The following is a 288358-nucleotide window of genomic DNA, read 5'->3' as shown; positions in this document are numbered from 1 at the left end:
ACTGTCATTTCTTGATTTGAAACTGTCGCAAGTGTCGTTTTCAGTCATAGAGGAGAATCTTATTGTTCTTGATAGTCAATTACACTATTACTCTTGTATTTGATTTGAGTTAATAGTTTTTCAAGTGTCGAAAGCAAGTTTTCAATTCCAAATCGCAAAGTGTCGTCATTGTCTTCATTTTGTCTTGAAAAGAAACTTGTCAGCAATGTCGCTTTGAAAAATAATTTAGATTTGCGCTTAGCTTTCTTTTTATCATTCACACATTAAGAAGGCTGAAAACAAATACATGCATGTGCATTCGCATTTAGACTGTTTATTGGTTTGATTTAGGGCAGTGCATATAGTGTGTGCTCTCTGCTCTATGTTGAAAGAATATCGTCTCTCTTTCCTCAGTAGCTAGGATTTTCATTGCAAAAAGAAGATTAAATGATTGTTTATCATCTTAGATTTCATTTTAGGAAATTGTATATCTACATCACGTGGTGAACCTGAAAGGAAAATTTCTTAAGCAAGATCAACTGTAAAATAAATTTAATGAATCTAAAAACACTTTGGAACCTAACGCACAACATTTAGAAGTCGAGGCTAGAGACGTATTCCAGCGTCGTAAAGCCTGGTAACTGTTGTTTTCATTGCTGGTTGGGTGATTCCTCCACTTTGAGACGATAAGTGCCAGTACAGACTTGTGCTCCCACGTACCGTCGAGTATATATTGGGATACCACAATAGGCTTTATCCTTTATCCATAGGAAACCGTGTCTGCCGCCCTATCAATCGCAATGCACTGAACATAGCATTCAGGAAGATTGACTGCCATAGCGTAAAAAATATTCTGCAGTTTTGCAATTGGTTTGGTAATCCCTCTGTCTAGATTTCTAGAGTAGTCTCTTTCGTTCCTTTTCAGACTGCTTAAAGGAAAAGGTCCATCTGAGCACTTGTCACTTCAGGCTCATTAAAAATCGAAGGTGACTAGAGTCATCTTTTGTTTTTTCTCGACTCTTAAAAATTGAAAAAACAAGTTGTGTCAAAGCGTCTAAAATTTATTTTAATCAGAATAAACATCACCTTTCCTATGTTGGTCTTAGGTTGAGAAAAATGGAGTCCACCAACCAAGGAGTTCCCCTTGGGGGAAATCCTAGTCCTTTCTCCTGTTGGGGAGATGTTGGTGCACCCCATATGGCCACATTGTCACTTCCAGGATTGACAATCGGCTTGCCCGTATGGCTCTTCCCGACCTCTGTTGTTCAGAACACCGTGATTCCTGAACAATCAAGTTAGCAACTAAACAATACCAAAGTTACCCCCCAACCTTCTACTTCGTCCAATTCTCCCTCTCCTCCTTCCTCTTCGCTTGATAAAGCTGGTAAAGCCAAAAATCAAGTAATGGAGAAGAAGGAGAAGAATAAGAAGAAAGAGAAGAAGAAGAAGGAGCCAAAGGGGAAAATGGGAAACCAGGCATCGTATAACGAAAATCCACACACGGCACCGTCCAGGCCTAAATTGCCAAGTGTCATTTGCAAAGGAGACCACTATCATCAAGATTGTCCTTGCATCCCTCGGATCTTAAGGGACTGGTCTCCTCTTTTGCACAATCCAGTGTCATCAACCTCTGATGATCATGTTGAAGATACACTGTCAACTAGTGAAAGTGAAGCCCCTGGACAAAAAGGAAAATGTAAATTTCCTTGTAAACTGTGTGGAGGCGATCACGCCGTCCACCATTATCCCTTCTTAGACAAGGCTAAAAGAGTTTTGGATGATCATCTGGTTTCACCGTTACGGCTTCCTCGTGGATATAAGAAACTCTTGCCGAGTCCGTCACTAGTTGAAAATCCGGCTGACACGCTGTTGTGGTCGGCCAAAGCGTCTATCATTGAAGGTAAACCATCTGAATCCACACCAGACAAAAGTCAAAAGGTCGAGGTGGCAGTTGACCGGGTCTTGCATTCAGAGGATCCATCTTCAGATAATACAGTCACCGGAGAGAACAAGAATGACATCATCCAAATTCTCTTCGTAACCACAGACTCTGATGAACATGGGGGCAGTCTATCCGTTCCTTTACCGCAGGAAGGAAGTTCGTCAGAGTCATATCCGACCGTCTATTCGGTCCCACCTCCAAGCAACCTAGTTGTTTCTTTCGATTGGAATCCACTAGGCAGACCTCGTTTACCGGCTAGTGTACCATTTCGAATCATTGCTCAAATATATAGAATGGTCATGGTTGATACCATCATAAATGAAGGGGCTTCTGTGAGTATCCTTTCCTCCACTGCTTGGAAAGCACTTGGTTTTCCATCGCTTTTTCCTGAAATGAGAAATCTAATAGGCTTTGACAAAGGAACTAGTCGATCGTTAGGGATCCTTCCTAATGTGCCGATAACATTGAGAAGGAAAACTGTTCACATGAACGTAATGGTAGTCCAAGGACCCCTGGATTATAATATACTCCTTGGACGTGACTATATTTATTGCATGGGAGCCATTGTCTCCTCACTCTTTAGAGTAATGTGTTTTCCGCATGAAGGAAGAGTGGTCAAGCTTGTAGACCAGCTTTCATTTCCTGGTTCACACATAGCAAATAGTCAAATACCATCCTTGAATGGTCTTTTCATGTAAGGAATGTCTCATCAATCCCCAGTCTGTCCTCCAGATGAGCGTGAGTGATTCAGAGAACATGACTAAAACCCAGGGGGCATGCACCCTAGCCTGCTTTGACAGGAAAACCTTGGGTATAGAGTAGGTTTCCGCAAAGGATATATGACTAGTTGACACGCCCGTCCATTTAGGAAAATTTAGGAAAATGGGGTTAGACCAGAATAAGATACCTCTGTTAAAAGGTAGGCCTTTCCCGATAAAACAAATGTTTTGTCTACAAATTGAGGGGTAACCTGGAAACTCTACTTCGCTATACCTGGGGGCATGCAAACCTTTTGGCATGCAAGTGAAGAGCGACCATTTATTTTTTAAATTTGTAGGTCCTTTAACCCTTTAAACTTGTAGGATTGGTCATTTCCTAACTTGCACAAAGAAAGGATGCGGGGCAAAGCTTTGAAAAATGCCATTTTAAATGAGACATCCTTATTATACGACTGGATCGGGCAGTTTTAATGTGGAATTCAAGCTCGTTAAAAAATAAACATAAGCATTGAGCAAATGTTCCCCTAGAGTTTAAGCTCATTAAAAAATGAACCAATTTCCGGTAAATAACCATCATGAATGTATTATTATCAGCCTTTGAAGCCTTGGTCGTGTTCTCATCATCACCTCCACTCTCTATTGGCTGATCATTTGCCTCCATTGGATTGTTTACCCTTTTGAGGAATAGCTGTGAAGAGTGATCCTGTTAGCCATCCTTGTGACACTACCGTGATTGGAAAATTCCAAACCTTACCTAGAATTAGCTGCTTCCCAAATTTATCACTCGTTCCTCAAAAAATGAGTCTCCTTTAAGCTCTTTTCAACTGACTCATAAAATATGAAAATATTGCCGAGCAATTGGCCTCTCCAGCTCGTTAAAGTAACCGGAAGTGCTATCCCTCCTTTAGATTTTAATCTTTCTGGACCTGAGGGATTATTACACAAAAAGATCGAGCGCTTGTTTTGTTCGGCTCATTAAAAATACCGAAATTTCATCCCTTTTGTATTATTTTATTCTTTTTGGGACTCAAGGGATTATATGACGAAAAAGGATTGTTGGAGTTTTCTTTACATCCCTTTTTCAGACTCTCTAAAATTGAAAAGGACCGAGTTATCCTTGTCGTTAAACTCGTTAAAACCGAATAGCGACAAACTTGTCCATACAGACAAGAACAAGTTTCACTATCGCTAGGCTCATTAAAACATAGCGATGGGTTTTCCTGAAGGGCAGATTATAGAACAAGCATATGTTATCCTCCTCAAGCTTGACAAAAATAAAGAGGTATTGGTCAGCAATGACTGGGGAAAAATTGGGAAGAAAACTTGAAGAAACTTTATTGGTAGCAAGTCGCTCTTCAACATGACACTTTCACTCCGCATCCGAGTTGGGTTAGGTTGTTCCGTTCACTGGTCATATCACTATTGGTCCATCACAACATTCATATTTGGGGTTAACGCTACCAATCCATCATGTCAATGTCGCCGATATGTTCAAGAGAAGTCCCTCAGAGAATTCACCTGTGTCTCATCCACTGCAATACATTTACGCTCCATTCTTTCATGACCGCCACCCTGAATCTTATGTCGTCAGATTGTTTTCACCTCCATTAAAATCATTTTCTCCGTTCCGTGTCATTGATGTGGGATTCACTAAGGCCCTCCTATGACGGATCGCTTCTTGTCGACATTAGCTCATTATCTGAGAAGTCGATCTAGGAACAACCCTTTCAGTACTTTGAAGTTTGCATGCCTCAATGGCAAGTTTCTCACTTCCAGCGACAGGTTTATATCAATGGCCTTCGACCGAAAGATTTTGCATGGTGTTCGACACCAATTCCCTTATTCACACCACGTGAATTGTACTTTAGTACCTTGAGGGTCATCATCATTATCGGTGACTTCTCTCGCGCCTCTTAATAGCTTACATCACTGGCTGGTAATCAGGCGATGTCTTTCCATGCTCGACTCTAGAACATCTCTCACATGGATCGACTTGTACTTTGAGTGAAGATCGAACGAGATTGAAGACCCCAGATCTAGTTTCATTCATCCAGGCTACGATATATATTCAGGAAAATGAATACATCAAATTTACATCATTGTTGCACAGATAATCATCCAATCCAAGGGATGATGGCTCTACTAGAATCATCAGTTTGCACACAGACGATTGTCTGTCTTATGTACATGAAAATGAATTTATAAAGTTGAGCATGGGAATGCCCACCTTAGCTAGATCATGAAAATGTTATGAAGATAATGTGTCATATTGTATCTTATTACAGGTCACCTTCCAGCTTGAAAAAACTTCGGATCCTCATGATAAAGCATTTCACCTGACATCAAAAAAAATTAATGACCTCATGCTTTAGGGGGCAACTGTTATAGACATTTTTGGGCACTGCAACCCCAATCATAAATGTCCATAAACCAAGGGCTCTTAAGTCCCTAAAAGTGTTGTTCCAACCCCTGAAAGAACAAGTTCAACTGATTACAGCATCTCCTAGAAGTTCTCAATGAAAAACAACTTAGAACTGGTCAAAATTGGACCATCTCACCTACTCCATGGTCAAAGTGCGCTGCATCCCACCTAAATACACACAGGAGGTGCGATGCATCTTGAAAAGCCCTTCTATGGGGTGCGATGGGCGAGAGTGGACAAATGGCAGCATCAATCTGCAAGGTGTAGGATCATGGAATCTTCCAGAAACTTCTGCTATGACACTTGCCTCTCTGCATTCGCCCAGGGATGAGTAAGAGATCATCAATCTCCAAGTGGAATCAAGAACTATCAGAGAGAGGACACTAATCAAATCTCAAAAGCTAACTCACCCCCCTTGCAAACATCTATATATGGATCCCTCATCCCAGAGATCCAGAGGCTGGAATTTTATATCTTGTAAGGAAGTGCTACTGGTTTCTTAGTGTAACATCATAGTGTTGGGTGATCTAAGCTTTTCATGAGGTGAAGAAGGGCTTTCTTGCTGAGAGGATGACGTTGGGTCAGAACAATTGGTTGTAATCCTCTTTGCTATTCTTGATTATTAATAAAGCTATTCAAGTTTTCCTCCACATTCTTGTATGATTGATGATATATGCATTTGTGTGGTCAATATATATCTAGTCCTATATTGTTTATGACAGTAGATCTCTGTTCTTGGATAGTGTTATGCTGCTTTGATTCTACAGGTGCTCTTTGAATCTGGGTAGACGAGGAAGCGAGTGGCAAAGATCTATCAGAAGGGAGAGGAATCAAGCAGGGAACCAAGCGCAAGACAGAGGTTGGTCTCCTTCTTTCCCCTCTTATCTACTTCTCATAAAGGAAAACGAAAGTGGTTTTAGTTTGGTTGTTTCTAAGGTAGCTACTAGCCTTAGTGGGACTAGCAGCTCTGCATAGACACTAGATTTCCCGATAACAACATCCCACACATTGTTCTGAATGATAGATTCATACTCCTCTACCATAGCATCAACCTAGACTAGTTGTTGCACTACTTCCTCGAATGAAGAAGGTTTGGTCTCTACACACTCCCCAACCAGGGCCATGTAACCACTGTACCGCTCGGGTGACCTCCTCTGTCTGTGCTAAGAAGATGGTTGTCCCACATTCTCTCGCGCATCCATCATGAACATGTTAGCTTCCCTTGAGCATTTCTGCCCATCTCTGGAAGACTCAGCATGAGTAGATGTCTCTACTCCTGAATCCTCTACATGTGGCTGCTCCGCATCAATCTGAGGCTCCTCCTCCTTAGGAACTGAAATTTCCTCCTCTACATGCAACTTGAGCTCCCTCTCAAGTGATACTCACATGGCTTTCTACTTGTTGAACTTCAGATTTCTGCGTACCACTGTCCTCTGACTGGTAGGCAGGAACACCCAATAGTTGTGGGGTGTATCAGTGTACCCCACAAGTATCCCCAACTCAGTGGTTGGATCTAGCTTCTTCTGGGCATCTTTGGTCACGTGGCAATAAACCAATGATCCAAAGATCCTGAAGTGACTCACATCTGGTCACTTCCAGGAAAAGGCCTACATAGGTGTCTTCATTTCAGTATACGATGCGGGCTTCTATTCTACAAGTATACTGCTATATTGCATGCCTTAGCCCACAGATGAAGTGGTAGACTTTGGTCATGCAACATCGCTCGAGATGCTCCCACAATTAATCTGTTCTTCCTTTCGTCCACCCCATTCTGCTATGGGTGGGGTGCCGTCAACTCCCGTTTAATTCCTTCTGCTGCATAGAATTCCTTAAACTGTTAGGAGACATACTCTCCACCATTGTCGCTACGCAAGGCTTTTATTTTCCTTCCAGATTCTTTCTCTGCCAAGGCTTTAAACTCACAAAACATTAAGAAGGTCTGATCCTTCTTTTTCATAAAGTAGATCCAACATCTATGAGAAAAATCATCAATAAAAATAACATAGTACATTTGTTTAGTAATGGAGGCTGTAGAGAATGGTCCACACACATCTGTGTGAACTCGCTCCAGGATTGCTCCAGCTCTACTGTCTCGATCCTGAAAGGAAGATTTCGCATACTTACCCAAGGTACAACCTTTGCATGTATCCGTCTACTCCAGTTTTCCCTTGGGAAGTTCAGTAGAAATCTGCTGCATGATCTTCAAGGCCCCATGGTGCAAGTGGCCCAATCTTCTATGCCATAGCTCACCAACATCTTTCCTCTGCACCATCTCTGCTTTGGAACTCAATGCAACATAGTAGTCTACCTCCAGCTTGTAGAGATTCTTAACTCGAATCCCAATCCCCTTAGTCTGTCTAGTGCCGATATGCCTCAGGAATACCTTTCCTTTACTAAAGACTACATCATAGCCTTTGTCTTCCAACATAGCAATGGACAGATTCTTCTTCAGACCCGGTACATACTTTACATCAGTCAGGGTGAGAGGAGCTCCATGCTCCCTCTGAAACAAAACTGTACCTTCACTTGAAACATGATACTTTCCATTATTGCCCATCTCGATCCACATCTGGAGATCCTTCTCCTCCAAGATACTGAAAAGATTCTTGTCAGCGGACATGTGGAAAGAGTCTCCACTGTCTAGGTACCAAACACATCCCACCATGGATGAAACCATGCATGCAATGAGAGAAAAATCCAATTCAAAATGTGAGGCCAGTGCCTCACCATCTAATCCCTTTGAGGATCCCTTATTAGATTTATTCTGTGGACAATTTGTAGCATAATGGCTCACCTCATGACAATGAAAGCATCGCACTTTCGATTTGTCAAAACTCTTCCCACCATGGGAAGAACTGGATTTGGAATGGAACGCCTTCCCTTTCCCTTTCCTCAACTTACTCGCTAAGGCTAGATTTTCTTCATCATCTTTCTTTGATAAAGATCCATCTCTAGTGCTTCTTCTTATCTCCTCCTGCATCAAATTTGACCAAAGTCGTTCCCAATCTGGCAGTTTCTCTCTTCCATTTGCCGAGTCTTGGTAGCTATGCTAGCTCTTAGGAAGACTGAGGAGAGCAAGATTCACCATGTTATCATCGACTGTCATGATCCCTACACTTCCAAGCTCATCCCTGCAGGTGGTGAGCTTGTTCAGATATGTAGAGATCGTGTCACCCTTTTCACACTTGATTTTTCGAAGCTTTTCTTTCAGCGCCAGCTTCCTCTGATCGCTGCTGTTCTGGTATAGATCTTTCAATGTTTTCCACATTGAAAATGCTTCCCATGGAGACTCGAGACTATGTGGTCTCAAACTCTCTGTAGAAGGATTCTCCTCACTCTAGCCACACATTTCTTCCATTCCGCCAATTCTGTAGCATTAGCTACTGTCGGCTTGGGGATTTATTGATCAATGAAGTCCTTTAGACTGTTGTCCTCTAATACTGCTTCCATGCGATCCTTCGAGGCTATATAATTCGAGCTACCATCAAGGGCATACTCAAGTCTTAAACTATTGAACGCCATTGCTGAAATTTGAGATGTGAAAAGAATTTGAATTCTATAATCAGGAACTTCAACCTTCAAACTTCTCCCTTCTTTGTATATTGTTCTTTGCTTTGATCACCTTTGCTCCAATACCATGTAGAAATTTCACCATAGATCACCTGATAATGCAATGTAACTAAAGCAAAATACTTGATCTACTTATACAAACAAACTTGCGGAAGCTTAATTGATTTTGAGAAAGATCAAATAGAACACATATAACAGAAAATGAGAAATCAATCACACATGAAACACAGAAGAATACTCAGGAGAAAGCGTCAGCTAAAAACCCGATCTCTGTATTATCATACAAGTGGAAATATATCCGGATTACACAAAGCTTTAGCTCACAAGCTATCTAGCTCTCAGTATAATCCTGCAATACAGCTCACAGACTGAATAGACATAACATATACCTTCCCTCAGCCCTCCAAGCCTCCTATTTCCTTGTGCAGTTTCTCTTGGGATCTAATGCTGCCACCTGTGTGAATTTGCCTCATCACACACTTGTCAAAATCAAAAGTAATTGCACAATCTCCAAGGAATGAATTCCTTCTGCATGCAAGAGATATCCTCCATGGAATATTCCTGCAACTAATAGTACATTGTCCCATCATCTGATCTCAACTAGGTCTCTAACTGAACTAACATACATGAGTTATTTATGAGATAATATTCAGTTATCTGAAGTGCAGCAGTTACATGCATGCATGCATTAACTAACTGAACTCACAATCAGTTCCACAAACTGTTGGAAGTAATCTAACTGGACTTAACTCATATAACTGAGCTAACTAATTACAACTCAAATTACTAATCATCCTGATCTCCTTTAATCAAGGGATAACTTCCTCAATCAAAGGGGAAACTGTTTCATGTCTTCACATAGAATTCATGTTTGATTTTTTACAACTAATTAACTCAAGATGAATTAATTAATTATTTTACAAATAGCTGCTAAGATCAAATTCGAATTTTAATTCTCAATTTTAGTTTAGGGACTAACTAAAATTGGAATGTATCCCGCAAATGCTATTTATAGCAGTGCTATTTTTAGCACTTCTATTTTTAGCATTTCTTGTTGCTATTTTCAACAATAAGAATACACCAGATATATGTGGAATCATTATGGGATAAAACGACAAAACTTTGCATGAATTTTCTTATAGGCACCAACCTACTATTATAATAATTTATCGGTACCAACCAGAAGGAGATACCAATTTATTGAAATAATTTATTGGCAAAAACCAGAAGGAGACTCCAATCCCCTAGAATGATTTACTAGCACCAACCAGAAGGACACACCAATCTCCTAAAGTGCTTTACTGACACCAACTATAATTTCTTATTAAAATCCTTTTTTCATATATTTTCAAACTCATAAGGATTTTCAATTATACAGATTGATCTCTAATCCAAATTTTCTTTCCTCAAGGTCTCCTCTACTTTTTCATATCACTTCCTACTTTGTATCTTCAAATCTATTTTATCTACAATCCTTATATGTTTCTCCTATGTTCTACACATGACTTCGTTCTCTATACCTGCATATAGTACAATCTTTTATGTTTATATTCATCCTTGGATTATTCCTTTATCACACATCTTCCACAGATTTCATTCTCACACTTCTTCTGACATTTGACAACAAAAAACTTTGTTCAACTTCTTTGTATTTCTCTCTCTTTGCACACCAAAACCACAAATATATCCATGACACACAATCACATGTCCACTACTTACTTCTTTCACATTTATCTAGCTTAAATTTATACTTGGCTAAGCAAACAAATTCATGGAGGGGATGACACTCCATGGAAAACTGATCCAAAAGACCTAAATCATTATTTTATTTTACTACTGCAAATATGGTGTAGATAACATAAATAATTCTTATTTACATGACTCCTTATCTTTGTAAGGGCTTAAATTTAGACTTATAAAACCTTATGACCATTCGTTGAGACCATAGTCCAAAGTATATATGTTTTCCATTCTTTATGGTACTAATCACTTACCATTATATTCCTTGCGAACTAGGGGTGGGACCATAGGATTAAACTCACTTTAAACATATTTAGGGTCTGAACAGTTATTCTTAGATTCTCTACATACCTAAAAATCCTAGTGCCTTAGTACCCTGAGATCTATCAATTTCTGGTTTTTCTACATTACAACAATTCTCTGTTACCCAGGCCAAGCACATACTGTGTTGCTTTATAATTGTTTCAACCTCCTAGGGTCCATTAACCTAGTATGGTACCACAAGGTATAACCTTTTGATATACACTATTATGGCACACAACTTTCTTTTTTTTTCCAGTTTGGCCAAAGAGAAATGTACGCAAAAACCTCACCAAAACTTACCTTGGTGCAGAACTAGAGACCTCTAGGTCTGCCATGACAAGCCATGGTGAACCAACCACAAGCTTCCACGTGTTCCTTCTACCACCTCATCACTTCCACGTGTACACTATCAAGTCATACTAGTAGCCTTATCTTTAATAGAGAAAACTGCACTCTAATGCCTACTGTCCCAATACTCAGGGAGGGACTCACCCTATCTATGTCACCTAACAAGTCATAATCCATAGCAATTGTTGTAACCAACTAGAGCTTGACATCTATTTGAATTTTGATGTGCATCTTCCATATTTCAATTGTCAAAATTCCATTTGGGTGGCCAAAAATGTTGACTGTACATGACATGTGTCATGTTGCTATTGTCATATCATCAAGTTTACCACCTATAGTGCAATGCAACATCATACCAATGTGATGTCATAACACCTTGAAGATCTTGGTATCTTGGTATAGTTAAGCTTAATCCTCTAAGGTAGCTTCTTAATTAAGTTTATTTACCATTAAACATGGATTAGTGGCCATGATTAAGATGACTCAAGTTCATGGTAAAACATGATATTTCACTTTATCACAATTTTTTTGTTTTTTTTTAAATTGCATGTACCAGACCGTGTTGTGCACCCTTCTACCAGTCCATGGCTTTCCAGGCTTATTCATACCAAACTATGTGTTTTGGTCTTATACTGGTCCCTACTTCCTACAAAAGTCTTTACTAGCTCACACTCCAATGCTATGAGCCTAGTCCCAGGCCAACAAGGTGTGTTCATATGAATCCCTAACCTACCAAGCTAGTCCATACTGACCTAGGCTCCTGTGAGCTCTTTTACTGGGATAGTATTATACTAGTCCCCAACCAATTAAGCTAGTCCATACTAGCCTAGGCTCCAAACTACATACCAGAATTTTGACAAGGCTAGAACCTTTCTTGATTTGATTGAGTTCAAATACATTTTTCTCCTCATTCCTTTGGAGTTAGAAGGTGTCATATACCATATAAAGGGTCTTAGAATAGTTATTCATCCATACACTCTTCATTCATATTTGGACTAGGGAATTAGAGAAGAATTTCCTTCAACTATAGGCTACCCAAAACTACAACTTCATTCAATCTCTCATACGACTTTTGTTGCTTGATCTTGTTTTGGTTCCTAAGCTTCCTTTTGCATCAATGACATTGTAGATTTTCACAACACTTCCTTTGACATCAATGGAACTACATGCATACTGCCAACATAGATTGGTTCCTTCAGAGATAACAATGGATTTTCAAAGATCCCAATCCCCTAATCACATGTCTAAGAGAAGTTTAAAAGTCAAAAAATGAGTTGTTCTATTAATTCCTCCTTCTAACCACAAGGAAATATATGTAAGGGATATTATTATATATATGATGAGTACATGACATATCAAATCTCATGTCAAGACACATCAAGCTCAAGTGTTGGGTTTATGCATCAAAGCCCTTTCACACAAGTATCATCCAATGAGGTGATTTGATCAACTAACTTATTGCACAAAACTCAAGGTAGGTAGGATCATGGTTGTGGTTTATTTATGTTTATAGTGCTCCATAAGTTAGTTCTTTAGATGAAATATTAAGATTTCCTATCTTAAAACTCCTTTAGTAACTCACTTTGAAGAGAAATTCATAAGGCTTTGATTAGTTTTCACAACCAATTTTGTGATACTAGGATAATTTAATGTGTGCAATGGTCGTGAAGTTCATTGCATTGTACTTAGAAATTTGTTTTTGTGTTGAGCCTTTTTAGATATCACTAGTGGACAAGGTGGCAATCTGGTGGCTCTATAATCATTAGTGGATGGGATTGACTTTTCTTTAATATGTGGCTTATGCATTTGATTAAGTGTGTTACTCTTTACTTTTGGTTATAGTTTTATTGGTGATAATTTGTTAAGTTAGAGAGTGGAAGGAGGCAAGACAATTCAACTTATGGCTTTGTGATCTGAAAATGGGGCACTTAGGCTTCTTGTCTAACTCACAAGCACCTCTCCCACTTCCAAAGCTTAAATATTCCCAAGTCTATATGATTAGCCAATTCGAAATTAAATATGTGCTTGAAAATAAGGCGTATGGTTATGGTTGTTTTAAACTGTTTATGTGTTGTAAATTGATTTGCTTAAACTGATATAAAACATATAACAGTGAAACAATGTAGCAAATGAGCATCACACATAAGACAACAAGTTTAATATGGAGTTCATCCAAAACTCTTGGGCTACATCTCCTTAAGCTCTAGTCAACTCAAATAGGCTCTCTGGGATTATGGTCTAAGTTCTTTTACAAGCTCCACGCTCAACTCCACTGGTTTACACAGAACACAATGGGTTTAGAACACCATCTTATTCCCTGGCTCTGAATCTCTCAGGTTTCTGGCTCTGGCTCTGGCTATGGCACTCGACTCTGGCTCTGGCTCTCGGCTCTGGATCTGGCTTCTTGCTTTCTGCAATTTTCAGCTCTCTGGCTTTTCACTTGACCTCCAAGTGACTCCAAAGACTGCCTTAGCTACTCTATGCATTAGCTTTTCACTCTCTCTGCTCTCTTGCTTCTGCCTTCTCTCAATTGAGCTCTCTGCCTCCTTTGAGGCACTTTTATGGCTTTTCGGCTACCCCAGTCGTTTCTTTGCGTATCATCATCTCTCTGCACCTCTGCGACTTCCTTGCTCCTTGTCAGTTCAACTGGCCATCTGGCTCTGCGGCTCTGTGGCTTCAAAATGCATCATTGCCTGTAAAAACGCCTACTTGCAGTGTGGCATGATGATCAGGAGCGGTTACAGAGGTTTCGGGGCCTTCTCATAGGAAAAACCCAAAAATTGAGAAAATCCCATTACATAGAGAATGTCTGCAAATACACTATTGGGCGTGATTTTCGGACTTGAAATCCCATTCAATCACCCCTAAAATCCCTATCGGGTCCGCCATTAGGAATTATATCGCATCGCATTAACGTATTTGGCGAGATCCCAAATACATGGGAAAACATTCAAAAACCCGACAAAATCCTTTTTATCGGACTTCAAATTATATCAAAATCGCCCTAAAATTGCATTGGGTCTGCCTTGGGTCACTTTTGCAAGCCCCACTGTCGATTTACAGGATCTCCAATCCAACGGTCAATATGTGATTTTGGGTGGCTTATGGGTACGGAGGTTACCTGCCCGAAAAGGCGGTTTTCCTCTCTCCTCCGCTAAGCTACCCGTCATTCATTATATGGGATTGGGTGGAGCCAGCCCAATACCGCTTACTGCCTAAGGCCCGCCCAAAATCCCACTTTATTGGAACTCAAATAACATGGCATCGTGTGTATAATTCCCTTTCGGGTCCACTTTATCGCTTCGAGTAATTTCCTTTGTATTTCGGTTTTTACACCGAAACTCGCTTATACATAGGAAAGTTCCTTTTACCGGAACTCAAAACTTATCAAATCGCACCTATAAAGTCCACCGGGTCCAACATTATCACCCCTTTTACATCGTTGCGATGTGATATATCGCAATCGCAAGTCACATTGGCTCGGGGGTCCATCCTTTGCCTCGTGGCATTGCTAATGTCGATCCGCCGATATCGGCGATCACAATATCGCATCAGCCCGGGGTCCTTGCCTTAGGTTATATTCACAAGCCTACTTCTGACCCAATATGTCGGGGATCAGCATTCGGGGGTTTCTCCCCTTTCCTCTTAAGTTCGCCTTTTGGACCTCCTTCGATGCGATTTCCCTTTATAAGGGTTTTTTTTTGCCCATTTTAGGGGATTTTTCCTCTTTTTCCAAAGAACAAAGGGCATCTTCTTTCTGCAATAACTTCTGCATCCTAAGTCCATTTTTTCCCATTCAAGTTGTAGTAAATTCAAAATGAAAAGATCTCTGCCATGGGGCTATTTCCAGGAACTTCCTTGGACTTCCATTTTCCTCTGTGAGGAACACTTAGACTTAGGAGTCTATCCAAAATCCATTTTGGATCACGCCTTCCCACTAAAAGAACTTTTGGTCTCCAACAGACTGATATACTGATCTGAACAGTAAATGAGAGTAACAACACCCTCTTCTTTCAGTCTCCACACACTTGCCTTCGCATAGTGCCTCTAAACCAAATTTTCTGACCATTTTCCTTCCTGGATGTGTTGGTCCTCCTAGGAAGAACTGCCTTCCTGTAGAACTCCTGTTGAAATGGTCATAGAAGGTAGTTTGAACTTTTCTGTCTTTATCATTGATCCAAGGTGGCTCAAACAAATGTGAAGTACATCTGCTCCACAAAAATTTCATTTGTACCTGTTTGACAAGCTGTCAACAACAACTGTTAACAACAATAGAAATACAGACAACAACTGGATGGCTAAACTCCTGCTTCAAAAAAGGAAATAGATTTCACATCTTGTGAACACCTCCATGTCTTATATCTACATACAAATGATGGACTAGACAACAAGCCCACAAAAAATGCATTTAAAAAGAAATGACCCTTCAAGTCATGCATGTAGAAAAAGACCATTAGGACTCTTTTTCAAAAGATGAACCACTTCATCATCATCTCCATCTTGGAGGACCAAGTTAACTTCTCTCAAGTCAACATTGCATCACATGCATGTCAAAGCGATCAACCCTGCAAGCTAATTACACATACATGTTCAAAAACAAGGAAATCATCAACATCCCTGTGTTCATGCATATCATTCTCATGCTTGCATTTCATCCTTCAACTTTCGCTTAAGTACACTGTACTTTCGAAGCTGAAATGAAATATAATGTTGCAAAAACAAAGTGAGTCTCCTCCTCAACTTCTCCATTCACCTTCTTGGTAAAATTCTGCAGCTTGCATTCCATTAACAAAGAAATGCAAATAGATGCATCAATAGATATGCAATATTAATCGGATAAGAACTCTAACCGTTTCTTACCAATCCCTTTCAAAGGTACTACCTTTGTCTACACATCAGCATCAACATGTGAATCATCCTGAGACACATCATTCATGGAAACTTCCTTTCCATTTCTACCATCTTTTCTTTCCACCTTCTTCAGCTTTTGTGGAAGCATTGTTGGATTCAGAGTCCAACACTTTTCAGCAAGATGCCCTTGCTTATGGTAGTAAGTGCAACACATGTGCATCCTCTTGACAAGATGATTTGCCTTGTCCAATGGACCTTTGGCTTCTTGCTTCTTTTCCTTCAAAAGTTTCATGCATGTGGCTATTCTCTTCCAACATCTAGAAACATTATGGTTATCCAAACCACAAAAGGAACATGCAATTCTTTTCCCATATCTATGTGGAAATTTATCATGCTTTGCAAAATCAAAAGGAAGATTATTAGAACTAGATTTATACCTTTCTCTTTCAACTTTATTGCTTTCATGAGGAGGTGAAGCAATTGAAGAAGTGTCTCCCTTTGGAACACAATCAATCTCTTCAAGGTTGTTAGAGTTTCCACAACTCTCTGGTTCAAGTGAATGCTTCTGAACACCTGCATCCTGAAGATGATGTTTCAATCCATTGCATTCCTCCTAAATACAATCTTCACACTCTGGAGGTAGAAGACTTGCAATGAAACTCCTTCTTGGAACTGTTTCAATGGCCTTCATGGCAGCTTTGGAACTCTCTCCATAAGCTTGTCCATAGCCAAGACCCAAATACTTAAGCCTTTCCTCAACTATTATTGGCTCAATAATACCTTGTGCATGCCTACCCAAGCCTTTTCCTTCATAGCCCATCTTGGGCATTAGCTTGGAACCTATGCCTCTGGTATGTTTTTCAGAAGAACCAATATAAGCATTATTAGAATAATTTGAAGACAAACAGGAACTATTTACCTCTTCTTCAAGATGATACTTGACTAAGGCTTCTTGAGCAACAACGAGCTATGACTCCAACTCATGCATCCTTTTTAGGTTCATATTTGCAATATGAAGTTGCCTCTCCATTTCTTGCAATTTTTCAGAAAACATCTACTTCTCTTCCTCCATGGAAACCAAATACTCTCTAAGTATGCTGCTCTTCCTTCCATCCTCATACATCTCCCTCACCATGTCCATCATGATGAACAAGTCTTGCTTCATGTCTTCATCAAAGGATCTAGTGATGAAGGGGGAATTTGAGGACTCACTTGTAGAAGTTTTCATCATGCTAATGAATAAAATAACTTCATACAAGACTACTAAAGAGCTTCTTTAAGCAACCTTTTGCAACAAACCTCTTGTGCTTCAAGGGTTGCCTCGAGGTCCTTTGGGATAGAAGAATGCCTTCAGCCCTTCTTCCTTCTTGTTCTTTGTGGATTGAGCTATCAATAGCTTTCCCTTCACCTCTGCAAACTTAGAAAATAAGTAGTCTGCAAACAAGCATACATCAATCAGACAATCAATCCTTGACTGCCCAAACACCTTTCAGACAAGCAATCTTTGCTCTGTCAATCAAGCATTCTGAGCTGATACCACTTGCTCTGGTATAACCAGCCTTGATATCACCTTCTTTGAAGGTGGGGTTAATCAATCTCAAGCTCTGATACCACTTGATCTGAAAATGGGGTACTTAGGCTTCTTTTCTAACTTACAAGCACCTCTCCCTCTTCCAAAGCTTAAATATTCCCAAGTCTATATGATTAACCAATGCAGAATTAAATATGTGCTTCAAAATAAGGTGTATGCTTATGGTTGTTTTAAACTGTTTATGTGCTGTAAATTGATTTGCTTAAACTGATATAAAACATATAACAGTGAAACAATGTAGCAAATGAGCATCACACATAAGAGAGCAAGTTTAATATGGAGTTCACCCAAAACTCTTGGGCTACATCTCCTTGAGCTCTAGTCAACTCAACTAGGCTCTCCGGGATTATGGTTTAAGTTCTTTTACAAGCTCCATGCTCAACTCCACTGGTTGACACAGAACACAATGGGTTTAGAACACCATATTATCCCCTGGCTCTGAAGCTCTTGGTTTTCTGGCTCTAGGCTCTGACTTTGGATCTAGTTCTGGCTCTCAACTCTGGCTCTGGCTCTCAGCTCTGGCTCTGGCTCTTCGGCTCTGGCTTCTTTGGCTCTAGCTTCTTTCTTTCTGCAACTTTCAACTCTCTGGATTTTCACTTGACCTCCAAGTGACTCCAAAGATTCCCTCAACTGCTCTACACATTATCTTTTCACTCTCTCTGCTCTCTTACTTCTGCCTTCTCTCAATTAAGCTCTATGCCTTCTTTGAGGTACTTTTCTGGCTTTTTGGCTACCCCAGTCATTTCTATGTGTATCATCATCTCTCTGCGCCTTTGCAACTTCCCTGCTCCTTTTTAGCTCGACTGGCCATCTGGCTCTACAGCTCTGTGGCTTCAAAATGCATCATTACCTGTAAAAATGCCTGCTTGCAGCGTGGCATGATGATCAGGAGAGGTTACAGAGGTTTCGGGGCCTTCTCATCAACAAAAACCAAAAAATTGAGATAATCCCATTACACAGAGAATGTTTGCAAAATACACTATCGGGCGTGATTTTCGTACTTGAAATCTCATTCAATCGCCCCTAAAATCCCTATCGGGTCCGCCATTAGGCGTTATATCGCATCGCATTAACGTATTAGGCAAGATCCCAAATACACGGGAAAACATTCAAAAACCTGACAAAATCCTTTTTATTAGACTTCAAATTATATCGAAATCGCCCTAAAATCACATCGGGTCCGCCTTGGGTCACTTTCGCAAGCCCCACCATCGATCTATGGGATCTCCGATCCAATGGTAAATATGCAATTTCAGGTGGCTTAAGGGTACGGAGGTTACCTGCCCGAAAAGGCAGTTTTCCTCTCTCCTCCGCCAAGGCACGTGTCGTTCATTGTATGGGATCGGGCAGAGCTGGCCCAATATCGCTTACCGCCTGAGGCCTCCCTGAAATCTCGCTTTATTGGAACTCAAATAACATGGCACCGTGTTTATAATTCCCTTTCGGGTCCGCTTTATCGCTTCGGGCAATTTCCTTTGTATTTTGGTTTTTACACCGAAATGCGCTTATACACAAGAAAGTTCCTTTTACCAGAACTCAAAACTTATCGAACCACACCTATAAAGTCCATCGGGTCCGGCGTTATCACCCCTTTTACATTGCTGTGAGGCGACGTTGCGATGCGATATATCACAATCGCAAGTCACATTGGCTCAGAGGTCTGTCCTTTGCCTCGTGGCATTGCCGACGCCGATCCGCTGATATCAGCGATTGCAATATCGCATCGGCCTGGGGTCCTTGCCTTAGGTTATATGCACAAGCCTGCCTTTGGCCCGATATGTCGGGGATCGGCAATTGGGGGTTTCTCCCCTTTCCGCTTAAGTCTGTTTTTTGGACCTCCTCCGATGCGATTGCCCTTTATAAGGGGTTTTTTTTGCCCATTTTAGGGGATTTTGCCTCTCTTTCCAAAGAACAAAGGGAATCTTCTTTCTACGATAACTTCTGCATCCTAAGTCCATTTTTTCCCATTCAAGTTGCAGTAGATTCAGAATGAAAATATCTCGGCCATGGGGCTATTTCCAAGAACTTCCTTGGACTTTCATTTTCCTCTGTGAGGAACACTTAGACTTATCAGTCTATCCAAAATCCATTTTGGATCACTTTGAGCTTAGAATTTCCAATGGCTCATAAACATGGGAGTCATTGCTGAATTTGTGTGATTGTAGAAATTAAGTGGGTTCTTAAATTTCAAGAAGTGTATATGTTAGGGAACAAAGTGGCAATTTCCTCTATAAAAGACCATGGGTAGACCTAGGAGGTAAAAAACAATAGTGAAATTTCCCTATTAATGGAAATCGTATAGAAATAAAAACAACAAAAGGTCAAATTACAAGTTGAACATGCCAACCTAGCATATGGTTACTAGCATGGATAGCATTCACAATTTGGAATTCTCAATGGCTCAATTTTCTATAGGTTATTCGAGTAATAATGATGGTAAAATTATCTAGTAGTAATTGACATAAGTTGAGATGGAGATTGTGGAGAAGAATTTAGTTAGTGCTAAATTGAAAATATGACAGAGAATGAAACAAAAGACTAACCAAACACTCATTTAACTTCTATATTATATCTTTTTAAATTTATTTATTATTAAATGAATATATTAAAATATATCATATTAATATAAATTAAAAATATATTTTTTAAAATAAACATATAATCAAATATACAAATTTTAAACTTAGTTAAAATATTTTTGAAATATAAACCTATTTTATATATTTATATAAGAAATAATCTTATTATAACATTTTTATAATATAAATTATATATTTTGAATATATGCATTAACATTATAATCTATATTCACATACTTATATTGAGTACTTTTGACATCATACATCAAAAGAATGACGTGAGAAAATACTTTAATTTTAGTTAATAGAATAATATATTTCCAAAAAGTACTTTTCGAAGATGACTTTTATAATAAGTGATTTTATTTGCGACCAATTTAGAGTAAGTGAAAATGGAAATGTGATAATATTAGTTTCCTCTCATGTTCTTAAATTATATTAAGAATTATTGGTAATAAAAAAATAAAATACTTATGTTAAAAAAAATGGAGAAACATAGCTCAATACAATTTCTCTTTATTATTATTTTATTAAAATAGGTTAATGAATGAAACACATATAAAATTTGTTTATACAAAGTGTTTTTCACCTCTCTACTTAAGAATGAATTAATTTAACGCTTTATTTTTGCTAGAGGGAAATAAAAAATATTTGAAGCTAGCTACTTCTTAGGTAAAGATTATATTCATTGGTTATATTTATGTAATACTTGTTAGCACTTCAAGAAACTCTTCTAGGTTGCATATCGGAGATGCTTGGTAATATATAATCTTCAATATTGTTCTCAGAATTGTTGGAATGAATGATGATTTGGATCAAGTCAGATAACCATTGCAGCTCTATTCTCACTCAAGACATGCATGAACACCCTCAACAACACAAGGCTTTAACAATAATGCTCAATAGTTAGTAGATTTAATTGATAGATGGAGAATACTGAGAGTACTAGTAGATTGCATACATGAACATATATGAATGGCTAGCTATAGGTAGCAAAGAACTTATTGCTTATATTGGCAGATACATATATAATAACACATATAAATGGCTAGCTACAAGCAGCAAAGAAGCTTGCAAATCTAATATATCAATCAGAGATAAGATGACAGTTACCTGGCCTTAAACATAAAGAAAACCTGAACAGATTGTTCAAGTGCAAGCATAGAATAGAAGAGAAATGGACATTGAACATATAACAATAAAAGAAGCTTGTATTACTAAAAATGTAGATGAGAAGCTTGAATGAAGAGAGGAGGAATAATCTCCAAAAGTTGAACCCTCATTACATCTTTTTAACAGCTATTTATAGCCTGTTTACAATGCTCTTGAGCTCTCTAGAAGGCTCAGAGTCTTAATCTATTCGATCTGCATTGTTAACTGCTTTGATTCCCTGAAGGCAAGTGTGGCTTGGCAGTTTCTTCTTCTGATAGAAGACTAACCATATTTAGATATTTTGGGTGGTTTGTTACGTTGTCTGGGATCTCTCTTGTGCCAGAGATGCCCCACAATCATTCTGTTTGTTGGGATGGGCTGCGTTGTCTATCCCATGATTGATTCTGTTGTTGTGGTTGTGTTGGGCATGCTGTGTTGCGTTGCACTGTCCATGATCACTTGTTGCTTTGGGGGCGAGCTGCGCATGCTGTGGCTCTTTCTATTTCCCTTCCGGCCTCTGTCCCTATCTCCTGGCCTTCGTTAGATAATGGAAAGGGTCTTCGGGCCTGTGTAATCCCTTAAACATTTATAAATGAGTGTTTTTCTATTTTACACAGAAAACACTACAATACTGTGGAATCCCGCCCTCTCCGTCCTTTTTGGACTTCAAAAAGTCCATAAACGTGGCTTATTATCCTATCGGGTCTGCCCTTGGGGTTATCACAAGTCGCATTCAGCCTGGCCTGTGTATTTCCTTGTATTTGGAAATCCGCGAAAAACATTGGAAATACATTGCAAATGGCCCCCCTCCAGACTTCAAATATTATAGGTTTCACTTCCTGGACCCTTTCGGGTCCGGCTATCGGGTCGCACCATATGCATATGTTAAAACCCCGCCCCTTTGGTTTCCGCTGATGCGATACAGCGATGCGATCTAATCGCAATCACTGATTGCTCATTCCCCGGGCCTTATATATATATATATATATATATATATATATATATATATATATATATATATATATATAACATAGCTCTGCGCCGATCCGATCATCAACGATCGCTAATCGACGGTGTCATGCGCCTGCTTTAAGCCTGTCACCTCTGCCCGGCCAATATGCGATTTGCCGTTAGATCTGGGCCGTTGATCGGCCAGATCTAACGGTGGCTGTGCAATGCCCAGTTTAAGCCTGCGGTAATGGGTTTTCATGGTGTTTGAAGTGTTTTTGCCTCCGATAGTATATTTCCGCCCTTCCAAGGGCTTTTCTCTTGTGCGGATTTTGATCGATGGATGACTTTAAGCACTTTTGAAGATTCGAAGAGCATTTTTGGATCCCTTTGCGTGATTTTAAAGCACACTTGGAGACTTTGGAGCATATTTGGATCTATTATTGGGTCAATTGACTCTAAGGCTAACAATACTAACTAAAGTTGTTTTGATTATTTGTTTGTTTTTTTTTGTATAAAGAATATGGCATTTCATTGAAAATGATTCTATCCTTTACTTTTCTATTCTATCCACATTTTGCATAATGAAATGTCAAAATATAATGGAATTACGATTAATTAATTACCGATTTTAAAAGTTTGTCATAACCTTCCACGGACGTAAAAGATGGAACCTATCCTTTACTTTTTATTCTATCCCCATTTTGCATAATGAAATGTCAAAATATAATGGGATTACAATTAATTGATTACTGACTTTAAAGGTTGGTGATAACCTTTCAGGACGTAAAACATTGGGTGTACATCCAATATCATTTATCACCACGACTCATGACTCTTTATGTAAGTGACATCAAACATGTTTTTTTCCATGTAAAAGATAAATTTAATGATGGTTTAAAGGAATAGATTTAAATATTGGGTCAGTGTTAAATTACTGTAAATTACTAGTTGAGTTTATTGAGTTAAAAGATATATTTTACAATCCAGTATGATGTGTAAGGATATTAGTCTATTATCAATGTTGAAATTTTGTTTATGGAGACCAAAATAAAAATTTTAAAAAATCTAAAAGTTTAAAAAATTTAAATAACTATGCAAAGCATTTAAATAATGTCAACTCATTAAAAAAATTTCACTTGAAGAAATTGGATCCCTCTTAGCTCATGTTAGATCTGTATTTAAGATAGATCTATGCTGGTATAAAATGTACACAAAAACCTCTACTTGAATGAGCCTCAGTCACGATTTATTGGTTACAAAGAAAAAAAATGCCACATTCATGCTGTCAAGTTCAGGGGGTACATTATCACTCTGAACTTTCTAAGCAAACTTACGATAAGACATACCCATCAATCAATACAAAAAGTTACTCTAATTCATAATAGTTGGAATGGATTGGCCTCATATTTGGTTACTCCAAGGATTCATTCATAGATGTATCATTGGAATTTCAAATTTAATTTTCTTGTCAAGCGGAAATTTGATGAAGGTGATTTGTTTTTTTGTATGCTTTTTACTTTAGGTTTTATGTAAATGAGCAAGTTTCTAGTTTTTATGTGTTGTTATATGCAATTTTTTTTATAAAAAGGAGATCAACTTTAATGTAGTCATCTTTAGAAAACAAAACACAATGACTCACTACTTTATTAAATGTATGTCTACAATGTCTAATGTATATTATGATGTCCAAGTAATATTTTATGTGTATGTAAGAATCTAATGTATATTTATGATGTCCAAGTAATATTTTTCTTAGTATTATTTTTTGTGTCCTTAAAAATCTCATTTGCAATCAATAGAAAACAGAATGGTGACAAGAAATCGATATCGCAACTAAACACATTGTAAGACTTAACCTATGTCTGAATCACTCATTAAAATTTATCCAAAGAAACTGAAATATTAAAATATCAAATTAACAATTTTAAAATATTTTAATAATAAAAAATTACGTTGGAAATATATTATCAAATATATTAAAAAAAAAAAAACCTTCCTAAAACGGCAAAATCCAAGCCTGGTCACCTCACAAATTGAACGTCAAAATCCAAGCCTGGTCAACATTTGTTCATATCGCTTGGATCAACCACCAAAGATAAAGGTGCTCGCTCTAGGTGCAACAAATTAACAACTTCATGACAATATATCATATTATGCCATAGGGTGCATTAAAATAAATATTAGACTATGGTAAATATTCACCATGATATAGCAATTTAATGGTGGGATATTCAGTATGATATAGTAATTTAATGACAAGTTTTTTGTTTTTTAATTTTAAATAAAAGCGGTATAATAATTAGTAATTGCAATTTAGTTTAAATATAATTTAATTAAATCAAAAAATAATAAAGAAAGATTTCATTACAAATATAAAATAACTAATAAAATATTGTATTGTTAAATATCATCACCAAAAATTAAGAAATGTGATTAACTAATATTGTTTATATTAATAAATATATGTGTTTTTTATTAATATATATAATATTTATAGTTAAATTTATTAAAATGTGTTTTTAATATAATAATATATAGAAAAAATTATAATTCATATAAATGTAAATAATAGAAAAAAAATAAAAAATTAAATAAAACTAAAAATACTGAATTAGTAACTAATAGAAATGGAAGTTACTAAATAACTCATAATAAGATCTCAACCAACTATTTTAAAGATAAATTAATTTAAATAACAATAAAAATAACAAAAAATGAATTTATTAAACAATAAATAAACCACATAAATTTTTGGTCAAAGACAAACTAATCCACAATCTAAAATAACAGTAAATACTTAATAATATATATCTTAATATAATTTTCAAATTAAATTAGAAAATAATGATTACAAATTTTATATGATTTTACAATTAGATTAGAAAATAGTCATTACAAATTTTATATTCGGTAAAACATGATTGTTTTTATCTTTTCTTAATTGGAATTTTTTTGGGTTTGTCAGCGACCTTCGCTTTTCGCTCAGCTAGAATGGGAAAAATCAATTCTCCGACTCGGAATAATCGGTTCTCTATATAGTACAATAATTTAATCATGGTTCTGTTGTTTTATCGTTTTTAAATAATATGATATCTATATTTAATAGATAAGATGAAGAGATAGTAATTTATGAATTATTTTATTTCATAATATTTACGTATTAGAAATTGTTTTTAAATTAGATTAGAAAAGGAGTTGTTTTTAGTGTGATGTTTTGTACTTTTTAATTTTAGAATTCGGTCCAAAAATTGAGTTGAAATTTTGGTTTGTGTTATTTAAATTGATATTTTTTTTTTTTTTTCACATGTGGTTCACGGATACCCATGGTCAATGGGCAGCCGCTACGTCCACGAAATAACTGGGCGCTCGACCCCGAAGGGGAGCACACCCCTCGGCCTATACTGACCTGACCCCAAGAGCTTTCGGGATTTGACCCTGTGACCTCCCGATTGGCGAGGCACTGTTTTGACCGATTGAGCTAACTCTTGGGGCTTTTAAATTGATATTTTTATTATATGATTTAGGACTTTAAAAAATTTGTGATTTCAATAAATTTTTGTAAACCAAAAAATTATTAGAAAAATTTCCAAAATATTTTATTAAAAATATTGTGTAAAACAAAACAATTTTGTAAATCAAGATATTTTTCTTAAATTAGAAATTTTTGGTTGCCAGCAACCTTCTCTTTTCGCTCGGTTACAATGGAAAAATCAATTATCAGACTCCGAAAAATCAGTTCTCTATCATAGAAATATAAATCCCAGGTAAACACCAGAGTCATGCATAAAACTGTTCCTCCTCTTCTGTCCTTCACCTTCTAGACCATGGCTGCCAAGAGATTAGTATGTAATCTGCAATGCCCACACAAGAAGTTTCACTTGACTTCATTACCAGTACTACTCATTCATTTCATAGCTCTCCTCCCTAATATCTGTCATTCTCTAGATATTCTGCCAGAAATAGTTGCGGGAGAGAAGTGTGATATATTCACAGGTAGCTGGGTCCACGATTCATCGTACCCGCTCTATGATGGGACGAAATGCCATTCTATCGCGAGGCAATTCAACTGCCAGAAGAATGGAAGGCCAGACTCGGACTACCAGAAATGGAGATGGAAGCCTCTTGACTGCAACCTTAACAGGTTGGAAAACTTAATATTTGGTGTTTTCATTATGGAAATTTTGTGAAGTGTATGTGGTGTTAATTATGTTATGTAGTTGCAGGTTCAACGCCCTGGACTTTCTCCAGAAACTCAGGGGGAAGAAGATTTTGTTCGCCGGGGATTCGTTGACAAATGATCAATGGCAATCTATGATGTGCCTTCTCAGCTCAGTATTGCCACCTGGACGGACTACCTTATCTACAGGACAAGGCATTTCCACTTTCAAAACTATGGTAATACAGTGGTTATTAGCACAACATTGTGCATATTCATGCCATTGTTTTTTCTTCTCCGGAAAATTCTGCATGCTTGCCGGTATTAGGATTTGAATAGTATGATAATAATAATTTAATTTTAATATAGCTGTATGTGAGATTTTTTTATTATGTAATGAGGGATTTATTTTTATGGTGGGATAAGGGATTTGTTTCAGTGTAATAATTTGATAGTTAATGTTTATGGAGAAATACATATTTTACACATTTACTAAGAGTCGAGAGGGATTAAATATTTTGAGATGTGAATTAAGATGCAGAAAGATTTGATTCCTTTCGATGGAATTTTTATTTTGACATAAAACTCTTATTTTATTTTATTTTGACTGAGTCAAAATATTATATGTCTTACATACTGTGTGCTAGAGAGGACGAACATCTAAACATCATTGTCTTTACATACATCAGATCAATACACCATGAAAGGGCTAGAAATTTAAAAAACTTAATATTAACATAATTATATTATATCTATTTTTATCATTTTTCTTTTTTAAAATATCATATTCTTTATTTTCTAATAATATCATTTATTATTATATTAAGTAAATGTCTAAAAAATAAATGTTTAAATTAAATGTGAGAAAAATAAATATAAATTAGTTAATATAAAAGTTGCTTGATTCAAATTGATGAAATACATCTGAGCTGTAACAGGATTACGGAGTTTCTGTATCATTTCAATGGGCTCCTTTCCTGGTAGACCGGGTGAACAAAGTGATTGGAGGACAGCAGAAAGTTGTGCTTCAACTCGACTCAGTTGAGTTGAATGCAAAAGAGTGGGTGGGACAAGATATTCTGCTCTTCGAATCGGGGCATTGGTGGGGTAAAAATGTCGGCGACCCAAGAAAGTAAGGCATCAATATTGTTACAATTCTGGAGCTCTTAGGCTAGACACATATATTTTGTTTCATGGCGGAGTTGTGAAACTAATTCTGTGGATTTGTTTGGAAAAAAGTTGGGATTACATGCAGGATGGGCCACATCTCTACGAAGACATGGATCGAATGGTTGCGTATAGAAAAGGGCTGACGACATGGGCGAACTGGATCGATTCAAACATCGATACTGCCAAAACCAGAGTCTTCTACCGTGGTTTTTCTGGCACACATTACAGGCAAGGGAATTATGGAAATTTCTCAGCATTAAATTAAACGAAAAAATTATTAACATATTCTTTAACAAGATTCATAATTAATATTGGTTTACATACCTTTTAAATATTAATATGATGTCAATAACAAGATTCGCAGCATCATATTCTCTTGGGAGACATCTGATTTTTGTTTTATATTTTTGTGATATAGCAGAGAGGGGTTCTAAAATTAAAAGTTGGGAAGAACAAAGAAGAGTATAAATGATGGACTAAATAGTATATATCAGAAATATAGGTATTTCTTTATGATGAAAATCTTAGATGTAAAAATGTGTGTAACAATTTTTTCCTGAGTACAATGGGGAGATTGCAATTTATCACAGAAGATGTAAGGGTGGTAGATAGACTTATATAGAAATGCAAATATAGCTGTTTACTGTCGCAATAATAGAACACTATGTAGTTTCCAATCATGAAAATGTTGTTTTTCTTTTATTTAAAATAAGTGTTTTTTTGGAAAAAATTTTATTTTAGGAGATTGGAATTAACAGTAATACTGAATATTGTGAATCATTTCTTTTTGGCTAAATAGATGATTTATGTGATGAGCCCAAAAAACAGATCTCTAAATAAATATTTATTAACTGTAACATTTTTGTTTGTGATTTGGGTGAACAGTGCAAGTGACTGGAAGAATCCCACAGGGCACAACTGTGAGAACGAGACAGAACCGATCTTGGGGTCTTCATATCCAGGGCCGTATCCTCCCCAGTTAGAAATAGCCGAGGATGTTCTGCACCACATGAGTTCACCCGTTTCCTTCCTAAACATCACAACATTGACCCTGTTGAGGAAGGATGGACACCCTTCAATTTACACCGGCGATCATTCAATCCCAGGCAAAGCAGATTGCCTCCATTGGTGTCTTCCTGGTGTACCTGATGCATGGAACGAGCTGCTCTATTCGTCCCTTTTCTTCTGATTCACTTAATCCTTTTCTATTTCTCCTTACAAAGGGCCAAACACAATAACTTAATGGGAATATAAGAATGTCTAATTGAGATTGAGCCAATAATATGATACTATAGCTTGTAGCTATGGTCCAAGTACACTGATGTTATTTATTTTTGCAAAGTATTGATTTTGTGTGGGTGTCTTATAGTCCAATAGTTAAAAGTTTCCAGGACAATAGAATGTGAACATTAAATTGACTGTCTGTTTTAAGCTGACAGAATCCTTGATTATTGGTTAGGTGGGCGATAGTATAAAGATAATTAAACTATTGGTTAGTGACAGCATAAAAAGGTTTAAACAAGTGGACATGTCACATAGTTTGCATTCATTTTTATAATGGTCTCTTTTTCAATGACGTAGGATTGGCTTTTCAAAAACTACACTAATAAAAATAGATATTCTATTAATTAAATGGCTTTCCAGGTGAGATATGTGAAGAGTGCCCAAGAACTTCACACAATACACACTATTTATCTTCAATAACCTAGTACATATAGGCTCTCACACAATGAGGGTGGTTTCAATCACTCTCTAGATAGTAGGATTTGAAATTTAAGATTAGAGTCTCAATCCTATCATCATCGTAACAGTAATCTAAGTTTAACTTTCTCCATTAATTCCAACACTCCCGCTTAATGGAGAAAGGGTACTGAACAATAACATATGCCTGTTGGTCTAGTCTCAGCTAGGCTCACAATTAAAAAATGAAACAAGTTGGTAACAGAGGTTTTAATTTTTGTCTTCTTGCAACAGAGCCCATACTTGTTTATCTTGAGTCGAGGCTTCATATTTGCTTTCCTCGCGATGAGATAGTGATTTCTCTTCACCTCATTTCTTACCTAGTGATCGAAAGCTTGAATTCTTATTCTCGCCCTTCTCAAGATTGTGACACACAGGATAAGAGAATTTTCCCTCTCATTATTTCTGTCCTCAACCATTTGAAAGTCAGCTATGATGTCTTCATCATTCATTGATGTAACGTCTGCACACACAGAAATATTAATGAGATCATCACAATTTAAATTCTCTACAGCTTTGTCTTCTTTTGCCATGTCTTTGCAATTTTAGCTTCATGTGGCTCATCCCATTGATCATCAACACTTTGTTCCTCTTTACACCCTTCCTAAAGATCAGCGCGTGTGTTTTCAATCTCAGGATCTTGCACAATAGATTGTGCCTCTTGATTTTCGTGGTTATCAATAGAACCACATTGTTTTTCTGAAATTTCTTCTGACTCGAACACATTGCCCATGCTAATGCTTCCAAATGACCACATGAGAAAATCATCATCATTAGAATCAAAAATATCTTAAAAAACAGACATATTGTTAAAGTCCAGCTTATCTCGCTTCAAGATTCCTTTTCGACTCAACACGGTCCTCTAACGAGCTCCAACAACTCTGTTACCACATAGGAGGGAAACTTCTCCCTTTGGCAGCTCTTCAACTATAGAACCTTGTAGACTATCACTTTTGTGCCATGCAGGTCTTAGTGCTCTCGGCTCTAGCGATGAGCAACTAAACAACCTCTCACAAGATGGAAATGTTCTCAATATCTAATTCTGATGCACATATTTTTGAAGATGGGTTCAAATCAACAAAAAAAAAAATTCATTTTCTATGCATATAATAATTTACAAGAAAATTTACCTAATTAGTTTTGGGATCTCCGCAACCTGCAACTTAAGTTTCTCAAACAATTGAATTTTGAGGAAAAAACGGCTACAAGAGAAACATTGCCACATGGATGAGCAAGCTACCACTGAAAACATAAACCAACGTTCTACAATTGATCGCGCTCCTCTGATCCTGCAACGATTTTCACTCTTTTACGTTGCACCCAGAGGCAGGTCTATCGATCCACGACACCATGAATCTACAACGATCAAAGGCACCAGCAATTGAATCCCGTGGCACCATCAATCTATGATCAACATAGTGTTGGCCTAGGGTTACTATGACATGATTCAACCTCCCAGAAGACCTTAACGAAATAACGCTGACAAAACAAGACCTTACTGACTTCCCTTAGGTGCTACAAGACCCCCAGGAACCAACCAACAATTCTAGGTGTCCAACCCTTGAGATAATTTTCTTTTTCAGTGAACTAGACCCCTGTTCGCTCCCATGACAAGGCCTCTAAGCAACTGTAACCCTCCATTCGCTCCCACAGGCCTGCTTCCCAATGACTGTAGTCTCTTTTAGGCAGTTCTGTGCTAGCAACTACAAGATTTTAACCACTTTTTTAGGGCTAGGATCCAGACACCTACCCAAAACTTGATGAAACTTCCAAAAATGATAAATAACACAGAGACAGTCTCTAACACAAAAATTACTCAAGGACTTGACCTAGCCCAATCTAAACATGATAAAAATTTGATCCAACACATAGTGAACATGCAACCTACAGGTCATGAATGCATATATGAACATAGAGATCTGAAACTTATATGAGGTTTACCAAGAAGGACTAATTCCCTCTCACAATAGCTGCAATAGTACCAATTAGATCATGCATTCTTTAAACATTCATTCATCAATTTAAAAGGTGATAAGATCCATACTTCAAATTGTCATAAAACCATGCTTATAACCAACATATAACCAGACAATAAAAATAATAGAACAACCATTAAACTCACATAATAACAATTACATATACACATAAAGACAAGATGAGATTAGCTCTTATTAACCATATGCAAAAGCCAACCAAATTAGGGGCTTCAATGTACCACTCGACCATATATTGGGTTGTACCAAATCTTTCTTTCAGTGAATTATCCACATGCCATATTCCAAGCATGAATGTGGAATCTCATGGGATACACTAGTCCATAAAAAACCAAGGGAATCTAAAGGTTCAACCATCTCCATCCTCACACTATTGTGATCTTACCTAAATCGGTCCCAAGATCACAAAACCAAACCCAACTTGGATGCCTCAGAATTCCTTCACCATTCCTTGAGGAATTTTATTGTCTCATACTCTTGTTGAGGGCTTCCTGTAGAAAACCATTTCCACTCCCAACCCTTGATATTTTCCTGATACCGTCTCATCGGGATCCAAAACCTTCTAGCAATCCAAAATCTCAACAAAGAATAAATCCCATCACACCATGGCTCTCCGGAGATGGCAAGGCAAGGTGAAAACCACTGTTGAGACCCGACAAACCCATGCCAGTGACAACAAATGAACCAAATACACACATAAACCAACCATAAATCATACATGCCAACCTATTCCCTGCAAGTATTCTCATTGAAGTCGCTTGATCCAACTTTTCCTTCCTTGATCTTTATTTTCCTTTTCTTTCCTTGTCATTCATTTGCTTTCCTTGCCCTTCCTTTTCTTGTTTTCATTCCTTCTCCTCTTGGTGTTCTTCTCCTCTCTCAAACTAATTCCAAAACTAAACTGATGAAACGGTAACCAACAAAAGCTGTGAACTGATCCTCAAAAGCCTTTTTATTATTGATGCCTCTAATTTCTTCTTTTTTCCTTTATTTCCCTTCAATTTCCTCCTCACATGCAACCTGTGACCTTTCACACTCCTTTTCTCTTATTTTTCATTATTTTCATAAATAAAATACCAATAATGCTTTTTCAAAGCCTTTTTCAATTTCCCCTTTGCCATAAGAAACAACAAGTAGTGCCCACTAGGATGTTTTGCCCAACATTCATCTTAAAATATGTGTCCCATTACCTTGGTCTTATTTTTCCTTTATTTTTTTTAAATCTAGGATAATCGGTAACTGGTGAGGGTTATCCTGAACAGACCCATGATCAAATCTAATTGGCTGCCACTATAAATCTAGGCTACGTGCAACAGCCTACAAGCCACACAATAGTAGGAAACTTATGCCTCAACAAGAGCCGAGACATCTGCTATGGGGTCGCCTACTCTTCTAGCCAAGACACAACAGGGCATATATATACTCAATGAGATTTGAACCCTCATCTCGTGGGTTTCACCCAGCGAAACTTACCGTTAAACCCCATATCACTGTATATTTTTCCTTTATTAACTTTATTCATGAACTTTTAACCTGGGGTTGTTACAAACCCCTACCCCTTGTTAGGGGAACATTGTCCTCAGTGTTTAATGACACTTACAACCAAGAAACTGCTGAAAATAAAAACATATTACCCATGGAGCTTTATAACCTAGCTCATTGCAATATTTACAATGAACAACCTGTTTAAAAGCAAAACGATCATGAAAAAAATGACAACATGATCCGGACTTATGTAGGAACGCAAAAAAATACAGAAATACCCATATACATAGAGATGCAATAGAAACAAAACTTCATTTCATTAATATCAAAGAACTGAAATATGCTTACATACATAAATAAAAATAAACTATGGGAGGCTTTCATCCCATGTTCGTGGATGCTTCAAGTTGTAGCTATGCTAGACATAAGGGAGGCTTTCATCCCATGTGTGTGGATGCTTCAAGTTGTACATATGTAGAATGTTTACGATCATCTTGTTGACAACCTTTGTTTGTCCATCAGTTTGGGGGTGGAAAGTCATGGACTTAATGAGCTTGGTATCCAACATCGACCAAAGACTTGACCAAAATGTACTTAGGAACCTGTTGTCTCGATCTGATATAATCGACTGTGGGATCCCAAAATGTACCATCACCCATTCAAAGAAGAGCTTAGTAGTGGCTTTTGCTGTGGTACTCTTCTTGCAGGCCACTAGAATGGCCCTCTTAGAGAATTTGGCGATGACTATGAAAACGTAGTCGTTCCCATGCTTAGTAGAAGGAAGGCCTAACATGTAATCCATGGAGATGGATTCATAAGGTTGACTAAGAATAGTTAGAGGAGTATATAGGCCTTGCTTCTTGATGGTCAGTTTGGCAATGGCACAGGCAGCGCAGGATCTGATGTACTTGCCAACATCCCATAGAAGGTTCGGGAAATAAAAGTACTTCTGCAACAATGCCATTGTCTTCTGTACCTCGAAATGTATAGAAAACCGATTATAGTGCACCTCCCAAATCATCTTCGCACACTCACTTGAAGGAAAAAAATGTGTCCCAGGTGCCATAATAGTGCATCCTGGAGGTGAAATTTTGGAACTTGATTACCTTTCAGGATTGTCTGGTATGTGCTTCCAAATTCTGGATTGCTCTTGTAAATATGTGGCCACCCCACAGTCTTGTGCCCATAATAGTCAAGCACAGTGGTCAGCTCCATGACCGTTGGTAGGCTGAGGCAGTCTGCAACATTGTTGGTGTTGTCCTTGTCCAAAAACCTAACCTTAGGAGATGAAGCACCAAAATTGTGGGCCTCGTTTGGGTAAATTAGTATATCAACTTCCCGGGGTCGTAACTTTGGCACATGATCTCTGTTTGGCTATCATAGTACATCATTTTGAAAATTTCAAAGAGGAGACCTAAAGAAAATGGAGTTATTAGTTTAGGACTTTTCCGGTCTATCCGTTTTCCCTAAAAATGTCGTTTACTCCCTCAAAACAACTCCGGAAGTTTAGGACCCGAAAAATTGCCAAAAATAGTAAGTTGTCCTACAATTAAGGAAACTGAAAAGAAAAAATAGTGGGGGTCCAAGTGGAATAGGCGGCTAACCACCAATATCCACCTGGATCAGTCCTGCCCCTTAGGAACAAATAGTCCCCATTGCGTTGAGTGCCTCCATGAGATGGGGAAAATTCTACTGAACCTCGTCCGTGATGAGCCACTTGCCTTGGTGCAGAAGTTGGTAAGCTTTGACAACCCAATACAGTTGGATATTCTGCTGGTGAGTGTTATTGATCTGCGTGTCCATGATCCGATTAGTTGTAGCGTGTTCCATGCATTTTGGGTTTAACTCTATTGGTGTGAGTTGTTCTGCAATGTTTGATCTGTCTAGTAATGATGGAAAGTATGGTCGAAGGTTGTCCATATTGAACACTTAGTGTAGGCCAAGGAATGGTGGAATGTTGAGCACGGAAGCATTGTCCCCTACAACCTTAGTTATGGTGTAAGGCCCATATCAGAGTGCGCAAAGATTGTAGTGGGACCCAACAAGGTGATCCTTTTGCAAATATAACCAAACTTTGTCACCCACCTAGAACTTGTGTGGAACCTGATGACGATCATGACATTGCTTGTACTTAGCATGAACACTTTCCAATATGTCTTGGACTTTCCAGTGGATGAGTTGAATGCGCGCAATGAAGTTGTTAGCCCTGACAGCTTCAGACTGGACATGAGCCGAATTTGCCAAAGTAGATGCAAATGGTATGGCCACATCAATGGGACATAGTGGCTGGAATCCCAACCCCACCTGAAAGGGGTTGGGGCTACTTGAGCTATGGAGAGTTCTGTTGTAGCTATGCTAGACATAAGGGAGGCTTCATCCCATGTGTGTGGATGCTTCAAGTTGTACATAAGTAGAATGTGTACGATCAAATGGGGTCGAAAGTCGTGGACTTAGTCAGCTTGGTATCCAACATCGACCAAAGACTTAACCAAAATGTACTTAGGAACCTGTTGTCTCGATATGATAAATCGAATGTGGGATCCCAAAATGTATCATCACTCATCCAAAGAAGAGCTTAGCAGTGGCTTCTGTTGTGGTACGCTTCTAACAGGCCACCAGAAAGGCCATCTTAGAGAATTTGGCGATGACCACAAAAACGCAGTCATTTCCATGCTTAGTAGAAGGAAGGCCTGACATGTAATTTGTTATCACCAGAATAGGACCCTGATAGGTTGTTGATCAGACTATCTCAGTGTAACTATTTTAGATCAATCTTTTAGCTAAGGCTTAGCCTCCTCAGCTTGAGAGGGCTCTCTCAAAGGGTTAATGATATTGATTGAAGATATGGATAGATGGCTAACTTTATGGTTTGTGATTTTATATGTTTATAGGTTGAAAGATGAAGGATGGCTACCATTGTGCTATGGAGTCAAAGTATATTTCAGTACCACAACAAGATCAGCATTAACATGAAAGTCAGGGCATCGAGAGTCTTTATACATCAACAAAACAAAGATACAATGCAAGGAAACACAGTTTATAAATACATGAAGGAAGTTAGAGCATCATTGATGAGTTCTAAGTAACAAGTATTCATACCACTACAAGTAAGTGAAACAAGAAAGCCATGAGACAATAGGACATTAAAAATTCTCTTTGAATCCTGAGTAGTGAAGCCAAAACATTCTACCTAGCATGGAAGTTAAGGCATTATGGAGTTCAAGTGCAGAAAAGCAAATATAAAACAATGAAACATTGTTAGTTTATCTATGAAGGAAGTCAGAGCATCATTGATGAGTTCTGAGTATCATAAGTAAACACCACTACAATGTAAGTATTGGAAGATTCCATCAAAACAAGAACATACAAGAACTCTTCATGAATCTTGAGTTGTCTAAGTAGAAACTCTGCATTAGGTTAAAAATATACACAGTCTGCACATAGAGCAGCAGTTGAGCCAAAAAGTCTCCAACCCCTTGCTAATTCAACCTCTTGCTTCATATATAGCATTTACAATATGGATTCCCTCATCCCTCATCAAGAGAATTCGAATTTTCTATGAGTGACACCTATTCTAACCATAAAACAAACTATTAAATACAAATGACAGCTAACTAGCAGTCCTAGAGTCCTAATACAATTAGGAGTACAACTCCTTGTTATGATTACAACAACCTTATCTAAACATTGAAAGCATTCTTTGCCAACTGAAACCTCATGAAGTCAAATTTTATGAAGCCTCCCATGTTGTCACCTTATTGCTGATGACAAACCCTAGAAATTAGGGAACATGTTTCCTTGTTTTTAGGTTTAGGATCCTTGAAAATTGGCACGTGGGATAGAGCCTTTATCTTCTCATCCATGACATATTTTACGAAACTAACGGAGGTTTTTGTATTCCATTCTATCTATAAAAAAAAACCTCTTGGTATTTTAAAACACTTCTCCAGCTGTCCAGAATATGTCCTTGAAAAACACGTGTAAAACAGGAAAAATTCGTTCTCTGAAATTAGGGTTTCAAAGAAAGCTTAGTATCTCCCAACTAATAACACTTATGAAGAAAGTGAGATACGTTATTGTATTTGGATAGTCAATGAAGAGAAACCTCCTTGAGAATTTCAAAATACCTTTTCCTGTGACCAGAAACTGAGCTTGAAAAAGACTGTTAAAACCAGAAGACAAAGCTTGACTTTCAGCAGTTTCATAGTGCAAGTTTAATGATAAATTTCTCCCACCTAGAACTAATTTGAAGAAACTGAAATACTTTTTTGTAGTTCATTATGTTAGGAAGAAAAGCCTCTTTCAATTTTCAAAATTGAGTTCCCAGTTGCTCTAGAACCCTTCTGGAAGTTGACTAGTAAAAGCAGAAAACTGAGTCTTTTATGCTGAAACAGGCTTTTTTAGGGGTTTCGTAGCGCGCTACGAAAACTCCTAGTTCAGTGAAAATTTTGGGTTTTGCACTACGAAAAATCCTAGGCAGTTTCTTAGTGCACGAAATCCTTGACACATGGAAATTTATGTGTGATGTAGGACCAGTGATAGGCAAAACCAAAGTGTTGACCCTATTTGACAATACCAACAAGACTCCCCTCTAGGTCTTAGACTCTAAGTCAAACCATGGAAAGACTAGACCAAGACTAACACCAATCCTTTGGAATCAAACTGACGTTCAAAATTTAGGAATTTTTTCTTAAGTGATAATTGTGGCTCCACTAGGGATAGTGTGCCCTTGTGGTATACTAAGAACATGTAGCTCCAGTGCCGCTATCCATTCTTTAGAATAAAACTCCGAACTTCTGCCCAATTTGCTCCTCAAGCCTTTAATGATTTTCTGCAAGAAGAATTCAAACTGTACCTACTGAAATAGATGCTGAGACAACCTACTCTGAGCTTATTTTCACATTCCTACCTACCCTATCATCTGCAATCTCCACTTGTAGCTCAAGGAACATGAAATTTCCAATGAAGCCAATCATCGATTTGATCTGACACTTGAATCTCTTGATTGAATTCCACCTCAAAATAACCATGATAGTGAGATGACGAAATCAGCTTATAATGTATATGATCTTCATAATGCAAATGAAAATGAAATACTGATGTGCAAAACATTGCCATGTATTCATTTTTAGGGTCAAAGAGGACATGGTTATTTTGATGATCATCATAACATTCTATATCTTCAGACAACTGATTCTCAACCACACGAAATTCCTTTGATATGCTATCCAACTACCTTTCTGCATGATTCCCATAGACAATGTCATTTTCCTCACTATTATGATCATTATTTGAAGTAATCTGCTGCAAGGAATTACATAAATGATCAACCTTTTCCTCTACCTGAGGGTTATAAACAATTTCTTCCAGTATTTCTTCTTGGTGTTTGCAATTATTTTCATCTTCATTATGATCTAAAGACTGACAAGTCTGTTACATCTCTACATCAATCTCAGAGGATGTAATATGATTTTCATAAGTAAACCCCTGCTGATCTTCATGGTGCATTTCTTGGGATGTTATCCTGTCTTCTTGGTGTTGAAATGTATTGTTATGAAGAGCCTCTAAAATTTCTTCATCCATAAATTCATCATCATCATAGCAATCCTCCAAATATTGAATAAGACTGCAAGAATGTTTACAACAATTTTTTACTAGCAATAAGGAAGGATGACATTCTTTATACATATCATAGAATTCATCATGAAAATTAGCAAGCAAATATATTGAACCATTTTCCAATGTTTTATACCAAGACCATGCTTTTCCTTCTAAAGTGGTCATAAACATCTTCATGAGACAATCTTCAGGGAAGTGAACCTTAAGACTGCGTACAAGCATATGGAACTAACCAAATGAAGAGCAACATTGTATTTCTTTTCATCTTTGAATATCGGAAGATCATCTAACCAATCAACCTTTGGCATAGGATTTGGAAAGCTAGGGATATGAGACCAATTCATAGGGGCATACCTAGCATTCATTCTTGCAATGGAAATCATCTTGAAACTTCATCAAGCTACTTATGTTCTAGTAGTGGAGTCACCTTCCAATTTGTTATTTGATGTGTGGAGTTGCCAAGGTAGTTTTGCAGCCTCGAAAAGATGCATGAGCTCCTACTACCTTCGGAAGTTCAACTTCTTTATTTCGGGAATGAATAGACTTCAAGCTCCCCGCAGACGCACCAAAATGATATCACCAAAATAGGACCCTGATACGCTGTTGATCAGACTATCTCAGTGTAACTATTTCAGACCAATATTTTAGCTAAGGTTTAGCCTCCACAGCTTGAGAGGGCTCTCTCAAAGGGTTAATGACATTGATTAAAGATATGGATAGATGGCTAACTCTATGGTTTGTGATTGTATATGTTTATAGGTTGAAAGATGAAGGTTGGCTACCATTGGGCTATGGAGTCAAAGTATATTTCAGTACCACAACAAGATCAGCTTAACATGAAAGTCAAGGCATAGAGAGTCTTTATACATCAACAAAACAAAGATACAATGCAAGGAAACACAGTTTATAAATACATGAAGGAAGTTAGAGCATCATTGATGAGTTCTAAGTAACATGTATTCATACCACTGCAAGTAAGTGAAAGAGGAAAGCCATGAGACAATAGGACATTAAAAATTCTCTTTGAATCCTGAGTAGTGAAGCCAAAACATTCTACCTAGCATGGAAGTCAAGGCATTATGGGGTTCAAGTGCATAAATGCGAATATAAAACAGTGAAACACAGTTAGTTTATCTATGAAGGAAGTCAAAGCATCATTGATGAGTTCTGAGTATCATAAGTAAACACCACTGCAATGTAAGTATTGGAAGATTCCATCAAAACAAGAACATACAAGAACTCTTCATGAATCTTGAGTTGTCTAAGTAGAAACTCTGCATTAGGTTAAAAATATACATAGTCTGCACATAGAGCAGCAGCTGAGCCAAAAAGTCTCCAACCCCTTGCTAATTAAACCTCTTGATTCATATATAGCATTTACAATATGGATTCCCTCATCCCTCATCAAGAGAATTCGAATTTTCTATGAGTGACGCCTATTCTAACCATAAAACAAACTATTAAATACAAATGACAACTAACTAGTAGTCCTAGAGTCCTAATACAATTAGGACTACGACTCCTTGTTATGATTACAAAAACCTTATCTAAACCTTGAAAGCATTTTTTGATAGCTGCAACCTCATGAAGTCGAATTTTATGAAGCCCCCCATGTTGTTACCTTACTGCTGATGATAAACCCTAGAAATTAGGGAACATGTTTCCCTCTTTTTAGGTTTAGGATCATTGAAAATTGGCACGTGGGACAGAGCCTTTATCTTCTCATCCATGACATATTTTATGAAACTAAAGGAGGTTTTTGTATTCCATTCTGTCTATAACAAAAACCTCTCTTGGTTTTTTAAAACGCTTCTCCAGCTATCCAGAATCTGTCCTTGAAAAGCACGTGTAAAACAAGAAAAATTTGTTCTCTGAAATTAGGGTTTCAAAGAAAGATTAGTATCTCCCAACTGATAACACTTATGAAGAAAGTGAGATATATTATTTTATTTGGATAGTTGATGAAGAGAAACCTCCTTCATAATTTCAAAATACCTTTTCCTGTGACCAGAAACTGAGCTTGAAAAAGACTGTTAAAACAAGAAGACAAAGCTTGACTTTCAGCAGTTTCATAGCGCAAGTTTAACCATAAATTTTTCCCACCTCAGAACGAATTTGAAGAAACTGAAAGAGGATTTTGTAGTTCATTATGTTGGGAATAAAAGCCTCTTTCATTTTTCAAAATTGAGTTCTCAGCTGCTCAGGAACCCTTCTCGAAGTTGACTAGTAAAAGCAGAAAATTGAGTCTTTTATGCTGAAACAAGCTTTTTCAAGGGTTTCGTAGCACGCTACGCAAACTCCTAGTTCAGTGAAAATTCTGGGTTTTGAGCTATGAAAAATCCTAGGCAATTTTGTAGTGCATGAAATCCTTGACACAATTTTGACACATGGAAATTTATGTGTGATGTAGGACCAGTGATAGGCAAAACCAAAGTGTTGACACTATTTGACAATACCAACAAGACTCCCCTCTAGGTCTTAGACTCTAAGTCAAACCATGGAAAGACTAGACCAAGACTAACACCAATCCTTTGGAATCAAACTGACGTTCAAAATTTAGGAATTTTTTCTTAAGTGATAACTGTGGCTCCACTAGGGATAGTGTGCCCTTGTGGTATACTAAGAACCTGTAGCTCCAGTGCCGCTATCCATTCTTTAGAATAAAACTCCGAACTTCTGCCCAATCTACTCCTCAAGCCTTTAATGATTTGCTGCAAGAAGAATTCAAACTGTACCTATTGAAATAGATGCTCAGACAACCTACCCTGAGCTTATTTGCACATTCCTACCTACCCTATCAGCTGCAATCTCCACTTGTAGCTCAAGGAACGTAAAATTTCCAATGAAGCCAGTCATCGATCTGATCTGACAGTTGAATATCTTGACTGCGTTCAACCTCAAAATAACCATGATAGTGATATGAACAAATCAACTTATAATGTATATGATGTTCATAATACAAATGAAAATGAAATATTGATGTGCGAAACCTTGCCATGTATTCATTTATAGGGTCAAAGACCACATGGTTATTTTGATGATCATCATAACATTCTATATCTTCAAACAACTGATTCTCAGCCACACAAAATTCCTTTGATATGCTATCCAACTACTTTCTGCATGATTCCCATAGACAATGTAATTTTCCTCACTATTATGATCATTCTTTGAAGTAATCTACTGCAAGGAATTACATAAATGATCAACCTTTTCCTCTACTTGAGGTTATAAAAAATTTCTTCCAGTATTTGCTCTTGGTGTTTGCAATTATTTTCATCTTCATTATGATCTAAAGTCTGACAAGTCTGCTGCATCTCTACATCAATCTCAGAGGATGTAATATGATTTTCATAAGTAAACCCCTGTTGATCTTCATGGTGAATTTCGTGGGATGTTATCCTTTCTTCTTAGTGTTGAAATGTATTGTTATGAAGAGCCTCTAAAATTTCTTCATCCATAAATTCATCGTCGTCATAGCAATCCTCCAAATATTGAATAAGACTCGAAGAATGTTTACAACAGTTTTTTACTAGCAATAAGGAAGGATGACATTCTCTACACATATCATAGAATTCATCATGAAAATTAGCAAGCAAATATATTGAACCATTTTCCAAGCTTTTATACCAAGACCGTGCTTTTCCTTCTAAAGTGGTCATAAACATCTTCATGATACAATCTTCAGGGAAGTGAACCTTAAGACTGCGTACTTGCATATGGAATCTAACCAAATGAAGAGCAGCATTGTCTTTCTTTTCATCGTTGAATATTGGAAGATCATCTAACCAATCAACCTTTGGCATAGGATTTGGAAAACTAGGGTTATGAGACCGATTCATAGGGGCATACTTGGCATTCATTCTTGCAATGGAACTCATCTTGAAACTTCATCAAGCTACTAATCTTCTAGCAGTGGAGTCACCTTCCAATTTGTTATATGATGTGTGGAGTCGCCAAGGTAGTTTTGTAGCCTTGAAAAGATGTCTGAGCTCCTGCTACCTTTAGAAGTTCAGCTTCTTTATTTCAGGAATGAATAGACTTCAAGATCCTCGCAGACGCACCAAAATGTTATCACCAAAATAGGACCCTGATAGGCTGCTGATCAGACTATCTCAGTGTAACTATTTCAGACCAATCTCTTAGCTAAGGCTTAGCCTCCTTAGCTTGAGAGGGCTCTCTCAAAGGGTTAATGATATTGATTAAAGATATGGATAGATGGCTAACTCTATGGTTTGTGATTGTATATGTTTATAGGTTGAAAGATGAAGGTTGGCTACCATTGGGCTATGGAGTCAAAGTATATTTCAGTACCACAGCAAGATCAGCTTTAACATGAAAGTCAAGGCATAGACAGTCTTTATACATCAACAAAACAAAGATACAATGCAAGGAAACACAGTTTATAAATACATGAAGAAAGTTAGAGAATCATTGATGAGTTCTAAGTAACATGTATTCATACCACTGCAAGTAAGTGAAAGAGGAAAGCCATGAGACAATAGGACATTAAAAATTCTCTTTGAATCCTGAGTAGTGAAGCCAAAACATTCTACCTAGCATGGAAGTCAAGGCATTATGGAGTTCAAGTGCAGAAATGAAAATATAAAATAGTGAAACACAGTTAGTTTATCTATGAAGGAAGTCAGAGCATCATTGATGAGTTCTGAGTATCATAAGTAAACACCACTGCAATGTAAGTATTGGAAGATGCCATCAAAACAAGAACATACAAGAATTCTTCATGAATCTTGAGTTGTCTAAGTAGAAACTCTGCATTAAGTTAAGAATATACACAGTCTCCACATAGAGCAACAGCTGAGCCAAAAAGTCTCCAACCCCTTGCTAATTCAACCTCTTGCATCATATATAGCATTTAAAATATGGATTCCCTCATCCCCCATCAAGAGAATTCGAATTTTCTATGAGTGACACCTATTCTAACCATAAAACAAACTATTAAATACAAATGACAGCTAACTAGCAGTCCTAGAGTCCTAATACAATTAGGAGTAAAACTCCTTGTTATGATTACAACAACCTTATCTAAACCTTGAAAGCATTCTTTGACAGGTACAACCTCCTGAATTCAAATTTGATGAAGCCTCCCATGTTGTCACCTTACTACTGATGACAAAACCTAGAAATTAGGGAACTTGTTTCCCTGTTTTTAGGTTTAGGATCCTTGAAAATTGGCACGTGGGACAAAGCCTTTATATTTTCATTCATGACATATTTTATGAAATTGAAGGACTTTTTCTTAATCCATTCTGTCTAGAACAAAAACCTCTCTTGGTTTTTTAAAACGCTTCTCTAGCTATCCAGAATCCGTCCTTGAAAAACACGTGTAAAACAGGAAAAAATTGTTCTCTGAAATTAGGGTTTCAGAGAAAGCTTAGTATCTCCAAACTGATAAAAATTATGAATAAAGTGAGATAGGTTATTATAGTTGGATAGTTCATGAAGAGAAACCTCCTTCATAATTTCAAAATACCTTTTCTTGTGACCAGAAACTGAGCTTGAAAAAGACTGTTAAAACAAGAAGACAAAGCTTGACTTTCAGCAGTTTCATAGCGCAAGTTTAACCATAAAATTTTCTCCCACCTCAGAATGAATTTGAAGACACTGAAGGAGGCTTTTGTAGTTCATTATGTTAGGAAGAAAAGCCTATTATGGTCTAAAGACTAACAAGTCTGCTACATCTCTACATCAATCTCAAAGGATGTAATATGATTTTCATAAGTAAACCCTTGCTGATCTTCATGGTGCATGTCGTGGGATGTTATCCTTTTTTCTTGGTGTTGAAATGTATTGTTATGAAGAGCCTCTAAAATTTCTTCATCCATAAATTCATCATCTTCATAGCAATCCTCCAAATATTGAATAAGACTCGAAGAATGTTCACAATAATTTTTTACCAGCAATAAGGAAGGATGACATTCTTTATACATCTCATAGAATTCATCATGAAAATTAGCAAACGAATATATTGAACCATATTCCAAGCTTTTATACCAAGACTGTGCTTTTCCTTCTAAAGTGGTCATAAACATCTTCATGATACAATCTTCAGGGAAGTGAACCTTAAGACTGCGTACATGCATATGGAACCTAACCAAATGAAGAGTAGCATTGTCATTCTTTTCATCTTTGAATATTGGAAGAACATCTAACCAATCAACCTTTGGCATAGGATTTGGAAAACTAGGGATATGAGACTGATTCATAGGGGCATACCTGGCATTCATTCTTGCAATGGAACTCATCTTGAAACTTCATCAAGCTACTGATCTTCTAGCAGTGGAGTCACCTTCCAATTTGTTATATAATGTGTGGAGTCACCAAGGTAGTTTTACAGCCTCGAAAAGATGTTTGAGCTCCTACTACCTTTAGAAGTTCAGCTTCTTTATTTTGGGAATTAATAGACTTCAGGCTTCCCGCAGACACACCAAAATGTTATCACCAAAAGAGGACCCTAATAGGCTGTTGATCAGACTATCTCAGTGTAGCTATTTCATACCAATCTTTTAGCTAAGGCTTAGCCTCCACATCTTGAGAGGGCTCTCTCAAAGGGTTAATGATATTGATTAAAGATATGAATAGATGGCTAACTCTATGGTTTGTGATTGTATATGTTTATAGGTTGAAAGATGAAGGCTGGATACTATTGGGCTATGGAGTCAAAGTATATTTTAGTACCACAGCAAGATCAGCTTTAACATGAAATTCAAGGCATAGAGAGTCTTTATACATCAACAAAACAAAGATACAATGCAAGGAAACATAGTTTATAAATACATGAAAGAAGTTAGAGCATCATTGATGAGTTCTAAGTAACATGTATTCATACCACTGCAAGTAAGTGAAAGAGGAAAGCCATGAGACAATAGGACATTAAAAATTCTCTTTGAATCCTGAGTAGTGAAGCCAAAACTTTCTACCTAGCGTGGAAGTCAAGGCATTATGGAGTTCAAGTGCAGAAATGCAAATATAAAACAGTGAAACACAGTTAGTTTATTTATGAAGGAAGTCAGAGCATCATTTATGAGTTCTGAGTATCATAAGTAAACACCACTGAATGTAAGTATTGGAAGATACCATCAAAACAAGAACATACAAGAACTCTTCATGAATCTTGAGTTGTCTAAGTAGAAACTCTGCATTAGGTTAAAAATATACACAGTCTGCACATAGAGCAACAGCTGAGAAAAAAAGTCTCCAACCCCTTGCTAATTCAACCTCTTGCTTCATATATAGCATTTAAAATATGGATTCCCTCATCCCTCATCAAGGGAATTCGAATTTTCTATGAGTGACACCTATTCTAACCATAAAACGAACTATTAAATACAAATGACAGCTAACTAGCAGTCCTAGAGTCCTAATACAATTAGGAGTACAACTCCTTGTTATGATTACAACAACCTTATCTAAACATTGAAAGCATTCTTTGACAGCTGCAACCTCATGAAGTCGCCTCCCATGTTGTCACCTTACTGCTGATGACAAACCCTAGAAATTAGGGAACATGTTTCCCTGTTTTTAGGTTTAGGATCCTTGAAAATTGGCACGTGGGACAGAGCCTTTATCTTCTCATCCAAGACATATTTTATGAAACTGAAGGATTTTTTTGTAGTCCATTCTATCTAGAACAAAATCCTCTCTCGGTTTTTTAAAACACTTCTCCAGCTGTCCAGAATCTGTACTTGAAAAACACGTGTAAAACAGGAAAAAATTGTTCTCTGAAATTAGGGTTTCAAATAAAGCTTAGTATCTCCCAACTGATAACACTTATGAAGAAAGTGAGATAATTTGTTGTAATCAGATAGTTTATGAAGAGAAACCTCCTTCATAATTTCAAAATACCTTTTTTTGTGACCAGAAACTGACCTTGAAAAAGACTGTTAAAACCAGAAGATAAAGCTTGACTTTCAGCAATTTCATAGCGCAATTTTAACCATAAATTCCTCCCATCTCAGAACGAAATTTAAGAAACTGAAAGAGGTTTTTGTATTTCATTATGTTAGGAAGAAAAACCTCTTTTACTTTTCAAAATGGAGTTCTCAGCTGCTCAGGAACCCTTCTGGAATTTTACTAGTAAAAGCAGAAAACTGAGTCTTTTATGTTGAAACAGGCTTTTTCAGGGGTTTTGTAGCGCGTTGTGAAAACTCCTAGTTCACTGCAAATTCTGGGTTTTGCACTACGAACTCCTAGGTATTTTTGTAGTGCATGAAAACCTTGACACAATTTTAACACATGGAAATTTATGTGCGATGTAGGACCAGTGATAGGTAAAACCAAAGTGTTGACCCTATTTGACAATACCAACAAGAATCCCCTCTAGGTCTTAGACTCTAAGTCAAACCATGGAAAGACTAGACCAAGACTAACACCAATCCTTTGGAATCGAACTGATGTTCAAACTTTAGGAATTTTTTCTTACGTGATAACATAATCCATGGAGGTGGATTCCTAAGGTTGACTAAGAGTAGGTAGAGGAGTATATAGGCCTTGCTTCTTGATGGTCGATTTTGGCAATGTCACAAGCATTGTAAGATCTGATGTACTTCCCAACATACTATAGAAGTTTCGGCCAATAAAAATGCTTTTGCAACACTGCCACTGTCTTCTCTACCTCGAAATGTCCAGCGACTCGACTGTAGTGCACCTCCCAAATCATCTTCGCACGCTTGCTTGAAGGAACACATATGTGTCCCAGTTGGCATATCAGTGCATCCTAGAGGGGAAATTTGGAACTTGATTACCTTCCAGGATTGTCTGGTATGTGATTTTGAATTCTGGATTGCTCTTGTAAAGATGCAACCACCCCATAGTCTCATGCCCACAAGAGTTGAACACAGTGGTCAGTGCCATGATCGGTGGTAGGCTGAGGTAGTCTGCAACATTGTTGGTGTTGTCCTTATCATACTTAATGTTCAAATGGAACTATTGTAGGTATGTGGACCATTTATGATGGCGATCATTCTGCAACTTCACTTGTGCTTGTATGAACTACAGGGGTCAGTGGTCTATGTGGATGACTGTTTCCTTCCCTAGAATGTAATGCTTCCATTGTCAGCAAGCTTGCACAATGGAATACATCTCTTTGTCATAGGTGGGATACTTTTGGATTGTGTCTGAAAGTGTCTCATTGTGATATGTCACTAGATGCCCCTATTGAGTAAGAAATGCACCAATATCATAGTTAGAGTCATATGTCTCGATCTCAAATGGTTGATGCACGTCTGCTAATGTGGGCACTTGTGCAGAGTAGAGGTGATGCTTCAACTTGGTAAATGCCTTCTGTTGGGATTTAGACCAAATTAACTTTTCTTTCACTCTACCCTTGGTGACTTGACATAAAGGACAAGTGATATGAGAGAACTCAAACACGAACCTGCGATAGAAATTGGCAAGACCCAGAAAGTTGTGGAGCTCTATTAGAGTGGTTGGAGCTTGAAAATCTTGAATGACTTATATATTTTCTGGGTCCACATGCACACCTTGCTCATCAATTATGTACCAAAAATATTGAACCTGGGTCATGCCAAAGTGCATTTCTCCAAATTTTCACACAACTTGTGTTGTCGCAAGGTTTGAAGGCCCTGTCGAATATGGTGGAGGGGCTCTTTAAAACTTTGGCTGAAGATCAAGATGTCATCTAAATACACCACCACGAATGCATTGATAAAGGGTCACAAGATGTCATCCATCAATTTGATGAAGGTTGTGGGGCATTGGTTAACTCGAAAGGCATGACCAGCCATTTGAGAAGGCCCTCCTTGGATTTGAAGGTAGTCTTCCACACATCGGAGGCTTTGATAGGCACCCGGTGATAACTGGACCGAAGTCAATCTTACTGAAATATTTTCCCCCCTTGAGCTGGTCCAAAAGGTCATCAATCAATGTGTTTGGGTACCTATTCTAGAAAGTGATCTTGTTCAAAGCCCGATAGTCAATACAGAGTCTCTAGGTCCCATCCTTCTTCTCTAAGAATACAATTAGGCTTCCACAAGATGATGAGCTTGGCCTGATGTGCCTTTTCTGAAACAACTCCTAAATCTACCTCTTGATCTCATTGTTCTCCAAAACATAGTGTTGATGGATCAGTCCATTGGGTAGTGGTGTGCCCGAGGTCAGATCGATGGAGTGCTTGACCTGACAGTGCATAGGTACCCCCGTAGGTGAGGCAAAAATGTCCCTTTACTCATACACAAACTTGTCCATATGTTGCTGCTGTGTGGAGGAGACCTATCTGGAAGTCATGGCCACAACCACCTTCTTTCCCTCAGGGCGAATCATAAGGAAAACAAATTCCGTGGTCTGGGAAATTATCTTACTGCATTGCTTTGTAGTGATCAAAGATATGGTCGTAGGTGAGGCATATTCTATACAACTTATCACCCAAAGTAATAATCACAGAGTGAGGTCTAGACTCATATACAACATGTCGCTTCCACAAGTATGGTTTTCCTATTAATACATCACGAAATTCAAGAGGATAAACATCACATAATACCTCATCTGTGAAGGGCTTGATTTTGTAGGGAAGGTGACACTGATGGCTAACACAGAGATCTCATCCTTGGTGAAGACACCCGATGGTGTATGGTTGTGGATTTGTTGTAGTTGGTAGGCCCAACCACATCACAACCTCTGCTGAAGTGAGGTTCTTTTGGCTCCCGCTGTCAACAATGAACTACAATGGAGAACCTTTCACCCAAATTTATGAGTGGAAGAGGTGTCCCCCCTCCTCTAGATCTTCAAGTTCATTTTTCTGGATCTTAGTGGTGGCCACTATGGAACTAGGATTCATGTCAATGATATGCTTCCCTTTTTCATTCCCCTTGTCGAGTTCTGACTCAGAGTCATAACATGTTTCTGATTCGAAAGCTTTTAGCTCAACCACTAGTGACTGCTTCGCCTGACACTCATTTGTGTTGTGAGTGGAGCTCTTATGGAACTCACACCATTTTCCCGTGTCCTTCTTTGTCTTCGTGGTGTTTTTCTTTTCTTGCGTCTTTAGTGGGTTGTCTTGGGTTTCCCCACCTTGGCTTTGTCTTTTGCTTTGTGGTTTGGGGGGAACTTTTCCTTGCTTCAAATTTGTAGATCCAAAGTCTCGCTTCTTCTATTTAAACTTCTGCTCAATCTTGAGAGTGTATTGGTACATTTTGTCAAGCGAGGAGATGTCCAGGAACTCCATCTTTTCTTGGATGTACTTATGTAGACAATTGTGATACTTTATTACCAAATGCCTCTCAAATTTGTTAATACCGAGCGTTGTGTGAAGCATATTGAAAACATTTGTAAACTCTGGAACATCTTGATCCCTTCCGTGTTGTAGCATGGTCCATTTTATTTATTTATCTACATAGCTCTCGAAAAGGTAATATTCTTCCTTGATAGCGTCTCAAAAAGAATTCCAAGTGGGTGCCACTGAAAACAATGAGGATTCCCTCTCGTCCTTTTCTTCACAATAGGTTTCCCACCAGTCTTTGATGTATGGGGTGGCTTTTAGAAGTGCAAAAGTAATATTTTCCTATTTGGAAAAGTCATGAACTCAAAAATATCCTTCCAATAGATTTAACCATTTATATACGACGTCTTCATCTATCTAGCCCTCAAATATGGGAATATCAAAGTTAACTTGTACCTTAAAAGGAGTTGTGCCTCCAGAGTGGATGATGGATGAAGATGTGTCGCTTGTGGGTAGTCGTCGAAGGATCTGGGCAAAATTATCCATTGTCGTGTTCCTCTGTTGCTTGAGGGATTCCTTGAGCAGTACTTTGAAAGGATCTATTGTTCCCTCATCTTTCTTTTCTTTCTCCATGGGAGGCTATCGGGTTTTGTGAGGTTGGTCTTGCAAAGGTTCAACCAGATTGAGCCCTAACTCCTTATACCTTGACCTCGTTTGGGACATGCAAAGAAAAAAAGAGAAAGAGTAGACAGCTCTGATACCACTCATATGAACTTATGCAAGAATGCAAAAAACATAGAAATACCCATATACACAGATATTCAGCAGAAATAAAAATGCATTTCGTTAATATCAAAGAATTGAAATATGCTTACATACAGAAATAAAATTAGACTAGCTAAGGCGATGGTAGCTTTATCTATGAGAAGATATGTAGCAACTACATGCCTCTGAACTGAGTTACAATGAGGCTCAAAGGCCTATTTATTATTTAGAAACAATGGAAAGCCCTAAACATCCAAAAACCTAACCCTAGGAGATGAAATGCCAAAATTGTGGACCTCATTTGGGTAAATTGGTACATCAACTTCCGGGGTCGCAACTTTGGCATACGATCTCCGTTTGCCTATCATAATACCTTGTTTTGAAGATCTAAAAAAGGAGGCCGAAAAAAAACCATCAAATTGATTTCTATCTTTCTTAGTCTTTTTGTTTTCACCAAAAACGTCTTTTGGTCCCTCAAAACGGCTCCAGAAGTTTAGGACCCAAAAAACTGCCAAAAATAGTAAGTTGTGCTACAATTAAGGAAACTGGAAGGAAACAATGGTGGGGGTCCAAGTGGAATAGGTGGGTGGCCACCAATATCCACCTGGATCACAACATGATAACCATACTGCTTATTGGAGCTTTGTAACACAACTCATTATAGTATTAACAATAACAACCATATATAAATATGTACATATACCAAAGCTGCTTTGCCTAAACCAACAACAAATGAAGGACACATAGCTCGCATCAAATCATCCATCTCACATTTAGCTTCATCAGGACCAAAATGCTTCCAATACACTTTAACCTGCTCGATTTCTCTATTTCGGAGCATGAGCCATTTCTGCTGCAATATGCACTGAGGTTCGGGCTGAAATTCTCCTTTTGGTTCCTAATACAGACCAATAAATCACATGATCAACATCCTTTAAATATCTTTTAAGCAATGAAACATGAAAAACATCATGGAATTTCACTGTCATAAGCAGTGCAAGTCTATAGGCCATTGGTCCAATCCTCTTAATGATCTCGAAAGGCTTGCAATACCGAGGTGTGATCTTCACATATTATCCAATCCTCAAGGAGCTCTTCTTGGGCTTGATGTTGAAGTACACATGATCCAAAACCTGAAACTCCTTAAATGTCTTGTGTTGGTAAGCATAAATGTCCTACTTGTCCTATGCTGAATTTAGATTATCCTTTATAACCTACATTTCCTGTTCCATCTCTACCAAGATGTCCAATCCTATAAGTATCATGTTCAATGAATCACCCCCATTAATGGAAGTATTATAACTCCACCCATAGATTGCCTCAAACAAACTCATCCTCAATGACCCATGATAACCATTGTTGTAAATAAACTCAACCAATGGAAGATACTCCTCCCACTTCCATTGTTGATGCATGACATAATCCTCAACATATCCTCTAGAATCCTGTTGACTCTCTCTGTCTGTCCATTTTTTTGTGGATGATAAGTTGTACCACAAGCCAACTTTGTACCCAAACCTTCAAATAAATTCTTCCAATACCTAGAGGTGAAATTAGCATCTTTGTCCGACACAATCTTCTTCGGAACATTGTGCAATCTCACTCTCTCCTTGATGAAGACCTTTTCCATATCACTAGCCGAATAAGTAGACTTCACCAGAATGAAGTGAGGTACCTTTTCCAAATTATCAACCAAAACCATAATATAATCATGTTCCTAGGATATCCTCGAAAAACTTGTAATGAAATCCAGGGAAATGACCTCCCATTTCCACTCCAGAATCGAAATAGGCTATAACAAACCAACTAAGTGCCTACACTCAGCTTTCACCTAGTGATAATCTAAGCATATAGCAACAAACTCTACCACTTCCTTCTTTGAAGTTGGCCAATAGTATAACTTCTTCACCACTGTTAATGTTTGTTGATATCCTGGGTGACCTTAATATGGCTTGACATGAATCTCCCTCAAGATAAGCCTTTTGATCTCACTGTCATATGACACATAGATCTCGTCCCTGACCAAGCCATATGTTGTGAGATGATAGTCCACATCATAATCACTTGTACCCTGTTGTAACCTGTGCCTAAGTCGTTGGTACTTGTCATCCTGGTGTCCCAACTATAAGATTTGTTCCTGTAAATCTAGCCCATATGAACTCATAACCGATATGTGATTTACTTGTAGTCTTCTAGTAAGAGCATCTGCAACCATGTTCTCCTCTCCTTTAATGTATCTAATCTCGAAGTCAAACTCACTAAGGGTAGCCAACCATCCAGATTTCCTAGCATTCAGATTTGGTTGATCAAATAGGTACCTCAGCCCACTGTGATCACTCACCGATACAAAGCTCTTGCCAAGAAGATAATGCCTCCACATATTCAATGCAAGAATGGTCATTTCCAACTCAAGATCATATGTCACATAGTTCTACTTGTGCGCATTTAGTTTCCATGACTCGTAGCACACCACCTATCCCTCCTACATCAAGACTCCACCAAGTCCTCTCTTGCAAGCATCGGTGGACACCACAAACTCTTTTTCTAGATCTGCAATCCTTAACACTAGAAAATTTGTCAACAACTTCTTCAACTACTAAAAAATTGTTTCACATTCTTTGGTCCATTCAAATTTCTTTCATTTTCACTACAATGACGTAATAGGATATGTAATCCATGAGAAGTTCCTGATGAACCTCCTGTAATAACCGCTAACTTCATGAATGATTTGACCTCATCCACATTCTTAGGAGTTGCCCACTCCATGATAGCCCTTATATTTTCTGGGTCCATTTCTATGCCTTCCTTGGAAACAACATGTCCCACGTAATGTACCTATGTCTGAAAGAAGTTGCACTTACTAAGCTTGGCATACAATTGATGCCCTCTTAACAATCTCAATATTGTTGTTAAGTGTTCAACATGCTCTTCCTCACTCTTAAAATATATTGATAAATCATCAATGAATACAATAACAAATTTGTCTAGATAACGATGCAACAAACAATTCATCAAGCACACAAAAATAGCAGGAGCATTAGTTGGAACAAAAGGAACTACGACAAACTCATAATGCCCATACTTGGTTCGGAAAGCAGTCTTGTAGATGTCCCCTTCTTTAATGTGTACCTGATGGTATCCTAATCTTAGATCAATCTTTGAGAACATTATTTATCCCTTCAAGTAATCAAACAAGTCATCAATCCTCGAAAAAAGATACTTGTTCTTAATGGTTACCTTGTTTTTTATGTATATTATAATTTTTTTCCCAAAAAAAATGTTCATAAGTTTATTAATAAAAACAAAATTATGATATAATAAAATGAATTCAACTAGCTTAATATTTTATTTTATTTTTAATGTTTTCATTGAGTCAATATTATGTTTTATTATTACTATTTTTTTATTTAATGCTTCACTGCAACCAACATTACTTTTTTTGTTTTTTAATTTATTTTTAAATCTAATGCCTTATTGATCTAACACTCCATGACATGAACTCCCTTGTACTGGGTTGTAGAGTGTTTTTCCATACAACAAAATTCTTTAGGTTATCTTTTCACTATCAATATCAATGTACAATTATAACATTTCACCAATTATAATTTGTTAAAATTCGCAACTAGGGATCACTTCCCTCATTTGGCAGCTCCTCTTTTGATGGCACTATTCACCCTTGAAGCAAACTTGATGGTATCATTCTTCATTTGAAATTTTTGAAATTTTGTCCTCCTACAAATGCCTCCTTTTCATGTCGGCTCAATTTTTCACCTATTCATGTTGGCTCTCTTGATGAAAAGACATGTCTCTCCACCCATGCCAACCACTATAAATATAGCCTTACGTTCACCTCATTTGGCACATTCACAACATATCATTCCATATCCTAAACTAATTGGTTCGTACATTTGAGGTAGTTTTTCTTCCACACATACGAGCTTCTTGGAGTTGATTTAACCTATGCTGAATTTTTGTTCTTGAGGAGACTTTGACCCGCATTGAATTTTGGACTTATTTGACTCCAACTTGACTAGGGAAGCATATTTCCTAACAAGCTACATTGTTTGGCACAAAAATTAAGGGCTTTTTTAGTGGGTTTGACTGTAGGCTTGGAGGATTATTTTGATCGCAAGGTGACTTCATCATTTGACTAGGTTTGACCACTATTTTATTGATTGTTTTTGTTGTTATTTGACCACCAAGGAAGGTCGAGTATATTTGACTTTGATCGAGCTCAATAGGATTTTTTGAATGTTGCATTGATTTTTCACTGTTGACTAGTTAGGGCATGTTGATTGTTGTTGACTTTTAAGAATTCCATACTTTCATCAAGTTGATCAGATTTGACTCTTATGTCATCAGTTGGATATTGGTTTGGATTCTTTTCAAAATTCAAGTCACGTTGACTTTGAATTTCATTATTGTACTCAATTGGATATTCTCTCTCTGATGAACATTTAATATTTGATAATAATAAGGATTGATTAGGGTTTTTCCCCCTCTAGGTGTTTTTCCCTAGCTTTAGCCAAATATTTGTGTTATCTTGTCTTGACTTGTATTCAAGATTTTATTATTTATGTTCTATCTACAATTACTATAAATTTTTATCTAATTGTTAATGTGATTTTTATTGAAATCTAAGTGGAAATTATCGTTGGGTTGATAAAAGGACATTGAAGTAATTGTTACAAACATAGAACATACCATTGTTATCTAAAATTAACATGGTATCAGAGCTAAAGTGAGGACAAGCCCAAACATGAGAAAAATAAATCACCAAAATATTTGTTGACAAGGACTAGTCTCCATGGTTGCTCCCTCATATTTCAAGACTGAGGATAAGCTCAATGACAAGTCATATTATCATGCTTGAAAGATGACTCTTTGTTTTACCTTGGGGGAACATGAACTATTGGAATATGTACAAGGGAAAGTGGTGGAGCCTCCTTTAAATGCACATGTTGCTGCTAGAAAAAGGTATAAAAAAGGTGAGGTTAAAGGTAATAAAATTTTAATTGACTCCATTCAAAAGAATTTATTTTCCACATTTCTGATTTTGGAACTTCTAAGGAAATGTATGATAAGTTGATTGGGATGTTCAAAGTCAATAATGCAAATCGAATCCTATTTCTCAAGAATAAGCTGAAGGATATAAAGATGGATAAAGGGAAGTCTATCCAATATTACTTTATGAGAATAACTCAAGTGAAGAATGCCTTGCTATCTATTGGAGAAACATGGAACTCTCTCTCATGGCTCTTGGAGGTCTTTCAAGACCATGGGATACATTTTTCACCACCATTCTCAATAATAATAGGATACTTGGTTTTTATGAGCTATTGGCTAGATGCACTCAAGAGGAAATAAATAATGGAGAGAGATAATTCCTACAATGGAAATGAACCTATTTCTTTCTCTGCATATGCTAAAAGGAGGAATGATGTTAGGCCATCTAATTCAAGAAGGCGGGGTCTAAGATCTAAAAAAATATTCAAAGGAAAAGGCAAAGGAAGATGCTACAATTGCAAGAAGTTCAATCACTATGCTAGAGGGTGTCCTCATAAGAAAAATACTCCAAGGTATGAAAAAAACAACAACAATTACAAAATCAATAACAATCAAAGAAACAATAGGTATAACAATAAAGGAAAACGGAATTCTCCCGCCGCCTGAGAAGGAAATAATTGGCCTCCCAAGAGGACAAGAAATGCCATGCATGATGGAAATAATGTTGTTGAAAAACAAGATGAATATTATTGTAGGACACCTAATCCTAAATGGGTTAGTGTGGAAGACGAATAGACCAAAGCAGTCCAAGAGACCTTGGGATCTGAAACCCAAGAGTCACGTATTGTACTATAAATGTATATCTCATGTTAATAAAAAATGTATTTCATGTTTTATCTTTCATATTGTCTTTGTTGTCCATGTGTGTTTAACATGGTATCGGAGCCGCTTGTTTTTTTGTGGCCTTTTATGTGCATGTCAGTGCTGCACCTCTACCCATAATACTGTAATAGTAAAACTGGCGTGCTAGATCTGCAAATTCAAATATATCAGCGTGGTCTTCATTACCTGTGTCTGAGCTGCCTTGAATAGTGCTGGCCTGGTATTCATTATCTGTAACGTTCCACGCATACTTGACACTACTGAGCACCTTTCCTTCCTGCGCCTCTACTGCCTGACAATTCACCTGATTATTCTCACCTGCGTTACTGAATGTGTTTGAAAAGCCGTTAAACTTGACTGCCTCTGCCACCTATTATTTTGCTGTCATTCTCAGCCTGGCGTGCAAAACGCTCCCCCTCACTGTCCACCTACTCTAATGCTCTGAAATCTGCCTGTCAACCCTGGCACTCATGAAAGTTGGTTGTTGCTGGGTGTGGAGTGCAATTACCATATTAAGAGAGATTGGCCCTTGTGTGTGTCGTTTCAATTTCCTCAGCCAGTGGTAATGCATTGGCAGAGTAACGTTTCTGCTCAGCGCTTTACAACATGTTTGAGTGCCGAATGTGAGCTCTTTGGGCGCTGTGTGAGTGGAATGTGAGCGAGCTCCATTTTGAAGATTGTGATTTGTATTGTACGTTGAGTTTATTGATGCATCAAGTTTTGAATGTCTTGAATTTATTCAAACGCCCTGTGATTGGTCATTCAAGTTAATTGGTATGGCGTTGGGCTGGTCATTGAACTAAATAGTTAAATTCTGTGAATTACATTCATCTGTGCGTAGACAACTTTGTGTGTTGATTCTCTGTGCGTTGAACAATGTGAATGCATCGTGGGAATTATGTGTTGAGTGGTGCGTAACAGTTCAGACTCTTGTCCTTGGCTATCAGTCTGTTGGCCTATCTTCTGGTCTACGCTTTCTCTGGTCAGCTCCAAAAATAACGTTTTTTTGGTATAACATTTCTCCTTTCTTTGCCAGTGAGGTCGCACCCCTAATATGCTCAGGCATAGTGAATGACTTTTCTATCTGCGTATTGGTGTTGTAACGCACTATCCATTACCACAAGCGTAGAAATCAAATGTGACTGTTATCAAGAAGGGAATTTCTGAGGTCGCTCATTTAAAACATTTTGCGACACACCTTGCAGATCTGCAATGTTACTTATGTCGCTTGTATATCTTCCCTAGGAAAGACTTCAGCACAAGCTGCAAAGATTCATTCTCTTGAGCCTTGATGGAAGAAATGAGCTCCTTATAACTAGTACGCTCATATTCCAGAAAAACATCCTGAATTCCAAGATCCCTATATACAGCCTTAACGTCTGCATCACAAGAAGGATTTCTCTTCCCATAATTGGCATATAATCATTGAAGTTGGCTCTCGTTGGCCCGTTCAAGGGCTTGCACCACCAATGCCCATGGATTCTGGACCCAATACCGAGAAACTTGTTTCAAACTCATGACTTGAATGAAACCTTTTGGTAGCTAACCATGATTTGAACTATCTCTCCTGGTTATGTTCTTTTATGAATTCACTGGAACAGTATGGATATATCCATGAGTCTGAGTGCATGTTTGGGAATTGGAAGACTTGGCATAATGCGATGTCGATTTTCTACATTGTGATGGTTCGCTAGAACAGTTTGACTCTAGGGTCTCGGTGGTTCATTATACAGTATTGAAGTTGGAAGTTTATTACAAAATTATCGTTGGCATTTGATTTTTTGGGAATTCAAACATTGTTGCCCTCATCACAACAGCCTGATTGTGGACCATTCATCTGTACTACTTATAGACTTGCTGCAAGGACTTCTCAAGTTTGAGCCTTCGGAACATTTGAAAGATTCAGAAGCTTTGAGTCGTCCATTCTTCTTAGAGGGCACCAAATTTCATAAATATGGTGCAAACAAATAATGAGAACTCTGATTCACTGCTCGGGACAATGTTTGATTGTTATCAACTTCTTTGGTATTACAATGGCTATTGAAGAGAATCGACCGCATTAGGGGATCTCGGCATTATCTGCAAGCTGGAATCCAATGGCATTGAGTGTGTAGCTATATGTCATTGAGTGTCTTTATTACTCTTGGTGTCTTCGGCCCGTGCATTGACAATTTTAGACATTGAGCTTATACATAAACGGGTTCAGGTTTCTGTGTGGAGACTTTGGAGAGGAGGAAGTCACGAGGTGATTTGTTTCTGGCTGAAGTTTTGGTATAGCCGCATATGGAAACATATATTTCTTTTGGATTTTCGTTATGCTGCTGGAAAACACCCTATGCATGAACAAAGTTGAATGTCTCAATTTGTCTTCCACTATTGATCAACACTTCTACAACATTTGCCATTTTATTATTCAAGTCCAAGGGAATGACAAAGTTCATGTTTCTATCTGCAACGGTACTGCGGACAGACTTTCAGATTTGATATTTTGAAAAGCTTCTCTGAGTAGTATAATATCGATGCTCTTCTTCTAAGTTACCACAAGTTCAGTAAGTATTGCAGAGAAAGAAATCAGTTTTGTATATCGCTCATTGATTTATTTGTGTACTGACGTGGAGCTGTATTGAATGCATCGAAAACTGTGATTAAAGCTGCCTGAATACGTTATGATGTTGCCTGAAATACGTTGAAGCTGCTGTTTTAAATAAGTTTGTATGAGGCCTGAATGGTATACGATCCAATGGTATGGTGATTGGTTTCAAATACACTTTGAATAGTTCGAATTCCATTTGCAACCGAGATTCTGTGCTTCTATTCCTATAGTTGGATCCGATTTGATTGCTGGTGCCATTCATATGTTTAATGCTTTGCTGAGGTTGACCGCTGTAAATTACAGTTCAAAGAATGCCCATGACATGGTGTTATAATTATTGAAGTTTTGATAACCATCATTTCTGAAGGAGTACTTGAAGGATCCAAACAAGTTTGCAGTTGCTGCTGCCCCAATTGTGGCATTGTATTTAAAACTCATTATAGTGCATTGATTCCTTGATTCCACTGCTGCATAAAGATTTTGGTGAGCTGATTGTAATCCTTTATATTGCACACTGATCATTTGCTGACATTTATAAAGGATATTGCTGTGTACTGTGAGTAGATATTACTTTTCTGCATTGAGTAGTAGTTGTGATCAGTTTTTTAAGGTGTAAATCAGACATTGAAGAAAAAATGGCCAGAACCAGTGAAGTATTACAGTTCCTTAAAACTCTGATATTATCTACTGTTGATGACACATTACAAATCAGCAAAGGATCTCTCTCAGAAATTCAGACATGTTTACAAAATGCACAGGAAAAGATCGATTTTTTGCAGCTTGAATCACAGCTACAACAAGAAGAGCTACATCAAAATAGACACCATTCTGAACCTGTTTTTGTTCAGAACATTGAGACAACCACCCATCAGCAGCATGTTAATAATGGTACAGTTCATTCAAATAAAGCAGCAGTTGTATATACAGATGCAGAAACTTAGTCTGCACTTCCTAAGCCCATCATCAGACCTTGGGAACAGCTTGTCCACAACAAGCACAGAACTGGTCTTGGATATGACAAGGACTTGTCCTTTCATATTCCAGACTATGCCAAGCCCATTCAATTTCAGAGTGCTATATTTATTCATGACAGTTCAACTGCTCCTCATGACAGTTCACCTCCAGCTGTTCCATATTCTACTCCTCTTCCACCGCAACAACAACAGCAACAACAACAACAGATCGTAAAATGCCAACACTGTGACCGAGTTGGCCATCTGAAAGATCACTGTTTTGATCTTCATCCATGTAAGCACTGTCATAAAACTAGCCATTCTTCACACAGATGCTTCAAAAACAAACGTCCTGCAAGAACAAAGATTCATCTTGGATGGATCGCTTCTTGGCAATGGGCATAAACAGCCAAGAAGATATTCCAAACACATGTTAGAACTTGTTCCAGAGTATTGAACAGTCTTGCAGCTGAGTTTTCTCCATCATCTCACCTTGTATCTGACAGGGGGGAAATGATGGTCATCTACAAGCTTCAAAGTCACATCAAGCGAGCCTGAGCCACAACCTGCCACACCAGTTTAAGAGTTGTAGCTAGAGACAAAGATGCCCGTGAACATGCCTTCAGTTGGCAATCTGGGACACTTCCTCTAGCAGAATACTTCAGCTTCTTGCCAGCTTTGGAAGAATTCCAGGAACAAAATTGAGAACACTTCCTCTAGCAGAAGACTCCATCTTCTTGCCAGTTTTAGAAGAGTTCTAGGAATTTCATTAAGCATTCCAGAGTTGTTGGTCATCCTTAAACCATCACAGGTTGAGACTTCCCTTTTTAGGTTGAAGTTTTACCTTTTATGCGGGGTGAGACCTCCCTTTTATGGTTGAAGGTTTCCCTCTTTAAAACAATAGGATCACTTCCTCTAGCTAAAAACTTCAGTTTCTTGCCAGTTTTGGAAGAGTTCCGGGAACTGCACTAAGCGTTCCAGTGTTGGTGGTCATCCTTAAACCACTGCCCTTTATACCAACATTTCATAGAGCACATTCAGCCTAGTGCTGCCATGCATTTTTTGCACATTTTGTATTACAGCTCTCTTCTTGGACTCATACATAACCCTTCGGATTAAGGGGGGGAATGTTGGACACCTAATCCTAAATGGGTTAGTGTTGAAGCCGAATAGACCAAAGCAGTCCAAGAGACCTTAGGATCTGAAACCCAAGAGTCACATATTGTACTATAAATGTATATCTCATGTTAATAAAAAATGTATTGCATGTTTTATCTTTCATATTGTCTTTGTTGTCCATGTGTGTTTAACAATTATCTTATTTCTTATTTGTCTACTTCCTCTCTCTCCTCTTGACACCTCGGATCATTGGTTAATTTATAGTGAAGCCTCAAGGCATTTCACTAGATATAAGGAGGTTCTCTCAAATTTAGTTGAGAGGAAAACTAATCTAAAAATTATTCTTGGAGATAATGTCTCCTACCCCATGAAAAGGAAAGGAATTGTTACTTTTCACTTGAAATATGATCAAACCACACATCTACAAGAAGTCTTGTATGTGCCTATTTGAATAAGAATTTGGTGTTTATTTCTGGGATGGAAGACAAAGGTTTCAAGGTAGCTTTCATTGATGGAAAGGTATGTGCATGGTATAGGAACTTCAAATATGCTTTTACTCTTGGGTTTATGGTTGATGGTCTTTATCAAGTTGGTGGAATTCTTTTGGGAGCATTGGCAAGTGATTACTCAATTCAATGTGAGCTATGGCACTGGAGATTTTCTCACTTACATTACAAAGCCTTACTTGGCATAAGGAAGATGGTCACAGGAATGCATGAGTTTCATATGAAGCATGAAGTAGTATGTCAAGTTTGTGTAGCTGAGAAACATGCAAAGGGACCATTCCCTTCAATTGATACATTATGATCTTTCAGGTGCCTTTCCCATAACTTCATTAGGAGGATACTCATACTGTGCAATTTGTCTGGATGACTTCTCATGAAAATCATGGATTTATTTCTTGAAGAGAAAGGATGAAGTTTTCAAATGGTTTCGTACTTTCAAAGTGTTGGTGAAGAATCAAATAGGAAAGAAGATCAAGATGTCGAGGACTGGCAATGGAACCAAATATGAATCTAATGAATTTTGCAGAGAGGCACGCATTAAAAGCGATATAATTGATCCATATACTCTAGAGGAAAATGGTTTTGTTGAAATAAATAATCAAACTATTATGGAAGCCACCCATGTCATGATCTATGATCAAGGTCTACTGAAATTCTTGTGGGGAGAATTTGCTAACATTGTTGTATATGTTCAAAATAGAAGCCCTATTCAAGCTTTGACTTTCAATACACCTAGAAAATTTCTTCACTGGTAAGAAACCTAATGTTTCTCATTTTAGAATATTTTGTTGTCTTGTGTATTTTCATGTGCCTAAAGAGAAAAGAAACAAGTTGGAAGCTTTTGGAAAGAAAGGTGTATTCGTTGGATACAGTAAAAAATCAAAGGCATATAGAATTTATGTAGGTGGTCAAAGAGAGGTAGAAGTAAGTAGAGATGTTATTTTTGATGAAGACACTACCCTCAGGAAAGCCAAAGATCTCCCTATCCTAAGGAAGGATGATGATGTTGCTGGAAAACAAGAAGAAACTTTGATGGATGAGCCTATGCTTGATGTTGATGGCCTTATGGATCCTCTTGATCCACCTCATTGTGATCCCTCTACCTTAAAGAAAAGACCACTATAGCTCTGGGATACTCTTCAAGGTGCATAAAAACATTATTCCCTTCAAGGAACATTTTGAGAAAGTAAGAAGCCTAAAAAATATCAATGATACTTGGTTTTCATGAGTACTATCATTCAAATTGATCCTTTCACTTTCTAAGAAGTTGTAAAGCACCAGGTATGGAAAGATACGATGGCTGAGGAACATGATTCAATCATGAATAATTATGTCTGAGAAGTGGTGCCTAGACACAAGGACAAGGTCATGGTCACTTCAAAATGGATGTACAAAATTAAAAATGGAGCTGATGGAAGTGCCAAAAAATATAAGGCAAGGTTCGTGGCTCATGGTTTCTCTCAGAAGGAAGGAATTGACTATGATGAAATATTTTCACTAGTTGCTCAATACACCACTATCCAATCCATAATTACTCTAGTTGTTAATGAAGGATGGAGCCTACATCAAATGGATGCCAATATTTTTGCATGACTCACTTAAGGAGGAAGTCTACCTAGAACAACCTCATGGGTTTGAAGTACAAGATAGAAGAACACATGTATGAAAATTGAAGAAATCTCTCTATGGGTTAAAGCGAGCCCCTAGGGCTTGGTATGAGAGGATTGATGTGCTTATCTTATGAAGTTTGGATTTACAAGGAGCTATGCAGATCCAAACTTATACTTCAATTTTGAAAAGGAAATGCTACTTATTTTGGTCTTGTATGTCAATGATCTATTTATGACTGGTGCAGACCCTCTCATTTATCAATGAAAGAGAGAGTTAACTTATGAATTTGAGATGAAGGACCTAAGACTAATGCATTAATTCCTAGGCTTGGAGGTCTGGAAAAATTCAGGCAAGATTTTCCTTTCTCAAGGGAAATACATTGTGAATCTCTTAAAAGGATGTGGTGTCATGGAATGCAAGTCCGTGTCTACTCTAATGGAACTAAATTTCAAGAACCTATGTGGAAGTACTATTGGTCCTGAATTGGTAAATCCTTTTAAATATAAATAAATTTTTGGGGCTCGGATGCTCTTAGTGAACACCCGATTGGATATATGCTTCACTATAAACACTTTAAGTCAATTTATGGTGAAGCTTCGTCATGTACATTGGATTTCTCATCCAGATAATCTTCTAAGATATCTTCATGGAACTATCAACTATGCACTAGAATATACTACTAGGAATTTGAGGCTGCATCGATATTCTAATGTTGACTGGGCTGGTAGTGTGGTAGATAGAAAAAGCACATCTAGATGTTGTTTTTCTTTAGGATCTGTTGCAATTTCATGGATGAGTCGAGAACAAAAATATGTTGTGCTAGGAACTGTGGAAGATGAATATATTAATGCTAGTATGGCCTATTTTGAAGCTATTTGGTTTAGAAATCTCTTCAGTGAGCTAATTGATAATGTGTTAGATACCACCGTCATTTATTTTGATAGCTAAAGTGGGATTCTCCTTTTATAGAATCTTGTGTTCCACAAACATTCCAAGCATATTGATATCAGGTACCACTTTATCCAAGATATGGTAAAACAGGAAGCAATAATTCTCTAGCACATCAGGACTAATGAACAGGTTTCTAGCATCCTCGCAAAGCCTCTGGTAAATACCAAGTTCTTAATATTCAGAGAGAGACTTGGAGTCGTGGAAAGACCCTCTCATGAGGGTCCCACTAGAGTTGGACATTGAACTCTGGGAGATCCTAGGGGGCGTAGGGTACTTCTTGGAGCTACATGAGCAAAGGGTGAGTGGTTCACCTTCCCCTATGGAGTGTACACCTTAGTGTGATTGTGCACTGGGTGAGTTGTTCACCTTCCCCTATGAATGCCCCAGTATACACCCTACCCTTGAAGCCTAAGACTCTTGGGAAGTACCTCTCATTTGGCTAATGAGTTTGGAAAGTGGTTAGGGACAATAGCACTAAAAATGGATGCATCATGTACTTTCTTACTCCCTATGTCTTGGATCCATGATGTTCAACAACTTGATTGCTCAAGGTCAAGTCTGATTGGGGTTCTACCCCTATTATGTCGACTAAATTTTGTTAGTGGGAAGAGAGTGGTAGTGTCTTATCACTCACTCTCTATCGATCCTTCTTATTGATTATTATATCAATATTCAGCAAAGACAAGATGATATGCAAAGATAGTACATGATTATGAAGATGGCATGATGATGGATGGATATTAGCAGATGGAATTCTCCCTAGTTGAGAGGGACTGTTAAAGTTAGAAATTAGGGATCAATCACGGGGGCTTCACTCAATGAACCTCTGATATATCATGTGCATTTGTGGAATACTAAACAATACCCTTAATTTGAATACATATTGGAAAATACCTCTAAAAATCACATTATTTAACCTCCTACCAATACAAAACCAATACACCTTCCCATTTTAAAAAACCCCTATTTTCACTAGATATTTTAGGCATACATTTTTTCATTAAATTTTTTTATACCCATTTATATTTTTTCATTAACTTTGACCATCAATTTTTATAATTGCCAATATAGAAACCCTTTACCCCCTATTATATGCTTAATATATTAAGTCATTTTTTTCCTCAATATATATCCCCCAATATGAATGCACATGGTATGGTGTTTACTCCCTAGTGAAGACCATGTGGGATCAATTCCATCATTTGGAAGCTCCTCTTTTGATGGAAATATTCACCATTGAAGCACAATTGATGGCATAATTCTTCATTTGAAATTTTCTCCTCCTACAAATTCCTCTTTTTCATGTCAGCTCAAGTATGCCCCTATTCATGTCGACCCTCTTCATGAAAAGAAATGTCTCTTCACCCATTCCAACCACTATAAATATAACCTCTTATTCACTTCATTTGGCACATTCAAAACATATCATTCTCTCTCCTCATCTGATTGGTTTGTACATATGTGGCACTTATTCTTCCACACATGCAAGTTTCTTGGAGTTGATTTTACCTACGTAGACTTTTTGTTCTTGAAGAGATTTTGACCAGCATTAAATTTTGGACTTTGAGGGACTTTTTTACAACAAATTAACTAGGGAAATATCTATCCTAGCAGGCCACATTTCTTGGCACAAAAATCGAGGAAGAATGTGTTGTTTTACTGGGTTTGACCGCAGGGTTGGAGGATTGATTTGACTTTAAGGTGAATTCATCATTTGACCAAGTTTAACCGCTATTTTGTTGATTTTTTTTGTTGTCGTTTGAACACCAAGGAAGGAAGAGTATATTTTAATTTGACCAAGATAAATAGGATCTATTTGAGTATTTCATTGACTATTGATAGTTGATTTATTAGGGCACATTGATTATTGTTGACTTTTTAGAATTGCATACTTTCATCACGATGATCATATTTGACTTTGACTTCATTGGTTGGATATTGGTTTAGATTCTTTGCAAAATTCAAGTCACATTGACTTTGGCATTCATCATTGTACTCTATTGGATATTCTCTCTCTGATGAACATTTGATATCTGATAATAAGAAGGACTGATTAAGGGTTTTTCCCCTCCGGGGGTTTTTCCTTGGGTTTAGCCAAATATCCGTGTTCTCTTATCTTGACTTGTCTTCTACACTTTATTATTTATGTTCTATCTATAGTTACTATAAATGTTTATCTAATAGCTAATGCTGGAAAAAAAAGGTGATCAGGTTGAGACCCTTAGTTTAGGCACACGGGCCAGCAAAGGGGCCACTACAGTCTAGCATAGTGTCGACATTTTCACCTTACTCACAAAGAATAATGCATCTCACCTGAGGCACACCACGACCTTACTTGGTTAAGGGACTAGAACCAGGCATCAACAGAAATCACACAAAAACTACGAATACTTGTTAAACTCATAACCAAGGCATCATACATGCAATGAGTTTAGAAGACAACAACCTAAGTATTCAGAAGGACATATAATATGCACATGAATTCATAATAAAATTTAAAATGGGAACACATAAACCTATTGCAAGAAGACTATCAAATATCCTTACAACCTCTTCTTTCATTAGTTTACGCTAAAATTACGTCAATACATTTGGCTCAGAAGCCTCATTGAGAAAACATAGAATAGGAACATAAGCTAATACACGACTAGATAAATACGAAGTCTTGTGGGTTGAATAGGCTTCACAACAAAATTTCAGTACACTTCCTCTACCTCTCTCTCTCTTTTAGCTTTTTCCTCAACATTTTAAGCACTTCACTCACTTGGAATTTTTTTTCCTCCTCTGATGCTCTGCCATTTCCTTTTTGGCTACCTTTGTTGCTCACATGCAACTACTCCTTTGGTTGTTAACGAACATTCCATATCAATTGTGACTACATGTTCCTCGATTTCTATAGTTGATCTTCTGCAACTACCAGAATTCCATGGATTCCTTATCCTTCATTAGCTACCTTCTATGTGACTTCCCATCGGTAATCTTTGGTCAAAATATGGCCAAAAATCAAAACATAAAAAAAATTTGTCTCCAAAACGAAGGACCCAACATGCCCCAACCACAGTCCATTGAATCATCCCTGAGTCAATAATTTTTAGTGTTGCTCATGCTTCTTATCGTTGTGGTGCTCCTACCATTGTTTCTGCTTCTTGGCATGTTCCTTCAAATGAAGGATCCAACTCTAGGACGAACTTGATGGTTTCATTTTTGAACTATGTGTACTCAATGAGTGTCTCCTGCCATGAACCTACGATGGTTCTTAACTGATCAAGGAATTGTGTTGCGAGGTCACTTGTTGGTAGACCAGGGCATATCATTAATAAGGCATTCCATTGAGTTTCTACCTCCACGGTGATCTGTTGAAGATTTTGGAAATGGCCTTGTGTTGGTGGCTTAAGGTCATGGAACAAAATCTTAGTCTTGCTCAATTCATCCTCAATTTTATGAATTTGGCTTTCAAGGGCATCCACCTATGCTAGGAGATCCTTTTTTTGGTTGTGGTTTATAGTTACCATGGCTTTGTTGAAGAACTAATCAGCCTATTGATGCAGGGGTAGACTAGTTAATTTTTCTTTACAAGGCAACTTGACGAATTGTGAACTTGAGCTAAGAGGTCTTTAGCTTCCCCTATATCTTTGATAATGGAGGCCTTTAGACAAGTCGCTTATGTGATTTTTTGCTCGATCTCGTTGGTGTACTGGGACATTGGATCTGACAACACTCTTTGAGTGGTGAAAATAGTTCTGTTTAGCTCTTTATTTGTTGATACTAGGTCATTGAAGGCAGTGCTAATATGGTCACATCATTCTACAAGAGTACAGGTTGAAAAGTATTATGGTGCATCTATTACTATTTTTGCAACTAAAGACCAAATATCCTATAACTTTGCACTTATTTCGTCAACTTGGTTCTGTAGTGTTTGCTTCTCCTAAAGAATTTGATCTCTTTCTATTGCAATGGAAAGAAGTTGTTGTTGTTGTTGCTTATGTTCTGTTGTCAGATTGTTGTGTAATTCCTCTGATTTGTGTGCAACCAGTTGAATGAAATTAAACAATTGAGACAAAGACCAACTTCAGAGGTCATCGGGGGTCATAATAGTGGGTGTAGGATACCAAATTTGTAATGGTTGGCCATTGGAAACTAATTTCTTAGACTACCATTGGGTGAGACTTCTCACTGTGGGGGCTTGGAAATGTGAGGACTGATATGGTCTAGGCTAGATTGTGGTGGCAGCAGGGAGGCAAGGTTTGAAGTTAGGGCCAAGGTGTGTATGGCTTATGTGCCAGGGTTCTCAGGGCTAATATGATGATCAATTTCCATTAATATGTCTCATGCTAGTAATAAAGATAATAGAGACACAGTAACGAAATTTGTGCTTGTATGGGGGAACTTCATGTGCCTCATTGGTAGTGTCCATGATGGACTGGATTACGGAGTCAACCTCCATTTTTGTTTCAGCATCGAGAAGGTTTCTGGATGGAGGAATATCTGAGATGGTGGCTGAGGTGGAAGTGGTTTGAGGTGATGGATTGCACGACATTGGGGATACTATGGATGTGGGAAGTGGGTTTTCTTCAGTGATGGGTGTGCTAGTGTGATATTGGGATTCATAGCTAGAAAGATCAATGACTTAGGTGGAGGTTACAAATTTAATCAGTTTCTTGGGAATTAATGGTGGCCTAGTTGCAAGTGGGTGAGTATTCTTGATGGTGGGTTCAGTATGAGAATGGGGGCCCATTGAGGGAATTGAAGCAATGGTTGGGCTGCAAGTCAAAGAAGTAATTGGACTAGAACTGATAAATTCAAAAAAGGAAGGGAAAGGACTTACTGATGCCCCAAGATCCTCCAGAGTGTTGTTGAAGGATAACATATTTGTCTCGAGCTTCTTAATGACAATATTGAGTGTTCATTTTTCCATTCACTTCTGGGAGGTGGAAGGGGTTTCTCTAGGAAGTGGCTTAGGGAACATCCCTTCGAATGAAAATCTCATCTTCCCATCCTGAATTTCTCCAACAGCTCTAGGCCAAGAGGATACTTCAATATGGAATGCTTCCTATGAGAGAAAAAATGGATGAGAATGCTTTTGAAATGTGTCTCAGTTTATGCACTTAGGATGAACCTAGGTGCTGCCAAAATTTGCGTACACTCAAATTTTGGATCCTACTGTGGATCTTGCAATCAATCATTCCATAGTCACTTCTTGGTCAACTGATGCTTTCATGTTCCTTGCTTGGATAAGAAGTGTTGAAGTCACTTGATCACACATGCTCAGTCTGCAACAAGTTCATGAGCACATACTTTACACAAGCTTTAACAAGCATAGAACGTTCCATCAATATTGTGCATGTGCGATTCCCAATCCATGTCGACAATCAATGCATACTGATAATGACAGTTTCCCACATTCTAGCTGTGTTCATATTTCCATTTCAGTGAGTTTTGAAAACTGTCACTTTCATGCACCTTTGTTTTTTCAAGCATATTTTTCATGTTTTTAATTGTTGTTTTCATTTTCCTTCACTCTAACTAGTGTTGTTTTCGCGTTATCTTTTCTCTAGCATGTGTTACTTTCACTTTCGTCCACATATCATAAGAGTTGTTCACACTTTAGCAATTGGCGTCTTTTCACATGTTGGTTGTTTCACAATATATGTATTCTTGTTCTGGTGGTTTCAAGGGGTTATATTTGTGTGAATGAGTTAATCTAACCATGTAAACATCAGTCACACTCATTCCCAAATTTTTTTAGCATTTTTGCACAAGTGTAGTCACAGTCATTGAAAAGTGTACCTTTAGTGTTGCACTTGTCATAAAGTCATCACAAGGTTGTCAAATTGAGGGAAATATGTTGATTAAGATGTTTTGGATGATCTATTTTGTTGTGTCATCAAATTGTTTCAAGTGTGTGATCACATTAAATTCATATCACTATTCACATCAGTCTCTTCAGTCCCACACTTAGCAAATTTTCAAAAATTCCTTAGCAACCTAGCCTCATCCGACCTTCCTCAACTGTGAAATACATAGTTCTAGCCCTCAAATTTCATCCTTTTCCCTTGACACTATGCAATTCAAATTTCTTGCTTCTTAGGACTACTGCATTGCACAGTTCTAGTGCTAAAGCTTGACCTTTCCTCCCATAATTACACAATTCATCCTCCCAACCTGGCCTTAACTACACATTGTGTAGTCTCTAGCCTCAAGCTCATTCTTGAGCTCCCAGACTATACAATTACACAATGGCCCAACCTCCTATGCATCCTAGAACCACACAACTTTCCCAAGCAACGCAAAACCCTGTAGCTAAGCTCAGTGAGTCAAGAAACCACACAGTTTGTCTCCTCGGTCCTATTTGAACTACGCATTGCGCAGTCTCAAGCCTCAACTTGAGCTCTTGAACTATGCGATTTCATAATCACTTGGGCTCATCTCTCCTCCTGAACTATGCAATAGGGTGATCGGGCCCATTTCCTCAACCTCTCACCCTGAGCTCCTAGATTATGCAATTTTCTTCCTCAGCCAAACATGAACTGCGCATTGTGTAGTCTCAAGGCTCAATCTCACCCCTGACTGCTTGAACTACATAATTGTGTAGTTACTGAGACTCTTCCCCAACCTTCCATCTAGTTTTAGCTCAATCAATGGATCAATATGCACCATATTAGATTAGGGGTTTATTGTACTGATATCGTCTTGTCATGAGTGGATTGCAGACACATGTACTCTATCATGTTATGGAAAGATGATGGAGAAGGAGGACATGCTAGAAGACACATATGGAGCTAAATAAATAAGATGATCATTAAGATAAAATGCAAAGGAACATTTTACTATAACGAAATATCAAGATCAATATCACATGGAAGAATCCTCATCTTCACATGATAAGGAGGGGGAATAAGAAGAACATGTACCATATTTTCGAGAAGAGACAACGAATGAAGTAGCAAGAAGGACAAATTGGAACTCTCACATCCTCATGTAGTTCATGTCATCAGTGTCATGTCATGTCATGTCTTGCCACAAGTCATCATATGCCACATTATTATTGTGGATTATTTAATTACCTATTCGAAATGTTTTGTAAAGTGGAAGTCGAAATGATACATTCAAAATATGAAGAGTCATGTCAGGTTGAAAAGTCATAGGAAGTCAAACAGTCGTGAGTGTAGTCAAAGAGTCACAAGGAAGATGATGCATCGCCTCTTGGTTATATATACACCCCCATTGTATGAAGAAAGGAATTTTCACCTTGTCTCCTCCCACAAAGCATTAGAGAGATAAGCTAGTTCTTTTAAGGAGCAAGGAGTGACTCCAACGCTCCACGATTGGAGCTAGTGGTATTCATTTTATACATGTGCCTTGGAAAAGTTTCTTAATATAAGAAGCCTTATGGGCTTGCACATTCTTCATGAATGGATTATGAATATTTGTAAGACTATTCTATGAATTTTTGTAATTCATGTTTTCTTACATCTTTGCTAAAATAATTGAAATATTACGGTTATTTTGGTACTTATCATATTGAGAATATGCTGTAATTTCTATTATCATTGTTGCATCCTCATGGACTATTCTGCTTGATATTGGACAGATCTTCCTCATTACATTGGTTGCAATGGCTGTTGCATATTTGTGGACTATGCCTCTTTATGTTGTATGGATCCTTATTGATTCATCTGTGTCTCTACTAGGGTGGTACTACTACCTCTCCTTTGAGGCTCACTTCTTCTCCACTTTGAAGTGAAATAAATTTGACACACATACGATCGAACTCTCACCAAGCGCACCCCCTTTATTTTTGAAAGCACATTTTCATTCCTCTCTCTCGCTGAAAGTGAGAGTTAAGGGATATCTTTAAGAATACAATGCAACTAGGTCAACATCCCGAATGGGGTTCCTACTCCAAATAGTGTGAGGTCTAATTGGACTTCACATCGGGGAGAACCCTTGGTTGACGAATTTCCAACACCATCAAACCATGGCTAACACCAAACCATATATCTTGCAAATACTCGTCTAGGAGCAATGGTGTGATCATGGGCTTGACTTTGGTGACATCCAACATTTTGTGGTACCATCCAACGAAAGAAGCTTCATTAATTTCCTTTCTACTAGGGTCCTCAAAAGTCTGCCATGGTAAATATCTAAGTGAAAGGGTCTGATCCTCGACAACCGACATTATATCTCTTCCTTCTAATGGGAACCACTTCATCATTGCTAAGGAAAGAACAATATATCCATAAATAAAATAGGTGTCCCTCTTGTAGAAATCTTCATTGGCTTCAAAGAGCTCATTCAATAGAACACTACATCAATTCAATTGTGTGCCTTGGACACAACCTTTTGCTACTCCGATGGTGTCCAAGATGCATTCGCCCCTTGAGAAATGGGGCATGAGATTTCCAGAAATTGTATAGCATGTGAATTTTTTGGTAGGCTTGTTAATTGTCTCAATCAATGCTCCCTTAGAAGCATGCTGAGTATCATACTTTTTATAGTAGTTGTCTTCACCCGTATTCTTTCCCCACTTGGAAGTATTCCGGAATGTAGATGATATTGTGGCTCCTACAATAGATAGTATTGTGAGTATTTGAATGTCTATGGCATGTATGGGGTATTCCTTGTCAAGCTAGTGAGAACCCCCATGCATTCGACCGATGAGGAATTTGGTACATTGGATTGCTACCCTTGTAGTGCCAAACACTAGTAAACTTCACAATTTTAATAGTGTCAAACTATGTAGACCTCTGAAATCATCTTTGATTCTCGACGACTAGATTCCATTTTATTTTACGATGGCTTATGTATAAACTTCATGCTTGAGCACTGGGAAATGGAAGGATTCTGAGAGATCATTGTCCACGAATGCAACCTTGTCATATTTTCCATAGAGAGGCTCAATTTTAGTGACTCTGGAGTCAATTTTAGGCGTTGGAATAGAGACTATGGTCTTATTCATGGTTGTAGTTCGACGATTATACACAATAGACACAAGGGGTTTGAATTTTGGCTCAGGATCAGGGGAATTCGACATAGAAATCATATTCCACAATTCAACCACCTCGACTTTGTTATTGAAGAACTTATCATTGCTATACAAACTAAATAGAAAGAGTTGACACAACATCTTTTACTATACCATTTAATTAATTAATATGGAAACTTTCTATACTTCATTGAAATTGTGGCAATAATAGTGACCATGACCTAGACCTAACCCAGATGACACAGAAACTTAAAAGGAGGGTGGGAATGATGGTTAATTATGATGATATTATGGCAGGTTCCTAGAAATTGATGACCATATTGTGTTAGGGATATTACATGAGAGATTTTACCTAAATTTGAACTAATGCAGTGAATTATTAATAATTATTACAGATAAGATGGTTGTCATGTGCGACTTGCTGACCGTAAGCAGTTGTAGAGGGAGGCACTCGAATGATGTTACTAAAATAATTGATGGAAATTTATTCATAACTGATGAGACTGAAATAACTGATGGAACTAAAATAACATAAGCAATTGAAAAGAGTAACCCACTAAGATAACTGACTGGCTCTACCTAGAACTAATTGTGATCCCTTTTGGAGATTAAATAATTTTGAGGTATAATTTGTTGTGCTATGGAAGGGATTCAAGTGTGTACAATTCACCTAGCCATGCAATATGATTTCATCTGTTCCATAAGTTTCATAGCTCCCGACTCTCTCGCTTCTGCAACAATGAATGATCCTAACAAATGCATTATCATATTTTCGGGATGTTTCAACAACATACTGTCATATAAGAGAACCCGATCCCCAAATGCAAAGGATTTTTGCTTTATATGCCAGTCATTCCATGCACTCTTCCTCTCCTTTTCGATAGTTTGGTGGAAATCTATGAGGAATCTAGCTTCATCCAACTCCAAGATCTCATCCAAGAACTTTATAATTGATTCATATTTTGTCATGTGAGTATCCCATGCAATGAAAATGTTGTGGAGGATGAACTGTTTAGGTAGAATGACTTCTCGTCCATAAACAAGATGGAAGGGCGTATACTTGTGTAGGCACTTGATGGTTATACAATAAGCCCATAATGTGGCTAACACCCATTCATCCTAGTTGTCTCAATTAGCAGAGCATACCTTAGTGAGGTCCCTTTCTAAGATTTTATTAAAAGCTTCCATAGTACTATTTGCCTAAGGGTTGTATGGGCTTCTCTTATGGTGCTAGATCTTAAATTTTTTCAACAATGAAGCTATTGTCTCATTAATGAAGTGGGTCCCCTAGTCATTTGTGAGGCTTCGTGGGCACCCAAGCTGAGTGATAATATTTTCAAATATGAACTTGGCGGCAGTATCTACAATGAAATCTTTAATTGGTTCAACTTCAACCCATCTGGTAAGGTAATATAAGGTAGTGATAATGTACATATCATGGGAGTGACACGTAAGACGATTAATGGGTCCCATAAAGTCGATCGCCCATGTCTCAAATTCATGTAGTGCTCATACCAGTTGTAAGTGAAAATAATCATGGTGCGATGAATTTACCATGTGTTGGGAAACATCACATTTCTAAGCATATTCCTTTGCATCTTAGAAAAGTGTGGGCCACTAGAGTCTTGCCTGCAATACTTTCCTCAGATTTTCCTTCCCACCCATATGTCCACCCACAACTCCTGAATGGAATTCCCATAATACGTCTTGTTTCTTGTGATCAAGAACACACCTTCACAATATCTTATCAAGGTCCATGTTGTATAAGTGACCTGCAATCAACTAGTAATCTACAGCTCAAACCACCATGTTCCTCTAGTTTTCCATCATGTACTCCTTTGGGCATTTTCTTGCGGCTAATAATAATCCAATGTCCTCCAAGTAGTTTGGTATGGCCTCAACTTGGAACAGGTCAGCATTTGGGAATTGATCATCTATTGATCCCCCGACTTCACCCAACTCTAGCCAGGAAAGATGATCAAGACCCACGTTCAGCCTTCTTGGCTTAACGATTACCTCAAATGTGAACTCCTATAATAGTATAATTCATATACAAATCCTTCCGTCGAGTACAAGTTTTTTCACTAAGTACTTGAAACTATTGTAGTGTTGAAACTATTGTAGTGAGTACATGATTGGAAGCACTTCAAGCTTAGTTGTGGTATAGTTGTTTATTCCATGGACAACTTCCTGCTAGCAAAGTAGATCGGGTGATCAAGTTTTTCATCTCCAGGTTGAGCCAAAATGGCTCGCAAGGTGATTCCTGAAGCATCAATACCGATATGAAATTACTTGTTCCAATCTGGATAAACCAAGATTGGTGTTTTTGCTAAAATTTTCCTTTAACAAGTTGGAAGAAAATCCACATTCATCAGACCATGTAAACCTTTAATATTTCTTCAATATCTTTTCCAGTGGTCTAGTGATTAACATATAGTTGTGTTTGAACTTGTGGTAATAACTTGTGCAACTGAGGGTGGAACTCAATTGCTTAACACTTTTCGGTGAGGCCATATTCAAAATTACCACAACCTTAGTAGGATTGGCACATACTCCCTCTTTACAGACTATATTCCCCAAAAGTGTTCCAAAGGGGATGGTAAAAATGCACTTTTTCAAGTTTAAGAAGATCTATAGTTGTCTACAATTGTCAAACATCACTCATAGCATACTAGAGTGTCTTTCTAATAGACTATAGATAGTCCAATCATCCATGTAAATGCAATATGGACTTGATGGTATCCAAAGAATTTGTTTGCGAAAGAGAAGGCTTCATTTTCTAGTACATTTTCTAGGACCTCGTCATTGAAATGGGTAGGGAAAGGGTCATAAAAACATGCATTGTTCAGACACTTGTAGTCCACATGGACCCCTATTTCTTCAGTGTCCTTTTTATTCTATATGAAAATTGGCTGACCCACTTGGCCTCGTCAACTAGGAAAATAAGTCTCGCTGCCAACATTTTGTCTATCTCCTTATTCACCTTCTCTTTGACCCTTGGTTTCAATCTATATGGTCGGTGTTTAACTAGCTGTGCATCTAGTTTAAGAAAAATCTTCATTTTGCCTAGCTTCTCCTTAATGCCCTTAAGCCCCACGATGGATGAAGGAAACATGTCTTCGTATTCTCTTAGGAGATCAAATATTTCATTGGTACTCTGCTCATCCCAATAATCCCCAATTGAAGCTAATTTTGGTTTCTCCTCAGTACTGATATTGTTCGTCCACAACTTCAGAGGTAGTAGTTGTGGACCAGTGGTTATAGGCCCGTCTTCGACACTCTGCTCCCTTCAGATTCCTTAAATCAAATTCCTTAGTTCCTCTAAATCATCCCCATTAGGTTCTAGGTTTATCTTTCCACAAGCCATGACTTCCTAGAATCCTGAATCGTATAGGTGACCCAATGTGTTCTAATGTAGGTAGCCCTTAATCAGTTGTACTACCAAGAACAAGACCCTTTTGATAGCTTGTAGAGCAGTTTTTATCCTCTCATCGTCATCATTGAAGGAAAAATCATTGATAAACTAAGCTGCCATACAGTCCCATTCACTGGTTTTTCTTCTTATCACTTCCTTTACGTACCATGCTTGTGGAAATGTCCCTAGAGTATGGAAAAAGCTATGTACCCAGAGGTTTTATATAATTTTTCTATGATCCATTTGGCCTCACAATATTGTAGTTGTTTCTTAAGGTCAATGTTCCCTAGATACTTGTTGACATTGGGTGGGTGATCCTTTGAGTACCCTAATCTGGTGACCAATGTTAGCTTCACCTCCTACTATTCTCTGAGATGGTTGTGGTGAGAGCCCCACCACCTTGTCTGTCCCGCTTGGAGGGAAACATTCAGGAAGGGTAATTTTTGTAATTCCAGGATGGTTGAATCAACTTCATTAATAAAATCAGTAACATAACTGTTAGGACCTCATATTGTCTCTTTTTGACGATACATTTTGTTATAATGTCATCCTTTTTCAACTTATATTTAAAAGTCCTTGTTACTGTTTTAACCCAATTATTCCAAAGGTACACAATATTTCTTCCCATCACTATATGTTTAATTATTTTACATATAATTACGATATCTTCATCGTTGATCATTGAATTGATAATTGTTGAACGATTAAAGAACGATGTGCAGTCCACGTTGCTGAAACTGCCTGGGGATTGCAAGATTACTTCTACAGTTGTTGAAACAGTAGGAACGATGCACAAATCTCACGCTGAACAGTTGTGATTTGCAGTCTAGATTTGGTAGCAATAGAAGAAGATCACCGAAGGAGATGCTACAATGGATGTAATGATCATGATATAAAGACAATATTATTGTAACAACATTTTTGTTGATGGGAAAACTGACTTCCCTATTTTTGTATAAAGGGTTAAAATAGGATTTACAATGTAATCTATTGTAATAGATGTCTCCTCTTTAAAAAGGGGATACATCTACATTAGAGGAGATGAACAGACTGCGGGGAAAGGATTAGTTGAAGGAACAAAACTGGAATCCTTTTTCTGTAACATGACATATTGGTAGATGAATAAAATCTTGTTTTGAACATTTCTTTCTAGTTCTCATCTCCTAGGGAATCTTGTGAGAACGACAGGGCCCACCTTCATCACAAGATTCACCCATTATATTTCTGCAGTGTGTTAAGTGTGTCTTTTATCCATGCCTTGTTAACAGTACTATTTTCTGGTTTTTACATTATTTTCAAAACCCTGTTTTCATTCCAATTGATTGCTGCACTATTTATTTTATCCACAATTCATTCATGAGTGTTTCATTGGCCATTGAGTTTACAGAGTGAGTTGGCAGTGTGGTGATCAGAAACAGGTGTTGAAGATTCCCGTTCTGGGAATAGGGTCCTGTTCTCTGTTATAGCATAGCTAGTGCTTTCTTTTGCAGATTGATTCTTTTTCATTAGATTACTTCTTTAATGAAATTAAGCCTTCTTTGGTAGCTGTCTGCAATAGATTGTTTTTGCTGTAACTCAGAGTGGAGCTTCAGTTTTCTTAAGAAAGGTGTGATTAGTCTTTATTATAACTTTCATTGCTTTTAAGATTGAGTATATATAGTACGCAGTTGCCTTTGAAATAAACAGACTTCCCTGGGTTGACAATTTATGTAGCACTTGGTTATTTGAATTAATAAGCAATTAAAGTGACCAACATTTTGTCGCCATTGTCAGGGAAGACAATCATAGATTTTAAAAGCATTGTTGATTTTCTTTTAGATATGCAGGATACGTGAGAGGACACAAGAAAACTAATCCTACAGGTGGCAAGGGTAAAGGAAGAGGAGGAAGAAAAACTTTTATTGATAAGATTAATTCAAAAGCTGAGACTTCTCAGAGGCTAAGCTCTCAGAGGCCACAGACTTAGCACTCTCTCCAAACAGACTATGAAACAGAGGAAGTAGTAGGACCTAAAAGGGTTAAAGAGATAGTAGAACATACCGAGGAACCAGTGGAGGACATTGAAGAACCAATAGAAGATATTGAAGTTGAGGAACCAGTTTAGGACATTAAGAGTCCAACAGAAAGTGCTGAAGATCGGGCATGTTATATACCTAGGGGGGATAATATGGGGTACCAAGGGTGGTACCCAAAGTAATAATGTAATAATGAGATGGGCCATAGTAATAAATAAGGTGGTTAACCCATGTCATGTAAGGGACCACAAGTAGTTAATAATAATGTAATGGGCCCATGGTATTAGTTGATGGTATGAGGGAACCATGGTAATGATGCATGGTATTGTATGTATGAGGCCTATATAAAGGCTAGTGTTATATACCAAGGGTGGTACCTCATATTATCCCCCCTAGGTATATAACATTCCACCCCCCTAAGCACGTTTCATCCCCGAAACATGGGAATAACACAAATAATAAGATCTACTCAAAAGAGTAGTCCACTGGTACCATGCACGTGCATCTAGCCATCCAAGAGAAAGGTGAACCCTCGATCTCGCTGGTGCCTCGCTCGCTTGAGATGGAAGTTGACCATGGCAGCTCTTCTGTGTTGATGTGTAGTGGGTGGATCTTCTCTCCTCGCTATCTGTCATGTGACTACTTGGTTTCCATCTTGATTGTCTTGCGGGGTGATGTGGGTGATGATATGTTGAAGTTTTAACCCACGATGGCTTTTGCTTAACTTCACCCTGCTGTGGTGCCTGTTGTGGTGTCTTCTTTTTCAATATGACTTCAACCACTGAGCCCTCCTCTGATGTATCATCACCTGTAACCTTTTCTTCTGCAGCCTCTGTTTGTGTTTGATTGTCGATCATCAACGGCTCATCATCTGATATGTCAGTCCCTTGAACATCTTCTGCTTCAACCTCCATATGCTCTACCTGTTTATGGATGGAAATATCCTGTAATGTAATTTTCTTCTTTTTATACCATAGCTTCAGGAATTTCTTCTGCACATTAATATTGATAGTACCCACGGATTCCATCCAAGGATATCCCAAAACAACATCCATATTATCCATCTCTGAAGCATAAAAATCACCATGCAACACATATTTATCCATAGAAATCTTCAAATCCTTGTACACTTGAACATTCTCATTATCAACCTGTGTATGTTCAATTTGTTTTGCTGGGACTTGCAATTTTTTTGCCAAACTAACACTGATAATATTATGTTTACAACTAGGATTGATAGAAACAATGATGTTCTCTTTCTGAATCAATCCATGAATCTGCAATAAGGATATACCTGTAGGAATTAACCCCTTATGTGTCTCATTCTCTTTTTTCCTAGCCCGAGACCATTTGTCCAAAAAGACTTTTTCAAATTCTGCTTCTGAAATTTTGTTCAACCAGTGGTAGTCAAGTAATAATTTCCATTTTTGAGCCTCACCTCTAAAGTTAGACAACATTTGAAACTTCCAAAAACAACCTGTTGTCCCAAATTTGGACTTGTATATTTGTATGAATTCTTCAATAGTAGGACCATTATTTTTTCCTGTAAAATATAGATCCTTGCTAGAAGCCATGAATGGTTTGGAAAAAATTCACTTACTTGGCGAAAATGTGTAATTGTCACAGTTTCGTCAATATTGCTCAGAATCCTTATTATGACCTGTTTTTAGAAATGGAGCAATCATTCTGCATCTGCCCATGTGATAGAAATCCTGATCCAGGCACTAGAATTCCAGATCTGCGCTGCTACTCTCCCGCCGTCACCCAAAATTTCTACAAAAAGAGTTGATTTTAAATCAGTGATATCTCCCTCATCCGGACTCCGATTCGACTGATTTTTTTTTTGAAGTTGGGTATTTTTTCCCAAAGAATCCAGATCTGCAATTAGATTTTTCAAATCTTGTACCAGGATGTCTAGATCTTCGCCGCAAAACTCGCTGCCCTGAAAATTGTCTGCAACCCCACTGATTTTTAAATCAGTGATATCTCCTTCATCCGGACCCCGATTCAACTGATTTTTTTTTTTAATTTGGGTATTTTTTCACAAGGAATACAGATCTGCAATTAGATTCTACAGATATTGCACCAAAACGTACAGATCTGATCTGCAAATTCGCCACCCAAAAATCCCTGCAAAAAATGAAAAAAAAATAATTTCTCCACTTTTGTGCCCAAGAAAGAGCTCTGATACCACTTGTTGTAGCTCTGATACCAATTGCTGTAGATCTGATCCAAAAGATATATGAGACTACAAATATACCCAAAACAAGATAGAAATCGAAATGCAATTGTTGTGGATCTGACCCAAGAATATTATAGATCTCATATAAAAGTATAAGATAATGCAAAGAAACCCAGAAATAATATGAAATGCTTCTTTATTATCAAAACCCTTATGGTAGGGCAACACCATACATTCACTCCTTAAGGAAGGAGAACACTCCACAAGCCAGATGCCTATTCATACAATAATCCTTCTCTTCATCTTCATATCTCTCCATGTGGAGTCTCTAGCCTTTATATAGGCCTCATACATACAATACCATGCATCATTACCATGGTTCCCTCATACCATCAACTAATACCATGAGCCCATTACATTATTATTAACTACTTGTGGTCCCTTACATGACATGGGTTAACCACCTTATTTATTACTATGGCCCATCCCATTATTACATTATTACTTTGGGTACCACCCTTGGTACCCCATATTATCCCCCCTACGTATATAACAGGGCAAGTGCAACAAGGGAACAACCAATGGATGGAAACAATGAAGGAATCTTTGGTGGAGGACATGGAGGACGAGAATGAAGAGGCGAGAACTCTCTCTCCACCTTGGAATTCCCTATTGGAGAACTTCCCAGAGGAGCAACTCCTATGAAGAACATCCCACTCCCAGCCTTACCTAACTTCCATGGTTTATCCTTTGAAGACCCTGATGAGTTTCTTTTCGAGTTTGATATATTGTGTAGAAGTTATGATTATGTTACTAATGCTCAAAAATTGAAGTTATTTCCAACAACATTAAAAGGAAATGCACTAAGATGGTTTATGAGCTTGGGAGGTCATGTGATCACAACATGGGATCAGATGAAGGAGAAGTTTCTGGCCAAATACCAAGACTATTGCTGGATGAGAGAAAAAAGGGAGGAACTATTCAAGATGGTTCAGAAGGAGGACGAAAATCTGGAGGACTTTGTGGAAAGACTCCAGTATAATCTACAGAGATCCGATCACCCCAATGTAAGTAAAGATATTCTTAAGACAATATTATTGAAAGGGGTAAGGGATGACTATTTAGATATGCTGAATATGCTTGGTAAAGGGGATATATCTAAAGAATCGTTTGATGAAATTGTCAACCTCTGCAAGAGATGTTCAAGGGGGGCTGCAAATAGATCAAAAAGCAGGGACAATACATATTCAAGAGTCCAAAAATCAGCCAATGGGGGAGCAACGAGAGCTGAAATAGGTAATCTACTTGAAGAATTTCAAACTAAAATGTTAAGCTCTTTTTCTTCACAGATTGATACCTTGCAGGTTAAGAGAAAATAGGCAAAGGCATAAGCTGCTTTGGCTGTCTTCTGTCCTAAATGCAGAGAAAAACATCCACTAAGGGAATGCCCATTGGACAAGGTACCAATTTGCACCATTTGTGAGAAGGACCATGAAACTCAACAATGCCCTTCTTTACCAGGGATAAAAGAAACGTTGCAACCAACTGAAGAGGAAGCTGAAGAAGTTTATTTGTTGACATAGAGGAGGCAATGGCAACCACGAGGACAAGGTACGAACTCTAGTATGCCATTTAATCGTTGGAACAATTATCCTTCTTTTAATCAAGCAAACTACCCACCCTTCAACCAAATGCAATACCCACCCTTTAATCAAATGAATTTCCCACCCATGCAACAAAAAAACCCTCCCTTTGTAGACACTGCAATGTGGACTCCTTGGCCTCCACAACAATCTTATTTTAATCAATTGAACCCAAACTAGAGAGCTCAACAAATTCCGTTCCCAAACTAATTTGCTTAGTTTCAGCAAAAACTTTTTCTCCCGTCAGGTGCTCCACCGAATAATCAGACAATGATACCCCAACTGCCTATACAACTGAACCCTAACCCTAATAATAATAAAGTTGTGCAAGTCATCGATATTCAGAACTTGCCTACATCTCCTGTGCAATGTAATGATATTCCTTTACGATCTGGGAGAGTAGTTGAGCCAATTATTGATGATATTCCCTCTTTTGACTCTGACAAAGAAGAGATAGAAAATAATAATTTACCTAATAAGGGTGTTGAAACAGTTAAACCACCCTCTAATAAAATTACTAAAACAACAGAGCCACCATTCCCTGAGCGGCTAGCTCTCACTAAGACACCTGAGTCGTCTGATTTTAATCTTCTAGGGGAATTGCAGAATCTTTATGTTAAAAATCCACTTTTACAAGCACTCAGGGATGTACCGATTTATGCCAGAACTGTCAGAGACATTTGCATCAAGAAACCTAGCAGGAAAGCTAAAGATCCCCTTACAGTTCATGTGATGGGTGATCTAGCTGCTTTAATGTTGGGAAAACTCCTCCTGTAAAATATGGTGATCCAAGCCATCCTATGGTCACGGTACAGGTTGGAAAAACTATTGTTTCACAAGTTTTGGTAGACTTAGGTGTTGCCATAAATATTATGACCCTTGAAATTGCACAATTGTTACAACTGAAAAATGTAATCAGAGAGACACCAACCATCCCTGAATTAGCTGACCGTTCCACAATCAAACTAGAGGGGGTTATTGAAGACCTGATCATTTCAGTTGAATCCTGGAATTACCCAGCTGACTTTTTCGTATTACAGACTAAAACAAAGTTGGGGGGACATCCTTTGATTTTGGGGAGACCCTGGCTGGCTACAGCAGATGCCTTTATCAGCTGTAGATTAGGTTCAATGACAATTTCTAATGGATCTAAAACCAAGCAGCTTACTCTTTACCCTCACGCTACACCTATGATTAACAATGATGATTCTGTATGGTTAGACTATGACGATAATAACACTCAACTCATTTTGACCATTGGACAAGCCTTAACTCTTAAAGACACCACGGAAGATGAAGCAATTAGTAATTTTATTTCTGAACCTTCATCAGTCACTTCTAAAACATATAATCAGTTAACTGCAATTTTGGAACCTAAAACCCAGGAAAAGCTTAAATCTGAAAATTTACCTCAAACATCAACTGTTATCTCCTCTAAAAGCATAACAGTAAAAGTCGAACCTAGCAAAACATTGAACATAAACCCCAATTTATCATATGCTGAAACACAACAACTAATGAAGTTACTTTGTGAAAACAAGGAAGCATTCGCATGGGACTACACAGACATGAAGGGGATCTCTCCTGAATTATGTACTCATCGTATCTATATTAAGGAGGGGTGCCGGCCAGTTTGTCAACCCCAGCGGCGAATGAATCCCAATTTGAGGGAAATTGTTAAGGAAGAACTTCAAAAATTGCTTAATGCAGGGTTTATATACCCCATATCTGATAGTGAATGGGTTTCTCCATTGGTGACAGTACCTAAGAAAAAAGGGAAATGGAGAGTGTGTGTAGATTATAGAGCCTTAAACAAAGGCACTCAAAAAGATCATTTCCCCCTGCCATTCATTGATCAGGTGCTAGACAACTTGTTAGGAAAGAGATTCTTTTCGTTTTTAGATGGTTTTAGTGGATATAACCAAATCAAAATTTCACCCCAAGACCAAGACAAGACCACTTTTACTAGTCCTTGGGGAACTTTTGCCTATAGAGTCCTCCCCTTTGGACTATGTAATGCTCCAACAACATTTCAAAGAGCAGAGATAGGAATCTTTTCTGATATGCTTAATGAATCTATGGAGATATTTATGGATGAATTTACTCCTTATGGTGTGACTTTTGAAGATGCATTACAAAACCTTGAGAAAGTACTTAAACAATGTATACAAGCTCATATTTCCTTGAGTACTGAAAAATGTCATATGATGATGAACGGAGGAATTGTACTGGGACACTTCATTTCATTCCTAGCGATTTAAGTAGATCCATCCAAAGTACAGGTAATTCGGACTCTTCCTATCCCTAAAACACAAACTAATGTAAGAAGTTTTTTAGGACATGCTAGATATTACAGAAGATTTATCAAATATTTTTCTAAAATAGTTTCTCCTTTGTTTGTGTTACTTATGAAAAATGTTGAATTTAAGTGGACCGATGCTTTTCAAAAAGCATTTGATGAAATTAAGCATCAATTGTCTACGACTCCTATTCTAAGGGGACCTAATTGGGAAATTGGAGCTGTCTTGGGACAAGAAGAAAATAGCCTTCCTTATGCCATCTATTTCATTAGTAAGAATATGACCCCTATTAAGCTTAATTACACAGTTATCGAAAAGGAAATTTTAGCAGTCATTTATGCTATTAATAAATTTTGACATTACATTAATGGTTATCCTACTTTTGTTCATACTAACCACTCAGCTATTAAGTATTTAATGAACAAATCTGTAAAAAATTCTCGAGTTACCAGGTCGTTATTGTTATTACAAGAATTTGATATTACAATTGTAGATCGACCAAGTAAAGAAAATCTAGTTGCTGATTTCCTTTCTCGGATAAAAAATGATGATAATACTCCAGTAGATGATTCCTTTCCTGATGAATACTTGTTTATAGTATCTGCTCACTCACCTTGGTATGCAGAAATTGCCAATTATTTGGTTGCAGGGAAGTTACCATCACACCTATCACACCAAGAGAAAAGAAAGATCATTCAACAAAGTGCTCGATATAGCTGGATAAGTGGGTGTATTTTTCATACAGAACTTGATCAGGAAATTCGAAGATGCATTAGAGAAGATGAGGTTTATGATATATTAAAGGCTTGTCATGATGGCCCTTGTGGAGGGCATTTTGTTGATAAGAGAACAACACATAAAATTCTCAGGATGGGTTATTATTGGCCGTCACTTTTTAAGGATGCAAAGAGATATGTTAGGGCTTGTGATAGCTATCAGAGAATGGGTCAACCTAATCATAGAGATGAAATGCCACTAAACCCCCAGGTAATACTTGAACCTTTTGAAAGATGGGCTCTAGACTTTATAGGACCCATCAATCCTCCATCCAGTCAAAGAGTTTATATATTGGTTTGTACAGATTATATGACTAAATGGCTGAAAGCAAAGGCACTTACTAGAGCTAATGTGGAATCTGTTTTAACCTTTCTATTTGAAAAAATCTTTGTTAGGTTTGGAATTCCTAGAGAACTAGTCATAGATGGAGGACCTCCTCTCAATTCTCATGGTTTTAAAGCTATGCTTCAAAAATATCATATAAATCATAAAATGACTACACCTTACCACCCCCAAGCTAATGGTCAGGTGGAAAGTACAAATAAAATCATAGAGGCCATTTTAACAAAAACAATGAAGGAGAATAGGAAGGATTGGTCCCAAAGGCTGCCTGAGGCATTATGGGCTTACAGAACTACCTGGAGGAACACTGCAGGTTTTTCACCCTATAAATTGGTTTATGGTAAAGGTGTTGTTTCTCCTGTGGAATTTGAAATTAAAACCTTAAGAACTACTTTAGCTGTTAACCTTGATTTAACTGATGCACAGACAACTAGGTTGCAGCAGCTTCAGGAATTGGATGAAAAGAGGTTGGATGCCATCCATCAAACAATTATGATTCAACAACAAAGAACCAGGTGGCATGATAAAACTATTAAGCATAAGCAGTTCCAAAAAGGTAATTGGGCTCTATTGTATGATTCCTGGTTTGAAAATTTTCAAGGAAAATTGCGAACAAGGTGGCTAGGACCTTACGAGATAGATACTGTTTTTCCCAATGGAACAGTAAGGCTCCTAACGATTGATGATTCTAGAACACCATTGTTAGTGAATGGGTATCGGCTCCGTCCGTACCAGCAACCTATTTCTAAGGAGGATTTTAAGGCCACTAGCATGTCAGATTCACATTATATCTTTTTGGGGGAGCTTGCTGCCCCTTATTGCATTTAATCTCTACATTATATGTTTCTTTATTAGATTAGATTTCTTAACTAATAAACCCTGTCAAGGGTTGCCATGTTACAATTTATTATTTTGCAGGTCTCAGATCGGGACGCTGGTTGAAAAGAACAATTGTATTGCAAGCAGGATCAAGTTTCATTTTGGGAAACATTCTCATCTCACCTCAATTCATAGCTCATTCCCCCACATTACCTCTTATCAACACTTTCCTATTTTTCTTTACAACAACATCTCCCTTTAATTTTCCCCGTTGATGAAACACCAACTTTTCCCATTTTTCCTGTTGTTGAAACACCAACTTTTCCCATTTTTCCTGTTGTTGAAACACCAATTTTTCCCATTGCTAAAACACCCACTTTTTCCATCTCTCCCTAAAACACCAATTTTTCCCATTTTTCCTGTAATTGAAACATTAATTCCTCTCCAAAGGATGAATACATATTACTTTCCATTGTGAGAATTCTCTACTGATCCTTATAACTTTGATCTTTCACTACTTCCTCCTATGTTTATAAAATCCTTTCACATAAATACCCTCATATTATAAAACCCTTTTTCATAACCATTGGTGATCTATTAGCGACGACATTATATTTTCAGAATATCAATCAAAGGTAAACATGAGGTATGCGTTTGTTATGTGTAAATATTAAACTATAGTTAATGAGAAGATTGTGACATGATTACCGCAATCGCCGTACATTCAAACTTATCATTTTAGACGCAGTTGGGGGGGGGGGATACCAAAATTTTGCAATCATTTCATGATACGCCAATCACCGTCGTTTTTTTACCACGATCATGTCCTATCACCCCATCTTTGTCCTATTATGTCATGACCTCATTTGAAAAACTTACTCTGTTTCGGGTGTGGTAACTCGGCTCTGTACTGTGCATTTTACTGAAGCAAGTAACTATGGGAGGTAACGTTATTCGAAATGAACCCGGCTCAACAGCTCTATTGGAATTGCACCCAGAAGTATATCAGATTTTTCAGCGGGCAGGCTGGGTAAATTATTTTCAAAGGCTTCAGGGATTTGATCCTCAGCAAGTCCTTGAATTTGCACGTAATTTAAGGGATGGCTACTCTACTGTTCAAGGAGTCCGAATTCCAGTAACAGAGGATGATATAGCACAGGTTTGAGGTTTACCGACCGATGGCATTCGATGGTTCAGTCGTAAACACATCATTTTTAATGCACAAGAAGACTTCCTTCTACCAGGAGAGCGGGTCAAGCCTAAAGGCAGGGATGTTGCACTTCATTCACTACCACATCCATGGCCGACGGTTGCTGAGTTTCTCAAGCACTATCTCACCTATGAAGGATGTTACCAGGTAGTTTATCAGCATGATTTTGTGTTGTTAAATCATTTATGACATGGTGGTCTATTAAATATGCCATATTATTTGCTTGGGGGTCTGAAGAATATGTCACATTATTCCATGAATGGGAAGTACCCACTCCTTTCCCTCACTCACCATCGGCTTGTTCAGCTTCTAATTCAGAGGGGATTTTCCCAACAGAATCCCCCTCCCCTTAACAACCCACCCTCGGAACCCCATGAAGATGTTGAAATTCCTCAAGCAACAGCTGAAAATCCCCAAGAAACTACTGAAGTTCCTCGAGCAGCAGTCAAAAATCATCAGGAAACTACTGAAATTTCTCAAACAATAGTCGAAACTCCCCAATTAAATGCTAAAAATCCTCAACAGACCCCTGAAATCCCTCAACAAATTGAAAATCCTTCTGCACAACAACCAGGGAGTGTCGGAGGGATGGAAACAGGGCGGGAGAAGATGCGCGAGGGTTTGGGTTAGGGTTTCAGGAACCCTCTGCAGTTTACTGAAACCGCGCCGGACCTCCGTTAACCCGCACTGCACAGCTGCCGTTCACCATACAACTGCCTAACGCACCTCCATCGCTTCGAGCTGGTAGACTTTTAGGGAAGGAAGGGTTACAGTGTCGCGACTCCCGGTTGACAACCCGTGACGGTTATAACTTACCTGCCCAGCTCGGTCCGTTTACCCGGAGTTCTGTCATTTTCTCCGGTTTTCTCGACTTTCTGAGGTGTACGTCGTTCCGAGACGCAGCTGGCGATATGGAGGACCTGGAAGCTGTCGATTACTCCGAAGACCCGCTGGAGGGGGTATCCATCTGGCGCTCATCCTTCTCCACATCAGAAGGTATGTTCAGTTCTGGCCTCTCCGAAAACTACTCTCCGTTTTCACTAGGGGAACAGTCAAGGTCATATCCTGTGGTCCTCCCGGATGTACCACCTACTTGGCCAGCGCTCTCTACCCCCCCCACTCTCCGGCAACCCTCGGTTTTGTTTCCGGCTGTTTGAACCCTAACCCTGGTCTTGATCCCTCGGCATCTGGTACCATTTCCCGACCGTTTTTAACCTCTTCACTGCCCACTGCCTCGGCCGGTCTCTCCGGGTCTCTCGGTCTTTCGTCGGGTAGCTTCACCACTGTTCCCCCGCTCTCTGGTCCCCCCCTGTTACTGGCATCGGAGACCCTTCCTCCTCGGACCGGAACCCTACACCACTGTTTGTTACTGCCCCTCCCTTGGGCCGGCCACACAACCTACCTCCCCCCCAGGGCCCTAAAAAGAAGTACAGGTGTTTCAAATCAAAGGCGGACGACATCTTTCTCAGGCTAGAGGAGGACATTCAGTGGGGTGAGACTATGGAATTTGCAGACCGAGTACTGGTTGGACGCATCAGAGGTCGGAACTACACGGCAGCACGTTTGAAGACCTGGGCAGCGGAAGTCTGGGGTCAACATTTGGTGGACATCCCTTTCGTGCAAACTTTCGTGAGGGGATGGTTCGCATTGAGGTTCGCTCGTGCTGATCATACCAACTGGGTCTTGTCCTCTTACTGGCACTTTGAACATGCCCCGGTGCTCCTCAAGCGATGGACACCCTTATTCGACCCCGAGACGGAGCAGATTGGCATCGGGCCCGTATGGATTCGACTCCCAGGCCTACCACTACAATACTGGTCAGAAGATATCTTCAGGAGGATTGGCAACGCAATTGGCTCCTACATGGACTACGATAAATCCTACCAGCACACTGGCATGATGGCATATGCCCGGATTCTTATTAATCTGGATACCAGGGGAGGACTACAAGAGTTCATTACCATTCAATGGAGAGACACGGCTCGCAAACAAATTATCGACTACGAGGGAATTCCGTATCGCTGCCGAAGATGTCACAAAGTCGGACACCTATACAGGGATTGTCCACTCCTCCGGAAAAGAAGGGAATATGTACAGGATGGAGAGTCCGAGCTTCCCTTGGACCATACTCCCAGGCTGAATCCGGAGAAGAATCAAGAGGAGCGAGCACATGGTGATGGAGATCCACGAGGCACTCCTGATAATGCTGATGCTGCTAAAGAATCCACAGCTCCCTATCCTACATCTCCTGCTCCAGTACACTCAGCGACTGAACAGGAGGGCATCGCGACGACGGGTATGTTAAATTCATCCCCCTCTCCTTTGCCTTCTATTTCTTGCATATCAGTTGGCTCTACATCTCATCACATTACTTGCACACCTCCTATATCAGCACATTCGACCTCTGTGGTTTTTCATTATACTCGGGACATTCCCCCTCCTCCCTCCCTCTTTTGCTCCCTCCCGCTCCCACCTCCCGTGACATCCCCTTGCCAGCCATCTCTGATATCATCCTCCCTCGCATCCCTCTCCATTCCTTCCCCCCCGGTATCCCCCCGATATTCCCTTCGATCCCGATCGAAGGATAAAGGACTCGATGCTTTTGGTCTGGACTCTGAAGTCGCCCCTGCAGCTCACAAGAACTCCCGAGGTCGACCCTCTCGCATCACCAAAGCTAGACACACTGCTGACGAAGAAGTCGCCCTTGGGCGACAACAAACTATTCCCTGGGCCCTTAGAGCGAAGAACGGCCCCCCCTACACCCCTCATGAAGATTATATCCTATAACTGCCGAGGGTTTGCTAGTTTGGCCAAAAAACTAGCACTCAGGAGACTGCTTACCTCATCACAGCCGGATATTATTTTTCTTCAAGAATCCCTCTGTTTGGCCGAACCTCTTATCCATACTCTCAACTCCTGGCTGCCCAATTGGACCTTCCATGCACTGGATGCGTCCGGGAGATCCGGAGGTTTAGCCATTGGGATTAGTAACAAAGCAATGGAGATCAGGAATATTTGGGGAGGCAGAGGATTCATTGGCTTAGACATTTTTGCTTATTCCATTGAGATGGACATTCGCATCATCAATGTCTATGGCCCTTGTGCTGACAGAGCAAATTATTGGAGAACCTTACTGGAATCGGAATTACTTCAGGCAGATAACATTATACTTGGAGGCGATTTAAATTTCTCACTGGGATTCTGTGAATCATGGGGACACTTGGCGCAGGTAGACTCTTTATCAGACACTATTTCCAATCTACTGGAGGAACACCAGTGGGTGGACATTCCTTCTGCCAGAATACAGTATACCTGGACAAACAACCGCAGTGGAGATCAAAGCTTGGCCAGAAGACTTGACAGATTTCTTATCAAGGAGTCACTTCACAACAGACTCCCCCGCATTCGTCAATGGGTTGGAACTGGAGGCATATCGGACCATCGACCAATTTTCTTAGAAATGGTAGACATTAATCATAAGATCAAGAGCCCCTTTAAATTTAATGCCTCTTGGTTAAAGGACCCCTCATACATACAGTTGGTAACTAACTATTGGCAAACCAACCATATTGGGGAAAATGAGGATCATACAGAAGGATTCGTTAGAAAATTATCTGAACTTAAGAGGATATCTAAAATCTGGGCACATCAGAAGCGTATCCGTGATGACAATACTCTGAGGGAGGCTGAAAGAGTCATCGCTTCACTCGAGGACTCATCAGATGGGACCTTCCCCACTCCAGAGAGCAAAGAACAGTACTCCTCTCTCATCGCGAAGCGCTCACATATTCTGAAGGAAAGAGAAGAAAGTTGGAGATTAAGGAGCAGGGCAATATGGCTCACAGAGGGGGATGATAACACAAAATTTTATCATAAATTTGCCAATGGGCGCAAATCCATCAATACTATTTGGGAACTGCGGGATGAGCGAGGGCATCCAGTTTCATCTCAGAAGAACCTGGCCAGGTTAGCAACAGAGCACTTCAGGGGTATATACAAAGCTCCTAGAGATATAAATATCATGGAGATCATGAGGGTGGCTGAACATTTCCCCAGGTTTGTGCTTCAAGAAGATTCGGAAGAACTACTGAAGGAAGTGACTATGGATGAATTGGAGGCAACTATAAAATGGTTTAAAAAAGATAAAAGCCCAGGCCCAGATGGGTGGACCATCGAGTTTTACATCGCTTTCTTTGAAATCCTGGGGAATGACCTTCTTAAGATTGTGGAGAATTGCAGAAGGAGGGGCAGAATATCCTCTGCCATCAAATCCACATTCATTGCACTTATCCCTAAATCGAACAATCCTGTCTCTTTCGATGATTTCCGTCCCATATCCCTCTGTAACTGCCTATACAAGATCATTGCCAAGATCATAGCCAACCGCCTGAAGCCCATTCTTTCTCGGCATATATCTCCAGAGCAATTTGCCTTCCTTCATCACAGACAGATTCACGAAGCTATTGCCACAGCACAAGAACTCATGCATACTTTGCAGGTCAAAAAGCAGAAAGGAATGATACTAAAAGTGGACCTATCCAAGGCTTTTGATAGAACAAACTGGCTCTATATTAGACTGTTGTTGACTCATCTTGGTTTTCCCTATGAATATATCAAATGGATGATGAGCTGCATCACTGATGTGTCCTACAGTGTGCTACTCAATGGCGAAGCTACTTCTTTTTTCACCTCAGAGAGGGGCCTCAGACAGGGATGTCCGCTCTCACCCCTGCTATTCTTGCTTATTATGGAAGGATTAAGTAGGATTATTACATCTGCTCGAGATAGAAATCAACTGACTGGCATTAAAATTGCGGATAATTTTTATCTCACTCATCTATTATTTGTTGATGATATTCTGATATTCTTAAATGGCAGCATTGGGGACACCACTACTCTTCAGAACTTAATCCTACTTTTCCAACAAGCTACAGGTATGAGGATCAATGATAGCAAGTCCACGATTACTACAGTTGGATGCACACAACATGAATTCACCTTTGCATCACAGCGCTTCCCTTTCACCTCATTGAATTTGACAGATGGGATAAAGTACCTGGGTTTTAGATTAAAACCACTCGGATACAGGATAGCAGACTGGACTTGGCTCATAGCGAAAGTGGAAAAAAGACTACAGGTATGGTACCACAAATATCTCTCTCGAGCAGGCAGATTGGTTCTCATTAAAGCAGTTATTGAAGCCACTCCAGTCTACTGGATGACCTTGGCCTGGATACCAAAAGGTATATTGAGCCGATTACAAAGCATATGCTGTCGATTTCTTTGGAAAGGACATCAACCGGGGAAGCTTTTTGCCTGGGTTAAATGGGACACCATTGCAAAACCCAAAAGTTGGGGAGGATGGGGCATAAAGAGGCTTGATCTATTCTCCAGAGCATTAGCAGCCAAGCTTGGGTGGCAGCTCCTCACCACAAACAGTCTCTGGACCCGTGTTGCCCAAGTAAAATACATCAAGCCATTGAATTTAATGGACTGGTTCCGTCTGCAACATGGAACTAGTCATAACATATCTAATATCTGGAAAGCGGTCATAGGCTCACTATCACTTCTGCGAGAAGGAATTACATGGCGTATAAAGGAAGGAAATGTTGTTCGAATTGGATTGGACCCGTGGGTCGGCTGTGGCAATGCCCATAGATTATCTGCAGACCTTATAAGATATCTACATAGCAGAGGAGTAACACACATAAAGCACATCGGCGATAACGGCAACTCTACCTTTCTCCAACAGGCATGGATATCAGCGCAAGCATTGGAGATACCTGTTCAGTGGCAGCTCGAATGGCAGGATTATACGGATGCCCTTACCCAGGCTCATATCAGGCTTACAGAAGGACCGGATGAGATCATTTGGGCCTTTGCTAAACATGGATTATACACCCCGAGACAAGGTTATAAAAGGCTCATGGAACCCTTCAAGCCTCGGGACATCCTCCCAACCTGGAAAACGCTCTGGAAGCTTAAGGCTGCTCCTCGCACACGCTTATTGATGTGGAATATCCTCTTCGATAAGATTCCTACTGGAACCAATCTAATGAAGAGATCATTTTATGGTCCCTTCCGATGCCATTTATGCCGCAGGGAAGAAGAAAGTACAGAGCATCTATTCTTAAATTGCAGCACAGCTATAGAATTTTGGCAATCCCTCATCTCTCACTATCCAAGCTTAAAGAACTGGCAAGGGAACAATCTCATGGAAGCTTGGAATGATTGGTGTCAAAATCACTCCGGAAAATCCATTAACATACCTTTGCTGGTATGCTGGGCTTTATGGATTGCGCGTAACCAGGCCATCTTTAACTTAAAGATCCCCCATTGGCCTGCTATTTTGCACCACACGATTGCAGACTTTGACTTGCTCCCCGAAGTGGATTCCTCTGCCCCCCCCGCTCCATCAGACCTGAGATCATAGATAAAACCAAGCCCTGGGCTTATTTCGATGGCTCCGCTCAGGAAGCAGGCTGTGGGGGTGGAGCCATCCTTTATCTCAATGAATTGCACTGCTACAAGATCCAAATCAACCTAGGCAGAGGCACCAATAACTTTGCTGAACTATGCACGGCAAAACATATCATTCACTTTGCATTACAAAAACACTGCAGACACCTGCAACTATTTGGAGATTCTAAAATTGTTTGCAACTGGCTGAATGATGCATCTCATTGCTATGCATTTTCATTGAGGCATATATTAGATGAAGCAAAAAGACTGATTACTTCTTTTGAATCATTTGTCTGTCAACACATCTACAGGGAACAAAACACAGTCGCAGATCAACTATCCAAAGAAGCAGCGCACAGACAAGGAAATGACTGGTTGATACAGGAGGAGATAGACGGAACTTTCTATCAGCATTATCATAGACCTTTTGATGATCCCATAGGAAATGGGCTATAAGGCCCACATACAGCAAGCACTGTTTTTTGTATTATCATGTATATATGACCACTGTATGGACATGATTAAAAACTCTTTTTTGGTAGTATATAGTTTATATGTCGCTCTCTGCGTAGAGCAGGACTTAATTTTTTATCAAATCATAGTCAAACCAGTACAGATTTTGTAGACTCCCTGCGTGGAGACTTCTAGACAATCTTTCAGATCTACAGACTGTGAACTCTACAGGCTCAGCAGCCTCCATATGAATATGCATTGGCATCTACAAAATGTAATTTCTTTATACTAATAGAAATTACGACTTTTTCCCATGGGAAAAAAAAAAACAACCAGGGAGTGTCTTTGATTCACCACCACCCGCAGTAGTTAATCCAATTGACCCCTCCTGTTACACTAAAATTTGTCACCATGACTATCTACAGTTAGTATGGCTCTATCAACTGTCATACTATCCTCCTTGGCAAGTCTCATACCTCTGCTCCTCATGTCAAACTCCAAGAAAGAGAGAAAGTCCTTAAAAGTCAATTAACTCTGGTTACGCAGTTTCTCTTAGCCTTACCTGCGTGTATGCACCTCCAATTCATAAAACCTATGTACTTGTACGCTCTGTATGTAAAGGTGTGGGTGCATACTCCTGTAAAAGTCAAAAGGCGCAAGTTTCACTTCAAAAAAGTTACTTGTGGTCATTTCTAGAGCATTCTAGAAGATGGTTTGACGTGGATTGAGTGCCTCCAGATGGTTCATGCATCCCTATGTAAGAGGAACTTATCCCATGAAGAGGGGAGCTATCCCATTGAAAGAGTGGCTTATCCCATTCATGGTGGACCTGATTAACTTCCTCCTAAGCACTATAAATAGAGGCATTGGGCCAGAGGGAGAGGAGGTTGAAAGATGAACATTCCTAAGGGTAGATACTGCTGAGATTAGGACTCCCTTATAGAGCTTGAGAGGAGAGATTCCCATCCTTTCTTAGCTTCATTTGGAAGTGGGTGAGCTGATCAAAGTAAAGGAAAACTCTTTCTGGACCCTGGGAGGGACCTGCAAAACACCAAGGCTCAGGTTGTAATGGTTTCTTTTGTTTCCACTTAATACAATTAAGCTCATTTTTCTCAACAAGTTGTTATACATGATTTGTTTCATATACTCCTTGGTCTGTATGATGAATATGTTTTATTTTATGAGTTATTCAGGTGCTATGTAATTGTTTGCTTGTTAGTGAATGCAGGTTTCGAAGAGAAGGAGGAGCTCATCCGGATCGGCGAGGCTGGACTGCTACAAAGCGTTGGACTAAAGGTATGTTATAAACACCTGATTACTTGTATTCTAAATGCATATTTAGGGAAAGATAGTGTTTAATTGTCTTGTTTGTCACTAGAAAGCCTTAGCTTCTAGGGAGGTTGGTTTTGTCCGCAAAATTAACTCTTTCCGCATGACAAAATGGCGACTCCGCTGGGGAACTCCATTGATGTGAATGATTTTTCCTTTGTGTGAAACTTTGGTTTGAGATAAGTTGTTTTCTTTCTGGTTTTTGGCTGCCTGACTGTGCATTTGGGTGGCTTAGCTTAGGGTTAAATTAGATTTTAGTTTTTCTTGGTTTTGCTAGAAGTACGCAGCCTCTGCGTTAAGAAAAATGCGTACCTGTACGCACTGCAGCTTTGTGCACAGAGCATACACACACCTGTGCAAACAGGTTGCCTGCGTACCCTGTCGAAATTGAGAAAATTTCAATTTTCTCCTTTTTGCCTCTTAGATTTTGTTTATAAGTTGTTTTTACTACCCAGATCCACTGGTTACTTGCCATAAATCTTCACCTAAACTTGTTTCATCAGTGTCAAGCGTTTTAGTGAAATTCATAAGAAGTTATAGCCCTAGGGTTTGATTTTTGCATTGGTCCTGTAGTGACTTTGGCTTTAGAAGTCGTAAAACCTTGGATATCCCTGGTCTTTGCAGTATTCTTAGGAGTCGGACCTTTCATAGAATCCACCCTTGTGAGAAACCTACCTTTGTGTTGTCTCTTTACCGAATCTCGAAAATTTTGTTGATTAAATTGTGAATTTCATTTTAAGAAAAAGAACAAAAGATTTTGATTTTTGTTTTTGGCTAGTTTTTGATTCTGCATTGACCAGTCCTTAGCTAAATCATGAATGAGTAAAACATCCTGGAATCATACTTGGTAGGATTTGGCCTCATTAGATTTGCTAATTAGGTGAATTTCTCTTTGATTTGCTTTTAAGTAGAATTGATTTGATTGTCATAGATTTTTAAGATTTGATTTTTGATTTTTATATGCTTTGTTAAGTAGGAAAAAATCCAAAAAATCTCTTTTGAAGAAAAGTTTGCTTTAGTAGCATTTGAGTCTTTGAAAGAAAAAGGAATTTTCGTGAAATAATTAGTGGTCATGTGTTGTATGCTTTGGAAAAGATAAAGAGATTGTTTCTTTGATTTTCGTTGCCAAGAAAGTTGTCTTTATATCAATTTTGCATTCTCCAACTCTCTTAGCTAGGGAATTCATTGAAAAAGAAAATTAGTATAATTCATCCTAAGTGCATATTTTTAGTGGATTTGAGTCGAGTCTACACACCATCAGTTTCATCTCCGCTACCTTTTGTCCTAAAGAAAAACCATAAAAATTAACGCTTAAAGTAAAATCAACTTAGTAACTTTTTATTTGCTAGGGCTCTGAAACACCAATATAGATCAGGCTAGTGTCTTGGAGTAGGAGAGTAATTAACTCTCCAAGACAGTAAAACCAAACAAGTAGCTTACCTTGTGGTAGGATAAATCCAACTGTTTCATTTGTACTCTGGAAAGCTCCTCTTAAAGGAGAAGCACGAGACCGTGTCCGAACCAGTGAGGGGATCAATCCTCCTTCATTGGGAAAGACGCCAGATACGCACGTACTACAAATGGTAAACCTCGGATTATTGTCGAGGAGCCTGGGGTCACTTGTCGGTAAACCTTGGATTATTTTCAAGGAGTCGGCAAGGGGATTGAGCTTGTTACTCTGCCCTTGCGTGCTATCGGGTCGTAGATTGTTCCCCCAGGTATATTTGTTGCTGTTGGTAACCTTAGTGACCATTATCTTTAGGATTCTACCCGAGGTGACGGTGGAGGGAAGATCCCACTGTACCTGGAACAAACGTCGGCTAGACTCACTTGGATTTTTCGGGGGGTTCACTTCACTCGAGACGGTTAAAGTGGAGGAACTTGTGCCGGTCTATTCATTAAGCAGGTTGTCGGGGTAACTGTTCCACCCACCACTTCTGTACTGAATTCGGCGATGTTGGGCTTCATCACCAACTAGTGTTTTCGGTCTGGAAGGTTACTGTTTGTGTTTGGTTTGACGCCCTAGATTCTTTAGGCGTGTGATTCGAATTTGTTTGGTTCTTTAGAGACTCTAGGCAGTTTGCTTTGAGATTTTACTTTGTTTGCGTGTGCAATAGTTAAAAGTCTTTAACTGTGGCTGAATTACCGAGACAGTCCTGTAGACATCGGGGCCAGTCTCCTGAGATTGTTACCGTGGCCGATTTGTTGAGGAAGTCCTGTAGACTTTGGGGCGAACCTCCTGAAGACGTCCCGAGTCATTACGAAGGTTTGAAAGTCCTTGTAACTCCTCCTAGTGGCAGTAAAGTAGGTTCACTTGAAGAAGGAGAGTCTTCGTTGGTAGTCCATCCAGATTACCAAAGTCTAGAAACAGGTTATAATCCTGAAGCTGTTGCAGTTTCCGAGCTTGCTGGTAGTTTTTCATCTACTAGTGATATAGGCAAAGAACCTGAAATATCTGAACCTGTTACTCCAACTTCTAGTGTTCCTGATTCACCTAGGGTAGAAAGAGTCATCACTGAAAATCTTCCTTCTGGTTTGATAGCTATTGAAGAACTTGCTCCAGAAGAAGAAATAGGCGTCCCTATCCCTGAAGATCAACCTACTATTGATCTAAGGGAGCGTGAATCCATTTTTTACAGTCCACCTAGAAGTACTACTTGGTATCTTTTGTTAACTAATTACTTGGACAACTCAGGGTCAAGTTTTTCTCCACCTTGTACTCCTTATCCACCCGGAGGTATTTATACTCCTGTAAATATGTCTAGTCAGTCGTCCATGTTTACTCAATCTCCTGAATCTTTTTTGTATGGTGGTCCTTCTGTTCCTGCTGGGTATCAGTCACTTTCTGGTACTTTTGCAGGAGCATCTCCTCAACCCATTGGACATGGGTTATTAACTGGAAACAATGGTAGTAAACCGTTGGGCGTAGGAGACATTTATATGATGTCAGGTTCAATTCCCAGTTCTCAACCTCAAGGTGGCCAGTTACCGCCTGGGGGGCAGCCTCAATTAACGCCTGGGGGGCAACCTCAAGGTACACGAATTGCGTCTGGGGGCCAACCTCAAGGATAGTATGTACCCATGGTACAGTACATTCCTCAAGGTCAACCCCAGCCTCAATATGTACCCCAAGGTCAACCTCAGTATCAATTTATGCCTCAAGGTCAACCCCAGTATCAATACTTACCTCAAGGGTATCTACCCCAAGGTCAGTACTTGAGTCAAGGTTATCAACCACCCCAAGGTCAATCTTATGTTCAAGGTACGGGAAATGTACCTTTCAATTATCAATCCTACCCTCAATCCAGTTATGGATCTCAATATCCTCAACCTGTCATGGGTCAATACCCCGGAATGAACATAGTGTGGGATCCATCGCAAGTTCAACAGGTGTTGCAGCCAAGCGTATAGTTGTCATCTCAAACTGGACAACCTTTAGTTTCTGGTCCACCCCAGCAACCAGTCCAGTCTAATGTTCAAACTTCTGTACCTTTGGTATTTACTCAATCGCCCATTGCACCTAGTACTCCATCTCAAACGACTACTGCAACTACCGCAACATCTGTTCCTTCCACCACACTAACTTCTGGAGTATTGACAGCTCCGGTTTCTACTGTCTCTGCCACTACTCCTCAGACATCTTTACCATCGTCTGGATCCACGGTTCAGATGCCTGTAGGATAGCCTGATTTAAGTACGATTGTCACTAGTCAACCACAATTCGTTTATCAACCGTACCAAGGACAGTACCAATACGGGCCTGCTATCCAGCAACCGGTTTACCAGTATCAACTGTATCCTGGGTACACTTATCAACAACCACAGCAACCCCAGTACGGTCCGGTTAATCCTGGTTTTTCGGGAGGATACAATATCCCGAATGCGATTCCTATTCCAAGTTATCCTGGATATCCTCCTCTTGGGACTGGTCTTGTGACCCAGAGTTTTAAGGATCCTAATCGGCAATTACCGTTTATCGCAACTTTGGATTTACCAGACTTGACGCGCCTAACGAACGATCCAATCATTTATCTTCCGTTTTGGCCTCCAATGCCGAATAAGTTGCCCAGTGACATACCCAAGTTCGAAGGTAAGTCTGGAGAGGACCCGTCAAATCATGTGATGACTTACCACCTCTGGTGTGCCTCGAATTCCATCTCGGATGATTCGATCCGTTTACGTCTTTTTCAGCGTACGCTCATTGGTCTCGCGACCAAGTGGTACATTGAGTTGCCACGGGCCTCTTTTTATAATTTTAGTCAGTTAGCTACCTCGTTCTTAACTCATTTTCAGTTGCCGGTCAGATATGATAATGGCACCGAGTTACTAACTTCATTAAAACAGTCGACGTCCACTTATATTTCCGATCATATTCATGAATGGAGACGTCGAAGGCGATTAGTGAAAGTTTTTATCCCGGACCAAATCTTAGCTGAATGGTTTGTTAAATCATTATTACCGAAGATTACTGAAGACATAGCTAAGGCCGGAGTAGTTACTGAGGAGCAAGTAATTGCTCAAGCGCAGTACCTTGACTTAGTTTATACTCAGTCGGGTACGTTACACGAAAAGATCCTAGATCTTCCAAAGTCAAACCAAATTGCTGCTGCTCCTTCGGGATCTCATGCTGCTGATGGCATGATTAGTACGGTGAATACTAAAAACAAGAAGAAGTCTTCAAAGAATTCTTCGCCCATTATAACCTTACCAGACTCCCCGACAGGAGAATCTTCTGCTGAAGTTTCCGCTGATATTCACGTTGTAGAGTCATCTACGGCTAAATCAAAAAACGGTGGGAAGAAGAAAGGCAAGAAGAAGAATAGAGCAGACAAAACTCCAAAGGAGAAAACAGAAAAGTCGAAAACCAATGACGAAAAGCACAAGCCTCGTTATCCTTGTCTTATTTGTGAAGAGGATCATTTTACAAGAGATTGCCCTCATCAGGCCGAGGTTGCGAAAATCGTCAAGGGTTCCCAAATTCCTGCTGTCTTGAAGGACCCATTCCCAAAAGATAGAAAAATGATAGGTTCTTCCTCGAGTTCCATTGAAGAACCCATATTGATGATGTCTCATGTAAGGATTGCGACTCGGTCACATGATTATGGTAGTAAAAGTCTTGTTGATGGATCGAAAGAAGCAGAATCTTCTCAGTCAAATCCATCAACCTCAGCTCCCGGTTCCGATCCACTACAGATCGAGAAACCTAACCCTGACTTAGTAATCAAACCACCCACCAAGGGTGTACTTCGAAGGTCTGCTTTCAATCCACATGCGAGAGCGGCCCAAAATTACAACATTGTTGAGGATTTAGCTGTTTCACCCTCAACAATGTCGGCTTTGGAAGTGCTGCAATCATGCCCAACACAACGAAAATTACTTTTGTCGGCTATAGGAGCTGTTGATGTTCAGGACCCGAACCTGATAATCTTTGATCTAGAAAATAGTACACCGCGTTTACCTCATCATATGGCTTTCCAGATCCCAGTGATAGTAAAAAACAGGCCTATTCATCGGACTGTAATTGATGAGGGAGCTTCCATGTGTATTATGTCGATATAGTGCTGGAGATCGCTTGGTTCTCCTTCACTAAATCAATCCCCGACAATTCTTAAGGCCTTTGATGGTCGTGGGTTCCATCCATTTGGCATTCTACAGGATTTGCCTATAGGGGTTGAAGGAAAAACCGTTAGTATGGATGTGGAGGTGGTTGATGCCCCTCTAGACTACAACTTTCTCTTGGGTCAAAGTTGGTCTTACGCTATGACAGCGGTCATCTCATCGGTCTTCAGAGTAATAAAATCTCCACATAATGGCAAGATCGTGACCATAGACCAGTTGGCTTACTTTTCATCCGACCCAGCCTCTTCAGAGAGTATCCAACATGTCGGTAAAACGACTATCCCTTATAAGGATGTTGGTGTAGGATTAGTTAAAGATGCCGGTTTACTGGGAACTTTTCCTTTTCCTCCAATCAACGCCGTGTCTTCATTTGCATCCATTCATATGATTACATCAGATACCATTGTTTACGACGATCCTTGGATCGTTCCTTTCGAATCTGAAATAGACTCATTTGGTGATGCTATGCCTTTGAGTCCATATGAAATTGCTTATGAAGCCGTGCAGTCTTTTACCGACTTGCGTTCAACCAAAATCGACCAAATGAATGTGGTCTGTGAGGAATCACTTTTCACGTCAACCTCGGAGTTAATAACGTTTCCCGAAGTTGTGTCATCTGACGAACAACTTTGTGAATTCCTGTGTGTAGACAATTTACCATGGGAAGATCTCCATCATAGATCTTCGTTTTTACCTGAGGATGATCGTTTTGAAAACAATTTCTCATCAATCTTTACAGCTGAATATGTCAAGGAAGCTTAGATTCCAATGAAACATCCTGATTCATAGCTGAATTTGGGAAACATTTATCGCACTGTTCCCATTGACATTTCAGTCAAGCCCGAAATTGTTGAGCACATTCATATAGGTGCCTCATGTTCAGACGACGAAAATTCAGATATACAAGGCCCTATTTCAAGAATTCCACGACGTGTTTGCCTGGTCCTAGGAGGAAATGCCAGGAATTGATCCCGCAATTGTTGTTCATGAGATTAAGTCTTACCCGGATGCTAAACCCGTCTGGCAACGTTTGCGTCAGATTCACCCACGAAAAGCGGCTGCAATAAAAGCAGAAGTTGAGAAGCTGTTGATAGCAGGTTTCATTTATCCGATCCTATTAACGGATTGGGTATCGAATATTGTTCCGGTAAACAAAAAATAGGGAACAATAAGAATATGCATCGACTATAGGGATATCAATCGTGCTTGTCCCAAGGACAACTATCCAACACCCTATATCGATCAAATAATTGATGATTGTGCCGGCAGTGAAATATTTTCCTTTATGGACGGTTTTTCCAGTTACAATCAAATCAATATTCTACCTGCCGATCAACCAAAAACGACTTTCATTTGTCCATGGGGGACATTTTCTTATTGCAAATTACCTTTTGGGCTTAAGAATGTCGGAGCCACTTTTCAAAGGGCGATGTCTTATGCGTTTCATGACATCAAACACATTGTGCAACCATATCTCGATGATTTGCCCGCTCATTCATTACATCGAGCTGATCACCTTGTCCATTTACGAGCAATCTTCATGAGGTGTAGGCATTATTGTATACGGTTGAACCCACACAAATGTGTCTTCTGTATAGAAATGGGACGATTGCTGGGATTTGTAGTTTCAAAAGCCGGCATTCGCGTCGATCCCTCAAAGGTCGAAGCTATCATCAAATTGCTTCCTCCTTCGAGTCTTCGCCAACTCCAAAGTTTGCAGGGGAAAGCAAACTTTTTACGCCGATTCATTCCTAACTACGCCGAGGTTACAAATGGTTTTACACGGTTGTTGAAACAGAACGTTCAATTCTCTTGGGATGAGATAGCTCAGAAATCTTTTGATGCACTTAAACACGCGTTGACCCATGCACCGTTGTTGCATCCTCCCATCTACAACCAAAATTACTTTTTGTACCTCGCCGCCTCCCATTCCACTATTGGAATGGTGTTAGTTCAGGAAGACGAATTCGGAACGGAACATGTGATATATTATCTTAGTAGGATGTTAAATCCCACTGAGTTAAAATATTCGCATGTGGAGAAATTGGCATTGGCAGCCATTCAAGCTGTCCAACGTTTTCGTCACTACATTCTTCTCCATAAAACTATAGTCATTTCGGATTGCAACCCTATGATTTACATTTTGACTAAACAATTGCTAGGGGGAAAGTACTCTAAATGGATCATTATCCTGCAAGAGTTCGACTTGGAATTTGAAAAATCTAAGTCTAAGAAATCTTTAGTTTTTGCAGATTTCGATGTGTGGTTTCCCACGTGCTGACACGGAAACTGTGGCAGAGGAACCCATTGCGGACGAATATTTGTTTCTCATCAGCACTTTAGATCCGTGGTATGGGGATATAATCGTCTATCTCCAAACCCAATCCTTTCGGCCCGAAGCTTCAAAGTCGGAACGTCGAAAAATTCGATTCCAGTCCCAACAGTACAAAATTATTGGAGATACTCTTTATCGTTGTGGGGTAGACTTGGTTTTCCGACATTGCTTAACTCACGAAGAAGCTGAAAGGGTTTTGAATGACTGTCACTCTGGAGTGTGTGGCGGTCATATGTTTGGGTACGCCACAGCCCAAAAAGTGTTGCGCGCTGGCTACTTCTGGTCATCCATGTTTAAAGATTGTATTATTGCGGTCCGAAAATGCCACAACTATCAAGTGTTTGATCACAAGATGCACGCACCACCTGCTCCTCTCCACCCTATAATTTCCGTTGGTCCTTTTGCCAAATTGGGTATCGATTTTATTACATGTAACCCTCAGTCGGCCGGGGGGCATGCGTATATCATCCTTGCGGTTGATTATTTTACTAAGTGGGCCGAGGCGATGCCTACATTCGAGGTTGACGGCAAGACAGCTGCAATTTTCGTATTCAATCACATTATTGCTAGGTTTGGTGTCCCACAAGCGATAATTACTGACCATGGGCGCCATTTTCGAAACATTATGATGACAGAACTTACAGGCCAGCTTGGTTTGCGTCATGATAGCTCAACTCCTTATTATCCACAAGCCAACGGTCTGGTTGAGTCCATCAACAAAGTTTTAGTTATCATGATCCGACGAATCATTGGTATTCATCGGTCGAATTGGCACAACATGTTATTTTCCGCGCTTTGGGCATACCGAACCTCAGTGAAAACATCAACAGGGTTCACTCCTTTCCAACTAGTTTATGGTTTGGACGCTGTGCTGCCCATTGAATGCGAAATCCCGTCACTTCAAATGGTTGTCGAATTACTTCCAGCTACTTCCGAAGAGGAGAAACGTTTATTATACTTAGCTCAATTAGATGAGACTCGATGCGATGCTGCATTGGCAATCGAGACTCATGCAAAACGTATGAAAGCTCATTATGATCAAAATGTGACCCCTCGAAATTTTTCGGAAGGAGACCTAGTGCTATTGTATGATCAAGCTAACGATAAATTAGGTGCTGGAAAATTCGTTCCTATGTGGCATGGGCCCTACATTGTTAAGCGAAAGCTAGCAAAAGGGGCCTATGAGCTGGTTGACTTTGACGGGGACTCTTTGGGTAAACCCAGAAATGGACTTTACCTAAAGAGGTATTATGCTTAAATGATGGGTGTGGAGATTTTAGTTAGGTTAGTTAGGTTAATTTTTCTTTCTAGCTGGTGTGTTTGTTAGTTTAGACAGTGTGCTTAGCTTAGAAAGTGTGTTTTTCATCGTTATTCTACTTATCTTGGTTTTACGCTTGATGTTTGCAGATGTCGATGCCTCTCCAAACATACATTGGATTTGCTGACGGTGCTGGTCGTAGTACACGGAATATCTCTTCCGCAGCTTGGGTTATTTATTCGCCCTCTGACGAGTTAGTTTCTATGCATGGGGTGAGCCTCGGTCAAACAACAAACAACATTGCAGAATACAGTGCAGTGATTGAGTTATTGTCTGAATCTATTTCATTTGGGATTCAGAGTTTGATAGTGAGGTTAGATTCTGAACTCGTTGTATTACAGCTTAATAGAGTATATGCCATTAGAAATCCAGTGTTATTAAGGTTATTTTTGAGAGTGCGTCTCTTGGAACGTGAATTTGATTACATTGAATATCAGCATATTCCAAGGTCTTTAAATACATTAGCAGATGCAATTGCTTCTCGAATGTTAAACAGACATTTGCGATAATAATACATGTAAATTTAAAAACATTTAATCACACATGTTTAACAAGATAAGCCGGTAATAATGATATATATATAGATAGGAGTGTGTCAAAAATACATCGTCTTCGATCATAGGTTGCAAAACACCTTATGATCGGCAAAAATGATAAGTACAAAAAACCAAAATGTCACATGTGTCTACAAAAACAATCATCCAATCACTGGTGATGATCTCTATACGACACCACTGCACAGGCTACCCTACACAAGAACCTTCTAAAAGGTCCTGGGACTCCGACTACATAGCACTGAAGCCTGGTAGGAATATCATCTATAGTAGTCTCTGGTATATCTGCCGTCAGACGCTCTAGGTCTTTTTCCAACTCAGCTAAGGTCTCTGTAGCCTCGTTCTGTGGGACCGGTGCTGGTGCAACTAGTTGTCTCCTCTCGAAAGGCCGGAGATTGGCTGGACGCCGTGGGCCTACATCTGCATTTTGAAAATTGTCACTGTCAGTTTTGAGACGATATAAAAACAAAAAAAAAATATAGATAATTTTAAAAACTTGTGAAAAATGAATTACCTGTGTCATCCCACTGTTCTCCCAGTGGAAGAATCATGTCTGGATCGCCACGAAAATCGACTCCGGCATAAGGACAATCCTGTATCGAAAAGATCTGGTCCTCTAACCAGTGAAAGTACTCTGATCTAAATCGGACAACCTCCGTGCCCTCGTCAGGATGACGGGCCATCACCGCAACCCATTGCATCAACTTAGGCTCTCGAGGAAGCCCAACCTCAACAGTAAGCTGCTGTGGGATCAGCATCAGAACCCTCTCTAGAGCAAAACTCACAACTAAAGGCCCATAACCAAAAGTCTTGAGTTGCCCATTTTTTTCCCTGGTCAGTTGGCCCTTTAAATTGGCCAACACAGCATCACACCAGTTGAAAATGGTGCCTCGATAGCAGTCAATCGCCATCCGCATTTGGGACACGGTGGCAATGTGCAAAGCGGCAGTGCCGCAAAGTCTGGTAACTGTAAAAGCAATTACCATAAGTTCAAGTCGGGATATCTTTTTGATTTCTATCCCCCTCTCCTGGTTTTGATTATTGCACCACTCTAGACGGAGACTAGCGATGGACTGGCCACCCGGCCTAGTCCCGGATAAAGTCAATTGTTCGCCCCTCTTGGGAAAACCAGTGAGAAAGCAAATATCTGAGGGCTCTATCTCGAGCTGGTGCCCTCCAATGTAAAAGCACTGATCCTGGACATTCCACCTTTCAACCAGCCACTCTAGAAATCTCACCTGGGCCCTCATGCCAGGTATGGCCCAGTATTTGTAAAGACCGCATGCCTTCAAAGCATCAATGGAAGGTTGGTGATTAATGGCAGCCAAATCAACATCTTCGTGTTATCTTTCGCGCCAATCAAGCATGGTGGGCAATCTACACACCATAAAACATCTGTTAGAGTCCATAAAATTGAAAGTTTTTGGTTCATTTTGGAGAAATGGGGGTTTGAAAACCCACTCCGCGGTGTACGCAGCCCGCCTTTAGAGACAGAGCATGTGTACGCAGGTTCTCTTAAGGCAAACTGCGTACGCCCGACGTTTTCCCAACTGAGAAAATGTCGGGGTACGCAGGTCAGCAGTGGAGTACCTGCGTACCCCGAAAATCGGACCTTGAAACCCCAAGGCTTCTAAAAAAATGAAACTAAAGCTTAAAAACAAATTCTAAATGGATGAAAATGCAAGGGAGGATGTTGTAGAATACCTGATGAGATGGCGTTCGGTTTCGACGGTCGGATTCTCCGCAACGACCATGGGAAGTTTCTTGCCAAAAGCCCTTTTTCTCTCCTCAACAGTAAAATGGTAAAAATGAAATGGTAAAAACCCTTTTTATAGGTTTTTTGAGTAAATGAATGTTAAATTTGTTTATTTTCTACCGTGAAAAGGTATTTTTCAAAGAATTTTTATCTATATTAAACAGGTATGAGTAATATGCTGGTTTTTGTGCAGGATAAAGGATTTTCAGGGAAAATTGTCATTTTTCACAAACAAAAACATCAGAGTCATCTTTTAAGCCCTTTTCTGACTCCTAAAACATGAAAAGATTGTCGAGCATTTCTTTTACACTCATTAAAACGGAATTAAAAGACGGTCCCCTTATAGCCCTTTTCTGACCGAAAAATAGGAAAAGATTGCCGGGTTTTTGTCGTTTCAAACTCGATATTGGAAATAAAACAACGTGTCCTTCATCGCATTTTACTTTTCAGGTCAAAGACACTAACTATGAAAGTACTCCTTGGTCGTAAAAAATCAAGCGGTTCTCTCAAGTATTATTTTATACTTTTTCGGGCTTGGGAGACACAAATTTACAAAAAATTTCAACCCTGGAGTCTTCTTAAGTTTTTCAGACTCTCTAAAATTGAAAAACGCCGAGTTTCTTCTATACTGGACTCGTTAAAATTTCACAATAAAGGACCTGTTCGATTAAAAACAGGAACGAACCACTCCTTCTTAGGGTTCGAATCTAAACTAAGTTGGACTCGTCCGAAGGATGAGCTTATAATCAAGCATATGTTATCCTCCTCAAGCTTGTAAAAAATAAAGAGGTACTTGCCAGAAATGGTGGGGGAAAAGAGAGGAAAATGAGCCTATTTGTTATCCTTTGTCTCAGAAGAAACCTTATCACCACTCTTGAACACGACACTTTTCATTCACCTGGGTTGGGAAATCCTTTGCCTCACAGTTGATTGAACCACATTGAAAGTCTTCAGCCGGGTATTAACTTTGGGTCAAATGTCACCAAGCCATCTGTTGTGTCGTTATGTGTTCAAGAGGTCGCTATAAAGAAACCATTCATTTGCAAAATACCTGTCATCCATCTTGACCATCCCTGAGTCAGTCCTTACAGCTACATTTCTTCAACTTGATTTATGATTTCGTGTTGTGGGCTTGCCTACGACGGGTCGCTTTCTATCGACATCAACACATTATCTAGAAAGATGACCTAGAAATCGTCAGTACCTTGAGATCTGCATGCATCAATGGCAGGTTTCTCGCCTTTGACGACAGTTTACATCATTGACCTTCGATCGAAGGATTCCGTGACATGTTCGACATCAACACATTCATTCACATCTCATGGATTGTAATGGGTACTTTGAGAACCATTGACATCACTGGTGGTTTCTCTCACACTTGTTAACAGTTTACATCATTGACTGGTAATCAAGTGGTTTCTACCGTGCTCGACATCAACTCATTTATTCGCAGGGATAGAATCGTACTATTTTGGGAAGTAGAAATGAAGACCCCGGATCTAGTTTCCACGATCCAGGCTGCGAGGAGTTTTGTATTCATTGTATAGTAGACTAACTATAAACATATGGCTGCGTCCATACTGTGTCTACATGAGTCTATGATTATGATGTACTGTGAAATCATTCCTGTATCAGAGCAGTAGTTAGTTTGCTAGTTAAAGTTTTTGATCTGAGTATGGGAATGCCTACCTCAGCGATGATATGATCTCATACATGTATTTTGTGTTGGATACTTGCAGGTTCCAACCGAGCTCTCCACAAGATAATCCTTGAAATGATAAAGTACTTCACCCTTCCTAGATGATATGAAACCCTAAATCTACTACAGGCTTCGCACTTTAGGGGGCAATCTGTTAGACTAAAATTTTTCACCATGACTATCTACAGTTAGTATGGCTCTATCAACTGTCATACTATCCTCCTTGGCAAGTCTCATACCTCTGCTCCTCATGTCAAACTCCAAGAAAGAGAGAAAGTCCTTAAAAGTCCATTAACTCTGGTTACGAAGTTTCTCTTAGCCTTACCTGCGTGTACGCACCTCCAATTCATAAAACCTGTGTACTTGTATGCTCTGTATGTAAAGGTGTGGGTGCGTACTCCTGTAAAAGTCAAAAGGCGCAAGTTTCACTTCAAAAAAGTTACTTGTGGTCATTTCTAGAGCATTCTAGAAGATGGTTTGACGTGGATTGAGCGCCTCCAAATGGTTCATGCATCCCTATGTAAGAGGAACTTATCCCATGAAGAGGGGAGCTATCCCATTGAAAAAGGGGCGTATCCCATTCATGGTGGACCTGATTAAATTCCTCCTAAGCACTATAAATACAGGCATTGGGCCATAGGGAGAGGAGGTTGAAAGCTGAACATTCCTAAGGGTAGATGCTGCTGAGATTAGGACTCCCTTATAGAGCTTGAGAGGAGAGATTCCCATCCTTTCTTAGCTTCATTTGGAAGTGGGTGAGCTGATCAAAGTAAAGGAAAACTCTTGCTGGACCCTGGGAGGGACCTGGACAACACCAAGGCTCAGGTTGTAATGGTTTCTTTTGTTTCCACTTAATACAATTAAGCTCATTTTTCTCAACAAGTTGTTATACATGATTTGTTTCATATACTCCTTGGTCTGTATGATGAATATGTTTTATTTTATGAGTTATTCAGGTGCTATGTAATCGTTTGCTTGTTAGTGAATGCAGGTTTCGAAGAGAAGGAGGAGTTCATCTGGATCGGCGAGGCTGGACTGCTACAAAGCGTTGGACTAAAGGTATGTTATAAACACCTGATTACTTGTATTCTAAATGCATATTTAGGGAAAGATAGTGTTTAATTGTCTTGTTTGTCACTAGAAAGCCTTAGCTTCTAGGGAGGTCGGTTTTGTCCACAAAATTGACTCTTTCCGCATGACACCTCCACTGCACCAACCCCACCCCATAATTTAGCTGAATCATCCACTCCCACTATCCATATCCCCATTGATGATTTAGATGACAACATTCCCATTGCTAAGCTAAAAAGAAAAAGGAAAGAAAAGGCTGCACCCCTACCAAAAAGACGAATATGGGCCTCAATCAAAGAAGCTATCACTTCTGATGACCCTCCTACCCTAGAGAAAGCTACTCATAAGAGAAAAACCATTGTTCTTCCTTCCTTTTTACCTCAAAGATGAACGAGGATGTCTTCTGAATCAGCAACTAAAACCACTACCCTAAATTCTCCACCTATTATCCTAAAACCCCATACCCCACCACAGTCCTAAGGCCCTGAATCTTTACCTACCTCACCCTCGGGTACTAAAATGAAAAATGCACAGGATTTTGTGACATCATTCCTTTCAGAGAACATAGCTGTCACACAAGAACCAACTACTGATTCAACAACTGCTCCACAAGAACTAGATGCCGATCCATCAAGAGTAGACACCCAAAATGATATAGAGCATGTAGTTGTCCCACAAGATCCAGCGACTGATTCAACAGGTGCTACACAAGAGCCACCTGCTGATGAACAGAAAATAGATGACCCAGATGTAGCTGCCCCAGCCACTGAATCAACAGTCTCCACACAAGAACCACCTGCTGATGTCCATAAAAAAATGACCAGGACATAGTGGTTGAAGGGAAAGTACCCCTAGGGTCCCTGTCTTCACAGACCCTCGTGCTTAACTCCCAGATCCGGAGCTTTCCTGGTCTTCCTAACGCTATTGGATTTACTCTCTTTAATCAGACTCTTATGTTTGACGTTTTGTGTGGCCTTGGAGAGTTAACTCTCCACTCGCCTAATCCAAGGCCCTAAAATCCTAAACTTGTTGGTGTAATAACTAAAACAAAAAGTTCTAGTGGATTTTAATTAAGCGCTTGATTTTATTAGGCTGTTCTTTAAGTCAAAGGTAATGGAGGTGAAACTTGTGGTGTTTTATGGACGCAAAAGAAATTAATAAAACTTAGCTACATGCATATGCACTTTTGTTTTCGATGAATAGCAATTTCTATGAGGTTCAGAAGGCACTTGTAATATAAACAAAATTTTTTCCTTTTTCTTTTCAGACTCCACACTCACAAAAACTAACAAAACTAAATATGCCTAAAAAGAGATGAAAATCTTACCCTAATGCAAGAACTAAATGTGGATGCACGATTCAAAGACTACTCTAAAAACAAAGAAGGAAAGTTGCTGCTTTACCAAATTTTGTCTTGCCACTGAAATGCTTAGATAGAAGATGATTTGTTACTAATCATTTCGTCCAAACAATAAAAACAAGTTTTAAGATAAAAACAAAGCACTTTCACTTCGCAAAAAAGGAAATCAAATGAGAAGCAAGTTTAAGAAAGCGAAACTCAAAAACTTTCAAAAGATTTTCTTTCAATCAAACCAAAAAGTCTTTTTCAAAGGAAAACTCTCAAAAATACTGACACTAATGATTGATAAACAAGCCACCAAACACTTTTGTGAATTGACACCTTTCAAATGATGAAAGCTCAACAAAAATAAAATGTGTTCGAAAACGCTTTTGACAATCAAAAGCAGCAATGAAAGTCCAAAATATCAAAAGACAAGTTTCAAGAAACTGGTAACAAACAAATTTCCCGAAACAAAGGAGTAAATGGTCATAAAAATGATTTCGTTAAGCAAACACAAATGTCATGAAAACAAAATGGACACAAAGATTTGAAGACAATCTTCCCACTCTGCCGAAACAGAGCAATCAAGATTCTTAAACAGAAATCTTGTGTGTCAAAAATCAATGACGCTTGCAATCAACGAAAAACAAGACTAGCACTCCTTATAACTAGAGAGAGTTCGAAACAAGATGCCCCCTGTTAAACAGAGAACTGTCACTGGGAATTGACTGTTTTAAACTGACCCAAACCACCAGACAAACATTCAGCAAAAGAAAAATTATAAATCTTGAAAATTATGTGATATACGCGCCTGCAATTATTTGCAGAATGCGTGTATACGCGACTGTAACTAAGGAAACCTGCGTATACGCGGTTTTACTTAGTGCAACTTGCGTATATACGCTTCTGTAATCCAGAAAAAGTGCGTATCTGAAGTCTTTCAAGAAAAATAAAAAAACACAAACTGAAAAACTGGAAAAGCTTGGAGTTCAAGAAAATATCAGATAGTCAGAACCAACAAACAGAGGGACTGAGCCTTGATTGGCTTGAGGACTACCCAAACTAGGAACAACAAGAGTGTTGTCCCCAGCGGAGTCGCCAATTCTGGTTGAAGGGAAAGTACCCCTAGGGTCCTTTGGGCTAAGACTCTACCAGACTAAAAATTGCTTATTCAAAGAAACACGCACACACAGCCATCTTTTTTACTTTCAAGCAAATTCTAATGTTTAGGGTACATACCTAAGGTCCTACGTTCGGGAAGACCGTTAGGGTGCAAACCCTTCTTGGAGTTCCCTTCTTCTTTCTTTGACCTGCAAGACAAACAAATCAAAGAACACAACAGTACATGTATAGAAGTTTATGTATAAATCATCTTTATGCTATAAAGTTAGTTATAAAAAATCTTTAAGTAACCACTTTCATAAGAATTCAACACAAGAATCTCATAAGCATAAAGAAAGATTATTCGGGAACAAAGACGTGTTTCTTTATATATAAAGGCAAATAAAGTACATATATCGGAAAGATATCACCTGAACACCTTCAGAAGGCTCCAAGCAAGCTTCCTCCCGGATTCGTTCCAGCCTCCAGCCTCCAACAAGAGCTCCTTCCAAGTCTTACTCAATGATGATGTCAAGGATGAATGATCACCAATACACATGGAAACAAGGGTTTCCTATGCAAAATGGGGGAAGTGCAGAATGCACCAAGGACTTCAGACCTGGTCTAAGGGAAAAATCTCAGCATAATAATCTTGCTCTCCTTTCTCTCCCCCCTTGGCCTTCCCTTTGATGTCTTTTTATACCCTCTCCAAAGTAGTTTTTTAGTTAGGAGTTGGTTGGGAACAGTTGGGCCACGGGCACTAACAGGTGATCCAGCAGGTAAACCCGCGATCACCACCCGAAAAAGAGGAAATTATATTTTTTTAAGTGTTTTAATAGATACACGCAGGTTGGGTATGACAGACCCGCGTGTACACGCGTTTAACACAGGGCAAAGTCGCGTATAGGGAATAAAACACTGTTTTTTAAATTTTTGGACCAGGTCTGGAAGGAGGGGTTGCCCTAGGCCATAAGTGCAGCATCACAAACCATAAGAGTGAGATTTGGAGCTATAACACATAGCTGCTCCAACTACTGACTCAACAGTTGCCACACAAGAACCACCTGTTGATGTCCATAAAATTTATGACCAAGATGTAGCTGCCCCACAAGAACCAGCTACTGACTCAGCAGTTGCCACACAAGAACCACCTGCTGATGTCCATGAAATTGATGACCAAGATGTAGCTGCCCCACAAGAACCAGCTACTGACTCAGCAGTTTCCACACAAGAACCACCTGCTGATGTCCATAAAATTGATGATCAAGATGTAGCTGCCCCACAAGAACCAACCACTGACTCAACAAGTGTTACACAAGAACCACCTACTGATGAACAAAATATAGATAATCAGGAACCAGCTATGCAGTCAGCAGCTGCCACATAAGAACCATCTGCTAATATGCAAAATTTGGATGCACAGGATGATATAGTTGTTACAGAATTAGTTGATGATTCAGTAGATGTCACACAAAAACTACCTGCTGAGGCTGCAAATAATGAAGATTCTACTGAAAAACAACCCTTCCATCCACTTGAATCAGCTACTGAGACTGTGATTGCTAAACAAAGCCCAGTCACCTTGGCTTCCCTTTTACAAGGAAACGAGTTTCTCAAATCAGAGCTTGAGGTTTATAAGAAGGAATTAATAGTGGCAAGGGAAGCCTATGAAAGAGAGATTAATCTATATACTTTAGCTCATGCAGCATCTGCAACTGAGAAAAGTGCAGAGAAAGAGCAATATAATGAATACATGTGCAACTAATGTGGTAATATTTATCATCACACTGGTTATAAGATAGCCGAAGTCCCATTGCCTGGAGCCACTCCTGCATCGAATCCTGTTATAGTTAAAAAGGAACGCCTTGCTATTACACAAGAACCAGCAGAGCCTTCAAAGATTTTTGAAAAAGAAGTGAAACCACAAGTATCTTGACCTACTCTGGTTGTTAAAGCTAAAAGTTCTGTACCAAGGCCTACAAAGACTACATTTACTTAGACTGAACCTCGACATTCAAAGACTGTCTTCACTCAAACCACAAGAACTCAAGAAAAAATGGATATATGGAAGAAGGAATATGTTATGTCACAGGAAAGGATCTTGCAGGAGCATAAATTATCATGGAAAAATCATATATATGCAAATTGGGAAGTGCTGGAACAGTCTCGTGCACAGAACAAGGAAAATAAACAGTTAAAAACTAGATTGTCTCTCATGTTTGATCTGGTTCAAAGACTACTGGCCACCAGGAAACCATCCTTTAGTTATTTTGTGTCTCTTGCAAAACGCCTAGCATTCTTCCAAGTAAAGGAAATCAAAGATGGATGACCTCATGAGGTATCTACACCTCAACAGTTTATCAAAACATTCACAGAGGCATCATTCAGTGAACAAAATTTACTCTGTGAACTATACCTCCATAATGAAGCCATGCCTGAGGATAGAAAGCTTAATCTGATCCCTCTGGTTGGGGAAATTCAGATTAGAGCCTTTATCTCTTTCCTGGCCAATCAGATCACGTGGCAACATGCGTTCCTTTCAGTAAAACACAATGAAGATAATCGCCTTCTGTGGATTCGATCCGAACCACAGAATGCTGTTGTTTTCGTCGTTAAACATCATCGGTTTTTAAGGGAACCAGGAATGACCGAGCATCTCAGAGAATTATAGGCAGCAATCTTAAAATATTTCCAACATTATGTCAAAGCCAAGGGAGTTCTTGCCTTATAGGCAAACAATCTATTTTGGGAACACTGCCCTAAGGAGAGAAAGGAATATCATCCCTTTAACCCTCTTAATCTTCAAACAACAATTTCACGACTACCTAATTATGTCAAATGCATTCAACAGTGTGCCGAAAAGTGGTTAGGATATCATTTTCACTTCCCTCTTTTATGGCTTCCAGTACGACAATATAAGGCTTATCCCAGGTTGTCCAAAAAGGAGGAGCTCGCAGCATGGCAGAGATTACAGAATGTCCAGGGTTTTAGAGATTTGGTTGATAGAAACTTCTATACTTACTGTCTAAGTAATTTTCACTGTACAGCCCAGTACTCAGACTCAGACTCAGAGTAAAAGTTTCATGAGGACATGCAACCCTTTTAGTTGGGGGGCATGTTAGGACCTCATATTGTCTCTTTTTGACCATAAATTTTGTTATAATGTCATCCCTTTTCAACTTATATTTAAAAGTCCTTGTTAATGTTTTAACCCAATTATTCTAAAGGTACACAATATTTCTTTTCATCACCATACGTTTAATTTTTTTACATATAATTATGTTATCTTCAATGTTGATCATTGAATTGATAATTGTTGAACGGTTAAAGAACAATGTGCAATCCACGTTGCTGAAACTACCTGGAGATTGCAAGATTACTTCTAAAGTTGCTGAAACAGTAGGAATGATGCGCAAATCTCATGATGAACAGTTGTGATTTGCAGTCTAGATTTGACAGCAATAGAGGAAGATCACCGAAAGAGCTGCTACACTGGATGTAATGATCATGATCTAAAGACAGTATTATTGTAACAACATTTTTGTTGATGGGAAAACTGACTTCCCTATTTTTGTATAAAAGCTTAAGATAGGACTTACAATGTAACCTATTGTAATAGACGTCTCCTCTTTAAAAAGAGGAGACATCTACATTAGAGGAGATGAAAAGACTGCGGGGAAAGGCTTAGTTGAAGGAATAGAACTGGAATCCTTTTTCTGTAACATGACATATTGATAGATGAATAAAATCTTGTTTTGAACATTTATTTCTAGTTCTCGTCTCCTGGGGAATCTTGTGAGAAGGACAGGGTCCACCTTCATGACAAGATTCGCCCATTATATTTCTGTAGTGTGTTAAGTGTGTCTTTTATCCATGCCTTGTTAACAATACTGTTTTCTGAATATCAATTTCACATTATTGCCGAAACCCTGTTTTCAATCCAATTGATTGCTACACTATTTAGTTTATCCACAGTTCATTCATGAGTGTTTCATTGGCCATTGAGTTTACAGAGTGATTTGGCAGTGTGGTGATCAGAAACAGGTGCTGAAGATTCCTGTTCTGGGAATAGGGTCCTGTTCTCTGTTACAACATAGCTAGTGCTTTCTTTTGTAGATTGATTCTTTTTCATTAGATTACTTCTTTAATGAAATTAAGCCTTCTTTGGTAGCTGTCTGCAATAGATTGTTTTTGCTGTAACTCAGAGTGGAGCTTTAGTTTGCTTAAGCAAGGTGTGATTAGTCTTAATTATAACTTTCATTGCTTTTAAGATTGAGTGTATATAGTACGGAGTTGCCTTTGAAATAAACAGACTTCCCTGGGTTGACAATTTATGTAGCACTTGGTTGTTTGAATTAATAAGTAATTAAAGTGACCAACAATAACCCATGCCATTAAAAATGGGAAATTATCGTACCTCGTTACCAACCTAATGGATACAATGGATTTTGGCACAACACCTAGTGTTGATCTTGTGTCCGCTCTTCTACTAGTCATCCCATGAAGCCTCAGATTTAACTTCGTATCTTTGAACACCTCCAGATGACTGATCCCCCTGCTTTAGGATTAATGCAATCTTCCCTTTTTCCCATCATCAGTCGGAAAAAATGGTCCAACAACTTAGGTTCTTCTATGTCATTCACTGGCTCAGTGAACCTTGGCCCTTGATATGGGTCCAAGGTTTGGATCACTCTAACTCCCTCCACTTCAAAGGTCATCATCTCACTCTTCAAATCAATTACTGGATAATTTCAAAGGCCCAATATATTCCTAGTAATTCTAAATAGGGGTCTTTGTCTTCCATAATATCTGTTACCTCAAAGTCAGAGTAAGTATTACCCATGTTATGTCGAACTCTACATCCTCTAGACATCCAATAGGGAGGATACAATACTGGTTCACCATGTGTAACTGAATTGGAGAGAATGCCAACTTAGGCCTTCCTAAGGCTTCTGAGGTTTTCCTCGGCATCATATTCACATGTGAGCCCAACTCTAACATTTTATCCTTGATCTGAAATCCTACAATTTGGGCATCAATCTAGAACTCTCTCCCTGTTCTTTTCTTGTTCATGTGCACCCATCTAGAGTGTCTTTCAGGTAAATTCGTGGAAATGAGTCCTACCCCAACCACCCCATCCTTAATAACAACCTTAAGATTTTCCCACAACTATCTGAGCATTTGCTCATCATTCATAATCTTCAGAAACAACCTAAACCATTCAAATATAGGTTGGGAATTATGTTGTAGGAGTTTAGAGCTTTTGGATTTTAAAAGTTATCCTTGGAGCTCAATAGTTGGGGTTAATTTGTTAAAAATGTCTACAGTCTCTTTGTAGTACTTATTTTTTTGGTTGGAATCATATAAGCCCTTTGGTGAGGCCGACTTTATAGTTATTGGTTGTTCAACAACTCCCAAGTCAACTATGTTATTATTCCTCCATGGGTAACTATATTAATGTTTGAAAGGAGGGTTATCTTGTGTTCCCTTGGTTCAAAATTAATTATATTTTCTCCCCTTTTGCGGTTGTGCTCCTCCCATCTGAAAATTAGATCTTAATAGTCTTCAGTTGCATGTGTGTTGACCTTACACGGAGAGCACCAGGATCTTATGGGTAGTAGAAAGTCTCTTGCAACATGCCCCTATTAATCACAATTATAATAGTCGATCAGACCTCTGCCTCATGTTCTTCCCCCTCAGCTCATCCACCTCCTCAACCTCTAGGAGTGTCATTGATCATGTAAGTAGAGCAATCCAACTAGTCATCTAAGGCATCTAATTCCCTACACTGATCAGTGTGCTGGGTAGGTGAGCCACAAAACTCACAAAAAACATGCTTGGGACACTTGAATATTTATGTAAAATGGGACAGAGGTGAGGGCGATGCACATAGGTCCTACAGATTTCACAATATTCAGTTGGATCTGCACTCTGCTAGTTAGGAGAAGTGTGGAAGTGCATGCACCATGCATATACCCCTTGCATACCAACCTAGGCAACTTTGGAGGTAGGTAAAGATGTGGAGGGTCCTGCCAGTATGGAGGGAGTGCTCAAGCCTCTTAGTATTGGGAACTTCGTGGCGTGATGCCCATTGACATGGAAGTTGGTACACTATATGTGCGGTTGTGATGGTCGTGATGGATGTGTTATCACTGTATAATTTATGAGGTTGCTATAGAAATTACAAAGGTAACCACAAAACCAATTTGGAAGATGGGATCTAGCCTTGCTAGCTTCAGAGAGGGATCTCTGTGTCATATTCAGATTTTTTTGGTTTCAGATATTGGGCTATTTATAAAAGGTCAAGGTTTTGTTTATGAATTGGTTTGAATTGTATGGTTTATTGATGTCTATATTACCATTGGGCTATGGAGTCTATGACTTAAAGGATCGATCTATTTCAGTATTTTGTAGATAGATTTCACAAGGCAAGGAAGCTAAACTAATTGGATTATTTAATTTTAAATGAAGTGAATAAGAGGAAGAGAAAGGATTTCCATTAAGTAAAGAGCAATTAAGAATTCATTTACTTAATATTAATCGAAAACATTAAAATTATTCAAAGCCAGAATCAGAGTGTACATCAAAACAAATTATGTTCTTCAACTTTCTATTGAATAATTCAGACTATGAAAACACATGAGTATGGTAAACAAAGAATGATAAACACATAAACACGATAGATGCACTTCACCAACAATTTTACGCAAGAATCCTGTGAAAGAGCTTTATGTATTACTAATAAGACTAATGAAGCTTGAAAATGTACAATAACTTTCTCAGATGCTGAAACCAACCCTTCATACTTCGAAAGGAGAAGTATTTATAATTTTATTTACAAAATATCTTGTCATAACCGATCAGGATTTAATTTAGGAATTTCTAAACTAAATATATTTGTAGTTTACAAAAATATAGGAAAACTTGAACTGCTTGGATTGCTGGCATATTTTTGTGGAGACTATTGCTGATCTAGCCCTTGACTTTTGTTGTGTTGTTTGTCCTGTTGTTGAAGAAGAATTGACTTTTTACTTAAGTAAATCACATAATTTTTCCCACCTGTCTTCATTTGGGATTGAAAATCTGAGTAAATTCCTATAAATTTCATCTACCTCTGTATATTTGGGAAAGGTGGGATTAGTGATAAAACTGTATTTGATTTCATGCTGGATGTCTAAATCAAATTTCAATGCCTCTAGGAAGGCTTTCCCTGTTTTACTCCCCTGTATTCTTGAAAATTTGGCGCTGTCTTTGGAAATGGCAATCAATTTCTCGTTGTAATTGGGAAATTTCATTAATGTGTCATTAAATACCAGAAAACCAGGAAGTCCCTTTTGACTGAGGACCTTAAACTTGGAGTAGAATGATCCGGATTATCCGCAGTATCATGTTTAATTTGTCGACGTTTCAAACCCCAAAGGGGGTCCATCATCAGGAATAATTTTTAGAATATGATTGAAGAATATTTTGACACCATTCTCCTGAAGTTGACACTTTTTCTTCGTCTGCAACATAAGATTTTTTTGGTCAATACTTTCCTAATTTCTAATATGGTCTCGGTTTTGTATTCTATTTCCAATGTTTTCAACTCGTATCTATTTTTAGAATTTAGAAATTGATGAGGTCTGTGGCTTCAGTTGGCTTGTCCCCCAGCATTTCCCTAATTTCTTGAATGGCTCCACTGGATTTTTGAATAAGCTCCTTCTGCTAAAAAATAATCTATATTAATGGTTAGATCTCTGTCATTGATTTGTTGATATCTATCCATATATTCTCCTTAGCCCGATCTAAGGTATGAGCCACGAAAAATTCTTTTCCCAATTGTTGTATCCTTTGCATCAGTCTCTGGGATTGTTGTACCTCTCTCAATTGAGAATTCTAAATTCTCTCTTTATGTTCCTATAGTGTCCTCACCTTTCCTTGTATTTTCTTGATTTCCTCCCCTTGTAAAGACATGTCCTCTATGGCTTTTACCAGTTTACTTGGGTCATCTGAAGTTGGTGTAGGGGGTGTTGTAGATGTAGAAAATTCTACAGTAGTTGTTGTTGTTGTAGTTGATGTAGAAGCTCTTTTTTGCACTATTGTTGTAAGAGGTACTGCATCAAGTGGGATTGCAGCTAGTTGTGCATTTTGTTCTTTCTCCTTGATCATCTTGTCCATTTATGTTATCATGTCCCTTATTTGTGCATTTTGCTCCATAATTAATCTGAGCGAGTCTTATTTGTCTCTCTGTCTCCCCCACCTCTTTTGCTTATGGATCCTCAGTTGTTGACATTTTCAACTATTTTCTGAGTGCTTCTATGTCAGCATTCTTCTTCTTAACTAATTTTTCTAATGCCTTAACATTTCTTGGGTCATATCCTATCTTAATGACCAAGTATTCCAATGATTTTATCTTATTATATTTTGCTAAAGAAGAAGCCTTTTCAAGTTTAAAATGGGATTAAATATTAGTGAGAGATACTTGCAATTTGGAAGATGTCATTGTAGTACTGTCAATGTAGAATAGATCACCTCCATAGTCTTCCTGTGCATCTCCATCTGATCTACAAGATGGACATCATTTGCATCAAACTGAAATGTAGTTTTCTTGTAATCTGTTGCAGATTTAAGGTGGAGACTTGCGCCTACAAGAATTCCATCTTCATTCTTTCTTTCTCAGTGTCAAAGGGTGACAAGAGCCTATAATGGGTAGAAGAAGTTTGTTTCTGAAATTGATCATAAGTGTTGACTTTGAGAAGCTCATTGCTACGGTTTATCTCCTTATACTCGTAAAAAATTCTTGTTTTTGTTTGACCTTGGATTAATTTAATGTCTGAGTTGTATCTAGATTCTCTTATAAGACTGAAGATAATGGAGATCCTGTAAAGATGTTATCCCTTGGTGGAAAATGCAGACTCTTGAGTATTATAGGATCTTTCCCTACTCCTTCTTTAAAAAAATATATTTTAGGATTTGTCCTTGCTTTCTTGGTGTAAATTTTGAAATATTTGGCTGAAATCTCAGTGATTGAAGGAGAGTCTTCTTCCTGTGTAATTTTCTCTACTTTTTCCTGAGGTGTGCGAGGTTTATGAAGTAGTGGTAGACAACATTTGGTCCTCTTCTTCCTGTAGAGTATTTTCTTCCCACTCATCTTGGTTCATGTATTTCTCAATTTCATGCCTTTGAGTGTGAACATATGGAGTGGTTTTTTGTTCCACTTTTAGTTTATAGATCATATCAAATGGGTCATATGACCAAGTGAATATAAAGGAAAAATTCATTTGTTTTAGGAGGATATCTGCCTCCTCTCCTGCTTTTTGATGTTGCAAATAAATGGTCCTATCTGAGCCTTTATTTTGAATTTTGATTTCTTCTTAGTTGACACAAAATGGACCTCATATGAGTATATCATTTTCTTGATGCATTCTAAAGCAAAAATTATCATTTGGAGATATCTAGGTAGTTTGTAAGGTGCTCACACCCATACACTCTTATTTCAATGCAATTCTAGTATAAATACCAGTCAGCTATTCTGACCTGCTCACTTAGGTGTAAAATCTTTTGAATATATGCATTGACCCTGGGTTCTATCTCACTCCTCAACAAACATGTAGCTGCATGAATAAATTGATCAATAAAGTCTTTGAAGTTGTATTCTTTTGAATTCCTTCTAGGCATAGAAGTCCAAAAAATCAATGAGTGTGGCTTCCCTTGTTCATTCAGTTTTTGTACTGCAAATGGGAACTTGTCTTCTTGATAAAATAGAAACATATACACAAGAATAGAGACTTATCTGAACATTCCTTTAGTTTGAAGCTTAAGGAATTGTTCATGAACGCTGTTAGCAAGGAACTGGCTAAAATTGAAAATTACTGAGGGCTTTTCTTTAGTGGTGAAAATGGACAAAAAACCTAAAATAGGTTCATCTACCCATTCATATGAATAATACCCCAGCAAACATGAGAGTATGTAAATGATTTTCTTAGCTTTGTTTGGAAAAATGGAGGAGGGATATGGTGGATTCTTTTTTGGGAGCTCAACCTCTTCAGGTAGGAAGATTTCAAAAATCTTGGATCTCTGGGAAAAGGTCAACTTCTGATATAATTCATTCAGGGCTTCCACTGAGAAAGGAATAGTGGAATCATTATGAGGGATCTGCAACATTTGGTTAATTGACTGAGGGGTGATTGTGAATAGAATTTCACCATTGTGAGCCACAATGTCTCTTTGGTCTGTCAAGTAACAAGCTTGGCATTTCAGGACAAATTCAGGGAAGTGATGGGTTTGGGGAAACATGTAGAGGGTTAAATTAGATTCCCAAAGGCCAATTTCATTGCTCTAGTCAAGGAAGATGTCTTTGAGCTAGATGTGTGATTTGAATAAATCGAATTCACACTTTGGATTTGAGATTTTATAGTCTCTATCAGCCAAGGGGATGTGATCAAGATCAACTAATGGGGGGATCATAGGATTTTCAATATTAACATTGATTTTTCTCTTGGGAGCCATATTGGGAATTTTGAAGAAATTTGGAAAAGGCTGAAGAGTTGAGCAATTTAACTGAGAAAATTTTGACAATGGAGGTTGGATATGATGGTGAAGCTAGTCTACTGCACTCTGGTCTTCTGCTCAATGTCGAGGAAATTTTCCTGTATTGATTGAGATTGAGAAAATATGAATTATCATCCGCGGGATCAGATTTAGAAAAGGTTGTAACATGAATGGATAGCGACCTTTTTATGGTTGAGGAATCATTTGTTAAGGGTACGGGATCGTTGGAGGGTTTAATGGTAATTCAAGGGTTTAATGCACAACAGGTAGGGGAAATGGTCAGAAAAGTGGCGTGGAGGGATTAGTGGTGTAGGAATGGGGAATGGTTGGTCGAAAGGAGAGGGTTAGGCAGTTTTTGAAGAGGGGGAAGGGTGGTATGTGGTATTGAGAGGGGGTGTGCAAAAGATTTTGGATTTTTGTTTTATCTCCCCTCTTGACCTTTCATCTCTCTGAATTTTGGAACATCCTCTTCCTTTCATTATTTTTGCATTTTTATTAATTTTATTGATGTATACCTCTAATAATATATCTTGATGTAACCTCCTTTCTAACTTACTAATATTAACAATTCTTTACATAATACTCTATTTCTATTTTAAGTTACCCTCTCACAAATTATCATTGAAAATATCAATAAATAATCATATTAAATTATTCCCAATAGCTAGTTTTGAACTAAATTGGGACAAGTCAACCCATAACAAATAAAAATATATAAATATTAATAAATAATTATATGATATAAATCCAAAATATTGAAATAAAATATTTTATACTTTATAACAACTAGTTTTTAATTTAAATATATAAATTTCTATTAGATATATCCTTCTTAAATAATATTTTACTTTTCCCATTAACTAATTTACCAACAACGAATTCTCAATGGCTAACTCTCAATAATGATGCATCCTTGCTATTTATTCCTTTAGATCAATTGATTTCACACCTTTTCCTGAGCATGAACCACATTAGTTGGTTCGAAACATCAACCAAATCCTAGCAATGTGATTAATCCAGAAGACTTATATCTACATTATGGATCACAAAAGTCTTAGATCTAACATGATGGTAAATGTGTAGTGATGTCTTCTGGAGTCATCGCATTCATTTTATTGTATCGACGTTTCAAACCAACCTTGTGGATCATCATCAGGATCACATGTGTGAAAAACTCAGATATTGATGGGGCAATAAATAGAGGAGAGAGTTGGGATGGTAATGTATGGAGCCAACATGTTTGATAATGTTAAGAAATAAATTTAGTTTAATTAATTAAATATTATTATTAAGTTTTATTTTTGTTTCTGTTAAATGTTTATATTTTATTGATGATTATTAGTTTATGTCATATTTTCATGTTTATATATATTAATTGATGACTATTATTTTATTAATTAATACCGGATTGGGTTAACTAAGGTTTAAATAAAATTATTTGAATTTAATCTTAATAAAAATTTTAGGGATTGAAAGAGTATAAAGATTCTTGATCAATGTTATTTATTTAGATATTATAATGTTATTAACTAAAAGGTTTTAGTATTAATTATTTTCATTGACGTTAATTAATACTTAATGTTATTTATTCAAATATAATGTAATGTAAGATTATAGTATTATAATATTCTTTATTCAAATATTATAATGGTATATGTCCATTAACTAAAAGTTATTGTATTAATCAGTTTTGTTGACATTAGGATTATTAATGTTAAAATTTACCTTGTATTAACATTAATGTTTTAAATGTTGCAAGATAATTAAAACATGTAATTTAATAATGAAACTAATTTGGTCTTCTATATATTACTAATTGAATATTTTTTATTTTTTCTCTTTATTAATTAATAATTTTTTAAGATATATTGCTAAGGATGTTCCTAAATTTTGAAGCTAGATTGATATTATATATCAATCTATAAAGTTTTCCAGTTTTTAATTAATACTAGATTAGGTTAACTAAGTTTTAAATAAAATTATTTGAATTTAATCTTACTAAATATTTTTAGTGATTGAAAGAGTACAAGGATGGGTTCTTGATTAACTTTATTTATTCAAATATTAATTTAATGATTTTAGGGATAGGTGAACCATAAGGAGGACCGAGAGATAATGGGGTTGGGAGTACCTAGGAGACGGTAGAATCCCCAGTTAGTGTAGGAATCCAATTATCACTTATTTTCCAACCATCATCACGGTTGATGTTATTGGGGTGTTTTCCTATTTTGATAGCTTCTCTAAATTTTCTATGGTGATAATGATCGATTTTGGCCACAACACAGGATTTTTCGATGCAAATGTGATGATTGGTTTTACTAGAGTGCTCTACCAAAGCTAAGGTTTTGGAACGGTTATGCTTGATGTCAGTGACATGCTCTTGAATCCTAGTTAATATAGAACGATCAGTCTCACCAATGTAGGCTTTGCCACACGAACACGGAACCAAATAAACCCCTTTGTGGTGTTTAGGATCAATAAGATCTTTTACTGATTTCATACATTTTCTAATTGTATTAAAGGGTTTGAAAGTGGTTTTTATAATATTATTTTTTAAAATATGTGAAATCTTATCAATGGTGCCTAAAATTTATGGAAGGTGAACCTTTCTTGCACAATCATCCATTAGTTGTTTGATTTTAGGATTCTCCACTTTTTTGAAAGCTTTGATTCCTTGGTGTCTTCTATATCCATTCTTTTCAAAAACATCCAAGAGGTGGTTCTTCTCTTGATCAAAATGATCATGATCTGAAATAGGTACCACCCTGGTAGCTAGAGTGCTCAGCATCTCGAGTTTCTGAGCAGGATGATGGTAAATATTAAACATTATAAAATAATTTAATGATTGATTCATCATTTTTTATATTTTTATATGATAATGGGTTTTTGGTATTGTTATAGATTAGGAAATAACAATTACATATTTTGAATTTCAAATTTTGTGAATCAGGGTTGTCACATTTTTTAATTTTTAATTTTGAATTTTGTGAATCATGTTTTTGTCAGTGACATTCTCGTTTCACTCAATTACAATAGGAAAATTAAATTCTTAGGTTGGGAAAAATTAGTTTTCTATCATATATGGGAAATATAAGTACTGTGTAAACACCATAGTCATGCATAAAATTGCTTCTCCTCTTGTGTCCTTCACCTTCTAGATCATGGTTGCCAGAGATTAGTATGCAATCTGCTATGCCCATAAAAGAAGTTTAACTTGACTTCACTACTAGTACTGCTCATTCATTTCATGGATCTCCTCCCTAATATCTGTCCTTCTCTAGGTTCCTCTAATTTCTTGTTTAATTCTTTTACACCTTTGTCTAAATTCAATGGTGATTTACATTCGACGAGGTCAGCGGAAACGAGAATTTCTAGCAATATGAGTCAAATGCATTTATCTGGACTAAAAAAATGGCGCCAAAATCTTCCAATGCTAAAAATATCTGTGGGAGAGAAGTGTGATATATTCACAGGTAGTTGGGTTCACAATTCATCATATCCACTCTATGATTGGACTAAATGCCATTATATCAATGGTGAATTCAGTTTCCAGAAGAATGGAAGGCCGAACTCGAACTACCAGAAATGGAGATGGAAGCCTCGTGATTGAAACCTTACCAGGTTGGAAAACTTAATATTTGATGTTTTGATTATGGAATTTTATGCATTGTATGTGAGGTTGATTATGTTTTGTTGCAGATTCAACACCATGCACTTTCTTCAACAACTCACGGGAAAGAAGATTTTGTTCTTTTGGGATTCGCTGACAAACAATCAATGGTAATTTATGAAGTTTCTTCTCAGTTCAGTATTGCCACTTGGACATACTGCCTTATTTATAGGACAAACATCTTCTACTTTCAAAGCCTTGGCAATACAGTGGCTATTAGTACAACACTGTATATATGCATTTTCATGACATTGGTTTTTCCTTATTCAATGCACGAAAAACTCTATAGGTTGGGCATGATTAGGATTTGAATTTAATTTGGATCACTTTTTTAATTATGACTTATAGCTAGACCCAAAATTGATGTATGAATTTGACTCTTATTTATGAGACAAAGGGTCCACTTTGGTCCAAGAAATTAGTGAATAAATTTAAAACTCTTATTTATGTAACAAGAGATCCACTTTCATGCAATGCATGTATTTTCTTCTAAATTTAAGTTTGAAAATGTTAGGAACTACTACCTACAAACATCTAGAAATTGAATAGCGTATGGATTTGAGACCCTTATTGTGGAACAAGGGACCCACCATCATGCAATGCACCAATTTTCCTCTGAATTTGAACTTGAACATGTTTGGAACCGCTGCCTACAAACATATAAATATCAATGTCATTACATGCATCAAATCAAATTTAGAGGTCAAAAAAAAAAGATAACTCACCATAACCACATTAATAAATTGTTCATAGGTTGTCATTTTATTTAATATAGATCATAATGTCATTTATTGTTTTTATTATTTGATAGTTTTCATAATAATTTTGAAATAAATATAAAATACTAGAAATACTAAATATAAATATAAATTTATAAATACTAATGGTTGTAAAATTGCTGAAATGGATTACAGGATTACAAAGTTTTGTATCATTTCAATGGGCTCCTTACCTGGTAGACATGGTGAAAAAAGTGATCACGGGACAACAGAAAGTTGTTCTTGAACTCAATTCAGTTGAGTTGAATGCAAAAGGGTAGATGGGACAAGATATTCTAGTTTTTGAATTTGGGCATTGGTGGGGTTACAATTCTGGAGCTCTTTCATGGCGGAGTTGTGAAACTAATTATGTGGATTTGTTTGGAAAAACTTGGGATTACAACTAGGATGGGTCACATCTCTACAAAGACATGGATCGAATGGTTTCATATATAAAAGGGCTGACGACATGGGTGAACTGGATCGATTCAAACATCGATATTGCCAAAACCAAAGTCTTCTACCGTTTTTTTCTGGCGAGCAACCAGGCAGAGGAATTATGGAAAATTTTAATCATTAAACTAGTTTTCTAAGCTTTATAGGTTTCCATTTTATTAAAAAACTACTTAATTAAAATAAGGATTCGTTTAAGGAGTTTAGCTCAAGTTATAGAGGTACATATTGTGTTTTTGTTGTAGCGGATTCAAAGCAGTAAAAAAGCATAAGCGAGTTCTATAGAATGGTCCCATAACTATTTTATTAAAAAGAAAAATTGTTGAAGATTCAAAATTTTCTTTTCAACATTTTTATTTTTAAATCAAAATTTTTATTAACTATAACATTTTCTTATGATTCATGGTTTATAGTGCAAGTGACTAGAAGAATCATAGTGGGCTCAACTCTTACAAGGAGACAAAATCGATATTGGCTATCCGCTCAGACAGTAAAGGCTTGGGTTGAGAAGAACTGGAATCCTCTTATAAAAGGTTCAATCATCTCCTCCTTTTGTGGAAAAGTTTTTTATAACTTTTATTTTGAGAATAGATTTGACCGTAATTTAGTGTTTAGTAGTGGTCCATATTTTATGGGGGCTCTATTTGGACCACTAGAGCCCCACCTTCCATCCAAAATGTAATGTTCCTTCATCGGTTCTGATCTGGATGAAGTTACCTTACCTCCTCCTTCATTGCTGAAATGATGTGACCTTCAGACTCATTGGGAACTCCTTGGGGAGGTATATCGTTTGCTCTGAACTGAAAGATGGCCTCTTCTCATGTGCAAGGATTTTTGTGGAGGTGGATTTAGAGAAGGGTCTCCTGGCAGATGTCAATATTTGTATGGATAGTTGGACACATGTGCAAGAAGTAAATTATGACAAACTTCCCTTCAAGTGTAAGTTGTGCCATGAATATGGGCACTTTGCAAAAGGCTTCCCTAAAGGAGGGGAATCCATGGAGAAATAGTCTAGGGACCCCAAAGATAAAGGGCAGCAGGTCAAGCGGCATAAGTCTTCAAAATTTTTGCCTCAGGTTAGCACCCCTGGCTCTATTCTGGCAATAAAGGAGATTGAATCTTCCCCCCCTTCCTCCTCTTAGGAGGCCCCAGTTACTCGTTTTGAAACCCTGGGTCACTCCCCAAAAGTTCATAAGGAGTCTAGCTCTAGCCCTGACGCTGACAGTAGTTTAGATGAATCATCAGAGGAGGAAGAATATGTGGATGGTTTCTTGACATCTACGGAAGGCCTAGGACCTCCTGCATAGCTGATTTCCACTGATGATAGACTAGAGGGTGTAGGACCGAAGCAACTTGTCATAAAAGAGAAGAAAGCAAGAAGAAAAACAAACAAGGAAGTCAAAATGGAGAAATTTGAAGAAAAAAAAGAATTGGGAGTCCAACACACTATTCCTCATCAGCTAGCAAGTGCAAGGAACAAAGAAGGTGGAGGAAAAAAAGGAAATAATATAGGCCTTGGCAAGGGGGCGGCGAACTCAAAAAATTGATTAATGAATATCATATCTTGGAATTGTAGGGGCCTAGGATCAGTAAAAAGAATCATGGAAGTGAAATCCCTCATTAGTAAAGAAAGACTAGAAGTTACTCTCCTACATGAAACCAAGTTGGATGAAGAGTCTATCAAATCTATTAAAAACAAATTTTGGAATAACAGCAATATGGAAACCATCAGTTCAAGAGGAGCATCTAGAGGCCTATGTACATTGTGGAATCTGGTGAAGCTACAACTGGTAAGTACCCTAAAAACAACTCACTGGATAGAAATTATTTTTAATATTAAATAGAAACAACAACTCTTCACAATGATCAATGTGTACATGCCTACCCATTTTTGGGAAAAACAAGAGTGTTGGAAATCCTTGATGGAGCTAAAAGACACTGAGTTCAGGCATAGTTGCATTATTGGTGGAGATTTCAACACAACAATGGGAAATCATGAAAAAAGAGGGGGCTCCATCATTCGTAACGCGCAAAAGGAATATATGGAGGACCTCATCTTAACCCTGAACCTCTCGATGTCGAACCTCAAAAATTCGTGTATACCTAGACTAACAACAGAGTGGGTGTAAACAATATTGCACTCGGTTAGACCATTTCCTTGCTACTGACAGTCTCTTAATCATGAATTACAACCTCAAATATTCCATCCTCTTGTGGGCTGGTTTGGACCACTAGCCAATCAACCTAGTTATCTCTCAGCCATTGGATTTGGGCCCTATCCCCTTTCACTTCTCTCCCCAATGGATGAATGCCCCCAATTTCCTAGAGGTGGTATCCCTTTCATGGTCAGGTTGGATTGATAGAAGTCTAATAACCATATGGGAGTCCAAGATCTGCAGATTGAAAGGTGACATTAAAATGTGGCTCAAGGATCATAAATCTGAAAGATAGAACAACATCAAAGACATGGAAGAAAAGCTTGCTGCAATCCAAGGGCGAATGGAATCAATGCTGGTCTAGGTATAATATTTCCATAAGGAAGCATACACTTTCAAGACACTTCACTCAAACCTAAAATCTAGAAATAACTGGCTTAGGGCTGGGGATAGGAACACCAAGTTTTTCCACAAGAAAGCCAAGTTCAGAGAATCAAAAAGCAATATAACTCAGATTATTCATGGGGGGGAGACCATCAATAAGTTTGATTAAATCAAAAGGGTAGAAGTTGAGCATTATAAAAATCTATACACTAAGGACCATACTTGGGATCTTGCTAGCAAAGACTTCATTCTCGAGAACATCCCTCAAATGGTGCCGGAGGAGTGGAATCGCTATCTAATTTCCCCTTTGACAGTGCAGGAAATTCAAAAGGTGATTTTCTCCTTCCCCCTAGATAAGGCATTAGGTCTGGATAGATTCACGAAGATATTCTATCACTCCTTCTGGGATGTTATTAAGAAGGACATTTGCATATTGGTGGGATACTCATTCCAACACTTTCCTATGCGAGGCGGCATAAACTCTTCTTCACTGGCCTTAATCCTTAAAGCATTGAATCCCTCATTCTATGGATTCCACCCTATTTCCCTTTTCAATGTCTCCTACAAAATCTTCTTGAATATTATGGCATATTGTCTTAAACCTTTATTTCCCTCTCTGATCTCTGAAAATCAGGGGGGGTTTGTCTTAGGTAAACAAATCTTCGATAATATTATCCCAATCCAAGAATATCTAGACTATGCTGGTGTAGGGGAGACCAAGGAATGATCATTAAGACGGACATGGAAAATTCTTTTCATCATTTTAGGCATGGATTCCCATTAAAATTCCTTAGAAAAATGGGCTTGGATGAGATCTTTATTAGATGGATAAATCTTTATATTGCTTCTCCTTAGATTGGTCTGCTCGTGAATAGAAGGGTTGCATGCTTCTTCAAAGCATCGAGGGGCCTTTGACAAGGGTTCCCCCTCTCTGCTTTCTTATATATCATCATGTATGATGCCCTAAGAAGGAATTTGGAACTAGAAAGAGCTTTCCTCAACCTCCCGGGCATACATTATAAGGATGGCATCAGTAGTATAAATCATGGTGAGTTTTTTGATGATATCGTTTTCATGGAGATGCCTCAACCAAAATTACTCGGAGATTTAAGAAAATCTTAGATAGATTCCTTAGTGCATCTGGAGGTGCCACAAATAATGGGAAAATCCACACATAGTGCTGTAACATCTCAAGAAATAAGGAAAAAAAGATCGAAGAAATCCTAGGATTTAAAGCAGTCTGTGAGTGGAAATGTTTCAACTATTTAGGGAACCAAATATTCCTTGGAACAGATGCTCCCCATGCCTGGGAAAAAGTGAAAGAGAAAATGAAAACCAAAATTTTAAACTGGGGTAAGACTTGGCTTAATTATGTAGGTAGAGAAATCCTTGTTAAGTCAGTCCTATCGATGATCCCTCTATATGAGTTCACTACCCTACAAGCCCCTAAGATCTTCCTTCACCAAATGGGCATGTATATAAGAAAATTCATGTGGGAAGGAGGTAAAAAAGAAACAAAGAAATACCACTTAGTGAATTGGAAAACAGTAATTAGAGTTCCAAAACGACATGGGGGATTGGGAATTAGGGACCTGTGGATAGCCAATATGGAAATGGGAGCTAAACTATACTGGAGTTTGATGATGAATCCAAGTCAATAGTGGTCCCAAGTGATTCAAGCTAAATATATATCTCAGCAATTTGACCATGGATGTCTCGAGAACCCTGGATTGGGCTCCCCCAACTGGTTTTTAACAGGGAAAATTTTAAGAACCCCCCCAAATTTACATGTATAATAAATGGGCGAATCTCCATGGTATATAGGAAAAATGGAAGGCAATTTTATCAATAATATGATATGTATATATAATTTTTTGGTGAATCTCTCACCAGGCATGGCGAATATTTTACTCAATTATAAAATCTTGTGTTTATTGAATACACAAATGAAATCATTGCATTTCTTTAAAATATCTTTTGAAATCAAAATTACCGAAATTACATATCCATAACCTAGTGGGTGTAGGATAAAATTCACCTGTGCCATTCACAGAAAGCTTGAGAAAAAACCTAATATTATATATAAAACCAAGAAAAATTCAAATTCATCACTTCTAGGGACCTCGTAACCACCCTGCCAATACACAAGTATGTTCCTATTTGCAATTAGAAAAATTACCCAAATTACAATTTGTTTACTCCTGCATATGTTGGAAAGTTATAGAAGGATGACTAGTGCAATCAACCCATTCCTTTTAGCCTTGGATTTGTTTCAGTTTAAAAAAAAAGTATACAAATATACTTGTCCAATGTCTATGCCTTAACCATTCACCTTAAGATGATTTTACAATATAATTTCCTAAGTCTATTTAATATCTTCATTATCAAAAAACCAACCTATTTCCATCTTAACTCCACATCTACCACTCTTAGGGGGATGAAATCTATTTATCCCTCTGAGCACTTGGTAGACCCAGAATTAAGATGGATCTAAGATGATAGAATTTCCCCTTTAAATAGTCTATGCTCACATGAATACCATGGGTTATCATAAACTTGGACCTTAAAAATTACTATTAGTAATTTATAAAAATTAATAAAACTAATAGTCGATTTTTATTTTATTTTTTATTTTAACCAAGCTAAAATGTTTAACATACATTAAATTACAACATCCATTTTTACTCTTGATCGGATCAAATATTTTTTCACTCTATGCTAGTTTGCATATCATGATATTTGATACCTCTCGGGGGTTAGTAGATCCAGAGTAAAGATGGATCTATGTTGGTTTAATTCCCCCATTTAAATAGGCTACATTCCAGGTGAATACCATAGGTCAATACCATGTGCCATTTTGGTGAATACCATGTGCCATTTTTATTTTTATTAATACTAATATTAGGGTTAATAATGTTTTTTTGCATGGTATTAATAACAATCTAGTCCATGGTATTTGTCCCATAGTATTTTTCCCATAGGTTTCACCTAAATATAACGCATTTTTTGAGTGTTCGTAAATATAAGGTGACTTCTGGAGTAAATATAAAAAAATGTTTTATTTGTTTACCATACCTCTCGTTTATTTATATTTTTATTAATTTACCATACCTCTTTTACAAATATGGTATTTGGCCCATAGGATTCACTTAAATAAAACCTCTTTCTTGAGCTTTCATAAATAGAATGAGGGTTATGGACTAAATATAAAAAGAGGTTTTATTTATTTACTATGCATCTAGTTTATTTATATTTTTATTTATTTACCATACCTTTTGAGTAAGTATAAAAAGATGTTTTATTTATTTACCATACCTCCACTTTACTTATATTTTTATTTGTTTGCACCCTTGCATGTATATAAGGTGACTTATGGAGTAAATATAAAAAATATTTTATTTATTTACCATACCTCTCATTTATTTATATTTTTATTAATTTACCATACCTCTTTTATAAATATGGTATTTGGGTCTTTGGCCCATAGGATTCACTTAAATAAAACCTATTCTTGAAAATGGGTGAAGGGAAGGTTGTAACTCCTAATTTCAAGGGCTAAATTTACCTTTTTTACCCTCTCCCTTAAAATAAGGTGTGCTATTTGAAGTGATTTGTAAAAATGTACTATGATACAAAATATTCGCCCACTAAAAATTCAAAACCCCTTAATTTCGCCAAAGGGTGAACATTCGCCCCTAAAATTTTCTATGGTGTTTAATCAACTACTCCAGGGACATTATCACCAAAATTCTAACCAAAATTATGGGAAATGAAGCCTCCACTAAGATTTTTTCCAATTCAATTATGGGACTCCATCCCTTGGAGTCTAACCTTTACCTGGTGGATCTTAAAAAATTCATGATCCATAGGGAGGAGGAAAATTTGGGCCAGATTATAGAGTGGAACCAGCAAGGAGGTTGGAAGGGCTGGAAGCTTGAAAATATCCTCGAGGCTCTTCTCCTCCAAAGATACAATCTATTCAAAAAGTTGGCCCCACAACTCTTACAGATGCAGACAAGTGGGGATGGAAGAATGCCAATTATACTGTCAAAGAAGGGTATTTTCACATGCTATTAAACTCCCAATTACCTTCAAAAAAATCTATTTGGGGAAAAATCTAGAAAATAAATGCCATCCCAAAAGTCAATTTTTTTTTTGGTTGCTATTGCGTAAAAAAATTCTTACTGTGGAAAATCATCAGAAGGGGGGATAGATTGGCCCCTCACTATGCTTGCTATGTGAATCCATGGAGGAATCTATCCACCACCTCTTTCTCCATTTTCATGTGGCTAAATAATTTTGGTCTGTAGTCATTGGGTCTCTATACTATAGAATTGCCTAGCCTTTAGACATCCTAATATTCTTTATCTCTTGGCCTAAATCTCATTTGGGCTCCCTTCAGGCCAAAAGAAAATTTAAGGAAATCTGGTCTACTCTTCCTAAGTATGTTTGTTGAAAAATATGGCTATCAAGGAACAAGGAAATATTTAAGAAGTCTTGGCCCCCGATTGGGGTAATAGCCATGACTGCCCTTTCAACATATATGGAACTACATAAACCAGATATAGAACCTTCCTTGGATCATCTTGAATCACCTTGGTTGGCTCTGTGGGTGTGCTACCCGGCCTCTTAGGCTCCAGGGCATAGTTCTCCCTCTTGAGCCAAGTGAATTATGAGGTTTTCCTCGAATGGTCTAGTGGATTGGCTTAGATCCACAAATAAATGGACCCTTCAATTTGATGGTGAGTAAAAAGGTAACCTTGGGTTGGCAGGAAGGGGAAGGATTCTCATTAATCCTGAAGGAATCATTGAATATAGATATGATTGGGGGCTTCAATGAAAGACCAACAACTAAGAAAAGTGTATGTCTTGTTCTTAGGCCTCACATTGGCTCAAAATAAGGGCATAAAAAAAATACAAGTATTAGGGGACTCAATGATAATTATTAGGCATATGATCTATGCTTCATCAGCTAAAAACACTACCTTAAACCAAATAATCAAGAGATCCCAGGGGTTGATCCCCTCCTTCAAATTGGTGTCTTTCTTCCATATTCTCAGAGGAAATAATCACGAAGTTTACAAACAGGCTAACCATGCATGCCAGTTGAGAGAAGAAAGGAGCATTGTGAATGAGGTCGTGGGCACGACTAGCATCCCATAAGTGTGTTGATGAGATACAAATTCTAGATTGTGGAGGTTTCTCTTAGCCTTGCAAGGAAGTTAACAAACTTAAGAATTGGGGATTTTTCTTTTAGATTTCTTAGGGTGGCTAATTGGCCTCTCCTTCCTCCCCTTAGCCCTCCCCCTTTCCTTCCTCTCCCCTCCCTTTCCTTTGTCTTCTCTCTACCTTATTTATCCTCCCCATCCCTTCCCTCTGCCATTCTCCTATCTTTTCCCATGTCGCATCCCTCTCCCATTCTGTCCTGCCTCCCCTCCTTACTGTCATGTTCCCCACCCCTACCCACCTCATCCCCCTACCCCTTGGGCCTTGTCGCATCACTCCATGTGAGCCCTGGCCTATCATGGAGCCTTGTGGCAGGTGCGTCCTTTGCTTATACCTGCGACATGTCTGTGATTATCACACTGGTACAACACTTTTTCATGGAAGGGAACTTTGTGTGTGCATTCAATTCCCACATCCTTTTTTATTGTGCAAAGGTCGGTGCACCACCTCAGGTGATTGCATGATAATGGGGATTTCAGAGCAACATTTAATTTCAAAGAAATGAACGACCTTGATCGCTTGTGGGAGGAAGCTTAGGATGGGAATGATGGACCAGGAGAAAAGTTGGGAAATCATGGTGGACAACTAGGAATTTATGGAAGTACATGGGGATATTAGCTCCATTAGCTTCTTCACATGGTACTGCATCATCACACAGTCTTGCAGTGGTTATATAAAAAATAACAATATGTTCTTTTTTCGTGGTTCAATGTTCTTTTATGCTTAGGTGGCCTCTGTGAAGGCCTAGTGACTGAAGTTGAGGTCGCTGCGAGTTAGTTGTTGGGTTTGGGTTGAAGCGCAGAAACTGAAGGCATCAGAGGAGCCTGAGATTTCGAATGGGAATATTTAGGGGGCCATGGGCTTGAGTGCAGTGGATAATTTGTGTGTCAGTGTTGGGTTGGGTGTTGCTATTTTTCTGAATTGTGAGGGGGTTCTAGTCCAGAACCTCGGGGAATATTTGAGAGTAGACCCTTAGAGGGAAGTCTGTTTGAATATGACCAAATTTAAGATTCTTGTTGGAGAGAAGCTTTATAAACTTCTGAACTGTGAGGGTGTCCTGGGTCAAAACCTTGGGGCTTCGTTAGAGGCCAGTGAGATGGAAAGGTGGTGGATGGTTGGTTTCGAGAGTAGTGGGACAGGAGCATCCTGGATTTGAGTGAGAGTGACAAAAGGTTCTATGAAATTCAGGGAAGTTTGAATATGGATTCGACTGTGCAGAGTGTAGAGAATAGATCTTGGTTGGGCTCTTAGGGTAGTCGCAGGCCGAGGTCAGGGGGACGCATATGGGAAATTCTCTGGTTTGTAGGAGAAATCGGCCAACCTGCATCAATTGTGTGTAGGACCACATGGAATTAAGGGAATGCCTGGTTGTATTGCAACACAACATACACAATCAGCAACAAGAGAACCTGACTATGAAGGAGAGACAGTTGGAAAAGAGGGAGTGTATTCGTCAACTGGAGGATGAAGTGGATGCACTGTGGCAACAAATTGAGTAGCTAAAGCTCAAGGTTGAGGAGAATAGCAAGAAAAATGAGGAGGACTCCACTGAGTTGGACCAGAACAAGGGCACTGAAGAAGTCTCCACTGGCCTGGACCTGAACAGTCCAACGCCAATGGATATTTAGTCTTTATAAGTATTTCTCACTATTTTTATATGGCACAATGCAAATGTAAATATTTAATGCTTCATTTTTGTCGAATTTATAGTTATAGGAGCACTGGAATGGGGAATTTTTGTGCAAAGTACAAAGAAAACTTATACAACAGGACTACAGACCAAATGGTGTATCATCGACCCTTAGAAGGCTTGGAAAAACTTTGTAAAATATTGGTTTTGTTTCCGAACAGGTGCACTATATTTATATAAAAAAAATACTCATGTTGGTTAAAAGAACAAGTTATATGGATAATTAGAAAGAAAAATTAAAACGTTATATTCATTAAATAAACCAGTGATACTTATAATCGTATAATAAAGTATAGATTTTCTCAAGAAAGACTCACACTCAATTAATTGTATTGAAACACTTGTCTTTTCGAATAAAATCTTTCATATTATTTTGGTCTAAACATTTGACTTAGATGTTGAATTCAATTAAATTTCTATTTTATAAAAACAAAAAATAAAAATAAACCCCAACATTAATGTCGCATTGTTCTTAGGTTAAGGGAATGAATTGAATCATTGTGATGATGATAGATAACACTTTTCTTTTTTCTCAAGATAATTATGATGGAACGATTTCGATAATAAAATTCGGATTCAACATTAAGTTGCATTTAATTTCTTTGTAAACAGTCTACAAAGACATGTGGTTGCTTTGACTGGTTGTACATGTGAATATACAATCTGCTTGCATTTTCTTGACTTGTATTTTTGACATGTAGTGTTTATGGTTGGACTATGTTAAATGTGTTTACAGTCAGTCGCAGGAAAGAATACATTGTAAAAAACAAAATTCTCATTCCAAACACTAGACTCACGACTAGTCTGTATAAGAAGAATAGGAAGAGCAAGGTAGAAAATGGGCAATTTCTTGGCACAAACTTCAAAATTAGTAACAAATTGTTGTTAAATATCATCTTCTGGTTCTTCCTCCTTTGGATAATATTCATCATCAATGGTGTCAGCGTCCAATCAGTTGTCAATGGGCATGCAAGTGCAATTACACCATACTTTTCAATCTAGGGCTTCGTAGGCCCACAAGTAGTAATTCATGGTTCCACAAACAAAGCAGCACCGAAACTCATGCATTCTCACATCAGGCCTCCTATAACCAACATATAAGCAAAGGAACATTTTGGTGCACTAAGGCTACAGTTTGAACCACTCCACCATGAACTTGGCTTTCGAAAGTGATTTTGACAATGACATGTTGCATTTGAAGTCGCTTAGGAGCGTGAAGACTCGAAGAGAGGAGGATGAAAATTTGGGATTAAGGGTGGTTGTGGTTATGAAATTTTCACTGACGTCGGTCACAAGGCTTCCAGATTCTGTTGCGATTTCTAGTACTGAGGTGGGTAAATGGAAGCTAGACCTTGGGTGTTTGCCTAAACCAAGAACCGGTGACCTTATGCAATGTTCTTGGAAATGTCATACCCATCTTGTAGGAAATGGTCGGGCTCTTGTAGGGTGTTGATGTGGCCAAGAAAGGTCTCCCAAACGAATGCAGTGCAATTTTAAAGATTACAATACTCTTGTCTAACTTCCTTATGCCTTTAATAGGTGTGTCATTTACATGTTTTCTTGCTAATGCTTTGCAATTTTTTTGGAAGTATCAATCTGATGGTCAATGATAATTCTGTCATCTAACACATGGGATCAATGACACAATGGCATGGAGGGGAGTTCTTCTCAAAGGGAACTCCTTATGACATAATTGATATTTTTCTTATATTGTCACTTTGGAAAGATCTATAATTTATTCCATTCTAAACATGGAGTTGATATATAATGTCTAAAAATATTAATAACAAAATTTATGTGAGTGTGGGTCACAAATCAAATAAAAAAATAAATATTTTGAAGAAAATATTTTAACGTCGTATTCCTTCAATGTTTAATATGGAGTTGAGATATAATATTTACAAAATATTAATAAATAAAATAATATTATATATGTATGTAATATTTTAAAAAATGTTAATAATTAACAAACATATATATATATATATATATAAAGAGGGATTGTTTTCTATTTTGGAATATGAGGAGGTTGTATTAACATTTTAATGTGGAGAATATGAATCATCAATGAAATATTTCAATGTCAACTATGTATATATTATATAAAATGATTAGAAATAGAAAAATTCTTTATACTTAAAACATTTTAGTAGTGCTTTGCTAAAAAATGGCATAGATCCATTTTAATTATAGATCTATTAGGAGTCAAAAGTAATCAAATCTCTCGAGGTGGAAACCTTAAAGTAATCAAATATCTGGAGGTGCAAACCTTTCCTCAAGTTTTACACTAAAAAGAAGGTTTTCATCTTGAGAAATTTGATCCCGCTATGTAAATCCAAAGTTAAAATAAATCTTCATAATAAACAACTATACAAAATTTGAATTAAAAAAATAAAAACAAAAGTAAAAAAATTCATAACATAAACGTAATTCAAAAACCAATTTGATATTATAAAATCTAAATCTATCACCAATAAAAATTTATATATATATATATATATATATATATATATATAATTTAGAAATAATTTTAACTAATTTTATAAACTAAAACATTTCACACCTTTACATCTAAACTTTTTATAAAATTATGGAAATTTATACTAAAGACAAAATAAATAGCCAAATACAAAATAGATAAACAAGTCCATTAGATTAAAAAACCAAAAAAAATAATTAAAATAATAATCCCAACAAACAAACCAAAAAAAAATGGAGAGGAGAAAGGTGTAAATAAATGCACACCACGAAATTGTCATCTAGGTTCAACGAACAAGATTAAGCAATGACCACCACCCTTATTCATTGTTACCCTCTCATTAGGCTTGAGGAGTTAATAACGTACAATAGCGTGGAGAAAAGTAGCTGACCTATCACCCCAGTTACTGACCCTCCCTTGTTCTTTGGTTCTTATCTATATAAATGAAAACATCATTCCAGTTGATTTCGTTTTTCTATGGAAGTTCCATATCAAAAAGGTTTCGGCATCATCAAATACTTTGGAGTTGTATAACCACAATTGACTATGAGCATTTGTATTTGATTTGCATGGGGTTGTTTTATTTTATCCTTTCGTGGAGGCTTGGTTTTTTTTTTTTTTTTGGTCATTTTCCCTTCTCTTTCATCAGTCAACAATGAAGTTGAGATGCAGATAGTGCCCCCAGAAATATATGGACGTTATTAGTTATGATTTTGCTTTACAATTCCGTCCAATTACCGCTAGATCAAGATTCTACATAGAGGCTTTATAATAGAAAAAATTTAGAGACCATCTAGGAATTCAAACGTCATGTGCTTAACCCCTTTTACTGTAATGAATTGATAATTTCAAAATATTAATTGACATTACACTTACAACTTTTCATAAAAATCACTAACTGGGTAGATACAAATTGTTCACTAGAGCTAAAATATTTCAACCTTTTTCATGTTTCCCCGGTTAAAATGTAAGCGTAAACCCTTTTATCGTTAAATATTTGTAAGCCGAAAGAAAATTAGATAAGTTTTCCATAGAATTGAAACAGAATATTGCATTAGATTTAAAATTGATTTCACAAAATCTTATGTAGATCCTTGGACCTTGTGAAATTGAGGCAAACCCAGATTTATGAACAGGTTACGATTTTCTTTTTTCAGTAAATTTGTTTCCAATGTTGTATCACAAATTTCAATGTTGTACCGCAAATTTCTTGTAGAGTTGGTGAATTCTTGTTCTCTTAGAAATGTGAATTCAATCAAATTTTCCTAGACATTTTTATGTAGGATTTGTTTAATCATGAACATGGTTAGTGATTTGGTGTGGGTGGTCAACAAGTTAGAATGGTTGTACAAATCAAGATTCAGTTGACAGTTAAAGTACTTTCAATCATCTAACATTATATCCTAGGGTGCAAAAGTGTGCAGAATGACAACTAGAGGAGTTCTTCGCAAAGAAAATGCCTTATGACATTCTATTGGTTAGTAACAACATAAAAAAATTAAACAAGTGAAGATGGTCACATATTTTGCTTTATTTCTTATAATGATCTCTCTTTCACAATGTGGGATTGGCTCTTCAAAAACTACACCATAAACTTCATAAATGGTATTTGAAAGGTTTTTCAATCAAATATGCAATAAACATTATAAATGGTGATGAAAAAGTTTTTCATTTATAGATTTTTGGATTACTAGTAAAATCAATATTGATATATTTACATTTTAGTGTAGAATTTTAAAATATTAAAAGATCTGAAAATATTTAAAAAAAATAATTATAAAATTATGGATTCTTTATAATATTGTTTATATGTATTAAAATTATGATTATAAAATTATGGATTCTTTATAATATTGTTTATATGTATTAAAATTATGATTATTATATGAAAATCAGTAAAACAAGTATAATATATAGCTAATATATAGCTATGAGAGTTTTAGTACAAATATATATATATATAAAACAAACTTAAAATATTAAAAAAATAAATATAAAATTATGGATTTTTATAATATCGTTTATATGTACTAAAATTATTATTATAATATGAAAATCATTAAAACAAGTATAATATATAGTTATAAGAGTTTTAATACAATTTAATATATCTATATATATATATAACGTATTGTTTTGATATTTTTTTAATTTAATTTTTTAAAATATAAGATTATTATAAATATTAAGTGTGAAATATTAAATATATATTTCACAATTTAATATATAGAAATATTTTTATCTATAATTCTATTAAAATTCTCATTTTATATATAAATACATACATATCAATATGTCATTTTTCTTTGACATGTTTTATCATTATATTTTTCTTCATTTTTAATTTTCTATAGATAATATAAATTATATAAAGAGTTTTTAAAGTATTAAATTTCATATGGTTATCAACTAGCTTGACAATTTAATATATAGAAATATTCTTATCTATAACTCTAATAAAACTCTCATTTTATATATAAATACATACATATCAATATGTCATTTTTCTTTGATCATCATATTTTTCTTCATTTTAAAATTTTTAATTTTATATGGATAATATGAATTATATAAAGAGTTTTTAAAGTATTAAATTTCATATGGCTATTAACTAGTGCAACTATATAATTAAATGGTTAATAAATGTTTACACATTAAGAATTAATAATCATAAAAAACACTTATTTCATCATATGTGTCATATACCTTAAATTAGTAACATTTAAAAAAAGCTATAAGAATTAATTAAATTATAATTTTATTTGCCATAAATATTATAATTAATAATGATAAAAAATAAAAATACATAAGTTAAATATATATACATCTTTAAAAAAACATGTAACATAACTTTTAATCATGGAGATTCACCCCACTCTATTATGGATATTCTTAATTTGTAAATGGGCTTTGTTACAATATCATGTGCTAATGCTATGGTTTATGAGTGCCACATGCCCAGAAACCAGATCTCATTTCATATGACACTTATGCATTTGAATTTTTTTCTAATTAATGAATTTAATTAAAAGGGGAAAACATAACTATTCTGAAAATAAAACCCAACTTTTGATTTGTGTGTATTAGTAAAAATATTATAGAATATTGAATGGAGTTTAAATCTGTATCATCCATCCAATAATTATTGATAATTAAATTAAAATTCAAAAAAATGTATTCCAAAATAAACATACCTACAGGCATAATTAAAATTATACATAAATGTTTGAAATATCACTATTATGAATATTAATAATATTAATTAAAAAAATTTAATGTGATATGTGTATTATGAATTTCCCTTAGAAAAACGGTTCGTAATTTTAGTAATAAAAACAAAATTCTAATTAGCAAATTGAATTCAACTAACTTATTATTTTATTTTATTTTTTACTTTTTATCATTTTTTTAATTGAGTAGAATTTATGTTTGTCGCTACTATTTTTTTATTTAACGCTTTACTACAACATTTTGTCTTAGCTTCACTACAACATCTCCTCCCTACTAAGTTGTAGAGTACCTATTGACACAATAAAATTGTTTAAGTTATTTTCTCTTTACCAATACCAATGTATAATTATATCATTTCACCAATTATAACAATTAAAAATTTCATATACCTAGGGTATCAGGTTTTTATTAAAGGAAAATACTTGTAACATAGCATGTGCATTCATTGGTCATCTATTAAACAATAAATCCTATTTTACTAGATATTTATAAATACCTTTGAAAACCTTTTTATTGAATCTCCTCCAATACTATACCTCATATTTCCTCCCCACCCACCCACACAAAACCTATAATCTATTGACTCTATTTTTCACAAATTTAAAACCTCCTTTATGAATGAACATGATAACATATTGGTCAACAAGGTGAAGCACTTGTGACCTAAGGGATAAGATATTGGACAACAAGGTGAAGTACTTGTGACCTAAGGGTGGTAGGAGTGGGAGTGACCATTGTTGATCGAACATGATAACATATTGGTCAACAAGGTGAAGCACTTGTGACCTAAGGGATAAGATATTGGACAACAAGGTGAAGTACTTGTGACCTAAGGGTGGTAGGAGTGGGAGTGACCATTGTTGATCGTGAAGGAAACTAGGAAAACTTCTTTGTATGGGGATTGGGAAAAGTTATAAAGAATCAAGTCAAAGTTCTTTCTTTGTTCAAGGTTTTAGGATTGTTAATGATAAAAAATAGGAGGCTAACTGTAATTGGAAATAAATTTGATAAAAATCATAGTGCATTATCAAGAATATTTCACAAAATAAACAAAGAAGTGACAAGGTTTAATGAGGTAGAATTGTTTTACATGCTTAGAACGTACACTAATTTCCCATTCTAACCACAAGATAATATATTTAAGGGATACTATATGCATGATGAGAACACGGCACATCAAATTTCATGTCAAGATACATCACGTTGAAGTGTTGGGTGTATGCATAGAATCCTTTTCACACAAAATCATTAAATGAGGTGATTTAATCAACCACCTTATCTCATAAAAATCAATGTATGTGGGATTTTGGTTTGTGGTGAATTGATTTTAAATTGTTTCACTCCATAAGTTAATTCTTTATATGTAATTTGCAGACTTAGCTTATAACTCTGGTGCCCACTTTTGAAGAGAAATTCTTTGAGGTTTTGATTAGTTTTCACTATCAAATTTGTGAGTCTAGCACAATTCTATGTATGAAATGGTTCTAGTGTTCATCAAATTGTAGTTAGAATTTTGTTTTATGTTGAGCCTTTTTAGATATCACTAGTGGATGCGGTGGTAGTCTAATGGATCTGCTACTATCAATGAATCAGATTGACTTTTTCTAGTGCATAGCATGTGCACTTGATGGATTTGACTAAGTCTGCAACCCTATTCTTTTGATTATAGTGTGATTGGTGATATTTTGTTGAGTTGGAGAGTTGTGCGGAAAGAGATAAGTAACTTTTTTGAGAAAGATTTCAAATAAATCTTTTGCATAAAAGATAATTTTTTGTGTTATTCGAGAAGGATTTGTTATTCATGTTATTTCTGGAGGAAATATTGCACATGTATCTAATGTGTGAAATGCTAGGAAAAAAATTGTATTGCATACATAATAACTAATGAGTTAGATATATTTTGGAAAAAGAATAATTAGTGTGTTAGATTACTTGGAAAGTAAATATATATTTATATGCATGGAAAATAATATATGTGTGTGTGTGTTGTTAGAACTCTTAAAAAAATAAGAGAAGAGAAAACATTTCCTTGCATGCATTATTGTATTAGACAACTTGTAATCACATGCTCCATTGCGTTAAGCTTCCTTTTGGAAGATTCTTTAGAGAAACATATGCACTTGCATGCATGGAAAAGAATAGTTTTGGGTATTAGATTTCTTGAGGAAATAAGGGCGCAATCACATAAAATTTATTGTGTTAGCCTTCTTTTAGGAAAAAGAGTATTCATTTCCATGCATACGAGGATTATCTTTGGTATTAGCTTTATTTTTAGAGAAGATTATGTATATTTATTGGGTTAGATATTTATTAAGAGAAAATTGTCAATTTGCTTGTATGAAAGAATGAATGTTATGCATTTGATCCCTTGGAAATAAAATGCATTTTTCCATGCACAATTTAGTTAGCTTTCTTTGGAAGGAAATATATGCTTCACATGCAAGAGGAATAAGCTATCATGTCATTTTCTATTGAGGAGAACAAGTAGTTGCATGCAAGAAATTATAACATATATACAAATGCATAAGAATAAAATATATTGTGTTAATTCTTTTGGAAAATAAAGGATAATAGTATGCACAAAGAAAATAGCTTGAGGGGTTATTTATTTTCTAATAATGCTATATAATCATTTGTACAAGATCATAGCTTATACGATAGTATCCTAAAAATGAATATGGATAGTTGTAGTGGTTTTCATTAGAAAAGGATGTGGACTTATGTGGGATGGGAATAATGGTTAATGTGGTATTTATCTATAAACATGCTTATTTATCTATTTGATGTGGTATACCCTTAAGTATTGTATGCTAATGGAAACTCAAGGAAATGTTGTTTGAAGCGAAGACCTTCTATATATATATATCTTTGACCCTTCACCACATTTCGCCGGGGTGCAGTGAAATTTTAAAGTCGATTTAATAACTTTTAGAGTGCCAAAACAAATCTCAGTCATTTACAACTATTTTCTCGATTTACATATGTGCACTCCAAACTCTTAGTATTCTCGGTGAAGCGCATACTATAATATCCCTACTGGAAAATTTATTGACCCCAAAACTATCTGTAAAGCCATTCTCGATGAATTATTTTATTGTTGGGGAGGTTTTTGTCTAACAACAAAAGCTGGCAAAAGACATCTCTTCGATGCTAGTCACTCCTTCTATATTTTATATTATTCCCTAAAAGGAATCGTGTATGTTTCCATAATATTTAAAAAAAACTTTGGGTGAAGTCATAGATGGAAGGATTCCCTGTTGCAACAATTTTGGAAATCATCATTTCCTTCTTGTCCATGGTACGTTCAACAATATGTATTTGCACACTTCAGGTATGTGAGTTGATTTGTTTAACCCTTGAAATTGTTCACATGTGTGAGTTAATTAGTTTAACTCTTGAAATTATTTTTCATAAGTTATTAATAACTAATAACAGTTTAAAGTAGTTAAATTCTTTAAAAGATTCATGGGTTTGAAGATAAGTTTATGAGTTTCTTGAAAATGTTTCATTAAATTTTGTGCATACAGAGACAAGAACCTAGACTCCTTTTCTTGGAAAAGGAAATAAATATGTATGTTTATTTTGATAGTCATTTGAAATAGATGTAGGAAAAGAATACATGGAAAAATTTCACATAAAAAATAGAAATACATGTGATAACCTGAAAAGAAAATATATACATTTGTGTGAAGTGAAAGAATAATTTCTTGGAATATGAATTAATATATATATATATATATATATATATATATATATATATATATAGTTTTATGTTGTTAAAGAATACTTTCTTCAAAAAACGAAAATGAAAGAGTGCATATGAATTGTTGCACAAAAGATTAGCCATGTTTATTCTTGGAGAGATATCATGGTAAAAGACAAATTCATTGTACTAATCTTCCGAAAATGAATCCATGTCACTTCTTGAAATGAATGTAGGGATTTGTGTGTGAAATGATAAATTAGTAAATTCCTTGGGAATGCTGGCATGAGAATTCTTGAAAAAAATGTAAGTTTACCTGCAAGAAAAATAGCTACCATGTATTTGAGTTCCTGAAAAGAATATATGAAACCTTGCATACAAGAATACAAAGAATCCATCAAAAGGAAATGCATGTAAATATTTTTTATGAAAGGACAAAGAAACTAAGTTGTTTCATTTAAAATATTATGGGGGATAGTGTCATGATGCCTATGCATTAGATTACTAAATAGAAGCATTGCACTCATAAAGAGAATATGTGTTTATGTGCATAGGGATAATATATATTATATTTGATCTACTGTAAATGAATATGTCAATTGACATGCATGGGAAGCTTGAGTTGTGCGGAAAGAGATAAGTAACTTTCTTGATAAATATTTCAAATAAAGCCTTGGCATAAAAGATAATTTTTTTGTGTTATTTGAGAAGGTTTTTTTATTCATGATATTTCTTGAGGAAATATTGCATATGTATCTAATGTTTGAAATGCTAGAAAAAACAATTGTATTGCATACATAATAGCTAATGAGTTAGTTATCTTTTAGAAAAACAATAATTGGTGTGTTAGATTCCTTTGAAAGCAAATATATATTTGTATGCAAGAAAATATGTGTGTGTGTGTGTGTGTGTGTGTGTGTGTTGTTGGAACTCTTAAAAAAAGAAGAGAAAATAAAACATGTCCTTGCATGCATTATTGTATTAGATAATTTGTAATCACATGCTCCATTTTGTTAAGCTTCCTTTTGGAAGATTATTCAAAGAATCATATGCACTTTAATGCATGGAAAATAACAATTTTTGGTATTATATTTCTTGAGGAAAGAAAGGTGCAATCGAAAAAAAAAATATTTTGTTAGCCTTCTTTTGGAAAAAGAGTATTCATTTGCACACATAAGGGGATTAGCTATGGTATTAGATTTTTTTTGGGAGAATATTATGTAAAATTATTCGTTGTTATGTGTAATTATACCTCTTGTGGACAAGAGGGATCTCCCTAGACCTCAAAGAAATCCAGTAATAAACAACAAGGAACTGCTACCTTTCTCTAGACCGTGATTGACTAAAAAAATTAGAATGATATAGGCCACTTATTTTTTAAGTTGAAATGCCTAATGAAGTCTTGTTCAGAGATTTCGAACATCTGATTTTCCTCAATGCTTTAGAGATCTCCCCTTTGCTTCCTAGAGGTTCTCCGAGATGTCCTAAAAGAGATCTACACAGACAAAAACATACACGAAATCAAAGCATCCAGCATATAGCATAAGAGATAAATGGAATTATTAACCCAATCATATAAATGAATGGATCAATATGCAATCACAACCTATGTAGGTGATAAAGGAATCCTACAGATTATAACGATAGAAGCATACTTGAGAAAGAAATATTGCCTTTATATTAATAAAATGGAGAATAAACTTACAACCTGGAAGCCTTGATGTTGCAAGTTGTCACATACCCCCTTAGCACAATACTACCAACTACCTACTATGCTCGAATGGATCCACGATGTGGAATTTTGGTTTCGATTAATAGACTTTGATTACTACATTCCAAATCAACCCTTATGCATACATGACAAATCGGAGGAACAAATCAATCATGGGCATTCAACATGATAAGATTATGCATTTCGATATCATTCTTTTGATACCTCAACACCAGCATTAATGGAAACATTATCATAAATATATTGTAGCTAGCACTGCCCTATATCATGATCATTGTCCTATTTCCATAGTCGAAAGTATTATTGACATATATATCTTATGCAATATGAATAAATAGCTAAAACAATACTTAGTGGATGCAATTCATCCCATGATGCATAATGCATAGCATATATAACCTGAACCATAAGCTGTACAAAGTCAACCTTAGAAGCATAATTATTCATCATAGATAGTTGTCTCATGCATAATTATTTAATCATCTCATAACCAAAGATAACATATGCAATTCAGTCATCTCCTATGCTTAAGATTTGATAGTAAAATGTGTAAGGAGCCAACATACAGAACATCCCAAGTCATTGAGTCAAACCATAGTATATGAAAGAATGTCACTTGGAAAATTGAGCACCACCACCCAACCTAAAACTGACTTCCTCCAGTTCACCCCCGAGCCAAGAGTTCTTTCCATATATCAACTGCCTCCTGTTGATCTCAATGGGTATTTAATACCCTCTTTCATGATATGGTTTCAAACAGTGATGTCCTTCTTTTATGGTTATTTTTATCCATTTTCCCAGGCTTTGCTCAGAAAAGCTCATCTTTCTCTCCCGCGAGGCTTTCCCTCATAAAAGCTTGCCTTTCTCTCCTGCAAGGCTTTTATGTTTTTCTTAAACTTAGAATATTTCTCCAGCTAAGTAACTTAATGGATATTTATCTCCAAATACATTAAGCTTATCTAGAATTAGATCTAGAAGTCTTATCATGAAAGAATTATCCATTCCCATTCACCAATGGGATTTTATTTGGCAAGAACCTCATCTCTTGGTGTCTCATTTTCCAAGTGTTTTATATTATCTTTATTTATTTAACAATAAAGTATTTACTTTCATTGTTACACCTTGGACCTAGCTTTTCTTAGCTTAGGTTAATAGAGTGTTACATACAGTGAAGGAGTGTTACATACTCCCCCCTTTAAATTTACACTGTCCTCGGTGTATTACTGCACCTTACAATATTATTCCTCGTTCAAAAGTAGTTGTTTCTAAATTTACAGGCTCCCATGGCCTTGCCATATGAATCAGATCTTCCAATATGTATCAGTTACAAAGGAGTTCTACCAGAAAATCTCCTTCTATTGCTACCTATAACATTTGTTCCAATCAATTTTGTGAGTGATTTTAGATGCAAAAACTCAACCTTTTTTTACCACATTTAATATCATAACTTGATATAGAATACTATTATTTGCATAACTACAGGTTATGTTTCTCACCATTTAAATATGATTTCTCATATTCGTTGTATTTGAATAATTGCATGTTCTTCCATTACATTCGTGTTTGTGTTCTTGTTGAACATTTGCTTCCTGTAGTTTTCCTGCATTAGTCAGAACAAGTCAAACTAGAACATTTGACTAATCAACATGTATAAAATATCATATCACGTTAGATCAAACATAACCATCAAAATAATACCCCATATGTAACAATCATAAAGGATAATCATATGTCATATGTATACTAAGACTGAAACAAAATACATATAATTATCCTTACTTTTTGTTGCAGCAACTACAACACCCTCCAAAATTTTGGCCCGCATCGAAATTCAGAGAGATCCTTGGTTTTTCCTTAATGATTGCAAACACTCAGGATCATCTCATGAGCTCATGTCAAGTATTTACACCCTCTTTGTGTTGGGTCCCTATAATACTAGTTATTACCCCATTACTATTGTAGTTGCATCCCTTATTAATATTGTTGTGCCCCTATTGTCCCCATATTGTTATTACTGTGCCCCATAGAATCCCTCTATTGTTATTTTTGTGGCTTTATATTTTTATTGTTAGGTCGGCTGGGTTATATTGTGACTCCTTAGACTCCTATATATAGAAACGAGGTTTTGTCATTTGAATCATCCAAGAATTGTTCATTTGTGTAATGTAAAGGAGGTTTCCCCCTTGAAGAGGCTGAATTCTAAGGCGTTGATCTCTCGTTTCTATCTTTTTGGGAGCTGGTTTCATAACATTTGGTATCAGAGCTTTGGATTCTAGGGTTTCGCTACTTCAAACAGGTCATTGTGGCATTTTCACTATAACTTTTTTTTTGCCAGATTTCAGAAGCTAAAAAAAAACCCATTTGAGAAGAAATCGCGCTAAATCTCAGGTCCAAATTTCAAAGCTTTTGGCGCTATATTTGCGGAGATATGATTTGAGGAAGTTGGTCTTTTTGCAGACTCCTGAATTACATTTCAAACAGGTGACCTGAGGAAAATCATCATAACTTTCTCTCTGAGCATCAGATTGAAATTTCGTAAGAAGTTACAGAAAGAGGACGGACTGTAGTTTCTTTTATATCTTTTTCAGATCCAAAGGTTGAAACAATGACTCGTGGCACTTCATACAAGTTCGCTCTACTGAACTAGTCTATAATCAGGTCATCTTGGGAGATTGTGCATAGCTCTTCCTTGGAGAATCCAAATTGGATCAGACTGGTGGCATTGGAAAGAGGGCACAGAGGGCTACTACAGGTCGCAATTTTAGAATTGGATGATCCAAAATTGAAAAAAGGTGTGTAGTTTTTATTAAATTATTGCATAAGCTTGGTTCACAAAATTAGTTTGAATTGGTAATTGATGCCCCGAGGAAAGAAAATTCAAACACCTAGTAAGCAACCTGAAAGCTCTAGCATGACTTATGAAGAAGAGGAAGAAATTCAGTATGATATATAAAAATTACGAGACCAAGTGCAACAAGTGTCACTTGCACAAAAAGCAACAGAATCTAAAATGGATGGTTTAAGGAAAGATGTAGAAGCTAATATGGATGGTTTAAAAAAAGGTGTAGAAGCTAAGATGGATTGTTTAAAGAAAGGTGTAGAAGCTAAGATGGATGGCATGGAAGCTAAGATGAATGGCATGGACGCTAAAATTGATGGCATGGATGATAAGATGGAAGAATTGAAGATAAATATGAATAAATTGCTACAAGAAATGGTCACTAATGGTGAAAGGGTAGTAAAGGAAACTCATGATGAGAACAAAAGAAATGTTAATCATGATTCCATAGACTCTAATGTTGGATCGAAGACCCACCATATTCCAAAAATCGATATGAGGAAGTTTGATGGAAAGGATCCCGCAACATGGATACTATAGATGGAGCAATTTTTTGATCTCAATAATGTGCAAAACACACAAAAGGTACATATTGCAACTTTATATTTGGAACCAAATCAGTTTGTATGGTATCAACAGCTTTGCTCTCGTAAACAAATTATCACTTGGGCAATTTTTGTGGAAGAATTGACAACACATTATGAGGATACAAAAAGCAACAATTTTTTTAGCCAATTGATAAGTCTCAAACAAAAGGGTTCGATAATGGAGCACATTGAGGAGTTCCAAAAATTGAACATAAGGATAAAAAATATTCCAGAGGAGCATAGGATTGATGTGTTCATAGGGACTTTAAAGGATAATATCCAACATGATGTTCACCTTTGGGAACCTGATTCATTAGAGAAGGCATTCAGGTTAGCAAGAAAAATGGAAAGCAAAGTTATGGCAACCAGGAAGCATACCACTCACAACTATAAAGATGGAAGTTTTGTTGCCCCTAGTCTTCCACAACCTATAAGGTTGACACCACAAAAATTGGAAGAAAAAAGAGCAAAAGTGATTTGTTACAATTGTGATAGAAAATAAACTAAAGGTCATTAGTGTGTTGAGAAGAAATTATTCTACATAGATTGTGAAGAGGAAGAAGAAAAGGAGCAAGAAAGGTCAAAAGAAGAGGACATACTGCAGGAACAAAGCCTAGATAAAGAAGAAATGAATCCGACCATATCTTGTAATGCATTGGTGGGAATTACCACTCCTCAAACCATCAAGATAGAAGGACAAATCAAGAAGAAAAAGGTAATAGTGTTGATTGATTCAGGAAGTACCCACAATTTTATTCATTGTAAGGTAGCAAAAGAATTGAATTGCTTCTTATATCCAGAACCGGAGTGTCAAGTGATGATTGCAAATGGAGGAACAATAAATTGCTCTAGAAAGTTCCATAATATCAAGCTATCCATGGGAGAATATGTATAGACTAGACCAATGCTTTCCATTCCAATGGGAGGTGTTGATGTTGTACTAGGAGTCCAATGGCTACAATCCTTGGGTACAATAGCTTTTAATTTTCAAGAACATTTCATGAAATTTTCTGTGGAAGGAAAGGAAGTTGAATTAAGGGGTATTGCAGGGAAACCGGGAAAGATAATCAGCTCTAACGGTATGACAAAGCTTCTAAAAAAGGAACAAAGAGGTGTAATTGCACAATTATGTTCACTAGATGTTTCCACATTGGAATCATCTATTTCTCCAGATCTCCAAAAAGTCTTGGACAATCATTCCAAGGTATTTGAGTCTCCCAAAGGTCTCCCACCTATTTGTGATCATGATCATGCTATTCATCTGATTCCAGGAAGTGTTCCTCCAAACATCAGGCCGTACAGATATCCCTATGCCCAAAAGAGTGAAATTGAATGTATGGTTACAGAAATGCTAGAGGCTAGTATAATTCAACCGAGTCAAAGTTCATTCTCTGCTCCAGTAGTATTGGTGCACAAGAAGGATGGATCATGGTGAATGTTTCCGGATTATAGGGAGCTCAACAAGCTCACTATTAAAAATAAGTTTCCCATTCCTATCATTGATGAATTATTGGATGAATTGCATGGATCAATTTACTTCACCAAGTTGGATCTTCATTCAGGATATCATCAAATCAGAATGAAGACTGTAGACATTTCGAAAACAACATTTAGAACTCATGAGGGTCATTATGAATTTTTGGTCATACCAATGCACCTTCAACATTTCAAGGTTTGATGAATTCCATTTTCAAACCATTCCTTAGAAAATTTGTGTTAGTATTTTTTGATGATATACTAATCTACAACAAGTCTTGGAAGGATCATGTTGAACATGTTGACAGGGTGCTACAACTATTGGAGGAGAAACAATTATATGCTAAAGGATCCAAATGTTTCTTTGGAGTACAAGAGGTGGAATATCTGGGTCATATTGTATCTCATGAAGGAGTTAAGGTAGACCCTAGCAAAATTAAAGCCATTAAGGAATGGAAAATCCCCACATCCATAAAGCATCTGTGAGGATTTCTCGGGTTGACAGGGTATTATCGCAAGTTTGTTAAGAATTATGGGAGAATAGCAGCACCTCTAACAACATTATTGAAGAAAGATGCATTTTCATGGACTCCAAAAGCAAAAAAGGCCTTCGAGCATCTTAAAGAGGCAATGTGCCAAGCACCAGTCTTAGCTACACCAGACTTCACAAAAACCTTTATTATGGAATGTGATGCTTTAGGAAATGGAATTGGTGCTGTTTTAATGCAAGATGAAAGACCCATTGCTTTCGAAAGTCGTCCAATCAAGGGAAAGTTTTTACACAAAGCTATTTATGGCAAGGAAATGTTGGCAATACTCCATGCACTTAAGAAATGGCGACCCTACCTAATGGGAAGACACTTCAAGGTAAAAATGGATCATGATAGCCTTAAATACTTTTTAGAACAAAGATTATCCTCTAAAGAGCAACAAAAGTGGGTCACGAAGATGTTGGGTTATGACTTTGAAATCATCTACAAAAAAGGGAAGCAAAATGTGGTGGCAGATGCACTCTCAAGAAAGGATGAGGATGTGGAAGCATTGTTGTGCACCATTTCTATTATCCAACCAGATTGGATAAACGAAGCAAGGGAGGAATGGAAGAATGATAAAGAAGTGTGGGCACTTATTCGAAAGTTACAACAAGACTCTAGTACGTCTGATACATTTAGCTAGCAAAATGATTCGTTATGGTACAAAGATCGCTTATACCTCTCTTAAAATTCCCAGCTAAAACAAAAGATTCTTATGGAATTGCACACTTCTCCCTTAGGAGGGCACTCAGGATTTTTAAAAACTTACCACAGGGTTAAGAAGGAATTTTTTTGGGAGGGCCTTAAATCAGATATTCAAACGTTTGTGGCGGAATGTTTGGTTTGCCAAAAAAATAAAGTTGAAACAATTAAGACAACGGGTCTATTACAACCTTTATCCATTCCAAGCCAACGTTGGGAGGAGGTTTCAATGGATTTTATCACAGGTTTACCCAAGTCTGAGGGAAAGAGTGTCATCATGGTGGTAGTTGACAGACTTACCAAGTATGCACACTTTTGCGCATTATCACATCCATTTAAAGCCATTACAGTTTCTACTGCATTTATGGAAACAATTCAAAAGCTACATGGAAACCCAAAGATTATTGTAAGTGACAGAGATCCCATTTTCACTGGAAATTTTTGGACAGAATTATTTTCTTGTCTTGGTACTCAGTTAGCTCATAGCTCATCTTAGCATCCTCAATCTGATGGGTAAACTGAGATAGTAAACAAATGTTTGGAAGGATATCTTCGTTGCTTTGTATCTGATAAACAGACACAATGGGTCAAATGGTTGCCTCTGGCTGAATGGTGGTATAACACTTGCTTCCATACAGCAACAAAAATGACCCCATTTATGGCACTTTATGGATATCAGCCACCATCCATCACATCATATTTAAGAGAAAATTTTAAGGTTCAAGCAGTGGAACATCACATCGAACATCAACAACATGTCCTCCAAGTCTTAAAGGATAACCTCGTGTTGGCACAGAATAGAATGAAACAACAGGCAGATCAACATTGTAGCGAAAGAAGTTTTGATGTAGGTGATTGGGTATTCCTACGGCTACAACCATATAAGAAAATGTCCCTCAAGCAAGCTAAGAAGGATAATAAATTATCACCAAAGTATTATGGTCCGTACAAGGTGTTGCAAAAGATTGGTACTATGGCATACAAATTGGAGCTTCCTGCAGCTTCTCGATTGCACCTAGTTTTCCATGTTTCATGTTTAAAGAAGGTTATAGGTGACAAGCTCCCAGTTCAAACAATATTTCCAGAACTTGACGAGGAAGGAAAAATTATATTGGAACTAGAAGCAGTCACAGAAACAAGAACTCGACAGTTACGCAATAGATCAATTTCATAGTATCTTATCAAGTGGAAGAACTTATCCGCTGAAGATTCCAAATGGGAGGATGAGAATTTTATACAGAAGCATCCAGAACTACTGAAGCGTTGAGGACAACACTTTTTTGAAGGAGAGGGGCATATTAGGTCCCTATAATACTAGTGATTACTGTTGAGCCCCAAACTTGCATCTTCCCTATACACTTTCCTAGACTCTTTCCATTTGCCTGGACCTCCTAAGTTATCAACATCATTGCATATTGAGTTTAAAAGAGCACATAAAGTGGTTTTCTAACTATGTTCTGTGTTTTCTGTTTGAGCTAGATTTTTGCTCATAAGCTGCGGAATTTTGTCACTTTCCGCAGCCAATCCAACTTTCCGCAGCCTTTTTGTTAAAGTCTATATTGCATGTGTCTTCAGGAAAATCGAGCCACACGGGCAAGTTGAAAATGACGTGGACATGGATCGAGTCCTATTGGCTCAGTCGAATTCATCAAAGAAGGCCATGGTCAAATGTGGTCAAGCGGTGGTCAAATATAGGAGTCCTATAGCAACAGGACTCCGTTTTTCAACACGTGAAGACTTGCGTGGCCATTCTTAGATCTCTGGGGACATATCGACACCTGTGGACTGCTCCATAAGATGAATCCAACAACCACCCTCAATATATTTAATCATCACAGCAGCCATGATGCTAGATCCATGGACATTGTCGTTCACGTGTCCTTTGTCAGCTCAATTTCTAGGAAATTAGTTATGTAGCCTTCTGTTATAAATAATGGGTTTCCATACGCATAATAGCTAGCCTTTTGAATGTGTTGTTGACTGTTAAAGAGCCAATGTGCCATGACACTGTTTCGTTGTTATGACTGTGTTTTGAATATATGAGAAGACCCTATTTATAAGCATAATTTGTGGTTGATAGCTGTTGCCCAAGGTTGTGTAGAGGGCCCCTCCACACACCGAGGTTTTGTTTATTGCTGTATAGTTTCATGTTGTGTTTCTTTATGTTCATTATGCCATAGTTAATCACTTGTATATATTGCATTTCTTATGGTATTAACATTTCATTTTTGTCCATAATTTTACATGCTTTACATTGCTGTCAATGTTGATCAGTGTATTTGTTCCAGATTACAGTAGGTAGCCCAAGAATTTGCATATAGTTTCCACAATGACTAATGGCATGGAATTAATCTTGTCTTTCTGCTGATTTATTTCTCTTAGCTTTTAATTCCAGCATTGTTTTGTTTATTTCAAGATTGTTCATTAACTTTATTAGTTATATTAGATATTAAATTGCTCATGTCATTATCAGTTACCTCCAAAAGCCATAGCGAGACTAATGGTGAGGGGTCAGAATATGAATTGATGTAATTTGATTTTAGCTCTACTTTACTTGAAATTTTTGGATATCTTTGAAGTACAGTAGCTTAATTCATTTCTCTTGTATTTATACAGTAGCAAGGATAATGGTTTCATGATCAATAGTTCACTGTTTGTTTGATTAGAATAGTGGCACATTTTTATTTTCCTTTAGGAATTGATTTCATCATTGCATGTTTTAAAGACCTTCCAAGTGTGAAGTTTTGGAAATCATTATAAATGACACGATTGCCTTTAATATTTATACCCATACTTGTCTTTTAGAATTTTCATTTCTCATTAGGAGATAAACGAGAGAAAAACCCCCGAAAAAAAAAAAAAAAGTAAGAAATAGGTTATCTTGCACATATAGTGCGCCACACTTCAACAGTTTACGACTCTTGGATTGAAAATTAATATAGAAATTTAGGACATTCTAAATTGACCAAACATTTTGGCGCTGTTGCCGGGGAAGTGTAACTAGGTAGCCAATTTCTTAAAGGAAAAAGGAGAAAAAAAATTTTAAAGAAGGGAAAAATTGATAACTTCTCAAAGTATGCTCTCCTCTTGCACCTAGTCTGATCTGGAGGATTAGAAAAGAGAGTTATTGGTTCAATAATTTCTTGAGTATGCTCTCTTCTTGCACCTAGTGTGATCTGGAAGATCAGAAAGAGAATTATTAGGCCAACTTGAAGAAAAATAAAAAATGACATGCATAGAGCAAGAGATTCTAGGGGAAGGTTTATAGCTAGGGCCAAGAGTTCGATTTTTACAACTCCATCTACTTCAAGGCATAGACAAGATACACCTCCATCATCTCTGACTCACACTCCTAGCCTTAGGATTCCTGGAATTCAAGGGGAAGTAGCTGAATTAGGAGACTCTCCCACACTATCCATCAAATCTGACCTAGGAAAAAAACCTTTCTTCACTTCTACAGGGAAGCATATTGCAATCAAAGAAGTAGAATCACCTGAAGAAGAAGAGGGAGAAATTCTCCTTGTTCACCATTAGTAGAAGAACCATAGGACTCTGAAAACTCTGGGGAAACTATCATGACAGAGGAAGTAGTAAACGGATTAGGAGGAGGAGGTAGAGGTAGAGGTAGAGGAGGAGGAAACAATGGAGGTAGAGGCAACAATGGGGGAAATAGGGATGGAGATAAGTCATTTGTATTTCCTACATAGTTGATGAGGAATCTCATACAACAATGAAAAACATCTCACCATTTGTCCTCCCAAAATTTTATGGTTTGCGAAGTGAGGATCCTAAAACATTTCTATTTGAGTTTGAAGTCGTGTGCTGAACTTATGACTATATGGAAGACTCTGAAAAACTCAAATTGTATCCTGCAAGATTGAAGGGAGCTACTTTGAAATGGTTCATGGGATTAGTCACTCAATATATTAGGACTTGGAATGATATGAAACAAACATTTTTGGATAGATACCTGGACTATTGCATGCCGCCAACCATAAGGATGAGGTATTCAATATGGTGCAAAAAGAATATGAAAACTTGGAGGATTTACTTGAAAGATTTCAATACAACTGAAAAGAGAAAAAATGAGTAACTTAGATGAGGAGTCCTTGAAAGCCATTCTATTAAAAGCCATTAGAGATGAATGGATAGATATTTTAAATATGATGGGAAAGGGAGATATTTCTCAACTTCCACTTCATGACATAGCAGAACTATGTGTCCATCTCTCGAGGGGAAAATCTAAAACTGGAAAAGGGCCTAGAGATCCTTCTCTTATTAGAGCAAACAAATCTGCAACTGGATCAGTAAGTAGGGCAGAGATTGTTAATATGCTTGATGAGTTCAAAACTGATATTTTAGGGAGCCTTAGTGAACAACTAGACACCCTTAAAATACAAAACAAGAAGAAAGCAGAAGCTGAAGCTTTAACCATCTTTTTTCCAAAATGTAGGAAGAAACATGCTCTAAGGGAATGCCCCTTGTATGCAAAAGTTGTAGAAACATGTATGATTTGCTCAGAAAGCCATGAGACCAAGGATTGTCCTTCAATTCCTGGTCTTTCAAGAAGATCCAAATTTAGTGGAATCTCTCTGTTTTGTTTCAAGGAGACCTTGGCAGGGGCAACAAAATCAAGGGTTTAATAACCCTATGAACTTTCAACCCCCACCAAATTGGAATCCTTGGCAACAACCTTGGTCCCAACCTCAAAATCCATATCAATCATGGGTACAAGGTATGCAAAATCCTTATGGGAGATTTTCTCAATTTTATCAATATCCTCCATCTTTTCAAAATCAACAAGCTCCGCAACTTCCAAATCAAAATGCACAACTTTCATTGCCATTTCCACAACAACAACCTTCTCAACAAAATCCAAATTCTCAACTCTTGCTTCCATTCCAACAAAAGACAAATCAACTACCATCCCAGCCATTGCAAAATCCCAATAATAAAAATCCTCAGAATGCTTACATGGTAGAAGGACAACAATTTCCTACCTATATGATTGTTCCTCTTAATGATGTACAACTCAGATCTGGTATAGTTTTAGAAAAACCTTCTATAGATGCTCAAAAGAAAAGTATTTCTGAGGAAGATTCTCTTAAAGCCAATAAAATTTTTGAAGAATCTCTTCAAAACCCAAACACTCAAAAAGAAAAAGAAAAAGAGTCAACCCCCACAACTCCTATAGTTGAGCAACCTGCATCTTCATCCACACCTCCTTTCCCTGAAAGATTACAAATTGAAAAAGGGGTGGAAAAACAAATCTTGTTGCCTGACTATGATTTCCTAGATGAATTAAATAATGTCTGTATCAAGATTCCCTTGCTACAAGCCATTAGAGAGATTCCTATTCTAGCAAAAACAATAAAGGAGTTGAGTCTTAAAAGACCAGGAAGGAAACCAAGAGATACAAGAAGAATCCACCTAGTAGGAAAAATTGCAGATATCATGATGGGAAAAATTACCATGCAGAAATATGTAGATCTCGGTAGTCCAATTGTCAAGACACATATAAATGGGGTAGAAATCCCAAATACTTTGATTGACTTAGGGGCTGCTATCAACATTATGAGTAGACAGACTATGGAACAACTAAAACTTCCTAATCTTGTTTTTACACCTACCTTACTGCAACTTGCAGATAGATCAATAATCAAACCAGATGGTGTATTAGAAGATATTTTAGTCTCCTTAGATTCTTGGTAATATCCAGTAGATTTCATGATTTTGACTCCCAAGAGTAATTTAGGAGGGCACCCACTCATCTTAGGAAGACCTTGGCTAGCCATAGCTGATGCTTTCATTAGTTGTAGATCTGGAGATATGTACATTTCTGATGGTAATTCGACAAAGAAATTCAATTTGTATCCTCCAACAAAAGCAATTACAAAAGTAGGAGATAATGAATGGGTCAATGATGAGGACACTATACAACCTGTCTTTACCATTTTTGAAATTAGTGAAGATAGTTAAATTCTGAACACATGAGAAAATTTTGAAACATCTTCGGAATATGACCACACACAATTTTAGTTAGATTCTGACATTGAGTATCTATCAACAAGACAAATGTCTCTTTACTCTATGGAAGAGTTTGTAGTTCTACCATTGAGATTTTTCCAGGTAAAATATTGAATATCAACAAAAGCTTGGAAAAATCACAACAGGGAAAGCTAACCAAAATCTTGCAAAGACATTCTACTGCGTTTGCATGGGAGTATACTGATATGAAAGGTATTGACCCTAAGACTTGCATTCATCACATCTACATTGAGGAAAATAGTAGACCAATCAGACAACCTCAGAGAAGGGAAAGAAGAGCTCCAAAAGCTACTCAATATAAACTTCATTTATCCAATTTCAGATAGCCGATGGGTTTCTCCTTTGGTTATAGTACCTAACAAGAATGGTAAATGGAGAGTATGCATTGATTACAGGGAATTGAACAAAGCAACTTTGAAGGATCACTTTCCTTTGCCCTTTATCGATCAAGTATTAGATACACTAGTAGGCAAAAAGTACTTTTCATTTTTGGATGGTTTTAGTGGCTATAATCAAATTCAGGTAGCACCTGAAGATCAAGATAAGACTACATTTACCTGTCCATGGGGAAATTTTGCTTATCAACTGCTTCCTTTTGGATTATGTAATGCACCTGCAACATTCCAAAGAGAAATACTAGGAATCTTTTCTGATCTAATTCATGATTGTGTAGAGGTTTATATGGATGATTTTACAATTTATGGTAATTTGTTTGAAGGGGCATTAGAGAATTTGGAAAAAGTCCTTATAAGATGTAAAGAAACAAACCTTTCATTAAGTCATGAAAAATGCTTTATGATGTTTACTGAAGGTATTGTTCTAGGACATCATATTTCAGGGGATGGGATTAAAGTCGATAGATCAAAAGTTGAAGTCATCTCCAAGTTGCCTATTCCAAATTGTCAAAAAGATGTTAGAAGTTTTCTGGGATTTAATGGGTACTATAGAAGATTTATATAGAAATTCACTAAAATATCATCTCCACTCTTCAAATTTCTTACAAAATACTGCGAATGCAAATGGGATCCTAATTGTCAATCAGCATTTGAAACTTTGAAGACAAGAATATTTGAAGCACCCATCTTGAGAGGACCAAACTGGAAACTTCCTTTCCATATTTCTACAGATGCTTCAGATACAGCTCTAGGGGCTGTGCTGGGTCAAAAGGATTTAGTTCCTTATGCCATTTACTATACCAGTAAAAATTTGACTCCCACTAAGTTGAACTATATTGTAACTGAAAAAAGAGTTCTTAGTTGTTCATGCAATCAATAAGTTTAGACATTATATAACAGGCTATGAAACTTTTATTCACATTGATCATTCTGTGACTAGATATCTAATGAATAAACCTGTTACTAATGTGAGAGTTACAAGTTGGCTCTTACTTTTACAAGAATTCAATATTACTGTGTTAGATAGACCAGGGAAACAAAATACAGTAGCTGATTTCTTGTCTAGGATCCAGAATACTAAAGAAGATTCTCCTGTAGAGGATATGTTTCCAGATGAATATTTATTTGCAGTAACTACTAAGACCCCTTGGTATGTAGATATTGCTAACTATTTGGTTATAGGGAAACTACCTCCACATCTATTTCCTAGTGAAAGAAGAAATATTATTCAGGAGAGTTCAAAATATTCATGGATTTCTAACGAATTGTTTAAAACAGGGCCAGATCTTGTGATCAGAAGATGTGTTAGGGAAGATGAAATGCCTGACATCCTCAAGGCATGTCATGATGAACCATGCGGCAGACACTTTGCTGACAAAATGACAGCCTATAAAATCCTCTCTTTAGGATATCATTGGCCTTCCCTTTTCAAAGATACAAAAGAATATGTCAAAAGGTGTGACAACTGCCAAAGAGTAGGGAAACCAACCCTTTCAAATGAAATGCCATTGCAACCGCAGGTACTCATCGAACCCTTTGAAAAATGGGCTTTCGATTTCATTGGACCTATTAATCCACCATCTAAACAAAAGAAGTATATATTGGTATGTACTAATTATGTCACTAAATGGGTAGAAGCCAAAGCATTATTTTCTACTACTGAAAATTCAGTTGTTAATTTTCTTTATGAGGATATTTTTACTCGCTTTGGTGTTTCAAGAGAAATTGTGACAGAACAAGGAAGTCAATTCACATCCAACTTGGTGTGGAGAAGCTGATGGAAGTATACAAAATCAAGCACAGAAAATCTACTCCTTACCATCCGCAAGCAAATGGCCAAGTGGAGTCTACAAGCAAAGTTATTGAAGGCATCATCACTAACACTGTTCATCTACACAGAAGAGATTGAGCAGAAAGGCTTCCTGAAGCCTTATGGGCCTACAGAACTAGATGGAGGAATACAACAGGACATTCTCCCTATGAACTTGTTTATGGGAAAGAAGTCCTGTTCCCCATTGAGTTTCAAGTCAAAACTTTCAAGATGGCAGTTCAGTTGGGAATGAATCTATCAGAAGCCCAAAAGCATAGAATGGAGCAGTTGAATGAGCTAGATGAGATCAGACAAGAAGCAATCCTAAGAACTGATCTAGTTCAGTATCAAAGAGCTAAGTGGCATGATAAATACATCAAAGAGAAAAAGTTTCAAGAAGGAGACTAGGCATTGCTATTTGATTCCAAGTTTAAAGACTTAAAAGGTAAATTTCAGACTCATTGGCTTGGGCCATATGAGATTGACAAAGTCTTTAGCAATGGAGCGGTAAGAATCAAAACCATTGATGAATATCAAACTGCTCTTATTGTGAATGGCCACAGATTAAAGGTCTATCATAAACCACTCTCAAAAGAAGAATTTTTCAAAATGTTTCAAGATAGTTCTGTAATAAGGCTGGTGAAGAAGAATCCTTCTTCTCCACCAGCCTAGCCTTTGTTCCTTTCTGTTCCTAAAAAAAAAAAAAATTGTATAAGCCTGAAAACCAATCACAGATTGGCAGTCTTATACAGAAAATACAGGGCAAAAATCAGAATCCTCTGACGCCCTATATTTTCCAAAAAAAAATCTCTCTTTCTTTCCCATTTTCATTCCACTTCACCTCATTTTCATTTCACTCCATTTCATTTTCATTCCACTCCACTTCATTTCATTCCACTCTATTTCATTCACTTCATTTCATTCCACCAATAAAAGTTTTTATGACCATTCATTCAGTCATCATTTATCCATCTTCATTCAGTCAAATGATTGTTGTGTCAGTTTCCGCAGCTGAAACCAGTTTCCGCAGCTATCACTCTGTTTTTCAAAACTAACAGTCAGATGTTAGTTCTATAATCATGAAATCAAATGCAGGTATGACTGAGGACATATTATGAAGACATGGGGCACCTAAAGGCATCAATAAGGAGCAGCTGATCAAAAGTTAATGGACAACAAATGGCAAAAATTCCAAGGTATGAGTAGAAATTTATTTCAAATAGCAATCAAAGCACATTTTTGCATAGTTATTAAACCATAAGCTCCACTATATGCAATGATTGGCATGATAGCCCCCATAACCATTCCACGACATTCCTCCATGAACCATGCATTTATTTTCCAAACGGTCTTATGATTAGCCTTCGGATTTAATTTGTGTTGGCTGCATTTTAACACTCCACCTGTAATCATAAGGACATGGTTGATTTGACTACGGCTCTTCTCAGTCGCACAAAATCTGTAGCCGTTTCATAAACGAGTTTGCATCTACTCTGCAGCCACCCAATTTAAAATTCTTCCAGATGTACTTTACTCTCCCTACTGTTCTATTGACATCACGGCTGCATTTCCACCTTGCTCACATAAGCCTTCACCCCATTTCACGAATTCACTTCCACTGCCTGTCCTTTGTTTTCTGCTCATAGTCACTGGTTGTCTCCATAAACTCTGTTCACTCCTATAACCCAGCCGTCTCACTTCCGCTAAACCATCCTCACACATATGGGTTTTAATAATAGAAGGAAGGATGGGTCTTTTGTTGAGGGCAGAACCAAAAGGACCCAAGTTTTTGGAAGGATACTTGCAAGTGAAAGACATACTCAAGAAGGCAAGATGGCTACGGTTTATACAAAAATTCAAAGGCTACAATAAGGAGATTACAAAGACCTTTGCGAGGTCTTTTAATGGCCAGGAGGTGGAGATTGGGGACCTTAAGTTTACAATCACCGAGACATCCATAACAACCACTATAGAACTTCCGCAGGAAGGTGAACGCTAGTTCAAGAGCGAGAGCTTCGATGAGAAGGCTTGGAGAGTCATACTATGCAATCTAGGTATGGATGTAGCTATATTCAAACGAGGAATTCTTGTCCATGCTTTAAAAGAGGAGTGGGCTAGTTTACTATTAATTATTCAAAAGTTCATTACTTGTGAAGGCCGTTTCAGGTCAATGTATATGTATCATACTCGGTTGTTGATGAAATTTTTAGAAAACCAAACCCTCAATCTGCCCTACTTTTTATTGATGAGCCTAAAAAAGATGTGCACAACAATCCAAAAGAATATAGAAGACATAGAACCCCATTTGTATCATCATGGGCTTGTGAGAATTCTAATTGAAGACTAGTTGAAGAAAAAAAGGGACACCTGGGAACGGTTTTTGGTGAGGAACTACTTTCAAGAGCCACCCGAGGTACCTGAGAGCAGTACAGCAAGGAGTAGGAGGAAGGAGACAAGTGTAATAATTCAAGACCCTCCTATTAGCAAAACCAAAGAAGTTAATCAAGAATAGAGGTTCGAAAGAACCAAGGATAGAAACCAAGGAAAATCAAAAGGGAAACGAAACATAGAAGCTGTATATCAAAATTTAGAGCCTTCGAAAAAAGAATACCACCAAACACTGTCCGAAAGATTAGCTTATCTTCGAGAACAAGCGGCTGTAGCCAAGAAGAAACAAAAAGGAAAGCAGAGTATGGAGAAAGATACTAGTCCACAGCATGTAAGGAGAGGCTCTAGGCTTAAAGGGAAATTAAAGGCAGTAAAAACCAAAGGGCCCCACTTTATTGATTTGGGGGGGGGGGAACCCCAGAAAAGCCTCCAGAAACCTCTCCTAACCATAGTCCACACCATACTTCCATTTCAAAGCCAGATGTTGACATGAGTCCCTCTTGGAAAAATTTTGAAATCAGTCCCTCTCAACAGGATTTTGGGGTCAGCCCAAGGAAGACTACACCCGAGATAGACCCAAATCAGCAAGAGATGTATGATTATATAGAATCCTTAGAGAAGACAGCTGCAGGTCCAAGTACATCATCCACTCAGCCTCACACAGCACAAGAAGCTCTAGTCCAATCGTTGAAACAAGAAGTCTTTGAATTGGAGGTTTTAAATAGACATATTAAAAATGAAAATGAAGCATTAAAGGAGCAAAGCAGATTGGACAAGATCATTCATGACAACGCTATGTTACATCTGGGACTGTGGCAGAAAAAGAATGGGAAATTGAAGAAGAAATGCAAGAGGTTGAATATAGCACTTGTCAACCTCAAATTCAGATGCTTGATGAGGAAGCTTAGGATGGTAGTAGTACCAAGGAAGAGGAAAAGAGGGCTGGATGTGCTAGCAGAGGTGTCAGAGCATATGGATTGAAGAAAGGATGGTCAAAATTTTGGTTTCATGGGGACATGCAACACCTTCACAGTGGGGGTATGTTGAGCCCCAAACTTGCATCTTTCCTATACACTTTCCTAGACTCTTTCCATTTTCCTGGACCTCCTAAGCTATCAACATCATTGCATATTGAGTTTAAAAGAGCACATAAAATGGTTGTCTAACTATGTTCTGTGTTTGCTATTTGAACTAGATTTTTGCTCATAAGCTGCAGAATCTTGTCACTTTCCACAGCCAGTCCAACTTTCTGCAGCCTTTTTGTTAAAGTCTATATTGCAGGTGTCTTCAGGAAAATCGAGCCACATGGGAAAGTTGAAAATGATGTGGACATGGACCAAGTCCTATTAGCTCAGTCGAATTAATCAAAGAAGGTTGTGGTCAACGGTGGTAAAGTGGTGGTCAAATATAGGAGTTCTACAGCAACAGGGCTCCGTTTTCAACACGTGAAGACTTGTGTGGCCGTTCCTAGATCTCTGGGGACATATCGACACCTGTGGACTGCTCCATAAGATGAATCCAACAACCACCCTCAATAGATTTAATCATCATGGCAGCCATGATGCTCGATCCATGGACATTGTCATTCACGTGTCCTCTGTCAGCGTAGTTTTTAGGAAATTAGTTATGTAGCCTTCTGTTATAAATAATGCATTTCCATACGCATAATAGCTAACCTTTTGAATGTGTTGTTGACTGTTAAAGAGCCATTGTGCCATGACACTATTTCGTTGTTATGACTGTGTTTTGAATATATGAGAAGACCATGTTTATAAGCATAATTCATGTTTAATAGTTGTTGCCCAAGGTTGTGCAGAGGGCCCCTGCACACGCCGAGGTTTTGTTTATTGCTGTATAGTTTCATGCTGTGTTTCTTTACGTTCATTATGCCATAGTTAATCACTTGTATATATTGCATTTCTTATGGTATTAACGTTTCATTTTTTTCCATAATTTTACATGCTTTACATTGTTGTTAACACTGATCAGTGTATTTTTTCCAGATTATAGTAGGCAGCCTAGGCATTTTCATATAGTTTCCACAATGACTAATGACATGGAATCAGTCTTGTCTTTCTGCTGATTTATTTCTCTTACCTTTTAATTCCAACACTGTTTTATTTATTTCAAGATTGTTCATTGACTTTATTAGTTAGATTAGATATTAAATTTCTCATGTCATTATCAGTTACCTCCGAAAGCCATAGCGAGACTAATGGTGAGGGATTGAAGTATGAATGTGTAATTTGATATTAGTTTATTTCTCTGCCAATTAGATATTAAATTGCTCATGTCATTATCAATTACCTACGAAAGCCATAGCGAGACTAATGGTGAGGGATTGAAGTATGAGTGTGTAATTTGATATTAGTTTATTTTTCTGCAAATTAGATATTAAATTACTCATGTCATTATCAGTTACCTCTGAAAGCCATAGCGAGACTAATGGTGAGGGATTGAAGTATGAGTGTGTAATTTGAAATTAGTTTTATTTTCTGAAAATTAGATATCAAATTTCTCAAGTTGTTTATGATTACCTCCAAAAGCCATAGCGAGAGTAATGGTGAGGGGTCAGAATATGAATTGAAGTAATTTGATTTTAGCTCTACTTTACTTGCAATTTTTGGATTTCTTTGAAGTACAGTAGCTTAATTCATTTCTCTTGTATTTAGACAGCAGCAAGGATAATGGTTTCATGATCAATAGTTCACTGTTTGTTTGATTAGAATAGTGGCACATTTTTATTTTCTTTTAGGAATTGATTTCATCATTGCATGTTTTAAAGACCTTCTGAGTTTGAAGTTTTGGAAATCATTATAAAGGACACGATTGCCTTGAATATTTATATCCATACTTTTCTTTTAGAATTTTCATTTCTCATTAGGAGATAAACGAGATAAAAACCCCCAAAAACAAAATAAAAATAAAAAACGACAAAAAAGTAAGAAATAGGTTATCTTGCACATATAGTGCGCCACACTTCAACAGTTTACGACTCCCGGATTGACAATTAGTATATGATTTAGGACACTCTAAATTGAGCAAACAATTACCCCATTACTATTGTAGTTGTATCCCTTATTAATATTGTTGTGCCCCTATTGTCCCCATATTGTTATTATTGTGCCCCATAGAATCCCTCTATTGTTATTTTTGTGGCTTTATATTATTATTGTTAGGTCGGCTGGGTTATATTGTGACTCCTTAGACTCTTATATATAGAAAGGAGGATTTTTTCATTTGAATCATCTAAGAATTGTTCATTTGTGTAATGTAAAGGAGGTTTCCCCCTCGAAGAGGCTGAATTCTAAGGTGTTGATCTCTCTTTTCTATCTTTTTGTGAGCTGGTTTCATAACACTTTGCTTGACCATTCATCGGTCGTCTTTTAGCATGTTGGTTGAAATGTCATGTTTGCGGTCTTGTTGTCACTATGTTCAAGATCTATCTTTGTGTGTACAAGTTGTGTTCACTATGTAAGCATCTATCACACTCACACACAAACATATATGCAATTTCACGTAAGTGTCATCACGTATGTTCAATGGTCTATCTCAAGTGTCGCACTTGTCACTCGCACACGTTAGTTAGTCACACTAAGTATGTTGTCTTGTTGGTTTGAGGTGTATTGTCATCAAGTCATGTTGAGTGTGTGTTTGCAAAATCATGTATACATGAATTTACTTTCTTACACACTTAACCATTTTGCTGAAGTTCTATCGAGTGGATCATGCTCCACTAAGTTGCACTATGCAGTCTCAACCCTTAGTGAAGAAATGTTGCCTAGAATTATGCAAAGCTTGAGGCTGCTTCCTAGGTAGTCTGCACTGCATAATCTTGGAATCAACTTGACTGTCACCTAGAATAGCACAGAAGTTTCCCAAGAAACTATCTCAATATGTGTTTCTTGCAAGCCTATCCATCAAGCTTCCTACTGATCAACCAAAGAATTTGACTCGGCAATCACCCCGGGCTTCACTCCTCAAAAAAATTACGTAGAAGCTGTTAGCCTGCCTGCCCACACTAACTGAAGAAATTGTGTAGAGAAGAGGGACAAGCACCCATTTCCTGTCACTGCATTGTCTATGAAAATTGCGCAATTTTGTCAGTGAGTCCCCCTGCCAACTGGCCTGTTGCTCCTCTTGAAAATCATGCATTTTTCTTGGACTTTCCACCAGTTGCCCGACACCTTGGTCAACCCAAAAACGACATAATCATGTCCTGCATGAATGCCTCCTAGATCTGCGTGGTTTTGGCCAACAAGCTCCCGCAGCCCGCTCCCAGCCTCCTTTGAAAATATGTGCAGTTTTCATTGCAGTGTCTCCTACTGCTCGCACTTCCTTCCCAAAAAAAATTGTGTTGTTTTGCCTACTAGCTGAGCCAGATCCCACAGATATCATTGTTGTCCTGGACTTCCCAACGCATGCTTTCAGTGACCTCTGTGTAGTTTTTCCAAACAATGCCCATAGCCTGACATCCTGGACTAAAAAATGGTTTGTGTAGTTTCAAAGCCTTGTCCTCTCTCTCGGTCACATGCACCTGAAAAAGAAAGATGATGCGTCATGGTAGACTAATATATTTATGGATTTGATGTTTTCTCATCATGAGTGGGTGCAGATACAAGTACATGGATGAGAAATGTTGCAACGATGAACAAGATGAACAAGGATCACATGCTAGGAGACTTGTTCGTGAAGGATGAACACATGAAGCATGTCAAGTACCAATGAAGTAGATACATGCACGTGCAACATCAAGCAAACATCAAGACCATCAAAGGCTGTGCACACTTCATCATGCAGAGGTGAAGCTATGATACACCAAGAGCACACTCATCATTCAGTAGCATTGTAGCTTGACATGGACACCACCATCAACATGAGCATACCAACATTGTCATGTTGAGTCATGTCACTAATCATCCTGGCCACATCACTACTTTGGGTCATACTATTGTAATCGATGTAATGTAATGTGGAAGTCTAATAGACCCACATATGAAGTTGAAGAGTCATGTCAGTTGAAGAATCATGTAAGTCAAATAGTCATGAGGGAAGTCAAAGAGTCACAAGGTTCAAGTTCACCCTTGGCTATATATACCCCTCATTTATCTATGAAAAGGAATTTTCACCTTGGCTCCTCCAACATAGCCTTGAGAGTCTGTAGTATTTTATTTGAGGAGTGAGTAGTGGCTCCAATGCCCTGCTATCGGGGTTAGTGATGTATTGTATTCATTTGTAAGACTATTCTTTGGATGCTTGTAATGCATGTTGCCTTAACCTATATTAATATAATTGAACTATTTCGATTGTTTTAGTGCATATGATGTTAGAAAAGTGTTGTATCAGTTGTTAACGTTGTCTCACCCATGTGGACTATTTTTTCAGGCACTTGACAAATTCATTCTTGTAAACTTGTTATAACAGCTTTCACACTCATCTGGACTATTCCATTGGGTGTTGTACATGCGATCTATTCACCTTGTGTTTATGATTGCCGCATCCATGTGGACTACTCCGCTAGAAGCTGTGCATGTCCTATTGTGTTGTGTGTCTCTGACTGAGTTGGGACTATTCCCTTTCGAATTGAGACTCACTCTCACCCTCTCCCTTTGTATTGAAAGAAATTAGACACAAGTTACACTAAGCGCTCACCAGGCACATTAACCTCATTGTTTGAAGACTAAGTATACCGCTCTCATGTGCTAACAAGCAAGATCTAAGGCATATATTTAAGATAATGGCAACCAAGCCATCATACCAGATGGGACTCCTATACAAAATAGTGTGAGATCTAGTTTGAACTTCATATTGGGGAGATCCCCTGAATGTTGGTGGGTTCAACACCGTCAATAGTTTCCAATACCAATTCTTAGTTTCCACCTTTGTTCTTCCTTTGTACGCACTCTGGATTGGTTGCCTCACCAGACAATCACCTAGTGCCATCTCTTCTACCATGTGCACCTACACACAGTGTGCATTACACACACACACACACACACACATGGTTAGACATGTCATATATCATCACGCAGTACATGCATCCATATCAGTACCCTATGTACCGCTTGTACTGTACATGTGTACCCAATATCAATGTCCATAACATCATCTGCAAGACATATAATTCATCCACATGTTTTCAACCATGTTAGTATTATGCCAAAAATTCCTTCATTTATTCTTATTACCTTAAGGAAAGTTCAATCAAACCATGCTCGGTTTATTGATTGGAGAATAAGGAATTTCATGGACTTGTTCAACTTCTACAACCACTGAATTTTTTTATGTCACAGTATTCAGGTGCTTTTATTTAGAAAAGGCTTTTCATATTCGGTCACTAGATCAGGTCTTAATAATAGTGGAATATGACCTCCACACAATCATAAAGAAAGCTTTTAATCTAGTAAGGCCATCAATATTATACTTGAAGTTTAATAACAAATTTTAGCCTTGTTTTTAAGGAATTAATTGTTTGGTACTCAAAAGTACTCCACTCATAAACTAATCATGTCATATGATTTCATTTTTCTCTTTTAAACACTACTCCCAACATTTTTTTGGCCATGAATAATTCAGTGAATATCCCAAAACCAATCAATCAATATGAAAATACATACACCCCCCATATATGAGTCATGAAGGTTACAATGTTCTCAATTCCACACCCACTAAGTTTTTAAGCACTATGTGTGCCAGGGTGTGAACCTAGGTCATTAGCATGTTGAGACCCCACTAAATCATGACCTGGTAGAATACAATTCATTTCTTGGAATTCAATTCCTGAAAATAATTTTTAGAGTAGTTTATGTAATAATTGATATGTTGTCATATTCCAACTAGACAACAGTATCCGTGCAATTTGACAGGTAAAGTTCCCAATATTGCATAGTAGGAAATAGTAGTACAACATATGCATCCCATATGGTATGATTGTGAATTAATTTATTATGTTTCTAGATCCTAATATGCTTGTGTACCACAACCCCAATTACTGGTACCACTTAGTGATCCATATGGTTGAATCATCCTAATGTTTTATGTTGCATGGTTGGTTATCATCTTTCATCATTACTTAGAACCTTATTAATGCATGCATTAGGTTACTACTAGGATAATATCATTAGACCATCATAAGTTGTACTAATGTAAAGCCTTTTTCTTTACCAAAAATTTGTTAATTGCTTGGGTCAAGTCATATTTCGAATCTAGTGTACCATTCTTGTTATTCATTTGGCTGTTAGGAATTGCTCTATTTCTACTTCAAGTGCATCCAACACCACCATATCCAATCTATTTGTCATTTCTATTTTTATAAGCATGTATAGTTTGTTTATATATACTTACATATCATTTTAATCCTATCCCTTCCCACAAGAAGTACATTTGCAAGATCTACCATCCTTCTACTGAAAGCATATTTCTCTTGCTGCAGATTGGAAAGGTCCCTATTTATGAGTTATTATTAACAGAAATCCATTTATATTTGGATTGATATGCACATCCATGTTGTGGAGTTTGACACATTGGAATTGAGTGACTTGAGAATGTGTCCTTGAGCTTGTATTAAATATTGTCTTTCTACTAGAAATCAAGAGGCATTATGTATTTGTACTAGATGTACTTTTGGGTGTTAGTCCCATTGACCTACTTATGAAGGTCATAAAAATATTAATGTATATTGTCTTCTTCAACATGTATATAGTGAGTGGTATTACAGGTGTGCATACACTTCACAATTCTATTCCTAGTTCAGTCTAGATTGGAAAAATAACTTGTGCCTCTTGCACAACTTAGTTACAATTATTAGGATATTATTTTATTCAAAGAGAACTTGTAGGTTCCAACTTATTAAGTATGCATGTGCTATAGAATATCAGACTAATGACTTAATACAATTTAATTCCTTCGATAGGGTATATTGGGAGAATTTTCCCAATAAGGTGAATTAAACAGTTCAACTAATGGCAACACCCTATCCAAAAGTGAATTGCATCATTACATGTAGATGCACTAATTAACATAACAATATTAAATTGAAAGAATATTTTAAAATACATAGTCTCATACCACATACAAAGACCTATATTTCATAAGCTTTATGATAATTCATGGGAATTCCATGAATAGAAAACCTTCAAAATTTGTTCTACATTGGAACCTAATTAATTAACCATCAATTTCGGATGGAATTGAACTTATTTTTTATGACTTATATAGATTCCATCTATATGCTTTTATTTAATTTTTTCTTATTGATCATAATTTATGGAAAAAAAAATATTGTCTTCTAATATATTTTTGTTTACTAGTTACCTCATAAGGGTTCAATGTCTCTTCCCTTCATATTCATCCTTTCTTAAGATCAATGTAAGTATAATTTTTTTTCAATAAGTTATGTCCTTGACTGGACCGACATTAGTTTTTTTTTATTTCTCACAATCATTCAACTCATAATTTAATTTTAACATAAGAAAAGTATTTTGAGGACAATATGGAAGGAGAGATCTATTAACAATAGAATTTCAAACCTTCCTTATTTATTATTACTCCTTTCAACACCACATACTTTACAATTGTTACAATTTTGTTCATTCCTCCCATTCTACTATGAACATTTAAAACTATGCAAGTATTAATTTTAAATCATGGTATAGCATCTTTGTGCCCTCACAAGAGCATTCAAAGATAACTTAAGTTTTGGGGAACTTCCACAATATATAATAACATAGAAATTTAATCTTCACATCACTCAATAAGTAGGCACAATAAAAGTAACCAATTGATGGTTGACCATTTCTACTTATTAAAAATAATCAACATGTTAGTTGTTTGTTATTCCTTTGCATTACTCTTTATTCCACCACAATTCAACATTGCAGAATTATTTGTTCCAGTGTAGCCTCCTCATAATGCTACTATAGCTATCCAAAGACTTGAGAAATTCAATACAAGTGCAAGGATTAAATCCAACCTTGTTCATTTATATAGACACTCACTTAAAATTTTAATTAATGAATTATAATATAAATATAGTTTAATATTTGACCTTTATTGTACCTATCAAGAATAAAATACACCATATATTTTGAGTCTCTAAATATATTGTAAATATCCACTTTGTTTTTTTCTCAAGCTCGATGACGAATATCTAGCATCTTAAATTAGTTTTTAACTGATGTTAAATTGTGAGAATTTGGATCCATCCATGCATGTGGGCATACCAATGTAGCTCATTGTAACCATAGAATGAGCCATGCATGCAAGCCATACATAGGCATGTAATCACATCATGAGTATCCCCTTCAATCATAATGAAACTTACCAACTCTGAAGATAAAGTATTCATATTCTTCTATTTTATGCATAAAAAAAATAATTGATATAACTGTACACATTCTTTTGTGTTGTTGTTTTCGCATGCAGTACCCACATGTCATATAATAATCATGCATAATAATTTAAAAGAATATCCTTATCATCAAGGAAATTTTAATTAAGTAAACTATGGCATATATGGCAACCAGATTATACGTGTTTTTGTGTTTTTCACATAATAATGTGTACAAGTTAAAATATGTGTAGCGCAGTCCTCCTCCATATATGCAATAATTGTATAGTTGTGCACCCTACCTACTAATAGGTATTTTCCAAGCCATGATTGTTTGACTTGTGCACATCATTTATAATAACCATGCAACTAAAGAACTGGTCACAAATAACCTATGGGAGAGTTTGACCATAAAATAAAAAAACCACGCAGGTTAGAATCAAACTAAATCATCCATATGACATTCTAACTTGCTGACACACAATATGGAATATTAATTGCAACAAAATTGAAACTGGTAATATTCTTAACTTAGCCAGTAGTCCAAAGTCTGCAGTTCGACTATCTCAATAATAAGGAACCACACCATGTATTTGGTCTATAATCTAAAATAAGTTCCAATTCATGGTCAAATCTTTGAAACGCAAGACATACCTACTCATTTTTTAACTAGTCATGTGAACAACGTTGCGGCACCGACAATTCAGTTGATAATAGAGCGCGGTCACATATTGGTCATAGAGATTACCTCATTCCACAATAATTCCTCAATTTGTAGGCAAACAAAATGGTCCTACCTTTCTTGGTCAACCTATGACACGAATAGTTGACTAATTCAAATTGTGAGTTATACTATCCTACTTGGCATGCATTGTCATAGTGGATCAACCTTCACTAGATTTACTATCCATAGGGAGCTACACATAGCACCATCCCTTCAAGTTCCTCTATACCGAGAATGCATTAATTGTACCTAGATATGTGGATTCAGGCCCATCACTCTACATCATTTGGATTCTTATGGATAGCTTGTCCTCACTCCAAAACTAACCCCAACCCACACTGCCTCTAGTCTCCCAAATTGCAACACAATGTGGGGTTGAGCAACGATGGGTCGATAAACTAAGTTTGCAGCATAGGGGAAGTTGTGGGTGCCTGTACAGAAATAGGAGTCCTCTCGGATTGAATTCTGGAGCCTTTTCATTTGCTAGTAGTAAAACTATTGCTCACAATATACTCACATGGGGGTCCATCGATTATCTTGGCCTCTTCACTGTCATTGATCTTTGAAGGCTCTGTAGAACTATCTCTTTATACTCCAAGTATCCTGGAGCTTCGGAGTCCATATCCGCTTGGTCAGGATGTAGTTATTAGCTTGGAGTACATATATCGAGATCTACCATTCAATAAGGATGAGCGTCAATTAAGCATAAGGATTAGCGTCAAGTGTTATCCAACTGAATACATCGTTAGAATATTCTGCAACAATGAGTTGTTTCAGAATGGGTCAGTTTTGATGTGTAACTCGATAAGCCTCCAGCTCAGTGGATAAGCATGATGTTGCATCTTAGCGAATAAGAATGACATTGCAGATCAATGGATAAGCTCACAAGTGTAACGTTGCAGTTCGAACAATGGTCGATATGAAACTGGAAATTGACCTTGTGGATCGAAAGGAAACAATAGTCCCCAAGTGATTTTATCCTTTCCCCGTCAATTGGAAAGTGTTGTTACACCTGTTTCCTAGAGTTGCCAAAACCCAGCATCATGGAAAAGCTTATCGTTCAGAGTTATTATTATAGGTTTGGTGATAGTACGTAGTCACAACACAATCACTTAAACCATGATCTCTTAAAAGAAAACTGGTGAAAGTGATTTTATCCATGTTGTGATTCTATTACCCAGAAATTGGATTTGATGTATTTGGAATGTTTTTATTTGTATTTAGTAGCAAAGTAAGCCACTACATTCATCAATAGAATCCCTTGACAAAGTTCATTTTAGTATAATTCATTGTCTCGATATATCAAGATTTTGCAGTTAATATTTATCTCTAATGCTTCTAACTACTTTTGTAACTTTAGAGAATCCACGCTTCATGTCAGGGAAATAATCCTGGAGGTTGTTGTTCTCTAAAAATGAGAAATACTCACTATTGTGTTGTATCTCTGAGATGATAATGGTCAGCTATCATGCCAAGGCATATAATATGTTTGTTTTGGGGGTTTTGTTTTAATTTGGAGGACCAATGTATGAAATAGATTTAAGAGAGTGATGCCTAACCTTTTGAATAGTATTAATATTTAAATAGAGGGCTACTATTAAAATTCACACAGTGATATAGCTTGTATGGTGGTGAGCAGAAATAGAGAGATGATATGACTATCACAGTCTTCAAATTGAAAATTAAATTAAGTAAGAAAACCTTTAAACTGTGTTCAGAAGGCTTAACAAAATATGCTTAAGCTTACAAAAGATGTTGATGATTTTATGATTTAGAGGGAATTAATTAAACAAATAGTTTATATAATTCATTCTTTTTATAGATGATCACTTCAAAAGCTTATAGGAATAAATTGAAACACAATTACTCGTACCTGGTTATCTTTATAAAACATAAGAATATGAAGAAAACACTATGAAATAAAACTGGAAAAACTTATAGTAAAAACCAAACTGTATGAATTAGAATTCAGAATCCTTTACTTTTGTATTAATGATTCAAAAAAGTCAAGTACATTTAATGTTTAGAAATGCTTCCTCAAGGGTGCAACCATTAAGAACTCGTTGAGCGAGTTATTTATACAATATTAGAACAAAGAAAATATCTTAAACTATTTTACAAAAATAGATAAATCCAAAATCAGGAATATAAATTGATAGTCGATCTGTCACTATTTTGGTGTTGAGTTGTTGATGATTGTTGCTGGAAAAACTGAGAATTGTTGAGTTGGTGATGAATGGTCTTGAAAATACTGAATGTTGTTTGATCACCCTTTTATTCAAGTAAATCAGTTAATTCTTCCCAACGTTTCTTATCTGGGATAGATAACTTAATTACCCTTCTATGAACATCATCCATCTCTCTATATTTAGTAAAAGTGGGTTTTACTAGAAATATATGTCTGATTTAATTCAACATGAAAAAGGAATCTCTTAGTGCATTCAGCACAACCCTTGGTGTTGCTGCATCTCTTGTGTTTGAAACTGAAGCTACACTGGTGACTACCTTTGTAATATTTCGAACATAATCTTCAATAGGCATTAATTTGTCATTTATCACAAGCATAGAGGGCAAACCCTTGCTGGTCAAGGGTTCTAACTTGCTCAAAAATCGTTGAACTATGGTATTCACACTGCTGCACTTTTCCTCCAACTGAAGGATGAGGTTTTTCTTGGTAATGATCTTCTTTACTTCTAGTATAGTTGTTTTCCTATCATTTATACCAAATTATTCGAACTCATAGCCGTCTTTAGAATTCAGGAACTTGATTATTTCAGAAGAAATTTCTAGCATGTCCTCAAGCTCTTTAGAAATAGTTTCAACAGCTTCCTAAGCTTTCTCCAACTGGTATTTTTGATCAAATATTATCTTGATATATGGTCAGATATCCTTGATTGATTCAGTAATTTCTTCCCATAGAAACTCCTTTGCCAGACCTAGTTTGTTTCCAAGGTAAGATTCTTTGATTTCCTTCTACAAAACTTCAATTTCACTTTTTGTCCTCTGCAACTCGACTGCATGTGAACTGTCTGCAACTGCCTTCATATGTTTTAATTCCTTCAGCTCATCCTGCAAATTCTTAATTTCAACTGTCTGAATGGACATATTCTAATCATCTTCTGCAATTTGTTCATCTCCTTCTTTTGTACCTATAGTTGGTGTTGTGCCTAAAGTAGAAACTTTGGTTATAGAGACTACTAAAAGAGGAACTACATCCATTGGAATTTGAGTCCTATTCACAGCTTCCTATTTCTCTTTGTCCATTTTTTCCATTTTCTCCTCCATCTGTTTTATTTGTAGATTTTGTTCCATGATGAGCTTCATCATGAGTCTCAGTTTCTTCAATCTCCTTGGTCATTAGATCCTTAGAGGCTAGCAGTTTGAGTTGCTTCCTTAATGCTGAGAGCTCAAAGTTTTTCTTCTTGACAAGTTCTTATGTTACATTTATGTTTGAGGGATCATATCCCATCTTTAGCACTAGATCTTCCAATAATTTGATCTTGGTGTCCTTTTCCAGTGAGGAAACTTTTTCCAACTTGAGTTGTGACTGTGTATTGGCCAGGGTGACCTGCAACTTTGACAAACTCATGGCAGTATGAGTTAAAGTCGAAGAAATCATTTTTCTAATCTGTTTGTGCATCTCAATTTGGTCAATTGGATGTATATCTTTTACATTAAAATTAAATGAGGATTTTTTTTGATAATGTGTAGGAATTCTGGGCTATGTAATTTGAGCTTGCAAGAAATTCTATCTGCATCTTTCCCTTCTTAGAGTCAATACTAGAAGCCTGGCTTGAGATCTTGAGGAATGTTTCGAGAATTAGGTATAGGTGTTCAATTTCAATTCTTAATTCTTCTTTTTAATATCACTGAAAACATGAAACATATCTTCCTCCTTGTCCTTCTGAAGGCTTCCACTAGTCTTAATTACCTACTATTCCTGAGAAGTAGTGGAATTAGTTGGAGACTAGGTAGACTATCCACTAGACTGTGTATAGAGAAAAGTCTCTCCAAGTCCATCAAATGTTGTTTTCTCATTCTATTGAAGAATTCATACAGAGACAAAATCTCACATATGGGACACTTTGGAAGGTTTCAGTGTGGCTTGGTTTCAAAGATCAGACTGCCAAATGGTGGTTCTTACTTGACAACAAGTAGTTGACCAAACTTTCAGATGCAGAATTTGAAAGAGTCCTTTTAGACAAATGGTCTCGTGCTAGAAAAAAGGAGAATGAGACACGTAAAGGGTTATCTTCTACTCATGTCTCCTTATTGTAGGTTCATGGATTGATTCAAAAGGAGAAGATGATTGTGTCTATAAATCCTAGCTGCAAGCATAATTTTATCAATGTTAATTTGGAAAAAAAATTGCAAGTTCTAGCTAAACACATTGAAAACACAGAGGTTGATGATGAGGATTTTCAAGTTTATAAGGATTTGAAGCTTTCTATAGATAAGTATGTGTTGCATGGTGATTTTTATACTTCAAATATGGATAACATGGATGTTGTTTTGGGATATCCTTGGATGGAATCCATGGGTACTATCAATATTAATGTGCAGAAGAAATTCCTGAAGCTCTGGTATAAAAAGAAGAAAATTACATTGCAAGATATTTCCATTAAGCCACAAACAGAGACTAAGGAGGCAGTAGCACAAAGCTCTAATGAAACTTACACATCAGATGATGAGCCTTTGATGATCAACAATCAAACACAAACAAAGGCTGAAGCAAAAAAGGTTACAGGTGCTAATACATCAGATGAGGGCTCAGTGGTTGAAGTAATATTGGAAGATAAGACACCACAGTAGGCACCAAAACATACACCAGATAACAGTCAGGCTCCAATAAGGGGTGAATTAAAGAAAAAGACACCGTGGGTTAAAACTTCCACATATCATCCCCCACATCACCCTGTAAGAAAAAAACCAACAAGATGGCAACCAATTAGCCACAAGGACAACAACCCCCACATGATAGATAGAGAGAAGCGATGATCCACCTACTACATATCAACACAGAAGATCCACCAGGGTCAACTTCCATCTCAAGCGAGCGAGGTACCAGCTAGATCGAGAGTTCACCTTTCTCTTAGATGGCTAGATGCAAGTGTGTGGTACTAGTGGACTACTCTGTTGAGTAGATCTTATTATTTGTGTTCTTCCCATGTTTCGGGGACGAAACATGTTAAGGGGGGTGGAATGTAGTATACCTAGGGAGGATAATATTGGGTACAAAGGGAGGTACCCAAGGGAATAATGTAATAATGGAATGGGCCATAGTTATAAATAAGGTGGTTAACCCCTATCATGTAAGGGACCACAAGTAGTTAGGAATAATGTAATAATCCCATGGTATTAGATAGATGGTATTGAGGGAACCACGGTAATGACCCATGGTATTGTATGTATAAGGCCTATATAGAGGCTAGAGACTCCACATTGAGGGATGTCAAGGAATATTGTATGAACAGGCATATCGGTTGTGGAGTGTTCTCCTTCCTTAAGGAGTGAATGTATGGTGTTGCCCTACCTTAAGGGTTCTGATCAATAAAGTGAATAATTTATCTATATTCAGATCTTGTTATTTCTTAGGTTTATTTCTATTGTCATATATTTTCATATCAGATCTATAACATTTGTTGCACCAACAATCACTGAGATCCTAGGTCTCTTCTTTCTATGCATAATCCTAAAGGCCTGGCTTAATGCTTCAGTTGTAGGGAATGACTATTCTTCCCTTCCTCGTTTAGATGTATTTTCCTATGCAAGTGGATTTTGTAAATTTGAAGTAGAAACTACTTGCTCTTCAGCTTCTTGAAGGGTGTTCTCTTTCCATTCCATCTGATTTTTGTACTTCTGTATTTCAGGTCTGGATGTGTGGTGAAATGAAGTAAACTTATTTTCAACCCTGAGTTTAGAAATCACTCCCATTCAGTCATAGGACCATGTGAAGCAGAGACCAAACTTCATTTCCTTCAATAACCTGCCTACTTCTTCTCCTGCTACTCTAGTGTTGCAGATGAAAGGACCAACCTGAGCCTTTAGCTTGAATTGTGATTTCTTCTTTGCACCTACAAAATGTACTTCATTTTCATTTAACCTTTTCCTAATATATTCCAAGGCAAAGATTCTAATAGGGAGGAACTTAGGAAATTTGTAGGGTGGAAGCTCACAGCCATAGAATCTGATTTCTGTATAGTTTTGGTAAAGATACCAATCTCCTCTAGTGGCTTGATCAACCAGCTGCAATACTTTCACAATTTCCTTACTAATTCTTGGCACTGGAGTGCTACTTACAAGAGTAATAGCTGGATGAATAAACAATTCTATGAACTGTTTATATGTAAATTCTTCCTTCTCCTTCATTCCCATTGAAGTCTAAAATATCACTGATTATTGGTTGCCTTCCTCATCTAGCTTCTGTAAGGTGAATGGAAACTTGTCTCCCTGAAAATATATAAAAAGGTATACAAGCACTGAGGCATACTTGAACACTTCTTTAGTGTTAAACTGGACAAATTGTTCATGTATGGTTTCAGCTAGGAATTGGCTAAAGTTATAAATAAGAGTGGGTTTCGAATCAACAGAAAAGATTGATAAGAAACCTAAGATCGCTTCATTAACATATTGATCAGAATTGTAACCAAGCAGATAGGAAAAATAGTGGTGATTTGCTCGGTTCTGTCAGGGAACATGGATGAATTATAGGGAGGGTTTCTTTTAGGCAAATGACTATCTATAGCTACAAAAAGTTCAAGAGTTTGGGATCTTTTAGTAAAATCTAGCTTTTGATAAGCTTTTATAAGGCTTTAATGAGAAAAAGGATGGGTTGGTGCAATAGTTGGGGCTTGAAACATCTTTTCAATGGAGTCAACATTGATGAAACAGAGGATTTCTCCTCTGGGTGAAATGATTGCCCTTTGAGTGGGATCATAGGATTCATGGAATTTCCTGACAAATTCAGGTGCTTTGTGTATCTGAGGGAAAATTTAGTGGGGAAGGTGGGAGTCCCAAAGTCTTATTTCATTTGTCTAATCAATTAATTTATTCTCCATCCAACAATAAATTTTATATAAATCAAATTGAGAGGAAGACTCAATGATTTTACAATCTTTGTCGACCAGGGGAGTATGATGGAAGTCAACTTGTGGACGAATAAGAGGATTTGGGATTTCTGAAATTTATTTTCCCTTAGGAGGCATCTTGTTAAGTGAATTACATGTTGAAAGTGACAAAAATGGAAGAAATCAGTCTGAAACACAGTGACAACAAAAAAACAATATAACTGAAAGTAGATAGGTGGACCTAGATATCGGCTTGGTTCTGAACAGAATGAAAAATTCGATTGAATGATGAGTCTGTCATTTAGGCTATAAGCATGAAATCTCCAATGATGAATTGTGTTTGAAAATTATACTGTGTAACAATTTTCATGAAGGAACGGGGCTTACAAAGAACAAAAATGGAGTGGGGTTGTTTAATTAACAACTAAATCCTCATTAATTATCCAACGGGATTGATAAACGGGTCTATGGGGCATAAATTTGTGGGATTTGGGAATTAAATGAATAATGGATAGGCGACAGTTGATTGGACGGAGGGAGTGACATGGAGCGGGCGTGGACAATGACATTGGAGCGACGATAAATGATCAAATGTAAACCACATTCGGGAGAAACTTCAGGTGGTAATTTTTTCGGGATTTTAAGTCTTGAAAGACTAGAATGAAGGAAAAGTAGTTGAAGAGGGCAGTTTCCAAAATTTCCCACTTCGGAATCACCCCCCCCCTCTTGGCGACAAAGTTCAGACGGTAAATGAGGGCTGAGGAGCGATGTGGGCCATCGTATCTTGGGGGAGTGTGCAGGGTGTAAGGTAAGATGAAAGGGATTTAACAACGTGAGGTGGAAAGTGATGGTTGGGTTAAGATTTATGGCAGATGTGACAATTGTGAGTTATGGGAAAATAAATGGATGAATGAAGTTAGGATATTTACAAAATAACATTGGTGGTTAGAATTTATTGGTAATTAAAGCTCATCACCGTATGCACACATTTCCAATGTTAGAACTTAGGATAAAATCCTTTCATGCTCTAATTATATCTCATATGTCTACCTACCCTTTACATTGCTAACATTTTCACTTATTTCTCCGAGTGCATTTAGACTAGCAACTCAATATTTCCTTTTAATGACTAATCTACTTCTACCCTTATTTCCTCCATTGGCTCAGATTAAACTGTTGAGCCAATTTTATTTTCTACCTATTCAAAATAATTTAAATAAAATCCAATTATGATTAAATTGTACAATTGGATTGTATATACTGTGTGGCATTGAAACAATCTGCTCACAACTTTTATTTGCAAAACTAAACTGGACTAAGAGTAGTGGCATTTGGATTTGCAACACTTTCAAAATTTATCATTTTTCTTTTATGTATAGCCTAAAATTTTATTTTTTCCTTCATTTTTTAGGGCATCTATTCTAACATTTTATTTTATATGGACTTATTTATCAAATATTCCTAACATTTTTTATTTAATATTATTTTTTTCCATATCCTAACTTAACCATTTTTTTATATATATATATATATATTACTAATTGATACTAACCTACCAAAACTAAAAAATTCTACAGCATCGGCTCCAATTGGGGAGTGATTTCTCCTGTAGAATGCAGAGAACCTACAAATCCATGTGCCTTCTCCTCGGGCTATGGAGTCTTTTTTGTGAAAACTCACATTGACAGTTTGAAAAATAAAATAAACCATACTTTTTACAATGGTAGTAATGAAACCTACTTCAACTTCTCAGTACTGAATATAATGTTTGAGAAACCTTCTATTAACAGGATAAGTGGAACACAGTCCCTCAAGATTTTGTAGCACAAAAGTGTTGTTTCCCTTTACTTCAGTCATATCTAAAGGTCCAAAGCACACGTTGTCAAACTTGCCATGTTTTACCTTATCTTCTCTTCTAGAATCCCATCTTAGAACTAGATCACCCTCCTTGAAGTCCCTTTCTGTTACTCTTCTATCAAATAGGCTCTTCATTTTATTCTAATATTGTTTTCAATTTGTATTGAACTTCATCTATGTTTTTATTTAGTTCAATAATTTGATTTATTCTCCTTGAAAAATCATCAGGTTCATCAGTTGAATCCTGTAGGAATTTTTAAACAAGGAAGGCCAAGTTGATAGGGAATATTTCATCTTTCCCATAGACTAACTAAAAAGGAGATTTTCTAGTAGATATCTTTGGAGTAATTCTATTTTCCCATACTACATAAATTATATGAGAGTCCCAACTCTTTTTATGATCTGCTAAAGTATTTTTGATTACCTTTATCAGACTTTTATTTGATGATTCTGCAAGACCATTACCTTGAGGATAATATGGAGTTGAATGATATAACAGAATTTGATATTTCTGGCAAAACTCAATCAATTTAACAACGGGAAATGTTGTGGCATTGTCAATAACAATCTAGGTTGGGCAACCAAATCTAGACAAAATATTTTCTTCAATGAATTTGATTACTACTAAATCAGTAGCATTTCTTACTGGAATTGCTTCCACCCATTTGGTAAAGTAGTCTGTTGCAGTGAGAATCCATCTATGCTGATTGCTTGAAGTGGGATGAATTTCTCCAATAAAATCTAGTCCCCATTGGAGAAAAGGTGCTGAGACTATTGTTGGGATCAGTGGAAGAGCTGCTAGTTTTTGCTTACCAGCAAACATTTGACAAGGGACACAACTTCTGACCTTTGCTCCTACTTGTAAGAACAATGTGGGCCAATAAAATCTTGCCCTTAATATCTTATATGTTGTTTCTCTCCAAGCATAATGTCCTCCACAAAATCCTGTATGAAACTGATCAATGATTCCTTTAGTTTCTGATTCTGTTAAACATAATAACAAGATATTTAGTGGGTCCTTCTAGTATAGATTTGCATTTATGATATAGTATTTGACTGCTTTCAATTTGAGAGCTTTACATTGAATTTTGGAAAATGATGTTGGACATTCAAAATGGATCAAGAAATTTATAATATCTTGATACCAATTTGAAAAAAGAAATTTCTCATCAATGTGTAGAGAAATGGTCTGACCTGAAGGTAAAGGTTCTTGTGGATTACTTTCTTTAGGATGGTGAAGAGGTTCTTGTGGTTTCTCCCCTTCTACATGAACATAAGGTTCTTTTGGATTCTCCTTACTTAAAGTTTGAGGAGGTTCTTGTGGATCCTCCCCTTGTATTTCCAAAACAAAGTTGATGCCTAATACTTTACAACTAGATTAAGCTAAAAGCTTAGCTAATCCTTGACCCTTAACTAGATTTGTGGTTTTGATAGTTAGATCAAATTCCAGTATTTGAGTGATCCATATACGTCTCTTCCCATCTTTGTCTGGTTGTGTTAAAACAATTTTTACAAAACTGTTAGGAACATAAGCAGTAATAGGTGAATGTAGGACATACATCCTGAATGATTTTAGAAATTGTAAAAGGGCATAGGCTTGCTTCTTAATTATGTCATACTTAAGCTCGACATCTCTTGTAAGCTTACTGAAAAAGGCTATAGGCTGGTCATGGGAGTCTTCATTATTTTGTAATAAAACAACAACAAGGGTTGTTTCATAGGCAAATGAAAATATACTAAATGACTTGGTGTAATCAGGACTAGCAAAAGTTGGGGCTTCAGAGATAGACTTCTTGATTTGGTCAAATGCATACCTAGAAGAGACAGCCCATTAAACTTCGTGATCTTTTTGGAGCATATTAGTTATGTATTTCACAATTTCAACATAATTCGGGATGAACCTCCTTAAAAAATTAATCTTGCCTAGAAAATCTTGGATCTCCTTCTTATTTCTAAGTAATGACAATGTTTTTATTGCAGAAACATGTTTGGGATCAATCACTATTGGGTCTTGAAATTGTCATTCACTTCCATTACACTTTCACTATCATGTCCATTATATCACCTCCATTTCACTTTCATTTCACCACCATGTCACTACATTCATCTCACTTTCACTATCATTGGGTCACATTTATGTTTTTCCAAACTTTATTCATTCTTAGCCTTTTAAAGTGAATTTGTGATTAAAAATTAAAAAATAATGTGCATATGCTTATACCTAACAAGTGGAATGAGATTGTTGACATGTGTAGATCAAAAGGAAGCTTCTAGAAGACCTTTATGTGGCATCCTAAAGCCAAATTCGAATTTGAGTGGAGAGGATCATGGGATCATGAGGATATGTGTCACATTTCCTATTTGTATTGAAACTCTAAGAAGACATGTGTCTTATCATTTCCTATTTTGATTAGAACTCTAGAGGTATAGGGAGAGATTCATGGACTCTCATTAATGGGATGACTTCTCATCTTTTTGTATAAATAGGAGATCTCTCTCCTTAATTTGGAGTTTGAGTAGCTTTGGAAAGCTTTAGAAAGCTTTTGTAAACATTGTTAGCTCATCTTGTTGTACTTTGTAATTTTGAAGAATTTGAATAAAACTTTGAAGTTCTCAACATGGAAGGAGATGTGAAGTAGGAGATGTCATGGAGCATATTAGAATGTAAGGTAGAGTAGATTTTATTTTGTAGTTTTTCTTTGATTTCATTCAAGTATGTCATTTTATTATTTTCAAGTTTAATAGTTTAGATTTTCCATTCATGCAAGTTTGTTCAATCGGTTGATTGTAGATTTATCTAACTGTGTAATATATGCTTAGCAAAATAGTCTAAGGAAGTATTTTCCAATTGGTGCTTGGAGCATTAGAGCACACAGTAGATTAGTTTTCCTTTACATGTTTTGTATTTAATTTTGTTGTAATTTCATTTTCAATTTTAGAATAATGAAGATGGAGTCCCTCAAAATTCTATCAAGGAGGTAGTTCTCCCAAAATTGTATAGCAGAGTGATAAAACACTTCATTTAGCTATTATAGTAGATTAGTTGCAATTTCACTTTCAGTTTTAGTCTTTCATTTAAGTTTGTTGCAATTTCATTTTCAATTTTAGAACAATGAAGTATTGGATCCCTCCAAATGCTATCACAAGGAGGTAGTTCTCCCAAAATTGTATAGTGGAGTGATAAAACACTTCATTTAGCTGTTATCATTTTTGCTTTCATTTCATAGACATTTTTCCGGCTTAGATTAATCTAACTGTTCAAAGTTTTGATTTGTTTTTATCTAATGTTCATTTCCTTTTCTCCCTTCTTTAGAAATTAGATTTTAACATTAAAAGTCATTAGATTTAGTTGTCTATTAACATTTAGAGATTTTCTTCTAGAAGCATAACTTTTCTTTCTTAGATCAATTTCCCTAAGCATAAGAAACAAAACCCCCAAAAACAACATAAATTATAAAACAACGAAGTAAGAAAAAGGTTAACTAAGCACATATAGTGCACCATACTTCATCAGTTTATGATACCCAGATTGATAATTTATGTAGAGAAATTTAAGACACTAAATTGACTAGACATTTGGTGTTGTTTCCAGGAAAGTGTAAATAGGAGACCTTATTTCTTACATCTAAAAAAAATTTAATAATTTCTTGAGTATGCTCTCCCCCTGCATTTTGTGTGATATGGAGGATCAGAAAAAGAATTGTTATTTAAAAAAAAATAAAAACATTAAAAATTCATTTCATTTGATTTAATGAAAAATAAATTAAACAAATCCAACTGCTTTGATAGGTTCAGCTGTCCAAGATTGACTGGTTATGGTTTGTAGTGACCCTCAAAACACTGTGTTATGTTTTAATAAGATTTTGCAAATTATCTACGGAAAGCAGCCCTGTTCCGCAGCTAGCTATGTGTTCCGCACCTATTTCCAAGGTTTAGCAAGTTACAGGCGCCCAATGAAGAAACTGACCACATGGGCATCTCTAGAATCATCCTGACATGTATCCTATCCTAGTCACCCAACCCAAATTGACAAAAAACCAGCTTAAGACCTCAATCAAAGTCTTATTTTCAGTACATTTACCTTGAAGCCTTTGTTGCCTAAAATTGGGAACCATTAATCATTTTTATAAAAATTTCACAATTTCAGAAAAAAAGAAAAGAAATCAATGGCTATCTCCATTCCTAGTTTCCACTGTGGCCTCAATAGAAAACCTGCATTCCTGTTTGAGCTTTGGCCTTGAAAAAAACCTGCAAAAACATTTAAAAATAAATAAAAATAAAGCCTACAATATAAACAATCTGAGCTGCGATCTTCAGCAAAAGTATTAAATTGTTGTTTTAAAATATCTAAGGCACAAATTTGAATTAAAAACAACCACCGCAACAATTTTTTAGAAACCAGTTAGGTAGTATCGATAGACCATGTGCTTGCCATATTCACTTTTAGTATTTGCAAACAAACAAGATATGAAAAGTGCAATTACTCCAATGGAAGTATGTGAGGCTCTTGGGCTTTATGATCTATGAAATAGGAAGTGACACATTCAAGGTACTTGTGCTACAAAAGGAGAAGGCTTATATGAGGGACTGGACTGGTTGGCTACAACTCTGAAAGAAATGCAAGCTAGCGAACTATCTACAGCAGTTGGTGGTTCAAGAATCAGATAAAAACATGGGACAATTCTGGTATTTGGAATGGCAGGTATTCATTTTATTTGTCATGCATCTATAACTTGGATATTTGTATCCTACATATTTATGTGAATGAGCATCATGCAGTCTCTCACATGCTGATTGGAAAAGCCATATGCATCATGCATCCTTAGCCATTGCCGAAGTTTCTCTCTAGCTGCACAATTATTCAATTGTCGTCATCACCATTGCCAGAGAACGTAAGTATTTAGATCACCGACAGCCTTACTGATGGAGGCTATATCACCAAAATTGGTTGTTGTCTATGCTATGATTTCATCTGAAAACATTTTTTTTTTTAAATTGATTTTACAGAAGATGTAATTGACAAAAACACAGAACTGTAAAAAATGTCAAACTTTAACTGCACGTTTCGGCCAAATGAAGACGAATTAGGAAAAAGAAACATGGGTTTTTTCGGGGACAGGGTAAATTAGATAACCTAGAAATGGTTTTAAGAAATTCACAATGGTTTGGGAGAATTTCTTGGTTCTCTGAAGCCCCTTTTGGCATGCTGCGTGAGGAAAAACAGATTTTATTTAATGAACAGAGTGTTGTTTTAAACACGGCACGCTTTAGGAATGTTGTTTGGATATGACACATCTGAGGAAAGAAAATTGGATTTGAAAACAAAAATTTCATATGGAAAATCTAAAGAGTCCAATACAAATCACGCTATGCCTCCCACCTTAATACTAACAATCTCATGTCTGTTTTTAACTCGTACTTCACCATTACACCTATTTAACGACTAATTACATGACTTAACCCAATTGGATATGGCTCTTTACATCCCTATTGTTCCTTTATTATACCGAGTTTCTCGTTTTCACATCCGCAACCCTCCTATGTATACGAGCACTCAGATTATTCATTTAGTTTTCGGTTCTCTCTGTGTATAAGCAATACTCTGTTTTCATACAGTCTACATGTGCAGCACCTCCATTCCTTACATCCTCCGCACTATTTCATGCATACGGTTTCCCTACTTCATATACCCTCTATGTTTCATTCCCATATCCATTGTTATCTTTCCACATACTCTAATATTTCATTCCCATCTCTGTAACTATTTTTGCTTCCATATACCACTACCATTTACAGAGTCTTCTACATGTAGACAGTGAAGAAAAGTAGAGAATAGGAGTGATGGGCCTCATCGTAAGAACAAAACCTACATGAGTGAAATATATGAAAGGATATCCTCAGTTGAAGGGGATGTTGAAGAAAGTTGGTTGGCTGTCTTTTAGGTATGGAACGCAGCCACATTATGCAACTAATCGGCTATTTCGCAGCCATCTCCACGCTTTTGTAGGTTACAAGTGTCAAGAGAGGAAAAGGACCACATGGGTAGCTTGGAAAATATCAGAGTATGGATTTTGATTTGGTTCATTTTCTCAAAATGAAGAAGCCATCACCATTTTCAAGGTGTGTGTTATCACTAAGTCGCCGCATGTCAAGGAGAAAATGAAAAAAAAAACAAAACCAAAGATTCACAGGGAAAAAAAAAAAATTGCATCAATGAAATGAGTAGATTATTTGCTCACTTTTCTGAAAGGTATTGATTAAATTTTGGATTGATGATGAGAAATGAATGGATAACTTTCTATTCAATATTTTTAACTATAGAAACTGTGCACGTTCTGCAGCTAAAGTCGTTCCGCAGCTAAAGCCATTCGGCAGCTAAACATTAATTTTGCAACTGAAAAACTTCACTGTTCAAATCAACGTAACTTTCTCATACGAAATCAGATTTCGATGATTCAAGTGTTGTTGGAAAGATATCGACGAGATATACACAATGAGAAATCCATGATCAGTGTTTGCAACATTAAATAACGAAATAAATTGCTGAAAAAAACAACATTCAACATGATGCACTAATTCTGAAACAGGTATAATTTCTTTTGGTTTTCCTTTGTGAACTTGTTCATTAGTACGAATTCTTAGTTTTGTGCGTAAATATCATAACTAGAGAGATTAATCACCTCTCTCCTTTGATAATCTTACATTCCATTGTAGAATAAGTATTAGTTTTTGCAGGTTCTAGGACGAAGGACAAATGACTACAAGTGAATAGTGTCTCTCTAAGAGACCAATTTGTTTAATAAGAGGATGATCAACAACAAAGAAGAAGCATCAATGCATGAACGCATGCCAATGCAAAATCAGATCCAAGCACTTGCAAAACTTTTAGATGCTATTGTCTCCATTACATCCATACTTCATAATAAACTATTCACCTCATTTCCTTTCATATTTTCCATTTACATTCACATACACTTTCCATTACTTTTTGTCCACTCCTAACCCACAAATAAAAGCAAGAGGCTCAGTCATATGCTTATTTCCCATTTCCATTACTACTTTCCATTTCCATCTTCCATTTTCATTTTCCCTTTCCTATCATTTTCATTTCGCAAATAAACCCTGCCTCAATGCAAATTATTAAGTCCATAGTCCTCTGAGTCTAAATTCCTTGCAAAAACGCCTTGAGGCTTGCATGCCTTAATGGCAAGTCCTCATGTTGACAAACAATGGGAATAAATTAATGTCCCTTGTTCATCGGATCTTCTAGGTGACTCGACCTCGGCAAATTTATTTGTACCTAGCAAGATGTGTTTGGGCATCTTGACTCTCATTGTCATCAATGGTGAGAGTTATCATGTTGACTAGTGGCATCCATTAACGGCCACTAAGTCAACAATTTCCTGCTATGTTCGACATCAGAACATCTCTTCACATCGTAGGAATTGTGCCAATGATTTTTGAAGACATGAAGACTATTATTTTCATCATTTTGGAGCAGATTCAGCAAGTTTTAGTAGAAGCAATAAAAAGTCATCTTGACTCTTTTATCCATGACTCTTTTTGTCCAGTCACTTGAAGAATATTATGATCAGAATTTTGTAACCACCACATATACAAATCATCCATTTCCAAAGGGTAAGTTAGGGTATGTTATTTTCTAACGTTTTACCATAGAATTCCATAAAAAGCTAGAATGATAATTGTTGTAAAAACATTTGTCTTCCTCATTTCATAAAATTGCTAATACCATTAGTTGGCAAGGGGGGTACATTCATATTCATATCTTTCCATGTTCATATCATATTCATAAGCCCACATACTTCTAAAATAAATTAACTATTACATTATTATTATGAGCATACAATGGCTTTTCAAAAGTACTTAAAGGATAATTGGATATAAACACAATCATGGTTGTCACACAAGAACCAACCATGATGCAATCCAATAAAGATATACTTTGCAGCAATAACCAAATTATCATTATGCAAAATTCAAAGGTCAAAATTGAATGCAACAACAAAATATGGTTGTAACACAAGAACCAACCATGTTGCAATTCAAGCAAAACACTTTGCAGAAGTATGAAGTTATCAAATGATATCATGCAAAGTTAAGCCAAAGCTCAAGGATCAAAAGAATTAATGTAATATATAATGCATGAGGACATGCAATAGCTTGAGTTGGGGGGTATGTTAGGTCTTGAAATTGTCATTCACTTCCATTACACTTTCACTATCATGTCCATTATATCACCTCCATTTCACCTTCATTTCACTACCATGTCACTACATTCATCTCACTTTCATTATCATTGGGTCACATTTATGTTTTTCCAAACTTTATTCATTCTTAGCCTTTTAAAGTGAATTTGTGGTTAAAAATTAGAAAATAATGTGCATATGCTTATACCTAACAAGTGGGATGAGATTGTTGACATGTGTAGGTCAAAAGGAAGCTTCTAGAAGACCTTTATGTGGCATCCTAGGTCCAAATTCAAATTTGAGTGGAGAGGATCATGGGATCATGAGGATATGTGTCACAGTTCCTATTTGTATTGAAACTCTATGAATACATGTGTCTTATCATTTCTTATTTTGATTAGAACTCTAGAGGTATAGGGAGAGATTCATGGACTCTCACTAATGAGATGACTTCTCATCTTTTTATATAAATAGGAGATCTCTCTCCTTCATTTGGAGTTTGAGTAGCTTTGGAAAGCTTTAGAAAGATTTTGTAAACTTTGTTAGCTCAACTTGTTGTACTTTGTAATTTTGAATAATTTGAATAAAGCTTTGAATTTCTCAACATGGAAGGAGATGTGAAGTAGGAGATGTCATGGAGCATATCAGAATGTAAGGTAGAGTAGATTTTATTTTGTAGTTTTGCTTTGATTTCATTCAAGTATGTCATTTTATTGTTTTCAAATTTAATAGTTTAGATTTTCCATTGATGCAAGTGTGTTCAACTGGTTGATTGTAGATTTATCTAACTATGTAATCTATGCTTAGCAAAATAGTCTAAAGAAGTATTTTCCAATTGGTGCTTGGAGCATTAGAGCACACAGTAGATTAGTTTTCCTTTACATGTTTTCTATTTAATTTTGTTGCAATTTCATTTTCAGTTTTAGAACAATAAAGTATGGAGTCCCTCAAAATGCTATCAAGGAGGTATTTCTCCCAAAATTGTATAGCAGAATGATAAAACACTTAATTTAGTTGTTATAGTAGATTAGTTGCAATTTCAATTTCAGTTTGTCTTTCATTTAAGTTTGTTGCAATTTCATTTTCATTTTTAGAACAATGAAGTATTGGATCCCTTCAAATGCTATCACAAGGAGGTAGTTCTCCCAAAATTGTATAGTGGAGTGATAAAACACTTCATTTCTCTGTTATCATTTTTTCTTTCATTTCATAGACATTTTTCCGGCTTAGATTAATCTAACTGTTCAAATTTTTGATTTGTTTTATCTAATGTTCATTTCCCTTTCAACCTTCTTTAGAAATTAGATTTTAACATTAAAAGTCATTATATTTAGTTTTCCATTAACATTTAGATATTTTCATCTAGAAGTATAACTTTTCTTTCTTAGATTAATTTCCCTAAGCATAAGAAATAAAACCCCCAAAAACAACATAAACTATAAAACAACGAAGTAAGAAAAAGGTTAACTAAGCACATATAGTGCACCACACTTCATCAGTTTATGATACCGAGATTGATAATTTATGTAGAACAATTTAGAACACTAAATCGACTAGACAATCACCACTCCTTCTTTTAACATTATGTGGCCTAAAAACTTTCCTTATTTGATAGCAAACATAGAATTTTTAGGATTGAGGGATATTTCGAATTTGCTACACCTGTAAAAAACCTTCATCAAGTATTTTAGATGTTTCCTATCAGAATTAGAAAAAACAGTTATGTCATCAAGATAAATGACTACAAATTTATTTACCTGTCCCACAAAATCTATGTCCATAGCTCTTTGAAAAGTTGCTCCAACATTGGACAAGCCAAAGGGCATTTTAGTGTACATAAATGTACCCGAGGGTGTAGTAAAAGTTGTCTACTCTCTGTCTACTAGATCAACATTTATCTGATTGTAACCGAAAAACCATCAAGCATGGAAAGTCTTTGTGCTCCTAAAACCTTCTAAAGTAACTGATCTATTTTGGGTAAAGGGTAATTATCTTTTAATGATTCTTTATTCAAATTCCTAGAGTCAACACAAAGTTTGATTTCCCCATTCTTCTTTCTAATAGGAACTAAATTAACAACCCAATTAGAGTATCTAAGAGGGGGAATAATTTGTGCATATAGCATTTTCTTAATTTTCTTTTCTACAGTTGATAGAAGTGCTGGATTAATCCTCCTAAGTTTCTGTTGACAAGGTTTTTCTTCTGGTTTTAAAGGAATCTTATGTTGTATCATTAATGTATCATAAGTTTTTAGATCAACATAGGTCCATGCAAAAACATCCTTGTATTTTTCAAATAACTTAAGGTATTGAGCTTTAATTATAGGATCTAAGGATGCATAGATTTTGAGGCTCCTAATGTCATCATTTGTTCAAATATTTACTTCCTCTATGTCATCTTGTGGAGAGATTGACTGTGGGTTTCTTAGGACATCATTTTGATCAAAAATTTCTCTAAAGGAATGAGACCTTTGGGAATAAAATTGTTAGACAACTGAATGATATCATGATTAGCAGTTTTTGAGTTGAAATCTAAATTATCATTTTCATTTGAATTTTCAATTGTTTCTGTTCTATTTTCATCAATTTGTAGAACTAAAAATTCATCTATAACCTACAGAAAAGATTTTGATTGTTCATCATCTTCAAATATTTGCCAATATCTAGTATGGATGGTCTGTATTTGACTTGTATTTGATAGAGCACATTGGTTTGATCAGGAATTTCAAGTGAACTAGCAGAAACAACCAAGGAATTTGCATGAATATTCTCATTTCTTGGAATATAAGTCAAATTAAAAGCATGAAAGAAATTTTCAATTGAATCCCACACCTCATTTTGATAAAATCTAAGCCTAGGATGTTTTGTTTGGAAAATATTTCTAACTTGTTTAACAATGAGCTTTGAGTCAGTAAAAACACTCAGGTTTTGTACTTTTAAGCTCTTGGTTAGCTGCAGTCCTAAAATGAAAGCCTCATATTCAGCTACATTATTAGTAACTTCAAAATCAAGTTTGCATGATTGTGTAATGTTTTCTTTTTTGGGTGAGATTAATACTACCCCAGCTCCTACTCCATCCTTTGTACAAGAACCATCACATAATAGCTTGCAGACATTAGTCTGATCTGGCACAGGTATTTCAGTTACATCTTCAATTTTTGCTTGAGTTTCATGTGTTTGGTTTGAAGAAAGTTGGAAACAACCAAAATCTTGATCAATTGCATAAATGGGATGGTTCCTTGGTTGATCTGTTTTTCAAACAGTGTGCACAAATCTCACCTCTCTATATGTCCTTAGTTGCTCTCCCCCATAAACCAGAATAGTGGCATAAGACATGTCCATCTGAAGAGTTCCCTCTAATTTGGCACAACAATACCTCGAAAGGAGCATTCCAAATTTGGGAGGGATATCTGTGACAACTATATCTAACACTACACTTTTTATTTGGATTTGGGCAAGAGTGACTACTAAATCCTTAATCAATCCTAGACAAGGCACCCTTTTGGAATCAAAGGTGCACAATTCATGATAGGATCTAGTTATGTGGAGATTTAAATGTCCATGATATTTTTTGGCATGAGATTATGTGATGCTCCAAAATCGAGCATACAATTGTATAACATAGAATCATTTATTTTAAGAGTCACATAGAAAGGGGGTACTATTTCATCTACCATATCTGAGCTAGGACGAAAAACAACTGCTAGTTTTTCATCTTGAATACTAATGATATCACTTTCAGCATCAACTGAGGTGTTTTATATCCATTTGGAGACTTGATTTTTATATCCAGGGTTTTTGGAAAATTTTGAAAGTGGTATAGGGATTTTAACCCTTTCTAACTCCTTTTCAACATTAAATTCAATTAAAAGAGCTTTTTCAATTTGAGTAGTATCGGTTGACTGATTTAATAGTCGAATAATAGTTGTTTGAGTTTCAACAACTTTGGTACGAGGTTCAATTATTGGAGGTTCCTTAATAGGTATTCTAAGACCAGGTCTAGGCCTAAGATCATATCTTTTGTTTAGTTCTGCAATTAGGAATTCAGAGAAGGCATGGTATTTGGAAGCTTGTGAGGAGTCTTTATCTTGTTGAACCTGCTTTTATTGTGAGAGAGGAATAATAATGGTCTGACCAAAAGAGGTATCCATATTGTTAATATCTTTAGTGATAGTCATAGTATTGTCATCAAGCTATTAATCATCTATCATTAAAGGAGTTGGAACCTGCTGATCATTACTAGGTCTTTGAAGAATTTGTAATTATGGATTTCTTTTTTATTGACCTTGATTTTGATTTAGGGGTTGAGTAACTGTTTGTTGAACTGTTCTAGGTTGAGTCTCAATCTTGGAAATTCTATTAGATAGATTTTTAAGAAGTGAAGTTATCTCATCTATTTTAGAATCTTTGATTTTTAGTCTTAGAGGAAGTAGAGGCATCTTGACTTGATTTAAGTTTTCTTTGGGCCTTTTCCTCTTTAGCTTTTAAATTGGTTGAGGTAGACCTATTTTCTTCCACCTCTATAGCATTAGTTTTCATGTCTTCAAGAGTCCTTGAAGTTCTTTCTCCTAACATCACAACAAAATCATCTTCAAAAGCTTTCGAAAACCTAGATTTAGCTGCTACTACAGGTGGTTTGCAATCAGGGGGCATCTTATGATAAAGTTTGTTGAACCTTTTGATAAAATCAAAGACAGTTTCACCAAAGTTTATTTTAAGTTATTCAAACTCAATAAAAAAGTAAAGATCATCTTTTTTCACCCCCCATTGATTTTTGAATACATTTTTTAATTCTTCCAAATTTCTAATGGAATTTGTAAGCAACTGTCTAAACCAAGTCCCCACATTTCCCTCAAGAGATTGAACAAACAACTTCATGTAAACATTATCTTGTTCTATGTTCATGTTGTATACAAAGTCTAGAAATGATTGAATATGATCCTCAGCTGAGGGACCAGTTTCTCCATTATATCTAGGAAGGTGCTTTAAATATCCATTAGGGAAATGATCAAGACCTGGAAGTAAAACTAAAGTTGCATATCTTTCCTGTACAATAGGTTGGAATGCCATAGTAGAAGATGATGTATGAGATGTTTGTGAAGATGATGATAGGGAAGAGGAAGATGGTGATAGAAATGGGTGAATTACTATGTGGGGTTGAAGAATGAATATCCTCTTCAGTCTCAAAGAGTGGATTTGAATATATATCAAAGGTCCCTTCAGGTTTTTTAGAAGTAGAAGATTTTGGTTGTTCAGAGGTGGAATGAAATGAATAATTTGTGGGGATATAATTTTTTTAGGTTTGTATTCATATAAATGAACACCCAGGTCAGACTCAGATTTAGGTGATCCCGGTGGAAGTTGGGGTTCTAGATGAGATTCAAGTGAATGAATAAGGAAAGCTGATTTGAAATCAACTCCCCTATCCAAGAGTTCAACAACCCTTGGTGATAAGTGAGTGTACTCTGGTTTGCATGGGATGTTACTATAGAGATCAAATTGTAATATATCTTCAGACTGCAAGGTTGAAGGAGAAGAAGATGGTTGATTTCTTCTTCTAGAACTGGCCTTTCTCACAAGTATTTGTGGATCTGATAGAGGACTAACTGTGTCAGATTCAGAATGGAATCTAGTGTGCTTAAAAGGTGTCAGTTTGGTACAATGGAGTTGCCAAGTGAAGGACTTTAACCTATCTAGACCTTTAATCACCTTAAAGGAATAGGAATAATATCATTGACACAGGAAAATTTAATGAAATTCTAGTCCCCAACAACGACGCTAGATTGATGTTCTATCTCTGAGATGATAATGGTCAGCTATCATGCCAAGGAATCTAAGATGCTTTTTTTGGGGGTTTTGTTTTAATTTGGAGGACCAATGTATGAAATAGATTTAAAAGAGTGATTCCTGACCTTTTGAATAATATTAATATTTAAATAGAGAGATGTTATTAAAATTCACATAGTGATATAGCTTGTATGGTGGACTAGGACCTGGATGCTAAACAGGATTTCAACATCCGAACCTAGAACCTCGAACCTCCATCTATCACTCCACCTCGATCGGATGGACACAAGATGGGACATTACCACGAGCCGGGAATACTACAGATCTACGCTCACCCCCAACAATTAGCCTGGGGGGGGGGGGAAACTGCTTATCAAATGGATAAATCGGGCCAATTCTCTTCCATTATTCCGAACAAGAGAAATAGAGAGATGATATGACTATCACAGTATTCAAATTGAAAATTAAATAATCATAAGTCAGAAAACCTTTAAACTATGTTCAGAAGGCTTAACAAAATATGCTTAAGCTTACAAACTATGCTGATGATTTTATGATTTAGAGGGAATTAATTAAACAAACACTTTATATAATTCATTCTCTTTATAGATTATCACTTTAGAAGCTTATAGGAATAATTCGAAACATAATTACTCCTACCTGGTTATCTTTATAAAACATAAGAACATGAAGAAAATACTGTGAAATAAAACTGGAAAAACTCACTATAAAAATGAAACTGTATGAATGAGAATTCAGAATCCTTTGCTTTTTTATTAATGATTCAAAAAGGTCAAATACATTTAATGTTTAGAAATGCTTCTTCAAGGGTGAAAACCTTAATAACTCGTGAAAGAGAGTTATTTATAAAATCTTAGAACTGAGAAGATATCTTATACTATTTTACAAAAATAGATAAATACAAAATCAGGAATATAAACTGATAGTCGATCTGTCACTATTTTGGTGTTGAGTTGTTGATGACTATTGCTAGAAAAACTGAGAACTGTTGAGCTGGTGATCACTGTTCTTGAAAATATTGAATGTTGTTTGATCACCCTTTTAGTAAAGTGAATCAATTAATTCTCCCCAGTGTTTCTTATCTGAGATAGATAACGTAGTTACCCTTCTATAAACTTTATCCATCTCTGTATATTTAGTAAAAGTGGGTTTTACTAGAAATATATGTCTAATTTCATTCAAAATGAAAAAGGAATCTCTGAGTGCATTCAGCACAACCCTTGGTGTTGCTGCACCTCTTATGTTTGAAACTGAAGCTACATTGGTGTCTACCTTTGTAAGCTTTAAAACATAATCTTCAATAGGCGTTAATTTGTCATTTATCAAAAGAATAGACGGAAAACCCTTGCTGGTCAAGGGTTCTAACCTGCTAAAAAATCATTGAACTATGGTATTCACACTACTGCACTTTCCTCCAACTGAAGGATGGGGTTTTTCTTGGTAATGATCTTCTTTACTTCTGGTATAGTTGTTGTCCTGCCATTTATATGTAATTCTTCAAGCTCATAGTTGTCTTTAGAATTCAGGAACTTGATTATTTTAGAAGCAAATTCTAACATGTCCTCAAGCTCTTTAGAAATAGTTTCAACAACTTCCTGAGCTTTCTCCAACGGGTCTTTTTGATCAAATATTATCTTGATATAGGACCAGATATCCTTGATTGATTCAGTAATTTCTTCCCATAGAATCTCCTTTTCCAAACCTAGTTTGTTTCCAAGGTAAATACTTTGATTTCCTTCTGCAAAACTTCAATTTGACTTTTTGTCCTCTGCAACTCATCTGCATGTGAGTTGTCTGAACTGCCTTCATATGTTTTAATTCCTTCAGTTCATCCTACAACTTCTTAATTTCAACTGTCTAAATGGACAGATTCTTAACAGCTTCTACAAGTTGTTCATCTCCTTCTGTTCTACCTATAGTTGGTTCTATACCTGAAGTAGAAACTCTGGTTATAAAGACTGCTGAAAGAGGAACTACATTCATTGGAATTTGAGTCCTCTTCACAGCTTCCTCTTTCTCTCTGACGAATTTTTCCATTTTCTCCTCCATCTATTTTATTTGTAGATTTTGTTCCATGATGAGCTTCATCATTTCAGATTTCTAAGTCTTGGTTTCTTCAATCTCCTTGGTCATTGGATCCTTAGAAGCTGGCAGTTTGAGCTACTTCCTTAATGCTGAGAGCTCAACATTTTTCTTCTTGACAAGTCCTACCATATTTATGTTTGAGGGATCATATCCCATATTCAACACCAGATCTTCCAAATATTTGATCTTGGTTTCCTTTGCCAGTGAGGAAACTTTTTCCAACTTGAGTTGTGACTGTGTATTGGCTAGGGTGACCTGCAACTTTGAAAAACCCATGGTAGTATGAGTTAAAGTGGATGATTTAAGAAATCATTCGGCCAGTCTATTTGTGAATCTCAATTTGGTCAATTAGATGTACATCTTTTAAATTATACTGAAATGAGTATTGCTTGTGATAATGTGTAGGAGTCCTTGGTTATGGAATCTGAGCTTGCAGGAAATCCATTTGCATCTTTCCCTTCTTAGAGTCAAAGACTGAAAGAAGTCTAGCTTGTGAGCTAGAGGAATGTTTCCAGAATTAGGTATAGGTGTTCAATTTCAATTCTTCATTCTTATTTTTAATCTCACTAAAAACATGAAAGATGTCCTCCTCCTTATCCTTATGAATGCTTCCACTGGTCTGAATTACTTGTTTTTCCTCAAAATTAGTGGAATGAGTTGGGGACTGGGTAAACTATCCACCAAACTATGTATAGAGAAAATTCTCTCCAAGTCCATCAAATTTTGTCTTCTGAGACTCATTTTTTGCACCAACAATCACAGAGATCTTAGGTCTCTTCTCTCTATGCACAATTCTAAAGCCCTAGCTTGATCCTTCAGTTTTAGGGGATGTCTATTCTTCCCTTCCTCGTTTAGCTGCCTTTTCCTGTGCAAGTGGAGTTTGTACATTTGAAGTAGAAATTTCCTACTCTTCAGCTTCTTGAAGGGTGTTCTCTTTCCATTCCAACTAATTTTTGTACTGCTCTATTTCAGGTCTGGCTATGTGGTGATATGCAATAAACTTATTTTCAACCCTAAGTTTAGAAATCACTCCCATTGGGTCATAAGACTAAGTGAAGCTAAGACCAAACTTCATTTCTTTCAATAAGCTGTCTTCTTCTTCTCATGTTGCTCTAGTGTTGTGGATGAAAGGACCAACCTGAGCCTTTAGCTTGAATTGTGATTTCTTCTTTGCAGCTATAAAATGTACTTCATCTGCATTTAACCTTTGCTTAATATATTCCAAGGAAAAGATTATAATAGGGAGGAACTTAAGAAGTTTGTAGGGTGGAAGCTCACAGCCATAGACTCTGATTTCTATATAGTTTTGGTAAAGATACCAATGTCCTATGGTGGCTTGATCAACCAGTTGCAATACTTTCATAATTTCCTCACTGATTCTTCGCATTGGAGTGCTGCTCATAAGACTAATAGATGGATGAATAAACAATTGTATGAACTGTTTATATGTAAATTCTTCCTTCTCCTTCATCCGCATTGAAGTCCAAAAGATCATTGATTTTTGGTTGCCTTCCTCGTCTAGCTTTTGTAAGGTGAATGGAAACTTGTCTCCCTGAAAATATATAAAAAGGTATAGAAGCACTGAGGCATACTTGAACACTTCTTCAATGTAAAACTGGACAAATTTTTCATGTATGGTTTCAGCTAGGAATTGGCTAAAGTTATAAATAATAGTGGGTTTGGAATTATCAAAAAAGATACACAAGAAACATAAGATGGCTTCATTAACATATTGATCAGAATTGTGACCAAGAATATAGGAAAAAATAGTGGTGATTTTCTTCGTTCTGTCAGGGAACATGGATGAATTATAGGGAGGGTTTCTCTTAGGCATAGGACTATCTATAGCTATGAAAAGTTCAAGAGTGTGGGATCTTTTTGTAAAATCTAGCTTTTGATAAGCTTCTATTAGACTTTCATGAGAAAAAGAATGGGTTGGTGCAATAGTTGGGGCTTGCAATATCTTTTCAATGGACTCAGCATTGATGAAATAGAGGATTTCTCCTGTGGGTGAAATGATTGCTCTTTGAGTGGGATCATAGGATTCATGGCATTTCCTGACAAATTCAGGTGCTCTATGTATCTGAGGGAAAATGTAGTGGGGAAGGTGGGAGTCCCAAATTCCTATTTCATCTATTTGATCAATTAATTGATCCTCCATCCAACAGTAAATTTCATATAAATCAAGTTGAGAGGAAGAGTCAATGATTTTACAATCTCTGTCGACTAGGGGAGTATGATGGAAGTCAACTTGTGGATTAATAAGAGGATTTGGGATTTTTTCAATTTCTTTTCCCTTAGGAGGCATCTTGTTAAGTGAATTACATGTTGAAAGTGATAGAAATGGAAGAAATCGGCCTGAAACACAATGATAACAGAAAAACAATATAACTGAAAGTAGATAGGTGGACCTAGATGTCGGCTTGGTTCTAAACAAAATGATGAATTCAGTTGAATAATGAGTCTGCCATTTAGGCTGTAAGCACAAAATCTCCAGTGATGAGTTGAGTTTCATAATTATATTTTGTAACGGTTTTCATGAAGGAACAGGGCTTATAAAGAACCAAAATGGAGCAGGGTTGTTTAATGAATGACTAAACCCTCATTAATTATCCAATGAGACTGATAAATGAGTCTATGGAGCATAAATTCATGGGAGTTGCAAATTAAATGAATAATGGATAGGCAAGAGCTGATTGGATGGTGGAAGTGACATGGAGCAGACGTGAACAGTGATGTTGGAGAAGTGATAAACAGTCAAATGTAAACCATGTTCGGGAGAAACTTCAAGTGGTAAGTTGTTTCAAGATTTTAAGTCTCAAAAGACTAGAATGAGGGAAAAGTAGTTTAAGAAGGTGGTTTCCAAAACTTCCCACTTTGGACCCCCCGATAAATTTCAGATGGAAAATGAGGGCCGAGGAGCGATGTGGGCCATTGGATCTCGAGGGAGTGTGCGGGATGTAAGGTAAGATGAAAGGGATTTAACAATGTGAGGTGGAAAGTGATGGTGGGGTAAAGATTTATGGTGGATGTGACAATTGTGGGTTATGGGCGAATAAATGGATGAATGAAGTTAGGATATTCACAAAATAACATTGGTGGTTAGAATTTATGGTTAATTAAAACCCATCACAGTGTGCACACATTTCCAATGTTAGAACTTAGGAAAAAATCCTTCCATGCTCCAATTATATCTCATATGTCTACGTACCCTTTACTCTCCTAACATTTTCCCTTATTTCTCCGAGTGCATTTAGACTAGCAACTCAATATTTCCTTTTAATGACTAATCTACTTCTATCCCTTATTTCCTCCATTAACTCAGATTAAACTGTTGAGCCAATTTTATTTTCTACCTATTGACAGATTTTTAAATAAAATCCAATTATGATTAAACTGTACAATTGGATTGTATAAATTGTGTGGCATTTAAACAATATGTTGACAACTTTTATTTGCGAAACTAAACTGGACTAAGAGTAGTGGCATTTGGATTTGCAACACTTTCAGAATTTATCATTTTTATTTTATTTCTAGCCTAACATTTTATTTTTTCCTTCATTTTTTAGGGCATCTATTCTAACATTTTATTTGATATGGACTTATGTATCAAATATTCCTAACATTTTTTATTGAATATTCTTTTTGTCCATATCCTAACTTAACATTTTTTTGAAATATATATATATATATATATATATATATATATATATATATATATAGATATATATATTTGACTAATTGATACTAACTTACCAAAACCAAAAAATGCTACAACATGCTGCAAACAATATATATAACTGATAAACGAACACGATCACTTTTTTTTTTAAACCAACTGCCTCCTTGAAAATATTCGAGAGCTGATGTCTAAATTTGTCATCTCACGTTATGCGTTTAGCCTTTTATGGACTCTAGACCTTTCAAATACAATTAACAGGATGGTATACAACACCTATCCATCTGCGTATCATTTATATGGCAGATGGGGTCCCAACTTCCCCGTTGACAACCCTCAGAAATTAAAATTTGAAATCACAATATTTACGTCATGTACATTTGTGGATCTCGCATTGCACCATATTTCCAAGGGTTTAACTCTCTGAGCATTCTTAACTTGGTGCCTCATCGAATACATACATTTCTTGTGACTCGCATTTTTCATTAAACTTCTGTAGCAGTCCTCAGCGCTTGATCCAAGTGGCCATGCATCCAACTGGAAAATGGTAAGGTACGTGGGATAGGTGCGTGGGATTAGATAGTCAAATGTCTACAACAATTAAGAAGCTCAACACCCTTATCCACACCATACCATTTATCAATAAATGGAATGGCATCCGCACCATAATCTCTAGAAGCCCTATGAACAGAGTAGGGGCATCATTCTCTTGTAGAAGAGTATGATTCGACATCGTAAGGGAAGCCTCGAATAAACCACGATCAAGTGATTTGTAATTTAGGCTTGTTGAGAGCCTTTTCTATGCACATAGTTCTCATATCCTTCACCATACCTCGTTTTTCAATTTAGCTTCAGATTTTTATCGTCATTCACTAAATTATGCTTAAGTTAAAATAGGTTTCTCTTCTATACAATGGTGATGAAATTGGAATTTTATCCCCTATTCAAATTTCCCTTTCCAATTTTCTTGAAAATATCGATTTACAAGAGAATGAGTCGCTAGGGTTGATTTCCCTCTAGAAATTTTTTTTAATTTCTTTACTTCACAACGTTTTTTTTTTCCTTATAACCAAGGACTCAAGAGCTCAATTTAATCTCTTGCAGTTTTTCTTAGCTTGCATAAATTTTCTTTATTTCACCTATTCCAATCGCTTACTAAAATTTCTATTACCACTCCTTTGTATTCATAGTTGGGATAGGGGAAGGTTAGAGTTCTAGTTCTCAAGTATGTCCTTTTGCTTCCTATTCTTTATCATTATGTATCATCCTTCTATATTGTTTCAAATTATCATATACTTTCTAACATATGAGTGTCCACCTTAACTTACAATCATGAATTCCTCGGTTGTTATGAAACACAATTTATAATCCATTCCACATTCTACAGGGGTGAGTGGCCCTTAGGCCGCAATATTTGAACTTAATGCTCCGATACCATTTGTCACATACCCCTTTGGCACAATACTACCAACTACCTACTATGCTCCAATGGATCCACGATGTGGACTTTTAGGTTCAATTAATAGACTTTGATTACTACATTCCAAATCAACCCTTATGCATACATTACAACTCAGAGGAATGAATCAATCATGGGCATTCAACATGATAAGATTATGCATTTAGATTTCATTCCTTTGATAACTCAACACCAACATTAATGGAAATGTTATCATAAATATATTGTAGCTAGCATTTCCCTATATCATGATCATAGTCCTACTATCATAGTCGAAAGTATTACTGACACATATATCTTATGCAATATGAATAAATAACTAAAACGAGCCTCAGTGGATGCAATTCATCCCATGATGCATAATGCATAACATAGATAACCTGAACCACAGGCTATACAATGTCAACCTTAAAAACATAATTATTCATCATACATAGTTGTCTCATGCATAATTATTCAATCATCTCATAAGAAAAGATAACACATGCAATTCAATCATCTCCTATGCTTAATATTTGACAATAAAAAGTGTAAGGAGCTAACATAAAGAAAATCTGAAGCCATTGAGTCAAACCATAGTAGATGAAAGAATGTCACTTGGAAAATCAAGCGTCACCATCCAACCTAGAAGTGACTTCCTTGAGTTCACCCTCGAGTCAAGAGTTCTTGCCATGGATCAACTGCCTCTTATTGATCTCTTCAATGGGTATTTAATACCACCTTTCATGATATGGTTTCCATTAGTGGCATCCTTCTTTTATGGATATTTTTATCCATTTTTCTAGGCTTTTCTCAGAAAATCTTGCCTTTCTCTTCCGCAAGGCTTTTCCTCATAAAATCTTGCCTTTCTCTCCCGCAAGGCTTTTATGTTTTTCTTAAGTTCAACATCTTTCTCCAACTAAGTAACTTAATGAATATTTATCTCCAAATCCATTAAGCTTATCTATAATTGGATCTAGAAGTCTTATCATGAAATAATTATCCATTCCCATTCACCAATGGGATTTTATTTGGCAAGAATCTCATCTCTTGGTGTCTCGTTTTCCAAGTGTTTTATATTATCTTTATTTATTTAACAATAAAGTATTTACTTTCATTGTTACACCTTGGACCTATATTTTATTAGCTTAGGTTAACATAGTGATACATACAATGAAGGGGTGTTACATAAGTCCCCTCCCACAATCTCCAACCCTCTCCTTGAATGAATAGCCTTTCAACCTTATTCGAGCAGCATAAGCCTACTTCCAATAGTCCTTCTCAATCCTCAAGCCTATGATATCTTTATATGCCAAGAGTGGAAAGTTTGGGATCCATTCTCCAAGGGATGAGATCCACTACAGGTGGGATAGGGGTTCCATAAAGAAAGGGAGTTGCTCCATGATGGGAGGGATTAGGGCTGAATATGCACCCATTCGAAACTTGTTAGTTGGGATAGAAATGACTAACATTGCTTCTATACTTTACTTTTTATTTTTACATTCATTAATTTATGTGCATAGGCCACGGTGTAAGATAGAGCACACTTACGCATAGTTTCTAATGGACTTCTCTATGTATGCACAAAGATTGACTAGGGAACTATGCAGGAACCCAAAAAAAGTGTTTTGAACCATGGGATCCAGTAATTTCACCTTCTTTGGGATATTTTAGATTCTAACTTTGTAGTGGAATGCTTTGGGACACATTTATGGAGAGCGAAGGATCCAAATCGATGGTCATTTACCTAATCTGACAAAATTGCATGTAATAGATTGCCCCCTAAAGTGCAAATTCATAAGAAATGTCTGATGGTTGAAGTGATTTATCATGCCAAGGTTTGGGTTAGAGACTGTTGTCGGAGCCCTGAAACAATAAATCAAATGTTACAATGCAATATATAATATCATCGTTGAGGTAGAAATTCCCATACTCTAAGTATAAATATCTCAAAGAACAGTACAAAAATACATATAAATATTCATGTCAACAGAACACATAGTATGGACACATCCATCAATGGATCTATGTTTACAATCATGAATCTTTAATAACTCCACACATCCTGGATGGGTGAAACTAGATCCAGGGTCTTCATCTCCATATCTCGATCCATAGTATGAATCTAACCATCTGAGTGAATGTCTCATGGTTGAACATGGTAAAAACCACTTGCCTACCAATCAATGATGTGAACCATTAACAAGAATGAGAGAAACCACCAATAATGACATGGCTCTCATGGTACATCCAGTACAATCTATGAATTGTGAATCAATGTGTTGATGTCAAACACTCATAGAATCATTCGATCAAAGGTCAATGATGACAACCTACTGTTAGCGTTCGAATTTGCCTCAGGCTGAGGAAGGCAAAACTCGAGGCCACATCAAACCACGCTCATGCTCGTAGCTAGCCCTACGAGGATAGGAGAGGGCTCTCTCTGAGTCTATCTCGGCAAAAGGTAATCAAAGGGGCTGAGATGACCAATAAGGAATACTGATCTTAGGATAGATATTAAGTGCAGAGGTTTTAAGGTGATTTTTTGGGATTTTTGTTGAATCAAAGGGAAAAGCAATTTTGGGTGCGGGGATGAGACACAGTTTCTGCAGAGGTCTGATTGGAGCAAGGTAGGAAATTGTTTTGATGCTTTTAAAGCGATGGGTGAATAGATCAGACAGGTGAGGAGCTAAGGAGAGCAAGCAAGCACAAGGGTTCTCCTTAAACTGATGAAAACATGGAAAATTAAACAAATTTAAAGGCAGAGCATAGCAAATTTATGGATTCTACCTTAACACTTCATTTGTTCAATTACAGAAGATGAGAGATGGAAAAATGATATACATAAAAAACTTACAAGTACTTAAAGAAGCACACCATCAAGACATAAAGCCACAAGAATTCCAAATAGTGCTGCAAATCCTTGGTCTTCCCTTTGCCAAAATGCTGAAGTAAAATGTACAATAAAGTCTCAAAGCCTCTTCCCAAAGAGTCCAACCATGAAAATGACTAAGAAAATACATAGTATAGGCAAGCTAACACATTCCCTTGCCTCTAGGGGTCGAGATCATCATCCTAGGAGCTGTTTCAACCAATTCTAGACAAAGTACTATAATCTAGGCAGTCAAAACAACTTGCCTCTATAAGCTAGGAAACCAATTCATTCATTAAATGTTTGTTATTTTATGAATGAATCATCTAGAATAGGTAAATAAGTGTCAAGTCAACATAAAATTACATCAATTACATCAAGGAGGGTGAAAAATCCCACCACAAGTCAAAACTGGTCAAACTGGCTGCGTTTTCTTGAGCTGGAAGGTGCAAAATGTGCAAAAAATCCTGATGCGTAGCGCGCCTGAGCCCTACGCGTAGCGCGCCTTTCCACCCACTTTTGGGGCACTTCCCAGCATCCAAATTGGGCTCAGGTGGGCTTGTTGGAAAGGTCTAAATGTCTGCTTTCCAACCCAAGTGCAATATTTCAATTTGGTGCCCATTTGTTCCTCCAAAAATTCATTCTCCCAAGACTGCTTCCTGTGTGTCCAAAAAGGGGCAGTGAGGTCATTTTTTGCATGTTTTTGACCTTTTGGGGACCCAAAACTTGATGAAATGCCTTGGAAGTGGCTGAGCAGATGTATTTCATCATGAAAAATCCAAAAATGCAAACCTTTCTTGAATTGGAGCTCCCCATCTTCAAGGTAGCGCGAGGCGCGCTACGCGTTGAGGGCAAAAACCTGTTTTTAATACAAAAATTTCAAAATTGACAAAAACTTCTCCAAAGTTTTTGAAATTTGAGCTGGGGGTGTCTCATCAAGTACCATGCTCCTTCAAAGAGGCTTCCGCCAAAATTTGGAGTGGATCGGGCCTTTTTCTCCATTTTAGTGCCTTGCTCAATCGCCCTTTAAGGATCTTCAGTTTCGCTTTGCAAACATGCATGCGGGCCCAATAATGATTCTTCATATGGCAGAGCATATCTTTGTCTCTGTTTGCCTTGGCTAACAATTTCTCTAAATGAGTGTTCACCCGGATGAGCATAGACTCTCGCTCAATAGGTGTCAAATCACCGGGTCTCTTGCAGGCCAAGTTTCGGTCTTCTTAGATTCGCCGCAACTCATAAAGAGTGTGTTCATCTTCTAGCTGTTTGTTACGCTCCTCCAAGTAGTTGATTGTCCAATTGGCCATTTCCAATTTCTATTGCAACAAGTGATTCTAAGCCTTTTGTTGTTGAATGACCTCCTTTAGCTCTGAGCTAGGAGAGCTGATATCAAGGTCAATAATATCCGTGTCCGGATCTCCTGAAGGTCCCTCATCAAACATGGGTTGCTTGCCTCTGTCCTGTACCTGTGCCTGTACCTGTGCTGCAGAAGGTGAGACCCTTTCCACCTGATGTGGAGATAATACTCGTCGTGCAGATGCAAATAAGGCCCTGTGGCCTCTCTGATATGTAACATATGAAGGAGCGCTAACATGCTCGGGCTCAGGAATGTCAAACTGATGTGAAGGCCCTCCCTCATCATGGACAATCTCGGGAGGTGGCTGTGGCACCGTGAAAAAGTCGCGAGAAATGAACTCCTCCCAAGCAATACCCTGCTGTGCCAACTGATGCATCACTATGATCTTAATCAGTGCATAATGATAGATGCTCTTATGCTGCTATGCTGGGGTCTTCCTTTGTACTAAGGGCACCATCCTCTCTATGTTGCGACACATGAAAAATGGAAGGTTCATCATACGTACCCTTGTAAAATGCATTAACAAACAGATATGGTACGAATAGAGACTTGAAAATTTGCCCTCACAAGTGAAATATCGAATGATGAGTCTCATGAATGGTGCATACTCATCCCTTAGGAATCTGAAAGGAAAAACAGCGGTTAAATGTCTCATACACCTGGGCTTGATATATGGCTCATAGTGAAATCTGTCTAACTGCTGGCCCTTATTCCATTCCTCCCCTACATTTGGTATCCTAGTGACCTGAGCAATAATCTCGGGTGACAAGGTGAAATCCACTCCAGCAAGGTTTACATGACCATTCTGCAAATGTAGAACAAATAAACGAACTAGTTCTCGGTGATGCTGGATTTGTGAGATCCACTCACAATATTCAAAACATGATTGATACCGAAAACAGTTCATTGCAAGTGGACAAGCTTGCAAATGAGCCAAAGAAGTGGGCTCCTCCCTGACATGCCGACCACCTTTGCCACCTTTGTGATACCTCCTTGGCACCTCTATTTCTGGTGTAGAATCACTGTCATAACTCTGCTCATAAGCTGACTCGGTTTCTGACATATTGTTGAAGACAAGATGGCTGGAATATATATGCTGACTGTGCACACAATTGACTGTAGACTTTTTCCTGTTTTTCAAAATGTTGTGACCAAGGGGACACAAATACAAGGGAATTGTTAGGGAAGGGGAAACATTAGGGACATAGGGGCAATGGAAATAAACAAGGAATTTAGGGAAGGGAAAGGATATAGAAATTCTGATAATTTTTAGGGTTTGGGGTGAATTAGGGAATATTATGGTTGTAATAGAAAGGAGGGGTTAGAATTTTGTAGGAGGATAGTGTAGGGTTTTATGAAGAATTTTTGAGGAAAATGTTGGTGAATATGGGAGGGGTAGGAAACACAAAAGTGGGAAAACCTTGGCAGCATGTAATTTTGAAACCCTAGCAAACTAGGCCTTTGAATCCACAAAACAACTTTAGGGTTTTTAACATCTAATTTTCATGGCACATCTATCATAATTTTTTCTCATTAATCTTGCAAAACCAAGAACCAGCCATGGAAATGAAGCCTACCTGTGGTTTGCTTGAATTAGGAGAGGAGTTGAATACTTGTTGGCGAATTTCTGGGCAGAATTCCCAACGCGTAGCGCACCTCACCCAACGCGTAGCGCGCCCCTGGTGCGTAGCGCACGAGTAAATTTACACTAAGCAAAGGATGCTGATGCGTAGCGCGCCCTGGGTGCGTAGCACACCAATGCTGATGCGTAGCGCACCCCTGGAGCTAGCCCGATTTGCTCACCAGCTTGTAAAATTGCCCTAGAATGGATGCACTTTGCTCTTGAGATGTGAATGGGTTGGTTATGAGGAGAAATGCCTTTATATAGACTCCCTTTTAATTTTTACTTGACCAAAACCCATTTTGTAATGTTTGGTTGTTGACACTTTTTCAGATTAAATAGGCTCTGACTTTTTGGTTTCCCTTTAAAAACAATTGGTTGAAATAATGATTTCTTCTGATAATTTTTTGCAGGGATAGCTCTGATATGCTCTAGCAAAGGAGACCAAGGTTGCGCTTGAACATTTGAAGAACTTGAAAATTTTGACAATTTTTTACAAAAATGAGATGGTGACTTGTTTTTTTTTTTTTTTTTTAAACAGAGTTTTGAAAACAAAGTCTTGATTCAGCTGTACAATGTTGAAAATTATTGAAGTGATGATCTATCAAGGACATCCCACTGGCCTGCTGGTCTTTTAAGACTTCTCAAGACAAAATTGACTCAACCCTAGACCTAAGACCTCAAAATTTTAAAACATGATGGTGAATGACCTTTGAAGACTTTATTTAAATAAACGGGCCTAAACCAGCAGTGCCAAACACGAGGGGAATAAATGACACAAGACCGCTCCATCAGAGTTATGGCATGCCTAACGAAATGCAGCTGATAAAAATTGATGGGACACCTAATCATGAAATGCAAAAGAGCTTTGATCTCTGATGGAGGGATAACTAGACTGACTCTAACATTGGCTCCAATGGGGATTGTAGCTCCTTGGAGATGCCAAGAACCGCAGATCTCTGTAAGAGCTAGACAGTACCTTCATCCATTGGGCGATGGAGTAATTATTTTCGACACAAAAACTTGAGAATTTGACTGAAAACCCAAAAATTGCTTTGACCAAACTAGACTCAAAACTTAAAAGAATTAGACAACTGACTTGACAAACTTCAAACTAAACTGTAATGAAACTAGAATGGAATGCTGCCTTTTAGCGGCTTATTTATTTACAAGATATACCCTACTTGGCTGTAAAAACAATAGATCAGGTAATACTGAAGTGCCAGATCAACCATTCAAGTAAACCTAAGAATGATGGCACTTGAGAATGCTTCCACCAGGACACAGATGTAATTGCTGGCAGCCCTTCATGCACGTAATGAGCCTGGTCACGTAGAAAACAGCCTGATCTATCAATCAAACTGAAAAACATTTCCATGTAAGTTGCCATTGGATCACGAAATCCAGACTCTGTTTGCTGCCCCAACTCTGCAATACATATTTCCAGCTGCACACTGTCAATGCAAACATCTGTAGGCAAGTCTGTTGTTTCTTGTTTCGATGGAGGAAGGATTTCCGAGAACTTTTTAGGGTCTTGGAAATCATATGACTGGATCTGCTCATCTAAAGACTGAATCTCCTTCTCAAGTTTTTCAACAACTAACTCACAAAATCTAGTTTTAGTTTCAAGAGAGAACTTTGGAGATTTCAAACATTGAAGCAAGGCACTGAAAAATTCTTCATTAATTTCAGAATCTGCTAACTGATTTCTTACTTCTTTTATAGCTTCACACAGGGCAGGGTTTTCCACATACCCCACCATTGCATAACTGGATCAGCGAGCACTGGAATGTCTGGATCGAGTTGGAGTCGCCAGGTGAATATTTCAGCCTTCATATGTGTCTGACTGCTGTCCACCATCAACATCAGATCTGCAACTTGATTTCATGTATTGGGAAAATACAATCCACAAGTCGAATGTCACATCAACAGCAAACCATCCTCCCCAGTATGGTCGCCACTATGTTAGCGCTCAAATCTGCCTCAGGCTGAGGAAGGCAAATCTCGAGGCCACATCAAACCACGCTCAGCCTCGTAGCTAGCCCTACGAGGACAGGAGAGGGCTCTCTCCGGGTCTATCTCGGCAAAAGGTAATCAAAGGGGCTGAGATGACCAATAAGGAATACTGATCTTAGGCTAGATATTAAGTGCAGAGGTTTTAAGGTGATTTTTTGGGATTTTTGTTGAATCAAAGGGAAAAGCAATTTTGGGTGCGGGGATGAGACACAGTTTCTGCAGAGGTCTGATTGGAGCAAGGTAGGCAATTGTTTTGATGCTTTTAAAGTGATGGGGTGAATAGATCAGACAGGTGAGGAGCTAAGGAGAGCAAGAAAGCGCAAGGGTTCTCCTTAAACTGATGAAAACATGGAAAATTAAACAAATTTAAAGGCAGAGCATAGCAAATTTATGGATTCTACCTTAACACTTCATTTGTTCAATTACAGAAGATGAGAGATGGAAAAATGATACACATCACAAACATACAAGTACTAAAAGAAGCACACCATCAAGACATAAAGCCACAAGAATTCCAAATAGTGTTGCAAATCCCTGGTCTTCCCTTTGCCAAAATGCTGAAGTAAAATGTACAATAAAGTCTCAAAGCCTCTTCCCAAAGAGTCCAACCATGAAAATGACTAAGAAAATACATAATATAGGCAAGCTAACACATTCCCTTGCCTCTAGGGGTCGAGCTCATCATCCTAGGAGCTGTTTCAACCAATTCTAAACAAAGTACTATAATCTAGGCAGTCAAAACAACTTGCCTCTATAAGCTAGGAAACCAATTCATTCGTTAAATGTTTGCTATTTTATGAACGAATCATCTAGAATAGGTAAATAAGTGTCAAGTCAACATAAAATTACATCAATTACATCAAGGAGGGTGAAAAATCCCACCACAAGTCAAAACTGGTCAAACTGGCTGCGTTTTCTTGAGCTGGAAGGTGCAAAATGTGCAAAAAATCCTGATGCGTAGCGCGCCTGAGCCCTACGCGTAGTGCGCCTTTCCACCCACTTTTGAGGCACTTCCCGGCATCCAAATTGGGCTCAGATGGGCTTGTTAGAAAGGTCTAGATGTCTACTTTCCACCCCAAGTGGAATTTGTCAATTTGGTGCCCATTTTCCTCTCCAAAAATGCATTCTCCCAAGACTACTTCCTGTGTGTCTAAAAAGGGGCGGTGAGGTCATTTTTTGCATGTTTTTGACCTTTTGGGGACCCAAAACTTGATGAAATGCCTTGGAAGTGACTGAGCAGATGTATTTCATCATGAAAAATCCAAAAATGCAAACCTTTCTTGAATTGGACCTCCCCATCTTCAGGGTAGCGCGCGGCGCGCTACGCGTTGAGGGCAAAAACCTGTTTTTAATACAAAAATTTCAAAATTGACAAAAACTTCTCCAAATTTTTTGAAATTTGAGCTGGGGGTGTCTCATCAAGTACCATGCTCCTTCAAAGAGGCTTCGGCTAAAATTTGGAGTGGATCAGGCCTTTTTCTCCGTTTTAGTGCCTTGCTCAATCGCCCTTTAAGGATCTTCAGTTTTGCTTTGCAAACATGCATGCGGGCCCAGTAATGATTCTTCATATGGCGGAGCATATCTTTGTCTCTGTTTGCCTTGGCTAAAAATTTCTCTAAATGAGTGTTCACCCGGATGAGCATAGACTCTCGCTCAATAGGTGTCAAATCACCGGGTCTCTTGCGGGCCAAGTTTCGGTCTTCTCGGATTCGCCGCAACTCATAAAGAGTGTGTTCATCTTCTAGCTGTTTGTTGCGCTGCTCCAAGTAGTTGATTGTCCAATTGGCCATTTCCAATTTCTGTTGCAACAAGTGATTCTCAGCCTTTTGTTGTTGAATGACCTCCTTTAGCTCTGAGCTAGGAGAGCTGATATCAAGGTCAATAATATCCGTGTCCGGATCTCCTGAAGGTCCCTCATCAAACATGGGTTGCTTGCCTCTGTCCTATACCTGTGCCTGTACTTGTGCTGTAGAAGGTGAGACCCTTTTCACCTGATGTGGAGATAATGCTCGTCATGCAGATGCAAATAAGGCCCTGTGGCCTCTCTTATATGTAACATATGAAGGAGCGCTAACATCCTCGGGTTCAGGAATGTCAAACTGATGTGAAGGCCCTCCCTCATCATGGACAATCTCGGGAGGTGGCTGTGGCACCGTGAAAAAGTCGCGAGAAATGAACTCCTCCCAAGCAATACCCTGTTGTGCCAACTGATGCATCACTATGATCTTAATCAGTGCATAATGATAGATGCTCTTATGCTGCTGTGCTGGGGTCTTCCTTTGTACTAAGGGCACCATCCTCTCTATGTTGCGACACATGAAAAATGGAAGGTTCATCATACGTACCCTTGTAAAATGCATTAACAAACGGATATGGTACGAATAGAGATGTGAAAATCTGCCCTCACAAGTGAAATATCGAATGATGAGTCTCATCAATGGTGCATACTCATCCCTTAGGAATCTGAAAGGAAAAACAGCAGTTAAATGTCTCATACACTCGAGCTTGATATATGGCTCATAGTGAAATCTGTCTAACTGCTGGCGCTTATTCCATTCCTCCCCTACATTTGGTATCCCAGTGACCTGAGTAATAATCTCGGGTGACAAGGTGAAATCCACTCCAGCAAGGTTTACATGACCATTTTGCAAATGTAGAACAAATAAACGAACTAGTTCTCGGTGATGCTGGATTTGTGAGATCCACTCACAATATTCAAAACATGATTGATACCGAAAACAGTTCATTGCAAGTGGACAAGCTTGCAAATGAGCCAAAGAAGTGGGCTCCTCCCTGACATGCCGACCACCTTTTCCACCTTTGTGATACCTCCTTAGCACCTCTATTTCTGGTGTAGAATCACTGTCATAACTCTGCTCATAAGCTGACTCGGTTTTTGACATATTGTTGAAGACAAGATGGCTGGAATATATATGCTGACTGTGCACACAATTGACTGTAGACTTTTTCCAGTTTTTCAAAATGTTGTGATCAAGAAGACACAAATACAAGGGAATTGTTAGGGAAGGGGAAACATTAGGGACATAGGGCCAATGGAAATAAACAAGGAATTTAGGGAAGGGAAAGGTTATAGAAATTCTGATAATTTTTAGGGTTTGGGGTGAATTAGGGAATATTATGGTTGTAATAGAAAGGAGGGGTTAGAATTTTGTAGGAGGATAGTGTAGGGTTTTATGAAGAATTTTTGAGGAAAATGTTGGTGAATATGGGAGGGGTAGGAAACACAAAAGTGGGAAAACCTTGGCAGCATGTAATTTTGAAACCCTAGCAAACTAGGCCTTTGAATCCACACAACAACTTTAGGGTTTTTAACATTTAATTTTCATGGCACATCTATCATAATTTTTTCTCATTAATCTTGCAAAACCAAGAACCAGCCATGGAAATGAAGCCTACCTGTGGTTTGCTTGAATTAGGAGAGGAGTTGAATACTTGCTGGTGAATTTCTAGGCAGAATTCCCAACGCGTAGTGCGCCTCACCCAATGCGTAGCGCGCCCCTGGTGCATAGCGCACGAGTAAATTTACACTGAGAAAAGGATGCTGATGCGTAGCGCGCCCTAGGTGCGTAGCACGCCAATGCTGATGCGTAGCGCACCCCTGGAGCTAGCCCGATTTGCTCACCAGCTTGTAAAATCGCCCTAGAATGGATGCACTTTGCTCTTGAGATGTGAATGGGTTGGTTATGAGGAGAAATGCCTTTATATAGACTCCCTTTTAATTTTTACTTGACCAAAACCCATTTTGTAATGTTTGGTTGTTGACACTTTTTCAGATTAAATAGGCTCTGACTTTTTGGTTTCCCTTTAAAAACAATTGTTTGAAATAATGCTTTCTTCTGATAATTTTTTGCAGGGATAGCTCTGATATGCTCTGGCAAAGGAGACCAAGGCTGTGCTTGAACATTTGAAGAACTTGAAAATTTTGACAATTTTTTACAAAAATGAGATGGTGACTTGTTTTTTTTTTTTTTTTTTTTTAAAAAAAACAGAGTTTTGAAAACAAAGTCTTGATTCAGCTGTACAATGATGAAAATTATTGAAGTGATGATCTATCAAGGACATCCCACTGGCCTGCTGGTCTTTTAAGACTTCTCAAGACAAAATTGACTCAACCCTAGACCTAAGACCTCGAAATTTTAAAACATGATGGTGAATGACCTTTGAAGACTTTATTTAAATAAACAGGCCTGAACCAGCAGTGCCAAACACGAGGGGAATAAATGACACAAAACCGCTCCATCAGAGTTATGGCATGCCTAACGAAATGCAGCTGATAAAAACTGATGGGACACCTATTCATGAAATGCAAAAGAGCTTTGATCTCTGATAGAGGGATAACTAGACCGACTCTAACACTTATCATCGAAGATGAGAAACCTCTCTGAAAGGCATGTAGGCTCCAAGGTACTGAAGGTTTCTAGATCAAATTCCTAGATAGTGAGTTGAAGTCGATAGGAAGTGACCCATCGCAAGAGGGCCTACGACACAAAACTCATATCAAGTTTTGAAGAACACTAGTTTAGAATAATTTAGTACTAACTCAGGGATGGTCGATGTAACTGAAGGCTATGACTGGTAAATTAATTTGACTAAGGTTGAACTTCTCTTGAACATATCATACACGTGACATGATTACTTGGCACCTTTTGACTCAAAAATAATACCCAAACCAGCTAAATACTTTCAATGAGTTATGGTCATATTGATGGTGCTGGACCTGCCAATATGTCAAGGGGATCTCCCCGGTAAGAAGTCCCCAATTAGACCTCAGACTGTTTGGTGTAGGAGTCCTAGCAGTGGGTTGTAAGCTAATTCCTTGACCATGATGTCGCACAGAGGCAAGTAGGATAACTTTGTTAGTAGCAAGGGTGTGATTGATGCAATGATTCAAGGAAGGTGTATGAGAGGTTCTAACACTTCGAAGGGAGAAGAAGGTGAAGGTGAGTTCCATGTTGAAAGGGATCAGTCCCAACTTGGCTAGGAACACACAACACAAAAGGACATGCACAGCTTCTGGCAAAGCAATCCACTCCGATGTGCTAGTCACACCATACAAGGTAAGATAACACGTACAGGACTCATGGTTTAGTTTGAGACGAGTGCGACGGTTGTTACAACAAGGTTCATGTGAAAGGTCTGTCTGATGTCTGGCAAAGTAGTCGACACAGACGATGAAAACATTAACAACATATACAACACATTAATAAGAAGATTCATATAATTGCATGTGAATCAGTTCATACACAAGTACATAAGTTAAACAACATATAGCATTAAGGCAACCAGAGCAGTCCAATTACAATAACAACATATGCATGAAAATGTGCTGGCTCTTATTATATAAAGAAGTGTAACTCTCAATCATACAATACATCCATGTTAACCTGCTAACCCCAACAGTGGAACGTTACAGCCACATCCGTCTGCTCCTCCAAAGAGATGTACTAGCTCTATGCAGTGGAGAAGCCAAGGCATGTTACAATATTGTCCAAGCCTTCTTCAAGATAGTCTTAGTAGAAACTTGGCTGACGAAAAGCCTATACAATGAGTTCTAAGGGACTATTTATTGCAAAAGGTGGGGTGACTCTTGACATTCCCCTTTATGACCATTCAACTACCCTCATGACTTTTCACCTACTCTATGACTGTTACATCCACTATTGAGACTCCACTTCCACTTGACATGACTCAACATTACAATGCACATGTACCCATGTGAACAATGGATTGAACAAGCCAAACTAGACATCATTTGGACTTAGACAACCATAGAAGTCTAACTTCTCGACATCCTCATTCTAATCAACAGTGACATATTGATGCCAAGATTGGTTGTCCTTGATAGTGTCTATGTGTTCTGTGACATCCATATGAAACCTGAACCTTGCCTCCATAGCATCTGGGTACACTGCTTAGGCTCCTCTGTCCAACTCTTCTGAGAGCATGTGCATCATTGTCTTCAATGTGCCCAGACCAGCAACATACTTGTGCATGATGTCTGTACTAATAGGCATGTCTAGGCTGGTGGCAGTGCGCATCAACTCGTCAAAGTATGAGTCAAACTCTTGTTACACCTGCTTCTTTGTCTTCACCTGGGTGAGTCCCAAGTGATGGGATCGCATGAGTGTGCACTATAACATCCATGCTTTTGAATATTGATGCATGGGAATTCTGTATGCTAGTGATGAGTTGAGGTAGGTCTTCATAGTTCCAAATCTGACTCCAGAGATGTGCTTGCAGTTCAACCGCATTGGCCCTCATCATCTTTGGCAAGTGAAGCGGGGCCCCCTTGTAATTCATTGTCCATGCTTGCATGTTATCAACAACAACATGTATGTTCTTCCAGATGCATGCTCTTCTCGTACATAATTGCTTCCACCCATGGATATGGACGACTACTTGGTGCACAGTACCAAACTTGGAGTACAATGATCGCATAACTGTATCAAGGGACAATACTTCATCTAATATTGCCTTCTTCAATTCAGCTCAAGTGCACATTGTCACCAACTCTCATCCTTTCTTGGCCACATGTATTTCCTTCACCATTCGCTCATTCTCAGTTATGAGGAAACAAACACTTGAGCTAGTGAATTCATCATTGACTCTAGTTGCATCAGCCAAAGAAGCTGGATTCTTGTGCACATCAGTCACGATCACTTGTTCTTCAACTTGCGTAGGGGATGTTTGGTCCTCCAGAGTTGGTACTCTCTAAGACTGCACAATTCTGTGATGACATTCATCAAAGGAGATGTTGTGCATCTCTGCTTCTGGTTGACCACCAAGGATCTTAGTGCCTCCTTGGTTATTCGAGACTTTCTCATCATCCGGATGCAATGAAGTGAGTGAGTCGACCTCTTTGTGGTGAGGCATGAGGTCAGTTTCTTGTTCCAACTCTTGCTGCTCCATGTCTGCATCCAACTGTTCAAGTGACTGTTCTATCTCATGAGCAAAGTCTTTCCCTTGTGATGGTTAACCCTGTTCGCCTGATGCTAGTTGTTCAGATGAATCAACTACTTGTATGGATGTTGCTTCATCTGTCTACATGTGATGCGCCCCCTACTGAATCTATTGTTGCTGCACTTCCTTCTCTTATTGGCGCAACTCTTGTTCTCTCTGGAGTTTCTCCTTCAACTCATGCAACTCCTTCTCTTCTTTTTCCATTCTCTTCTTATCCCTCTGCCTTCGCGCGATGCACTTTTCCTGCTATTGCCTCTTCTCCTGAATAGCCATAGCTTCTTGTTCTACAAGTGAATCTACTTGAAACTTGTAGCTTTTCTCCTCCTCCATGTGGTTGACAATCTTCCTCTTCCCTTTTTCACACATAGGTATGCTTAGCTTTGCTGGCTCTGCTACTGTTGCTACTATTGGTTCTCTTCGTGATGTTGCTTCATGCTTATTTGCTAACCACTCCACAGTGAAGCCAACCTGTTCATTGGGTCCAGAGGAATTTTAGCAATACCTCCATAAATCCTCCTCGGCCCAATGACATGCCCCATGGATCAAATTGAACTAAAATTTTGTGCAGTAATCCTTCACAATGCAATATGGGTCATATGATTTGAAGCTTCAGAGGTCGAAAGGATACTTCCTCATCTGTTCTACTTCAACATCCACTTGATTGATACTCTGGATCTTGTATAATCCAATCAACAATGGAAGAGCAGGAAAAGATGCCTTCTTCTTCTGCTGTAGTGTAGCTATCAATCCTGCCGAGATGTGGTACACTACTTTCTGCATCACAAGCATGTCCAAGGCGAACTTTGGCAGAACATGCAGAGACTTCTCCGCACTGAACACTTAGATGAACATTCCAGATGGTGGGGCATAACAATCTGCAATTCCTAGCAATGTCTTCAATGCTTCCTCTCACATGCAGGGTGGATCCTGTTTGAATATCAACTTGTACACTGGGGTGAAGAAATGGTCGGACAGCCGTATGATCACTCCTATGAAGCTGCATTCAGACAACAGCTTGAAATACATGTTCACAATAGTCTATGTTGGTGACCATGCCCACTCCAATCCCGGGAACTCATGTCGGGCACAAAATTCATCTAGAATGTAAGCAAACATATAAATCTCTACATGCATACCCTCGGGTGACTGTCAAGACTTCGTAACTTGTTCCTTAAGCTGGTGATCTAGTTTCATGGTCTTCCTTCTCTAGCCAGTTGGTCCAATGTGATCACCAAACTCTGAGGAAAGGTTTTAGTGCTTTCTTGGCCACTCAGTCGACATGTGAATATGGCTAATTATTGGTACACCTTCCTCAATATCTTTGTCCTATAGATCTAGTCGGGTTTCATCCTGAAGAAAGCTAGCTCCTTTATCCAATCCTTCAGAATGTCTCTACAATGAGCTCTGTTGTTGGGAAAGCTGAATAAAGGGGTCATGACAGTCATGTGCTCGGACATCTGATACATCTTGTCGTAATCTCATGCCCAGAAGGTTGCAAGCTTCATCCCACTAACACTACTCAAGGTCATTGTCTCGGGGTCAGTCTCAGAGATGATCCAGTAAATCATGTCTGCACATGGGAACATGGGGTGTCTACATGCAATCCCGTACAAGCTAGACTTTTGAATGTTTAAGTACACCTGATAGTCTTCGAGGTCTTCCCCAAAATTTCTTGCGAATGCTTCATTAACCTCTTGCCACTTCAGTTTGATGTCCTTGTCTAGATACAACTTTGTATCTTCGTAGATTGGCAGACTATAGGACACCTGCTCAAATGCAACACCATTAGTGTCCTGAGATCATGTTCTCTTGGAAGCGATTGAGATATATGAACACTGAAAAGATCTGGAAACAACCAACATGCATGGCAAGAAATATGTTAGTGAAAACAAAGCAAATCTGGGGAAGGACACAGCACATGCCTGGGGAACTCATGAGCAAGATTGTGCAAATTTTACTAGGAGGCTGAGTGACTGGATGCTAGAAATATGCAAAAGGTAGTCTGGGATGTCTGGGAGGTGAATTGTTTGCTGGATCTACGAAATGTGCAATCTAGTTAGGCAGCTGGCTGCTGGGATTGTGCAATGTGCAATCCCAGCTAGGAAAGACTATTGGCCCAAGGACAGATTTGCGCAATTTCTTGGGGGAAGTAGCCACTGTCCTCCATAAATGTGCAAAATAGACCTAGAGGCTAGTTCTAGGCAAGAATGTACAAATCTAGAGAGGAAGGTGAGCCTTCCTTCCCAGATTGAGCAATGCAGCCTTGGTCAAGGCAAATTCCAGGCTAAGGTTGGCCCGACTCACTGACGGGCAACTGAAATAAAGTAAGACAATGAATGCATGGCGAAACTAAGTGACAACAAAAGTGATATACAATGCATGCAAAAAATGAACGAAATATTCAACAAACAGATCAACATGCATGTGGGTGAGGCAGTTTTCCAGTTGGGCGAACATCCGTGCAAAACAGTTTCATGCATGCGACAACAGTGAGATAGCAACAAAAACTGAAATAGAGCTAGGAAAAGCTATAATACATGTAAACAACAACAGGCATTCAAATAAATCAAGCAAACAACACTCACACAAGCGAATACACAAAAAGTGACAGAAATGTTGAAAAAGACAAGTTGAGGCCACTTACCTATGAATAGCTGAGTCGGATGTGTCGAAGAGTCCTAGATGTGCTATGGGATGTCAGAGCTCCAAGATTGATGTGAATGAATGAGATCTAATGTGTTGAATAAATAAGTTTGGTCTCATGACACGCATGCCACAAATATATGGAAAAGCGACACTTGGAGGGAAACTTCTAAAATAAATTTGCATGTAACCCCCGGCTACTAAAAATAGCTCCGTAAATCATGGGATGCCTTTTGCATGTCGTCTCTTTCTATTCTAGGAAGATCAAGTCATGCATGCATGCAAGTCAATTTTCCTCGGTCTTGAGTGGAATTGGTCAACCGGATTGTCCATGCATGCAAGTGCTCAACTAGTTAGGAAAGATGCACACTCTTGGCTGGGAGCTGGGCAAACTACCTAGGAGGTTTTCATAATTTCTGGGTAGAGAAGTTGATTGTTGCCCATATTTGCACAAATCTTGGCCTGAACAGCATGTTGCTGGGAAAATTTGTGCAAATATTGCTGGGAGGGTTGGCTGGTAGGATTGCGCAATCCTGAAGCCCAACAGGTTGTTAGAGAGGATTGCGCAATTCTTGGAGGGAAGGCTGGTTTCCCTCCAAAAATGTACAATTTTCAAGGGGAATCTGCTCAGCCTGCAGTTAGACCAAGTCCGAGTGAGTAGTGTGTGAGGGGAATGGATCAAATATGATCGACAGGTTGCCTTTGTGCGAGGAAATCACTTGAAGCTTGAGTACTTGACAAAGCAAGACAAATTGTTATGTAAGGTTGGTAGGGAGGCTCCAAAACAGGCTAAGGAAAAATTTTGGAGGGTGGTTGTAGCCGCTACAACACTTGGCGACACACTGGTAGAACTCTGGCTCTCTGAATGGACCTTGTTCATGAAAATCAAGTCTAACACCTCCGGAAGTATTGTTTAGTTCTCATCTCATCTTGGTTACTCACTAACTTGATTGTAAGATGTAGAATCTACTAGACTCTTGGTCGATTGACACACATTCCAAGCCAAGGCAATACAATTGTTTCGATTGGGGTTGAGGGGTATGCACAAGCAGTATAGTCGTCAGAGTCGTAGTTTCATCTCTGGTGTTGCTCCACTGCCAGTATGCCTAGACAGGGGTATATAGGTGCACAAGCAGTATAGTCGTCAGAGTCTTAGTTTCATCTCTAGTGTTGCTTCACTACCAGTAGGCCTGGACAGTACCCTGGTGGCATAGAAAATTTTAGGGGCCAATGTTCACCCTTTGGTGAAATTAAGGGGTTTTTAATTTTTAGTGGGCGAATATTTTGTATCATAGTACATTTTTACAAATCACCTCAAATAGCCCACCTTATTTTAAGGGAGAGGGTAAAAAAGGTAAATTTAGCCCTTGAAATTAGGACTTACAACCTTCCATTCACCTATTTTCAAGAATAGGTTTTATTTAAGTGAATCCATTCGCCCATTTTCAAGAATAGGTTTTATTTAAGTGAATCCTATGGGCGAAAGGCCCAAATACCATATTTATAAAAGAGGTATGGTAAATTAATAAAAATATAAATAAATGAGAGCTATGGTAAATAAATAAAACATTTTTTATATTTCCTCCATAAGTCACCTTATATACATGCAAGGGTGTAAACAAATAAAAATATAAGTAAAGTGGAGGTATGGTAAATAAATAAAACGTCTTTTTATACTTACTCAAAAGGTATGGTAAATAAATAAAAATATAAATAAGCTAGACGCATGGTCAATAAATAAAACCTCTTTTTATATTTAGTCCATAACCCTCGTTCTATTTATGAAGGCTCAAGAAAGAGGTCTTATTTAAGTGAATCCTATGGGTCAAATACCATATTTGTAAAATAGGTATGGTAAATTAATAAAAATATAAATAAACGAGAGGTATGGTAAACAAATAAAACATTTTTTATATATTTACTCCATAAGTCACCTTATATTTACGAACACTAAAAAAATGCATTATATTTAGGTGAAACCTATGGGCAAAATACTATGGGACAAATACCATGGACTAGATTGTTATTAATACCATGCAAAAAAATATTATTAACCCTAATATTAGTATTAATAAAAATAAAAATGGCACATGGTATTGACCCATGGTATTCACCTGCAATGTAGCCTATTTAAATGGGGGAATTAAACCATCATAGATCCATCTTTACTCTGGATCTACTAACCCCCGAGAGGTATCAATGTTGTAATTTAATGTATGTTAAACATTTTAGCTTGGTTAAAATAAAAAATAAAATAAAAATCAACTATTAATTTTATTAATTTTTATAAGTTACTAATAGTAATTTTTAAGCTCCAGGTTTATGATAACCCATGGTATTGACCCATGGTAATACCATGGTATTCATGTGAGCATAGACTATTTAAAGGGGAAATTCTATCATCTTAGATCCATCTTAATTCTGGGTCTACCAAGTGCTTAGAGGGATAAATAGATTTCATCCCCCTAAGAGTGGTAGATGTGGAGTTAAGATGGATATAGGTTGGTTTTTATGATAATGAAGATATTAAATAGACTTAAGAAATTATATTGTAAAAACATCTTAAGGTGAATGGTTAAAGCATAGACATTGGACAAGTATATTTGTATACTTCTGTTTTAAACTGAAACAAATACAGGGCTAAAAGGAAAGGATTGATTGCACTAGTCATCCTTCTATAACTTTCCAACATATGTTGGAGTAAACAGATTGTAATTTGGGTAATTTTTCTAATTACAAACAGGAACATACTTGTGAATTGGCAAGGTGGTTACGAGGTCCCTACAAGTGATGAATTTGATTTTTTCTTGGTTTTATATATAGTATTAGGTTTTTCTCATGCTTTCTGTGAATGGCACGGGTGAATTTTATCCTACACCCATTAGGTTATCGATATGTAATTTCAGTAATTTTGATTTCAAAAGATATTTTAAAGAAATGCAATGATTTCATTTGTGTATTCAATAAACACAAGATTTTATAATTGAGTAAAATATTCGCCATGCCTGGTGAGAGATTCGCCAAAAAATTATATATACATATCATATTATTGATAAAATCGCCTTCCATTTTTCCTATATACCATGGATATTCGCCCATTTATTATACATGTAAATTTGGGGGGGTTCTTAAAATTTTCCCTACCTGGTGGAGTCACATATGAACACAAGCATGGCTCCACTGCTAGCGAGCCTGGTCAATACCCCGTCGAAGTTACTTGCATCACCTTCCTGTGCAGGAAGCCTTTCTCTTCTTTCGCCTTTTTTATTTTCATTTTGAATTTTTTTACTTTTCATTTTTTCAATTTTATTTTCACTGTGCATAGAACTTATTCATTTCATAGGCGGAAGAGGGATGCCAACTTATTGAGATCAGAAGAGGTTGTTCCAGTAGAGAAGTAGTTTATTGTATCTCTAACGTGCCTATTAAGGTTTTCCCCCTCACCTTACTCTACTTGACTGAGCTGAGAAGGGTTAACCCAAAAACAACTAACTAGAGAAGGTAACACTAGTTGGCGCTCAAGAATTGCATTTTCACCAAGGTTCACTTCGAACAATACATATTTTCCTTCGATGTATCATGGACTAAAAGTAACAAGCTCACCACACAGAGGCAAGATGATAGATAACCAAGTAGTAATAGCTATACAAGCCCTCTTATACTTTACCCAGCTTGCTTCAAGAGTCATACATGGTTTCATGCAAGACTAACCTACAAACGAAACAAACGAGCTAACAAACATAAAAGCAAAGAAAAAGCAGAAGCAAAAGTGAAAGCAAAGCAAGTATGCAAACAAGCAAGCATACAAACAAGAAAACAAAGAATATAAGAAAACAAGCATTCAAGAAAACAACTGAAAGAAATGGAGCCGTTGGCACATTAGTAGACCAATGTTGTTGAAGGCTTGGTCTGCGAGCAACCTAGTGGTGCGAACCAACAAGCAAGAAAGATATAACAATGAATACAACCACACTTCATGTTTCAAAGAACCCACAGGACATAAGAGAGTGCAAGTCCATGGCTGATAGCCTGTGGACTTATCATGGTGTTGTGTGACACTGCGTGCAACTCTGAAGCAAAATCACACTCTTGACTGTGACAAGCAATAAAACAAAAGAAGCAAAGACAACTTGTGTCCTAAACGAGTGCTTGCAATGTAAGACTCCTCCAATGCATGAGCAATGGGATCATGCAGTTAGAGTGGAGGAAGTGTGATCTGTGAGTGAGAAGGATCTTCAATGCATACATATGAGTGATGAGGAGCCTTGGGTGATTGAACATTTTCATGATCAAAAGTGAGACTAACCCAAGAGATCGAGGGCCTCACATAACCATTAGCTTGAGTTGAAGTGCCTCGAGTGTCTCGAATTCATCATCAGGCAGATCATCGTACATTGGTGGCTTCGAGAGATCAACTGCAATAGATTAATAATTGTGATAAAAAAATGGAATAAATGGATAACGGCCAACATGATCAGAAAAATTAGTGAGTTCTTCGGCATCCTCATGATATGATGAATCAAACAGAGGGGTATATGAAAAGTGAATGAACTTATCCTCTGTATTTCTAGAAAAGACAGATGAAGGATCAAGTGAATTTTAAACGATTAACTTATCCTCTCCGTTGTTGAATGATAGAATAACATTCAGTGAGTCCTGCAAGTTACCAACAATGGGTTTATCCATGGATGAAGACACACATGAAAAATCATGAATGGAAGGTTCACCAAAGAGGTTAGGAAAAAACGGAGGAGGCTTAGACAAAAGGGAGTTGTCCCTCACTGAGTGTTGATGTTCAAGCTCCCATTCATACTCTTCATGAATGATAGCGCATGTTGGTTGTGCAACACCAACTCTGTCAGTAGGTTGTTCCTCATTCACAACAAGTCAAGAGTCTGGAATGGATGAACACAAGACAACATCATCCGGAGGAACACCTAAGTGTGAAGATGGAGGTCGAAGAAAAGAATGCATATGAGAACTCGAAGGAATCACAACCAAATGTACATGAAAATTGAGTGGAGTGATGTTGGGAGAGCATGAAGGATGAACAGGTGTGTGAGCTTGATCCTCAACATCATTAGGCAGTGTTGGAGCTGCTGAATGAGAGGGAGGTGGACAGTGAATTAAGACGGTGCCCACTCCCACATGAGATTGCATAGTTCCATCAATAAAGAATGTGGAGCGAGGCTTGATATCAAGATTCCTATTGGGACGGGTAGATTTCTTAAGGTAATACTTGAACCGGTCCCAAAGATAAGAAAACTTCATCTCACCCCTCAGAGCTTGAAACTGCAGTTCATGGAAGCGCCGCCAAAAATCGATAATGGATTCATGTGGAGCTCTCCACTGCTTTAACAGTTTCCGATCAAGACGGTCTAGATCAAAATGATAGAACATGTCTTCAATAAGATCACAGCAGTGCTCAAATGAATGCATGGTGTTAGCCGGTAGGATGAGCACCCAACAAAATGGAGATTCCCGAAGTGTGTATGCAAGCAACAAACTGCCTGTTTGTTAGAAAACTCATCTTCCTCATGAATCATGGAAAGAAAGTTATGTAAGTGCTCATGCCAAGCGACTTCGCCTTCACCATCATACGTGTGAGTGGAAAACAGATCAAAAAGCTTCCCCGAGATGGCGACATCTTCATGATTCAAAAAGCACCTCGGGAGAAGAAGAGTGCAAGACTCCATGAAAGATATGCAAAGGTTCAAAACTGGATTAGAGGACACTGCTTGTTATCAGGCCCTACTTCTAGCACCAGAAATGTTGACAGTGCTAGACCTGCCAACATGTCAAGGGGATCTCCTCGGTAAGAATTCCCAATTAGAACTCAGACCGTGTAGGAGTCCCAGCTGTGGGTTGTAAGGTAATGCCTTGACCACAATGTCACACAGAAGAAAGTAGGATAGCTCTGTCAATGGAAAGGGTGTGACTGATGCCGTGAGTCAAGGAAGGTGTATGAGAGGTTCTAACACATCGAAGGGAGAAGAAGGTGAAGGTGAGTTCCAAGTTGAAAGTGATCAGTCCCAACTTGGCTAGGAACGCACAACACAAAAGGACATGCACAACTTCCGACTGAGTAGTCCACTTGGATGCGGCAGTCACATCATACAAGGTAAGATAACACACACAACACTCACAGATTAGTCTGAGACGAGTGCGACGGTTGTTACAACAAGGTTCATGTGAAAGGTCTGTCTGACGTCGAGCAGAGTAGCCGACATGGATGGTGACAACATTAACAACAAGATTCATATAATTGCATGTGAATCAGTTCATACACAAGTATGTATGTTAAACAATATATATCATTAAGGCAACTGGAGGCAGTCCAACTACAATAACAACATATGCATGAAAATGTGTTGGCTCTTATTATATAAAGAAGTGTAAGTCTCAATCATACAATACATCCATGTAAACCTGCTAGCCCCAACAGTGGAACGTTACAGCCACATCCACCTACTCCTCCAAAGAGATGTACTAGTTACGTGCAATGGAGAAGCCAAGACGCTTTACAACACTGTCTAAGCCTTCTTCAAGATAATCTTAGTAGAAGCTTGACTGACCAAAAGCCTATACAATGAGTTATGAGGGACTATTTATAGCAAAGGGTGGGGTGACCCTTAACATTCCCCTTTGTGACCATTCAACTACTGTAATGACTCTTCACTTGCTCTATGACTGTTACATCCACTATTGGGACTCGACTTACACTTGACATGACTCAACACTACAATGCACATGTACCCATGTGAACAATGGCTTGAACAAGCCAAACTAGAAATCATTCAGACTTAGACAACCATAGAAGTCTAATTGTTCGACATCCTCATGCTGATCAAAAGTGACATATTGAGGCCAATATTGGTAGTCCTTGATACTGTCCGTGTGTTCAGTTCTGACATCTGTCTGAAACTTGAACCTTGCCTCCATAGCATTTGGGTACACTACTCAGGCTCCTCTGTCCAACTCGTCTGAGAGCATTTGCATCATTGTCTTCAATGTAGCCATACCAACAATGTACTTGCACATGATATCTGCATTGATAGGCAAGTCTAGGCTGGTGGCGGCGCACATCAACTCATTGAAGTATGAGTCAAGCTTCTATCAGACCTGCTTTTTTTCCTTTGCCAGGGTGAGAGTCTTAAGTGATGGGATCGCATGAGTGTACACTATAACATCCATTCTTTTGAATGCTCATGCATGGGAAGCATGTATGCTAGTGATGAGTTGAGGTAGGTATTCATAGTTCTAGATCTGACTCTGAAGACGTGCTTGCAGTTCGACTACATTGGCCTTCATCATCTTTGGCAAGTGAAGTGGGGATCCCTTGTACTTCATTATCCATGCTTGCATGTTATCAACAACATCATGTATGTTCTTCAATATGCATGCTCTTCTCGCACATCATTGCTGCCACCCGTGGAGATGGATGACTGCTTGGTGCATGGTACCAAAGTTGGAGTACAATGCTTGCATAATTGCATGAAGGGGCAATACTTCATCTAGTATTGCCTTCTTCATTTCAGCGCGAGCGGACATTATAACCAAGTCTCCTCCTTTATTGGCCACCTGTAGTTCCTTCATCATTCTCTCATTCTCAACTATGAGGAAATAAACACTTGAGCTAGTGGCTTTGGCATAGATTCTATTTACATCGGACAAAGCAACTAGATGCTTTGCACATCAGTCACAATCACTTGTTCTTCAACTTGCACAAGGGATGTTTGGCCCTCTGGAGTCGATACTCTCTAAGACTGCACGACTCTGTGATGATATTCATCAAAGGAGATGTTGTTCATCTGTCCTTCAGGTTGACCACCAAGGATCTCAGTGCCTCCTTGGTCATTTGAGACTTGCTCATCATCATGATGCAATGAAGTAGGTGATTCGACCTATTTTTGGTGAGGCATGAGGTCAGTGTCATGTTCCAAGTCCTGTTGCTCCATATTTGCATCCAACTGTTCAAGTGCCTGTTCTATCTCATGAGAAAATTCTTGCCCCTGTGATGGTTCACCCTATTCACCCGATGCCAACGGTTCAAATGAATCAACTACTTGTACGGGTGCTACTTCGTCTATCTACACTTGATGTGCCCCTTGCTGAATCTGCTACTGTTGATCTTCCTTCTCCTATTGGCACAACTCTTGTTCTCTCCGGAGTCCGTCCATCAACTCATGCAACTCCTTCTTTGCTTCTTCCATTCTCTTCTTATCCCTCTACCTTCGTGCAATGCACTTGTCACATTGCTACCTCTTCGCATGAATAGCCATAACTGCTTGTTCTACAAGTGGATCTACTCAAAACTTGCAGATTTTCTCCTCCTCCATATAGTTCACAATCTTCCTCTTCCCTTTGTCCCGCATAGGTATGCTTGGTTCTACTGCTACCACTGCTACTGTTGGTGCTCTCCATGATGTTGCTTCATGCTGCTCTACTAACCACTCTACAATGAAGCCAAACTTTTCAATAGGTTGAAGGAATTGTAGCAGTACCTCCATGAATCGTCCTCGAACCAATGACATGCCCCATGGATCCAGTTGAACTAAACTCTCACACAATGATCCTTCACAATGCAATATGGGTCATACAGGTTGAAGCTTCAAAGGTCAAAATAATACTTACTCATATATTCTGCTTCCACATCTGATTTCTTGATACTCCAGATCTCATATAACCTAATCCAAAATGGAAGAGTGATTCAAGGTGCCTTCTTCTTCCGATGCAGTCTAGCTGCCAATCCTACTGAGATGTGGTACCCTACTTCCTGCATGAAAAGCATGTCCAAGGTGAACTTTGGCAAAAAATGCGAAGACTTCTCTGCACTGAACACTCTAATGAACGTGTCAAATTGTGGGGTATGCCAATCTGCAATGCCTAACAATGACTTCATTGCTTCATCTGACATACAGGGTGGATCCTATTCAAATATCAACTTGTACACTGGGGTGACAAAATGGTTGGACAGCCATATGATCACTCCTTTGAAGTTGCATTTAGACAACAGCTTGAAATACATGTTCACAACAGTCTTTACCAATGACCATGTCCAATCCAAGCCTCGGAACTCATGTTGGGCACATACTACATCTAGAATGTAAGCGAACATATAAATAAATGCATGCATACCCTCGGGTGACTATCAAGCCTTCGTAACCTGTTCCTTCAGCTAGTGAACCAGTATGTCAGACCAGTTGCATGGTCTTCCTTCTCTATCCAGTTGGTCCAATGTGATCACCCAACTCTAAGGAAAGATTTCAATGCTTGCTTGGCCACTCAGTCGACATGCGAATATGAAAAAGCATTGCTACGCCATCCTCAATAGCTTTGTCTTGTAGATCTGGCTGGGTGTCATGCTAAAGCGAGTTGTATCCTTTACCAAATCCTTCATAATATCTTTGGAGTGAGCTCTCCTGTTGGGCAAGCTGAATGGAGGGGTCATGACACTCATGGGCTCGGACATCTAATACATCTCATTGTAATCTCATGCCTAGAAGGTTGCAAGCTTCATCCCACTGACATTACTCAAGTTCATCGTCTTGGGGTCAGTGTGAGAGACAATCCAGTGAATCATGTCCCTACATGGGAACACGGGGTATCTACATGCAATCTGGTACAAGTCAGAGTTTTGAATGTTTATGTACACCTAACGGTCTTCAAGGTCTTCCCCAAAAGTTCCTGCGAATGCTTCATTAACCTCTTGTGACTTCAGTTTGATGTCCTTGTCTAGATACAACTTCGTATCTTCCTACAATGGCAGACTAGAGGACACCTGCTCAACTGTTGTTCCAGCTGCAATACCATCAGTGTCTTAAGATCCCATTCTCTTGGAATCCATTGAGACAAATGAAAACCTGAAAGATATGGAAATAGGAAATGTGCATGTCAAGAAATATGTCAGTGAAAACAAAGGAAATACGGGGGAGGACACAACACATACCGAAGGAAGTGATGAGTAAGATTGTGCAAATTTTACTGGGAGGCTGAGTGACTAGCTACCAGAACTACGTAAAAGGTAATATGGGCTATTTGGGAGGCAAGATTAGTTGTTGGATCTGTGAAATGTGCAATCTAGTCAGGCAACTGGCTGCTAGGATTACACAATGTGCAATTCCAGCTAGGAAGGACTACTAGCCTAGGGACAGATTTGCACAATTTCTTGGGCCAAGCAGCCACTATGCTCCAAAAATATGCAAAATAGACCTGGAGACTAGTGCTGAGAAAGAATTCAAAAATCTAGAGAGGAAGGTGAGCCTTCCTTCCCCAGATTGCGCAATGTATCCCTGGTGGAGGTAGAGCCTGGGCCAAGTTTGGTGCAACTCGCCGACGGGAAACTAAAAGCAAGTAAGACAATGAATGCATGGCGACACTAAGTGATAGAAAAAGTGATAAATAGTGCATATAGAACATGAATGAAAGATTCAGCAAACAAATTAACATCCATGTGGGTGAGGCAGTTTGTGTGTTGGGCGAATGTCCATGCAAAACAGTTACATACATGCGACAATAGTGAGATATAAATAAAACCGAAATAGATCTAGGACAAGCTATAATACATGTAAATGACAGCAAGAGTTCAAAGAAATCAAGCAAACAACTCTCACACAAGTGAATACACAAAAAGAGATAGAAATGTCGAAAAAGACAAGTTGAGGCCACTTACCCATGAATAGTTGATCTGGATGTGTCAAAGAGTTTTGGATGTGCTATGGGATGTCAGAGCTCAAAGAGCGATGTGAACGAATGAGCTTTTATGCGTCGAATAAATAATTTTGGTCTCATGACGTGCATGCCTCAAATCTAGGAAAAAGTGACACTTAGAGGGAAACTTCTAAAACAACTTTTCATGTAACCCCCAGCTGCTAAAAATAGCTCCCTAAATCATGGGATGCTTTTTTCATGTTATCTCTTTCTATTCTGGGAATATCAAGTCATGCATGAATGCAAGTCAAGTTTCCGCGGTCTCGGGTGGAACTGGTAAACTGGATTGTCCATGCATGTAACTGCTTGGGAAAAATGCGCATTCCTGGCTTAAAGCTAGGCTAACTGCCCAGGAGGTTTGGGAAATTTCTAGGTAGAGCAACTGACTATTGCCCAGATTTGTACAAATCTTGGGTTAAACAGCCTGCTACTGGGAAAATTTTCACAAATCCTACTGGGAGGGTTGGCTGGCATGATTGTGTAATCTTGGAGCCCAACAGGCTGTCAGAGAGGATTGCCCAATTCCTGGAGGGAAGGTCAGTTTCCCTCAAGAAATTCACAATTTTCAAGGGGAATCTACTTAGCTTGCAGCTGGACCAAGTCTGGGTGAGAAGCCTGTGAGGTGAATGGATCAACTGCGATTGACAGGTTGCCTTTGTGCGATGAAAACACTTGAAGCTTGAGTACTTGATGAAGAAAGACAAAGTGTTGTGTAAGGTTAGTACAAAAGCTCAAAAATAGGCTAAGGAAAAATTTTGGAGGGTGGTTGTAGCCAGTACAATAGGAAAATTGAGAGGCAAATGGATTTCCCAACCCAGACACAAAAGTGATGGAGTGTCATGTTAAGGAGCAACATACTACCTTTGATAAAATAAAAAGCAAAGGTTATTTCTCACTTTTCACCCACCGTTAGTGGCAAGTACCTCTTTTTTTTTACAAGCTTGAGAAGGATAACATATGCTTGTCCTGTAAGCTCATCCTTCAGATGAGTCCTTTGAAGTATTTTTAATGAACCCTAGGAAGGAGTGGTTCAGTCTCGTCATGTTTAATGAGTCCTACATTATTTAACTTTTAAAAGTCCAGTGAAGGGGTAACTCGATGTCATTTTCATGTTTAAATAGTTTGAAAAGACACAAAAAACAAAACTCATTTAGTTCTTTCAATGTAAAATTTTAACGAGCCCGGAGAAAGTAAAGCTCAGTTTTTTTTAGTTTTAGGGAGTCAGGAAAAAAACATAAGTAAACTCCATAGTGTCCTTTTTCGTAAATTGAGTTCCTCAAGCTAAAAAAAGTGTAAAATAATTCAAGAGAGAACTCTATTTACCATGATTAGTCAACGTATACCTTTTTCATAAATAGTCTAGTTCAGTCCGTAAAAGGGGTAAACTTATACTGAATAGACGGTTGTTCATTTACTTTTACGAGTTTGAACAATCAAGTACTCGGCGATATTTTCATGTTTAGGGAGTATGAAATGGGGGTAAAGATAACTCGTTGGTTTCGTTTTTTGTAAGTTTTAACGAGTTTGAAAAAGCGATAAAAATATACTCAATGCCAAAATGTTTTGTTTTCGTAAATAACCTATGATTTGCACAATGAAACTCAAAAATCATATCACTGCTAAAAAACATAGTGAAAAAACATTCTAATTTGGATTTTAAATTCTAATAGGAAAAAAATAATATTTTAATAAGCCTAAAAACTTATAAAAAACCCAAAAAGTAAAAAAAATTTACCATTTGTGTCTTTTACCCTTTGAGATTGATAGAGCTCATTTTTCACCAAGAACTTCAGAGGAAAACTCTAGGAAAACTGTTGGACAAAATTGCGAGCCATCTTGTCCAGGTAAATCACCTCTATGAGATATTTGTTTTCACGGTTTTCATTTATAATTTCACTATGGATTTGGTTTTCTTAAGGAGGGTTTTCAAATTGAAAATCACCCTCGATATGTGCATTTAATCCTTATTGGGCCTGCGCACATCGGCTAAATTTTTCACACTGAGAATCGCAATGTGCACAGTTTCTAAGACTAGAAATTCACACATATGCATTGATTTGTTCAGTTCGCTACGCACAGTGTTGAGGGCACAAATGTTTTAATAGGAAACACGCTAATTTCTTGCAAATTTTTACATGATATTTTCTAATGATCTTCTATGTTGTTTGCAGGGTTTTAAGCTATAAAAATGGAGTGGAGAGAAAATGAACATGAAGAACAATACATAGCTTCTCTAAATCATCCAGAGACAATAAAGGCATTGATAAACTATGGCTTGTACAAGCTTTTCACTATCCCAGGCATGAAGGACCAACTAGACTTGCTAGAGTGGATGGTGGGCAAGTGGAATGTTCAAGAAGAATGCTTCATAATTGGAGATCATAGGCTCCCTATTGATGTTGATGATATTTACTTCGTATCTAGGCTTCCATGCTATGGGTGGAAATCTCCCTTTATGGACATAGGCGAGGTGGTGAAACAAATGCCACCTATCTGATACAACATTGCAATGAAGGAGATGTTGTCAAAGATGGGAGAATTGACATCAAAACCATAGCAAGGATTCTTTTGAAATCTATTAGGTTCATTATTGCATGACTATGTGGTAGTGTATCTCTTCATTTGCTCACAAAGGCTCAAATGAAAGCCATGAAACCTACTATATTCAACTTGAGCGAGGTTGTAGTTGTCAATCTGAAGGGAAACTAACTAGAGTCAAAACAGGTAGACTCAAAAACTTTGGGTATGGTGCCTTTTTCATTTCATTTTCTCTAGAAAAAATTCCTCTTCTCGCTCCATAGGTAGCTATAGAGAGACGAGGACCTCATGAGCCTCACAAGCTGAAATGGGGCACACTAATGGCACACCACAGAGGTGGTGATGGACCAATAATCTAGTATACTTCTTATTTCTTTGGGTGGCTGGAAATAAAATCATCATGATCGAAGATTTTCCATATGCATGAATGGATTACACAAGTGATCTAGATATGCCATTTTCAGTTGGGATGCAATGGGAAAATCTAGGGAAGAACTTCACACTTTGGTTGTTTTTGAATTTTTTGTTGTTTTTTGGCATCCAATATTAATTATCTGAAATGATCATGCAGATTTGGCCCCAGTGAAACTAGTAGAGTTACAGAGATATGATAGAGGTGGAGAGCAGCCAGTAGCTCTTGCGGTGCCGAACTCAGACGCAGTAGAGGCATTGATTGAAGTAGAGCAAAACCTTAAGAGGTTGACCGTGGACATCTCGGATGTCAAGATAGATGACTTGCCTCTCTTCTATAAGAGGCACAATGTGGGGGTTCCCCAACCTATTAGTCGCTTGCTACAATGAGTATATCATGTTGTTCTATGCTACCATGATCATCATCATGCATAGTCACTAGTCTTAGGGCTAGATTTTTTTATTTATTTTTGATGATGTATCGACATGTTCGGAAAATAAAGGTCACAAGGCCTCATGTCTTTAGATAACATTTTTTGTAAAACCCACACCCTTTATAAATATTTATCTAATGAAAGCTACTACTTCTATTTGATTCTATGTTGTACAATATATGCATGAATATTGCATTGATTTATTTACAGATGTTTTACGAATTCCAATTTAACACATAATTAGCTAATGCATTAGTTAATGTGTTTAAATTTCTTGGAATATGTTGATACTCGATATAATCAAAGTCTCTTTCCAAGAGACAAATCCACAAAATCATTCTTAACATTAAAGCACTTCTAACTTAATAGACACCATTCAAATGTAATACTATGAGTTGTGAATATAACCTAACGATCAATCAACGAATGCCAAATGAAATGGCATCAAATAATATTTCAATCACTGTGCTATACTCTAGAATATTATTTGTTTTTTGACCAAGGAATATCTCATCAATATAAACTAACTCATATGTGGGCAAATAAATTACCCAGGCTGTGGAAGATAAGTTTTGATTACTGTGACTAGCGCCACCAGCAAAACCAATGTATGTTTGAGGGAGCATCGATATCTGCAAATCAAGTATAACACAAGATAAGTAGGAGAAGTAGCAAAAAAATCGTAAAAAAACTGCTAAAAAATGCCACATAAAATATGGTACAACAATATACAAATTATTCACTAAACAATATAAGAATAATATTTCTTTAGGTAAAGGCTATTTATGCTCTTTCCCAAAGGAATTTCATCATAACAACTAGTTCATAGGCCCCTTTTTCCAATGCATGTTTTACAACATAAGGGCCACGCCACATATGCTTGAATTTACCAGCCCCTAACTTATCGTGTTTTTTATCATAGAACAAGACTAAATCCCATTCTACATATGAACGAGATTTTACATTTTGATCATATTGTGCCTTAACTTAATTCTTTTGGGCTTCACTAGCTAATGTAACATCACGACGATTCTCATCGAGTCGTGCTAAGTACAGGAAATTTCTTCCTAGGATGAAGTGGCTGGTACTAATTCAATTTCTAGTTTCAAAGACGATATTTCACATTCAATGGGTAAAATTGCTTCCATGTCATAAATGAGGTGGAAAGGAGTAAAATTCATTGAATTTAGGCTTCTTCGATCCATATCAAAAATTTTGAGAATAGTTTTCGGCGGAAATGACATCATGATTCATTTGTCGACGCATTTCGAACCAGCCAGTGTGGTTCATCGTCAGGACAAGTTGATGAAACAGATCATGGCTGCAATATAACTAGAAAGAGTAGGTTATCTAATGGCTCTATTTGACCAGGAACAACTATATTTGACCCGAAAATAGTGACATTAGATAGGGTAACCTTATAGGACCAAGAGATATGGAAAGGGACCTATAATAAGTCAGTAATTAATTAGCTAGTTTTAATTAAACTAATGGATTTTTTTATTTAAATCTTCAAGGAATAATATTAAATAATATGAAGAAATAATAAATGAGTAATAATCAAATAACCTAATTAGTTAGTTAGTTCTTCCACCTAACTCTTAGTTTAATAAAAAATTAACTATATAGGTAATGTAGCAATTTCTAATAGAATCTAAATAAAGTACAAAGGAAAATTATGATATATTACAAGTAGTTAATTAATTTGATTTATAATATTATTTATTTATATTTATTATTCTCAAGGCTTATTTTTAATTCTTTCATCTATGATTAGGGATAACATATCAAGAAGAATCTTAGATTAAAATGAATAACTAAATTATAGAATAAAAACCAAAGAAAAGAAAGGGACAAAGGGAAAAAAAAATAGAGGATGAGGGGGAAAGGACAAAAAAAGGGGGGGGGGGGGACGGCTAGGAGGACAGGGCAGGGATCCAACAGCTGCTAATTTTCTAATCATCGTCTCTATTGAGATTGCTAGGGCTTTTTTTCAATTTCTAAGGCTTCCCTAAATTTCATATGATGAAAGGGTGAAATCTTGGCAATAACATGGACCTCCTCAATGCATATGTGATGCTTAGTCTTTACTGTGTGTTCTTCCAGGGTAGAAGATTGGGTCCTCCCATGTTATGTCAGCTGAGTGCTCATGAATCCACTGATTGATAGAGCGACCAGTCTCATCAATATAGGGGGTCCCACATGAACAAGGAATAACATAGACACATTTCATGTCCCTGGGTTCAACAGGGTGTTTTACCGATCTAAGGGAGCTATGGATGTGTTAAGGGGTCTAATGGTTGAGGGAACATTATGCTTCCTAATAATTCTCGCAATATTATCAGTGGTCCCCTAGATAAAAGGGAGATGAACCCCTGAAACACGATATTTAGGGTCTTTCTTGATCAAGGAATTCTTGTTGGCTCTAAGGAAATCTTTTTGACCTTGGTGCCTACTATAACCATTATTAATAAAAACATTATTGCCCATGTTATTATCAATATTGCACCATTTCATCATCAAAAACATAGGGAAACCTTAGAAATTGAAAAAAGGACAAGAAATCTCAAAAGAGACGATGGCTAGAAAATTACCAGTTGCTGGATCCCTACCCTCTCCTCCTAGCCACCCCCGCCCCCGCCCCTTTTGTTGTCCTTTCCCCCTCATCCTCTAGTTTGTTTTTCCCTTTGGCCCTTTCTTCTCTTTGGTTTCTATTCTATAATTTAGTTATTCATTTTAATCTAAGATTCTTCATAATCTGTTATCCCTAATCATAGATGAAAGAATTAAAAATAAGCCTTGAGAATAATAAATAATATTATAAATCGAATTAACTAACTACTTGTAAATTATCATATTTTTCCTTTTTCTTTTATTTAGATTCTATTAGAAATTGCTACATTACCTATATAGTTAATTTTTTTATTAAACTAAGAATTAGGTCAAAGAACTATCTAACTAATTAGGTTATTTGATTATTACTCATTTATTATTTCTTCATATTATTTAATATTATTCTTTGAAGATTTAAATAAAAAAGTCTATTAGTTTAATTAAAACTAACTAATTAATTATTTTAAACTAATTATAGGTCCCTAAATATAGTAAATTGTTTATTAGACTAACAATTAAGTCATAGAACTAACTAACTAAATAGATTATTATTTCTCATTTAATATTTCTTCTTACTATTTCATACCATAATATTAATATAATTCTTTGAAGATTAAAAAATAAATAAATAAATCCATTTCCTGGTTGAATTAAAAGTAACTAATTAATTATTGACTTATTATAGGTCCCTTTCCATATCTATTGGTCTTGTAAGGTTACCCCATCTAATGTAGCCATTTCCTGGTCAAATATAGCCATTCTTGGTCAAATATAGCCGTTGGATAACCTTCTCTCTCTATTTATACTGCAACCAGATCTGGTTCTTCAACTTGTCCTGATGATGAACCACACTGGTTGGTTCGAAACACGTCATCAAATGAATCATGATTTGATTTCTGCCAAAAATTATTCTAAAAAAAGAGTAAAATTCGTCGAATTTTTTGTTGTGGTACATTAAGCCCATAAGGTTAGAAAAACCATTAGATACCAATCTCGTTTATGAATTTCGATAATCCATTAAATTAGGGTGGTTAAACCTTGTTAATGGCTTTTACGTGACCATTCTCCTGTGGGTAATGTGGAGTAGAATTGTCATGACGCAAGCCTAGCTTCGTAGTAATATCGGTCATCATAAAGTTTCGAAAATGGATACCATGGTCCATGACGATGGCTCGTGGAACTCAAAAACTAGAAATCACATGATTGAATATGTAAATGGATGTTGTTTCACCATCATCCTTATATGTGGGCATCACCTTGGCCCATTTTGTGAAATAATCTACAACAAGGATATTATACCCATGCCCCTTGACCAAGAGAGGGTTACATGTAACGAAATCGATGCCCCATTTAGCAAAAGAACTGACAGTAATAATTGTGTAAAGAGGATCTAGGTGCATATGCATTTTTTGATTGTAGATCTGACAATTATGGCATTTCGATATAGTAATTATACAGTCTTTAAACATAGACAACCAGAAATACCCTACGTGAAGGATCTTTTGAGTAGTTACAAACCCTGACATATGATCGCCACAAGCTCCATAATGACAACCATTTAATGCCTTTTTGTCTTCCTCGTGAGTTAAAAAATGTCTAAATATTGAATCAACACCACAATGATATATTGTATAACCAAGAATATTGTATTGTTGGGATTGGTACCAAATACGACGATGATCAGTTTGACTGAGTTCTGGCTGAAATTTTTGGGCCTAAGATAAATGATTATATCTCCATACCAGGGATATAAAGTATTGATAATAAAAAGAGATTTGTTTGGAAGAGAATCCTCTGCCACTGTTGTCGTCTCAGTACGGGGAAAGTCACACAATAATTCAGCAAACATTAGCAATTCCTTTGATTTAGATTTTATGAATAACAAAATGAATTCCTGTAGGGTAACTATCCATTTAGAATAGTTCCCCCCCAACAATTGTCTCACAATAATATAAACCATCAGGTTGCAATCGAAAATTACAGTAGTTTTGCGCAGTAGAATGTAGTGAAAAAAACATTGGACAACTTGAATGACTGCCATGACCAATTTCTCCACATTTGCATATTTTGCTTTAGTTTTGGTCATATTTATGTTTAGGTAATATATCACATGCTCTTCATTCAATTCATCTTCCTAAACTAAAACCATGCTAATAGTGTCGTCGAATGTAACTAAGTAAAAAAAGTAGTCTCGATGATAATCGGGAGGATGCAACGATGGTGTATCGGTCAACACATATTTAAGTGCATCAAATTCCTTTTGAGCCACTTCATCCCAAGTAAATGAGATTCCCTTTTTCAACAGTTGAGTAAAACCTTTAGTTAACTTGGCATAGTTTTGGATGAATTGACATATAAAGTTTTATTTCTCTTGCAAACTTTGGAGTTGACGAAGATTGGAAAGAGGAGGAAAATTAATAATAGTTTCAACCTTGAGAGGATCAACATGAACGACTTCCTTTGAAATGAAAAATCCTAGAAATTGACCTGATTGCACACAAAAAACACACTTGTGTGGATTCAAGGATTTATTGTAGTGATGACTTCTAATAAAGATATCTCTCAAATTCTTTGGATGGTCTTCCCATCTTAGTGAGTGAGCTGGAAAGTCATCCAAATAAGGTTGCAAAATATTCTTGATATCATGAAATGCGTAAGACATAGCTTGTTGGAAAGATGCACTAGCATTCTTCAAACAAATGGGAGTTTTTGATAGGAAAAAGTACCCCATGGATAGATGAACACGGTTATATGTTGATCAACTAGGAGTATGTTGATTTGGTTGTATCCAGAAAATCTATCCATAAATGAAAACATTTCATTTCCAGCACAATCATCAATGATTTGATCGATGAAGGGGGTAGGAGAGTTGTCCTTTGAAAAAGGCTTATTGATATCCATTTAATCGATGCATACTCTAATGGTTCCCTACTTCTTGTTAACATGTACAATATTGGACACCCAATCAGTCAAGGGAGCCAAGTAGATGAAACATTCTTTGAGAAATTTCTCGACCTCAACTTTAATCGCATCAACCTTTCATGGATGTACAGGATGTAAACGTTCTCTGATATGTTTTTCATCTGGTTAAGTCTTGATCTTCTGTAAAATAATTCTCGGGTCAATTCCTGACATTTCCTCATGGGAATAGTTAAACATTTCATGGAACTATGGAAATAGGGATTTATACATTTGAATCTCCTCAAATGAACATGAAGCACCTATGTGAATATTTCCAATAATTCTTGGTTTGACTAAGATGTCAATGGAAATCGTTGTAGATATATTTCCCAAATTCTTTTTAGATTCAACCTAAAAAAATGAAATGGGCCATTCCGAACTATCTACAATCTCAGGCGAAAACATAATTGAAAAATCATTCTCGATTTTATTAGGGTCAAGTAGAAAAGATGAACGATGATGATAATCATTCCATGGCATTTTATCTAAAGTCATGACCTCCATAATACTTTCGTTGGTTAGAAACGTATAGTCGAACAAATCAGGAAGTGAAATTGATTCTAACCAAGATAAATGAGAATAATCATCATTGACTGTATCCACTGGATCAATCTCAGAAGATGATGTGTCGGAAAATAATTGAACTGCCTGATAAGACAATTCAAGTGGGCTCAAAGGCATCTCATTTCCATAAGAGGACAACTCAGTCTTTGAAGGCACTATCTGTGGATCAGATGGTTCCATAGTGCTTGATGTAGTAATGTTAACCTCAGTAAAATTAGAGGGAAAGTTAGGTGGAGGGAGTGAAAAGGTCCCCATGGGTGATGATTCTTTCAGAAAACCAACACCAACAGCCTCATAAATAGCATTTGTTTTTCTAACAAAAGGTATGTTACCCATAGATTTAGGGTCTAAAGTGTAGTAAGACAACTGGTCTACTTTGATAATTTTCCCTTTGTGAGGAAATTGTATCATTTAGAAAAGTGATGATACCATCGTTGATAGAGCATAGGTCCAACTTCAACCAAGAAAAAGGTTGTAATCGAGTTGAGAATCAACAACTTCAACTTCGATCACGACCGTTTTACCCTCTAATTCTATGGGTAGATCATTTAGGATTCCATAAGGATGAAAACCTCTTCCATCAAAGGCTTTCAGAGTGGTAGGTGACTGATTGATGGTTGGAGAACCTAAAGCTTTCCAACAAGAAATCAAAAAAATACATGTAGAATCTCCTTCATCAACAACAGTACGAAACACTCGTATGGTTTTGACAAAAACTAGAATTTGGAATGCCAGTTGATGTGGGAGTCTAGTTATATGACTCTCAAGGTCAAAGATAATTATATTAGAATCTTGTGGATCAATAGCCCAAATGGCTGACAACAATAACTTTCATTATGTTGGAAATTTTTGTAGCACCTCAAGAGATGACATTGCAGAAGGAGACATAGCCATGTCTTCAACAATGTTATAATTCTATGCATGTTTAGCCTGTGGATTAAAAGCTAATTTATGAAGCACACCTTTTGGAGGTGGTCAAATGATAATGTCAAGATTATATTTCTTGATCTGTAATGGTTCAGAAGGAGGAGGAGGAATTGAACTGGAAGGTTGACCACACAAACCAGTCTTGTTCCCATTGACCATAGTGTTAGAGAATCTAGGGCAAAGTAGTGTTGTGATGATTCTCTATGACTTGATAACAATTTGTGAAGTATTTTTACTTTTTTTATTAGCTTATACTTCTTCTTCTTCCTATTAATGCATATGTGTGTGCTTCATAAAACTCCTATCAAAACAAAATAACAAGAACACAAAATTTGTCTCTCTACCAGGGACAAACCCTCTCCACTCTTGAGAGAAAAACCCTTTGTAAGATTTCTTTTATTGAAGCTTCTTATTTAGAAAACTTCCAAACCCTATACCATTGAATAGGATATCATCCAAGCATATTTCAAATCCTTCCTTCTTTTGCACTGTCACTTCCGACACATCTTCCGACACTTCTTGCAACACTTTGTCTTCCAGCACTTCGTCTTCCAAGTAGAGTCTTTTTCACCTTAGAGAGATTGACTCCTTCACTAGGCTTGTGAGCCCTTGGAGGCTTGGTCTCTTATCCAAACAAGAGACTATTTAGCTTGTTGTAATACCCCTATTGTACCTTGCACGCGTGACTATTTCTAGCCCTAGAAATAATCCTCTTCTTCCTCAGATTCCTTCATTTGTGAGGGTATCTCCTTCACTCTATAGGGAGGCCTTGTAGACCTTAAATTCCACCCCAAACAATGATGATACTTGGATTGTTATTCTCTGCTGCTATGGTCGCAGTCAAACCTTCATTTTTTTTTCACGTGTGACTATTTGAACCCTATAGAAAGTCCCCTATACCTTCGATGTTCTTCCTCCTTGATTCGTTGCACTAACATACCCTTTACCTTGGATTTTATTCGTCCTTCTTATCTTCTATTGCTTGCATATTTTAGAGCTTGTATTGTACATGAATGAGGAGTGGACAACCACTATAAATAGAGGTTTGTCCCTCCTCTTCCAATCGACATGACTGTCCTTAACGTCGACTTGACAATTTGCTTCATAATTCATTTTTATTCATTGTTTTGTTGCTTATAGACTTCGCTAATGCTAGGAGAGGATTTGACCATGATTGGAGGTGTTCCAATGACATTGTATGATGACTTACATGACGTAACATGCCCTCAAAGAGTCTTATCATAATTATATTTTGACTTTCACTCTCTAGAGGCACTTCAAAATGTGCTTGTCCTATTTTTAGTGAGCAAGAAACTCATTAACAAATAATATCAAAATAAATTTTCTTTTATTGAATAAGTACAAATATCAAAATTACATTTATGAAGACCGATCCTAGTTACATTTTCTCCAACACTCCATATTAACTAGGAAGGTATTCATACAATATTAAGAGGTGTTTGGAAATTTTTAATATTGAAGAATTCACATGAGAGAAACCAGATTAGCAATCCATCTGTTATAGAATCATGTTCATTAGCATTGTCATAGTGAAAGGCCTTGACTAACAACTCCATCTCTTTATAAAACCATGAGCTAAAATTTTGGAGAGACCAATGATTTATATACACCTTCACCACTATCTCTCAAGGTACATAACCACCCAAGTGTTCTCCGAGTATGACCTTCTAGGACTATTCTTATCTTGGGTTCCCAGCCCTCAAAGAATAGAGGTCCTCTTGCCTACTCTTGTCTTGGATTCCCTACATATCCTCAAAGAGTATCAGATGCCATATGATTACCTAATCCTCCCATTATTTCTTCCTAAGAGAAGACAATAATGTTGTTTCTATCTTGTGTCTACATTTCCATTCATGGCCTTCATCTAGACTTATGACTGTTAGTCCTACTCTAGTGCATGACCCATGAAATGGAAAACACAATTGTCACTCCTTTGTAATCAAGGGTGATTCAAAAACTCCCTCTTAATCAAGGACTTGTCAAAGCTCCCTCTTAACTCGGGACTGTTTCCTTCATCAACAACTTCTTCTTCATGGGTCCTTCAACTACTTGATCTCCCTTTCTTGATGTCATGAAATATTCGATTGAACATCTTCTAGGTAGGGAACCATCCATCGATCACTTTCCTTCTTGGTTTGTCATGTCATTACTTCATGGAAAGTGACTATCGGGTTTTTCTTTTCATCTTTGCTACTCCTTTGTCATCTTGTCCATGCTTTGGAATATCCTCCTCATGGATGCTTCATAGTACTTTCTAGGTTACATGCTTTGACCTAGTAGCCCATCATGACTTCATTCATATATTGCTTCAATATTGCCTCTTTTGTTAGGTGGATTCTCCATCACAACATTTATATGGAGTGGAATCAGCTATTTTCACCTTTTGTATCTCCAATGCATTCAAAGGTGATATGGGTCCTTTCTTCTTTTATCAGTTTTGTCCTGCATTCTTTCAGGAGATATCTTCAAGGAATTTGTTAGATAGTGATTCTTGGTGATCATGGTGTTATTCACATGCTTAATATCTTTCTTCATTTTCTTCTCCTTAGATAGATAGGTAAACCATTAATGATTCTTGTGAGAGCATTCCTTCATTTCTTTCTTTCTGAACTTCTCAGCATTTCTACTTGCTTTTTAGTCAGCAATCTTATTCTCCTTATGTGATCATATTCTTGTGTTGACCTTCATCACATTTTAGTGCATGCCTTCAAGCATGTCCTTGGTGAAAGAGATTAATTCATGCTCGAACATGTTATATAACTATACCCATGACTCAATAATATAAAAATGATAACATGACTTAAACTTTGATGCATACATACCTCATCTTGATTCTCCTTTGATCATCCTTTGGTGTGGCCCTTCTTGCTTCATCTTAGCTTGCCTACATATCATCCTTTTCTTGAAACTTGTGAATGGGATTCCCAATGAGAAATCTGCTTTGGTCCATGAACCTTCTTTTGAAGATTCCATCACAGGATCTTAAAGATCCATGCCTTGCAAATGTTTCCTTTATTTTGATGATGTAGGTATTCTAAGATTCTTATCATGATCAATTTTATTTCATCATGTATGAGGTCCTATACTAGGTATGCTTCTTCTACATGAATATCTTGAGCTATATCTACCATGCCCCTATATTCTAGAAGATATTTCTACTTATGCATTTTATTCTTATCATAAACACTACATCTACATGAGTGTCTAGAACTCTATGTACATCATGCTGCTAGATTATAGAGGTTGATTCTTGCCATGCAATTTAATTTATTCCTGCATGCTCCTATTCTACTCAAAACTTTGAAAGAAGTCTAGAAGTAAAGATTTTGACCTAGTCATAGTAGAGATCTGAAGGATCTTCCTTCTTTTGCTTCTTTCCTTCTTCTTTCATCTCTTGAGTTATGTGAGCTTCTTCCCTCTTCCTTTTGTTGTTGTCCTTATTAAGCTTAGGACAATCCCTTTTTTAGTGTCCATATTCTTGGCATCCAAAACATCGGATCTTGGATATGTCTTTGTCGTTTTTTCTTTGTGGACAAAACTTGCCAAATTTACCCTTTCTTTTGGCCATGGTAGCAAATGTTTTCTCTTTTGATCCACATCTTCTTTTTCCTTAAGTCTCGTTTCCTCCATTCTGCATAGAGACCACATTTCACTAAGAGTTGCTTCCTTCTTGGCATATATGCTAGATGTGAAGTTTCCCCACTCCTCAGGTAGAGAATTGAGTACTAAAGTTGTCTTTTCTCTATTAGACATGACTTCCCCAAGCTCTTGAAGTTGATCTCTCATTTCAAATATTTTCATGAAGTAGGGAGCTATTCCTTCCTTTATTATCTTCATCTTTTATAATTCATTCCTAAAACATATTACTTCTCTAGTGGTGGATACCAATAATATCTCTACGAGCTTATCATAAATTTATTTCGATGTCTCAAACTTGGAGAAATAGGGAATGAGAGAGTCTTTGGTTGATTCTATCAAAATCCTTTGTGCTTTAGTCTCATCCTTAGTGTAATTGGCCAAGGCTTGAGTTTGTTCCTTAACATGGATAGTGATATTCCCTTTGACATGCTCTAGGAGTTTGTTCTCCTTGACTAGTAGATCAGTCCTCTTCTTCCATGCAAGAAAGCTATTGGTCCCTACCAATCTATTTATTTCCTTGCAAAAAGAAATTGATGTATATTCATAAGGGGACATTTACTTACCTGATAGATTTTGAGATGTAATGTAATTGCTTCCTCCTTGAAGGCTTGGTGGCTTGTCTTCCCTGGATCTTGATGCTCTTCAAGTTGCCTTCTTGCTTAAAGATGATATTTTCTTGATGACTTGTAGCTTGCTCGAATATGACCTTATTTGTAGGTCACTTTATGTAAGGCTCTTCTTCTTAGTTTGTAGACCTCCTTGGTGAATGATGGATTTTAGACCCTTTTTTACCTTGAAGTGATTGAGACTTCTAGGCTTGATGCTTCAACTTTGTATATGCTTTCCCTTGATGAGTGTTCTTGAGTTGCCATTTCCTTGATGTATCACCTTCGCTCTGATACCAATGTTAGAGAATCTAGGGAAAAGTAGTGTTGTGATGATTCTCTGTGACTTGATAACGATTTGTGAAGTATTTTTACTTTTCTTATTAGCTTATACTTCTTCTTATTATTATTAGTGCATATGTGTGTGCTTCATCAAACTGCTATCAAAACAAAATAACAAGAACACAGAATTTGGCTCTCTGCCACGGACAAACCGTCTCCGCTCTTGAGAGGGAAGCCCTTTGTAAGATTTCTCTTATTGAAGCTTCTTATTTGAACAACTGCCAAACCCTAGACCCTTGACTAGGATATCCTCCAAGCATAAGTCAAATCCTTCCTTCTTCGGCACTATCACTTCCGAAACATCTTTTGACACTTCTTTTGGCACTTTTTTGTCCAACGCTTCATCTTCCAAGTAGAGTATTTTTCACCTTAGAGATATGGACTGATCGGAATCTGGATTAGGGGCAAAAATTAGCTCAAAAATCAAATACTCAAAATCACCCAAAACCTGAATGACTATGTCCATCTCGTCAAAACAATCCCAACACAACTCGTTTTGTTCAAAATGTAGTTTGTGTGAAGAAGATAGAGCCTACTGACCACTTTGCCAACGAGAAGAAATTTTTGCAAAAAAAATGCCCATTCACTACACAGTCAACGGTCTGTATTGCTGACGTGGTAGATGACTGGGCCAGGTCAACGAACGGTCAACATCTAGTAAGGTTGTGACAAGTGTCACATTGTGGTTGGTTATCATGTTTGGTATGTGGCATGTTTTCATTGGTTGAAAGTGGTCAAATGAGGAGGGGACAAGTGGCAAGCCCGGAGGCTGCCACATGTCCCTCCCCAACGGATCATTGGCATATTTGGTGCACATCAAAATTTTTATGGAGGTGTTAGGGTTCGACCCCGCGACCTCCCCTCCACATATCAAAGCTCTTAACCATCTCCCCTACCATTTGATTCTTAACCTTAACAGTTTCCACTCATATTTAAAGTTTGAACCATTAGCATTTGGGGGTTAGGAGGGAGCCAGCCTATGGGCCATCCCCCTCCATGTGAACACCCATAATGTTAACTGCCAAGGTTACAGTTAACGGAAACCGTCGATGGCTACATACACTATAACCATGAACTCTCTACCTCATGTGACCTCGTATAACCACCAGGCTATGAAATGGCTAGCGGCCAACACTAACTGTCAGTTAAACCAATAGAAAAAAACCGCGACATGTGCTCACCTCCTCATTAACCGTCAGGAGTAATGGTTAGACTAACCTTGCTTATTGTGCTATCCACCATTAACATCCAGTTAATCTAGCTTAACATTAATTAAACAAGAGTTTATTTCAACGACAGTTTTGGTAGTGCCACCAAATTCGACCCTAACTCCATAAATAGTGGCCTCAACTGGAGTTCCTCCAGTTTTAGTGGAGATTTACTAGGAGAAAATTGTTTCTCTCATAACTTGGGCAAAATTCAACCAAATGAGGAGAAAAGAAAGGTGTTCCTATATGATTACGACATTCTGAACACAATGGAATAGGTTTCATAGGTAGAGAGGCACTTATGTACATGCTTTTTCTACGTTGAAGTTTAATGAAGCCTAGGGCCACTAGGAGAGGAGGTTAAGCCTAGAACAACTGTAGTCCCTTTTGCAGAGTTTGGAGAGTCATATTTGGGGTTTTTTCATGCTTTGAGTCCATTAAAGCAAGTTTCAGGAGCTATAGAGCATTGTAAACTGTAATATTTTCCATTTTGAGCAAATACAGAGGCCCAAGCCATGGAAGCTGGACCAGGGAGATTTAGCCCAGAAAGGGTGAACTCCTTTATCAAAACATTGTGTTAAGTGTTCTTCTTGATGGTTTGTTGTTCATTTACTTGCTTTTGTTCAGTACTTGTCTTTAATGCTATTATTCTCATGATTCTAACATTAAACTTTAAAAAAATTAATGGTTTTGATTTGCAACCACCTAAGTAAACCTATGCACATGAAGCAATGAACAAGCATTTGTTTTTAAATATAAAGTTGAAATTAGCACAACAAAACTAACATTCATCTACAGATCAAGTTGGTATCAGAGTAGGTTTATTTGCTTTATTGCTTGAGATTTGTGAAAGGAGAATTAACAGTGTGCAAGTCTATGTGATGGTAGCTTCAACAAGTGATGTCTCTAACCTCACTTCCTTAGCAAGATTGTTTGATGAAGAGATGTTGCAAGAGTTTTTAATCATGAGAGATATGATGTAAGAGATGATTGAAGATAGGAAGGAGAACACTATACTTCAAGAGGAGTTGATAGACATGAACGAGGAGAGGCAAGAGCTTCATGAAAAGATGCATGAGATGGAGATTTTACTCTATGATGCTAAGGAAACCCTAGCCAAGTATGTGCATGAACATGAGGTAGGAAATTCAATTTTATCTTCAATTACCTCTCAAAATGAATTTTTTGGTGCTTTTGAAAGAAACGATAGAGGAATAGGGTCCAAATTATTAATGAAGATGGGCTATGAAGGTAAAGGGTTAGGAACACATGCACAAGGCATAGTTGAGCCAATTGCTGTTGACGAAATGCTTAGGTATTTGGGTCTTGGTTATGTACAACATGATGGAGAATGCTCCAAAGCCAAGGAGGAATATGAAGAGGTTCCAAGAAGGAATTCCATTACATATTCATTACCTCAAGCTTGTGAATTTTGTGTTCATAAGGAATGCAAAAGTTTTATACTCACTTTGCAAGAAAATGATCATAAGCATGCAACTAGTGGAAATGGAAAACAAGAGGATGTTAAAAGCTATAAGGTCATTGAAATCATTGTTGGTATTCTGAAGAGTTCCACTACCTCATTAAATTCACCTCCTCAAGAAGGTGACAAATGTGAATGTGCAAGGTATAAATCTGCCTTTAATCAAATTTCTTTTGATTATGATAAACATGGTAAATCTTCACATAAGAATTGGAGATAATTTACATGTTCTTTTTGTGGTTTGAATAACCATATTGTTTAGATGTGTTGGAAGAGGATAGCCATACACAGGAGACTTTCAAAACCAAAGAGACAAAAAATAATAGGTCCATTGGATAATGGAAACCATGTTGCAAAGAAGATGCAATTGTTTTTCACTCATTTCCATAAGCAAGGTCATCTCATCGACAAATGTTGGGCTTTGTATCCAACAACTCATCCACGACATTTGAAGAAGGTAGAGAGATATTTTGGTAAGAATCGAAAAGGAGATTCCATAAATGATGTGGGTCAAGATGATTAACAAGATGATGTGCAGCTGAAAGAAGCGCCATGTAAATGGTTTGGTAAGAGGTGGTTTGATTTCTTAACCAAATAATGCTTGCATTTATTTTGTTGATAGAGGCAACTATTTGCCTTAAAATTTCATTTCTTTGTCTTATGAACACATTACTTTTCTATTGAAAGTATGTTGCAAATTGTATGATGCAAGATTTTGAAAGTGGAGTCTTGTTTGACTCACTTAAATGCAGCAAAGAAGGCAATTTGTGGTTACAAATTTGTATGTGAATGCATTTCTTTTGAATGCATTCTTGATGTTGCATATTTTCACTAGGAAGGTGTGTGAAAGTGGGGTATGTTACTCACTTCATTTGCAGCAAATTTGTCAATTCAACTCTTATGTACCCATACATGTTTTTTGGCTTATTGTACTTGTGATTATACTTGAGGGAGAGTTGAAGAATTGTACACATACATGAGATTTTGTGTGTGTGTGAACAATGGAGTTGTTGTTAGTTCGTTGTGTTTGGATACATGCATGAGTTTCGACTTGTGTCGATTGTTGTTACATGTATGTTATATCGACTTGGAAGAATTGATTTTATCTCCAAATATGAAAGGGAGATGTTGACGTATTATTGCATGAGATGTGAAATTCTTGTTGTTTATGCAAAGAATTGTCAAGTTGTTGTACATGCTTATGTTTGGCTCTCAAGTCAAGTCAGTTTCTTGAAGAAGTATGTTTTGTCGACTTATGTTTAGTTGATGATGTTTTATTGACTTGTGTTAGTCGATGGTTTGTACACCAAGATGCAAGAGTACATGGTGATGTTACATGATGTGACAATTGTTGCTTTGAAGGAGCAAAATAAGAGGTCATCGATTTTCATTTCTTGTATAATGTGTTTTTCCATTTAATGGTTGTATTTGTGACAAGATGTCGCAGGATTTTGGAAGGTCCATTCTTGAGCAAGATGCTCATATTTAGCCATCATTCTCAAATCATGACATGAGTATCATGTTGAACTGGAAGATCATAGAGGCAAGAAGCGAAAGTGGACAACATGCCAAAAATTTGCAGTCATTGTAGACTGTTGTATGTGTTGATGCCAAGATTCTCAGTGGGAAGGCTATCAGATTGTATCATTTTTCCAAGCACCGGGGGATCGATGTGGTACAAAAAGGGTATTTTGCAGCCGAAAAGTTGCCAGCAAGTGTTGGATTGGGTCAGCAGCAAAAGGAGAACAATGGTTGAGGGACATAACCATTTGCAAGACAAGGCATGTCAGTGTACCCAAGTGGTTGTCATGGATACTTTTCAAGTATAATTAGTTGATAGAACTTGGGAAAGAGAAGAGTAGTCAGATCTCATCATATAACCAAATTTTGTCGGTCCAAAAACCTCTCAGTGGGAAGGACTGATAAGAATCTGGATTAGGGGCAAAAGTTAGCTCAAATATAAAAGTGCTTGGAATCGCCTGAAACCTGAACGACAGCGTCCGTCTCGTCAAAAAGATCCCAACGCAACTATTTTTGTTCAAAATGGAGTTCGTATGAGGAAGATAGAGCCACCTGACCGCTTTGCCAAACAGAAGAAATTTTGCAAAAAAAATGGCCAATCACTGCACTATCAGTAGTTCATATAGCTGATGTGGCAGGTGACTAGTCAGGATCAATGAATGTTCAACATCTAGTAAGGTTGTGACAAGTGTCACGTGGTGGTTGGTTATTAGGTTTAGTATGTGGCATGTTTTCATTGGTTGAAAGTGGTCCAATAAGGAGGGGACAGTTGGCAAGCCCAGAGGCCACCACATGTCCCTCCCTGAAGGACCGTTGGCATATTTGGCGTGCATCAAAACTTTTATGGAGGCCTTTGGGTTCGACCCCGCTACCTCCCCTCCACATACCAAAGCTCTTAACCGTCTCCCCTACCATTTGGTTCTTAACCTTAACAATTTCCGTGCATATTTAAAGTTTGAACCATTAGCATTTAGGGGTTATGAGGGAGTCAGCCCCTCCATGTGAACACCCATAATTTTAGCTGCCAAGGTTACAATTAGTAGAAACCGCTGGTGGCTACATACATTATAACCACGAACTCTCCACCTCATGTGACCTTGTATAACCGCCAGGCTATGAAACAACTAGCAGCCAGCAGTAACTGTTAGTTAAATCGATGAAAAAAACTGCGACATGTGTTCACCTCCTCATTAACCGTTGGGAGTAACAGTTAGACTAACCGCGCTTATTTCGCTAATCCTCCATCAACCTCCAGTTAATTCATCTTACCATTAATTAAACAGGAGTTTAATTCAATGGCAGTTTTGGTGGTGCCACAAAATTCGGCCCCAACTCCAAAAATAGTGGCCTTAACTGGAGTTCCTCGAGTTTTAGTGGAGATTTACTAGGAGAAAATTGTTTCTCTCATAACTTGGGAAAAATTTGACCGAATGAGGAGCAGAAAAAGGTGTTCCTATATTATTTTGACATTCTAAACATAATGGAACAAGTTGTAGAGGAAAAGAGTCACTTTTGTATGTGATTTTTCCGCGTTGAAGTTTAATGAAGCTTAGGGCCACCTAGAGAGGAGGTCAAGCCTAGAAAAATTGTAGTCCATTTGTAGATTTTGGAGAGTCATATTTGGGGTTTATTCATGCTATGAGTCCATTGAAGCAGGTTTTAGGAGCTGTAGAGCATTGTAAACTATACTCTTTTCCATTTTGAGAAAATAGAGAAGCCCAAGCCATGGAAGCTAGACCAAGGAGATGTAGCCCAAGAGGGGTGAACTCCTTTATCAAAACACTGTGTTAAGTGTTCTTCTTGATGGTTTGGTTTTCATTTACTTGTTGTTGTTCATCACTTGTCTTTCATGCTATTATGCTCATGATTCTAACATTAAACTTAATTTTTTTTTACTGGTTTTGATTCACAACCACCTAATTAAACCTATGCACATGAAGTAATGGACACGAATTTGTTTTTAAATCTAAAATTGAAATTATCACAACAAAACTAACATTCAGTTACAGATCATGGACTCCTTCACTAGGCTTGTGAGGCCTTGGAGGCTTGATATCTTATCCAAACAAAAGAGTGTTCATCTTGTTTTCATACCCCTGTTGTACCTCTCATGTGTGACTGTTTCTAGCCCTAGAAACAATCCTCTTCTTCCTCGTCTTCCTTCATTTGTGAGGGTATCTCCTTCGCTCTAGAGGGAGGCCTTGTAGACCTTAAATTCCACCCCAAACAATGATGATACTTGGATTGTTCTTCTTTGTATTCTATGGTTGCAGTCAAACCTTCATTCCTCTGCATGTGTGACTGTTTGAACCCTATAGATAGTCCCCTAGACCTTCGTTGTTCTTCCTCCTTGCTTCGTTGTCCTAACAGACCCTTTACCTTGGCTTTTCTTTGTCCTTCTTATCTCCTCTTGCTTGTGGATTTCAGAGCTTGTATTATATATTGAATGAGGAGTGGACAACCTCTATAAATAGAGGTATGCCCCTCCTCTTCCAACCGACATGACTGTCCTTAAAGCCCACTTGACAATTTTTTATAATTCATTTTTATTCACTGTTTTTCTACTTGTAGACTTCGTTGGTCCTAGGAGAGGATTTGACCATGCTTGGATGTGTTCCCATGACCTTGTATGATGACTTACATGATGTAACATGCCCTCAAAGGTCTTATCATAATTACATTTTGAACTTTGACTCTCTAGAAACACTTCAAAATGTGCTTGTCCTATTTTCAATGAGAAAGAAACTCATTGGCAAATAATACCAAAATAATTTTTCCTTCTTGAATAAGTACAAAGATCAAAATTACATCTAAGCGGTCCTAGTTACATTTCCTCCAAAACACAGGACCCTTAATTCCATAATCGTTTGATCTCGTAGCTACCACAACTTGTTGTGAAGACATCATGATGATATATTGTGATGTAGAAGAGGAAGATATGTTATGAGAAACCATTTTGTTGTCTTCAAAAGGAAATGGATCCTTCAAAACAACAAGAGTTGGAGAACCTTTAATGAATTTGGAAACCTCTGCCTGATGTGGGCATTCCCTCGTATAATGATCCTCATTGGAAATAAGGCAAGGATAGCGAGGTTTTCATTTCTCATCAGTAGGTTCAGTTTTAGTGGGTTTCCCTTTCGGAGAAGCATTGTATTTCGATTAACCTTTCCCTTTCTTTTTACTCCTCGACGATTGACTCTTGCCAGAAGATGATTTTATGGCATTAATTACGAAAATAACTTTCGAAGAAAGGCTTTCAGCTGCTGAATCTTGTATGGCCAAAGTCTGAGTACTTTTAGAATTTTTCTTTTTCCCCTTAGACTATTGGCTAACAAAACCTATTATACCATCAATGAAATTAGATCTTATTTGATCATTTATTGGTCGCAAAAAATTCAAGATTTTTTCATACAAGGTGTCAGATTGAGTATAGACTAAGTCTAAATACCGGGCACGAGAAATTACCTCCTCTTCAGTCACAACAACACCCTTAGCAACATCATCAATAATAATGAGAAGTAATGACTTCGTAAACCATTCAGCTAAAATGTGATCTGGAATAAAAACTTTGACTAACCAACGCCTACATCTCCATTCATGTATATGATCAGAAATGTGAGTTGATTTTGATTGTTTTAAGGAAGTCAATAGTTTGGTACCAATGTCATAATGAATCAGTAGCTTGAAATGGGTTAAAAATGTTGTTGCTAGAGAGTTAAAGTTATGGAAAGAAGTGTGAGGTAGCTCAATGTACCATTTGGTTGCTAAACCAGTTAAAGTTCATTGAAAATGGTGAACTAGAATAGAATTATTGATTAAATATTCGATGCACAACAAAAATGATATGTCATCACATGATTGGATGTGTCTTCTCCCGATTTGCCTTCAAATTTTGGTATGTCACTTGGTAACTTGGTGGGGATCGCCGACCAAAAAGGATAATAATAAATAAGATTGTTCATTAGCTAGGATAAATCAGGTAAATCTAAGGCTACAATGAATGGTAACTGTTGGTTAGGGTCTTGCTGCAGAGTTTGATAACCTTGCAGATTAAGTCCAACCCCTGGAGGAGAATACCCAAGATATCATGGAATAGCCTGTGTAGTTGGAATTAGGATTACACCAGGGTAACCAGGGTGAACCATACTAGGTTGAGTTTGAACAGGGACTTGATAAGTATGACCAAGGTATGGTTGACTTTGGAAAAGTTGATCTTGACCCATTTGACCTAAGTAATGTTGCCCCGCACAAGTTGAACTTGTAAAGATTGAACTTAAACAAATTGAATTTGAATAGGTTGACTTTGATATGACATAGGATGAAAAAAAAACTAACCAAGCACTCAACTTCTATACTATTTTTTTTAGAGTTGTTTATTTTTAAATAACTATGTTAAAATATATCAATATAATATAAAGTAAGAATATATTTTTTAGAATACACAAATTTTTAAACCTAGTTAAAATATTTTTGAAATATAAATATATTTTATATACTTTTATGGAAAAAATTAATTATAACATTTAAATAATATAAATATACATGTTTTTAATATATGTGAGAGATTGAGAAGAAACTTAACATTTATTAGCATTATGATCTATATTTACATACTTATATTTAGTAATTTTGACATCATACATGAAATGAGTGACCTGAAAAACTACTTTAAATTTAGTTCATAGAACAGATGACTTTTTAAAATGAGTGGTTTTATTTGAGATCAATTTAGAGTAAGTGAAAATGGAAATTTGATAATAGTAATTTCCTCTCTCATGTTCTTAAGTTCTTAAATTATATTATGTTGTGCTATAGATACATTCACATTTCTTGATCTTAATTAAGAGCTAAGAATTATTGGTGATAAAAAATTAAAATACTTAGGAAAAATATAACTCAATACAATTTCAATAAAGGAAACACAAAATTATTTTTACAAAGCGTTTTTCACCTCTCTCCTTAAGAATGAAATAATTTAAAGCCTCATGTTTGCGAGAGGGAAATCAAAAAAAAATTGAAACCTTCCATGTACGTAAAGTATGGAACCTAAAGTATGGAACCTATTCTTTACTTTTCTATTCTATCCCCATTTTCATAATGAAATGCCAAAATATGATGCGATTACAATTAATTGATTACTGATTTTAAGGATTTGTGATAAGGGTTTGTGATAACCTTCCAGGTACGTAAAATCAGGAACCTATCCTTCACTTTTCTATTCTATCCCCCATTTTGCATAATGAAATGCCAAAATATAATGGGATTCCAATTAATTGATTACTAATTTTAAGGGTTTGTGATAACCTTCGAGGGACGTAAAATATTGGGTGTACATCCAATATCATAATATAAAAAATATCCTGCAATATAATAATATAAAAAATATTTCTATATAATTTTCAAACTAGATTAGAAAATGATGATTACAAATTTTATATTCAATAAAACATGATTGTTTTTATCTTTTTCTTAATCGGGAATTTTTTTGGTTTTGTCAGCGACCTTCACTTTTCGCTCAGCTACAATGGGAAAAATCAATTCACGGACTCAAATATCAAATAATATGATATCCATATTTAATAGATAAATATGATATTTTACTGCATAATATTTATGTATTAGAAATTGTTTTTTAAATTAGATTAGAAAAAGAGTTTTTTTTTTTTTTTTTTTAGGTTTTCTGGTATCAAAATTAGGTGGAGAGATAAAATATAAAATATTGATTTGTGTTATGTAAATTTATTTTTTTTATTGTATATATAGATTCAGTATTAAAAAATTTAAAGCTTTGTTATAGTGCAAGTGTACCCATCAAACTTCTGATTTCAATAAATTTCTGCACACCAAAAAAACTACTCAAAAAATTTCACTAAAAATATTCGTTAAAATAATATTATTTTATTTGTAAAACAATTTTTTTTTTTTTTTTGAATTTTTTTTGTTGCCAAACCTTCGCGCTTTTCGCTTCGTTACGATGGGAAAATTCAATTATGCGCTCCGAAAAGTCAGTTCTCTATCATATGAAAAATATAAATCCCAGGTAAACACCAGAGTCATGCATAAAACTGTTCCTCCTCTTCTGTCCTTCGACACCTTCTAGACCATGGCTGCCAAGAGATTAGTATGTAATCTGCAATGCCCCACAAGAAGTTTCACTTGACTTCACTACCAGTACTACTCATTCATTTCATAGCTCTCCTCCCTCATATCTGTCATTCTCTAGATATTCTGCCAGAAATAGTTGTGGGAGAGAAGTGTGATATATTCACTGGTAGCTGGGTCCACGATTCATCGTACCCGCTCTATGATGGGACGAAATGCCATTCTATCGCGAGGCAATTCAACTGCCAGAAGAATGGAAGGCCAGACTCGGACTACCAGAAATGGAGATGGAAGCCTCTTGACTGCAAACTTAACAGGTTGGAAAACTTAATATTTGGTGTTTTCATTATGGAAATTTTGTGAAGTGTATGTGGTGTTAATTATGTTATGTAGTTGCAGGTTCAACGCCCTGGACTTTCTCCAGAAACTCAGGGGGAAGAAGATTTTGTTCGCCGGGGATTCGTTGACAAATGATCAATGGCAATCTATGATGTGCCTTCTCAGCTCAGTATTGCCACCTGGACGGACTACCTTATCTACAGAACAAGGCATTTCCACTTTGTGAAGTGTATGTGGTGTCAATTATGTTCTGTTGCAGGTTCAACGCCCTAGACTTTCTCCAGAGACTCAGGGGAAAGAAGATTTTGTTCGCCGGGGATTCGCTGACAAATGAACAATGGCAATCTATGCTGTGCCTTCTCAGCTCAGTATTGCCACCTGGACGGACTACCTTATCTGCAGAACAAGGTTTATCTGCAGAACAAAACATTTACACTTTCAAAGCATTGGTAATGTGGTTATTAGTACAACATTGTGCATATTCATGCTATTGTTTTTTCTTCTCCAACGCGTGGAAAACTCTACATGTTTTCCAGGACTAGGATTTGAGTTTGAATAGGATGATAATAATAATTTAATTTTAATGTCACAGTTGAGTGAGATTTTTTAGCCAAGGGATTTATCTTTATGGTAGGATGAGGGATTTTTGTTAATGTGGTGATTTTACCGTTAACGTTTATAGAGACTTACATACTTTACATTTTTATATATAAATTTGAACTTGTAATTTTTAAAAGGAAATATATATTTTTTAATAATAATTATTTTAAGTTATTTTAAAACGAGTTTAGATACATTTTAATGCCGGATTTACCAAGGGCTGAGAGAGATCAAATATCTTGAGATGTGAATATCTTAAAATGCAAAAAGATTTGATCATAAGTAGATCATGAGTTAAGATGAATGTTGCCTGGTTTAATTCCCCCTTAAATAGACTAAATTGCATATACAAGGGCTGAGAGAGATCAAATATCTTGAGATGTGAATATCTTAAAATGCAAAAAGATTTGATCATAAGTAGATCATGAGTTAAGATGAATGTTGTCTGGTTTAATTCCCCCTTTAAATAGACTAAATTGCATATACATACCGTGGACAATAACATAGTTTCTCATGAACCATATAAATACCATAGGTTCTCATAAAGCTAAAGCTCAAAAACCATTAGTCAAGTTCACCTTAACTACCGGACAAAAATTAATTAAAAAAATAATAAAGTAAAATTTTTATTTTAACATAGTGTTATTTAACAAAAATTGATTAAAAAACATAATAAAATATAATTTTTTATTTTAATATAAGGCTATTTTTATTTTATTTTATTTTACAATCAAAATATTTACTAACATACTAAAACATGACAACATCCCTTATATACTAAATTGGAGAATACCTTGAACAATCTCATAAACAAATTTTGAAAATAAATAATTTACATAACCATTACTTCAAATTACCACTGAAACACTGCCTAACAATTACTTCAAATTACCAATAAAACACTGCCTAAATCTCAATTCACCCCAAAGCTAAAAAATGGAAGGGTCTAATATTATCACAATTACATTAAGCACTGCCTCAGGAACATCTACACAGCATTGCCATTATATGCATCGAATCAATTTATCATCCAAAGGTTTAAAAATTAAGAGGCATAACATTAACACAATCACATTTAGATTGATTTACTTTTGCAATTTTTCCCTTTCAATATATACAAGTTACTTAATTTATAAAAGTTGCTTGATTCAAATTGATGAAACTGTAACAGGATTACGGAGTCTCTGTATCATTTCAATGGGCTCCTTTCCTGGTAGACAGGGTGAACAAAGTGATTGGAGGACAGCAGAAAGTTGTGGTTCAACTCGACTCAGTTGAGTTGAATGCAAAAGGGTGGGTGGGACAAGATATTCTGCACTTTGAATCCGGGCATTGGTGGGGTTACAGTGCCATCGACCCAAGATAGTAAGGCACCAATATTGTTACAATTATGGAGCTCTTAGGTTAGACACATATATTTTAATTCATTGCGGAGTTGCGAAACTAATGCTGTGGATTTATTTGGCCAAATCTCTACGAAGACATGCATCGAATGGTTGCGTCTAGAAAAGGGCTGACTACATGGGCGAACTGGATCGATTCAAACATCGATACTGCCAAAACCAGAGTCTTCTACCGTAGTTTTTCTGGCACGCATTTCAGGCAAGGGAATTATGGAAATTTTTCGACATTAAATTATACTCCAAAGTTTTGGTGTTTCCAGAAAACAAATCTCTAAATAAATACTTATTACCTTTTAACATTTTTTTTTATTTGGGTGAACAGTGCAAGAGACTGGCAGAATACCACAGGCCACAACTGTCAGAACGAGACAGAACCGATTTTGGGTCTTCGTATCCAGGGCCGTATCCTCCCCAGTTACAAGTAGGCGAGGACGTTGTGAAGCAGATGAGTTCCAACGTTTCTTTCCTTAACATCACGACGTTGACGCTGTTGAGGAAGGATGGTCACCCTTCAATTTACACCACCGATCATTTAGCCCCAGGCTCAGCAGATTGCCTCCATTGGTGTCTTCCTGGTGTACCTGATGCATGGAACGAGCTGCTCTATTCGTCCCTTTTCTTCTGATTCATTTAATCCTTTTCTACTTCTCCTTACAAGGTGCAAACACAATAACTTAATGGGACTATAAGAATGTCTCATTAGAATCTAGCTTGATCCAATAATACGTGACTGTAGCTTGTAGTTATGGTCTAAGTATACTGATGTTATTTATTTTTTTCAAATATTGATTTTGGGTAATCTATGTGGGGATGTGTCTTATAGTCCAATAGTTAAAAGTTTAAAGGACAATACAATGTGAACACTAAATAGATTGTCTGTTATAAGCTGAACATACCCTTGATTATTGGTTAGGTGGTGGATAGCATAAATGAATTAAACAAGTGGAGATGGTCACATACATTGCATTCATTTTGATAATGATATCTCTTTCAATGACGTGGGATTGCCTCTTCAAAAACTACACCATAAACTTCATAAATGGTATTTTGAAAGGTTTTTCTTTAAATAGTCAATAAACATTTTAAAGTTTTTTTTTTTTTTTAACAATAACCAGTCTTTTCCTTGTCGGTGATAGTGATACTGATTAATACTTAAAATTTATTAAATTAAGTGATTGAATTTCTTTATATGGAATTTTTTTTAAATGAAATTTTTGAAAAAATTATATATATATATATATATATATATATATATATATATATATATTCAGAGAGAAATTCTCATATAAATGAAATTTTTGAAAAAATTATATATATATATATATATATTCAGAGAGAAATCATCATATGGCCGAAGCCCGCAGATTTTTACAATCAATATGGCCAAAGCCAACAGAATTTACGGCATAGCCGTTACAAATGTCGCCGTAGCGAGGGGGCCTCAATGAACGCCTCCGCAGGAATTGAACACGGGTGGGGGTGATAAAGCCATCCGCCCCAACCGTCATATCATGCACATCATGTGCATATATATATATATATATATATATATATATATATATATATATATATATATATATATATATATTTTAATTTTATTAAAAATATTATATTTTAAGAGATGTGAAAAATCTAAAATTAAAATAAATTTATGTTAATAATATTTTTATAGCTCTAAGCATACTTATGGCATTTTGTTTTGACATGTTATAAATTTCAATTTTTTAATTTGAAAAGTAAATGATAAAAGAAATATTATTATAAATATTAATTTTATATATATTTATTAATTAAATATAAAAATGAAGTTTTGAAATATCATAATTATGAATGATTATTTCTTTTAATAGAATATTTTGTTTATATTTTACGATTTATATCTTAGAAAATATTCTTATTTTAATTATATATATATATATATATATATATATATATATATTTTCATTTTAAATTTTAAATTTGATGTTGATAACATAGTTTATATATGTATATAGATAGTTTTTTTTTAAGAAATACATTTTATATTGTAATGCGCCTCCTTCATATCTACTCGCTTGCTCTGGTTAAACATGAGCTAAGGGACTACTATGACATGACTCAACCTCATAGATGACCTTAAGGAAATAAAGCTGACAAAATAAGACCTTACTGACTTCCCTCAAATGCTACAGGACCCCAAGGAACCAACCAACCATTTCAGGTATCCAATCCTTGCGATAACTTTCTTTTTCAGTGAACTAGACCCTCATTCACTCCCATAGGCCTGCTTCCCAGCAATTGTAGACTCTTTCAAGCAGTTTTGTGCCAGCGATTACGAGATTTTAGCCATTTTTTCAGGGCTAGGATCCATACCCCTACCCAAAACTTGATGAAACTTTCAGAAATGATAAATAACACAAAGGAAGCCTCTAACACAAAACTTATTCAAGGACTTGACCTAACCCAGTCTAACCATGATAGGAATTCCATCAAACACATAGTGAACATGCAACCTACAGGTCATGAATGCATATCTAAACATAGAGATCTAAAACTTATCTGAGGTTTACCAAAAGGAGGACTAATGCCCTCTCACAATAGCTACAATAGTACCAGTTAGATCATGCATTCATTAACTAGTCATTCCTCAATTGAAAAGGTGATAAGAGCCATACTTAAAATTGTCATAAAACCGTGATTATAACTAGCATATAACTAGATAATCAACAATAATAGAACAACCATTAAAGCCACATAATAACAAGTACATACTCATAAAGACAAGAGGAGCTTAGCTCTTATTAACCATATGCAAAATCCAACCAAGTCAAGGGCTTCCATGTACATCCAACCATAGATTGTGCTAAACCAAAATTTTTCTTTCATCCAATCATCCTCGTGCAATATTCCAAGCATGAAAATGAGATCTCATGGGATAAAAAAATCCATAAACAACCAAGGGAATCTAGAGGTTAAACCATCTCCACGCTCATACTACTGTGATCTCACCCAAACTAGTCCCGAGATCACAAAACCAAACCAAGCTTGGATGTCGCAGAATTCCTTTACCATCCCTTAAAGAATTTTCTTATCTTCACCCATCTATTGAGGGATTCCCAAAGAAAACCATCTCCACCCCCAACCCTTGGGATTTTCCTAATACCACCTCACCCGAATCCAAAACCTTCTGGAAATCCAAATCTCAACAAAGAATGAATCCCATCACACCATGGCTATCTGAAAATGGAAAGGCAGGGCTAAAGCCACTATCGAAACCTGACAAAACTCATGCCAATGACAAAAAATGAACCAAATACACACATGCATATACCATGTATGCCAAAACGAACCAGGAAATCAAACATACAACCTATTACCTGCAAGTATTCCCGCTGAATCCACTTGATCTAATGTTTCCTTCCTTGATCTTTGTTTTTCTTTTCTTTCCTTGTCATTCATTTTCTTTCCTTGTCCTTCATTTGCTTGCTTGACTTCCTTTTCCTCTTGGTTCCTTCTCCTCTCTCGGACTAATTCCAAAACTTAACTGACAAAAGGTTAACCTGCAAAAGCTGTGAATTGATCCTCAGAAGCCTTTTTGTTATTGATGCCTCTAATTTCTTCATTTTTCCTCTATTTTCCTTCAATTTCCTCCTTACATGCAACCTTTCACCTTCATTTTTTCCTATGTTACATTATTTTCGTAAATAAAATACCAATAATGTCTTTTTTCCATTTCAAAACCTCTGCCAATTTCCCTTTAGCCATAATAATCAACAAGTGATGCCCACTAGGATGTTTTTCCCGACATTTAGCTTGGAATACATGTCCCATTACCTTGGTTTTATTTTGCATTTATTAACTTTATTACATGAACTTTAGACTTGGGGTTGCTACAAACCCCTCCCCCTTAGGGGAACACCGTCCATGGTGTTTAGTGACACCTACAACCAACAAAATTGGTGAAAAGCAAAACATAATACCCATGGAGCTTTATAACCCAGCTCATTGCAATATTTACATTGAACAACTTGTTCAAAAGCAAAACCATCATGACAAACATCATAACATGACAACCATGCCGCTTATTGGAGATTTGTAACACAAATCAGTACGATATTTACAATAACAACCATACATAAATATGTACATATACCAAAATTGCTTTGATTCAACCAGAAAACAATGAAGGATACATAGCCCGTATCTAATCATCCATCTCCCATGTAGCTTCATCGGGCCCAAAGTGCTTCCACTACACTTTAACTTGCTTGATTGCTTTGTTTCATAACATGAGTTATTTTTGTTGCAATATGCACTGAGGTTCCAACTATAATTCTCCTTTTGGATCCACCTGCAATATAGACCAATCAATCACATGATAAGCATCATTTCCATGTCTTTTAAGCAATGAAACATGGAAAACATCATGGAATTTCATTCTCAAAGGCATTGCAAGTTTGTAGGCCAGTGGTCCAATCCTCTCAAGGATCTCGAAAGGCCTACAATACCGAGATGTCAACTTCGCACATGACCCAATCTTCAAGGAGATCTTCCTGGGCTTGATGTCGAAGTACACATGCTCCCCAACCTAAAACTCCTTAAATGTCATGTGTTGGTCTACATAACTCTTTTTTTTTCTTATGTTGCCTTTAGATTCTTCTTTATAACTTGCATTTCCCATTCCATCTCTGCCAACATGTCTACTCCTATAAGTATCCATTTCACCGGATCACTCCAACTGATGGGAGTATTACAATTCTGCCCATAGAGTGCATCAAACGGACTCATCCTCGATGACTCTTGATAACCATTGTTGCGAGCAAACTCAACCAGTGGAAGATACTCCTCCCACTTCCACTGTTGATGCATGACATACATCCTCAATGTATCCTCTAGAATCTTGTTGACCCTCTTTGTCTTTCCATCCATCTGTGGATGATAAGTTGTACTAAAGGCTAACTTTGCACTCAAACCTGCAAATAACTTCTTCCAAAAACTAGAGGTGAACTTAGCATCTTTGTCTGACACAATCTTCTTCAGAACACTGTGCAATCGCATTATCTATTGGAGGAAGACTTGTGTCACGTCACTAGCTGAATAAGTAGACTTCAATGGAATGAAGTGAGCTCCTTTTGTCAAATTGTCAACCAAAACTATAATAAAATCATGTTGTATGGATTTCATCAGCAAAAATATAATGAAATCTATGGAAATGACCTCCCATTTCCACTCTAAAATCTGAATAGGCTGTAACAAACTAGCTGGGTGTTTACACTCAGCCTTCACCTGCTGAGAATCAAGTATCTAGCAACAAACCTTGTCACTTATTTCTTCAAATTCAGCTAGTAGTAGAACTTCTTCACCGTTTCCAATGTCTACTAACATCATAGGTGACCTGAATATGGCTTGACATGAATCTTCGTCAATATAAACTTCTTGAGCTCCCTGTCATCCGGCACATAGATCATGTACATGAATCTGATCAAGCCATTTGTTGTGAGACGATAGTCCACATCCTAGTCACTTGTACCCTACTGTAACATGTGCCTAAGTTGTTGGTACTTGTCATCCTGGTGTCCCACCTGTAAGATCCGATCTTGTAAATATGACCCATATGAAATCATACTTGTTATGTGATTTACTTGTACTCTTTTGCTAAGAGAATCTGGAACCTTGTTCTCCTCTCCTTTAATGTATTTGATATCGAATTCAAAATCACTAAGGGTAGCCAACCATCTGGCATACCTAACATTCATATTTGATTGGTCAAATAAGTACCTCAGCCCATTGTGATCACTCAACAATACAAACCTCCTACCAAGAAGATAGTGCATCCACATATTTAATGCATGAATGGTTGTTAACAATCAAGATCATGTGTCATGTAGTTCTTCTCATGCTCATTTAGTTTCCATGAATCACAGCACACCACCTATCCCTCATGCATCAGGACTCCACCAAGTCCTCTCTGGCAAGAATTTTTTCAAACCACGAACTCTTTATCTAGATCTGTAACCTTTAACACGAGAGAATTTGTTAACAACTACTTCAACTACTCAAAATTTGTTGCAAACTCTTCGGTCCATTCAAATTTATTTCCTTTTTGCTGCAATGATGTAATATGATATGTAATCCATGATAATTTCCTATGAACCTCTTGTAATAACCTACTAAACCCTTGAATGATCTGACCTCATCTTCATTCTTTGGAGCTTCCCACTCCATGATAGCCCTTATATTTTTTGGGTCCACTTCTATGCCATCCTCAGAAACAACATTTCCCAAGTAATGTACCTTTCTCTGAAAAAGATGCACTTACTAAGCTTGGCATACAACTGATGCTCTCTTAGTAATATCAATAATTTTGTTAAGTGTTCAGCATGTTCTTCCTCATTCTTAGAATATATCAATATATCATAAAGAAATACATTAAAAAACTTGTCCAAATAAGGACGCGACACATTATTCATCAATCACATAAAAGTAGCGGGAGCATTAGTTAGACCAAAAAGAATTATGACAAACTCATAACGCCCATACCTGGTCCATAAAGCAGTCTTGTAGATGTCCTCTTCTTTAATGCATACCTGACAGTATCCTGATCTCATATCAATCTTTGATAACATTGTTGCTCCCTTAACTAATTAAACAAGTCATCAATCCTCTACAACATATACATGTTCTTGATGGTTACCTTGTTTTCTATGTATATTGTAAAAAAAAAAAATCCCAAAAAAATTGTTTGTAACTTTATTAATAAAAACAAAATTATAATATAATAAAATGAATTCAACTAGATTAGTATTGTTTTTTTGCACTAAGCTAATATTATGTTTTATTATTACTATTTTTTATTTAATGCTCCACTAGAACCAACATTACTTTTTTTGTTTCTTAATTTATTTTAAATCTAATGCCTTAGTGATCTAACACTCCACGACATCATCTCCCTTGTACGAGGTTGTAGAGTGTCCTTCACACAAAAAAAGTGTTTAAGGATAAGTTATCTTTTTCACTATCAATATCAATGTACAATTATAACATTTCACAAATTATAATTTGTTAAAATTCGCAACCAGGGATCAACTTCCTCATCTGGCAGCTCCTTTCTTGATGTCACTCCTCACCCTTAAAGCACACTTGATGGCATCATTCTTCATTTGTAATTTTGGAAATTTTGTCCTCCTACAAATGCCTCTTTTTCATGCCAGCTTAGGTTTCCCCGTATTCATATCGGCCCTCTTGATGAAAAGACATGTCTCTTCACCCATGCTAACCACTATAAATATAGCCTCATGTTCACCTCATTTGGCACATTCACAACATATCATTCTCTCTCCTCATCTAATTGGTTCGTACATCTGAGGAAGTTATTCTTCCACACATGTGTGCTTCTTGGAGTTGATTTGACCTGCACTGGCATTTTTTTCTTAAGGAGACTTTTACCAACATTGACTTTTGGACTTATTTGACTAAAATTTGACTAGGGAAAGATCTGTCCTAGCAAGATGCATTATTTGGTACAAAAATCGAGGAAGAAGGTGTTCTTTTATTAGGTTTGAATCTAGGCTTGGAGGATTGTTTTGATTGCAGAGTGGTTTCATCATTTGACGAGGTTTGACTACTATTTTGTTGATTTTTTTTGTTGTTATTTGAACACTAAGGAAGGTTGAGTATCTTTGACTTTGATCGAGCTTAAAAGGAATTGTTTGAATGTTGCATCGATTGTTGATTGTTGACTAGTTAGGGCATGTTGATTTTTGTTGACTTTTCAGAATTGTAGACTTTCATCAAGCTAACGAAATTTGACTTTGATGTCATCATTCAGATATTAGTTTGGATTCTTTATAAAAGTCAAGTCACAATGACTTTGACTTTCATCATTGTACTCTATTGGATATTCTCTCTCTGATGAACATTTGATATTTAATAATTAGAAGGATTGATTAGGGTTTTTCCCCCTATAGGGGTTTTCCCCAACTTTAGCCTAATATTTTTGTTATCTTCTCTTGACTTGTCTTCTGTGTTTTATTATTTATGTTATATATACAGCTACTATAAATGTTTATCTAATTGTTAATGTGATTTTTATTGAAATCCAAGTGGAAACTGTCATTGGGCTAATAAAAGGACATTGAAATAATTAGTACAAGCATAGAACATACCATTGTTATCCAAAATTCACATGGTATTAGAGCTAAAGTGAGGAAAAACCTAAGCAAGAGAAAAATAAATCACCAAGGTATTTGTTGACAAGGACTAGTCTCCATGGTTGCTACCTCATATTTCAAAATTGATGATTCATGTCTGGAAGGTGAATTTTGATTTTACCTTGGAGGAACATGAAGTATTGGACTATGTGCAAGGGAAAGTGATGGAGCCTCTTTCAAATGCACCTACTACTACTAGAACAAAGTATAGAAAAGGTGATGTCAAAGCAAAGAAAATTTCAATTGACTCCATTCAAAAGCATTGATTTGCCTATATTTCTTATTTGGGAACTTCTAAGGAAATGTATGATAAGTTTATTGGGATGTTTTGACGATGTTGGAGCCACCAACATTCAAGGGATCTCCTCAATATGAAGTCCTAATCATATCTCACACCATTTGGTGTAGGAGTCCCATCTAGTATAAAGTCCCAGTTTCCAAATCCTTAAATATTTGCCTTGACTCTAACTTTCAGCACAAGAGAGTGTTGCAATGGTATCTTCAAAAATCAATAAGAGTGTGCCTGGTGAGTGTGTAGTGAAACTGTGTTGGGGTTCTTGTACTACAAAGAGGAAGAGAAAAGTGAGCCTCTAAGTGAGAGGTAATAGTACCACCCAGGAAGAGGCACATATGAACCAAAAGGACCTCTCAACATGCAACAGAATAGTCCACAACGTATGTGATAGTCGTTAAAACCAACAAACAAGGGAAGATCCATCCAACATCTGGCATAATAGTCCACAACAAATGCGACAATCGTTATAACTAATAAACAAAAAAATATTTGTCTAGTAACCTGTAGAATAGTCCACAAGGATAACAACCATTACAACACATTCTCAACAAGATAAGCACTAAAATAACCTAAATAGTTCAATTATCTTAGTACATGTGAAAGCAAACATGAAATACAATCATTCATAGAATAGTCTTACAAACATTAATAGTTCATGCATGAAGAATGTGCTGGCCTTAAGAATCTTATGTTATTAAGTAAAAGTTCCAAGACACATATTTACATTTTACAACACTAGCCCTAGTAGTGGGACATTGGATCCACTCTTTGCTCCTCAAGAACTAGTTGATCTCTCTAATGCCTTGCGGGAGGAGCCAAGATGAAAATTCCTTTACTCATACAATGATGGGGTATATATAACCAAGGTGTGATGCTTCCCCCTTGTGATTCTTTGACTACCCTTGTGGCTATTCAACTTCTTATGACTTTTCAACTTACATGACTCTTCACATTCATGTGTGTCCTTTGGACTTCCACTTTACAATACATTTGATTACAATATACATGGTCCGCACTAGTGATGTGGCATATGACAATTCATGACACGAATTTGACATGACACTACTGCAATGGACTGGCTTGATGATGTGGAAATTTTAAGTCATTGTTGCTACTGAGTGTTAGATGTGTTCTTAGATGTGATTTCTCTTCTCCGCTTCATAACTTGGTGATGCAGTGTCTTCAATGATCTTTGGTCTTGGAAGATGTTTACAAACTTGTGTCCCTTTGCTTACTCTTGATAGGTCCTCTTGTAAGTTCAGCTACAAGTGAGTCTTTAGGAATTCTTCCCTCCTTCTCCTTCTTCATCATCTCGCCATGACTTGATAATGTCCATGTTCCTACAATTCACTCATGACAAGATGACATCAATATGAAAACTCCCTAGTCTAATATGATGCATTATTATCCATGAAATGATCCTACGACAAGTCATAGATTGGGAGAAAGGGCTCAATGACTTCACATTGCATAGTTCCAGCTAACAGGGAGAGAGCTTGATCACTAAGACTGCACAAAGCACAGCTTAGGCTTGACTGAAGAACCTTTTTGCACAATCCTCATTAAGGATAAAAATTGCGCAGTGCCTACTAAGGGTCAGAATTGTGTAGTTCAATTAGGCAACGGTTGTTGCGGGAAGGGACCTTGGGAGGACAGACTCTGCAGCTTCAAGAGGCAAGGGGGACTAGGCAACAGAGAGGCATGAAGGGAAAATATATACAGTTTCTGTTGAAAATAATACTGAGAGGGGGGGGTGGGTGAATCAATATTATTAAGTCAAATTCTTTTTCAATTTATACAAAGATTTGTATACGCTACTTTATTTAATTAAAACAGCGTGTATACGCAATTCTGACAAATGAAACTCGTGTATAACTTATAGAATTATAATTTAATTTAGTCTTCAGATGTTGATCATTAATCTATGTGTTAGAACCATATAACAGTAAGCAGGAATAGAAAAGGAGAGCAGACAGTCACACAAAAGAACACAAGATATAAGGTGGAAACCCAATGTGGGTGAAAACCACCTGCTGCAATATGTCTCTATCTTCTTTCAATTAGAAACTTCTTTTTACAATGATTATGTATTGGTGCAGTCTTATACCAGCACGCAGGCTTCAACCTGCAGAAGGCTACAACCTTCTCTCGTTCTCCAGCTTCTCCTGGAAGGGAGCTACAACCCCCTTAGCTCTTGTACTAGCTAAGGTATTAGTATGTAGGTGCTGACCTACAGAAGGCTTCAACCTTCTCTTTTCTTTCAGGGACCACGTTTCATAAATTTTCAGACTGGATCCATGAATATTAATCAAACATCAAGTAGATCTGCAACAACCAATCTCCTTTGTACAAATACTGAATCAACCAATAACTTCTCAGAATGCTATAACCAGAAAACAGTACCAGTAACCAGACACCAATTCTAAACCCAGAACACTACAGCAATAAACAGAAGCAGCTAAAACATATTTCAAGAGATGTATGCTACTTCACCAATAGAAACCTGTGTACATACGCAGCTATTCCGAAGCCAACAAGCATATACGCAGTCTTCACTTGCTTAACTTGCGTGTATACGCGTCTCTGTTGTGTCGAACCTGTGTACAGATCTATAAAAGATAATTTATCCTTTTACTTAATTAGACATCAGTTATACCCAGATTATCAGATTTATAGATCTAATCATGTGCCAAATATAATATATCAAAGTCACACAATGATACTACTATTCAAGCCTTGAGATTTTGACCCATCAATAGATCATAACCATCGTGTAATGCTTAGGTTCCTCCTTGATTCATATCCAACTGTAACTCACCAACCAATCACCAGTATTCCAGATCTTTCTCTTCTCAAGATATTCAACACATCAGTCCATGCCCTTGCCAAATGATCTCCTTCCCCTTTTTATATATTCTTAGGCCTTACTCAAACGATGGTCCAAAACCATTGAGAACAAATACTAGGGACCCAATACTTGGGTTCAACACGTTAAATGCAATACCAAGGACCAAAACCATAGGTTCAAATATGTCGGACTAAATACCATGGACCAACCATAAGTTTTCCCACATGTACGCACTTTTCTTTACATGAAAGTGCGTGCATAGGTATACGTGCCTTCTGATCGGTATAACCGCGTGTATACATGACTTTGTTACGAGGAACCTGCATATACCTCATTTTCTTTCATTCTGAGAGCCTGAACTAACATCTGCCATTTGAGTGAGTTGCCATCAAGGACAACACTTATGTCATAGAGCCAAATCTGTGTCATAATGTCAACAATCTCCCCCTTTGGACTTGATGGCAACCCAAAGTCACTCAAATTCATTCTTCCCCTTTGACATCAAGGGCAAAGGGTTATGCTCCCCCTGAGTCCATGCTGAAATCTCTACTCTGCTATGCTATCCAAGCTCCCCCTGACTTGTAGGCAAGGTCTGCAAGAAGATGTTCTATAAAAGAAACATGACTTTATACATCATAAATGACCTTCCTATCACCAAGGAATCATACATACATCCATATCCCATCCAAATGGGAATATACTAGTATTGACTCATCCACCCAACCAAGTGGGGATACATGATAAAATAAGAACATTACATCATTCATCCCAGGCATAGTGGGGAAACCAAAATAGGCCGTTACATGACCTTGATAAAAGAAATATAAGACATAGAGAAAAAATATCTACAGCAAGACTTTGACAGTTATCAACAACAAACATCAGCAGCATTTGTCAATCATTATTCAGACCAGCACCCATGTTCTCCTTCTGCACCTATTCCACCTGAAATCAAACCAACTCTGAATTTGAACCAAGATCTTCTAAGATAATGCCAAAAATGAATATATGCTCCCCCTAAACCTGTGCCCTATGGTCTCTGTCAGACCCATATCAGACTCCTTTCATCCTGATCCTCGCCCCACTGCTTTTCTTCAAACCATCATATACGCAACTGTACCTTAATAAATTGGCGTATGTACACAGATCATCCCCATTCAACTCGCGTACCACCACTTTTCTCTGAAACAGACAAGATTCAATAGCAAGATGATGCATCAACTACCCCCAACTTCTGTCTGAGGTATTCAAATGTCTCCCTGGGCAGAGGTTTGGTGAGGATATCAGCAAATTGTTCCTTAGAGGGAACATACTCCAATTTGACCTTTTGTTCAAGCACTTGTTCCCGAGAAAATGATGCTTGATCGGTATGTTCTTAGTATTTGAATGCATGACAGGATTCTTTGAAATACTGATTGCACTTGTATTATCACAAAAAATGGAGATAGGTGGAGTACAAGTGATTTGAAGGTATTGCAATGTTTGCATCATCCAAAGGAGTTGTGTGCAGCAAGATGCAACAGCTAAATATTCTGCTTTAGCTGTAGATAGTGCAATAGAACTCTTTTTCTTGCTAAACCAAGATACTAATCTAGGACCCATGAAGAATGCACCACCACTAGTGCTTTTTCTGTCATCCACGCTTCCTGCCCAATCCGCATCTGTATATGCATGAAGTGTGAGATCTGTACCTCTAGGATACCATAAGCCATATTTTTGAGTTCCTTGAAGATACTTGAAAATTCTCTTAACTGCTTGAAGATGAGTTTCCTTTGGATTTGCCTTAAACCTTCCAACTATTCCTACTACATGCATAATGTCTGGTCGGGTACCTGTTAGATAGAGCAGACTACCAATCATGGATCTATAGGTTGGTTGATGTACTACTGCCGATTCATCATTTGCACTGAGGCTGCATCCTGTCACCATAGGGGTACATACTAGTTTAGAATCCTCCATCCCATATTTCTTCAAGATATGCTTGAGGTACTTGGTTGTGATAGAAAAATCCCATCTTTGTTTTTTTGGACTTGTAAACCAAGAAAATATGTGAGCTCACCAAGCATGGAAATTTCAAACTCTTTCTGCATCACCAAGGCAAAATTTTGACTCATGTCTTCTTCATTTCTACCAAAGATGATATCATCAACATACACAACAAGTATTAGCAACTTATCATTGTCAATTTTTATATATAGATTGCTATCAGTTGATCCTTTTATAAAACCTTGTTGATGGATGTCCTTATCCAACCAATAATACCAAGCCCTTGGAACCTATTTAAGGCCATAGAGAGCCTTTTTGAGTCTGCATACAAGTTTTGGATAATTTCCAAGAATAAACCCATCTGGTTGTTCAATGTATACTTCTTCATCCAAGTCTCCATTCAGGAAGGCAGACTTCACATCCATTTGAAATACTTTGAACTTCTGAAAGCTAGAAAGAGCAAGGAACATTCTTATGGCCTCAAGTCTAGCAACTGGTGCAAAAGTTTCTTCAAAGTCTATCCCTTCTTGTTGATCATACCCTTTGCAAACAAGTCTAGCCTTGTTTCTAATCACATCTCCATTTTCATTCAGCTTATTTTTGAATATCCATTTTGTTCCTATGACATTCTTATCTTTTGGTCTAGGAACCAACTCCCAAGTTTTATTCTTCTCAATCTGCTCAAGTTCTTCCTCCATGGCCTTGACCCAGCATTCATCTTTGCATGCCTCTCTTACATTTTGTGGTTAAGTGGAGGAGAGCACTGCTAGATAGCTTGAAGCTTTTGAAATGGTTCTTCTTGCCTGTACACCTGCCTCTTTTTACCCCAAAATTTGAGATTCTGGATGATTCTTCTGAACGTATCTGGATGGAGTCTTTTCTTCTATCCTTATCTATTCTTATGGTGCCTCATGGGTTTCTTCTTCATCATGAATCTAATTTGATGTTGATGGATAGTCCTCATCATCTTCGAAATCTTCAGATTTTACTTGCCTAGGAGTGTTTCCTTCTTCATCAACCACTACATCAATACTTTCAACAATTTTTCGAAGTATTTTATTGTAACACTTGTATGCTTTGCTATGGGGAGAGTAACCAAGGAGAATGCCTTCATCTGCTCTAGGTTCAAACTTGCCAAGATTTTCATCAGTCTTCTTGATGTAGCATTTGCTTCCAAAAATTTTGAAGTATTTTACCATCGGAGTCTTACCATACCAAAGTTCATGAGGAGTCTGAGTGTTGTTTACTCGGATATTTGTCTTGTTGAGAATAGTAACTGTAGCAAATGCGGCTTCACCCCAGAAGGTTGTGGAGTTCCAAACTCATCAAGCATAGCACAAGCCATTTGTTGAACCGTTCTATTCATCCTTTCCGCTACTCCATTTTACTGAGGAGTCCTAACAGTAGAGAATTCCCTTCTTATTCCATGTTCTTCACAAAAATCGAAAAAATCATTCGAGGTAAATTCTCCTCCTTGATCAGACCTGAGGCATTTGATTCTGCTATCTGATTTGTTCTCCACCAAGGCTTTGAATGATTTGAATTTTTCGAAAGCTTCATCTTTATGCTTCATAAGTCCTATCCAACACATCCTGGAAAAGTCGTCAATGAACAATATAAAATATTCTTCTCCTCAAGGTGACCTTTTCCTAGATGGACCACATACATCAGTATGGACAAGTTCAAGTGGCCTGCTAGCTGATCCTTCCTTCTCAGGGAAATTAGTTTTGGTTTGCTTACCAAATTGACATGATTTGCATATTGTATTGTCTGGAATTCTAATGTCAAGTAGATCACGAACCGCCTGATATTTGCATGCTTTCCTTATCTGTGAGAAGCTTAGATGCCCCAATCTTCTGTGCCATAGCCAGTGTTCATCATTCTTGCTTAGATAGCATTGTTGTTGTCCTCCCTTGAGTATATATAAATTATTTGGAGTTCTTATGCCTTTGATCACTATTTCTCCTGTATCAAGCTCATGAACAATGTATCCATTTGATCGAAATATTACTTCATTTCCTTGATCACCCATTTAACTAACACTTAATAAATTATGATTTAAGCCATCAACATACATAACATTTCCAGCCTTGACCTTTTCTTTCAAAAGAACAGAACTATTACCTTTTATGAGTGTAGGGGTGTCATTTCCAAATGAGACCTTCTTTTCCTTTTCTAAGGCACTATATGACTAAATTTTATCTTTATAACGTGTCATATGTTTTGAGCATCCACTATCGATGTACCACTGATTTTCCTGTCCTTCTGCATATAAGGCTATCCCACATCTTTCTGGTTGTGATTATTTCTTTTTCGATGTTTTGGGACTCAATGAAACTTGCTCCTTTTGAGTTGTTTGCCGAAACCTGCTCCTGCATTCAGAATCTTCATGATCGAAATTGTTACAAATAGAACATTCTACTTCATTCTCAAGAGCAGAAAAGTTATTGTAGGTCCTTTTCATGATCCTAGTCATACTCCTTTGTTTTTGAGCTTCTCTAGTCATGATTGTCTTGTAGGCAACATATTGAGTTGCTTTGTGACCAAAGTTATGACAAGAGAAACATTGGCCATTGAAGAAGCTCCTATGATTATCAAATCTACCAACCAAATGATTGTAGTTTCTATCCATTCTTGAGGCAAATTGAAAAGATTTACCTGTGGTTGGTTGTAACTTCTGTTCATCCTTGAAGTAGATTGCCCCCAATTTACTTGGTAGTCTTTGTTCATTCATGAGGTAAATTGTCCCTAACTTATGTGGTGATCTGCATTATTCTTTTGTTGTGGATTCTCAACCTGTTCACTTTTCCTTGCTGCATCAAGATAACATTTGGAGGTGGTTGGATTTTGTGCTTGCTTCTATGCTTGAGATGCTTCTTCAGTATATCCAAGACCTGTCTTGATTAGAGGAGAACACTGTACTTTGATAATCTCATCTAAAGTTTCAGATCCTTTATAAAATTTAAGATTAAGAGCTTTTGTTTTCTCAATATCTTTTCTAAGTCCTACAATTTCACATTCTAACTTTTCATTGTGTTTTTCTCTTTCAGCAAGTTGGAATGTCAGAGTATCTATAATCATATTCTTTTCCTCTAAACAAATTTTGAGTTTAGAAATTTCTTCATAGGAGCTTCTTCATCTATAGCATCCAAGAAATCATCATCTTCAAAAGCCATCAAAAGCCTATAATCATTACATTGTTCATCTTCATCACTAATTGAATATCCATCATTGTCTTCATGTGTATAATAGCTCTTCTTACTTACATTTTGTTTTATGTTCCATCTAACTGGTTCCTTACCTTTGTCAATTTTATCTTTATGAGGACATTTGGCAGCATATTGCCCGACTCTCCCACAAGCAAAGCATTTGAAAGGCAGCTTACCTCTGAATCTTCCAGTTCCCCATTGAAGGTTCTTGACAAAATTAGATTCTTCCTCTTCTTCTGACATATGTTCTGACTCATTGTAATCTCCTTTTCCTGAGGCTTTGAATGCAGCTTCTCTCCTGTCTGATGGTCCACCTTTTCTCATTTCGTAAGTATTTAGGATTCCGTGCAGTTGTGACATGGTAAGGCTCTGTAGATTCCGCTTTTCTTCTATGGCAGAAACTTTTGAATCAAACTTAGGAGACAAAGATCTTAGAACCTTTTCAACCAAAACAACTTCTTTTATTTCTTCACCCAAATTTTTCATACAATTAACAATCTCATCTATACGTAGGAAATAGTTAGCCACACTTTCATCATTGTACATTCTGAGATTTTCATATTGAATTTTGAGAGTTTGTAGTTTTGCTCGTTTTACCTGTTCATCTCCTTCATAGCTCAGAATGATCTTATCCCATATTTCTTTTGTGGTTTTGAGATGCATAACCTTGACGAATTCTGATTGAGATAGGCTCCCTAATAGAGTATTGACTGCCTTTGCATTTGTTTCATACTGCTTCTTACCAGCTGTATCTGTAGGAGTTGCTGATGGAAAAGTGTATCCTGTTTCCATAATATCCCAAACTTCTATACGAAGATATTGAAGATAGGCAGTGATTCTTACCTTCCAATAGACGAAGTTGCTTCCATCAAAAATTGGTGGCCTGATTGATGCTTCTTTTTCGTAGTTTCTCATGATGATATATCTTCCTTCAAGCGATCAAGCTTCTTCTAAAGGACCTTCTCTGATACCAATTGTTGAAAATAATACTGAGAGGGGGGGGGGGGGTGAATCAGTATTATTAAGTCAAATTCTTTTTTAATTTATACAAATATTTGTATACACTACTTCAGTTAATTAAAACAATGTGTATACGCAATTCTGACAAATGAAACTTGCGTATAACTTCTAGACTTAGAATTTAATTTAGTCTTCAGATGTTGATCATTAATCTATGTGTCAGAACCATATAATAGTAAGCAGGAACAGAAATGTAGAGTAGACAGTCACACAAAAGAGCACAAGATATAAGGTGGAAACCCAATGTGGGTGAAAACCACCTGCTGCAATATGTCTCTATATTCTTTCAATTAGAAACTTTTTTTACAATGATTCTATACTGGTGCAGTCACGTAGGCTTCAACCTGTAGAAGGTTACAACTTTCTCTCATTCTCCAGCTTCTCCTGGAAGGGAGCTACAACCCCCTTAGCTCTTGTACTAGCTGAGGTACTAGTATGTAGGTGCTGACCTACAGAAGGCTTCAACATTCTCTTTTCTTCCAGGGACCATGTTCCATAAATTTTCAGACTGGATCCATGAATATCAATCAAACATCAAGTAGATCTACAACAACCAATCTCCTTTGTACAAATACTGAATCAACCAATAACTTCTCAGAATGTTGTAACCAGAAAATAGTACCAGTAACCAGACACCAATTCTAAACCCAGAACACTGTAGCAATAAACAGAAGCAGCTAAAACATATTTCAAGAGATGTACGCTACTTCACCAATAGAAACCTGTGTACATACGCAGCTATTCCAAAGCCAACCAACGTATACGCAGTCTTCACTTGCTTAACCTGCGTGTATACGCGTCTCCGCTGTGTCGAACCTGCATACAGATCTATAAAAGATAATTTATCCTTTTACTTAATTAGACATCAGTTATACCCAGATTATCAGATTTATAGATCTAATCATGCGCCAAATATAATAGATCAAAATCACACAATGATACTACTATTCAAGCCTTGAGATTTTGACCCATCAATAGATCTTAACCATCATGTAATGCTCAGGTTCCTCCTTGATTCAGATCCAGCTATAACTCACCAACCAATCACCAGTATTCTAGATCTTTCTCTTCTCAAGATATTCAACACATTAGTCCATGCCCTTTCCAAATGATCTCCTTCCCCTTTTTTTTATATTCTTAGGCCTTACTCAAACCATGGTCCAAAACCATTGAGAACAAATACTAGGGACCCAATACTTGTGTTCAACACTTTAAATGCAATACCAAGGACCAAAACCATAGGTTCAAATATGTCGAACTAAATACCATGGACCAACCATAAGTTTTCCCACATGTACGCACCTTTCTTTGCATGAAAGTGCGTGCATACATATACGCGCCTTCTGATCGGTACAATCGTGTGTATACGTGACTTTGTTATGACGAACCTGCATATACCTCATTTTTTTTCATTTTGAGAGCCTGAACTGAGATCTACCATTTGAGTGAGTTGCCATCAAGGACAACACTTATGTCATAGAGCCAAACCTGTGTCATAATGCCAACAGTTTCTAGGGGAAATGAGATTTGGATGAGGGAAGAGAATTGGAGGAAGCGTATGCATAGATTTTAGGCCAAGGAAGGTTAGGATCTTTGCAAATTGTGTAGTTCCAACAGGAAAGGGAAAAGCTTGAGGGTTGAAAGTGCGAAGTGTGTAGTTCAAGGAAGACTGGGAGGCACAATTGTGCAATTATGGAGGTCAGGGAGGCTGTTGAACTCTAGAATTGCATAGAACCACAACCCTGGAGGATAGTGACTGCACACTGAATAATTCTAGGCAGCAAGGTCACATCAATGAGTGCTGAGACTACATAGTGCATAACTCATTTAAGGCTTGGTCAAGATGTGTTTCCCAGTCAGGAAGATTTTCTGAAAATGGCTGAGTGTGGGAGGGAGATGGACTCGTGATGAACTTGACTTGTGATCACACACAACATATTTTGACGACACAACAACATAGATAATCAAAATAAAAAAACAAAGAATTCCTCTCTTTATGATTGCCTCATGACAAGATGCGACAAGTGTGACACTTAAGATATACCTTGGGATGACCGTGACAACACTTGTGCGACAGTGTTCTAGACCTTGTGTATGAGTGCGATGTTTGTTTATATGGTTATGAAATCTCATATACACAAAGACTATCCTTCGAAACCACCATAAAAGGCTCGCAAACATTGTATAACAGTCAAACATGATGAGAGACGACAATTAATTCAACAAGCAAAAGGGGCCAAAGATCTTCGAGAAAGCTCATGGAATGATCTTGAGTGTTTGAAACAATCAAGGAAAATACTAAGGAAGGCTCTGAAATTTGAGTGCAAGCAGAAATTTTAGAGGGTGTTGCAGAAGCTACAAAAGATTTTCAAAGTCAATAATGCAAATCAAATCCTATTTCTCAAGAATAAGTTGAAGGATATCAAGATGGATAAAGGGGAGTCTATCCATTCTTACTATAAGAATAACTGAAGTGAATAATGACCTACTATCTATTGGATAATTTATTACTAACAAGGAACTCTCTCTCATTTCTCTTGGAGGTCTTTCAAGACCATGGGATACATTTTTCACCACCATTCTCAATAATGATAGGACACCTGGTTTTGATGAGCTATTGGATAGATGCACTCAAGAGGAAACAAGGATGATGGAGAGAGATAAGTCCTACAATTGAAATGAACCTACTACTTTCTATATACATGCTGAAAGGAGGAATGATGTTGGTCCATCTAATTCAAGTAGACATGGTCTAGGATCTAAGAAAGGATTGAAAAGAAAAGGAAAAGGAAGATGCTACAATTGCAACAATTTCAGTCACTATGCTAGAGAGTGTCCTCATAAGAAAAATCCTCCAAGGGATGAAAACAAAAACAACAATTACAAAAGAAACAACAATCAAAGAAATAACATGTATAACAATAAAGGAAAAAGGAATGTTCCCACTACCCGAGAAGGAAATAATCGACCTCCCAAGAGGACAAGAAATTCCAGGTATGATGAAAATAATTTTGTTGAAAAATAGGATGAATATTATCTTATTTTGGCTTTGTCTACTACCTCTCCTCTTGAAACCTTGTATCATTGGTTTATTTATAGTGGAGCCTCAAGGAATTTCACTATATATAAGGAGGTTCTCTCAAATTTAGTTGAGAGGAAAACTAATATAAAAATTATTCTTGGATATAATGCCACCTACCCCGTGAAAGGGACAGAAATTGTTACTCTTCACTTGAACTATGGTGAAACCACACATCTACAAGAGTTCTTGTATGTGCCCAATTTGAAGAAGAATTTGGTGTCTATTATTGGGATGGAAGACAAAGGCTTGAAGGTATATTTCATTGATAGAAATGTATGTGCATGGAATAGGAACTTCAAAGATTATTTTACTCTTGGGTTTAGGGTTGATGGTCTTTATCAAGTTGGTGGAAGTCTTTTGGGAGCATTGGCAAGTGATACCTCTATTCAATGTGAGCTATGGCACTGGATATTTTCTCAGTTATATTACAAAATCTTACTTGGGGTAAAGAAGATGGTCATATGAATGCTCGAGTTTCATATGAACCATGAAGGAGTATGTAAAGTTTGCGTAGTTGGGAAACATACAAAGGGACCATTCCCTTCCAGTGAAACAAAGACAACTTATATTCTTTAATTGATACATTCTAACCTGTCAAGTGCCTTCCTGTAACTTCATTAGGAGGATACTCATACTATGCAATTTTTATGGATGCCTTGTCATGCCAATCATGCATTTATTTCTTGAAGAGAAAGGATGAAGTGTTCAAATGCTTCGATTATTTCAAAGTGTTGGTGAAGAATCAAACAGGAAATAAGATCAAGACGTTGAGGACTTGACAGTGGAACTAAATATGAATCTAATGAATTTAGTTAATTTTACAGAGAGGCGGGCATTAACAGGGACATAATTGTTCCATATACTCTGGAGAAAATTGGTGTTGCTGAAAGAAAGAATCGAACTATTATAGAAGCCACTCGTGCCATGATCTATGTTCAAAGTCTACTAAAATTATTATGGGGAGAAGTTGCTAACATTGTTGCACATGTTCAAAATAAAATCCCTAATCAATCTTTGACTTTCAAGACACCCAAAAAAGTCATCACTGGTAAGAAACCTAATGTTTCTCATTTTAAATATTTTGTTGTCTTGTGTATTTTTATGTGCCTAAAGAGAAAAGAAATAAGTTGGAAGCTTCTTGAAGGAAAGGTGTATTTGTTTGATATAGTGAAAAATCAAGGGAATATAGAATTTATGTACCTGTTCAAAGAGAGGTAGAAGTAAGTAGAGATGTTACTTTTGATGAAGACACTAACCTCGGGAAAGCCAAATATATCCCCATCTCAAGGAAGGGTGATGATGTTGCTAAAAAACAAGAAGAACCTTTGATGGATGAGCCTATGCTTGACATTGATGGACCGATTGATCCTCTTGATCCACCTCCTTGTGATACGTCTACTTCAAAGAAAAGACCACTATGGCTCTGGGATACTCTTCAAGATGCATAAAAACATTCTACCCCTAGAGGAACATTTCAAGAAAGTAAGAAGCCTAACAATATCAAGGATACTTGCCTTCCATGAGTACTATCATTCAAATTGAACCTTGCACTTTCAAAGAAGTTGTAAAGCACCAGGTATGGAAAGATGTGATGGCTAAGGAAGAATGATGTCTGTGAAGTGGTTCCTAGACCCAAGGACAAGTCTATGGTCACTTCAAAATGGATCTGCAAAATTAAACATGGAACTAATGGAAGTGTCGAAAAAGATAAGGCATGGTTCGTGGCTTGTGGTTTCTCTCAAAAGGATGTAATTGACTATGATAAAATATTTGCACCAATTGCTCAATACATCACTATCCAATCCATAATTGCTCTATCTTCCAATCAAGGAAAGTGTGCATCAAATGTATGTTAATATTTTTGCACGACTCACTTAAGGAGGAAGTCTACCTAAAACAACCTCAAGGGCTTGAAGTGCAAGATAGAAGAACACATGTACGCAAATTGAAGAAAGTCATTTATGGGTTAAAGAAAGCCCCAGAGGCTTGGTATGAGAGGATTGATAGCTTTCTTATGAAGTTGGGATTTACAAGGAGCTATGTAGATCCAAACTTATACTTCAAGTTTGAAAAGGACATGCCCCTTATTTTGGTCTTGTATTTTGATGATTTATTTTTGACTGGTGCAAACCCTCTCATTTATCAATGCAAGAGGGAGTTGACTTCTCATTAGGGGAATTTTGAGGTCTAAAATGAGCCTCCTAAGAAAAATGTACAACCAAAATAAACTTTATAAGAACCAATAGGATTCAAGATGATTATGTCAACCATGGGGGATGATTCACCATTTTTGGAGTAAAAGGGTAAAAAGATTAAAAAATAATAAATCTACTTTTTCTACTCATATTTTCAACTTATCTACTTAAGGTTTTACTCAAATTTTGAGCGGGAGTACTCTTTGGATGAAAAATTTGATTTCTCATAAAAGAAGTACCCATGTTGCATACTTTCGATACAACCTGCTAATACATGAAAAACATGATTGCAATCACGTTTTTCATGCCTTTCTCATATTTTTGTGTAGTAGGGTCCATCGAAAGTATGCAACTTGGGTACTCCTTAGATGGGAAATTAAATTTTGCATCCAACATATACTCTCGCTAGAAATTTGAGTTAAACCTTAAGGAGATAAGTTGAAAATACGAGTTGAAAAAATAGTATTTTTTTCCCTCTAAAATTTGATGACGTAATCTAATATTATTTTATTATTTCTACTATTATTTTATAATTTCCTTAAAGGGCCCATTTTTGACCTCAAAATTCCCCTAATTGAATTTGAGATGAAGGACCTAAGACTGATGCATTACTTCCTAGGCTTGGAGGTCTGGAAAAAGTCAAGCGAGGTCTTCCTTTTTTGCAAAGAAATACATTGTGAAGCTCTAGGAAAGATGTGGTATCATACAATGCAATTTTGTGTCTACTCCAATGGAACTAAATAATCAAGAAGCTATGTGCAATTATTGTTGGTCCTGAATTGAAAAATCCTTTTGAATATAGATGAGTTGTGGGGGGCCTGATGTTTTTAGTGAACACCCGACTAGACATATACTTCATTGTAAATACTTTGAATCCATTTATGGTTGTAGATTTTTACGATAGATTCAACAACTTATGTGATATGATAAAAAAAGGCAAGAATCTACTCTACTCATCAGTGGAAACCAAAATTGATCGATGAAAATACTACGCAGAAAAGGAAGAATTTCAATCGCACATAACACAATATTTTTCTTGGGAAACAACTGCTCAAAAACACGACTATCTATATTTCATTAACCAAAATATTTGAGAAGAAAATACATTTCTTGTTCAACCTGAACAATTCATGTACAAGTACAATCTATCTCTCTACTTCACAAACTAGCTCAAGCCAATGCTTAGCCAAATCTGTTGCCTGCCAAGTCCCTAATTCCTTGCACGCTCCCTAAGGGAGTTAGCCCATATTTAATTGGGAAATCCCTCACCACAACTGTGCAATCCATCCATAGGCCTTCTACTGATTGCATGCACCATCTGTACAACTTGGAAAATTATACAACTGATAGTACATTGTCCCCAAACTCTATTCTCAACTAGGTGTTCCATTGAAATGACATGCATGAGTTATTTATGAGTGAATATTTAGTTAACTAGTGGAGTAGTGAAGCTGCACTGAAGTTTCTCCCCACTACTAGACCTCCTACTAGTTCCTCCAATTTTTTGAACTAGTTTAAGTGACTATAACTTAGTTAGACTAACTTAATTAATTACAACTCAAAAGAGCTCAACCTAGACCCCTAAATTTTAGGAATCACTCTACATGAATCTAGATAGACTTCCAACTCGAATTTACTAAGCCAACTAAGTCAAATTAACTTAGTTATCTATTACAAGTTGCTATGAGAATGGAATTTTGATTTAATTCCTAATTTAATTCAAGGACTTAAATTAGGATTTATTGTTGTTATTTTTAACACTCCCTCTCAAGAAGAAAGGGATTATCTGCCACCTCGATCATGCCTCTATAAAACTCAAATTTGTGTCTTTACAAGGCCTTTGTCAAAATATTTGCATACTGCTCCTATGTGGGAATGTACTCTAACAAGATGATTCTCCTTTGCACACAATCTCTAAGATGATGATATCGGATATCAATATGCTTGGACCAATCATGAAAAATAAGATTCCCAAAGAGTTTGATACAACTATGGATGTCACAATAAATAACTATTGGATCCATCTGTTGACCAAACAAACCAAGAAGAATCTTCCTCATCTAGATATCCTCACAAGTTTCTTGACTAACAACCATGTACTCTTCTTCTACCGAACTAAGTGAAACTGATCTCTACTTCATGTTGTACCAAGAAACAGTGGATGACCCAATACTAAAGATCCCCCCTGATGTGCTCTTCCTGTCAGATGGACTCAATGCCCAATCCTCATCGATGAAGCCTTGAAGCTTCACTCCCTCTGTTCGTCTATACCAAAGACCAAATTGAGTGGTACCTCTAAGGTATCTCAACACATGTTTGGATACCTTCCAATACAGTTTGTTCGGCTTAACCATTGCTTGACTAAGTTGGTTAACTGCATAACACATGTTTTGTTGTGTGTTCACCAAATACATGAGTGAACCCACAAGTTGTCTATAAATAGTAGCCTCCACTACTTCACCGGAAGGAGCATCCTCCTTCCTCCAGTTACCAGCTAGAGGAGTCTCCATGGGTTTACTACTCTCCATGTGAAACTTCTTTAGTATCACGTTGGCATACATGCCCTGAGAGACAAACAATTCCTCATCTCCTTGCCATGCTTCCATCCCCGGAAAGTAGTGTCTGATCCCTAAGTCCTTCATTTCAAACTCTCTTGCAATATCTTCTTTGCAAGACTTGATCAACTTATCATCACCTACTAGGATCAAATCGTAGAAATATGAAACAATAATCAAGAAGTTACCTTCAATCACAATATGGTAAAGGTTTGCATTTGCTTCACTTTTGGTGAAGCCCAACTTGGTGAAATAGTTATCGATTCTGGTGTACCAAGCACAGGGTTCTTATTTTAGTCCATACAGTGCTCGCATGAGTTTGCACACATGTGACTCTCTATTGAAGGTCTCAAGTCCTTCAAGTTTCTCAATATACACCTCTTCCTCAATCATGTCATTGAGGAAAGTTGTTTTTACATCCATTTGATGTATCTTCCATCCCATCTACAGTATAGTGCTAGAATGGATTTGATTGATGAGTACCTTTCTACGAGAGAAAAAGTCTCATTGTAATCAATCGCTCCACCTGAGAGAACCCTCTAGTCATAAGCATGGCCTTGTGTTTCTCTCCACTACCATCAACTACTTTCTTTACCTTACAAAGCCATCTGGAACTCACTGTTGATTTGTCTATCGGATTTGGGACCACTTCACAAACACTATTCCTGATAATGGATTCATACTCCTCAAGCATGGCATCAACCCAAACTGGTTTTTTAATTGCTTCATTAAAATAGGATGGCTCAATCTCTACACTCCCGCTCATCAGAGACATGTAGAAAGTGTACCTCTTTTGTGACCTCCTCTAACTATGTTGTGATGTGAGTCCTCCCACATTCTCTCTAGCTTCATGTAATAACCCCTTAGCCTCTTTGGTGTGCTTTCTCCAATCTCTGGAAGACATTGCATGAGTGGGTGTTTCCACTCCCTGCTCCTCTACAGTTGGTTGCTCCACATCATCTGAGGTCCCTCCTTTGGAGCTAAAATCTCCTCAATGTTGAAAATAGAAATAATAAATGCTAAATATAGAAGTGATAAATTTAGTACTACTATAAATATCATTTCGGGATACCTTCCTATTTTAGTTAGTCCTTGAACTAAAATAGAGAAGTAAAATTTTGAATTTGATCTTAGCAGTTGTTTGTAAAATAAATAATTAATTCACCATGAGTTAATTAGTTGTAGAAAATCAAACATGAAGTCTATGTGAAGACATGCAATAGTTTCTCCATTAATTGAGGAATTTATCCTTCAGTTAAAGAGATAAGGATGAGTTGTAATTAGTTGGCTCAGTTGGCTGAGTCAAGTCCAGTTAGATTAATTCAAACAGTTTGAATTAATTGTGAGTTCAGTTAGTTAATGCACGCATGCATGTAACTGATACACTTCACATAACTAAATATTCTCTCATAAATAACTCATGTATTTCAATTTAGACAGAGACCTAGTTGAGATTAGAT

The 288358-nt window shown here is 37.2% G+C and overlaps 1 protein-coding gene and 2 pseudogenes across 1 annotated transcript; all 3 read left to right on the top strand.

Moving 5' to 3' along the window:
- Positions 1 to 25971: 25971 nt before the first annotated feature.
- Positions 25972 to 28662, top strand: LOC149192546 (protein trichome birefringence-like 41). The gene is made up of 5 exons (XM_089406977.1): positions 25972 to 26288; positions 26371 to 26542; positions 27242 to 27435; positions 27543 to 27701; positions 28359 to 28662. Exons 1-5 carry the CDS (start codon positions 25972 to 25974, stop codon positions 28660 to 28662), a joined length of 1146 nt encoding a protein of 381 aa, XP_089263103.1.
- An 86392-nt stretch (positions 28663 to 115054) lies between these two features.
- LOC149192545 (uncharacterized) lies at positions 115055 to 237147 on the top strand (annotated as a pseudogene).
- Positions 237148 to 259210: 22063 nt separating this feature from the next.
- Positions 259211 to 262230, top strand: LOC149192544 (protein trichome birefringence-like 41; annotated as a pseudogene).
- The last annotated feature ends 26128 nt before the right edge of the window (positions 262231 to 288358 follow it).

This window comes from Pinus tabuliformis, chromosome 2_2 (assembly GCF_031772625.1).
Source record: "Pinus tabuliformis cultivar Carrire ecotype Pingquan chromosome 2_2, CPIR1, whole genome shotgun sequence".
Taxonomy (NCBI): Eukaryota; Viridiplantae; Streptophyta; class Pinopsida; order Pinales; family Pinaceae; genus Pinus; species Pinus tabuliformis.
Note: the sequence above shows the minus strand (reverse complement) of the source record. Positions and strands in the feature narration are given on the sequence as shown.

What these genes read in the sequence shown, in the direction of transcription:
- LOC149192546 (XM_089406977.1), top strand. Translation starts at nt 25,972, where the DNA reads ATGGCTGCCAAGAGATTAGTATGTAATCTGCAATGCCCACACAAGAAG. An exon ending in CTTGACTGCAACCTTAACAG is followed by an intron (nt 26,289 to 26,370) that starts GTTGGAAAACTT and finishes ATGTAGTTGCAG; the next exon opens with GTTCAACGCCCTGGACTTTC. An exon ending in TTTTCTGGCACACATTACAG is followed by an intron (nt 27,702 to 28,358) that starts GCAAGGGAATTA and finishes TTGGGTGAACAG; the next exon opens with TGCAAGTGACTGGAAGAATC.